This window comes from Telopea speciosissima, chromosome 6, assembly GCF_018873765.1.
Source record: "Telopea speciosissima isolate NSW1024214 ecotype Mountain lineage chromosome 6, Tspe_v1, whole genome shotgun sequence".
NCBI lineage: Eukaryota > Viridiplantae > Streptophyta > Magnoliopsida > Proteales > Proteaceae > Telopea > Telopea speciosissima.
The window spans coordinates 61,346,447-61,585,515 of record NC_057921.1 but is presented as its reverse complement, the minus strand read 5'-3'; the positions used below and the strand labels follow the sequence as shown (position 1 = coordinate 61,585,515).

Below are 239,069 nucleotides of genomic sequence, written 5' to 3'. Positions count from 1 at the left end.
TTCAATCTCCATCGAAGGCCCAAGCTTGCGAATTGAGAAACGGTGAGGGTTTGGGAGATGGAGCGAACAGGTTGCTAGAAAATTTGGGGAAGTCGGAGAGATCTTTGAGATGGGTGGTGAGGCACCATGACCGTGGTTGGCGCCGATAAGCAACAATCAAAGGGGATTTTCCCCTGTTTTCCTTTCTAGTTTCTTATTTCATGTTTAGGATTGAAAGGTTTCAAACCCTAAACAATTTGGGGAAGAAGTTGAGGGCAATTTGGTCATTTAAATCAAAATTCTAACGTTTAACATCTACAATTTACAGAGTGGGTGTTTTTGTTACTTAGTTTAGAAAGCAGGAGAGATACGTGGAATTTCCCAAATCTCACGGGTAAAAATATACATAAGTCATATCTCAGGGAGGTACGTGATATTTTCCAAAAAAAAAAAAAAGAGGAGGGAAGACCTTGAGCAAGTTTCGAATTCGCAATGGTCTTGATTTGACCGGCTGTAGTGGGTAAAAATTATAAACCACCATCTCATCCGGTTGTAATCTTTTCGTTTTTTTTTTTGCCTTTTCTTATTACTCGCCAATTCCTACCAAGAGGCGAAGCTGCGAGAGGTTACACGAAGTCACGAAGGCGCCAAGTATCAGTGGAGGAGAAACAACTTCCTGACACGTAGAGTTTCAACACCAGGTAGTATGAAATTCCCATGAAAAAAAGAAGATTTTCAAATTCATTATTTCTCTGGTTCTTCTTGTTCTTTGATTAATTGGTTCATCGTCTCTTACCTTCAGCTCTTTATTTATCTTTTTTTTATCTTTTACTCTGAATCTGGGTAGTAGATGAATTGATGGAAGTTGGTTACAGTTAAGGAATAGTATTCTAAGATCATGGGTTCTTACAGGAAAGCAAAGCTTGCTGTTGATGGCTTCCGGGGTTTCGCTTCGAGGATCGTAACTCGAGTTCCAACTGGAGAAGCAAATCAGGGACTCAAGCGCCAATCTAGTATTTTTGAGCTTTCTGGTTCATCCTTGATTTCTTCGAGAGCAAGTTCTCAGATTGGAGGGAAACCGAATTATTTTCCCTTTCTCGGCGGTGGGAAAAGATTTTATTTATTACCTGGATAGGTATCGAGTTCAGCATTTTAGTCCCAAAGGCCCTAAGCGATGGTACAAGAACCCTCGGACAGTGATCGTTGTTGTTCTTGTTGGTTCTGGTGTGGTGATTACTGTTTACTATGGGAATTTGGAAACAGTTCCCTATACAAAGCGCAAACATTTCGTACTTTTGTCGAAAAAGACCGAGAGAGAGATTGGGGAAGCTCAATTTCAGCAGTTGAAGACTGCTTTCAAGGGAAAAATCCTTCCTGCCGTACACCCTGAGAGTATTCGAGTGAGGTTGATAGCAAAGGACATAATTGAAGCTCTGCAAAGAGGGTTAAGCCATGAACATGCATGGAGCGATCTCGGGTATGCATCGGAAATCACTGGGATTTCTGAAGCTAGCACCCATGACACTTTGATGGCGTTGCATGCCGGCCCAGAGGGGAAGATAGGAGTAGCTTGGAGCCCTGAGGATGAGATTCTTGATGACAAGTGGGTTGAACAGAGTCGGAAGAAGGTTCACGATAGTGGTTCACAACCTACAACGGATCATTTGGAAGGATTGAATTGGAAGGTTCTTGTGGTGAACGAGCCTATTGTGAATGCCTTCTGCCTTCCAGGCGGGAAGATTGTTGTTTTTACCGGGTTGCTTGAACATTTCAGGTCTGCATCGTACTTGGGCATGAGGTATATCTTAAATCTTAGTCAGTAGTTCTAGTATTGTCTGAATCATTGTATGTTTTTGCTGAAATGATTAGTTTCAATCCGTTCAAATGTGAAAATCATTGTATGTTTTTGCTGAAATGATTAGTTTCAATTCGTTCAAATGTGACTAAGATATCACTCTGATCTAGATGTTTTCAATTATTCTTTGTTCAATGAGGTTGCGCATGCCGTGGCTCGACATCCTGCAGAGGTGATCACAAAGAACCTGTGGCTTGTCATCCTACAGCTGATTCTCGTACAATTTGTTGCCATGCCTGATCTTGTTACTGTAACATCTCACCTTCTTCTAAGGCTTCCTTTCTCACGAAGGTATATATTATGGTTTTCATATTTAAATGCAGATGTGGAGTTTATTTATTCTGTTCAGAACTTGACAATAAGAACTTTTTAATTAAGAATTCACAAGTGCATCCTACGTATCTATTGGTGTGTGCACATGTAAAGTTATCACAGATAAGGTTAGGTGGGAGCTTACCTCTAATAAGCTGTATTCTGCATTTGAACCTACTTCTTTAGGAAACTACGTTTATAGTACCTAACGTTTTAAAAACTATGTTTGGTGTATCCAAGCACAAACGATGTTAAGGAGGTGTTAACTTATGATTATGAATCTTTTTATATTTTTTCAACATTTGATTTGGATCATGGCCGTTCATAACTTCGTATAGCATTTTAAATCATGGCAAAAACCATATTATTGTCTGACTTGAGATCATATTATCAATTGCTAAAAAAAATTTCTAATTGAAAGGATAGGATTTAACTATGATGTAACTTTGTAAATGTTTGATTTGGATCATGACCGGTAATTAGTATTTTAAATCACGACAAAACGCAATGGTACGACATGATCTAAGATCAGATTGACATAAATTCTAAAATATTTCAATTGGAGGGATACAATTCAACCATTATATTTTGACATTTTTTGACCCTTGATTTGCATTATGATTGTTCAGTTAGCATTTTTGTACTAATGTTACACAACAGTATATAGGTTGATATATGATTGGATCATTAAGATGATTTCATTCTTGCGTCTTGCAATCAATATCTTAATAATGTGATTAGATGCTTCTGTAGCATTTGATTTTGTGATTAGATGCTTTAATATTTCAATCATGTGATTAGATGCTTCTGAAGCATTCGATCTTGTAATCAATTTTGTTATAATCATGTTGTTAGATGCTTCTAATGATCCAATCATAGATCAATATTTACTGTTATGTTTATTATTATTAAAAATGCTAAATGAATAATCATTATGCAAATCAAAGGTCTAAAAATGTCAAAATATAATGGTTGAATTGTATCCCTCCAATTGAAATCTTTTCGAACTTATGTTAGTTTGATCTTGGATCATGTCATACCATTGCGTTTTGTCGTGATTTAAAATATTAATTTAACGCTCACAATCCAAACATTATAGTTGAATCATATCCTTCCAATTAGAATTGTTTTTTAAGCTATTGATGGTATGGTCTTAAATCAGACTGTACCATGGTGTTGCCATGGTTAAAATGCTATATGAACAGTCGCGATCTAAATCAATAGTTAAAATAAATTTAAAAGATGATGTTGAATCATATCATTCCAATTGAAAACTTTTTGATAGATATAAGAATTTAGGTAATTTTGGTCTTTCCATCATCATATTTTAACACATCCTTAACACCATAGGCAGTAGCTTTGAGTTGTGCCAGGCATTGCTTCAAATTCCAGTCAAAATTTAGGTGATTTATTCGAAAACATTTCAAATTTGACTACTATCAAACTCAAAACTATTTGTCATTTTAGTCGAAATAAACTGAAGCCATAAAAACTACAGTGGTTTATGCCAAAATCAATGGAATTGGTTTTGGATGTTAGACTTGGGATCAAATAAGGAATATGATTTCTTGGTATACTAGGACAGATTTCATTTCATTTAAGGGGTTATACAGTTGTATTCTCGTCTTAATCTACAGATTAATTCTCAGATCTTGTTGTGAACTCTGGGAACAGTTCACAAAGTATTCTGATGTTTCCCTATGAAATTTCACATGCAAACAATATTTGGTTTCTCCTAAAACTGTATATTATGGCATGTTTCATGCTTCTCTTCCAATATTGAAACAGTGTCATATACAGGAAAGCAGTGCTAGTAAATGTAGAAGAGAGAGAGAGAGAGAGAGAGAGAGAGGTGTCGCAAGCTAGAAGAAGAGAACTGTTGCTCACAGTTGGGCAAGTTGGGCAGAATGCTCCAACTGTGGGCTACAGAATAATATCATGGACAAATATACCCTAATCATAACAACTATTACACATAAACCCTTAATCAAACAACTGAATACCCAAAATACCCTTTGTGGTTATACTAAACAGGATAAAGACAATCTTTTAACAAATATGAATTAATGCAGGACATTCAGAGTGAGTTCTAAACAAATGAAACTTGGAGATCTCATGTTAGGGAGTTGTTCCCCTGATTTTGGAAATCCTTTCTCTGCCCTGTGGGGGTCAGGGTCCTTGGTCAAAACTACAAAGTTAAGGAGAAACTTTCATCTTCATGATTTTGTGGATATCTTTGTTATCATCCCATTGTTATCCTGTTCATGAGCCATTGGTAGTGAACAGCAGGATCATGGCCTTTTATTAATCTATCACTGATCTTTAATCTGCTCATACTTTTTACTAGGATGGAGATGGAAGCAGATTACATTGGACTATTATTGATAGCTTCAGCTGGATATGACCCAGGGTGGCACCCAAAGTATATGAGAAGTTGGGTCAGATCACAGGCGAGTCAGCATTGAGAAATTATCTCTCCACTCATCCATCTGGAAAGAAGAGAGCAGAGTTGCTAAGGCAAGCCAAAGTCATGGAAGAAGCCCTAGAACTATATAGGGAAGCAATAGCAGGCCGTGGGGTTGAAGGCTTTCTATGAAGAGTCTGTTTCCATCTGAAAAACCAGCACAAGTTCTGGCCAAGGTCTCAATGTTATGGAAGAAGCTGAGCAATGGTTCTTGATTGGCATTGCTCTTTGCTAAACAGATACCTGTCTTTGAGAGAGAAAAAAAATACCCAATTCATATACTTGGAAACCTGTTTTGAGTTGTATGCATGGGAATCATGAAGAATTTTGTGAAGTTAAGGACATGGACCTGGTATGTCTTTGATTTCTTAGAGGTTGTATTGTGTTCTCTCTTAAACCATAACTGCAATAACTCTCTTTATATCTTAACTATTAGGTCAATTTTTGGGTCTATTTGACAAATATGCCAGTTGGAGCAAGTGATGCAACTCTGTCCCTGATTACATGACTGAAGGAAAGATGGCTATACAAATCAACCCATAATTAGTTGTCTCAATTTTTTTTTGCTTTAATTGAAATTCTGTACCATACAGTCTGAATCCTAATCGGTTTGAAAGATTTGGGGATTTTTTGCATTATTGTAGCTTGTAGTACATCTTGGCAGCTAATTCAGAATGTTTTGGATTTGGATCCTCTGCAGCCTGGGGTTGAGCAGCACGACAGGCCGCCGCATGGATTTATTTCATTCCAATCCAATGGTTGATAGACCAGATCAATTCAAAATTATCGCTCAAAATTCAAAAATACAAATACCAGGCAAACAAGCTCAATTCAAAATTACCGCTCAAAATACAAATACCAGGCAATCGAATACCAATCATTGGATTGGAATGAAATTCACATGGTGGATACCAATTATTGGATTAGAACGAAATTCACATGGCGGCCTGTGGGAGGAGTGTAGCACGATGGCGGGTCAACCCCAGGCCTCAGAGGATTCAAATCCGTCTAATGGAGTCACATGACCAATTCATATCAACAGTTGGAAGAACAAGAGACTCCTAAATGAAGTATGGGGTGCTGTTCTCTGTGCCGCAGCGCATGCTGTGCCCAGGCACATGGGGTGGGTGCAATGACCACTCTGCCGCCCCCTAAATGGCAGGCCCATGTGCCTGGGCACAGCCTGCGCTGCGGCACACAGAACATGCTCCCATGAAATATATTTATTTTTGGAGGTGCCGGGGGTGGAGGAGTTTCAAGCATCACGGTAGACAGTGGCAATCAGCATTAACTGTCACGTTTGTAAGAATTTGGACTGTTCTATAAACAAGTGGACGAACAAAAGAAATTAAAATTTACACAACGGAACCACACACGGTTTCTTCTTTCCAGTAGTCACTCCTAGTCTCCCAGAGACGAAGACGAAGAAAAACCTGGTAGCTCTAAAATGCAAGGTTGATGGTTATACTACACTTTTATAAATACCAATCTTTGGATTGAAATAATTTTATTTTTGAACCACAATTTCAGTCATATCAGACATTTAATTAGAACCAAACTCTCGATTCCATTGTTGGAGATCTTCCCACTTGCTTTTCTGTAGGCTGGGTCTAATGACTGTCATTGCTTTCTGAAAATCACTGTACCTCAACGGACGCACCTGGTAAAACACATATCAACACACATCAATAAACATTAATGTGAGCAAATCGAACATTTTAACATTCTATTTTTATTTTTTTTTTAATTTGCAGCATAAAGCATACACCAAAAAGCGTATCAAAATGGTAACTGTTCAATTAGAATCAAGGCAAAAATTTGCATTAGATGCATGAAACAAGACATGATGGGAACATATAAGGATTTGCCATGCCACCTTTGGACCATAGATACAAGCTGAAGCCACTCACTCACCTATACGATGTACATACATGAAGTTCACTAGAATTTTGAACGATAAGTAATATTTAAGCATGTGGACATAGAGAAGAGAGAAGAGACCTGTCTCAAGCAAATCTGTGGACATAGTTATAGATATGTATAATGGTGTGGTGACTAGTGTAAGAACTGTATGAAAGGGAGGGGGGGGGGAGGGTAGTGAATTCTCAATTATGATTGGATTTTGGAACATAGAGTATATGATGTGCAACTTTAGTAACAATAGGACTGGTAATGAGGTGGTAGAATTGATGATAGAGAGATTACTACTACAGTGAATAATTTAGGTACCTAGACTCAATCATAAATAAAGAAGGAAAAATAGAGGATGATATTGCATAAAGAATTAAAATAATATGGATGAAGTGGAGAGGTGCATCCAGAGTGTTTTTCAATTCTTTTAAAACTAAAAGGAAAATTTTATAGGACAGTCATACAGATGGCAATGATGCATGGAGTTGAATGTTGGACAGTAAAGACAGGATGTCGAGATGAATGAGTGGTAGAACTAGAAAGGATAAAATGAGGAACAAATTAGAGCTAATTTAAGAGTAATTCCGATACATGGTAAGCTACGAGAGAGCCGTTTGAGGTGGAATGGACATGTGCAACGGAGGCTTTAAGATGCTCCAGTGCGGAGGAGTGAATTGATCAGACTGAAGGAGTAGCTTGGGGTAGGTCTAAAATGACTCTAGAAGAAGTGATGAGGAAAGACATGCATAGCTTAGGCCTTCTAACAAATATGGCGTTGAATAGAACTGATTGGAGAGAAAGAATCCATGTAGCGACCCCATTTAGTTGGGAATAAGGCTGATTTGAGTTTTATCAGAAAAAAAACATTCTTCTTTTTTGAAGGAAAAGAAAGAAATACTTCAAGCAGTTTTGGATATAATATCATAAAATATACACTGATTGCTTTCTATAACAGTATAACTTATACAACACAATCTATCCAGATTCCAGAACATGTAAATAACACACAGAAGCTTGTTAGGCACAAATCATTCATAACCATTCATTTTGCCAAGCTAAAAATTGATGCTTTCAAGCAAGAACAAATTTCCCACTATTTCCCATAAACTACCTGATTTGCCTTGACAGTGAGAATGCTTGGACCAAGTTCTCTAATAGGCATCATTGCAGCTTCTTCACACAATGCTCGTAGATCACTTCCAGAATATCCTGTGCATTTGGAAGAAGGGCCCTGAGTTTAACAAGATGGTAGTTATTTCAAAACTTATGTGGATGGAGAAGTGTGTTACCTTCTGTCTCCTTTACAAGCCTTTCCAAATCTCCGCCTGTAACAAAAAAGCAGAAACAAAAAGTATTATTAGACAGGTTCTATTTTCCTCACTCTTATTTGACTTCTCCGCTTATCCTACCGACATGGTTTTTGACACGGGATGAGCATAATTTTTGCATGCCCACTTTCTCATCACAGAAATAAGATGGAAGTTATTACCAGCCCAACTCATGTATGTCGTATTTAGATGTGTTCTGTGTTGAAAATACAATCAAAACATTGTTATTATTGCTATCTGTATAATTTGTATAATCCATCTTTACACTCAGAATAACAGTGTCTCTGTCACACAAAACATCACTACATACAACAGCATAGAACTGCCTCTCCTTTCTACTACTATTACCTTTTCTCTTACTTTTATCTATTTCTCCAGTCTTTTCTTCCCAACCAACATGGTAGTAGAGCTCTCAAACCAACAAGAGCTTTTTCTGACAGCTTGAATTTGAGAATAAGTAATTTTCCTCACCAGTGTATAGATGGAGTCAGTCCTATGGCAAAGGACTGCTACTAGCATCATAAGAATACGGATTGGAAGCTCCAAAATGCGGAGTCTTTGGAATCAAAACTCATCTGATCTGGGTATGTACTAGACTAACAGTGAATTTCTCTTTCAAAAATTATGTAATTTTTCTCAAAAACCCACATGAATTATGGGGTAGGTCCTTTCAGATTAGATATTCTCCCACTAAAACTCTTCTCTAGCGGCAAATCCCATAAAATTTACAGTTCCAGCTAACTGGTAGTCTGATTACATAGTATATTTGCCACCTGGGTCTGCAACATTCCTCTGGTTGGTGTCTAGTAGCTGGCTGCGTGTTATATTGCTAGATGTTTGGCACCTATTTCTTTGTTGCTGAAAGCTATTTCGTAATAAATATTTGTCAATTACTACTACAATATTTCTTGCTACTGTGATTTGTACCTTGGCTGTAACCTTTCATGATGAGCTTTTTCTAAATGAATACATTGATGACAGAAGTCTATGCCTTTTCTCGTGGAAAGATTTAGTAGCAGCAGTCTTTGGATTAAAAGTTGAAATTTTAGATAGATGGTTGGGATGATATTCATATTCCTTGAGTTAATTCTTTTAGCGCGTATTTGGATGGCGGTAGAGAGGAATGAAAGGTTGAGTCATTGCCTTCATTACTTGGATTAATTGAAGTACCAGCAACAGGCCAATGTTAATGTTTGCTTGGTTTTATTGATGAAGATTTCCAATCAGAAGGTGGGCACATAGATTAATATCACATAATTTAATTACAGTAAGATGTTGCTGTGCTTGGTGTATTATGAAATGTTATTTTTTTGGTGTGTATACCACCTACCACATACTTCTGTACGGTTGGAAGTACAGTCAAAGTGGGCAAAAGATGTCAGAAGGGAAACCCAATAACTATCATTTATTTTATTCTTATCCCATCACAAATTTGCTAGTGCTATATTTCGAGATGATAAACTCTCTTCTCTAAAGGTTACTGTGTATCAAAATCTCTAAAGCCACTCACCTAGAAAAGCTAACTCATTAACCTTTATGGACATAGTTGAAGATCAACCCCATCCTTACAAAATCATGCATACTACCTTTTCCACGCAAATGAATGATATATCTTTTACCTGTGTTTACAGTTCCCCTAGAATTACATTAAAACTTTCAAAATCTACCCGAATTAATTACCATAAACACTAGGTAGTATGTGGAAAGACTAGAAAGCATGCTTTTGTTTACCTCTCTTTTTTAACAGTGGACTGACTATATATTACCAAGATCCCACAACATAACAGATGGCAAGAATGAGTAAGTGACGACATAATTTCAGAAGATGTGGCATCCTACTCAATGCTCTGGGTGTTTACATCACCAACGCTGACCAATCCACACTGATTGAGAGTAATTGATGCAGTTGCACTTTCATGGCCGGACCAGTTTGACCCAGTTTGGAGACCCAGCCCACGAAGAATTAGGTCCAAACCTGGCTTTTGATTCATCAGGGATAGCAAGGGAATTGACATTTATTTTGTGGGGTTATTTCTGCACTTTGAAATTTATTTTATTTTTATTAGAATAAGCTGCCGTCGATAGTAGACGATTGAGTTAGTTTCAAAGCCTATTTCAGTTTACATACGGTTAGGCGTCAGTTTTTAGTTATTTACGTATAAGCAAGTTCAAGGGTTTCTTCGTTGGCAAAAAAAAATAAAAAAAGTATCCATCAAATTACAGAGTTGAATGAATGTTATTTAAGTTTTTGCTTGTTTTCGACTGGTGCTTTACACTTTCTCCCTGACTTGATTCCCTTCTCCTCATCAATTTTCCTCACAGGTCTGATTTCCTCTAAACTTCTTTCCTCTGTTCTTCTATTTTGTTCCTTGTTCTTCTTCCTTTTATTTCTGCTACTTTTCTTTCTGTCCCCTTGCTGTTAACGGTACTACAGGGTTGAGAAGCGAATGCTAGAATTTCATCAAATCAACTCAGATCAACCTGAAATTTTGGGAAATAACCCTCTACTATTGGGGACATTGACTCCAAAGTTTGCGGCTGAAAGGAGCTGGGTTTGGCAGATCTGAAACCATCTTCAAAGCTGGTACTGTTCACTCCAGCCAAAACAGTTCCAAAGAATTGTTATTATTTTATTGGTTCATGCATTGATCTGCTATGTATTATAAGGTTTCAGCCAGATTGGATTCATATTGAAGGAGTTCTGGTCGTGGGTTCTGTTTTATCGTGTTAAGGAGAAGGGATTCCCTTTATTTGCACACCAGGACAGTTTCTTCCCATTACTGCTAAAGCAAATTGCTTTCATAAATTGTTTTACCCCTATATTTTCTGAAATTCCTTAGTAGTCCATCCTTTTTAAATTTATTTACTATTCTGTCCCTATTCCTGTTTACCTCTCCCACAAGGGTTTTGAGCTTTTTAGAAAATTACGAAATTGCCATAAATCCTTCAATTTGAGGTTTTCATCACTTTAGTGGCCCAGAGCAACCCAAATTTCTGTAACCCGGGGTTGCATTAGGAATCCATACCACTGAGCCCGCTATGAAAAGACTAAAATGCTAATTGTTTGCTTTGCCAAAAACAACTGAGTCATACATGAACTTGAGATGGCTTACAACATTCCCACCATCAGATTATTTGGTAATTAGAGTCCCAGAATCTGAAAGACTGCCCCATCGATAGTCTATCAAGAAAATGGAACTTTTCTTTCTCTCTTAATGCATGGTACTTCCGTATGGGAATGTCAGAATATTAATTTTATTTATAATGTACTACTTTGAACGAAGTAATGTATGTGACAACTGACAACTCTTACCTGGTAAAGAAAAATCTCGACCTTTGAGTATATTTTTGAGAAGAAGTCTCCTAACATTTTCATCTGGTAGAGGTATATATATTCTCTTTACCTGGTTTAAGAACCCATAAAATAGATGTCATTAAATATAATTAAAATCTTAAAGATAACATACACAAACACAATACTGATAAACCAATGACTGAATAAACAAGGCAGGGCACAATTGTATTGGTGGCTGACTATCTGTACAGTATGGACTCAAACCTAAAAACTCAAAACAATATGTAAAACCAGTCCAGTTTGATCAAAATAATACAGAAGGACAAACCGGAACAAATATAGGACATGAAATGACTATTTTGACACTTAAATTTTTTTTTCATAAAGAGGCCCTTCGTAGTCACCAAACGAGGTGGATATTTGAATCGCACTCCAGGACTCATCTGACCCCTTGGATCACATAATTGTGTGCTACTTTATGTGTAAGAAATAAAAGAACCATCCTGCAACTTCCCCTCCATGTTTGAATTTATAATTTTCATCAAGTTTTGGTTATGAGGTTCATAATAGCTTTTTCCATTTTTCCCTTCCCCTAGTAATTATGACAATCATTTGGGAGTTTTTTGGAATTAGTGATGGGAGAGAATAATTGTGGAATTCTCCACATTCAAAGATGTAGTAGGAGAGAAATTCAAGCATAAAAAATCAACCAACATATAGCCTATCCCAGCTTGGGTGTGATGAGGTATGGTAGGCTGAAACAAATCAACACTAACAAACCTAGAGAAACAGAATCGCAATAATCCAAAACACAGCAGAAACTCTGCCTAAATAGAACTCTAAAATGAGGAAACCTGGTGAAGGTGAAAATAAGATATCCTAAAGAACCTATGGGGGTGCTTAAGTGGTGACAATATGAAAGGAAGTTAAAGGTTGGATGACAAGAAACTAACAAGGACAGAAGTTAGAAAGTCACAAAAACAGCAAAATAGTAAGTCGAGAAAACTGACATGAAGTAGGAACAAAGAAGAAGATTAAAACTCATCTAGACATGCCCAGAAGATAACAAACAACATAACAGTGCTGGAAATAACTAACAGAATATGAAGAAGTTATAACAGTGTAAGGAAATCAAGTAGGAACAAAGAAGAAGGTTAGAACTCACCTAGGGATGCCGACGGTAAGTGTTTGAGTGCTGGAATGCTTGTTGGAAGTTGGAACAGTGTATTTTGGAAAAGAAAACACAAAAGAGAAGGGAGAAAAGAAGAAAAGGATAGAAGCAATAGGTATCACCACCAATGGCATGCGGTTGGCATCACCATCCTCCAAAACCTAGGATTCACCACCTTGGGTACCACTTGCTTCACCATAGTACACACACTCACATAGAGCTAGTTTTCAAAACATCCAAATCTGTGGGCTAGTGTGTACACCCTTTGCTCATTATTTATAATAACCAATGAACTGATCCACTAAGTAACTTGTTACATAAATTTTGAAACTAACTACTTAATCTCATATAGGCTTTAAATCCCTAACATTTGGGCTTATAGAGAAAACTCAAAATTACTTGGCCCGTTATCCATATAACCAATTGGGGACTTAAATTTGGACTTAACTTATTGAACCACGGATTCAACTTGACCCAAAAATTCAAATATTCTTCTTCTTCCACAGGATATTTGCATCAAGATGAAGATGGCATTCCACTTTTGTCAAATGCAACTTTGAGCCAAGCATCTCAAATGAAATATCAAAATCAAAACCTAGTAACCCTGAATGCATCTAAGAGGAAGAATGACTAAATTAGCATTGACGCATCACACCCATTCATTTTATTAAGCATACTGCAACAATGAGACTGAACAACTGATTGCTCAGTTGGTCAGTGGCTTGCCAGTAGAGTGCATGCCCCAGGAGGTCATGGGATTGACTCTCCTGTTTCACATTTGTGCCATAAGGCACCACTCTCTCCCCCCTCCCCCCTCCCCCTCCCTTGTAGCTGTAGTTGAAGTAGTTCCATTTGGCAATTAGATAGACCAGCAAAAAAAAAAAAACCACAATGTAACTAGACAAACTACATTTAGACAATTACTTCGAAGAAACCTTGAAAGTTAAAGTTCCTAAAAAGTTTTGAGGCAGCATTATGTGGCTGCAAACTAACCAATCTCCGTAGAACTGCATCATCCAATTCTTGTGGCTTATTAGTTGCACCTGCATTAACATATTAAACAGACCTCAGCTGAATTCTCATTCCGTCATATATAAAAACTAAAAATTTTCAAGACGATAGCATTGATCAATGATAATATATAAAACAATCCATTCACCAAACAAAAAAGTGGAATTTCAACCTTTACATTCCAGTCAAGTTCAGGGTTCTAAACTTTGTGTTTTGAGTAGAAAATGGATGTTATCTCCAAGACTCCATCCTAATTGATGTGCAAGAACTCATATCATCTATCTCTCCATCTCTGATTGATTAGATGGCCATAACCCATTTAACCTGCTAAAATCCTTTGCATGGTCTTGGGGGGGGGGGGGTAGCAGCCCTGACCGTCCAAGCTTTTCTTCACACATGCATGACATATGCTATTTAAAAACTAAATATTTCTGCATTTTATAGACCCATATAATTTTATAACTGGAAAGGGGCACATCCATGATATTATTTTTTCAGATCCATATAGACTCCAAAAAAGATGTAGAGTCACAAGAGATGGAGTTACATTTAGGGAATAAAAAAGGGATTGAAGTTTCGTATGCAGTCTCGTCTCGGTTTTTCGAAATCCCGAGACGAGACTACATACGAGTCTCAAAATGTCAATATCTCGCCGAGATCTCGCCGGTTTGACATAGGAAAATGCCCATCTAGGTCCTTTATATGAGTGCCAGATCTTGCTTGCTGGAAAATCTTGGTATACAGATACCTATCTGTGCCAGGAACCAAGACAGACAAGATAGACACTTATTTATGCCTAATATCATTTAATTACTTGAGATATTATTCATAAATAAGCAAATACCCCCTATTTGAATCCAATAAAAATAGTTAAAAAATCAAATTCCATAAGGAAAAAAAGTCAACCCCCCAATTCAAGAACAAAAACTGGATTTTCGGCGGTAGGTGCAATTTTCAACTTTCTAATGCTGGGGTTTTTCTCAAATCTAAAAACTCCATAAATCTTAATATGGTAAAACATTGCTACAAATTTCACAAATGAATATTTTACCACACTTTTGGTTTTTCGCAATGTTTTACCATATTAAGATTTATGGAATTTTTAGATTTGAGAAAAACACCAGCATTAGAAAGTTGAAAATTGCACCTACCGCCGAAAATCCAGTTTTTGTTTTTGAACTGGGGGGGGGTTGACTTCTTTTCCTCTTTGAATTTTATTTTTTAACTATTTTTATTGGATTCAAATAGGGGGGTATTTGCTTATTTATGAATAATATCTTAAGTAAATGAAATACAAATACAAAAACATTTACTTAAATGATATTAGGCATAAATAAGTGTGTTTGTCCTGTGTCTGTCCTAGCTTCTAGCATAAGTAAGTGTTTGTCCTGCTTTCCCACTAAGTCATAAATAAGTGTGTTTGTCCTGTGTCTGCCCTGGTTTCTAGCATAAGTAAGTGTCTGTCCTGCTTTCCCACTAAGTGAAACTCCTATTTGGACTTTGTTTTTGCAAAATCTGATAGTGACATTGTGTTTTCGAACCTTGATCAAATTATTGATTGTGTCATAAATACCCTTATGTCCAAGCCCCAATTGCCCCCTGGAGGAATTTGTGCTTCTAAATGATCTTTTATACTGTGCCCAATCCCAAAGTTAGTTCTATACATATGACCAGCAACAAGAAAAATTAACGCAATAGCTAAATGATGATGTGCAATATCGGTCAGCCATAAACTTTGTGTTTGTGGATAAAATCCCCCGAGAAGAGTTAGAATGGCAGTCCCGCTCCTTCGGAGGTACCAAATAAATGACTACTGGAATCGGGGTTTTGGGCATAAAGATTCCACTGACCTGTAAAAAGCGGGCTGAACCCTTGCGGATGTGGTAATACATCTAAGAAATTATTCCATCGAACGTACTCTCCCCTGGAGCCGAGAATAGTGACATGAACTAAATGCCCTGTCCAAGCCAAGGAACTTACTCCGAAGAGTCCTGACAAATGATGATTAAGACGAGATTCGACATTTTTAAACCACGAAACACTTGGTTTCCATTTCGGTTGTAGGTGTAACCAACCCCCTACTAAGGATATGGCAGAAAGAAATAATAAAAAAAGAGCTCCAGTATAAAGATCTTCATTAGTGCGTAAGCCGATTGTATACCACCACTGATAAACATCAGAAGAAGCAATATTCAATGGGCCGAGAGCGCCCCCTCGAGTAAAGGCTTCCACGGCCGGTTGACCAAAATGAGGATCCCAACTTGCATGAGCAATAGGTCTTACATGTAAAGAGTCTTGTACCCATGACTCAAAATTCTACATGAAAAAGATTTCCGAAAGTCCATAGAAAAATTATTGGTCTGTGAAGATGCGTTGTTAGGTGCTCCATCTTTCCGAATTGCAATCTCTCTCTCTCTCTCTCTTTTAAGCTTTCCCTCAAAGCATAGTATCTTTTTAGGTTCCGGGCGGTGATCTTTTTTTTTTTTTTTTTTTTTTTTTGGGGTATAATGTTTAATGAGTTATGGTCTTTTCATATTATTGCTTCTTGATGTCATTGTGTGTATGTGTCTTTACATAAACTTGATTCAATTTGTACATTCAGAAGGGTTCCTTTGCAGCCTTATGCCCTCATACTAGAGGGTTTGTATCTGATGTTTATGTTATTGCTTCTTGATGTCTTTGTGTGTATGCGTCTTTACATCAACTTGATTCGTTTTTTACATTCAGAAGGGTTCCTTTGCAGCATTATGCCCTCATACTAGAGGGTTTGTATCTGATGTTACATGCTTTCATTGAAGCTTTAAGATATGTATATTCCTTTCAGTTCTGAGACACATGCAAGCTATTTATTTGCATAGAAGAAGAGAAATCGGAGGGAAGGAGAACAACTCAGACACTAAGAATCTGCATTTTTCTTTCTTCTTCTTCTCATATACTTCTACTTTAAGTAGGCAAATGCAGCAGGAAACATTTATAGGTGATTATGACAATTTGATAGTAAGAATCTGCATTTTTATGACTTCCGTGTGTGGAAAATAATAATTTGTTTAAGGGGAAATATCATCCCCCTCCCCTCTAAGTATCCATCATATCAAACCTCACCCTCAAGTTTTGAATAATGATAATGCCCTCCCCTACTTTTGAAAGATTCTATCAACCGTACCCTAAGTGGCTAATGATGTTAAAACAGCAGTTCAAAAGACAATATTACCCTTCTTCTTCTTTCTTCTGATTTTCTGACTTCTTTTTTTTTTCTTTTCTTCTACATTCAAAACCCACCGATTGAAACCACCATAGCCAAGCAGATCAACGTCTCCTTCACGACAGCGACCATTTCCAATTCTCCTTGTTTTCTCATCCCTCTCATCTCTCTCTCTCCCCCAAAACATATACTTTCACATACACGACACAGTCTTCCCCTCAGTTAAAAGACTCAACTTGGATCCGTATTCAATGCCGTCGATTGATCTCTTGCATCTAATTCCCTAACAAAAGATTCTTAACCAACAATGTCTAAGTCAGGACTACAATCGTGAGCTTAGACTCTCAAATCCCAATTCTGCGGTTTTCCCTTTGATTAATAACTTCGAGGTGTCGAGCATATTTGATCTAATGAGTAACGACTAACCTCTGGAGTAGAGTTTTTGAAATTAATGAACTCAGCATTACCTCATCATAAGAATTTTCTTTAAAGCACTTGCAGACATTAGACATTTTTATTGGAATTTGAAAAAAACCCAAATTTAACGAGTAGCAAAGAAAAATCCTTCATTTCATGGCCCATGCTACAAGCCTACAACTACTAAAGCCAATTTAATTTGGATTGCCTTCACCATATCCAACATAAACAAACTTCTCTCGAAAATCGGCAAAAGCCCTATTACTCTATAACCTTCATCTTCAACCCATCCGAAATTTAAATCGGTATCTTTTCTATTTCATACACTTGGATCTCATGGGCCAAAGCGGTTGTCGCAACTGCCAATTGGATTTTTGTGGATTGTGACAAATCGGTCAAATTCAATGGAAATGGTGCTGCTCAGGCCATGGCCAAAATCCGGGATGTTCATCAATGCCGCAGAATATGTTGCAGAAGCTCGCGTCTTGAACATTTTGATCCATCTTCTCACTCTCCACCGCCTCTGCCACCATCTTCATAAGAACGCCAATTGGATTATGAAGAAGAGAAGAAGAAGAAACGCAGAGGGATTTTTTTTTTTTTGGGGGGAGGGAAGAAGACGAAAAAGGGGTTTTGGGGTTTTAAGGGTATTATAGGGTTTTAGAAAATTCGTAAATGCCCACGTCATCACTTAATGGCGTTTTTTAACGATTAGGGTACGGTTGATAGAATCTTTCAAAAGTAGGGGAGGGCATTATCAATATTCAAAACTTGGGGGTGGGGTTTGATATTATGGATACTTTGAGGGGATGGGAATGATATTTCCCCTTTGTTTAATCTTAACTAACAATGTAGGTAGTTTTTTGTAGTCTTTCAGAAATGTTTATGCAACTAGACTTCAACAGCCAAACAAATCAGTGGTGATTGTTGTCTATTATCTGATTATGGAAGACCACATTAGCATAGAACAAAAACTCGTTATATCTCAGTCGAGATCTCGAGAATTTCGAGTATCTCGACCTGACCGAAATGAAATGGTGGTTCGAAATGAAAAAAATGCCTCGATCGAGATTTCGGTCATCTCGCGAGATCTCGAGACTTTGTTACAAATCCACTTTATAAAAAGATCAAAACTCGAAAGTCTAAGTCAAAATTTTGACCGAGACTCACAAGGCTGCTCCTCTTCGATTATTTGGTTTTGTGTTCTTCATCCTTCACTTCTCTTCGATGATTTCTGTACCAGCCTTCAAATCTTCGCCGCATCTACGCCGGAAACACTTGGAGAACACAAGATCAACCTTCTTAGCACTTTGGTGACCCATATCCTAGGACAGGTTACTTTCAGCATGTTGATGATGATGTTGACATGGCAACTGTGGATGACTACACTCGTTTCTTCTCCCAAACTATGACATGGCATTCATAACATTTGAGTCACTTGATGACTACTTGACTTGTATTGGGAATTTGGGATATTGATGTTATTGACTTATTGTACTTAATATTATAACTTATGAGTTACGAGTCATTGAATTAATGTTTCCAAGTGAATTTACTTGTCTAAATTGCTTATTAGTTATAATGCGACTTATGTCCTCTAGTACTTAAAGTCTTAAACAATGTGTATGTGTAATGTATGTGTAATTAACTAAACTATACATTAGGATTCGACCGTATACTGCCAATCAATGGTGCAAATCCAAAACACCACTTTAGGTGACTATTTTTACGATTTGAAGATTTACATGTGTTTATATGGCCTAAAAAATGGTTTCCATGAAGTTTCAAGCCTTAACTTGGCCTAAAACCCACCGAAATGACCTACCGAATCCATGCAAAAAAAATACAATATATCGACCGAAATATACAAAATTTCGGATATTTCGAATACTTTGGTCAGACCGAAATACCGAAATGAAACGAGATTTTAAACATTGCTTCCATCTCCTCCCTTCTGTATTCACTCGACATTTCACCAAGATAATGTTTCATTTGAGTCATTTTACAGATTGGATTATTTAATATGACGATCATTGGTGGCCCCTACCCCCCAATAACAATATAAATAAATACAAGACTGCATTCAACCATATTGCTTGAACGAACACCGGGGGGCGACCCCTTTTGGGACTCAAAACAACTAAAGGTCCACCTTGTTGAGGTGGTAAAGGTTTGCATGGTTGTAGCATGAACCAAAGTTCAAAAGCCTCAAGCCTTAACTTGGCCTAAAACCCACCGAAATGACCTACCGAATCCATGCAGAAAAAATACAATATATCGACCGAAATATCCAAAATTTCGGATATTTCGAATACTTCGGTCAGACCGAAATACCGAAACGAAACGAGATTTTAAGCATTGCTTCCATCTCCTCCCTTCTGTATTCACTCAACATTTCACCAAGATAATGTTTCATTTGAGTCATTTTACAGATTGGATTATTTAATATGACGATCATTGCTGGCCCCCACCCCCCAATAACAATATAAATAAACACACGACTGCATTCAACCATATTGCTTGAACGAACACCGGGGGGCCGATCACTTTTGGGACTCAAAACAACTAAAGGTCCACCTTGTTGAGGTGGTAAAGGTCTGCAAGGTTGTAGCATGGACCAAAGTTCAAAACCTGCATTGCTCCTAACATCTACCACCTTGTCTATCTACATGTAAAAATGCAAACACATGCACAGAAAAGAAAAACTAAAATTTTTATAGACAGATGTATCCAAGGATTATAAGAAAATTAGCTTACCAATGACAATTACTAAATCATCAGGATTAGAGGTAACCCCATCAAACTGGACTAAGAATTCTGACTTCAACCGTCTGCTCCAGTCACCCTCATTAGCCAACCTTGTCGACATGATACTATCAATCTGTAAAAAACAGAGCAGAATATTTCTTGGAACAAAATCAAGAAAGCATATAGATAAATCATTTCAAATAGTTTCAGGAAAGAAAATACAAGCACAAGACAATTACGATAGGATGAGTAAAAGAGCAGCCATATGCTGATCACTAGCAGTTGTCCCTAGCATTATCAGTATTGAAAACAAAGCAAAGCAAAGTAGCAATTCTATTTCTTGTCCTTATTAGTAGAGTGTGGAAAATATATTTCGGCATCTAAGTTATTGATCAATTAAGAACAGAAGCAGCATTCCAAAAGGAGGGAAAAGGAGAAACACAACTATAGTGGGTGTAGCAAAATTGATCGATAAAGGGAGTTCACAGAGTCAGTTGTATACTTCATCAATAAAAATTACGGATGGCTGCCTTGAAGTAGCAACCATAAAAAGAGTGCTGACAAGCTTTTCTGCCTCTCCCACCTGTTTCAGCACTCAAAGATCAGTTATATTTACTGGATAATATTTTTCAGTGAGAGAAACGAGATCAACATTCTACATCGTTAAATGCAGGAGAGAAATATATATGGGTAAGGGCTTACCCACTTTGATGTAAGAGAGGAGGCAGAAACACTAAAAAATGTTGCCTCTGACTCTGAAGCAACAGCTTTAGCAAGCATGGTCTTCCCGTTACCAGGTGGACCAAAGAGAAGAAGCCCTAAGAAACATCGTAGAGAACTCTTTTTGTTAACTGGTTGGATTTTGGTGCTACAATAGAATTTCATCAGAAGGTGCCTATCGTATCCAACTTATCAAAAACAATCAAAATAGAAATTCATTTGAAGGTGAAAGGCTTATGAACAATCACCTCTAGCTGGCTTGCGTAGACCAGTGAACAGGTCTCTTCTCTTAGTTGGTAAGATAACCATTTCCATCAAAGTTTGCTTTGCCTTCTCAAGACCAGCTGCCATGAAATTGGTTCCATAAGTTTGTAACAATCTACAAATGTAAAGAGAGGTATAAGTAAGAGATTTAAAATATACTCTCTTACCGATGTCTTCCCATTTAACAGAAGGACTTCTATCCACTATCGCAGTATTTATCATTTGAACCAGTTTTGCATCATAGGCACCGCCAAGTTCTTGAATGGGTTTTGAGCTTCCAACATTATTTGTCTGGTTCTTCATTACTGAATTGTTTCTACTGGAGAAGGAAGGTTTTTTTAATACATCTTTCCTAGTACTGGATGCAGTTGATGAACCAGTTGGCAGCGAAGTAGCCTGCAGAAGAGAGACTGATCAAAATCAACTACAGAAAAGAGTCAGAAGAGGGGGGGCACCCTAGTTAGTAGTATAGCAATGTAAGTTTTAGTATATCAAGAAGCAGTTTAAACAAGTCTTAAAAACATTTTCAAGTTTGGAAGGCCATCATGACAGGACTCGACCAAAAATGGAGATTATGTAGTTACATCTTCCTTCCCGGGTCTAACTGGTACGCATTACCCTCTTTCAGATAAATAGCCTAAATTGGTAAAAAAAAAAGGTAGCATTCTTGATGTAGGGCACTAAGCTTGACAATATTCTAATGGTTTATCATTAGATTGATAGAAAGATCCTCCTTACTAATGCATTCTTAAGGTAAAAGGACGTTTAGTTAGGTGATTCATAAATCATCCCCTCCCTTGTTTCAAATTCAGTGACAAATTGGTGTTGTGCATTCTCAAACCAATAAAACTAAAACCCATATGGGTGGGTTGCTGCAACCACTTCTTTTGAGTTTTCTAATTTAAGAAAAAACCCATTGAATAATTCAATTTTGGTTACTTGAAAATTCACAAAGAAATGTGTTACATTATTATTGGTCGGTCAAATGTCCATACACCCCCCCACCCCCACCCCCGCCCCCGCCCCCGCCCCCCTATGTTCTCTCTCCCTCTATACGCTTCTCCCATCCCCTACCAATATGAAATCTTCCTATGCTATCTCATTCCCCTATATTCTCTCCCTCTCTCTTGCGGCTCTCCCTCCCTTACCAATAGGAAACCTACTCTCTTTTTCCATCGCTCTCATATGCCTCCAACTTTCTATGCTCTCTCATTTTCTCACATATGTCTCCTCCTTCCCCAATTTACTCAAATGAAATAGGAATTCTTAGATTCCTAACTTATATGTTCTCAACTAGTAGAAAACTCTCCTATAATAAGCATACAAGCCTCTAACTATTCACTCACATTTATACCATGTCTCACTCATACGTGATAAAAACTGATGTGGCTTCTACAAGCACATCAACAACGGATTCCTCTAACTATATGGACCACACACACACACACACACACACACATAGAGGAGGGTCAATGTGATATATGACTTTTGGCCTCTTGAGGACATTGAGGAAAGAATCTCCTCGACGAGCAACTAGATCTACCATGTGGCAGGTCAGAGTTTCTTAAATGATAAGAACAAAATGCAGCATTTTGGGGCAAGGTGACTACCAAAAGATTTGTGTTAAGATGAATTAAAAATAGATGAAAAGCACTTTTAATTTGTTTCAAGTTCGACCTGGACTTCATATACAAATGAAGGGTCCCATCATTACAATGAAAATTACGACAATTCAAGTATCCTTTATTTGCAGTAAAGGCCCTTGAAACTCCTAACGAGAACTGAACCTTTTCTTTTCTTATTTTTTTTGGGGGGGGGGTTATTTGGGAGCAAAAAGGGGTCTCAAGGCATTTTTAAGAGATGGATATATTCTCATCTTTTCCAGTAATAATATTGACTTTAACTACTGTGACCAATATCAGCAAGTCATTATTTCCTATAGTAGAATGCAAGTTGCTAGTAACATGCTAGTATATGAGGTAGAATAAAATCTTCAAAATAACCCACAAACAAAATAGATAGTATCTAGTTTCCTGAGCTACATGCACCACTGAAGATGTACATACAGTCACAGTTCAGTCATACCAGTCCATACCTTGTTCGTTGCCATGCTAACTGGAACAAAAATCCAAGGGAAGGAGGAGAAAAAGAGCCAACAAAACGAAACGCAGTCAGTCTGCTGGGCACGAATTAAGTAGAACAAAAACGAGGAGGTCATGGTGAGGCATAACATTTATACCCGCCCGCCGATCTAAAACTTGTAGTCTGTCAGAAACTTGCCCCTGCCATTTCGATATCTTTTGATGGTAAGACTTCACCTTCTCTTGTTCACTGTTAGACGCAAAATCAGAGCCGAATTAACAAGAAATAATAGATAAATTAGAAGGGGGGGGGGGGGGAGGGGGAATACACTGATATGTTACAGAGCTTTGCCTGGAAGATATATAGGAAGGTGCCCTGGTGGAACTGGCTTCTAGTAAAATTCGTTGGGCATTCTTGTAGTGAAGAATGGCATCGTCTACCAAACCCCACTCTTCGGCCCGAACGGCCTTGGCGATCTCCTCCTTGGCCAAATCGAAGTAACCTTTCAGTTTATAAGCTATCCTTTCGTTTGAAACGGAAGGCTCAGAACCGCCTTCCATGGTCCTATTGCGATCCTTGGCAGGGTATGTTGGTTCATCAGCAGGGCTCAGACCAGAGAAGATACCCCCAAGAGAATCAACGAGTCCTTTCAAAAAACTCATATAGCTGTAAGGCAGAGAGGATTAGAATTAGAATTATGTTTGGGAATTTTAGAAAAAAAAGGAGAGAGAGAGAGAGAAATAAATTACAAGAACTGTGCTACTGGTGTTGAATTAAGTTCATTATGGAATGAACTCCTGCTCTACTATGATTTCTGATTTGCGATTTTTCGTATGAAAAAACTCCTAAACGATCGAATCCACCATGGAAAAGCAGTAAAGGTCTGGCAGGTCAGAGACAGAGAGAGCCTTTCGTGCCCGTGGCGAGTCTTCCTTGCGTGTGTTCTCGCCTTCTCGGTCATGCGAATCCCTTTTCTAATTTTTTCTTTTTTTCTTTCTCTATTTGCTAATGTCCAACTTTACCAACGTACCCTTATTTCTTGCATTCTCCCCCGTTTTACAGCACGACTCCACGGGACGGCAGGTAAAGTTGTAAGGACGTGTTTGGTTCGGGAACCAACTGGTGGTGTATCAGTGGATACATGAATTTGAATTTAAAAAACTGTTTGGTTCAAATTGTTGATGAAGGGATTTCGATTCATAAATCTGGGTGATTCCACTCTTTCTAAATGTGCATCTAATTTGGATCCACCTATTTGATTCACGAATATCTAACCTTATTATAAATACCTTTTTTGTTTGTGAGTCTACAATGATTCAACAAACTATCGGGCACCACCTCTTAACCTCTGACTGGTTCGCCTCCTACGAAGGGTAGATCTCTCTAATCCTCGACTGGTTCGTTTCCAAGGGAAGACCTCTCAACCTTCGATTGGTTCGTCTCCTGCGAAGGGAAGACCTCTCCAAACCTCGACTGATTCGTCTCTTGCGAAGGTAAGATCACTCTCTCTCTATCTCGCTCTCACTCTCGTTATCTCTCTCTGTGTCTCTCATTATCTATCTCTGTATCTCTGTATCTCTCACTCTCTCTCTCTCGTCTTCTCTATCTTTGGTTTTTTAAACTTAGGGTTTAACCCCAACAGGTTCTGAGTTTTGAATGTGGAAAATGCAGGTTAGGGGTTTTTTTTTTTTCTTTTTAAATTTGGATTGTACGTGTTGGGCCTTTAATTCCTTCGGCATACTTAGATGGCAAACACCCATCTGATAAATCCTTTGGAGCAGATCTATTTAAGGGCTCAAAGATTATATCGAATGGTTGAACTCAAAGCCAAATTCTTTTGTGGTTTATGTTGCTTTCGGAAGCGTTGCTGAGCTACCCAAACGGCAAAGGGAAGCCATTGCTAATGGGTTATTGCAAAGTCGCCGACCATTCTTGTGGGTTATTGCAAATTGCAGGCTAGGGTTTTTTTTTTTTTTTTAAATAAAATAAAATTGGATTGTACGTGTTTGGTTCTGATTGTTCTCAATTTTTTTTTCCCTTCTTCTAATGGTACATCTGATATGTGCAATCTATGATGAAGATTTTATCCAATCTCTAATGAGGTAGCTGTGCAATCTATGAGATCTTTTTTAATGAGGTAGCAATGCCTGAGGTATTCTTGGGAAGAAATTCTCAAGTTCGACACTTGACCACTGCATAATCTGATTCTCTCTGCTCTACCTAATGCAGCTAAGAGGTATAATTTTTACTTCAATGCTCCCATGCAGTATGCCAGACTCATGTTTTGATACTGCTACAAATAATTCCACACCCTCTTTTTCAAATTCCCCTCTCTACAGTACCAAGATCAGCAAATTAACTTACTTATTTCATCCTCTGCCACCTTACAGTGACTTCCTCTTTTTTTTCTTCCTAGTAAGAAAAGAATGTGAGAGAAATTTGGAGAGACAGGATAGAGAATAGCTCCATACTTTCTTTGCTTTCAGTTCTTGGTTAGGCTTAAAATGGTTTTCTTGAGAGGACGTTGGTAATGAATAGGAAGGTTGATGATAAAAGGAAAATAGTAGAGGGGTGAGCTTGGTTTTCTAGCTGGCAAGGTGAGTTGGAAAATGGAATAGTACCAGATGGAGAGAGAGAGCGAGAGTAGCAGATAAGATAGGATAGGAGGCCTAAATTGGATAAAACACCAAGTTGTGGGCCAAATCTAGAGGGACTAGGAAGGAAGGGTAGAGAGACAAAGAGAAGTGGTTAAGCTTCTTGCTTTTGATTCTTTGAATCACTTCACTACAAATTAGGTATTAATAAGAGGGTAGAAGGCTTGTGTTCCCAATTTCTTGGTTTTGGGTGTGTAAAACCATATTTGATTTGCAAGGGAATGTTAGTTAAGGGAATAACTTTGTAGGTTGGGAGAAGAATATGTTGTTCTCCAAGCAATTTTTTTGGGTCTTTGTTTCTAAGGCTTCTTGGGTATAACTTTAGAGCTATTGTATCTTCTCAAAACCTTCAAAATTTACCTTTTCTTTGTGGAGAAATGTGTAAGTTTGTTCCTCTCCATAGTTCAAAATGGAGTTTGGATTGCATAAATATGGGGAACTTGTTAGGTAATGGAGGGGTAGAGTGTTAGAAAATATAATTATTTGCTTTTGGGTGATATTTGGATCATTTTAGTTTATAATTTTTGAGTGATCTTTCTAGGTTAAATCCATATGTGACTGTCTTATACATGTTCCCTCATGTACGTCTCTATTGTTTCTCATTATGTAGTGTAGAAGAACCCAACTGTAAAGATATGCCAAGTGGCGTATGCCCTCCTCCTTGATGACTAACTTGATTGCCCCAATGAACTTACTGCATTTGTTACTGTCCCCTACTTTAATTCAAGCTTTTTAGAAGCTTATCTTCTTCTTACCATGGGGCTACTGTATAGTTGCCATGATTCTAAATGCAAGGTTCTATTCTATATTCATGTTTTAGCTACTGACCTACTTACACTACTCATGTTGAAGACTTAAAAGAGTTGCTTCTTTTTTAGAATGTTGCTGCTTCATTATACAAACATCATCAAGATTCTGACTTCTATGAAAAGCCCTTGCAAAGGATGTGCAGAGGTTGGTGTAAAGCTTTTCAACAAGAAGACTGAATGGGATCAATGTAGGCTTTCACTTAATGATCTTACATATTCTCTTTCCATTGATGGTTGTAAGGTGAGTATTTGTGCACTCAGATGCTTCGGAAAACCCACTGTTTAATGGTTCCATTCCAGTCACAATCTAGCACCAAGGATATGTTTAATTTTCTTGAGAAACTAATGCTATTTTTGTGTTTGTAGAAGACTAGGTAATGGTATGATTGTTAAGTTTGAAGTCTGAAGACAAAAAAATTTAAAAAGCAGAGGATGTTGATAGTTTTCCTTGTTTTTAGTGATCAACTACTTAATATAATTGGAAAACCTTCTCTCCCAACATGATGTTTCATTGAGCCTACCCAAAGCTCTCAGAGCACTGGATGAGAACCTTTTTATCATTAGGATTTTAATAACTTTGTGAGTTGTATGCAGTCACTATTATCATGTTTATTGATTAGTCAAAGGTTTGTTTTTCAGCAATGATCATTCAATTAAGATTAGGCCTTTGTCTTTTGTAGCTGTAAGGAGTGAAAACTAATATGATCTACAAACTAAGGTTTTTTATGCTAATTGAATGTGGGAAAATACTGGTTATTCTTGTCTACTTTATGGGTCTTTAGCTCAAATTGGTAGAGCACTCACTTGGAACATGAGCATGTTCCAAGGGGATGGTGGTTCGAATCCACCAAGGCCCAAATTCCTTTAGCTACAGAGCTTGTGACCATTTCTTATATTTTAATTACTTTGTAAAGTCTGCATATTATGATAGATTTATTATAGGCTTAGAGGTTAATGTGATGTGTGTTCTTGCTTAGTCTATTTTCAGTCTTGAGTTCTCCATACCAGAGATATTATAAAACCCTAGACCATATGAATTATTAACATCTGTCTGTCTATATTTACTTGTAGTATGGCTGCATGCATTTGGAGCCTGAGAGGGGGTGGTGGGCTTTATGTTGTAGCCGTGTTTTTGACACTGGTAGACTTGTTAGTGATCTGTGTTGACTCAAGTGTTACCAGTGACTCAAGCCTACTCTTGCAGTTGCACTAAAAAAAAAAAATAGTCCCTTCAAGTTTGGTCGAGGTAGCTTAAAACCTAAAATCCTTAAAAGATTTTATTAGGATTTGTTAGCTTAATGACTTCACCTATAGCAATTGATATTCACAAAACAAAAACAAAATAAAATCAGTACTCAAGAGAACAAGGGGAGAATGTTTGTGAAACAGAAATATTGAAATTGATGTCACTTTCAGATTTCCAAGCCTTGATGGCTTCTTTACACCTCACCCACAATAAGCCTTGATGGTTTTATGTTTTTGTAAATACCAATCTCTACTTGATGGGTCTTTAGCTCAAATTGGTAGGGCACTTGGAACATGAACATGTTCTAAGGGTATGGTGGTTCGAGTCCACCAAGGCCCAAACTCCTTTGCTACAAAATATTGGGACCATTTCTTATATTATAGGATTCTTTTTAATTATATTTTATTCATGCAATGGATGACAATGACAGTTATTGGATATGAACTCTATTAACGGGTTTTTTACAATTATCACCCCAAAATCTTCATATTTATTATTACCCCCCCCCCCCCAAAAAAAAACTTTGAAACAACTGTTACCCTCCCCTGTTGCATACTAATAACTAATTGGCCCCCACCGTTACAGACCCGTAACGGCGGGGGTTAGTCGTGACAGTGTGCCATTGTCACGGATTTTTTAGGACCAAAATGCCCTTTTTGGGGTGGTAATTGTAAAAAACTCCCACCCCATCACCACCGTCTCTTCTCCTCCTCCTCCTTCTTCTCCTTCTTCTTCATCAAGAAGCGTAGTTGCTGAGCTACTAACAGAAAAATCTCCAGTGCTCTTGCCACCACCAAAGACGAAATTGTTATCATAGGCTTTAGGGTGAGGATCAGCATCGTTAGACTTCTTTGAAACACCAACATTCCCAGAGTCTTCCAAGTTCAATTTCTTCATTGACTCTGGAATTTTAGATGCCAAGCTGACTCCCATTGTCACTTCCTCCAAATACAAAACTATTCTCGTCAGAACCTTTAGAGATAAAATTGGCATTTTTAGGCTTCTCTGCATTGTTGTTCTGATTCTCAAAACCTTCATTATTTAAATCCCTCTTCTCATCTTGTAGTTTAGACACTCTGTTTCCATCAAAATCATAACTTTTCTTACTATTACTTCCATAACCAAACACACTTGAACTTGAACTCTCTCCTCAACCTGCACTAAAACTAAAAGTGGAATCTTTAAAAGCCTTTTCCTCTGATTGATTTCCAAAGTTCAACTTCTTCATCTCTTGCCGAAGCGATTCACCGACACTTTCACTTAGCCTGCTCTTTTCCATATTTGAATTTGAGACCAAACTTGTAGAAGCTTCTCCATGACCAAGGTTCGAATAGTTCATGGTCTCAGAATTGGTTACCAATGACTTGTTGATTGAAGGAAAACCGCTGAAACGAAAGAGGAAAGGAGAAGAGATCTTTACCTTCGGAAGGGTTAGGGTTTGTTGATTGTATTCGTGGTATTGTTGCCGAAGTTCGGGAATCTACCAAAGCCGGCGACATATCAGGTTAAGAGTCATGAAACCAAACTGTTGGACAAATGATATTCCGTTGAAATCGAAAGCTACGATGATAGAAGCATAGAGGGATGGGAAATGTTATTTTTGGTTTCGTGGCTTGAATATCGTTCCCTCTATTATTGTTCTCTTCTGTGGATCTTTTCACTCTTCCTTTTCTTCCTTTGTGTCGAAGGAAATGAAGGAAGAACTCTATCACGGGCTTTGGAGGATTTCCTGCATTCAATTAGGGTTTAATTATCGGATATTCAGCACCTGCGAAGAGTTGACTAGGGAAGCTGAGACTCTAGTTCTAAGTTCGAAGAACTTAAGGCCTGGGAATCGTCGCCGACAGTGCAGATGTGGCAAGAACTGTGCGGAGCCCAGGCGATGGCGTTGACGCTGGCTTGGTGCCTCTGCAACTCAAAGAAGAAGGAGAAGAAGAAGGAGAAGGAGAAGGAGAAGAAGGGACGGTGGTGATGGGGTGGGAGTTTTTTACAATTACCACCCCAAAAAGGGTATTTTGGTCCTAAAAAATTAGTGACAATGGCACACTGTCACGACTAACCCCCGTCGTTACGGGTCTGTAACGGTGGGGGCCAGTTAGTTATTAGTATGCAACAGGGGAGGGTAACAGTTGTTTCAAAGTTTTTTTTGGGGGGGGGTTATAATAAATATGAAAGATTCTGGGGTGGTAATTATAAAAAAACCCCTCTATTAACTGTCATTTTAATTCAAGTTTAAACATTAGTTGTATGCAAATTTCTTCATAATTATTTCATTTTCGAGCCGTAGAGTAGCTAATGTGAAGATAGGATCTATCTGAACCAAACAGTTTTTCATACAGATTCAATCTGAATCCAATTGACAGAATCAGGGAAACCAAACAGTTTTTCATATAAATCCAAGTAGAATCCAACTGACAGACTCAGGGTAACCAAACAGTTTTTCAGGAAGATTCAACTAACAGACTCAGGGTAACCAAACAGTTAATCTGTCATTACAATGGATCCATTGGTGCATTACCAATTGGTTCCTCACCAATATCAATGTAACCACCAATTGGTTCGCCAAACCAAACACTTCCTTTTAAAGGTCTTGCGCATGGATCCAGATCCTCTACGGCGCGCTACCCGTAGTGGCCTGAGCGGTGCAGACTTAGTTGCATGCGCAAAGACCGCCTTACCCCTGCCCAAACAACTTGCCCAAGTGGGGATAAGGCAGTCATTGCACGCACGGCTCCGTCTGCACCACATAGGCCGCTACGGGCACCTGCGCCGTAGAGGATTTGAATTGCTTGTGCATTTATTATAATTATAACTGTGTTTACCAAACATAGTTTCGTGACTCAAATTATTTCACAACAATCATAGTTCCATAGTGCATATGACTTCATGTCTAATTCACTATGGAATAGATTACATCTGCAAGAATGCTTTGATCCTTTGACTGTTTCTAATATTATTATTGGGAAGTAGTTTTCTGCACGGGAGTGTGGCCTACGCCAGCACTCCCTTATGTCTATCTCTCTCATCCTTACAACAAGGGGGTGGAGGTGTCTTTTCACATGGGGAGGAGAGAGATAGAATCATGGGAGTGCTGGCGTAGGCCACACTCTCGGATAGAGAATTTTTTCCCTTATTAGAATTAATATTTCTCACAATGCTGATTCATGGAGTTGCTCACTTTCAAAGAATGAAAAATTTCCAACAAAGAAAGCTGCTCTCTGTATTATCAATTCTTCTGGCTCTCCTAGGTCCATGCTTTCCCACTGGTAGAAATTTTTTTGGAAGCTTAACATTCATTCTCGTTTTAAGATTTTCTTTTGGCGTGTTTTAAATGCAGGACAACCTGTCAGAGCCTCTCTTTCGAAATGGATGCCTGTCAGACCTTCATGTGTTTTATGTGGCTCTATTGATGAATCAATTGGCATCTTTTCTTATCTTGTGATTGGACTAAGCGTATCTGGGCCTCAGGCCCTCTTGGATTAAGAACCGAGCATATTTCTGCTCCCTCATTTACCCATCTTTTTGTATCCTTCTTAGGCTCGAATGCCTTTGATAAACAATTTTTAATTTGGTTGTTAGCTGTCTTTATTATAACTTGTTATTATATATGGCATGTAAGAAAGAAAGTGCTTATGTGTGGTACTAAGGCTGATCCCATGGTGGTCATCCATAATGTTTTTAGATGGATTTCAGACTTAAATATTCACCCTCCATTATCACCATCATGCATGGATTCACAATATAACACACACATCCCACCTCTTGTTACAATTGTTGCTAACGTGGGAATGGATTTACCCAGTTTATTGGTCGCCGGAAATTATGAACCCAATCATAAAATAGCCTAGTGGACTTTTTACCTTTTGTTAGATGGCCAACATTTTCTAACAGATGCAGGTAGCCTCACAACCAAAGATGAAAAGGAAGCAGAGCTTTTTGGGATCGTTGTAGGATGGAGAACAACAAAGAAAGAAAACGTTAAGTTAAAAGAAATATGGTTTTGCAGCTCACCCCCTCAAACTCTAACACCATTCCTTAGAACCTTATAAATACTTACTGTGAACTAGCAGAAGCATTTGATAACTTCAATAGTTTATTTTTCAAATGGTGTGATATAGACAATATGCTTAAAATTGTGTAATCATTTCCTGGTAATATAATTTTGCTTTTCATAAATAAATAAAAAAAAACATAGTTTCGCGACTTTTAAATGTCAAGACCTAGGACTCCCGAGTTGCAACTTGCAACTTACATAAAATGAAAAGCATTTATGTTTAAGGTATAGAGTTTAAGGTTTAGGGTATAGGGTTTCGGGTTTAGGGTTTAGGGTACAGGGCTTAGGGTATAGGGTTAGGGTTTATGGTTTATGGTATAGGGTATAGGGTTTAGGGTTTAGGGTATAGGATTTAGGATTTAGGGTTTAGGGTTTAGGGTTTAGGGTATCAGGTTTAGAATTTAGGATTTAGGGTTTAGGGCATTGGGTTTAGGGTTTATGGATTAGGGTTTAGGTTTAGGGTTTAGGGTTTAGGGTATAGGGTTTAAGGTACAAGGTTTTGGGGTTTAGAGTTTAGGGTTTAGGTTATTGGATTTTGGGTTTAGGGTTTAGTGAGGCCGGTGAGAATGGCCTCATCGTAGTCGTGACCATAGCAAAACCTTTGAAACCATGAAAAAAAAATTTAGTTTATCCATTCTAATCCTAAAAAAATTGACGAAAGTTTCTTTCACCGTGGCTAATGAGGGATAAAGAATTCTCACACCGCTCGTGATGTGACTATGTGATTGGACTCTTGTACATTCAATCCTTAATGTTTGGATTGAAAATATCCCTTCTTTTGGGCATTAGATGGGACACATGCCAATGGTGAAGCTGAAGCCCGTTCAAATTACGGGCTGTCCTGGGTTTGGGCTTGGCCCAAGGGAGGGAGTGGGGAATATAATAGCTTCCCACCCATTTTCATTTTACCGGAGGATTAGGAAAAATTACCCGGATGCAAGGGAAGATTGAACTGCCACGGTTGAATCTGAGGAACTCACTCTCGCGCCTCATCCAAGAATGCAGGAACATGAGAGAGCTCAAACAAATCCATTCTCAGATCATAACCTCTCCCACTTTACTCAGACACGACCACTACATCCTCCTCTCTCGACTCATCTTCTTCTGCGCCTTTTCCGAATTCGGCTCTTTCAATTACGCAACCCATGTCTTTCAGAGCATTGACTACCCAGATTTTTTCCTGTACAACACCATGATCAGAGCCTATGCTTCTAAGACTGACGCCAAGAGGTACATCGAAACGTCTTCATACCGATCCCTCCCCCTGTACAAGCAAATGCTCATTAATGGTGTCAGACCCGGCAATCAGACTTTCACCTTCCTACTCAAGGAATGCACAACCCATCTCGATGCCAACCTGGGCCGAAGTGTATACGCTCACGTTATTAGGATGGGATTTAGTAACGACCTATTCATTCAAAACTCAATGATCAATTTATATACAACATGCGGGTTTTTGGATTGCGCGCAGTGTCTGTTCAACGAAATGTCTATACGAGATATTGCTTCGTGGAATTCAATTATCATTGGGTACTTGAGAAACGGGGCTCTGGACTTGGCATTGGATCTGTTCAGAAGGATGGAGGAGAAAAATGTAATTACTTGGAACTCAATGATTACAGGGTTTGCTCAAGGTGGTCGGCCTAAGGAGGCCCTGGAGTTTTTCCATGAAATGCAGATTTCGGGTGATGGTGCAGTTAAACCTGACAAGATATCAATTGCTAGTGTGGTTTCGGCTTGTGCTTCTCTTGGTGCTCTGGATCAAGGGGAATGGGTGCATAGTTATTTGGTAAGAAGCGGGTTAGAGTTTGATATGGTAATAGGTACCTCACTGGTTGACATGTATGGGAAATGTGGATGTGTGGAGAGAGCGGTTGACGTCTTTAAGAATTTGCCTGATAAGGATGTCTTGGCATGGACGGCTATCATTTCAGTGTTTGCTTTTCATGGGCTTGCAGAACAGGCTTTCGATCATTTTGAAGAGATGAGAATGCAGGGGACAAAGCCAAACCCGGTGACATTTGTAGCACTGCTGTCGGTTTGTGCTCATTCTGGTCTAGTAGATAAAGGCTATCACTATTTCAATATGATGAGACAGGTTTACTCCATTGAGCCACAGGTTCACCATTATGCTTGCATGGTTGACACACTTGGTCGAATTGGACTCTTTGAAGAAGCAGAGAATCTTATCAGAATTATGCCAATGGAGCCTGATGCGTTTGTTTGGGGTGCATTGCTTGGAGCATGTCAGATGCATGGGAATGTAGCCTTAGGAGAAAAAGTGGCACATTATCTCATCAAGCTGGATCCTCTTAACCATGCTTTTTACATGACCTTGTTGGACATATATGCCAAAGCCAATAGATTTGATGAAGTGAAGAGAATTAGGTCCTTTTTGAAAGCGAGAGGGATCAAAAAGATGGTGCCTGGATGTAGTACTATTGAAATTGATGGAATAGTTCAAGTGTTCTCAGCACAAGGATCGCCTGAAGTCGTGATGGAGGAGATAAAGTGGGTTTTAAATGGAGTTTACTCTGAGATGGGTGTGATTGGCAACTCACATGATATTAGTCAAGAATTAGTGTTCACTGAGACATAAAGTTGATGAGGAGCTATCTCTTTGGCTGTTTGAGAATATCAGTTTCCATTAACATATTGCTAACCAGATTTATGCGAAGAAAAAAAAAAATTCTGTGGATATTTATCCAACAAAGAACCCTTGAGCATAGCCAGGAAATCTTCAGCTGTATATTTGGGAACAACATCATGGTAAGAAACTCACCAAGGTGTGGTAGAATTGCAATGTTCTCACCAACTTCAAGAATGAACGTACCTGGATAGACATGGAGGATAAATATGTCCATATGGTTAGATCCTAGGAGATATTTCATCCTTGAAGATTCTTGGATAGTATGTCTCTTAAAGGAAGATCCAAGAAGTTTTTCATTCTTTTACATCTTTGTGCAATCACAGCAATGTCATATAATTTAATCATGGAAATTTAGCATTTCTAGTCCCCTCCCCCCCCAAAAAAAAGTGTGGAACTTTAATTGGAACCATGCTCCCCAAAAAGATTAAAAGCTTTCCTCTGGCAAAAGTGCTCTGTAACCTATCATGTGTCTGTGACCAACTCCCCTTCATATCAGTGTTGTGGTGCAGACTCCAGATGCCAAAATGGCTGGAACACGCCCATTTGGAATGCCCAGATCTGGATGGTCACACCAGTTCCCATCAGCCCATCTCCCTCCTCTTTCCTTCCTGTATTGCATAAATGGATCCAACAATGGAGTGTCATTGCTAAGTTGTCTTCCGACAGAGAGAACTTTCGAAAATCTTGGTCTTAGTTTCTGGGAGATCTGGCTCTTTGGAGGAAAAGGGTTGCCTTTGCTTTGCCTGCTACGACAATGGGTTACACTTAAATTTGCACTCTCCTCCCATTTCTTGGATATCCCCAACTCAGTAGAACGCTTGGAATCTGATCAGCTGGGAAATGAGAGGTTGATTCAAACTGAAGACCAACAGCGGTTTTTTTCTCTTGAAGCTCTTAGAGCCATTAATAATCCTGACTCCTGAGGCTCTCACACTCTCTCCAGAGTTTATGTCAATTGAAGAGGATATGCGGAACCAGGCCTTATTCCTGCTGAGAACATGCTTCGTATATCTTCCCTGCAGGTTCAATGTCTCTGCTCATGCTCTTGCTAGAAGAGCATGGACTTTCTTGTCTGCTGACTCTTGATGGCCAATCTTGTTTCTGCCTTTCTCCTTTGGTCTATATTTTGAGTACCAAAAAACTTTAATTAAAAAAGTACTTGCTGCAGCCTCCTCATTTCTGCCCTCTTCCTACTTGTGAACAATATTAATTGCTAAAGCAAACAACATTCTGTATTGATTCAAAGTTCCTAGTAGGACAAGGTCCAAGAATTCAGAATCTGGACTGAATCGGTTGAAAGTTTAATCAATAACCCTAAAATTTGCCATGAGTCACTCTAGCTAGAATCAGCATATGTACTGTTCGGGGCTGAAATTGGGATCGGGGCAGGCTGATCCGATTCTAATTCCTCGAACCCTATAGTAGGATGATTACATCTGAAAAAAACAAAATGAAACTTTCCACTCTGAAGAGACATTGGGGTGCTGGGATCAGACATGTACTTTTGCAAATTCAAGTACGTATAGTTCACTATTATTCATCCTCCAATTAATTTTTATCTTTAGGTATTCTTAATTGATATTCTTGTGCCCTACAAGAAAATAACAATATTCTTTTGTTAAGCATGACTCTCTGATATTTTTATCAGCAAAGGCTATGCGAGTATGCGACTCTTGAAGCTGAAAATCTGGAATTAGTGGCTCTGGGATATTGCATTTGCATGTTACAGTTTTTACTATTCAACTTGGGATGAAGTTCAGATGTTTCTTGACCTCACCCAGGAAAAAAAATACAGTCTACGATGAAATGATTTGCGATTTCCCTACTTTCATGCATGAGAGATGCTGGTTCTCTAAAGTTCCTTTTGTTTTATTTTTCAGGAATTTGACTTTCATTTGTGTAATTTCTTTTTCATTTCTTTGCCATTTGCTCCTTTATTTCTATTGTACATGACAAGGATGTTGAGGGTTGATATCATATATTCTGTAGTTTGGCCTACCTCAGAAGGGCCATTAAAAGTCCTTTAGGGTTTATGTGGGGGATATTAGGGAAATTATACCTCTTTGTTTTCCCTATACATTGGTAGCAATGGGGGTTATTAGGGTTACAGGGAATCTTTGCAGACAAGAGAGGTGTGAGGAAGAGAGCTTGTAACCCTTTTCTCCATTACAAGTTGACCGTGCTCACTAGTTACGTTTCAGCTCAAAAGTAGTTAGCCACATGGTAAACTAAAGTACTAAAAAAATTAATGACTACCAAACGGGTGTCCGTGAATGCTTGCACAACTGAGGGATGCATAGACATACATGGAGTGTAAATGATTGAATTTGAGCTGAAATTTATGTTTCAGTAAAATAATTTGTGTTCTTTTTTTCAGACTAATACAATTCCTGAAAAATATTTTCATCGAAACAAATGGAGCTTTTAAGGGAGGAGGAAAGGACCTTTGTTTTAGGGGATCCAAATAAGATTTGGTTGAAGGATGCTGAATTACAATAGGATTGCATGGAAACCAAATAATAACTATCTGCAATTTCAGGAAAAGTTATGTCCAAAACAATCTGTGGGGTTAGACTGGATTACATACCAATGCAGGATTCTGAAACAGCATAGGACTTGGAAAAAGCAAATAAAACATGAAAATATCTTGGTTTCATTAATGGTAGTAAGGTGTGATATTTTTTATCTTCTGCAGTGCTTTGTGAGCACCACTCTTTGATCATAAAAGGAAAATCCTTTAATTAATAAGAATCGTCACAAGACTTTGCCCATTCTATCTATATACATATTTCATTTGCAAAGGCAGAGCCATTTCACATAACTACCAGTTTATATTACATCAATGAGTATTCAGACTGGTAGTTGAAACTTGACAAAAAATCTTTAGTCTCTCTCCGTAAAAGGCCTCTCAATTCTCTATCAGTATCAAATTGCCAAAGGATAGATCCATGCCTAATCTACTCCTCTTGGCAAGTTTAGGTACATATCCAATCTAACCCTCTCAGCACCATGGAATTGGAACTTGCACTGGATTAGGACTCTTTCTTTATTCTCTCTCGCATTGAATGATTTGTCTTCCTCTACAGAGGTGTGGATCTTTATATGCCAGTCCAGTAAATGAAGAAAATGGAATGATGTAAAGGGATTGACATGATGCTTATCCTCTTCAATGAAATGTACTCCCCATATAGCAAAACATGACACAAGACCATTCAATTTGGCCACTCCCATTGGGTAGGCTTTAGCCCAACACCATCCTAAGGGAAAACTCCTTATATCAAAGAGTCAGTTGTTGATTGGAGTGATAACATCCCATAGATAAAACTTCTCTATTACCCTTCACATTGTTCTTAATTATGATTGTCTATACCTGAATTTTTCTCCCATAGAAAATGTTGTAGCAGTTTATATTGCTTTCAATTGGACCACACAACTAGGAATGAACAAATAGACTACTAGTTGAAGGTAGATCAGTAATCTTATCAAACCCTTTAACTCTGTTTTTTCCTAATTAATTTTTTCTATCAGAAAATATTTATCCGTTGAGATTTACGCGTTAAATGTGGAACTTAACAGGTTCTGGGATCCCTATAAAAGCTAGAGCAGGTGATCACTTTATGAGTCACAAAGTCCACAGAAAGATGCAGAAGGCATGGTTGTATGAGGAATATGGCCCTCTTGAAGTCCTCAAGATGGGAGACTTCCCTCTCCCTCCTCTCCAGCATAACCAACTACTTGTCCAAGTTCGTGCAGCTGCTTTGAATCCAATTGATTTCAAGAGGCGTGAAAGACCCATCTTCCCCTCAGACTTCCCTGTAAGTGTTGACCTTTCACTTTGTGTGAGTGTGTCAAGAGGGCAAGTTTTATTCATCCTAGACTATAATTGTGGACCACAAATTCATCAATTAGAGTGTCTGATTGGCTGCTGACCTCTTCTCTGTTCTGTTACCATATGAGTGTATTTTGGTCAATCTTCACTTGTCTCCCGTTGACGTTTGTTTTGAATAAAATATTACCAGTTTGAAGCACAAAACGTAAGTGAACGACTGACCAACTTGGCCTGGACCCTGCAAAACCCTGCCAAGAGCACTTTTGGCCGTTGATGCCATATAGTCAGAAACTGTTCCAGACTAAAATGAGCGGCACGGAAGAGACCAAAGGAACAATACAGGTGCCTCATGCTTAGAGTCTTTCTTTATACTTCTGTCCATCACTACCATTAACCATCTAGTTTCCTCAACTTCCCTAATTTTATGTATGAACTGGATCTTGATGGGACCAAACCCTTCTTAGTGGCCAAAATGCCCCCTCCCTCAGATTGTTTCTGTGGAAGCTTCCTGAGGATTTTGTTGGCCTCATGCATATGGAGAATGAAAATCTGAACTCATGTTACTAGTCTGTGGTTAATGAACTAAACTTCAACAACTTAGGCCTTAAATAACTGATGAACTAAGTACTGATGAACACTTTATATAATGATGCAGGTGATTCCTGGCTGTGATATGGCTGGGGTTGTAGTTGGTAAAGGCAGTGGCGTCACAAAATTTGATATAGGCGATGAAATTTACGGCAACATCCAGGATTTCAATGCAGAAGGACAGTTGAAGCAGCTAGGTACACTGGCACAGTATATAGCTGTGGAGGAGTCATTGGTTGCACTGAAGCCCACAAATCTATCATTTGAAGAGGCAGCAAGCTTGCCATTGGCAGTTCAAACAGCCATAGAAGGCTTCATAACTGCTGGTTTCAAAGAGGGACAGACTATTTTCATAGTTGGTGGAGCTGGTGGTGTTGGAACCTTGGCTGTTCAACTGGCCAAATACTACTATGGTGCTTCTTTGGTGGTAGCAACAACAAGCACTCCAAAGGTGGAGTTTGTGAAGAGCTTGGGTGCTGACATAGTCATTGACTATACAAAGACAAAATATGAAGACATTCAGGAAAAATACGATTTTCTTTACGATACCATTGGTATTTATATGATTTTCTTTACAACATACTTGGTATATTATATATATATTAACTTGATTTGGATCATAACCCAATTTTCTTTTTCAGGGGACACCAAAAATTCCTTTGTGGTAGCAAAGGATGATGCACCAATCATCGATATAACATGGCCTCCATCACATCCCAGAGCAGTTTATTCAAGCTTGACTGTTTGTGGAGACAACTTAGAGAAGCTTAGGCCGTACCTACAGAGTGGAAAGATTAAAGCTTTAATTGATCCCACTGGCCCATACAGTTTTATGGAAGTGAATGCAGCTTTTAGATATCTAGAAACTGGGAGAGCCAGAGGAAAGGTTATCATCTCTCCCTTCCCTACCCTGAACCTATCTTCCTCCCCTGTTCCATGTGACCGTGAGAGCAACAACAATATAGCAACTGAAATGATCCCTCAAAAGATTCTTATTCACTGATGGACATAAACTGGACTCTATTATATATATATATGGAGAAGATTGAAAACATTTATACAGATGGAGAGACTGAAGGAGTTCTAAGGTTGTATTGATAATATAGACAAGAGTGAACAATAGCAAATTGTCTGTGGTATTTTCACAAGCAGTTTGTGACTTCACCCTGTCCCTTTATTCTTCTTTGCACTATATGAAGTTGTACCAATTGTATGGTACTGGAACTGGTACAGTAATCAAGCCTGTGTATCTCATTATTAAGTACTGCCATAAGTTTTATCTTTCTTCTTATAAATGAAAGTTTCAAAATTAAGGCTACCACTGGATTGGACCACAATAAAGATAGATATTATCTGAATCTTATCTAGTAAAGGAGAGAGGTCCCTGTCCTTATATTGATGTAATGTCTCAGATAAGAATGACATGGGCATTCATAGGTTTCTGGATGCAGAGAACATAAAACTGAATTTTATGGTGGCCGGCAAAGACAGCTCCACTACCCTTTTAATGGTTCTTTTCTATATGCTATGATGGGACCTTCTTGTACAACAAGAACTTGCACAATAAGACATGGATCAACAAACTAGATATCCAACCAAAGGACCATCACCTCTTCCAATTTCCAATGGACATTGGATGTATTAATAGGGGTGTCAAAAGTTGCCTCATTCCGGTAGGCCCGACCTAAACTGATCGGTTAAAGGCCGACATTGGCCCGATCGATTAATAATTGAGTGTTCTTGGTGTAAGGTACTGGTCTGATGGTCATTTGATCGACCGAATATTATGATTGATTAATAGCCGACTGTTTATAGATTGTTTAAACTCATTTAAATTGATTTTAGTTCGTTTAAAGTCCAATTATAGCCTGAGTAGTCCGACTATCTTGAACCCAATTATGGACCAATAACTGATCGATTGAATAAAAACATGTCCATGCCCTAGCCTATGAGGCCCAATTGCCTAAACGAACACAAATAGTGCAACACCTAAAATTTTTTGGAGGCTGAATTTTGTTGGTTTTTAAGAAGGTGAAACGGTTTTGGGATTGTTTGTTGGTTCTTTCTACCTCATTGCCTTGTGTACCTGCCTGTCAACGCTGCTAGTCGACTCTATTTTTCCATGGTTAATTACGAAAAAGGAAAAAGAACACCACCCAATCGCAACACAATGTGTGTCTACATCTAGACGTGCTCGAAATGGCACATCGGCATTCTTTGTCCCTTATGGAAAATGCTTATGGGTCTTTTAAGCCAATTGGACCCAGTTTTTGTTCTTAGTGAGAATCTTTTTAACCATGGTATCTGATCCTCCCATTGGATCGTGGAAATATTTTCAAGCTCATTCAATAGGGGGAGCACAGATCAGGTCCATAGAAGGGGCAGTGGATTCCATGTGGGCACGGATCAGGTCCCAAAGTGATCCAATCTCCAATAGTGGTGACATTCACCTTTCGTAAAATCCAATCATGGGGTCAAATCACCCATAACTTGGTACTAGTTTTCTTACGGGTCATATCAATTTATTAATGTGTTGGTATTGGTTCGAATTTCTCTATACGTATATCCAATAATGTGAAAAAGAGGTTATTACCAATTTTTTTTCTAGATCAATTTTTCCATTCATATTGGTCACATTCTAAAAATGCTTACTAAACAGAGCTTAAAAAAGCAAAAATGGCAAAAAAGTAAGGTTACAAATTATTTGATTTTTTAAGGGGTGTCAAACTGTCAATAAGAAAATCCCTTACCAAAATGTGTCATTGTTATGTACATATTTCGATTACACATGTGAATGACACTATTTACCCTCATTAGAAAAATTACGTATAAAACTAAAAAAACGAAAAAAAATTACAAATTGACATCTTGAAGGGTCTCAATAATAAATTCCCTTTTTGTTTTCAAAACTAACAACCATCTAATTTTGCCTTCCATATCTATCTATAAAAATGTGATTAGGAATTTAGGCTATCCTTGTTCCTAGTTCTACATATAAAATTATTCAAATAGATAGACCGGAGAACCTTAGAAGTCCTCTATTTTTTGGAGATGATTCTCTAAGAAGGTAGTTTGGAAAGAATTTCCAAACAATATAATATCTGCCACATGGTAGTTCAGGTGGCTTGGCCAAAATTTTACAAACAGGTTAACCCAAAAATCTCTGCCCACATCTGAAATTTTAGCCCAGTCAGAATTTTTGGGGGCCAAATATAGGTTTTGAAAAGCCCAAGATAATGAGAAAGTGTACAATATTTGGCGGGTTGGGCTGGGTTTTTAAACCCCCCCCCTTAACTCATCCTAGACCAAGCCCAGCTCGAGGTATATCTTAGCCCAAGTCCAGCTATGATACACTCAGCCCGACCCAGCACCTTGATTGACCCTGATTGGGGCGGGCTGGGCCAGGTTAGTCTCGATTTACCTTCGCAGTCCTTATTTTTGCCATTTTTGGCCTAAAGCAAGGTTTGGCCAGCCTTGCTTGCTTTTTTTTTTTTTTTTTTAAACTGTATGTATCATGGTTGGAAAACTACGTTTTCTGACTCGACTTGTCTTTCAGAAAAACCTGATGACTCGGTCTTGTCAAACCCGGTCAAGACTCATGTTTTTTAAATATGAGAAAAGCAGAAAAAATAATAATCAAGGAATCACATATCAGTGCATTTTGAGTTTATACCATTGAACAATAGAAAGGAGTAAGGGTGTCAATCGGTGTGGTTCTAGTTATTCAGTTCGGTTTCGATTCGATTTATATTTTGACAAGGTAAAATCAAAATCGAACCGATTAGGAATCAATCAAATCAAAATCAGTTAACATACAGTTCGATTTTACCAATTTATATTCGGTTTTCATTATCCGATTCATAACCGGTTTACATGCGGTTTATAGTCCCGATTTTAGGAAACAGTAATGAAGACAACCTCAGCTTTTTCATACACTATATATTCCAGTGTTCCCCATTCTCTCTCGGTCTCCCTCGCTCCTATTTTCCACACCTATATGATAATAAAAAATCCCCCCCCCCCCCCAATTTTTTTTTCTTATTGACTCTCACGTGATAAACAAATTATTTCTTCCATTAGCGGGTAAGTTATTGTTAATCTATGTTAACATGACCCATAATTTTCAATCCATACTTGAACATATAGATTATATATAGGTAGTCCATAGACATTTTACTTATTTATGTTTCAAGTATGATGCAATAATTGTTATTTATTTAATTAATCATTATTTTATTAATTAGTCCAATTAATGCATATGTTAGTATTCGAGTATAAATCACCGCAGTCAAAACCCAGTTTTCCAACTATGGTAAGCATGATGTAATAAATTATGGGAATAAAGATTTGCTGTTGCACTGTTTGTAACCCAAGTTGTCACGGATGCACTTCCAATTATTGACTCACTTTCTTTGTCAAGGGACGTGTTTTGACTTTTGCCAAGAAATTTAAAACACAAAAAAAAAAAATTTCCAGCTTTGCCGACTTTTTGTTTTTGGCTTTTTATAATGAATCTTAACCACACAAGTTATCTTAGAAAATTCAAATAATTGTTCAGATTTTCATTTTAAAAAAAAACGAAACAATTGATTTGGTAGACAGTCCCATCTATCGATTCCTTTCCAATCGTGAAATCCAACCGAATGGAAATATCTTCACGAGGATATGGGGGAGTATGGTATCAGAAATCGGATCGGAATCATTGGCCAATCCGATTCTAATTTATGATTTTCTACATATATTCTTTTGGGAATTGGTCATGAAGGCTATTTAATCTTCATTTGTTTTTATTATCACTTTTAAGTAATTAAGTTAGACTATTCCGGCTTCTTAAACCTTATTAGGGAATTGAGTGTCGAATCATATACACTAATCTGTTTCAGCAAAGGAGGTAATGTTGGTGACACCAATGGAATGGTATCGATAAGCTGTCCACGTTTACTTTAGCAGATGTTTAAATTTTTCACACCAATAACTAACATCAGACTAACACCGTTACTGTAGAAGGGGGTGATTTAAGTTTTATCAAAAATCAGGGGGTGACATGTAATTTATCCTTAATTTATTTTCTTTAAAAAAAACATGTTGTCCAAGATTCAAACTAGATTGGTTCAAACCGGTTTGGATAAGTTGCTATTGATTTTTTATACACCCGGTCAAATGGAAACCAAATGGATAAGTGTTTGGTCGTTAAAAATCAAACCAAAACCATAGCTATTGGTATGGTCGGTTTTAGTATATTATTGGTATAATATCGGTCTGGTCTCAATTGTTCATATTAAGAAAATGAAACAAAAAAATTGAATTTATCACTTTAAAAAAAAAATCTAGTTTTGGTTCAGACAGTTGATTTTGATCGTTCAAAACATTTAGACCAGTTAGTTTCACTCTTAATGTGTTCTTAAAACCAAAACCAACACTAAACCAATAAGAAGTGATTGATTTTGATTAATTCAGTCTCCAATCTCATTTTTGACACCCCTAGCTTGGTGGTAGGATCTCCAATTGATGACAGTGCTGAAAAGAGAAAATCAGATCCCACCTTATGTGGGGGAGTTCAGTTCCTTTGCGTGTATATTCACATAAATGTGAGAGGCAATCACATGTCTCATTTTTTTCATTATTAGGGGAGGAGGGGTATTTATGGAAACAAAAGGAACATATGGTTGCCTCTTAGATGTACGTTTTCCTGCACGTACGTGTAGATGATCCATTCTCTTATGTGGGGAGGATGTTGAGTTGGGCCTTGGGGATTATGGGTGAGGTGACGATTATCCTGAGTTCAGTTCCTCTACACGTACACTCTCCTGCACGTATAAGTCAGGTCCCAACAAATGTCCTTTTTGCTTCCATAAATACCTTGAATGTTCGGTTGGGCCTTGGGGATTATGGTGTTTATTCCGAGTTCAATTCCTCTGCATGTATGCCCACTTGTACGTATAAATCAGATCCCAACATGTCCTTTTTACTTCCATAAATGCCCCTCTTCACCCTTTAATTGATAGCAAATGAGACAGGTGTTGGCATCTAACCTATACATGTAGGTCAATGCAGATCCGGATCCTCTCCAGCTCTAGCGCACAAGTGCGCTGCACGGCGTGCAGCAAACATCGTGCAACTGTGGAGCTCCGATCCTTACATCAGTACATATCCCGACATGCTGGCGTGTGGATCGAAGCCTACCACGCGGGAGAGGAGCCCAATCCTGTCAATATACGTGCAGAGGAACTCAATTATGTTTCACCCTTATACCCAAAAAATATAATATTTTAAAACTAAGCAATCAATGAATTTGGTCAGGATCCATTTTCCCTCTCAGGTTCCATTATTAAAGCTTCATTGCCATTTTCTACATCTATCATTTTCATTATGATTCTGTAGCCAAAAAATAAATCATTATAATTCTATGGTCAAACGGGGGAAAAATAGACGTCACTAAGATATGGATCCAGATCCTCTACTGTCGAGCTGTCTGGTAGGATTGTGCTGCCCAAACATGGTGTTGCGCGCAATGATCGCCTTACCCCCATTCGAGCAAGGCATTTGGGCAGGGATATGGCGGACATTGCATGTACCATCGTGTCTGGGCAGCACGGTCCTACCGGGCAGCTCAGTAGTAGAGGATCCAAATTGCTAAGATATACTCCCCTCACAATGATGACATTCTCTCTCATCATTAGTCTCATATGCCTCGTATGTATGTATGTATGTATATAGTGAAATATACTTCCTCTCATCTCCTCCATTGACTTGGCATGTAAAATGCCAATATATACTTATAAATATTCCAATATACATTTGCACTGTATATAGCGGGATCCCTCTCTCTATTTTATGGGAGAAAGAATTCCACTTGATTGCGCTAGACACAACGCCTTAATTACTGATCATTTCTAGGTTCAGTCATTTCGCACACCCCTATGTCACAAGCAAGGGCGGCGTCCTCTTTCTCCTATTTTAAATATCCCGAATTCTATTCAACAAAAGTAACCTTGCTTTAAAATCATGTAACCTTGCTTTTAAGATTTTAAATTGCTTGTGTCAGTTATCTGATTAGCCAATTTTTTCTTTTTTCTAGAAAACTGGCCATGGTTTTTTTCTCCATCCAGGATGATATCAGAGATCAATTATCATTAATACTTTTCTACTGCAAAGAAATTCCAGAAACGGTGTTCAGCTAAACTACAAAAATTGCAGATCAGTCATCTTCTAATTATGGCTCAGTGTGTGCAAGTGGAACGAGTTTTGGGCCCATCATATGTTGCAATCTACCCCCACAAGGAAAAACCAGTCCTATATATCTGTTTTTTTTTTAAATTAAAAGTTACATCTTTATCATCTTCTTTACCCCTCCAATGGTCCCAAGAGTCTTCCATTGTCATTAAAAAATCTTCATCTACTTGTCAACTTCTTCCTAGATCTATCCAGGAATTGAAGATAAATAAGCTACGGTGCAGCTCCTTCTTCCTTACCAGTTTACCAATATGGAGCTTATGGGTTTTCTCTCCAATCCTATATCCTTCACAGTTGCAGCCTTTGCTGTGACACTTTCTATATTCACCTTCTTCAAAGTATTTACAGGGAAGAAGCAGAGATATCACCCTATTGCAGGCACCATTTTCAATCAGTTACTGAACTTCAACAGGTTACATGATTACATGACTGAGCTTTCTGCCAAATATGGAACTTATAGGTTGCTCAGCCCTTTCCGTAATGAGGTCTATACAGCAGACCCTGCAAATGTTGAGTACATACTCAAAACAAACTTCCCAAATTATGGAAAGGTAAGAAATTTGAGTACTATCACACTCTGGCTTTGATACCATCAGACCCTGCCCTGGCTTTGATACCAATTGTTAGGACTTGGGTATAACTCATCCTTAAAAGCTAGCCGTTAAAAAACATATTTTTTTCTTCTTCTTCTTCCAGGGGTGGCATAACTACAGCATTTTGAGTGATCTCCTCGGTGATGGGATCTTTACTGTCGATGGTGAGAAGTGGCGCCATCAGAGAAAGGTGTCAAGTTATGAGTTCTCAGCAAAGGTGTTAAGGGACTTCAGCAGCATAGTTTTCCGAAGGAATGCAGTAAGACTTGCACAAAAACTATCTGAGGCTGCAACCTCTAATGAGGTCTTTGATATTCAAGTAAGTAGTATTGGCTAATAAATCTGCTAAACAAGTTATTAAAAAAAGTTGGTTTGGACTCTCTGTAAGAAGGGATTAACGTATTAACTCCATAATTCATGAACAGGATCTATTCATGAAATCTACCTTGGACTCAATTTTCAAAGTGGGATTCGGTGTAGAACTGGATAGTATGGGTGGATCAACAGAGGGGGCCAAGTTTGCCAATGCTTTTGATGATTCAAGTGCTCTGACACTATGGCGTTATGTTGATATTCTTTGGCCGATCAAGAAGTATCTGAATATTGGATCCGAAGCGGAATTAAGGAAAAATCTCAAAGTGATCGACAGTTTCATGTATAAACTAATCCGCAAAAGGATTGAACAGAATAAAAACTCACCTAGTGAAGTTTCAGTAAGTTAAACAAACTTAGATTTCTGTGTTGCTGATGATCAAATTACTTATGTGATCTAATATTTTGGTCTCATGGGGATATTGCAGTTAAAGAAAGACGATATCTTGTCGAGATTCCTGGAATTGAATGAGACTGATCCAAAGTACTTGAGAGACATTGTCCTAAATTTCTTAGTTGCAGGCAGAGACACAACAGCAACTACCCTTTCCTGGTTTCTTTACATGCTCTGCAAGCATCCTCACATACAGGAAAAAATTGCAAAAGAAGTGAAGGAAGCCACTAATATGAATGAGAATAAATCATTCAATGAGTTTGCAGCAAGTCTGACTGAGGAAAACCTTGACAAGATGCAATATCTTTTTGCAGCATTAACTGAAACTCTAAGACTTTATCCTGCAGTTGCTGTGGTAAATAAACTTAATTTGTTCCTAAATTCAAGAATAAACCAATACTTATATTCTTCTAATTTAACCATCACACCTTGATGTTGCAGGATGGAAAAATTTGTTTTTCAGATGATACCTTGCCAGATGGATACAGTGTTAAAAAAGGAGACATGATTGCCTACCAACCTTATGTCATGGGCAGGATGAAATTCATATGGGGTGAAGATGCTGCAGAGTTCAAGCCAGAAAGATGGTTTGATGAAGATGGAGTTTTCCAACAAGAAAGCCCTTCAAAGTTCACAGCTTTCCAGGTAATAATCAAAGTATTATATATAGACATTCACAGTAATTACCTTTGTTCTAGTCATTCTCTTCTTCCACCTTCAAGAGGGGAATCCTAGATCAGGCACATGAACTTATCTAATTTCTACTTTTGGGAGCACTTATTTGTTTGTGGTTGACTAGGCTGGCCCAAGAATTTGTATTGGAAAGGAGTTTGCTTATCGGCAGATGAGGATCTTTTCAGCTCTCCTGTTAGGCTGCTTTGTGTTCAAGCTGAATGATGAAAAGAAACCAGTCCACTACAGAACCATGCTCAATCTTCACATTGATGGAGGCCTTTTTCTCCGTGTCTCCCAGAGACTGGGGTCAGAAAAACCTATAAATGCATAAGACGTCTGTGCTTCCTTCATGTCTGCAATAATTTCGTTCTTCATACAACAGTTGCTTGTACAAAACTATAAGCCAAATCTAAGGAGCACTATAATGTTTTTTCTTCCATGATGTACTTGTTTTGAGGTCCCTCTGTGATTTAGAATGGGCTCCTAAAAGTGTCAAGGTTGAATCTGTATACTTATCTATGGAGATCCAATTGTTTAATGACTTGTTTCTTATTTTACTGAAAAATCCCTAAAACTCTTAAGCACACTTGGGTGCAAGTTATAAGAAGCCTTTAAACTAATGCAATGGAATATATATTAGGATCTCATCTTTTCATGAGATTAATTAATTCCTACTTATAGGTTCTGAAGGGTTTTGCCTCGCAGGCAAGGCAAAAACCTTCACTTTAAATCTTCGTACAATAGGAGATATTTTTGGTAGTCAAAATGTGAGCATATAGCCATCAACACTCCTGCTTGTGACATTGAATTCCAACAGTTATCAGTTTTAAGGTTGAATAAAAAAGATGTACCTAGTGCATGAGGCTCCCACCATTGCGATGTCTAGGGAATGTCATAACGTACACAACCTTACCCTCTCTTCACGTGGAGCAACCTTACCATTGCGTCAAGGTCTGCCCTCTTTTAAGATTGAATGTACCCTTAAAACATATTGGGATATCTTTGAAAGCGAGGGATATAAATCTTGCCTTTGTACTACATGTCTTTTTCCTTTTTTGAGGTACTGAACTTTTGGGAATTGGGGATCTAACGGGAGCATGGCCATATGAAGAGCTGGCTGCATGCCTTAAACTCTTTGCTTTGCATCCATATTTTTGTGTCATGAAGTTCAGCCATGGATGAGCCCTGTTTCTCTTCTCACAAGCCTTCACAATAATGCTTTGGTGAGAGATTTCTCGGAGAAGTGAGACTGTTTCATTACTTGGGTTCCACAGTTCAGAAGATATCTAAGAGATGGGGAAGTAGAACTGGTGAATCAGTCCTTTCTTGCCTTAATAGGTTCTCAGTTCCCTTTTTCTTCTTACAACACGTTGGACCATCTACTGATTTATCTTTTCCAGATCAGAAGCATACTGGGAATGCAAAAGTCTCTTGCCTTGTTGGGGCCTAATTACAGAGACAAAAATGTAAACCATTTGACATCTCAAGGCCATTGAATCCCCAACATGTGCATCATGTATAGAGAAAGGCTGAAATGACAAACCATCTCCTTTTTCTCTGCACTTCTGTACTCTGTATTTACAGATTTTTATGGGGTTGCCCCAACATGCTATGCAGGCTCCTGTTAAGTCTTACCCTACTTGGGCTCTCAATGAAGAGGGAGAGAATAACCTTCAACCTTTTGCCACACGTAGTATATCTTGAGAGAATGCAACAGTAACATCTTTTTAGGCAATGCTCCATAGAGCAGAGAAAAGGTTTTCTACTATCTTTTTTCATGGGTTTTACCCTAACATGCAGATGCTTGTTAATTCTTACCCTACTTCGACTCCCAATGAAGAGGGAGAGAATGACCTTCAACCTTCTCCTATGTGTTGTATATCTTGAGAGAAACAGTAACATCTTCGTCGGAAATGCTCCATAGGGCAGAGAAAAGGTTTTCTACTAGCTTTTTTCATGGTTATCTATAGATGGTAATTATGATCCAGATTCTTGAAATTGAAACTCTCTCCATGGTAGTTACAGACCACAAATATGTATTATAGCATTACTAATTCTTGTTGCTGTTAATAGGAATTGCTTCTCTAGGTTCATCTTACGAAAACCTGGCAAAACTGTCAATTGGCAACACAGTATCTCATGCATGGGAATGAAGTGTTTGCAATAATTTATTCGCAGGCTTAAAAACGGCAGTGACACTGTTAGAGCTCAACATCATAGTACATGCCAAGTTCTCCATCATTACAGAATATTCTCTGAGAAAGGGAGAGTATTCTAAGGGGTTTTTAATTCTCTGAAGCAATTAAGAAAATGCGTACCCAGTGCACGAAGCTCCCGCCACAGCAGGATCTTGGGAGGGTCATAATGTACGCAGCCTTACCCTTGCTTCGCAGAGAGGCTGTTTCCAAAGACTCGAACCTGTGATCACTTGGTCACAATGGAGCAACCTAACCGTTGATCATCAGTGTATTTATAGGCCATGGATGACTATGATCCCAATTTCAATAGACAACAATAACAATAACGGAACACATATTGTATCTACTACGTCACAAGTACAAAGTTCTAAAATATTCATAGGTATTTTATTTAGAGTATCAAAATTTTCATAATTAGCTTTTACCATTTTCTTTCTTCCAGTCTCAAAAGTACATTCGAGATAACGTTGATTAATAAAAAAACACCTACAATTACAAAAGTGATGAGTGCACCAAGAGAGATACCATGCTCTGCAAAATGGAACAGATGACTTCTTCCCACAGAACATCCATTGACTGGGAGAGGAATCACACTTGACCGATGTTAGCAAAACCTTAAAACTACATCCGGACAGCACCTCAAGAAAAAATATAGCAACTAGGGGGTCCATTATACTTGAGCAATGACTTGGACCATTTAAGAAGATGGGGTAACAGCTGCTCGTGAAGGAATATGAATCCCAGGCCTTGATTCCCATCCTTTGCGGTCCCTGTAAGCCTCAACAGCCTGCAAGCGAAGTCTCTCATGCGAAGCACTTTGGGTGGTCTTCAATGCCTTCAAAGACCACAGCCCCCCAGGGGGTACTTTCGTGCTTAGTAGTGGATATAAACTTTGATTAAAACAGTTAGACAGTGTGAGATGATACCTTAGGAAATGCTACAAGCTTTGGAGGAGCTTTAACTATTTCTCCAAACTTTATTTCCTCACGCCCAGGGAAGTCTAGATTCTTCTCTGTCTTGGCTTTCTTGTGTTTCTTCTTTCTTTCTTCCAAGTACCTACAGGAATTCAACCTCTGGTCATCTGGAGGTTTAACACGTATTCCAAACCTAAACAGATACTTTGAAAAAAACAGCCTTTGAAAGAAATGGAATTCACATACTGCCTTCTCTCAAGCACATAGTATACAGACACTAATAGTAGTATCCACAGATATAAAGTTTAAAGAAGAGCTTCTCTGTTTGGTAAGTGAGACCAAAGCAACCTGCACTGAATGTTACTCCAAGATGTTTGAGCCATCAAAGGGCTCAAACGCTGCAAAAACCTCATTCTAAACTTAACTTTCAGATCACCTGCATCAATCTTAATAGTTAAAATAGTAGGCCATCCCTGAATTAGCCACAAACTAAAGTTTTAGATCATTCCAGCAACCCTAACCATCATTTATTTCATATTAAGTTATTAACCAATTCAGGGGAAAACCAGACGTCACTTTTTTTGTGTGAAGTGCTTCATGCACAATGTCACTTTTTTCCCCACATGGCAGACTTGGAAACGGTGGAAGTAGGTCCATGTGATAGATGACCTCCACCAATCTCACAAGCCAAGTATTAGCCTGAAATAAACATAGAGAGTGGTTAAAATGTGAGTTTAAAGTTTCATAAAAAAACAAGAATGTCATTTCACTGTATTGGAATCTAGTGGCCTTTCTACAACTTTTGAAAATTTGAACTCACTTTTAAGGTGTTCCCCCTACTTGTTTTTAGCTGAAAATTGATTAGTTCCCTGGGTTGGGGTCCTTTATCATATGGACGGATGTACCCACTCCATGTTTAAAAATGAAACCATTTTGTGATACGAGGCATGTCACAACCAGTTGTGAAAGGCATCATGATCCTCAATTTAATGATCACGATTCTTTCCAAATGCAGGTTCCCCTTTGAATAAAACCCTGGACGTTGTCGGTACTCAGCTGCATCACAGACATGCTTCTGGGAGAGCTGTGCTAACATTTTAACTCAAAATTTTGATCAGACAACACCACGAGTTAGATCTATGGACCAAAATGATGCGCAAATCAAGATTATGTATGTGGACAAGGCGTAGTGAAGTTGAAGATGTTGAGATGGATGACTATGAGCCTCAGACAACCCAGGATCACTCCTAGCCTTCACCAACTGATAAAATAAATAAAAATGTTTTGAAATAGCTTTTCATGTAGAATAAAAAGTGAAAATCAGAGGGAACCACACCAGTACAAATTAAGGGCTCTAAAAAGTATACAGTTTTGCAAATTATATGATGGATAAAGATAAAAATGAGTAGAAAAAATCATTTACTGATTCTGGGGGATCTTCAAACTATAAAATATTCATTAAACATTTTCTCAAGATTCCTCAAAAAGTTATATAATAATCAGACATTTTCTGTACCATTCACAATTCACTTCAATTAAACATCATCGATGCTTTAGGACAGAGGTCAATTTTCAGAACATTATATTAGGTGCATTCTTCTATAAGCATAGGTTTCATGGAAATGGTTGAATGAGAACAGAGAGTCATATGAAACACTGGTGGAGGGCCGGAGGAGGAGAAAGGAAGATCTGAGAATAGTCTCAGAGTAGCAGGGGGAAGAAGAGGTACCAGAACCATCACACTCACATTGTGCACAGCAACAATTTCTATTCTATATTCACTGTGCCCATCGTTGGGTACATACAAGTATTTAAAGAGAAAAATAACAAGACTCCTAATCAAACTATAAAACTGAAATAGAGTTCAAATAAAACCAAACTATTCCTACGTACTCAAAACAAATAAAAAACCTAAAAATAAATAAACTACTAAATAGCTACTTCCAACAATCCAACCCTTAGGGTATCGACACGTTCAGTGATGGGTGTCAATCTTTGGATCAGTCTCACCTTTATAGGAATTGAGCTCTTGGAGAATCTCACTGTTGGCTACCATGGTTAAGATAAGCGAGAGAACACTCAAAGGGTAATGGCAGAACAGTAAATAAATAGAAGGGCAGTACTACAATATTGGGAATTTAATTAGAAACACAAGGTAATGTAGGTGGAGGGGCAAACTTGGAAGTTAATAAAAAAAAAAGGACAAACTATAAGAGGACTAAAAGGGGAGGGGTAATACTGGAAAGAGAAAAAAAAACATAAAAAAGGCATACCCAGTGCACAAGGCTCCCGCCACTGCGTGGTCTGGAGAGGGTCATAATGTACGCAGCCTTACCCCGCATTTATTTATTTATTTATTTTTTTTGAGGGAAGGCTTTGGTGCAATGGTAAAGGTTTTAAAGAAGACGTGCTGAAGTCTTCTACCTCTGGCAGCGGTGGGTAGAGTTCGACCTCAACAGCAACTGTAACGGCTACCGTGACTTCAACTAGGGGACAGAACCATCAAGAGTAGGTTTCGGTTTCTCTGAGGAAATCTCCCATGCGGAAAAACCTGATCGCCCAAGTCGGGCTCAAGAGATTTTGTTCACCGGTGGTGGTATCATTTGAACCAGGTATGATTTCTTTTTTTTTTTTTTTGCTTTGATTCTCTGCTTCTCGCTGTAATACCAAATTGGTGGAGAGCTGGTGGAGGAGAGGGTAAGATCTGAGAATAGTCTCAGATTTGTGCGGGGGTGTGGGGGAAGAAGGGGTTACAGAACCATCACACACTCACGTTGTGCAAACCAACAATTTCTATTCAATATTCACTGTCCATTGTTGAGTACATGCAAGTATTTAAAAAGAAAAATAACAAGACTCTTAATCAAAGTATAAAACTGAAATAGAGTTCAAATAAAACCACACTATTCCTACATACTTAACTCAAAAGTCAAAATAAAAACCCTTAATGCACCAAAAACCCGGGTTGGACCGGTTCCGTCTGGATTTGGGTTTCCAAAGCCTATTATTCTGGTCCAACCAGTCAAATGCTACTGCATCAAACACCCACACCATATTAGAGAATTCTGGGTTTCCATATTCACAAATAAGAATAAATAGAACACATCTTTTTTTTTTCTTTTTCTGTGTTTGTCCCCTATCCAATTAGAGTTACATCTCCTATCATTGTTAGGTTTGTACTCACTAAATATGGTAAATACTATATACAGACATACAGTAAGTCCAAAATTAGGAGTACAATTTTTTTATATTCAACATTGGTGTCCCCCAGCAGCAGTGTGATCTCACTTTCAGAGAATTTAAAGATTGAGAGCATAAATACACCCTCTATTAGAAGGATTAGGTCACTAAATATTGAACTCTTTAACGTATAAATCAAAAGATAAAGGATAACTTAGAAGGAACATAAATGCCTTATTTGATAAGAAAAATACTAATAAAAAAATAAACAAATAAATTTAAAAAAAATAAATGTCGTGAAGATGCTTACTTTTTCTTGCGATCCCGTCTCTTTGAGCCAACAAGACCCAGATCCTGAATTGTTTTCTCAAACCGAAGGTCATGAACTTGTTTTCTCTTTCGCTTTGCTTTCTTCTTGTCCTGTATCTCCGTATGCACAACTTCCTCCCTATTATCTTTATGTTTAGGTGCTGTAACATTTTCATCTTGACCTCCTTCTTGGAACTCTAAGGTATTAATGCTTAAAGCATCCTCCAAGCTTGGTTTCTGAACAGAAATGAACACCCTCAAATTGAGACTGAAGATTACAGATTAAAAAGATGGCAACTTTATGCAAGCAGGGGCAGATAAATAAGTTCAGAGAATTCAAATGTTTTAGCTCATAGTAATAACTAACCACTTCCCAAATAGCAGAGGGGGGAAAACTAAAGGAGAAAAATCAAATAAATGAAATCTTCGTAGACTCAAGCTGTGTCGAACTGAATGTCGATCCATAAAGAAACAACAATTAAGTAAAATTGGATCGAATGAGAAATGTGAAATTTGGATTTAACATGCTAAATAAATCACATCACAAGGTTTCAGGGTGCTGGTCATCTGAAAGAATACCCATTACAAAGTTACACGCAGTAGGCACCAAGTGCAATCAGAATTCAGAACATTGACAATGAAAATGGGGGCATATATAAATTTGCATACAAAGGTAAAGCTACATGATAAAGGTAAGATGGTAACTAATTTGCATATAGAAATTTATCCCATAACAAACAGAATAACTTCAAGCCTATCACTTCGAATTAGTAATGGCTTCCCAAAACATGAAACTCTAATATATTTCTACGGTACAACTTTGGCCATGTTCCAACAAAATAAGCATGAAAATTTTTCCAATTCAGAACTCGAGGGCATCAAACAGAACTACAGTAAGTAAGCCCCTTACTTCTTTTTGCTTTTTCTTGCGGTCAGCACTCTCTGAAGACTTCAAAGATCCTGAAAAACCACGAGGATATAATTAACAGATATAGAACGATAACGTAAAGGGTTTGTAACGGGATATATACAAAACCCATCTGCCAATTCTGTCTACTCTGTCTGTGTGTGTGTGTGTGTGTGTGTGTTGGGGGGGGGGGGGGGCACCTTTTGTTGCCAAAGGTTTCGTGGTGGTGGAGGAGGTGAACTCCATGAGTTTGCGGAGCTTGGAGGGTAAGGCGTCGATCTCCTCGGGTTTCGGGGGAGGCGGCAAACGAGTGTAGCCTCCATGAGCAGCAAGGAAATTCTTCGCTCTTCGTCTCTGTCCTTTTCCTCCCATCGCCTTCCTGCCTTCAACGACCTGAGGCGAAAGAGTGAACTTACAAATATTCCTGCGATCTGCCGTAAACCAGAAAATTCAAGTTTCACTGAATCAGAGAGGGAGGGAGGGAGTCGCCGGCTCGCGGCTTGGCGGTACCAGTAGGGATGAGCGATGATGGAGATGTAACTAGACCAGACTGGGTTTGCGAGAGTCCTGCTCATCCCGGCCAGCCGGGCCCTGAAATTAGCTCGAGCAAGATATTTTAATAAGTCGTGGCAATTGCTGGCCTTGGCCCAGTTTAGTGGCCCGGCCAGACTGTACCCTGGAATGTTGTCCAAGATATTTTGTGTATCTCTTCTCTTCTGCATTCTTGCTCTTTCTATCATATTTTTCAGTGTTCTACCCCCCCCCCCCAAAAAAAATGATCATGATTTTAGTAAGATTAACAACATGGCTAATTCCCTGGTTCAGAATGTTGTGTCTGTTGTGTGTAGGGTTTTTTGGCCCATTCCCACGCCGTGGCTATCTGACTTGTGTAATTTGGATATCATGTGTTGGTCATACTTTAATATGTAATTTGTTTCTATCAAAAAAAAAAAAATTCCTCAAACTACGTATGTAGGATAGTACCAAAACAAAATAATGCATATAGGACACTAATATCAATATTTGACATGACTACCTATCAAAAAATATATATATATCAAACACAATCTACCTGCCAAAAATCACATTAAAACATGAGGAAGGATTTCCATACTAATGATACTACACAGGACGATATCGTAAGTAGAGATTTATAATGATCAACGAGGATAGAGAGACAGAAAAATTGTAAGAGATGTAAATTAAGCAGACAATGTGGAAACCTTTTCATCTTAAAATATATTTTTCTTTTGGTCACTAGCAAAATATTTGTTTCAACTTTTGACAAAGTATATTTAAGTTTAGGTTATTTTTGGATAAACACCTAATGGACACAAAGCAAATAGGTCATTTTATGTATCTTCTAATTTTGAAAAAAAAAGGGGGTGGGGGATTTGTATAACTTATTTGTTCTAGTTTTATAACTTCTACCCAAAAAAAAAAAAAAAAAAATTTATCCTTTTTTGACCTTGTTTTTGTTGGTGGATGATACATACAACTAGAGACCTAAACAATATGGTTAAACTATATTATTCCTAGTTTGTTAATAGAATTGTCTTTTTATAAAACAAAATATCTTGATAACTATAGATATACATGACCATGCACCTGATGATAATACGGATAGAATCAAAATTATGGTGGGAAGGGGTTTGCTGCCAAGCTGTGTTTTTTCTTGCGCCAATATGAAGGTCAATGAAAATATATGCATGGGCATCCAAAGGGAGGGGGGAGGTGATCATTTCATTGTCATATTCACGAGGGTTCATGGGACGCCACCGAGCAGTGTTCTTTTTCATTAACTGGTGATAAATCCATGAAGTTGTATAAAATCCATAACTAAGTGGGTCGAGAGTCGAGAGTCGAGACTCGAGACAACCTTAAATAAAGGCTTAAACAGGGCTTGAAGGATCAGAATTAAAGGCTTAAACAGGGTTTGAAGGATCAGAATCCGGTCGGACAATCTTGATCCTGATTCCAATTGATCCGGAGCAGGAGCAGCCATTCCATGCTGGGTTTTTAGGGTTCAAGCCGATTCCAGATCCTGAGTTTAATAACCTATTAGCCTCTCTGTCATTAGGAAGAAAGCGGATTCATAAAAGAAGCTTTATTATTTATTAACCATCAAATTAAGCTTCATTCAGTTGTTGTTGTTGGTTTGGCGACCACGTCGGGGCCATTTGTTGGCGACGATTGGAATTGCATCTCTGTGCGTTTGTGCGGATATAAAAGGGTCGCGCCCAATTTGATCCTTCTCTTTCGACCTCGCTGCTTCTCCTCTCTCTCTCTCTCTCTCTCTCTGAAATTTATCTATAACCCTCCCACCAGACGCATTCATCTCAAAGAAAAACTTCCCTCAAATTTCAGTTAACACTTTCGAAGACAATCACTTAATATTAAAATTAAATTGAAACAATCACGAACTCCAATTCCGGGATCCATATTTCGAGGTACCATTTCTTCATCTCTGTATCTTTGTACTTTAATTTCATTGAGATTTGACTGTGCGTTTCGATCAAATTGAATTATCAACATTTGATTTTCCTTCAACTGGGGTTCTGATCAATGCATGTTCTTTAATGTCGTCTCATCTACTTGTTTTTCTGTAGTTTTAACGTTTCTTGATCCTCTGCATTGATTTGTTTTTACGGAGGAACATTGAAACTTTGATTCTGATTACCAGAAACTAGAACAGGTTTTCTGTAGCTAACTTTCTGAGACATTTAGCTTTTTCCAATCCACAGTTCGATCAGCTTCACATTTATTGCTTTTTTTTTTTTCTTCTCCTTTATGAATGTCGATCTCATTTTGATTTGTCAGTATTGCTGAATTTTGGAAATTTAAATCGTGATTTGTTCCCATACTGTTAGTTGTCGTTCTTATGATCTAATTCACCTGGCGAATCATTGTTTTCAGGTGGGAGAGCTTGACGTTATCTAGATCAGTGAATCGATATCTGTTTGATATTGAGCTAGAAGGTGTAGGTTTGTGTACATTATCACATCTGTCATCGTAAGCAATACTCGTCATTTTTTTATTGGTGGAAAAGTAACGTTTCTGCCTTAATTCCTGTCAACGTTTTTATAGTTAAAAAAATATATATTCTCCCTTCCTCCGCTCCCTGTGTATTATGAGGTATTACTAAGTCCAATATATTACAATGGAGGAAGAAGCCCAAGAGTCCGGAGAAATCTCTGGAAAAGACTCGGAGAGGGAGGTGGTTGTTCCCGGAGGCGCAGATATAAGTGAAAGCGGAAGAGAGTTGCCCTCCGAGCATATCGCAACTGATGATGGGGCTGAGCTGGAAAATGATCAGGTTGTACAAGGATTAATTTCTATGAGTACAGTCACAGCTGCGGAAGATTGGGGCAGAACAGGGGACGAAGAGGATCAGTTTGAGCCAGTGTCTTTGAAAGACCAAGAGAGGAATGTGCTGGATTCTTTGAGTAATGTGGATTCAGTTCGATCTTCTAATTCAGATTATGTGAGCCAGTCATCTGCAAACGAAGCAGCCTCGGAATCTTATACTGGAAAAGCAGGGGCATTGGACACTTATCTAGCTACTATTGACATGCAAGATCAACCTAGTTGGAGTCCTACCTCACAGAGAATAGATGGGCATAGCCTCAAGCAATCCTCGTCTGCAGCTAGTTTCGATTCATCCTCTGGTTTCTATGGAGAAACTGGGTATTCTTCGCCTGTTGCATCACCCACAAAACCTCGGTCCAAACCTGTTATGCCAAATGTGTCCCCAGAACTCTTGCATCTTGTGGATTCTGCTATCATGGGGAAACCTGAAAGCTTAGAAAAACTGAAGGCTGTTGTGTGTGGTAAGGAGATTTTTGGGAAGGGAGAGGAAATTGATTGCATTGCCGTTTTGGTAGTAGACTCCCTTATTGCCACCATGGGTGGTGTAGAATGTTTTGATGATAATGAAGACAACAACCCTCCTAGTGTGATGTTGAATTCCAGGGCTGCCATTGTAGCAGGGGAGCTGATTCCTTGGCTTCCTTGGGAAGGTGACTTTGCAGATTTTATGTCACCTAGGACACGTATGGTTAAAGGATTGCTTGCAATACTTAAGGCTTGCACGAGAAACAGAGCAATGTGCTCTGTGGCTGGTCTATTAAGAGTTCTTTTGAACTCAGCAGAGAAGATATTTGTTATGGAAGTTGGTTCGGCAGAGCAGATACCATGGGATGGTACACCATTATGCCACTGCATCCAATACTTAGCTGGACATTCGCTAAATGTAATCGATCTACACAGGTGGCTTGATGTAATCACAAGAACACTTTCCACAGTTTGGGCAGCTCGTTTGATGCTTGCATTGGAAAAGGCCATGGGTGGAAAGGAGACGAGGGGTCCAGCATGCACGTTTGAGTTTGATGGTGAAAGTTCTGGTTTACTTGGTCCAGGAGAGAGCCGTTGGCCATTCACCAATGGTTATGCATTTGCAACATGGATCTATATAGAATCATTTGCAGATACTTTAAATACAGCAACAGCTGCTGCTGCAATCGCTGCTGCTGCTGCAGCTACATCTGGCAAATCTTCGGCTGTGTCAGCTGCAGCTGCTGCAAGTGCACTTGCTGGCGAAGGTACTGCACACATGCCAAGGTTGTTCAGTTTCTTATCTGCTGATAATCAAGGGATGGAGGCATATTTTCATGCGCAGTTTTTGGTAGTTGAAAGTGGTAGTGGCAAGGGAAAGAAAGCTTCCCTGCATTTCACTCATGCATTCAAGCCGCAGTGCTGGTATTTTATTGGTCTGGAGCATACATGCAGGCAGGGGCTACTTGGAAAAGCAGAGAGTGAGCTTAGATTGTATATTGATGGCACTTTGTATGAGAGTCGTCCATTTGAGTTCCCACGGATTTCCAGGCCTCTTGCATTTTGCTGCATTGGGACAAATCCGCCTCCAACAATGGCTGGCTTGCAACGTCGTCGTCGTCAATGTCCGCTATTTGCTGAGATGGGTCCTATTTATATTTTTAAGGATGCAATTGGCCCAGAGAAAATGTCACGTTTGGCTTCTAGGGGAGGCGATGTGCTGCCTTCTTTTGGTACTGGGGCAGGGTTGCCATGGCTTGCAACCAATGACCATGTGAGGAGTTTGGCTGAGGAAAGTGCACTTTTAGATGCAGAAATTGGAGGAAGCTTGCACCTTCTCTATCACCCAAGTTTGCTCAGTGGACGTTTCTGCCCAGATGCTTCCCCTTCTGGTGCTGCAGGTCAGCCAATATAATTGATATTTTCATTTCCGTTTGTGAAATTTATCAACTATTTCCTTTTTAACTTGTAACTTTTGATGATTCTTCCCTTTAAACCCATTTAGAATTTCCAAATGTACTACTTGTTAGCTAGCCAGGTTCTGATTAACATCCTATGCTTTGATGGTACAACTCAGAAATGGAATACTAATTAATTAATAGTTATGTATAGGGAGGTGTTTTGTTATTATATTCTGAATATAAAATATCTATATTTTATTTGAATAATATATTGAGCTCTGTCATATTTATATATGATTTCTGCACATTGAAGTAAATTTGAATTGTAATCTGCCTGGAAAAGACCTTATCACCTTACTCTTTGCCCACTTCCAATGCCTTTGGGTTTATTAAAACTATTTGAAGTGATATGCCTAAGATAAAATTTTAAAAAGGAAGAAAAAAAGTAGTATTGATGTGTGACTATTGTAATGAAGTCACCTTTCCTTTTGGTGGTGCACAATCATGATGCATTATAGATTAGAATCTTATTATTTGATTTATTAAACTTTTTTGACTGATTATTATCTGACTTAAATAATTCTGCTATCATAGCTTCTTGTCTCAGGGTGGTATTGGTTGGTACACTTAAGTTATAATTTGGATGAAAATTTTATTATTGTTTCTCCTTTATTCATCTTCTCCAGGATTTAGAGGAATGCATCTTTTTGTCATTGAATTCATCTGCTTTAATGTTCCAGGGACACACCGAAAGCCTGCAGAGGTTCTTGGGCTGGTTCATGTTGCTACACGAATGCGTCCTGTGGAATCTTTGTGGGCCATGGCCTATGGTGGACCCATGTCTTTACTTCCACTCACAGTAGGTTATGTTCAAAAGGATACCTTGGAACCGCAACATGGGAATTTTCAGTTGTCTTTAGCTACAGTTTCTCTTGCTGCTCCAATTTTCAGAATTATTACTATGGCTATTAAACATCCTGGAAATAACGAAGAGCTATGTTGGACAAGGGGGCCTGAGGTTTTGTCGAGAATATTAAAATATTTGCTGCAAACGTTGTCTTCTTTGGATCTTGGAAAGCAAAATGGAGTTAGAGACGAGGAACTTGTGGCAGCAATTGTCTCTCTATGTCAATCTCAGAAAAACAATTATTCATTCAAGGTGCTGTTTTTTCGCACTTTGCTGTTGGATCTGAAAATGTGGAGCTTATGCAACTATGGATTACAGAAGAAGCTCCTATCATCACTTGCAGACATGGTTTTCACTGAATCATCAGCAATGCGAGATGCTAATGCCATCCAGATGCTTCTTGATGGATGCCGTAGATGCTATTGGATCATTCGTGAAAAGGATTCGGTTAATACTTTTTCACTGAATGAGGCTCAACGTCCTGTTGGCGAAGTGAATGCTTTGGTTGATGAACTCTTGGTGGTTATTGAACTCCTAGTGGGAGCAGCACCTCCATCATTAGCTGCTCAAGATGTCCAATGTTTAATAGGATTTGTGGTTGATTGTCCGCAATCTAATCAGGTAACATATGTCGTCTGCATAACATTGCCTGACACAGAATAAATATACAGTTGGTTCATATTTTGTTGGATGACAGTGCCTGTATCCTCTCCATCTTTTTCTTTTTATCAACTAGCAAATTTTAGTTGGTCCTTTGGCTTTCAGTTCTTCTTTTAATGTTTCCATGTTTTTACTGATATAAATTTGGGAAAATCTTGTTGTAACCAAGGTTGGTGAAAAAAAGTTGTAACCTTACCTTTTTTTTTCCCTTTTAGTATAACACACTTTTATTTTTTCCAATTAGGGTAAATCCTGTCATTTCACATAAATATTGTAGTAAATAATTTTTAACATTTTGAAAACCCTTCTTTACCCTTGCATTAAATAATTTTTGGGAATAAGACAAGGGGCAATTAAAAGAAGGTTACAACTTCTTAGTTCACCACTTTGGTGACAACAAGTTGCACCCTATAAATTTAGAATGAGGAATCATCTCAACTCAACTGAACCTTATCCCAGCTAAATGGGTTGGTTACACGAATCCTGTTTCACCTTTTAACTCTATGAGTAAGTGAGACGGGCGTCGATATGTTTGATGACTTGAGCTGTTACCTTCCAGAATTTGGAATTTGGAGTTGGAAATAATCTTTGCCGGTTCTTACTTCTAGGAAGAATATTTTTGGATCCAGGCATTATTTTATTCATTGTCATATATTATTTCAATGTCAACAGAGCTAGTGTCATGTATATTCAATTGTGGTAAAAATTGTTTTAGTTTAATTTGTTGATGTATTTCTATATTAAACATAGTGGCACTTTTAACTAGAATAATTTCCTTATCGGTGTGCTTTTCCAGGTTGCCAGGGTGTTGCACCTGATCTACAGATTGGTGGTACAGCCAAATACATCTAGAGCTCAGACATTTGCTGACTCATTTATATCTTGTGGAGGGGTAGAAACACTTCTTGTCCTGTTGCAAAGGGAAGCAAAAGCTGGTGACCGTTGTATTTCAGAAAATTCTAACATTAAAGATGATGGTAATTCGTTAGATCAGGGTTCTGGACTTGATACTGGTAGGGTACAAGAAAAAAGTCAGGATGGCGATCTGGTATCTCTTGAGGAAAAGGAACCGGGTTATGAGTCACAGTCCTCAAGTGGAGACAGTTCTGTTGTCGTCTGTGTGGGTAGAAACTTGGAAAGAATGGCGTCTGCTACTGAAAATCAATTTGTGAAGAATGTGGGTGGTATAAGTTTTTCAATAAGTGCTGAGAGTGCTAGGAATAATGTTTATAACATTGACAATGGTGATGGAATTGTTGTCAGGATCATCAATCTGTTGGGTGCACTGGTGTCATCTGGGCATCTGAAATTTGGTTCACATGAACCTCAAAATATTACTAGTTACATTATGGGTAATGGGTTGCATGATAGAGGTGGTACTATGTTTGATGACAAAGTTGCTCTTCTACTCTTTGCTTTACAAAAGGCTTTTCAAGCGGCACCAGATAGGCTAATGACTAACAACATGTGCATGGCTTTATTGGGTGCATCGGTATGTCCGTACTTTATACCCTTTTGTTTCATTTCTCTTTATGGCTTTTGTTGTTGATGATATGGGTGATCCATACAAATATAGAGGTGTTTCATGAACAGTCCATGAAGTTTGGGCTTAAATTTACATTCAGGCTGGTCTTGGGCCTGGGCCTATTCCAAATTTAACAAATGTTAGGCCGTAGTCTGGCTCCTGTGCACTCCTATGCAAATTTAAAATATTTCACTCTATTTTTATCTACCAACTTTATTTATATTTGCTAATTTATTTTGAATTATTTTTTTCAGAAAAAACCTAGATGTTTAATTAACAAGCATGGTGGAATGAACTTCAGTTAAACACACACGTTTTTCTTTCTGTTTCCTCTCCCCCCTCCCCCTCTTTTGGTGGTGGGTGGGTGGGGGGGTTTGTGTATCCCTTCTCTCATGTAACACACTACTACATTTGTTGCTGATCCCTGTTGGCTTATTTAGAAACATTCTCTTTGTTCTATGGGTCTAATATATATTATCTTTCAGATAAATGCTTCTTCAACAGATGATGGGCTGAACCTTTATGATTCTGGTCATCGTTTTGAGCATCTTCAGCTTTTGTTGGTTCTTCTCCGTTCACTCCCATACGCATCTAGGGTATTCCAAATTCGGGCATTACAGGTGACATCTTTATGCCTTGCCATGCTTTTTATGAAAATTTCTCTTGCCATGTTTTCCTTATTTGTTTGATTGATTTTCCAATCCAATACCCTGCATTACATAGGTATTTGGATTACCGAAAGACATTATAAGGAAAAGAACCATGCGGATTCTCTTCATCGTCGGCGTAAATAATGTTGCCCAAATCATTAAATAAAGACTTAGAAGAGAACTCCTGTTGTATTTCTATGTTCTCTTTGATTTGACTGTTAGCAAGCTTATGGTTGTTGGTTTTTATATCTTCCTTTTTAGCGACAAAATCTCATAATTATCTAAAATTTTTTTTCTGGAAGAACACTTGCCACCACTATTAAGATGATTTTTTTTTGTTGAAAAATGTAATTAGATATTAATACATGTTAGCAGAACAAATTAGGCTGTAATGCTTGAATGATCTAATGACCACCCCAAGCCTCTTATTTATAATGAATAAAAGAAAGTACATAGGACAGAAATAGCCCTACTATAGCAGACTCTATTAAGAGAGTCGGCTGTACATAAAATAAACCTTAAAAAGACCAGAATACCGCCGCGGCATTCTGATGTACATAATTCAACACTCTGATGTAGCCTAGGTGAAATAAATCTCACTTAGGACCAGGTTCTGTTTTAGGATTGGCCGAATGGGCAGTTTAGGGTAACTAGGGCAAAATTAGGGTTAGGAATGGGAGATTGAGTTAGGGTTTTATTGGGTAATGAATGGTCTGCAGAATTTTAGGAGTCTATTAGAATAGGTTTTAATGAGGTTTGAATAAGAAATAGAAATTCAGAAATATTAGGGTTAGGGTTTTGGGTTTTCAGATTTAGGATCTAAGCTGAAACTAGGGTTTAGGAGCAGATTTAGGGGCTGGGCTTTAGGTCGAGTTTTCCTAGCAGGGAGGGGGTGGTTCGGCTGGACTTTGGTGGGTTTTTGATGGCTGGTTAGGTCTAGGCAGATCTTAGGGTTTCTGGGTTTTTATGTTGAGGGAGGGATTTAGGGTTTGTAGTGGATAGGTGAGGCTGCAACTGAGATCGAGTGGGAGGGTTACTGTGATGGACCTGTGGTTAGGTTTTGAGTGTAATCTGATGAGGGAATAGGGCTGTGATGAATGTAGATGAAGCTAGGGTTTGGGGAAGTCGATTAGGTTAGATGGAAGTAAGAAGAAGAGATGATAAAGTTGCAGGAAATTGTAACTCTTACTGGAATTGCAGAATTTCAGCAGCAGCAACCTTGAAGAACTTGAAGGAAGAAGAAGACGAACCTCCCGATCTGCAAGATGCAAGGAGTCGCCGGATTACTCCAGCCCTAGCCCTTGATATTACTCACAAGGGGTCTTGATATGACACACAAGACAGAGAAGCAGCAGCAGTCATGGCGGCAGCAGCAAGAAGAAACAAAATTTCAAACATAATAGGTGGGGGAGCCTCCCACGATTCTACTATTTATAATAATAAAGGGGGCCTAAAGGCCTTACAAATAATCAATCTAAAGCAATCCTAATCAGATTAGGAGTTGGGATTCCTAATCTGAATCTTAATTATAAAACATAGAATAGACTTATACTCTAAATAGGAGTATAAGTGTAAACAACTAAAACAAATAAAATAAAATACTAATCCTTCTAAAATCGTGGAGGGGAACTAAGAAGATAAACCATGAAAAAGACTATTTTAACCCTAGGCTAAAAGAACAAACAAATAAAAAGGCTCCAACGAAAAATCAAAGAACAGCCAAATTAATCATGGTTTCGTCTTCTGCATCACACTCCCCCTCAAGTTGGAGCATAGATGTCAAACATGGCCAACTTGACTGCAATAGGATGAAACAATATGCCAGGCAGTCCCTTAGTGAAAATATCAGCCAGCTGGTCACCAGACTTCACAAACGGAACACAAACCAGTCCTTCTTCTAACTTCTCCTTGATAAAATGTCTGTCAATCTCAATATGCTTGCTACAATCATGCTGTAGCGGATTATGAGCAATGCTGATTACTGCCTTGTTGTCGCAATACAGCATCATAGGAAGACGAACAGGAACACCAAGGTCTTGTAGTAAACCCTTGAGCCATAACACCTCACAAATACCTTACACCATAGCATGGAATTCTACTTCAGCACTAGTACGAGTAACCACATTCTGCTTCTTGCTGCGCCAGGTGACAAGATTCCCACTTACAAAGATACAATACCCAGAGATAGACTTTTTGTCAAGAGAATCAGCCCAATTAGCATTTGTATAGGCCTCTATCCGTAAGTGATCATGAGGAGATAGAAGAATCCCTTTCCCTGGAGCTGACTTCAAGTAACGAAGAATACGAAGAACAACCTCCATATGAGAAGAGTAAGGGTCATGCATAAACTGATTCCCAAGACTTACCGCTATAGCAATGTCAGGACGCGTTATGCGAAAGATAAATCAACTTCCCTACCAAACATTGATACCGCCCCTTATCAACAGGTTCACCCTCCTCCTTGAGCTGCACATTAGCATCCATGGGTGTATCTGCAGGATGACATCCTAACAATCCAGTCTCAGACAATAAATCTAGGATATACTTCCTTTGAGAGAGAAAGATGCTCTTTGAACATCTAGCAACTTCAATCCCAGGGAAGTACCTTAGTTTTCCCAGATCCGTAATTTCAAACTCCTGTCCAAAAAGCTCTTCAGCCTACTGATTTCATCACCATCATTTCCGGTTACCACAATGTCATCAACATAGACTATGAGAATGGTGATCTTATCACCAACCCTTTTGATAAACAGAGTATGGTCAACATTACTCTGTTTATAACCCACAGAAATCATAACCTTGTGAAACTTGCTAAACCACGCTCGAGATGACTGCTTCAGCCCATAAAGTGCATACATCAATTTGCAAACCTTGCCTTGGGTTTTGTCACATGAGAAACCTGGTGGAATATCCATGTATACCTCCTCATCAAGTTCTCCATTGAGAAAGGCATTCTTCACATCCAACTGTTGCAATTCCCATCCCAGATATACGACACAAGACAACACTCTTACAATATTCAATTTTGCAACTGGTGCAAAGGTCTCCTGATAATCAATCCCATATATCTGAGTGAACCCCTTTGCCACAAGTCGTGCCTTATATATATCCACAATACCATCCACTTTCTGTTTTACCACAAATACCTACTTACATCTAACTAGTCTTTTTCCTAGAGGAAGAACCACAAGATCCCATGTATCATTTTTTGGTAAGACTTTCATTTCTTCCATCATTGCTGCCTTTCACTTTTCATCTGCCAGGGCTTTCTTCCAATTCTGAGGAATACGAATAGAAGAAAGAGAAGAAACAAATGCACGCAAAAATGGAGAAAGAGAGTTATAGGAGACAACATGAGATATGGGGTGTTGAGTACAAGTCCTAGTACCTTTACGAAGAGTAATAGGTAACTGAGGAGAAGGGGTTTTACCAGATGGAGAAGTAGGCTCCGGATCCATGGTTGGTAATTGGATGGGTACTGGAGCTATAGACTGCAGTAGATTGTAGCTGCTTGCTTCTGGTACGGATTTTCTGATAGACTTTAAGATTAGAATCATTAATTCTCCTCTGAAACTCACCAATGGTTTTCTGATCTGGAGTGAGCTCCCCTTGAACAGGAACTTCATCACCACCATTATACATAGTCTCCTCCTGTATAGGATTCCCTTCACCCGAGGTACAGGGAGGGCAGGAGCAGTAGGATCAGTGTGAACAATAGAAACAAACTCAGGCTGGGCATACTGAAGAGGAGCCTCAAGAGTCAACACTTCTTCACTAAAACTCTCCCCCTGAAGAGGTGGTGATGAATAATAGGAAGGATTTCCATGGAAAATAAAATCCATACTCACCATAGTACGTCTGGTGGGAGGATAGTAATAGTTGTATCCTTTCTGGGTTCAAGAGTAACCCAAAAAGATGCAACGGTGCCCACTTGGCTCAAGCTTTCCAGGGGATCAAGTATCCCTGGCATAACAGACACAGCCAAATTCCTTAAGGGGAACCACAAAGGAGGAGGAGCCATGTAAAAGCTCAGCTGTGGTACGAGAGTTAAGGACTCGAGTAGGCATCTTATTAATGAGGTAGGTGGCAATGAGGACAACATCCCCCAATATTGGGCGGGAACATGGCGAGCAAGCATAAGGGCTCGAGCCACGTCCAATAAGTGGCAGTTTTTCCTTTTGACCACCCCATTTTGGGCTGGGTTATCGACACAACTTGTCTAGTGTATAATCCCATGTGCAGCTAGGTATTGTTGGAACTGACCTTCCAAATATTCTTTGCCATTGGCACTCAAGATTTTGAGGGTGGCATTGAACTGGGTCTGAACCAGTTTATGAAAATGCTGAAAACATGAAAAAACCTCACTTTTAGTGTGCATCATATACACCCATGTAATCCTAGAGTGACAATCTATATAGGAAACAAACCAACGATGGCCAGAAAGAGAAGTTTACGACTTAGTACAACCATATGAAAAAGAATAAGACTTCTTTTATTGGAAAGTGAATAAGATGAACGAGTTTGTTTGTCCAAAAGACAAGCCTCACAGAAGAATTCATCCTTATTACATTGCTTAACTAATGCTGGAAATAAATGAGATAAAGTTCTTAAGGGGGGGTGGGGGTGACCTAATCGATAATGCCATTGCTGTAATTCAGAGGAGACCGAGGAATTCTGATATAGTTGAGAGGGTAATGCAGCCGGAGGATGACAACCATCATCAAGCAGGTACAATCCACCATGCACTCTACCTCATCCAATCGTCTTCCCCGAACAGATCCTGAAAAACTCAATGGGATGGAAAAAAAGTTACTTTGCAATTCAAATCTTTAGTAAGACTACTAATGGAAAGAAGATTAGTAGTAAAGTTAGGAATGTGCAAAACTGAAGATAAAGTAATGGAAGGGGAGAAACTGATGGAGCCCTTTTCAGAAGCAAATGAGAGGGAACCATGGCTACTCTTACTTTATCCTTGCCAGAAGTGGGAGAATAGCTGTAGAATAGGCTGGAGGAGCCAGTCATATGATCAATGGCACCGGAGTATCCATGGACTGGAAACTACTGATGCACAATGATCAGCAAATGAAATACCTGAACGGGTAAAATTGGAACGGTGGAAGAATTGGCAGGAGTCAATGTAGTAGATGCAGTAGAAGCCTTTAACATATGACGAAAAGCCTATAGTTCTTCCTGGGAGAGACCAAGTTTGATAGTGGGAGCTGTGGCAACAGATTTAGTGTGATTAGCCTTGTTTTTAGATTTACCACGACCACGTTTAACCTCAAAATCAGCAGGTTTTTCATGAAGTTTCCAGCAGGTAGCTTTGGTATGATATGGTTTGTTGCAATGTGCACATTTCACAATCTGCTTAGCAGAATCAGCTGCAATGTGGGAAGACTCATCAGACACGGGAGTAGAACCAAAACCGGTTTGGAGGGCAGATCTCTCAGTAGGGGAATGTAACATAGCAGCTCTGCAGCTCTCTTCAGTGTGAACCACGGCATAAGTTAGCTCCAGGGTTGGGAAAGGATACCTGCTAAGCACTTGAACACGAATCTGATCGTATTCAACATTCAAACCAGCAAGGAAATCATACACCCGTATTTTATCCACATGCATGCGATAGGCAGCAATATCAGTGGCATTGGTAGGCTAGTAGTTTGAATAATGATCCAGTTTTTGCCATAAGCTCCTGAGGGCAACATAGTACTGTGAGATGGCTAGTTCCTTCTGTGTAGTGTCATGAACTTTTTTACGGATTTCATATACCTGAGCATCATTCCCCAATTCCCACCTGCCCGTAGGTCTCCTTTGCAGCAGTCCATATTTGAGTGGCTGTACCAAGTAGTATCCACTAGAAAGATCCAGTTGCGTGGAATGCAGCAAAAAAGACATGACCATAGCATCATTGGAAACCCATCGATCTTGAAGAGGACCATTATCGGATGGCCTCTTAGTAGTTCCAGTGAGATGTCCAGTAAGACCTCGACCAGCAATAGTCAAATATGTAGATCTGGACCACATCAGATAGTTAGTACCATCGAGTTTGATGGCAGCAGCGGAAGGGATATATTCATTCCTTGTCTGTCCTTCAACTCCGGAGGTAACAGTGGTAAGTTCAGACATTATCACACAATCGAATTGCCAAAAAACAGCAGCAGATTGATTGAAACAGGAAAACCCCAAAAATTCAGATCGATATCTGGGAAAAATCGACTATGAGAAGGTGAAAAACCAATATCTCCAAAAAACTTAAATGAAAATGGCTGAAACTAAGGTCGAGTGCTCCTTTAGGAAGGACAAAACTCCCCTAAAAAAAATCAGCAGCTTCTGATAAGTGTAGCCCCAAAATCGATGTGTCCGGGTTTTGAAAAACCCTGACAAGTGAGATCAATATAGGGGAAAAGTCCTCTGTTGTTGATGGAAAAATGAAAGTTGCTGTCCAAGGTGCCTGATATGGATCTTCAAAAAGGGAAGACTCGATCTCCAATAGAAGAACTTGATGTTCAAAAAAGTGAAGACTCCAAAAAATCGCAGAAGAGGGACAGCAGCTATCGATAAAAAAAACTTCGAAATCATTGATTGATTGAGGTAATGTGGAGGGATCACCTCATTAGTGCTGCCCTTTGAGAAGGGTGAGAAGGGAGAGAAAAAATCGAGAGGAGAAATGAGAGAGAGACGATGGAAGAGGGGGGGGGGGAGGCTGCTCTGTAACCTGGATCAGAATTTTGGCTCTGTTACCATGTTAACAGAACAAATTAGGGCTGTAATGCTTGAATGATCTAATGACCATCCCAAGCCTCTTATTTATAAAGAATGAAAGTACATAGGACAAAAATAACCCTACTATAGCCGACTCTATTAAGAGAGTCGTAATGTAGCTCTAGATAGGAGGCAGTCCTACTAGAGACCAGGTGAACAATAATCCTGAAATTAATCAGCCGATTGGGGCAAAGCAGGCTGACTTGACTCAAAACTAGTGTTAGGTTTATGAATTTGGGAATGGGTCTTATATAGTAGTAATAGGCAGACCTAGGGGGTTATTATGGTATAAAAATATTAAGGTTTGAATAAGTTTGAAAATTCTGCAGAATTAGTGTTAGGGTTTCGGGTTTTAGAAGTTAGGAAAACTATGGAATTTAGGGTTTAAAGTGAGGTTTTGGGGCAGGGCTTTGGATCGAAGGTAGGGAGGGGTGAGAAGAAGGTTCAGTTGTAATATGGCATGATTCTAATGGCTGGTTAGATCTAGGAAGGATTTAGGGTTTTACAGAGACAATGTCAATTCGGGTTTAGGGTGCTAGGATGGGGCAGATGGCTAGGTCGAGTGGAGGAGGAGATGAGAGGGGGCTGTGGTTGAAATTTGAATGGATTTGAGTGGAGGGATAAGTCTGGACAGATTTTAGAGTAAGGTTAGGGTTATAGGAATCGATTAGGGTTAAGTGGAGGATTAAGAAGAGGAAAGTAATTGCAGAATTATATAAACTACTACTTGAATAACACTGATCTCCAACAGTAGCAGATTGAAGAAGAGCTAAGAAGGACCTCCCGATTTACAAGATGCAAGGAGTCACTGGAGTCTACCAGCCCTTCAACCTTGATATGACTCATAAGGCTTTTTTGATATGACCCACAAGGATTACTCTCACAGAGCAAGCAGCAGCAATAGCAAACAAAATTTTCAAATCTAAATTGTGTGGGGGAGCCTCCCACGTTTTATTATAAATAATAGGCCAAGGGCCTCATTCCTAGATCTATTACAACTCTATTCTCTCTTCCAAAATCGTGGAGAGGTATATTTAAGTAACTTAAAACAATTAAAAGACATAAAAAGACCTAACTGTCCCTAGTAACTTAAAACAACTTTAAAACACTTGAAATAACAGATTCCCTAAGAACCAATAAGATTAAAACAATCTCAGCCAATAAGATTAAGTCCTTAAGGCTGCTAAAAAGAACCAAGTATAGAACTGAAATAAACTATACTAAGACTCCTACTAAAACCCTATGATCAAGAGGGCTTCTTCAGGTCATGGAGACTTGGATCTACATCAAGTCGGCTGTACATAAAATAAACCCTAAAAAGACCAGAATACCCCCATGGTATTCTGGTGTACATAATTCAACAATACATCATATATAGTCTCAAGCAAATCTGAACTTGCCCTAATTCTCTCTCCCTAAATCCTCGCCTAGACTGCAAGTTCCAAGCAATATTCTTCCTCTTTAATTTCAATAAACTGAATACTGCAATTTATTATTTTAGGAGAAAAGAGTTAGGGAGGGGTGGGGGTACTAAAAAATTGAAAAGTTGTTTCAAATTGCATATTCTTTATTTAATTTCTCCATGGTTATGCCTCACCTTGGCTAGCATATGAAGGTAATGGGGGTATATTTGTTTGGATGACTACGAGTTACGTTCATCAAGTCAGTTAAGTTATAGTATGGTTTTCATATGTTATTAATATGTGGATCAGTTTGTTTGACAAAGCATTGTTCATTATTATTATCAATATTACTATTCTTCTTCTTCTTATTATTATTAGTAGCCATCGATTTTTGCACTGAAGATCTCAGCCGTGAATTGGAAGTGAGGGTTGAGGGGGGTTGATATTACATCCGTGGCTTTCCCACAACTTGCCACGTGTGCAGGCGGCACTTCGCTATTAAGTTTCTGTTTAGAATTTAGATAACCGTTGAAGAGTCCAGGTTTAAGTGGTCAAAGAATTAGTACGTAAGACGTTAGAGTTGTTAGTGGGCAGTGGGCCCTACTGTGTGTTGTTGAGTTTTATATTCTTGTAGGTAGACATTGAAGTTTGTTAGTTGGGTTCCTATTTCATTGGAGTTGTAAGTGTAGTGGTTTATTTCCGTTGGCATTGGTTATTTAAGTTAGGGAATGAATGAGAAGAGGGGATTTTAGAAAAACAACCCACACTTTGTGTTATCCGAGGTCTGGTTTCTCAATTAAACCAAAATTTATTATCGTCCGCCCTTGATCAATTTCTTAACCGTTCCCACTTGGGATGGGTACGCTTAAGAATAAGAGGAATTCTTCTCAGTATGTACCAGGTGACCTGCTGTCACAGTTACAACTGGTGTCGTTGAGAGACCATGATCACTCACAACCCATTTCAAATAATAGGATTGTACACATCTAAAGCCTTACCTTTGCCAAAATAAGGCATTAATTTCTACTGGTGGGGCATCGCCTTCAACGATCTCATCATTCCCCTTCCTATTTCACTCAAAACCTAACATATACTTCTCGTCCATCTCTCGTTGCAGACTTGCAGTTACTCCTTTGGCTAATACCAAAACCATAATATAATCAACCTAATGTATACCTGTCACAAGTGATAACTAGTCCACAAGAGAATCGCAAACTTCAGGTCCAGCAACAGTAAATACTTAGATCGATGCTCAGATTGCAGGAAATTTCAGAACAATAAAATAAAAAACTAGAAGGATTTGCTTTCTCATTAATGGCATCTCACCATACTCTCTCACAGAGCAAAGCACAAATCTATGTTTTTTTTTTTATTAATCTCATTAATTAAATTCGTTTACAAGACTATAGCCCCTTACAAACTTATATAGAAGATTCGAAAACCGACTCAAACATTAAAAGGGAAAGGCCTAACCCAATCCGTAACTAATAAAGTAGCATAAACTGACTAGGAAACTAAAATAATGAAAGAAACTAAAAACAGGACTCTAACGATACTAATGAAATAAATCCCGTTTTCCTACTTCCTACTCATATTTTAGGCCCATTACAAAGAAAACTTATGAAATAAAAGGCCCAACACCTACATAACCCAACCCAAAGTTTATTTTCAATAAAATAAGCCCTTTAGGTGACCTATTTGCATCAATTTTCCCCTGCTTGAAAAAACTCGACCTCTTCAAGAACATCATCATGCATGCTGATGATTTATTGTGGAGTGTCCTTGATCAGTACCTCATCTTTCATTGCTTATTTTTGTCTGCTTTGATTTCTTCAACGTAAACCTCTTTAGTAGAGTCTTCTACTTGTTGATCTTCTGTCTTTGAAGCTTCTACTACTGTTTCTTCCGTGTCACCACCAGTTGCTGGAATCTCATCAACGTGAACCTCGACTTCAGGTTCTTTTGCTTTGAATGGAGGTGCCATAGATGATACAAATTTGCCCAATGTTGCTGCATTCTAGTCATTTGTTCATCCAGACTTTTGAGCATATCAACTTCTTGTTGCATTGAAGTTTGATCTCTTGAATTTGAGGATTAGAACTTGGAGTAATCATAGCTCTGATACCATCCAATCCCAATTTCTGTGGGGTGAAAATTCATAGTGCTTCAATCTTGATCACTGAATCCATTACAATGATTCCTCCTTCATTCCATGTGAACTACACCAACATTTCGTATCACCTAAATAGGCTTCACAGATTCAATCCTACACTCGAAACTCTGCGATGGAAACTTCTTCTCCTAACTGTCAGCAGTGGCTGAACAGCTGCCAATGGTTCAAGAGTTAATCACTTAACAGATCAAGAAACCAGTTAGCTTGCTTTCAAAGAAGCCAAGGACTCTTGACTGGTCATACCCTCCGCAAACCCTAACTCATGTGAATGAGGATAAATCCAACCATTCAATCAACTTGATCTAAACTATCCATTGCAAACTAAAACACCTGCTGTTCTCGTAACAGCTGATAACTAACTATTACATAATTCAATTTATTATTTTAAGCCCAAATAAGGCAGCGATTGGGATTAAAACCAAATGGAATCAACGTATATGAAAAATGAACGTTTTGCTGGTGGAATGCCTGTGCCCCACCTCACACTCAAATACAATGGAATCAATGGATAGGAATATGGAATATTCTGCTATAGCTGGCTGGCAGAACGTCCGTTCCACCACTGCAGACTCTTATAATTATTGCGATTGTGGTATTGGTATTATTAGAGTTATTATTATTCATCCATTTTCTGTCTTTTTCCATTCAAATAACCTTTTTTGATTTCTAAGTGTTAGTTTCTGAACTGTTCTTTTCTATATGATTTCAGGATCTTCTGTTTTTGGCTTGCAGTCATCCAGAAAACAGAAGCAGTCTTACAAAAATGGAAGAATGGCCTGAGTGGATCTTGGAGGTCCTTATTTCCAATTACGAGGTACAGCTATGATTCTCTCTTCAATCTGATGTTTTTTTTTTTTTTTGTGATGTTCCCTATTAGTCCAACCTCAGATGCTGTGCTTTTTGAATTATTAAATAATTGACAATTTTGAAGTTTTGGTAGTGAACTGTATATAATACATATATGAATTATATTTATGCATGTTTACATTTATATATCCTCTTTTTTATGCTAATTGAAATGCTTGATCATGCAGATGGGTTCAACCAATTGTTCAAGCGGTGCAAGCCTTGGTGACATAGAGGACATTGTGCATAATTTCCTCATTATCATGTTAGAGCATTCAATGCGACAGAAGGATGGATGGAAGGTTGTAGTTCTTTCTTCTTTGCATTTTGTGCTTTATTCCTTCTTGCTGGTGGCCTTTTAACATTTTCAGCAATTACAGAAGTATTGCAGATCCTTTCAATTTGGTATAATTTCACTTATGTCAGTTATGTGGATATATGTACTTGGTACATGGTTTAGTGACTATCTTTGATTGTTCCGCCACATCCATTGACTTTGAAATTCATGGAGAAGTGATGGACCTTGACCATTCATCACTATTTAAATGATGGTTACTTTTGTTTTAGTTTTTATTCTTAGAAATTGATGTATTTTCATTTGTTCCATCTCCTGAGCTTTTTTACGCTTTCATCTGGTCATCACCCTTTTGTGACCATTAAAAATGTTAAATACTTGACCTTACCATAGTGTAACACCTTTAGTCATGCTACAGGTTACTTTAATATATCTATGTTTTTATGTCCCTTAACCCAAATTGTTTGACCTGTGGGTCGGCCCAGTAACCTGCAACCAGATGTTCAAAAATATTTTGTTGGATTGGGTTTCATAGCGTTGGTTTCCATCCAACTCATTCTTGTTTGTTCCAGCTCATTTAATTCACTCTGTCCAGATTAATTACGGTTCATTCCAGTGCTGTTCAACTCAATCATTATAGTCCAATTCAGTCTTCAGAAAGCAATAGGAACGATCTGGTCTCGTCTATTGTTAGCTTTACTCAAAGCCTTAGTCTATTCAAGTGGAGCTTCCATTTTTTACTGTTCTTAGAATATGGTTTATAGATTAATTGCTGAACTGTTTGCGCTGTGTGTATGTGCGCGTTTGTGTTTTGTTGGGGGGGGGGGGTGCCAATATACTAACGGAAACACAAACTCGTTCTTGAATTCTACCCAGATTTTGAATATCATCCTTCTTTATCAGTATTCATGTTTGAAATGTGTTGTCGGGGGGGGGGGGTGCCAATAGACTAACTGAAACACAAATTTGTTCTTGGATTCTACCCAGATTTTGAATATCATCCTTCTTTATCAATATTCATGTTTTATAATGTGTTGTCTTTCTTTTTGGTATTTTTTCAAAATTTTCTGCTGTTGGACCTTACTATATGACGTTTTCCCTACCCTTTGTTACTTAAATTTTTGTAGTTGATGTTGCTTTGTTCTTGTTTTATCCATTTCATTTATATTAGTTGGTCACACCTTCCTTTTACAGGATATTGAAGCTACGATTCATTGTGCAGAATGGCTATCTATGGTTGGTGGATCTAGCACAGGAGACCAACGTACCAGGTGCTTCCATGCATTGCAATAGGCACTGTGATTTGTATAATATGACCTCAATTTATCACTGGAGAAAAAAATATATATAGTTCATTTCATGGGAACCACTAGGTCCACCAACACTTGGTAACTTAATAATGTAATTCTAGATTAGTAGGAGACCAACTAGAACCAATAACCAGGGTCTGTTCTTGAATGGGTAATTCGGCTAGGTCAAATATGTGAAAATTATAAAATTAGGGTTAAGGTTTGATGGGACCTAGGGTTAGATGTTAGGGTTTAGTTAGGAGAGTGTCGATTATATGGGAGAGAAGAGATGCTGAAAGTTATAGTTGAATCAGATGACTAAATCTGAAATTTTGAGGAATCCTAGTAGAAATAGGATTAAGGGGTCAAAGGGTAATTTCAGACAATCGGCTAGGTGGATGGTAATGAAATTTGAATCAAACCTCTCTTAGAGTTTGAGGAATATTCGATCAAAATTTCAACAGGTTCTAACGGTTAGATTTGGCTGGGCAGAATTCTCACAAAAATCACCTTGCATGTGACCTTCTAGAAGTGAAGATGAATAATTGCAGAATTTCAATTTCAGACTTACTTCTTGTTTAAAAATATCTTGAACCTTGCAGAGAAATTCCAGCAACTGAATATGTTTCTTCAAGAGATCAGCTATGCAGAATTGAAACTTGAATGGAGCTTGATTGGAGATCGATGGAGGTGGTTGGGGAAGGGGATGGCTATCTCAGCTCACCCTGAGCATCTCAGCCCAACTTATCTTAGGATTTTTTAACAAAGGCTAAAACCAATATTTCATTAATCAAATTCGTGTCCAATGCTGGCCTCCCTTACAAACTTATATAGAAGACTCAAAAATAGACTTACACACTAAAAAGGAAAGGCCTAATCCTATCCTTAACTAAGAAGGTAACCTAAATTGACTAAGAAAGTGAAATAATAAAGAAAACAAACTCAAAATAGGATTCTAACTAAACTAAGGAAGTAAATCCCGTTTTCCTTTTTTCTACCCAAATTTTAGGCACATTAAATTGTCCAATTACAAAATAAACCCATGGGATCAAACGTCCAACACATATATAACCCAACCCAAAGCTTATTTCCACTAAAATAAGCCCTAAGTGACTCATTTACAACAATTGGCCATCAACCCATATATTAATCTGGATATCCATCAGTGGTTCAATTGGATGGGTTATGCAGGGAAAGTATGAGTTTGACTCTAAGCCTTAAAAGATGAATGGAACAATGTTAATTTATAACACAATTGAATTGGTAGCTCAGTGATTAGGTATCAGTTAGGAAGGATAATTTTTTAAATGTCATTAGTAATGTTTTGAAATGTTCTTTTATTTGTATCAACTAATTATTATTATAAGCACAGTCCATGTCCTGGTTGGATGATGGTATAACCATCTCATCAGAGTCTGCTGGTTAAGTTAATGGATTTGAACAAGAAGTGGGTCATAAAATTGGTCCACTCATTTTAAAGTACAGTTGGTGGCCGGTGGGTTGCTCAGTTTGATTGTCTAAGCCAATCCTAGAAAATTGATTTTTACAAATTTTTTATGTAAAATAAAATAAGTTTTCATCAAATTGGTTAAAATTCTGTGTATCAAACTGTGTTTGATCTGTTCATGTTATCTGTTTTCATGTTTTCTATTGTTTGTTAGATCTGAAATTTGACATTCTGAGATAACCGGTAGGCTCTTCAGCTCACTTTCCTCTATATCATAGTTGCAATTCCACAGGGTTTTCCCCAACCTAAAATTTCTAACTTTAGGCAGTCACTCTCCTCTATATCATGCTTACATGCCATTGGTCTGGGAAAGTTCTTTGAGTTGATTAGGCAAACATCCTATTTGATAGGCAAATATCCTCTTTGAGAATAAACTGCATTAAAATTCGTCATTTAATTTGGTTCTCTTAGTTGAAATATTTTCTGTATTATCTATTGCCTAGTTCCAACTTCCAAGCATTGGTAATTGAATCTCTTACTTGGTTTGGTCAAAATTTTTCATGTTTGAAGACGTGAAGAATCATTGCCCATATTCAAGAGAAGACTCTTGGGTGGCTTGTTGGATTTTGCTGCTAGGGAACTTCGGGTTCAGGTAGTTTCTGCTTCTTTGCTAGTCAACACTTTATTTCAACTGTAATTTTGATGTTGTTGGAATACTTGTGAAGTTCATGGTATGGCTTTTTGTTTTCGATTCCTTTGATGCTAATGTTGAAAACTTCTTGCGTCAGTTTTAGTTGTAGAAAGAAAAAGCAACATAAACTTTAAAAGACCTGTAGCTTTGGTGTGAACATGCTAGAGAGATAAACAGTGGATTCAAAGATCCTTCCAATTTAATTGGGCCCCCCTCCAATGAAATTTTGGAATAATAGTATTAAAAGTTTTATAGGACTGTCATTAGACCAACTATGATGTATGGGTTGTAATGCTGGGCTGTGAAGAAGTGCCACATAAATAAACTTGGTGTGGCAGAGATGAGGATGTTGAGATGCATGAGTGGGAAAACTAGGAAGGATAAAGTAAGGAATGATCATATTAGAGCTGGGTTGGGAGTAGCCCCGATTCATGATAAACTTGGAGAGAATCGTTTGAGATGGTATGGCCATGTCCAACGGAGGCCTCCGGAGCTCCAGTACGGAGGAGCGACATGATCCTGATTGAGGGAACCAAAAGAACTAGGGGCAGGCCTAAGATAACCTTAGGAGAGGTGGTGAAGAAAGACATGCTTAGCTTAGGCCTTGCTCCGAGTATGATCTCAAATAGAGCTGATTGGAGATCAAAGGTCCTTGCAGTCGACCCCATTTAGTTGGTCTTTGTTGTGTGTTGCCGTTGTTTGTATTCACCCCTCTTCGAGACCTAGCGCAGAATGTTGGGTAGTTAAGAAGCAGTACGTAGTTAAGAAGGATCAGTGCCCTAGTGATATGTATTGTTGTTGTTGTTGCTATGATTACTACATCTAGCTTTTCTTTTGCGGCAGACTCAAGTTATAGCAGCAGCAGCTGCTGGTGTTGCCGCTGAGGGTTTGTCTCCAAAAGATGCTAAAGCAGAAGCAGAGACTGCAGCTCAGCTTTCTGTGGCTTTGGCAGAGAATGCAATAGTTATTCTTATGCTTGTTGAAGATCATTTGCGGTTGCAAAGCCAGCTATTCATTTCTTCGTGCTCTATTGATACTCCTGGATCGCCTAGTTCATCAGCTTCGACCATTGGTAGCCGCCCAAATTCATTAGCCAGAACAGCTGGAGAATCATCTGAAGCTCAAGGCACTCGAAAATCCTTAACTAGTGACTCTGGTGGACTCTCTCTTGATGTATGTGCTCTATCCTAAGCATTTCTTATGATGTATAGTGATTTGCCCATGTTTTTTTTGGCTATTATTGTGGTATTGCGCTTCATATGGTTGTTCTGAGTCTCCTCAACCCACTACTTAATGCTATCAATGTTCATAATCATGAATCATCCATAACTATCATGTTGATTTGGTTGTGACTATAGTCCTTAGAGGGAAATAGAATTCCAATTACTATTGACAAATAATTTTTTAGATATTTGCCTCATCAGATATTGGCGCTGGAATATATGGTTATGGCTTTCAGTTTCTAGCCCTAACCCTCTCTTTTCCCCCTCTTTTCCAATTATTAAACCAAAGCAATAAGCCACAAACAGTTGCTAGATCAACTGTTAGAATATAGGTATTCACTTATGAAGCCTCAAACACTTGGGTAAAAAATCCTGTGGATATAAGCCATGGAATGGATTGTTATTGTAAGGGATTCTGAACAACTGGAACACTTTGTTCGTTATATTCGAGTTTTCAATTGCTTTATCTTTTAATATCTGGAGGTTGGTGGGGGACCAATATAGCGTATTGCAATTTGGAATGATCTTTGGTTCCCTGACCACTTGAATGTATGATTCTGGATTTTGGTTTCTAGCCTTCACAGTTGCATTTTCTTTTACTCCTCTTTTATGGGGCAAGCATCAAATCTAAGCAATGGGATACAAATGGCTGCAAATATATTGATGTTATAAAGGAAATTACATATGGAGATTCAAACCAATTAGGGAAGAAACTCAGTGGATAAAAGCCACAGCATGGGGTTGTTATTGGAAGCATTATGAACAACAGGAACACTTTGTTCATAATATTTGGTTTACTTTTATCAATATTCATTCATAGTATTCGTTTTCTTCTGTTTTACTTTTGTCTAGTATTTGAATTGTCTGCACTCAAGCACCCTTACTCGATAAGGGGCTCAAAAGCTGGCCTTAGCCTGCACCAATGTAGTCCAATGTAGGGAAGAAACTCTAATGTTTCTTTTGCTTCTTCTGCTGGCCTTTAGCTAAGCTAGGGCTTGGATTTTTTATTTTTTCTTCTTCCCCTCGGGGCCCCTTGTTTTCCTCTCTTTTGGTAATGAAATTCTTATTCACCCAAAAAAATGTAGTCCATATTCAGAACTGGAATATTTTCTGGTTGCCCAAAACCTGCAGGGTATAATAAGTTGTTATGATATCCTGCATCAGAAGCTGTTCATAGATCATAATGTTCCTGTTGTTCATAATGCTTCCAATAACAACCCCATGCTGTGGCTTTTATCCATTGAGTTTCTTCTGTTTTACTTTTGTCTATTATTTGAATTGTCTGCACTCAAGCACCCTTACTAGATAAGGGGCTCGAAAGCTGGCCTTAGCCTGCACCAGTATAGTTCACATTCAGAACTAGAATATTTTCTGGTTGCCCATAACCTGCAGGGTTTGATAAGTTGTTATGATATCCTGCATCAGAAGCTATTCATAGATCTCTATTGGTGAGAGGTGAAAATTTGAGTACTACACTCATCAGTATGTACAACATAAAAAACTATTGAAATTACTACGACACTTACACTTACTAGTTACTAGTCCTTTAATTTGTGCTACTTTGTTCAACTGAATTAACCTAGTAGGTAAACCAGAGGTCTAGAGGCTTTTCATACTTGAACAGCTTATTTTTTAATTCTATATGAATAGGAATAGTGCTTTAAATGCAGAAACCTATATGCTTTGTATACTGCTGATCAAAATTGGTGCCACTGTATTGCCTGTTATTTTGGTCGTACTTGTTCGTAGTTGTATGTACATACCCACCAAGGAAAATGCTTGTGCATTGCCTTCTATTCTATAATGTGTAGAATTTTTGAATGGCTGCTGGTTTTTTTTTTTCCCGTTTTCTTTTTTTCTTTATCTGTATTAACTTGAACCTTCTCCCCCCCCTCCAAAAAAAAGGGGGTGGGGGTTGGGGGAAAGGAAATAAACTTGAAGTTGTATATGCTTTCCAGTTTAAGCTTTCATCCAAGGAAGTGGATTTTCATTTTATTTTTCTAATGTTATATTGCCATTCCTATTGATTCTTTCTTATTTCGTTTCTAATCTTTGAGCTTAATCAGGTTCTTGCTTCTATGGCTGATGCAAATGGTCAAATTTCTGCAGCAGTGATGGAACGTCTCACTGCTGCTGCAGCGGCAGAACCATATGAATCTGTTCGATGTGCTTTTGTGTCATATGGGAGCTGCACCTTGGATCTAGCTGAAGGTTGGAAGTATAGGAGCCGCTTGTGGTATGGGGTTGGCCTTTCCTCCAAAACCACTGTCTTTTGTGGTGGTGGCTGTGGTTGGGAATCTTGGAGTGCTGCCTTGGAAAAGGATGCTAATGGTAATTGGATTGAGCTTCCTCTTGTAAAGAAGTCAGTTACAATGCTCCAAGCATTGCTGTTAGATGAATCTGGACTTGGAGGAGGTCTTGGTATTGGGGGAGGATCTGGCACTGGAATGGGAGGAATGACAGCCCTTTACCAGTTGTTGGACAGTGATCAGCCATTCTTATGCATGCTCCGGATGGTACTTGTTTCAATGAGGGAGGAAGATAATGGGGACGATGGTATGCTTATGAGAAACGTAAGCATCAGGGATGACATATCAGAAGGTTTAAATTGGCAAGCAGGCAATGTAGCACCATCAGATAACAATAGTCGTCTGCCAACGAGGAAACCAAGATCAGCATTATTATGGAGGTAATTCTGAAGTATCAGATCTTCAGTCTTCAGGCTTTATGAAATCTGTCATACTAAAACTGCTGCAATCAAATGGAATTACTCAGTCATCATTCATGACTCACCTCCAGGGTTTTAGGAATCGATATCGGATCGGGTGTATTGGCCGATGACTGATATTTGTACTGATACCATTAACAAAATACCTGCTCACCTCCCCCACCCATAAAAAAAAAAGAAAAGAAAAGAAGAGGAAATACAATTGTCCATAAGTATTCCAGAAGACATTTGCAGAACACTAACGGCATAGTTTTCAAGGTGTCACCTAGGCGTCCAGGCTCTAACTGCTATATTTTGGGTCCAAGGCGGCAACATGCCTTTTTGACACTTCACGATTTTACGTTGATTTATGTTTATTAAATTTTTTTTGGTGAATGTGCTTATACATGATTTGTTTATAATATGTTGGTTTTCTCATATAAGGCCATTACTAGCATAGTTATTCATATTGCATTGATATGGCTTCTATGTTGTTTGTAAACATAATTATATATCATTGTTATTGTTTTATTACATATAGTTATTAACGCATGCCTAGGGCACCTAGGCGACGCCTAGGTGGGTACCTTGTCGCCTAAGCACCCCTCTAACGCCTTCAGTTGCCTAGTTGCCTTGACTATGCATGTCTTTCCTCACCACTTCTCCTAGAGTCATTTCAGGCTACTCATAGCTCTTTTATCTCCTTCTATTTGAATCAAGTAATCCTTTCGTACTGGAGCATTTCAAAGGCCTCCGTTCCAAAAGTCCATACCAACTCAAATGACTTTCTAATGCGTTTATCTGATTTACATATGCAGCTTCCACAGCTCCCTGCTAGATGTGAAGTCCAAACTGTTTAACTAGGTTATCCATTTTAAAGTTGGCCATAACCATTTGTGGTAGTGATAGAAGATAAGATCCATGGTGCAAATGACTCAACTAAAAGGTCAATTTAGCTGCAATTTGGCTATATTTCCAATGTGTTGTTTGTATTCTGAAGTTCCATGTGGTAATTTTTTTTCCTTGATAGGGAATGGCAGAAGATGTTAATGAGACAATGACAAAGGTTACAAGTGGTAGCAAGAAAAAGAGAGTAGAAAGATACAATCCTAAAAATAGAAATAATCAGAATTAAATATTAGAACTTGTTTTCTTTTTCAATTTATGGTTATATTCCTTGTACAATTTTTCTTAGACAGCCTATACAAGCATGCAAAGGGAATCTTAAGATTGTGCAGGCAAGAATGTGCATATAATAAAATCTCTTTTCTATCTAATCTAATGTGATTGTCATTCTTCATGATGTCTTGATGAGGCTGTAGCATCATTTCCTTGACTAGCATTCAATTCAATATTTTAGTTAATTTGAATGACTTGTAACTAATTTAGAGTCTTGATGAACAGTGTGCTTTCACCTATCCTAAACATGCCAATTTCTGAGTCTCGGAGACAGAGGGTATTGGTTGCATCTTGTGTTCTTTATTCTGAGGTTAGTTTTGATTGTGCTAGTTTGATTTATTTTCTAAACTATGTTCTTGCAAGTTGCATCTTCCCCCCCTCGCCCTCCTGGGTTGTTACTTGTGGATCTATTGACTCTTTATAACTGCTGAACCTTGCATTTACTACTTCCATCCCATAATGATCCTCTTGTTTAGAAAAAATTCCAAATGTTATGGAGTGGTTAAAGCATTGAGGGTCCACTCATTCCAACATCCCCCCACGTATTTTCTGTGTAGAGATTCCTCACCCATTTATTTTCCAATTGCAAAATGTGATAACAAATGGCAACAGGTAACATGTCGAACTTATTAAAAATTATTTTTGTACAGTGGACAAACAATTTGGAACATAACAAAATGGAAAAAGTGTGTTCTTTGTGGGACAGAGGGAGTAATACTTATTTCATCCAGAATAGATGAACTAGCTATCCTGCTTGTAGATAATTGGTCTTCAAAGTTATCTTTTTACCGAGTTATATGGTGCAGGTGTGGCATGCAGTTAGCAAGGACAAGAAACCTCTACGTAAACAGTACATGGAGGCCATTTTACCACCATTTGTTGCCATTCTGAGGCGATGGCGCCCACTTTTGGCAGGAATTCATGAGCTTACTTCTCCTGATGGTGTAAATCCCCTCATTGTTGATGATCGTGCTTTGGCAGCTGATGCATTACCTGTTGAGGTGATTAAACACAATATATCCCATGTTTCTTTTCATTTGGGTGTATTTTTGGTTGTCATGTGTGAGTGTGAACTCCCACCATGACAATATGCTGTAATGTAAGCATGATGAAGATACAATTTGCAAGGAGAACAATTAAGAGTTTTTTAGCTCAAAAAACAAGGATAGAACCACTGCTGTTCAAGCTTCACGATGGAAGAAACTCGATTGTTATCTGTTGAAAATTTTGTAAAAACTCATCAACAGAAGGCCATAAATGGATTTATGCATGTATCTGATTATAATTTTATACCCTGATTCTCTTAATGCATTGTTTGAGACATTCTAGATAAATTTGTTTCAGGCTGCTCTGGCCATGATATCCCCAGGCTGGGCTGCTGCATTTGCATCACCTCCTGCTGCAATGGCATTGGCAATGATTGCTGCTGGAGCCGCTGGTGGTGAAACTGTAACACCTGTAACAACTACACCGTTTAGGCGTGACACATCATTGCTTGAGCGTAAAACAGCTAGGCTTCACACATTCTCAAGCTTTCAAAAACCTTTAGAGACACCTACAAAGACACCAGTTATCCCAAAGGACAAGGCTGCTGCAAAGGCTGCTGCTTTGGCAGCTGCACGTGATCTCGAGAGGAATGCAAAAATTGGTTCCGGAAGGGGTTTGAGTGCTGTAGCAATGGCCACATCTGCACAACGGAGGAGTGCAAGTGATATGGGGCGTGTGAAGAGGTGGAATATCTCTGAAGCCATGGGGACTGCCTGGATGGAATGCTTGGAGTCAGTTGATACAAAATCAGTTTCAGGGAAAGATTTCAATGCTCTATGCTATAAATATGTTGCAGTCCTCGTTACAAGTTTTGCTTTGGCAAGAACCATGCAACGGTCAGAGGTATGGGTACTTTAATGCTTCTTATGTCTGCAATTATTAATGTAATGGACTAGAACTTACACCTTTCTGCAGATTGACAGGCGTGCACAAGTTGATGTAATAGATCGCCATCGTATGTCCACTGGAGCTCGTGCTTGGCGCAAACTGATACATTACTTGATTGAGATGAAAGGTCTTTTTGGACCTTTGAGAGAGGATCTATGTAATCCAGAGCGTGTATGTTCCATTTAATTCATTATGTCATAACATGTTCTGATATCATTTATTGTTGGAGGTCATCCCGACATGTTCTCTAAATTTGTGGGTCAAATTTTCTCAGGAATTCTGGAAATTAGACTTTATGGAAAGTTCTTCTAGGATGAGAATATGTTTGAGAAGGAACTACATAGGGTCTGATCATTTGGGTGCGGCTGCTAACTATGAAGACAATCTCCAACTGAAACATGATCAAGAGAATGCAATATCTCCTTCTGCTACTTCTATATTGGTAACGGAAGCAATTTCAATGGAGATAAACGAGGATGATGAACACACAGACATTGATAATTTGGAGGATAGAACACATGCTAGGGAACAGGATAGGGACAATCGGCAGAATCTGTCTTCAACATCTGAGCAGCCTGTGCAGGTTGCACTGGAATCTGGTGATGCTCAAATTGCTAGTGACCGAGATTTGGTCCAAAATACGTCAGATGTTGCACCTGGGTATGTTCCTAGTGAACTTGACGAAAGAATTATTCTCGAACTTTCTTCGTCGATGGTACGACTGTTGAGAGTAATAAGAGGAACCTTCCAAGTAAGTTTCATGTCTCTCTCTGAGATGTGATTTCCTTGTTTAGATATGCATGTGTTTAGTTTTGGATATAAATTTGCAGACTCTGATTTCAACAAATCTGAAAAAGTGACAATCCCTCAGGTTTCTTTTGTACATTATTAAATGCATTTCTATTATAATATGTTTAATGTGAGTTGTGTTAAAGTATCGAGCATGAGAATAGTTGGGAGAATCTCGATTAAACTATTCCTAGTTCTAATCGAGATTCTGTACTTTGGTGTCCTTGTACTTAGATTAGGCCTCTAAGTCTTGTTATAGTTTTTAGTTCTAGTTTTATTATGTTTCCTAGTTGTAATTGGATTTTCTGGTTGTAAGTTAAACCTATAAATAAAGCTATGGGGCAGGAGGCTGATCAATTCGATCATAAGCTTTCTCTCCTGTCCCTCTTCTCCATCTTCTCTCTACACTCTCTCGATTCTGGTTTTCTAGGGCTCTGCCCTGTTACAAGTTGAAAACATCGGAAGAATTTACTGAAAATCTGGTATAGATGGGAGTACTGTAAATAGTAAATAATAATTGTTGAGAACAAGGAGATAAACAATTGCTTGAAGGGTATGTCATAATCCAGAAGTTGGGTTGGTGGGGAGAGAAAATCCTCTTCCAGTGCCAGGATAAGCCACTGGGGTTGATTTTAGTTTGTCCTGCTCTTTTCTATTCTTTTAATCTTTATGTTTTTCTTTTCTATAGTTGTGTTTCTTTGATGGTGTAACGGTAACGTTGCTCCAGTGTGACCATGGAAGATAAACTCAACCGAAACCTGCCGAAACCACCGAGTTAACTCAGTTTCGCAGGTTTCTGAGATGAGTTGAAGGGGGACTTTATAAAATCCTTGAATTCGACCGGGTTTCGATGGTTTCGACTGGTTTCGACCATATTTAGGTAGTTTCGACACTTATGCCCATCGAAACTTGGGGAAACTTGGCTCGAAACTAGGACAAACAGATATTTATGCCAGAAACTGCCAGAAACCAGGCCGGAAACCAGGTTATGTCTAATATCATTTAAGTAAATGAAATAGTATTTCATTTACTTAAGATATTATTCATAAATATGCAAATACCCCCCTATTTGAATCCAATACAAATAGTTAAAAAATCAAATTCCAAAAGGAAAAAAAGTCAATACCCCTGTTCAAGAACAAAAACTGGATTTTTGCCGGTAGGTGCAATTTTCAACTTTCTAATGCTAGGGTTTTTCTCAAATCTAAAAATTCCATAAATCTTAATATGGTAAAACATTGCTAAAAGCCAAAAGTGCAGTAAAATATTCATTTGTTTTGATGTCCAAAAAAATATTTTCATTCAGAGCGATTTTGACAGCATTCGCGCACACCAAATTAAGTTTGACCGATACATAACTCCTTCAATATAAATCAGATTTAAGCAATCTTGGACTTGTTGGAAAGCTATCAAAACAAAGCTTTCAGTCCAGGATTGCTTAAATCTGATTTATATTAAAGGAGTTGTGTTTTGGTCAACCCTTATTCGATACCATGTCCAAGAACAATATACAGTATCAAACTTGGATCAAAACTACAAGTAATATTTTTAGAGTTCTCTATGTGAAACTAATGCATGGATTGAGTTTAAAATGTCAAAACTAGGTAGCACAACAAGAATCAGGGCAAAAAATCAACTTCTGGGCCTCGAAACCAAGGTTCGAGTTAGCCTGGAGAAAGTCCCAGGTTTCAACCGAGATATGGTCGAAACCGAGACGAACTCGGTTTCTGGCTGGTTGAAACCTAGTCGAAACCCGAGTTTTAGAACTTTGATTGTGACCAAGGGGTCATGGGTTTGATTCTGGAAACAGCCTCTCTGCAAAATCAGGGGTAAGGCTGCGTACATTATGACCCTCCCTAGACCCCACAGTGGCGAGACCCTCGTACACTGGGTACGCCAATTGTGTTTCTTTGAGTTTTGGATAGTGTTATGCGGTGTTGCTCTTTTCTTCTGGGAGATTGGGTTGAGACACATCATTTTGTGTTCCTTCTCGCTTGTAGTGTGTATTCCTGTGATAATATTTGTAATGCTTACTTTTTACTACATCATTCACTGAGGTATATATTGAAGAAGTGAAACTAAAGAGAGTTGTCAATTTTTATGTTTTGTTGTAACTTCACACAAAATATCAATGAGATTATATTTCAAATACTGATATTAATAGTTTAGTTGGGCTCTTCAAATCAAACCTGTTATAATTTTAGCAACAATATAAATATCATGAAGATGGTTAGTAAGCTTATGGATTAGTGACTCTCTTTCAGGTAACAACAAAAAGGATAAATTTCATAGTGGATGATCATGTTGATGACAGTACTGTGGAGGATGGTTTGGGTCCCAGTTCCAAGAGTAAGTATAATGAAAAGGATTGGAGCTGGTTGATGTCTTCTCTTCATCAAATTTTTAGCAGAAGGTGAGACTATTATATAGGGTGCTGAGTAAGTGACTGTGTTTGCATGCAGCATTCAGTAGTATTTTTATCATGTTGTGTCTTTTTTTATTGTATATTACAGCATTCAAATCATTTGAGCTGCTTTTATCTTTTAATTTGGGTATATAGAAATGCAAGCATCTACTTGCCAACTTTTTGAGAAGGTAAGTTAGTGATGATTGAAAAATGGCAACAATCTGGTGGTTAGTTTGGTTTTTATTATGTTTCTAGCATGGATAGTATGGTTTTCATTATGTTGCCATCAGAACTTTTCTATGTGGGATCTCATTACTCCATACATCCCACAGAGATTATCAAGTTTTAAAAATCTCACTTTTTATAGAGAGTTTGTTATTGCATTAGTTGCCTGAATATTTTTCACTGATCTTCCAAAATTATCCTTCATTTATTTAGTACCATGACATTAAATTCTTATTCCTCTCTCCCTCTTTTAATGCATCAAATAGGTTAAGTAGTATGTGCCGGTGGGATTTGGGAAAATTTGAAAGCATTTAATATTGTAATAGACAAAAAAAATGGGACATAGAAAAACTCCAAGACATACATTCTTTGTGGGATGAAGGGAGTGTGTAGTTTGATTTGTTAATAGAATTTGGGTCTTGAGTAGGATTTTCCTTGTTTAGAGGTCTCCATATAAGATGTAAACCTAGCCATTTTTGTCAGTTGAATAAATCAAATTTGCAGCCAAGTGCACTCTCCCTCTCAACCATGTTGATCCATGGTTCTTATAGGTGGATTCCTTGGATTTTTTTTCTTCTTTTTCATCACTTGTCATATTATTTCTTAGCTATCTCCTGGTAATGTCCCTCCACAGTCCCCTATTATTTCAAAGTCTCCCATTATTTCAGATTCTTCTTTAGATCTTCCCATTGCTGTCTGTAAAGGGGTTCGAGTGTGTACGCAACACCCTATTTCTCAGGTTGTTTCATATGAGCCTCTTTCCCCCTCATACTGTGCCTTTGTTTCCTCTTTGTCTTCTGTCTCTCTCCCTAAAAATGAGCAGGAAGCTCTCCAAGATCCACGGTGGAAGGCAGCCTTGTTTGAAGAGATGTAAGCTCTGGAAAAAATATAGTCTTTCTTCCTCCTCAAAAGAAGACAGTAAGTTACAAATGGGTGTTTGCTGTCAAACAGAATATGGATGGCATTGTGGATAGTTACAAGGCCAGGTTAGTTGCTAGGAGATTCACGCAGACCTATGGTCTTGACTACCAAGAGACATTTACTCTTGTTGCGAAGATGAACACTATCCGTGTGATTTTGTCATGTGCTGTTAACCTTGTATGGGAGTTGCAGCAACTAGACGTGAAAAATGTATTCCTCCATGGTGAACTGGAAGAAGAGGTATATCTGGATATCCCTCCTGGTTTTGCTACTCAAAAGACTCAAAGGAAAGTATGCAAGGTGAAATGTTCTTTGTATGGATTGAAGCAGTCCCCACGAGTTTGGTTTGGAAGATTTCATGGTGCAATGGTCTCTTTTGGTTACACACAAAGCAATGTTGACCACACCCTCTTCATCAAGAGATCTGGATCCAAGATTGTACTTCTTATCGTCTATGTGGACTATATTGTTGTCATTGGCATTTGGCAGTGACACTGAGGAAATTTCTCGTCTCAATTCTTATCTTGGGAAGGAGGTTGAGATCAAGGACCTTGGCCAATTGAGGTACTTTCTTGGGATTGAGGTTGCCTGTTCTACACTTCTACCAAAGGGGTGTTTCTCTCTCAATGGAAATACACTTTGGATTTGTTATCTGAAACTGACATGTTAGGGTGTAAACCTTCAGACACCATGGTACAAGATCTCGGCGATGGCGAGATCTCGCTATTTTCTTGGTTTCTGCAGCTCTCGAGATGAGACCATAGTCAATACCAAAAATATACAATATCTCGTCGAGATCTCTACCTATAACTCGGTTTGAGTCGAACCAGATCAATTTAAGTGTTATAAACTACCCCCTTTTGGTGAGATTTCGGCTCCAAAATGGAAATCTCGCCTCCTCTCGCCAGTCTCTGTCTGTTTTGAAGTGGAAAACCATACTTTGGTGGATTTTTTTTTGGCAATTCTCACCTCTAAGTGGACTAAAGCTTGTAGATTCAACATTCAAGCTTCAACATCAAGAGAGGGAGTTGGTTTTCTTCTCAAGAACACTGTTAGGTAACTATTTATTTTTCTGTATAATAAAATGATTTTCTCGCAAAAAAATTGAAAAAAATATGGATATGATGCCTAATGCTTAAATGGTTTATGGTTTGATGTATTTAAACTCCTAATGCTTATTTAAGTTGTTTTACACCCATTCGCCCCTGGTTTTGCCAGGCCACGAAACCTAGATGTACCGAGATCTTGCATTTTTCTCGTCTCAACTCGATGGTGGGTTTCAGTGGCCATATGACCAAGATAGCTCTTGAAATTTGACATCCACCCTATTTTAGGCCTTCTAAACACAGTGGAAACATTAGTTTTTACAAATTCAAACCCAAAATGGTACTTTGACTTTGGACCCTAGGTTGATAGTCTACAGCGTATGTGAATTGTGAGGTCTACCCTAGGCTAAGCCACACAATATTTATAACTCATATAATTAAAGTAGAGGTGTAAAACAAATTAAGTAAGCATTAGGAATTAAAATATATCAAACCATAAACCATTTAAGCATTAGGCATCATATTCATATTTCATAATCATATATGGTGATGGTTTGTTAATAATTGTTAGAAATTTGGAAAGAAAGTAAGAGACATAGATTAAACAAATACAAGTATAAGTGTGTAACAAGTCCTACCATTTGAGAGTAGCAAGTACCGAAACGAGTGGCTGAAGGTAAAACAGATATTTTTCACTATTTTGATAATGTTTCTATGGAAAAAATGATTGGTGTACTTTGTAACACATTGCTTATGAAGTTAAAGCTTCAATGGATCGATTCTAATGGAAGATTAAAGAGTTAATAGCAAGGAGGAAGGAAAGCGGAAGAAGAGAAGAAGAGAAGAGAAGAAGAGTTGGGAGAGAATCGGTTATGTGTGTTGAGTGATTTTCAACACACATATTACTTCATTAATAAACTCTTCCAAATTACATACACCTCCCTAGGGAGGTAAAGGGAAATAAAATAAGAACAAGAAAAATACAACTTGGTCATGTCTTATAATAGGACAATGACAGAACTACCCTTATACAAGATCTTCTAACAACTCTAACACTCCCCCTCAAGTTGGAGAATAAATGTCATACATTCCCAGCTTGCACAATAAGGTACCAAATAGACTAGGAGTGAGACCCTTGGTGAAGATATTTGCTACTTGATCACTTGTCTTCACAAAGGGAGTACAAATGCACCCAGAATCCAGCTTCTCTTTGATGAAGTGACGATCAACCTCAATATGCTTGGTTCTATCATGCTGAACCAGATTATGGGCAATGCTTATAGCAGCTTTGTTGTCACAATAAAGTCTCATTGGCCCTTCAGTTTCAAAGCTCAAGTCTTGAAGAAGTCTCTTTAGCCATATAAGCTCACATACTCCATGAGCCATGGCCCTAAACTCGGCCTCCGCACTGGATATAACTACAACTGGTTGTTTCTTGCTCCTCCAGGTAACTAGATTACCACCCACAAAGGTACAGTACCCAGAAGTAGATCTCCTGTTAGAGACTGAACCAGCCCAATCAACATCTGTGTAGCCTTCAATTTGCAAATGATCATGCCTGGCAAATAGAAGACCTTTTCCTGGACAGGATTTCAAGTATCTAATGATGCGATACACTGCATCCAGATGTCTACTCCTGAGAGCATGCATGAACTGACTCACCACTCCAACTGCATAAGAGATGTCTGGTCGAGTCAAGGAGAGATAGATTAGTTGGTACTTGCTTGCATCTATAAGAGGAGAACTACATTCATCACCAAGTTTATGATTCGGATCAATGGGGGAAGTGGTTGGTTTGCACCCCATCATGCTTGTCTCTTTCAGAAGGTCCAAGACAAATTTTCTTTGGCAAATGTTGATTCCTTTCCTTGATATAGATACTTCAATACCCAAGAAGTATTTCAAGAGTCCAAGGTCTTTGATCTCAAACCGTTTAGCCAAATAAGATTTCAATTTGTTTACCTCAGTAACATCGTTCCCAGTTACCATAATGTCATCAACATAGACAATGAGAGCTGTAACTGTACCATTACCTCTCCTGATAAACAAGGTGTGGTCAGCTTGACTTTGATAATACCCATTCTTCAGGATGGCTTGTCTAAATCTCTCAAACCAGGCCTTAGGAGACTACTTGAGCCCCATAGAGAGCTTTCTTCAAGAGACACACTTTCCCTTCAGCTGAGGGACACTTAAAACCAGGTAGAGGCTGCATGTACGCTTCTTCTGCTAAATCTCCATGAAGAAATGCATTCTTCACATCTAATTGGTACATTGGCCAATCTTTATTGGCTGCCACCGAAAGAAGAACCCTGATTAAGTTATGCCTGGCTACAGGGGCAAAAGTCTCCTGGTAGTCAATGCCATACACCTGACTATACCCTTTTGCAACCAGCCTAGCTTTGTACCTTTCCACTGTACCATCGGATCTATACTTGATTGTATAAATCCATCTGCATCCAACTGGAGTTCTCCCCCTGGGAAGATCAACTAGTATCCAAGTATTGTTCTTCTCCAGAGCCACCATTTTCTCAGACATTGCTTGCATCCATTTTGGATTGGATAAGGCCTCTGTGACATTTTTGGGAATGGAAGAAGACTCAAGGGCAGTGGAAAAAGCAATACCTATAGGAGAAATGGAGTCATAGGAAACAAACTGGGCTATGGGGTTAGTACAGGCTCTCTTCCCCTTTCTCATAGCAATGGGAAGATCTAATTCAGAAGGAGAAGAATTACCTGACTGAGGAGGATGAGACTGAGGATGTGGATCCAAAGAGGGGTTTTGGCAGGGTTGCTTATACCATGGTTGCTTCCCTTTTCCCTTCAACAAGCATTCACCTCTTGTGAATACACCATCTTCTTTGAATCTTATTCCCTTGTATTCTTCTTTCCTACTAGCATCACCACCACTACTAGCATCAATATCAACAACACCATCAACATCAACATCATCAACAACATCCACTTCTTTGTACTTTCCAATATCAAATAGGAATGGGGAAGTGGAGGTTGGCAAGGGAGATAGAAAAGGAATGACATCAGCATTCTGTTTACTGCTAGTACTCTCCCCTTGAACAGAATGTTGAGGGAAGAAAAGTATCACAAACTGAGTACCAAACTGAGTACTGATAAGTTGATAAAAATCCTTAAAAGCATCACAAACATCACTCTTTTGTTTCAACAAAACAGTCCAAGTAGACCGAGAATAGTCATCCACAAATGAAACAAAGTAACGAAATCCAGATAAAGAAGTAGTAAGGGAAGGTCCCCAAACATCAGTATGAACAAGGGAAAAAGGTGCAGTAGATCTATTACCACGATAAGAATAAGATGTGCGACAATGTTTAGCATAAATACAAGATTCACACTGAAAAACATAAGATGAAGGGAAAGAAGTAAACAAGTGGGGTAACTGTCTCCTCATAACAACAAAAGAGGGATGACCCAAACGTTGATGCCAAAGCAGTACAGACTCCAAAGTGCTACGGCCACTCCGACCACAAACATAAGCTGCAGTAGTAGATTGAGAAGATAACCGCGGTTTAAGAAGATAGAGTCCTCTTTTTTCAGTCCCACTGCCAATAACCCTCTTTGTCTCCAAATCCTGAAAAACATAATAGGAAGGAAAGAAATTGACACAACAATGTTAGGATTTGGTTAGGTGACTCACTGATAATAGGTTAGTAGTAAAATCAGGAACATGAAGGACAAACTCAAGGGAAATAGAAGGAGTAACTCGCACATTGCCCTTACCAGAGACAGAAGAAAGGGAACCATCAACAACCCTTACCTTGTCCCGGCCAGAGCAAATGGAGTAGGAATCATAGTACTGTGACATACCGGTCATGTGATTAGAGGCTCCAGAGTCAATAATCCAGGTGGGTGCAGTAGGAGGAGCAGACGAGACCTGCAGAGCTGAGGCAGAAGTAGTAGACCTCCCAGAGGTGGAACCAGTGGCAGATCCTCCAAGGTGAGACATCAGCCGGCGGAGGGTTGCAATATCATCCTGTGAGAGAGAATCAGGAGCCGGCTGGGGTCCAGGTGTCTCAGACTCAGATGTCACAGAGTGAGCCCTAGCTCCCCCTCGCTTGCCTCCACGGGCACTAGATGAACCACCACAGGCATACCAGGGGGCTGTCCATGAAGATCCCAACACCTATCCTTAGTGTGTCCAAGCTTGCCACAATGATCACATTTAAATCTCTCACGGTGATCTCCACGAGGTAGCCCTTGGCCTTTCCCCCCACTTTTCCTGTCTCTGTGGGAACTAGAAACAAGAGCAGATCTCTCTGTTGATGGTGCAATATTCATAGTGGTTCTCCTGGTTTCCTCACTTTGCAAGTAGCTGCACACTTCATCCAAAGATGGAAAGGGAGATCTTCCTAAGATTTGCAGGCGAAGAGGCTCATACTCTGGGTTAAGACCACCAAGCAAAATAAGGATCCTTTCCTTTTCTTGGCTCCTGTAGACCTTTGCCTGATCATCAGAATTGGACAACTGGAGGTTGTTATAGTGATCATATTCCTCCCACAAGCTAATAACAGAGTTGTAGTACTCAGATATACTCCTATCACCCTGTTTCATATGGATGATCTTTTGGAGGATTTGATACACCTTTGTTGCATCTCCAACTCTATCAAAAACTTTGGAGACACTGTCCCAGATATCTTTCGCAGTCTCCTTACTCATAAACCTCCTACCTATCTCAGGTTTCATGGAGAATATCAGCCAAGTCATAATAGTGGAGTTCTCAGTCTCCCACTTGAGATAGCCTGGATCAGTTGTAGCAGGAGCTGTGATGAACCCAGTAATGTATCCCAACTTTCCCCTACTGCATAGGGACAACTTCACAGAACGGGACCAATCCAAGTAGTTGGTATTGTCCAACTTCACAACAGAAATTTGGGTGTTGGGGTTATCAAAGGAAGCCATGGTTGGGAAACCACTACTCAGGCTGCCAGCTGTAGTTGGTCTATTGACCTCAGAATCTTGTCCTGACATAGTAGACATAATGGGCATTCAACAATCAATATAGTGTTTTGCTCAGGTGGGGAGTACACTCAGCCCAAACAAAGGAGGCAAACCAATACACAAATAGTGCTCAATCAACCAAATCACTAGGCTGAGACCAAGCCTAAAAAACAGCAGGCATACAGAGAGCAAAAAACTTGCATAACTCAAACCAAATCCTTCTAACAGCCAAGGAACTTCAGTTCATAACACCCAACAAGTGTACTAAGATGCACACATTCCATTTTCAGCAACAAACAATCATTCAATGCAGCGATTTTCAAAAAAAGGTCAAACAAGACGCAGAAACAGAGCTGCTAATACCCGTATAGCACCAAAAAAAGGCAGTAGCAGTCTTCCAATCTTCCACCTTCAAGAACAAGCTTTTAGGGCTTCAAAACAGCACTCTCACGACTTGAATGAGTCAAGTTCCAAGGCAAACAAATCTGCTAAAGGCAGAATCGAATTTGAAATAGCCCACTGCTGGCGGAAAAATTGGGTTTGCTTCCAATGCTTCACAACAGTTGGAAGCTAAGTACCCTTCCTCTTAACAACCAAGAGGTTGGGGGTCTGAGATAACATCCCTAGGCGATTCAAATGCACTAGGTCTCATTTCAAGAGATGGAGAGGAGAAGGAGAACCAAGGCAAATGCTTCACAGGCTGGCGGTAGCTAGGCAGGCATCTTCCAAAGCTTCAAAACACTTCAGCAGCTCCTAAACTCTCTCCATATGGACTTGGTTTAAAGAATACCATTGCCAAGGCTGTAAGAAGAATAGTATCTCACATATAAAGCCTCTAATGGAACCCCCTTTACATTTATAGGGTTTCAAAGAGAGGAGAAGACAACAACTGAGCTGAACCGACTTTCAAACCAGAGATGCTAGCTCTGATACCAAGTTAAAGCTTCAATGGATCGATTCTAATGGAAGATTAAAGAGTTAACAGCTAGGAGGAAGGAAAGGGGAAGAAGAGAAGAGAAGAAGAGTTGGGAGAGAATCGGTTATGTGTGTTGAGTGATTCTCAACACACATATTACTTCATTAATAAATTCTTCCAAATTACATAGACCTCCCTAGGGAGGTAAAGGGAAATAAAACAAGAACAAGAAAAATACAACTTGGTCATGTCTTATAACAGGACAATGATAGAACTACCCTTATACAAGATATTCTAACAACTCTAACATATGATTCTATGAAAAAAATTATTTTTGAGATGAATAGTTACCTAACAGTGTTCTTGAGAAGCAAACCAACTCCCTCTCTTGATGTTGAAGCTTGAATGTTGAGTCCATAGGTTTTAATCTTCACTTAGAGGTGAGATTTGCCAAAAAAATCCACCAAAGTTGGATTTTCCCTTAACAACAGACCGAGATTAGCGAGAAGAGGCGAGATTTCGACTTTGGGGTCGAAATCTCGCCGAGAGGGGGGTTTTATAAGTTATAAGTTGGTCTGGTTCGAGTCAAGACCGAGATATAGGTCGAGATCTCGGCGAGATACCGAGATATTGTATGTTTTTGATATCGCACGTGGTTTCGTCTCGAGAGCTGCCGAAACCGAGAAAATAGCGAGATCTCGCCGAGATCTTGTACTATGTGTACACCTCTACTCTAATTATATGAGTTCTAAATACTGTGTGGAATAGTCTAGGGTAGACCTTAGGTACGTCATAGGCTACCAACCTAGGGTCCGAAGTCAAAGTTCCATTTTGGGTTTGAATTTGTAAAAACTAATGTTTCCATTGTGTTTAGAAGGACTAAAATAGGGTGGATGTCAAGTTTCAGGACCTATCTTGGCCATATGGCCACCGAAACCCACCACCGAGTTGAGACGGGAAAAAATGCATCATCTCACCGAGATCTCGGTATATCTCGGTTTCGTGGCCTGGCGAAACTGAGACCTAAAACTATGTCTGACACTCCTCTTGAAGAAAGTGTTCGTCTCTATAGCAAGACTGGTGACCCTGTGGATAGAGGGCAATATCAACAGTTGGTTGGAAAGTTGATCTGTCTCTCCCATACTCGGCCAGACATCACCTTTATTGTCAGCATAGTTAGCCAATACATGCATGACCCTTATACTTCCCATTGGGGAGCTGTGAACCGTGTATTACTGTACTTAAAGTCTGCCCAAGAAAGGGAATTCTTTTCCCCCCTTATGATCACCTACGGGTGGAAGCCTTTACTGACTCTGATTGGGTCAGCTTTCCTGATGATCGACGGTCTACATCTGGTTGCTACACTTTTGTTGGAGGTAACCTGGTCACTTGACGGAGCAAGAAACAGATTGTCGTTGCCCAGTCAAGTGCTGAACCTGAGTTCCATGCCATGTCCCATGGCAGTTGCAAGTTAATGTGGCTCCAGGGACTGTTGAAAGACTTGGCTGTGAATTCACCTAGAGGGGGGGGGGTGAATAGGTGAAGGTAGGGAAATTAAAAACTTATACGGAAATAACTAAGTTACCAATGTAAAGACAAGCAATGAATAAATAAATCAAAGAGTGACACAAGAGATTTATAGTGGTTCGGCCAATACTTGCCTACGTCCACTCCTCTCACCTTAGAGAGAATTCCACTAAAACAAATCTTGAGTATGAGCAAGAGAACTCGTACAAATCTTGATTAAGAGCAAGAGAACTCAACTACTCTTGATTCCGAGCAAAAGGACTCAACCAATCTCGATTCCGAGCAAGAAGACTCAACTACTCTTGATTCCGAGCAAGAGGACTCAAACAACTTATGCAAAGTGAAAATAAACACTAAGGGGTTTAGTATTACCTCAAACCTTAGTGAAAACTGTGCTACCTTTCAAACAGTGAAGCTTAAATGCAAATATGTATGAAGGGAGCTTAAGTGAGATTGAATGCCTTGGATTGGTGCTTGAAATCTCACTTGGGAGTGACTTGTTCTTGGAGGCTCTTGATTATGATTAATTGTATTTTTTAGAGCCTAAAACAAGAGTTTATTTATAGGCAAAGAGGCTTGAATTAATTTGGAATCTAGATTAGATTCGGATTCCACAAGCCATATATAATCCGGTATGCTGGATGTCAATCCGGTATGCCGGATCACCTAATTTCCTTTTAAAACAAAGGAATAACGGTCAAATGAGACTTAGTAGTACACTGATCCGGTATGCTGGATAGCCATCCAGTATGCCGGATTAGGGCAAACAGCAGACAAATAGGATCCGGTATGCTGGATCCTTATCCAGCTTACTTAACCAAGCCACTGTGACCATTTTCCTGAGATCAACAGCTGATCCAGTATGCTGGATCATAAAATTTCTGCTGACATAATTAAGTCCTTTATTGGACTTACTTGGGTCGATTCCATTGGATAAGTCCGGGCCAATTTCTTTGGTCTTAGTCCAAGTGAGAAGTGTTTAAAACAACTTCCTAGGGTCACACTACATGTATGCATGCGTTAGTGTGTGCATTACATATGGACTTTAACGAAAGAATTTACATCTTAGTACATTTCTAAGTATTCAAACTTCTTCTAGTCTTGAACTTTACTTCTTTACATGAGTATCTTCAAAGAGAGTTCCTCTCACTTGTCTTGATCTTTGACTTCAAAACTTGTTCTCCATTCTTCATGATTCTTTGATGTCTTGAAAGATTGGACAAGTTCAATTTGCTTTGAGCATCAATCTCTTGAATTGAGTGCTCCCCCTCACTTGATGCTCTGCTCTTATCTATGCATCTTTTAGAAAAGAGTTAGTACAACTAACTTATTTGTTATCATCAAAACCATAATAGGTGATGTGTGGAATTTACCCCAACAATCTCCCCCTTTTTGATGATGACAAATAAATAATATCAAGTGATATAAAGAGATAATATGAAGACAATTTATGTTCAAAAGATAAACTACATAACAACTTTTTCTCCCCATTTCTCTCCCCCTTTGGCATTATCAAAAAGAGGGGATAAAGGAAAAATAAAACTTAATAAAATGTGGGTCCTCATTGTGTGTTGGGTCCGTCAATGTTGGTATCATACCTTTCTCTTGGTTTCCAAACCATTTAGTTACCATACCAATTTGGGTATGATTGGGGGTTCCAAGGTCTTTGGTTTTGGGGTACCTTATGTGAACCTTGGTTTTTGGGTGGTCTTTGCACATTTGGATGACTTCTCCAGTTTTGACCATTGTAAGGTCTTCTAGGACGGTGAAAAGATTGCTTCATATGATAGCATTCCCAAATAGTGTGTCCCTTCTTGTTGCAATTATTGTATACAACAATTTAAGGGGTATTTTGAGTCTTCCCTTTGGGATTGAGGTTCTTAACTTGAGGACTTTTCTTTCTTGAGTAGCATTCCTCAATTGAGTGTCCTTTCTTCCTACAGTAGTTACAAAACTTATTTTTCTTTGCTCCCTTGCTTGCTATCTTACTTGAACTTGGGTTTTGGGTTTGCTTTGAACTCATATTCACATTATAGCCTAGCCCTTTCTTGTTGAAAGGTGTTTTAGATGAAAATCCAAGTAAAATATCAAGATTATTTTTACCATTAGTAAAAGATTCTAAGTCTTTACACAATTTCTCTTTTTCTTCTTCTAAGTTAACTTGAGAAGTTAGAGTTGTGTTTTGGTCTTTGAGGGTATTTATCTCTTTTAAGAGATTCTTTTTAGTAGTAGCTAACTCCATGCTACTTTGGTTGAGGTCTTCAAAAGCTTCTTCTAATTCTAGCAAATCCTTATCCTTATGAGATGGAGAAGTGGGGGTTACCTCATTTTCACTTTCTTCATCTTCAATAACCACAAAAGCAAGGTTGATTTGCTCTTCTTCTTGAGATTCTTCGTCTTCCTCTTCTTCATCGCTTGAATCGAAGGAGTGTTCGGCTTTGTATACTTTATTGTATTTCTTTATCTTCGGACAATCTCCCCTAAAATGTCCTGGTTTCCTACACTCATAGCAAACAATGTCTTTTGAAGAAGAATCATTATTTTCTTTAAGAACATTTTTACCTTTTTGGTCTCTTGAGAGTCTTCTCTTGTTGAATGTGGCTTTGCCTTTGTTCTTCAGAAACTTTGAGAACTTCTTTGAGAGATATTCGATCTCGTTATCAGATAGTTCTTCATCATCACTTACTTCATGGAATGATTTGAACGCTACAACCTTCTTCTTCGGTTCTTTTGGTTCAACTTCCTTGGTGTCCAGTTTTAGTTCCATCTCGTGGGTTTGGAGTGATCCCAACAGCTCGTCTAGACTTAGCTTGTCGATGTCCTTCGATTCTTTTATTGCTGTAGTCTTGGGTCTCCATTCCTTTGAGAAAGATCTCAAGATCTTTCGAACGTTTTCACCATTGGAGTAGATTTTTCCTAATCCTTTCAGCTTGTTCACAATGTTAGTAAACCGAGTAAACATTGCATAGATATCTTCATCATTTTTCATTTTAAACAGTTCATACTCATTAACAAACATGTCAATTTTCGATTGCTTGACTTCAGAAGTACCTTCATAGGTAACAACAAGCTTATCGAACATCCCTTTAGCGGAGTCACACATGCATGTCATATTGTACTCCTTTTCTCCTAATGCACATTGAAGATAGCTTATAGCTACATAATTAAGTTGCATCTTAGTGTTTCAGTTGGGGTCCATTTTTCTTTGGGCTTATCTATGATATTTGGTCCATTTTCAATAACTTCTCATGCGTCAATGTTATTGGCGCACACGAAGTTCTTGAAGCGATTCTTCCAATAGGAGAATCCATCACCTTCAAAGAAAGGTGGTCTAGTGATAGTGTATCCCTCAATCTTACGATTGGCAGAGGATCCCATGGTCTTAAAACTCTTTGTTGGATTAAAATAATCACGGTCTTGAGCTCCCGCTCTGATACCAAATGTGAATTCACCTAGAGGGGGGGTGAATAGGTGAAGGTAGGGGAATTAAAAACTTATGCGGAAATAACTAAGTTACCAATGTAAAGACAAGCAATGAATAAATAAATCAAAGAGTGACACAAGAGATTTATAGTGGTTTGGCTAATACTTGCCTACGTCCACTCCTCTCACCTTAGAGAGAATTCCACTAAAACAAATCTTGAGTATGAGTAAGAGAACTCGTACAAATCTTGATTAAGAGCAAGAGAACTCAACTACTCTTGATTCCGAGCAAGAGGACTCAACCAATCTTGATTCCGAGCAAGAAGACTCAACTACTCTTGATTCCGAGCCAGAGGACTCAAACAACTTATACAAAGTGAAAATAAACACTAAGGGGTTTAGTATTACCTCAAACCTTAGTGAAAACCGTGCTACCTTTCAAACAGTGAAGCTTGAATGCAAATATGTATGAAGGGAGCTTAAGTGAGATTGAATGCCTTGGATTGGTGCTTGAAATCTCACTTGGGAGTGACTTGTTCTTGGAGGCTCTTGATTATGATTAATTGTATTTTTTAGAGCCTAAAACAAGTGTTTATTTATAGGCAAAGAGGCTTGAATTAATTTGGAATTTAGATTAGCATCGGATTCCACAAGCCATATATAATCCGGTATGCTGGATGTCAATCCAGTATGCCGGATCACCTAATTTCCTTTTAAAACAAAGGAATAACGGTCAAATGAGACTTAGAAGTACACTGATCCGGTATGCTGGATAGCCATCCGGTATGCCGGATCAGGGCAAACAGCAGACAAATAGGATCCGGTATGATGGATCCTTATCAAGCTTACTTAACCAAGCCACTGTGAGCATTTTCCTGAGATCAACAACTGATCCGGTATGCCGTTTCATGATCCGGTATGCTGGATCATAAAATTTCTGCTGACATAATTAAGTCCTTTATTGGACTTACTTGGGTTGATTCCATTGGACAAGTCCGGGCCAATTTCTTTGGTCTTAGTCCAAGTGAGAAGTGTCTAAAACAACCTCCAAGGGTCACACTACATGCATGCATGCGTGAGTGTGTGCATTACATATGGATTTTAACAAAAGAATTTACAACTTAGTACATTTCTAAGTATTCAAACTTCTTCAAGTCTTGAATTTTACTTCTTTACATGAGTATCTTCAAAGAGAGTTCCTCTCACTTGTCTTGATCTTTGACTTCAAAACTTGTTCTCCATTCTTTATGATTCTTTGATGTCTTGAAAGATTGGACAAGTTCAATTTGCTTTGAGCATCAATCTCTTGAACTGAGTGCTCCCCCTCACTTGATGCTCTGCTCTTATCTATGCATCTTTTAGAAAAGAGTTAGTACAACTAGCTTATTTATTATCATCAAAACCATAATGGGTGATGTGTGGAATTTACCCCTACATTGGCTATTCCTACATCTTTACCTATGATGCTTTACTGCGACAACAAATCTGCTATCAGTATTGCTCACAATCCGGTCCAGTATGATCGCTCAAAGCATGTGGAGATTGACCGCCATTTCATCAAAGAGAAGCTGGAACAGGGACTGATTTGTACTCTATTTGTCAAGTCTGGAGACCAGCTAGCTGATGTTTTTACTAAGGTTTAAGTAGTAAAGTGTTTATTCCTCTTGTGTGCACCAACTTGAGGGGGATTGTTGTAATATGGGGCATAAGGTTAGAATTATCCTTGGGGCTTATTTGGTGTTGACCTAGGTGCTCTATTTTCTTTGTACCTCATATCTCATTATTATAAATAAAGGTGGGCTGGTGTCTCATTGACACAAGTTACAATTCCCAAAACCATTGCATTTATTTCACCATCATTATCATCATCATCATCATCAATTTCAATGACAGTTTTCACTAGCACGGTTATGTCACGTTCACCGATCACTTCACTGGTATTGACTCATTTAAAAATCCAACATTGGGTCATTAGTTTTCATTTCTTTGTTCTGATCATTAATTTTATTGCTGTTTCCAGATATCTTTTGAGAAGAAGTGCACTGGAATTATTTATGGTTGACCGAACAAACTTCTTCTTTGATTTTGGGGTATAAATGTGTTTGGAACATGCAATCTCTCTCTCTCTCTCTCTTGCACACGTGGCTTATCCATATCATGGAATTTATTTTAAAGTAATTCACTGCCTATCCGGATTTTTGTTTCAGAGTACTGAGGGGCGGAAGAATGCTTATCGAGCTATTGTTCAAGCACGGCCTCCTTATTTGAACAATATTTATCTGGCAACACAGGTCTCTATCATTTAGCAACCTCAGTTGTGTGTATGTTTGGCCGTAGCCATTTTATTCTTATATGGCTGGTTCTGTGTATTTTTTATTGTTCAGAGGCCGGAACAACTTCTTAAAAGAACTCAGCTTATGGAGCGTTGGGCTAGGTGGGAGGTATGAAATTGAAGACTTTCAGATACCTCATAACTTACTGCATAAATTAATTATTGGTAGTGGTTTTCTCAGTTAGTTGCTGAGTGCTATGTTGCTAACTGGTATGAACCCAAACTATCTGCAGATTAGCAATTTTGAATATCTAATGCAACTCAACACACTGGCTGGGAGAAGCTATAATGACATCACTCAGGTGGATTTTCAGAATAATTGCATGTGGTAACCACTTGATTAAAACTGTTGCTGTATTTTGTGGCTAAGAATCTTTTTTCCCTTCCCCTTTCATTGCAGTATCCTGTTTTTCCATGGATTCTTGCTGATTACACATCCAAGACTTTGGATCTCTCAGATTCTTCTTCATTCCGAGACCTTTCAAAGGTTGCACATGTTGAATTTCATTGCTATCTGCTTGATTACTGAGAATTTTCCCTCTTCTGAATGGTGCTTACATGAAAATCCTATGCTTTCTACAGCCCATTGGTGCATTAAATGCTGACCGGTTAAAAAAATTTCAAGAGAGATACTCCAGCTTTGATGATCCAGTTATCCCCAAGTTCCATTATGGTTCACATTACTCAAGTGCTGGAACAGTAAGTTTTTGTCCTAATTAAATATTTAGAATATTTAGTGAATATAGTTGTAGAATTTAACTTATACAATTTGCAAGAGAAGAACAAGCATATGCCTCCAAGAAGCTGTTAAATTTTATTCTCTTTTATGATCTGTTATGAATGCATAGAGAGCCAGTAACAGCTCAACTTTCTCTACAAGAGCTTGTGTAACCCGGGCCAGTCTATGGCCTCTAGTGTACTTTGAGAACATCTATGATTGACAGTACGTGTTAAGCTGATGTCAATACCTGAAAGAAGATGAAGGTATGGTTTAAAGGTCTCTCTAAGCATGCTTGTTTATTTGAGAGCTAAAATAGGGATTCTACAAGAACTGTATTGTATGCTTCGATTGATAGAGGAAGAAAAGATATCCCAATTATAATTATCTGGAGAGTCCATATTTTTGCTCCTAAACTTTTTCAATGTTTCTAGCATTGGAGTTTGGACTTTCACTTTTCCATTTCTTGTGGTTGTTTATTGGTGGTTGGTATAACCTGACAGCTCATATCAATTTGTCATACCTACTGTAAATTAAATAATGTTTGTTCCCCAACTTACACTTGGGAGAGTAGTGATTAATTTTCCCTTATAACTTACAAATTTTTTGTGGTTTTATAGTAAAGGTGAGGGAAGTCCTATGTAATGTAGTTTCGTTTGTCAAAAAGATGCTGAAATCCTTTTCTAGAAATGCATTTGAACTTTGGCAAATACATGTCTATTCCTTTAGTACCTATAAACTGTCCCTGGCCTTGATTCTGTGAGATATGCTGCCAAGCCATATATTGCTTTAGGTGAAATATTTGAAAATGTGAACATCAAACACGTTCTTAGTTTTGGCTTCCCCGTGAATATTGAGAAAAGTACCTGGTTTTGTTTGCTACTCTTTTATCCATGACGTTATATTGTTGCAATTTTTACTGGGAATTTTTAATAGCAGGACTATTATTCCTCTTTTTTCTTGGTTGTACTTCATTTTTGAAAGCTATATGTAGCCCGAATTTGTTATATTATTTACCACATTAATATTGTTGTCTTTTGGGATCTCCCCCTCTCCTCTCTCCAGGCCTTCGGCTCATCTGTTTGAGGTCCCGCCTTTGTGTATTTGTGTTTTTCTTCTTTCCCTCTTCGAGGGCTGTTGTTGTCCTCCTCCTCTTTGGTAATGAATTCATTTATTCACCCAAAAAAAATAATAAATATATATATATTTTTTGCTTTTGTAACAAACTTTCTTAAATTACTGATAATTAAATATATTGCCATAGCCTTCAGTTGTGGAATGATCTTCAAGGGACATTTCCTTGATGATTTGTCACCCTTATACTTTATAATATGTTGTTTTATCTGCCACATGGCAGTTTCTGTTTGACATTCAACCTTTGTAGACATGTCAACATCATCAGTTAACACTGTTGACTATTGACTTTGGGCCCAATTGAACATCATCATATTTCGGAATTATACATTGAAAATTAGTTGAGACAGTCAACTCTGTTGAAGAAGAGGGACTATGGTGGGCTATAAAGTTCAAATAGACCACCAAATTTGACTGTAGCTTATCCACAAGCTCTTATCTGTCCAAAGGTCACGATGATCAAAGTGTCACTGCCATGTGGCAGAAATAGGTAACAGAGGTGAAATGCTTCCTTTTTCTTTCCTAGGTGTCGGTGAGTGTGCATCAGATAGACTACCTTAATATATCCAGCCAATCCACTTTACATGGATCCTATTTAATGAGTTCTTTTATTATCTCAGTACCATGTCCTATCGACCTTTTGCTAGGGCATCTCTTGTAAGCGACGCGCTGCATCGGCAGCCAGATGTGCTGACAAGTAGGCAATGGTTCTCATACAATGGACAAGTGAGAGTTAAGAAACCAGTCGAAAAGGATGGATTGCTGCAAGGTTTTAGTCTAGGAGAAAAGATTATTATAGGGGGTGATCTGAATGGACATGTTGGGAGAGATCATAGAGGATATGAAGGCGTACATGGAGGCTATGGTTCTGGAGAGATGAATGAGCAGGGGATCTCAGTTTTAGACTTTGTGGTGGCCTATGGCATTGTGAACACCTTTTTTGAAAAGAGAGAAGAGCATTTAGTTACCTCCAAAAGTAGGCATCATATCAGCCAAATAGATTTCTTCCTAACAAGAAGGTCCGACAGATGTTTTATAAGGACTATAAGGTTATACATAGGAGAGCCTAACCACTCAACATAGATTGGTGGTCCTAGATATTTGCCACACTACACAGAATCGCAAGATAGGGGAGCCTATTTGCCCTAAGATAAGGTGGTGGAGCTTAAAAGGAGATTTCTTGAATTCATTTATTGATAAAGTAGTCAAACAAAGAAAGTGGAACTTTGAGGGAGACACTACTACGATGTGGAATGAGATGACGACTTGTATTAGGAAGGTTGCTAGAGAGATACTAGGGGAATACCGAGATACTAGGGGAATGGGAAGGTATAAGTCATGTCCCTAGGGAGACTTGGTGGTGGGATGATGAGGTCCAAGTAGCCATAAAGACTAAAGCTATTTTTAGACATGGCAAAGTACTAAAGAGGTGGAGGATCTAAAAAGGTATAATTTTGCCAGAAACAAAGCTAAGAAGATTGTGGGGAAAGCAAGGGCGAAGAATTATGAAGATCTTTATAATAATCTGAACACAAAGGAAGGGTAAAAAGCTATCTATAAGATAGCTGAAATGAGAAAAAGGACAAGCTTCCTCGTAGCCTCAACACCTCAATGGTTTGTTGATTATGTTTGCAAACCTTAGGTCGAAGGTTCAAGGCTTGGGTGAGGAACGTTAGATAAATGGTAGAGTACTAATAAGGGACAAGTACATTATGGAGAGATGGAGAGAGTATTTCTACAGTCTACTTAATGAAGATTATTAATGTAATAGAGCCCCGAAAAGCTGCATTACTCACCTTGACACCATATGGCGTAGATATATATGGAAAATTAGGATGTTTGAAGTAAAAGAAGTTTTAAGAAAGATGAAAGTAGGCAGGGCCCCAAGCCTTAGGCCCAAATGGGGTCCCAATTTAAGTGTAGAAGAGCTTAGGAATTGTTGGGGAATTGCCCACTCAAGAATCTCATATTCCCAAGTTGTTCACAACTAGGTTTTGATGATAACAAACACTTGAATATATTTAACATGTATTTAAAGTCTTGTAGTTACTCATTAATGTAAGATAACGATCGAGACATCATTTCATTGGAGTAACAAGACTAGAAGAAGAATTAAGATCATGACTTATGAAGTCAAGACAAGATAAAAGGTTGAAGTCAAGACTCGCTCGAAGACTGAAGACAAAGCTTCAAAGATGCTCATGTGCACCTAGATTGTTTTAGAACACATGCACACACTTGCATTGCATACTTGCATACTTGTACGAGCATAGACCTAGATAGACTCTAGGAGATGCCCAAGGACCCTTGAAAAGGCCAAAAATGTGTCAAAAGACCATTGTTGTAAATGCCCTAAAGACCCGACCAAACCAGATCAAAACAGGCCTATTTTTTCACTAACCGGGCTGACCAGTATAGCAATCGGTCTGACCAGTTAGTGTTAGAAGACACTGGTTCTAACTGGATCCACTTTTGGCAACCGGTTGGCCCATGGTTGTCCAACGGCTCTTTCATCACCAGTCCAGTTGATTCATGAACAAGTCAATTGGTTGACACAAAATGTGACCGTTATTTGGCCATTGGAGATTCAATTTGCTCACACTTTATGGCTATAAATAGGCCCCTAAAGGATAAACTTTACACAATTTTTGAGGCATTCTATACTAATTTGAGAGCAATTGTTAAAGGTTTTTCTTGTCCTTTTGTTATCAACTTTGGAGTTGAGCGTTGTCTTTATAAGATCTAGTTGTTGAATCAACTCAACCATTAAAGGCTTGAATCATAGAGTTTGAATCTTCTAATCAAAGCAAGGTTTTAGGTCTCGATTTCAGCCCTTGTTTAGCCAGGCCACAAAACCAAGTTCTGCCTAGATGTCGACGAGATGGTGGAATTTTTTTTCCGTCTCAACTCGGTGGTGGTTTCGGTGGCCATATGACCAAGATCGGTCTTGAAATTTGACATCCACCCTATTTTAGGCCTTTTAAACACAATGGAAACATTAGTTTTTACAAATTCAAACCCAAAATGGTACTTTGACTTCAGACCCTGGGTTGGTAGTCTACGGAGTACGTGAGGTCTGTCCTAGGCTATTCCCCACAATATTTAGAACACATAATTAAAGTAGAGGTGTAAAAAAACTCAAATAAGCATTAGGAATTCAAAAAAAATCAAACCATAAGCCATTTAAGCATTAGGCATCATAATCATAATCATACATGATGATGGTTCGACACTTTGTTAATAATTGTTAGAAACTTGAAAAGAGAGATTAAACAAATACAACTGTACTTAAAACTGTTCTTGAGATTCAATGCAGCTCCCTCTCCTGATGTTGAAGCTTTAATCTTGAATCTCCAAGCTTTAATCTTCAGTTGAGGTGAAATTTGCAAAAAAAAGCACCAAAACCCTTACCTCCAAGTGTTTTTCCTTCACAGCAAAGCGAGAGAAGCAAGACAGAGGCGAGATTTCAAGTTGAGGTCGAAATCTCGTTGAGAGGGTGCCTTTTTATAGCTTGGTTTGGTCCCCCGAGTTGAATCGAGACCGAGATAAGTGCCGAGATCTCGACGAGATAGTCATTTTCTATATCGACACTGGTCTCGTCTTGAGACCTGGCAAAACCGAGATAATTTTGAGATCTCGCCGAGATCTTGTACCATGTATCAAAGAAGCTTTGAGTTAGCCTTTGTCATGTACATACACTCATTCTCACATCATTTTGCACAAGGAGTATTCTCCATATAGCTAATATCTTTTCTCACTTGTATTTGCATTTAAATCATAGTGTTGATAAGAGTTGATAGAACTCTTGATCAAACTAAATGTGCATCAACTTAGACCAGACTTAGGTGATTGCACGGATACTCTTACCCTTAAAATATTTTGTGCACGGATCCTCTTATCCTTAAAAGATTTTTTTGTAAAGGATTCTCTTGTCTTGTAATAAGATTTGTGTAAAGGTGTTGTTTCCCACCTACTGTACTGAAAGGAAACATCCAGTGGAATTCTCTCAAGTGTTGAGAGGAGTGGACATAGACTCTTGGAGTCGAACCACTATAAATCGTTCGTCTCTTGTGATTGCTTTTTCTTGTTAATTTTTAATTGTGTGATTTATTTTATAAAAAGGACCCAATCCACTAGATACAACCTATTCAGCCCCTCTAAGTTGTTTCATAGGAATTTGTGGTTTATTTTGGCTAACCAAGCTGTTTAACAAGATTATGAGCACAAAGAAAATGTCAGATGAATGAAGGAGAAGCATTGTGGTCCTGATTTACTAAAATAAGAGTGATATTTAGAGATGCAATAACTTTAGAGGCATAAAACTAATGAGTCATACGATGAAGTTATGGGAGACGGTTATTGAAACCAAGGTTCTAAAACTCGGGTCTCGGTGGCATCTCGGCCAAGCCAGAAACCGAGTCGAGCCGAGATCTCGGCGAGTTGTCGCATTTTTTTTTTTTTTTGACTCGGACCCCCAACTCGGTGGATTTTACACATATTTTGGGTCTGAAACTTGGTATCCAGCCTATTTCAGGCCATTTAAACACAATGGCATGCCCAGATTTCCCCAAAAAAACTCCAAATATGAGTTTCACTTTGGACCATAGGTTGGTAGGCAATGAGTCGTACTAAAACAACCTACTCTACATATAATTTAGTAAAACATAGCAAATTAGCACTTGAATCTCACTTCAAACAATGCAATCCACCCAAGATTTGAAAGAAAGAGGAAGAAAATTGAGGGAGAGAGCTGTTTTCCCCTTTGTTTAGAGAGCTATGGACAGAACTAGCAAGATTTCCGAGTTCTGTCTCTAAGCCTCTTTTAATAAAAGGGGCACATGGGTCAAATGGGCATTAAAATGGGTAAAAAAAGTGGGTTCTAACCCGATACCGAGATCTCGGCGAGATATTGAATTTTTAACACTAAAAAAAACTGGAAAATAAATTCAAAAAGTGAATCATTTGGCTGTACCGAGACGATACCGAGATCTCGAGATCTCGCAGAGAAAGTGTAGTTTTATAATGCGTATGGCATCTCGTCTCGAGATTTTTGAGAACCGAGAAACTCGCCGAGATCTCGCCGAGTCGAGACGAGTTTCAGAACTATGATTGAAACCCACCTGAGAAAGGAAACTATTATTTCAGAGAACCAACTTGGTTTTATGCCAGGAAGATCCAAGATGGAAGCTATTTTCTTACTCAGGAGACTCATGGAAAAATATAGAGAGGGCAAGAAGGATCTCCATATGGTCTTTATTGACCTAGAAAAAGCTTACACCAGAGTCCCTAAGGACTTAAGTGGACATAATTAAAGATATTTATGATGGTGTAGTGACTAATGTAAGAACTGTCAAGGTAGTGAATTCCCAATTACAATTGGGTTACATCAAGGATCATCTTTAAGCCCTTATTTGTTTGCGCTTATCATAGTTGATTAAGCCAGAGACATTCAAGATGAGGTTCCTTGGTGTATGCTTTTTTGCTAATGATATTGTTTTGGTGGATGAAACAAAAACAGGGATTAACGCCAAGTTGGAGTTATGGAGATCAACCAAGGAATCAAGATGTCTTAAATAAGTAGAGCAAAAACGGAATATATGGTGTTTAAGTTCAGCCACACTAGGATGGTTAATGAAGTGGTGAATATTGACGAGAGGGAGATTCCTCAAAGTGATTATTTTAGATATCTATGCTCAATCATAAATAAAGAAGGTGAAATAGAGGATGATATGAGGACGGACCTTGGCACGATGTTAAGGTTTCTCCTTTGTGACCAAGTGGTCCCGGGTTCGAGTCAGGAAACATTCTCTTTGTGAAAGCGGGGGTAAGGCTGCGTACATTATGACCCTCCCCAGACCCTGCAATGGCGGGAGCCTCATGCACTTAGTACACCCTTATATAGAGGATGATGTGGCCTAGAGGATTAAAATAGGATGGATGAAGTGGAGAGGTGCATCCAGAGTGTTGTGTGATCGATCTATCCCTTTAAAGTTTAAAGGAAAATTTTATAGGACTGTCATTCGAATTGCTGTGATGTATGATGCGGAATGTTAGGCAGTTAAGAAGCATCATGTAGATTAAGTGTAACGGCGATGAGGATATTGAGATGGATGTGTGGTAAGATTAGGAAGGATAAAGTAAGGAATGCCCATAATAGAGCTGATTTGGGAGTTGCTCCAATTCATGATAAGCTACGTGAGAGTCGTTTGAGGTGGCACCACCATGTTCGACGAAGGCCTTGGGATGCTCCAGTGCAGAGGAGTGATTTGATTCAGATTGAAGATCCTAAAAGAGTCGGGGGCAGGGCCTAAAATAACTATAGGAGAAGTTGTGAGAAAAGACATGCATAGCTTAGGCCTCGTATCATGTATGACTTCGAATAGAACTGATTGGAGAGAAATGATCCATGTGGCCGACCCCATTTAGTTAAGGCATTGTTGTTGTTGTTGTTGGTGGTGGTGGTGGTGACGTTAGGTCTGTGTTTTGTTTTGTTCTGATCTGTTCATTTCTTTTGGAGCATCTTCAAATATGTGATTTGAGGACCTTTTTATATTATGTGCAACTACAATATATTCTTTTAATAGTCTGAATCCATTTTTTTCTTGCTGATCCTGCCTCTTTGCACAGGTGTTGCATTATCTTGTCAGAGTTGAGCCATTTACTACTCTCTCAATTCAGCTTCAAGGTGGAAAATTTGATCATGCAGACAGAATGTTTTCTGATATAGCGGCTACTTGGAATAGTGTTCTTGAGGACATGAGTGATGTCAAGGAGTTGGTAAGAGTCAATTTTCTCGCACCACTTAAACTCCATTAACTTTTCTTTTCTCTTAACTTCTTGCGTTGGTTGCAAAACTTTTTTATTTGTTTCTGTATTTGACTCATCTTAGGTTCCAGAGTTGTTTTACCTCCCTGAGGCTCTGATCAATGTAAACTCCATTGATTTTGGTACAACACAACTGGGAGGAAAGCTAGGTATGTTACTTAATGATGCTTGGCACAAGGGGACTTAAACCTGCTGCATTCTTTCTGGAACTGCGGTAACAAAACTTGGCTTGCTGACCTCTTGATTCATGCTCATATTGCAGATTCTGTCCGACTTCCTCCTTGGGCCAAAACCCCTGTTGATTTCATTCATAAGCACCGGATGGCTCTTGAGAGTGAATATGTGTCTGCAAATTTGCATGAATGGATTGACCTGATATTTGGGTAGGTTAATTTTTTCTTCGGAAAGTTACTTTCAGGGGCAATTTTACCTTCATTTTGTTTCCTGTTTCACTTTGTTTATGCTTGTCCTGTTTATTTTTATGAATCGATACTTCCAGATATAAGCAACGAGGTAAAGAAGCTATATTGGCGAATAATGTGTTCTTCTACATAACCTATGAAGGGACAGTTGATATTGATAAAATTACAGACCCAGTAAGTCAACTCTTTTTATTCTGTGTTGTTCCTTAAATTTGAATTTTGAGTACTTATTTTTACTTCTTTAAATATTGTAATAGGTACAACAGCGTGCTACACAAGACCAGATTGCATACTTTGGCCAAACTCCATCCCAGCTTCTGTCTGTACCTCACTTGAAGAAGAAGCCTCTTGCTGAAGTTCTTCACTTGCAGGTACATCCTGATCTCAGTATGCTGGAAATCTATAGTTGTGACTAATGTTTATGTACTTTTATTAGGAGAATCCTTGTTTGAAGGACTAGTATCAACTGTGATGCGGTACATGTCCATACAACACCCATTTAACAACTTATGGACTGATTCAACTCAACAACCAAATATTAATTTTAGAAACTCAACTGTAAAATCCAATGAGTAGATTCACATTTATCTTTTAAATGAGAAATCATTGGATCATATTCAATCAGTTGAGACTTGATCTATTCACTCTATTCTGGTTGATTTCTAAGAGTGGAAGCTGTGTGATTCTTTTATGAAACCTCTAATTGCTGTATCAATATATGTCATGGAAGGTGGTAGTGGCACTAGAAGGGCCACTATACCTACCAGTGCCAAGGTTCAGATCTATCATCTATCACATGGCAGGTTGGGGGGGAGGAGGTGAAAATTTCACCCACTGGTAGGCCCCCCCTTCCCTGGATTTTGTTCCAAGTTTTGGTCCATATTGACTTCTGCAGCATTAATAAAGTTAGAAATATTGTTGAAGTACTTTCATCGAGCAATTTGGAACTGTTGCAAATATAAATATTACAAGGAAAAAGTGTGATGCAATGTAGGCCCAATGATTGAAATGGACCCTAAAACTTCATGTGGCCGATCTTAGGGGTACATCCAGTGGTTTGGGCTGGTCAAATCAGCCTATCACATGGCAGAAAACAGAGGTGTACAAGTTGCTAGGCCTAGCAACACGTGTAAAAGCTTTTTAGGTTTATCAATATACAGTACCCCTTCATATATATACCTCTGGAAATGAAATAATCCACAGATTTTTTACCTGTAAATACTAATTAAATATTATGTGGCTGTTGAGTGTTTCAACTTAGGCTGACTATCCTGAGGGTATAAAGGTAAAGGCCGAAATCATTGGCCAACCTTGCAATGGCATATGCACAGACACAATCAATGGGACACACAAGCCTTCTTTCGAGTATGGGTTTTGTCTCTCAAGAGAAATCAAATGGATTCAATTGGAATTCTCTGGCCAGACACTACCCAGAGAGAATACCAATTACTGATGGAAAGTCGGAGAATACTAATCTGAGAATCAGATTAAGTTAGGGTTCATAGGGAAACCCAGAAAGAATCTCTCTTAGTATATGGAATGAAAGCTGACTCTTCATATTGCCCCATATGGCTTAAATTGTCCTTTCTTAGCCATAGCCTAAGACATCCAATTACATTATAACAATTGGAATCTTAACCTTCTATGTTTATTTGCCTATTAGGTAAGGCAGGTCTCCTGAACTTTACAAACTAATAGGTAATGAAGAAAAAAGAAGCAAGAGATATTTGGCTGCAACTTGTGCTCCCGCATCATTTAGGCACGAATGCTTGGTTTGAGTCCAGGGAAGCAACCCTATCCTGTGACATAAAAGAGCTAAACCAGGCTAGAACTGTTCAGTTGATATGGCCTCATCTTTTATTAAACATTATGCTCTTCTCTGGTTCTTAAAGTTTCTCTCTATGGTACCCTTGAATAAAAAAATAGTATTTACTCAAGTCAATATGGAAGTATTCCATTCCCCTGTTGCTGTTGTTTCTATTTTATTCGCTATGCAGCGGGGAGAGAAGAAAGAAAATAAAATTTGACCTGTAATTCTAATTGCATGCAGACCATCTTTCGGAACCCAAGAGAGGTCAGATCGTATGTTGTTCCAAATCCAGAACGGTGCAATGTGCCTGCTGCTGCTATACAGGCATCATCCGACTCTGTCATTGTTGTTGATTTAAATGTTCCAGCTGCGCATGTTGCCCTACACAAGTGGCAGCCAAACACTCCTGATGGGCAGGGTACACCATTTCTTTTTCATCATGGGAAAGCTGTTGCAAGCTCCAGTGGTGGAGCATTTATGCGCATGTTCAAAGGGCCAGCTGGATCTGGTTTTGAAGAATGGCAGTTCCCCCAGGCGCAAGCATTTGCAGCATCAGAAATCACATCAGAAATTAGAAGCTCAGCTCTTGTTTCCATAACATGTGACAAAGAAATCATCACTGGTAGGTGGTAATTCATCTCTTCTTCTTCTCATTTATCCATCTTTTGTTTGTGACAAAATTTAAAGCTGTGGTGGACTAGTGTTGACAGCTGTTAAAATTTAGATAACTACATACTTTTTTTTTGGGCAATATTAATGGACTTCTATCTCAAACTTATATATGTCCTCATTGCATATGTTATTAGGTGGGCATGCGGACAACAGTATCAAGTTGATATCATCTGATGGAGCAAGAACCATCGAAACAGCCACAGGGCATTGTGCTCCTGTCACATGCCTTGCTCTGTCTGCTGATGGCAACTGCCTTGTGACTGGATCTCAAGATACGACAGTGATACTTTGGAGGGTGCATCGGGCTTCTGCATCGCATACGAGCAATATTTCAGAGCCTACGAGGTCATCTGGCTCACCCACTTCTTCTAGCAGTGGTAACCTAGCGAACATCTTGGCAGACAGTAGCCGGAGGCGGCGTATTGAAGGCCCAATGCATGTCCTCAGAGGTCATCTTAGGGAAATAATTTGCTGCGGTATCAATGCTGATCTGGGAATAGTTGCTTCATGCTCCAACTCTTCAGATGTGCTGCTCCATTCTATAGGGAAGGGTCGGTTGATCAGGAGGCTGGTGGGTGTGGAGGCACATGCTCTCTGCCTTTCATCTCAAGGTGTTATAATGACCTGGAACCAATCAGAGCATAGGATCAGCACTTTCACTGTCAATGGGAGTCCGATTGCCACAGCACAACTGTCTGTCCCTGGCAGCATCAGTTGCATGGAAGTCTCAGTTGATGGGGAACACGCGCTAATTGGGATTAATTCATGTTTGGATAATGATGGGGCCTACAATATCAGCAATGATTTGGAATCCAACGAGAATGAGGCCGAAGATATTGACCAAGGATCAAATTGCAAGATCCCTAACAACAGATTGATTGTTCCCGTGCCTTCAGTTTGTTTCCTGGATCTGCATTCACTGGAGGTACGAAATAAATAGTGAAAATAGAGGTCGCTTAGCATTTCTGTCTTCTTCATATTTCCCTTTTTAGGATGTTCAGTTTCTAACTAGCCAAAGATCCTGTACATTCTACCAGGTAATTCATACATTGAAGGTGGGAGAAGGACAGGATATTACTGCTATGGCTCTAAACATGGATGACACAAACCTTTTAGTGTCAACAACAAATAAACAGTTGATAGTCTTCACTGATCCAGCTGTAAGTTTTACTTACCATTCGTTTCTGCTTCTTGCTAGAGTTATTTTTGTAGATCCTCACCTTAATTAGCTACTTTCCTTTGCTTGCAGTTGAGCGTGAAAGTGGTGGATCAAATGCTTAAGCTAGGTTGGGAAGGTGATGGGCTCAGCCGTCTCATAAAATAAGGTTTCCACCCATTGAATTCCGATTTGGGTGAAGAAGGAATATTAGATCGCTCTGAAAATAGGGTCCCTCTAAGCTACTGCAGCAGCACATTCAGAACTTGAGCCAGATGTATAAATTTGTTTGGCAGCTAAGCTACTGCTTCGAGGAAGATGTAACATATGTATGCATCAAGTGGATCGGCTATATAGCTTTGACATATATGGCTTGTAATTAGAGAAGGGTTGGTTGACCACTTGTTTTTTGACTAAATTGAGGTGTAAGTTTGCTACGTTGTGAGATGATGTCTAGGCCTTTAGCTGTTCATGGAATGGATAGTTTCTGTTGTACCTCACCAATTTTCAAAATTTTAAATGAAAGTTACACTTTTTTTTCTTTTTTCTTTTTTTTTTGGGGGGGGGGGGGGGGGAGGGTGGGTTTGGTATGGGCTATTGAATTTGCTAATCCAATATACATTTTGCAAGTTTTCAAGGGAAAGTTGTTCTCAAGCTTGATTGTTATATACCCATTGTCGTAGGGCAATGTTCCCGTTTAGAAGACATTAGTGAAGTATACGGATGGTCAGATTCAATTCAAACGTAAGCTTCAATTTTTTCTAAAAAATATATTTGGGAGAGGAATTTTATAATTTTATATCTTATTTATATTAATAAAAACTAATCTTATATTATCAGATTCAAATTCATGTTGCATTCCTAAGGACCCAATCCAGTATAATCTCTGTTTCCCATAATTTTGGTAGTACAGTCCATGCATCTAAGATAGATGAAGAACTTAGAGGGCTTTCCCATGTTTCATGAGAAAATAAGCAAAAGTTCACATTGGTCATGGAAATCAAATTGAGAGTCTCGGGCATTTAGAAGAGCATTATGGGATTGATTTATAAAAATAAAGGTGATATTCAAAGTTGTAATAATTATAGAAGTATTAAACTCATGAATCATTCTATATTGTTAGAGTGAGCAATTGAAATGTGCCGAAGACAAGAAACTAATGTTTCGGATAACTAATTCAATTTTATACGAGGGAAATCAACCACGAAAGCTATTTATTTTCTTAGGAGATTAATGGAAAGGTTTAGAGCATATAAGAAAGATCTTCACTATATTGATATTTATAGAAAAAAAAGCCTATGATAGGGTTCCTAGAGACTTAATTTTAAAGAAGACAAAATATTTCGAGTAAATCACGTTTGCATAATTAAAGACATAAGTCATGATGTAGCGGTGACTAATGTAAGACTTGTGAGGAGATAGGGTATTGAATTCCCAATAACGATTGGATTATACCATGGTTCAGCACTAAACCCGTATTTGTTTTCAATAACCATTGATGAGTTGACAAGACATTCAGGATCAAATCCCTTTATGTATGCTTTTTACACATGATATTGGTTTGGCGGATGAAACAATTGTTGGGATAAATATAAAACTGGATTTGTGGAGATCAACCTTATAATCACAAGGTTTTAAGTACAAAAATAGAGTACTTGACGTGTAACTTTAATAACAATAGGACATAGAGTGAAGCGGCGAAAATTGATGATATGGAGTTACCACAAAGTGATAATTTTAGATATCTAGGATCAATCATCAATAAAGAAGGCGAAATAGAGGATGATATCATACAGAGAATTAAAACAAGGTGGATGAAATGAAGGAGTGCATCCGGAGTTTTGTGTGATTGACATATCCTTTAAAACTCAAACGAAAATTTTATAGAATGATTATACGACCAGCAAGGATGTATATAGTTGAAGGTCGGGCACTAAAGAAAAAACAATTACACGAACTTAATGTAATTCAAATAAGGATGTTGCGGTAGATGAGTAGTAAAACTAGAAATGATAAAATAAAGAATGAATAAATTAGAGCAAACCTTAGTGTTGACCCTATTCATGATAAGTTACACGTCTGAGGTGGCATGAACATGTGCAAGGGAGGATTTTGAATTCTCCAATACGAAGAAGTGATTTATTACAAATTGAAGGAGTTAAAAGAGTTAGGGTAGGCCCAAAAGAACCATATAAGAACACTAAATGGTGAAGGACATATATAGTTTATGATTGAAATCTTGTATGGCTTCAAATAGAACTGATTAAAGAAATAAAATTCATATAGCCGGACCCATTTAGTTGGGATAATCCAATTGCGTTGAGAGTAGTAGATTCACTATTTTTTAAAAGGGCAAAAGATCTCTGTCCAGGAGTGTGGCCTACACCAACACTCCCATGAGTATATCTCTCTCTTCCCCATATGAAAAGACACCTCTACCCCTTTGTTTTGAGGAGGAGAGAGAAACACATGAGAGTCTCCGGACAGAAAACTGCTTCCATTTTTTAAATTTCTATAAATGTTTCAAAGAAGATCCTTCACCTAAATCATTTCCTATCTTCTCAATGTTGGGGATACGTCATGTTTTTTTTGCCCTGGATCGACAGATACGTCATGTTCACATCTGTTCATACATCAATTTCTTCTCCTTTGTTTTTTGTGAAACTTAAAATCAATTTGTTTTTTGGACAGAAGACTTTACATCAATTTTTTATTTTTTCCCTAAAATTTGTGTTGGAACTAGTTTCTCTACACCCATGGTGAAGAGGAATCTCCACATCCACTACCATCGGTACCATCCGATTGCATTAATGTGGGGTAACTTTGACTTCATTGTTGATAGGAAATAAGAGTGTAATGATGGTCACATCACCGGGGTGGGATTATTATTATTTTTCTTCTATAAACAAGGCATATGTAGACCTTTAAGATAACAAAAATTGCAATCCAATGGTATCAATGGGAGTGGACGTAGAGATTTCTCTTCAACATAGGTGTCAAGAAATTATTAAGGAAGAAAGTTTTCTGGTCTACCGACCAGCTAATAGAGACCGTCGCCTAGAGTTCTAGACCACTCAAATGGTATAAAATCCTTCCTTTTTTGTTTTTTTTTTTGTTTTTCTTCTTATTTGACCTTTGAATCTGCATAATCCATGGAGCGATGTACAAGAAATAGATGCTCAGCGTGCAACGTCCAATAGGTCCAATGGGATTCATAGTAGGGCCGCAATAGGATTGGGTTGGGCCGGGCTTTATAGAACCCTAACCCAACCCTGAGTCTCCTTATCTGGGTTCCGGCCCAATCCGACCTTGACTCAGGGCCTGAAAAATCCAACCCTGACCCGCCCTCAGGGTCGGGCGACGCTGACCTTTATTGGCCCTGATCATGGGGAGGGGGAAGGAAATGTATGGGCTAGAATGTACCGGGGAGAAAATTATCAATTTTACGTAAAATAACACTATAATAAAATATATTATATCACTTATTATCTTCATATATAATATAATTTATAACAAAATATGGGTGACGTTTAAAGTTTATAATATATATATATATATATTATCCATATATATTTTAAAGTATAACTTAAAAAAAGGTCGGGCCGGGCCCAGCCAGGCTTAACTTGAGGCCTCAACCCTAACCCGATCCGATCCGATCCGACCCGACCCTGACTCAGGGCCAAAAATTTCCAGCCCTAACCCACCCTCAAGGAAAAAAATATCTTAGCCCAAACCCTGTTCGGACTCAAGGCGGGCCAGGCGGGTTGGGGCGAAAAGGGCCAAACTTGCACCCCTAATTCATAGGTATAGAAAGACCACTACAATTAGGGTTTGAGGGGTAGTCCTAGGGGCAAGTAGAAATCGCAAACTGCCTACTAGCCAACCCTTTCCAAGCCCAGGTGGTCGATGATGCTTTCTCTAGTTCCGTAACCAATTTTAAAGCATCAACTCAAATAGAACACACGGCTTCGTTCCATGTTCTACGTCAAATTGATGAGCTCCTTTGACCGTCCCTCTAATTTGTTACTAGAGAAGTCCACAATCCACAACACAAGAGTGAAAGAAAGTATCTCATTCATTCAAAATCCATTGTTTGTCAATTGTGTGATGAATATTTAATTGGGTAAATTACACGTCACTCCTTAGTTTTCAAACGAAACTTAGATCACCTCTTGGTTTTTGAAAAAAACTCAAATCACCTCCTGGTTTAGACCCTAATATGATAAATTAGTCCCTAACGTTAGTTTTATGCCATTAAGTGATGATGTCACCCAGTTAAATAAATTTAAATCTTTAAACTATCCTTTACCAATGTAGTGTAAATTTAATTAGGATGTTTTAGTACAAGGGTAAAATAGTCCTTTCACACCAATAACTAATAGCAGACTAACACCGTTATTGTAGAGGGGATGATTTGAGTTTTTTCCAAAAACCAGAGGATGATCTGTAATATGCAATTGCCAACTAACCACACAATTACCCTTTTTGTAATAGATTTCTGGCTTTCAGATTACTCCTCCAAACCCACTGAGAGCTTATCTCCCAACTGAGCTTGATTGAAGTTCCTGAAGGTACTAACCCTTGTAGTAGATTGAGGATCCTTAATGTTGCAGTCAATCTCAAACCATACTCTCAACCTCATAGAGTGATTTTGACGCAGAAGGAAACGAAGGGGTTAGATTTCGTTCTAAGGCAACTTGAATCCACAAGTAGGAAAATGGGAAACTTTCTTCTACTCAAAATGCAAACTAATTACAAATGAGCATAACAGTCCTAATAAAGAGAGACTTGCTTACAGAAGAAGAAAACACAATTCAATTTCAAAATTTAAAAAATAAAAATTCAAAATTTGAAACTTTGACGGATTGTTTCGTATTTGAAACACGTAAAAAAATGCCAAAAAACGCATACAACAGCACCCAAGGCGCTGATCCCTGTAAAACTCATCGAGATCTTCGATTTGATATATAATTCAACCTCCAATCAGTCCAGGTGGACTTTTGCTGGTCCAACCTGCTCAGGAACTCGTCCGATATTTCCTCTAAATCAGATTTTCTTGAGAAAAACTTGCTTTCAAACATTTGGATTGGAGGATTATACAGTGTCTCACTCTAGAAAGGGGAAGGTGATCTATATGTGAAGGATTGGCAGTAGCCAGTACGGCTAGCTGGAAGTAGCTACATGTGACATCATTTTCATATTTTTAAAAGATCAAAGCAGAGTAGCAAACAATGGATTGGACCCATATCATTGGTTATATACTTATATGGATTAAAAATCAGGTTAAATGTTAACTAAGTTTAAAAGATAAGGCAACAACTGGACCGGGCCTATATCATTGGTTTTGTGGATTAAAATTCAATTAAATGTTAACCATGTTTCAAAATTAGCACGGACAGTTGGGCACGTTACTCCCATGCAATTGGTTCTGTGAATTAAAAAAACAATTAAATCTTAACCAAGTTTGTGGAATTAGATTCTCGTGAGCTAATTTTATATTTGTGGAGATCAACAATTAATATTCTTTTGATAGTTCAGCCAATTGTGAAAGACGTTTTACACGTATCATCATATTTAGAGCTTGCTCTTTTTGTACAACAGAATGACCGAATTTCACTCCATGATTGGAGAAGTACAATAAAAAATTTAGGATAAATTACATGTCACCCTTTGATTTTCAAACAAAACTTAGATCATCTCCTGATTTTTTAAAAAACTCAAATCAACCCCTCTACAGTAATGGTGTTAGTCTGCTGTCAGTTATTGGTGTGAAATGACTATTTTACCTTTATACTAAAACATTAGAATTAAATTTACAATACTTCATTTCCTCCATCTTCAACATTGGTCAAGGGTAATTTAGGGATTTATATTTATTTAACCGACTGACATCATCACTTAATAGCATAAAACTAACGATAAGGACTAATTTGTCATATTGGGGTCTAAACCAAAAGGTGATTTGAGTTTTTTCAAAAATCCAGAGGATGATCTGAGTTTTGTTTGAAAACCAGGGGGTGACGTGTAATTTATCCAAAAATTTATTTGATTAACATTAAATATTAAGGTTTATTTTGATACATACATTAGGATCCAATCAAGTGGTGGATCCCATCCTCTTAGCATGCCTGACCTAAAAATTTAATGTGGCATGAGAAATCAAGATTTCCCTTGATTTGGGCAACCTACAATCCAAGACAAAATACAAGATTTCAAGACTCGGACACCTGAACCTGAAGGGGTATTGCCCTGAGGGGCTGAGCTTTCTGCAAGGTAATCCCAAACTTATCGGCCATGTCCATCTCTTTGGAGCACATCCCACCTTCAAGCTTCCAATTAAACGATTGCAGAAGCGAAGCCAACATCAAGTGCACCATCCGCAACGCCAATAGCATCCCTGGACAGATCCTTCTCCCAGCACCGAAAGGTATAAGCTCGAAGTCTCTGCCTCTGACATCAATTTCTGACGAACCCAAGAACCTCTCAGGAACAAACGAAGTGGGGTTCGTCCATATACTGGGATCTCTACTAATAGCCCACGCGTTGATCAGTACTTGAGAATGCTTGGGTACAGAGAAACCACAGATTTCCACATCAGTTTCGGCTCTGTGAGGGATCAAGAGTGGAACGGGTGGGTGTAGCCGCAAGGTTTCCTTTACCACTGCTTGTAAGTAAGGAAGCCGAGCGACATCTGCTTCTTCCACTGGTTTCCCTTCAACAAAGTTTTCTCGGAGCTCTAATTGAATCTTCGCCATTGATTCTGGATTATGGAGCAGCTCTGCCATGGCCCATTCTAATGTTGTTGAGGTGGTGTCCGTCCCTGCTCCGAATATGTCCTGATGATATATATATATATATATATATATATATACATATAATCAGACGAGAAGGAAGGAACAAATTAATAAGAGCAATTAGAGAAATAGCTAATGGGTACTTACCACAAGCAAAGATTTCATATCGGAATGGCCAAATTCCGAAGCGTTTTCTTGGAAATGAACGAGAAGGACATCTAATAAATCCTCATTTCTTATCGTAGGAGAAGAAATAGAAGCTTTGGAGTTCAATCGTTGGTCGATCATATCGTCGAACAGCTTGTGCAGTCTTCTTAAATAAATCTTAAACCGACGCCTTATACCCTGTAGATCGAACGGCTTCAGTACAGAGAAATAATCCGAAAGGTTCGGCTTTCCTGCCTCTTCCATTAATCCCCAAACCACAGCTTTCATCTCCTGTGCGGTCTCAGAGCCGGGACGAGCCATGTCGACGGAGAAGACGGTGTTCGATAACAAGTTGAGAGTGGTGGCAAATGCGGCTTGACCAACGTCAACAGCTTGACCCAGTTGGGCACTTTCACGAACATGAGCGAGGAGTTGCCACACCTTCAGGCGTCGCAGGGATTCACTGGCGTCAAGTCTCTGTGTGGTGAAGATCTGATGGTTACAGAGCTTGCGAAGGTTTCGCCAGCGAGGGGAGGCAGAGAGCCACACCATAGATGACTGGTAGTGGTTCAACGCCCGAACTGCGTCCACCACGGTTCGACCGGCTAGGGCCTGGTCATGGGTTTGTAGAACCTCTTTGGCTATGGCAGCAGAAGAAGCAACTATGGTGGTCACACCACCGAGCTTTATAGTCATGAGAGGGCCATAGGTCTTGGCGAGTTCGGCGAGTGACTCGTTCGGTTTGTCACCGAGTTTGAAGAGGCTACCAACTATGGGGAGAGGAACTGGGCCTGGGGGGAGATTTTTGCCGGAGATTGACTTACTTCTGTGTCTCCTGTTAAGGATAAAGGCTGTCCGAAGACTCCATAGGACCAAAGAGACACCTAAGAACAAGGTCAACAAATCCATCTCTCTCTCTCGTGCAATTGGGTTGGGGTGATATGGCTATATATAATGAGAAGGAAGCATATCATATATCACATTTCCCTCTTATTGGTGCAAAACTGTATTCTTTCCTTGGTACTATGAAACCCTTTCCCATATATATTATAAGTCGAACGTTTTGTGTACAACTATGCACCATGCACGGTCAAGCACAAAAGTTTGAAAATAGAATCCCTCCATTTGATAAATAGTTTCATGAGATCAGCTTAGGTTCACATGCGTGGATGGCGTCTAGGCGTACGAGAATGTTCTTGTATGTGAACCTAAGTTGAATCCAGGTTTCATCTATAGATGTCCGAACCTAAGTTGAATCCAGGTTCCATCTATAGATGTGACAATGCATGAACCCTTTTCGTTTAATATATTCATTTCCAAAAATAATAATGAAGAAAGATGTTGCTTGTAACCACAATTAGTTACACTAGACGTACTATATGATCATACCTAATTTGCTCCAAACAATAGGGGTGATCTTCTTTGTCCCTAGGACACCAAAATGATAGTATAATAACTTAACATGGTTTTTAACGATGCCATATTATATGGTTCACATCATATTGGTGACAATTCAGTGTAATCAAGGAGCATAATAAAAATAAGGGAAAAAGATCCTTATCCGGGAGTTTGACCTACGCCAGCACTCCGATGTGTCTATCTCTTTCCTCCTTAAAACAAGGGATAGAGGTGTCTTTTCACATGGGGAGGAGAGAGATAGATTCATGGGAGTGCTGGCGTAGGCCACACTCCCGTACAGAAAACTGTTTCCCTAAAAATAAATAACAAATGCTATGATAATACAAAGGGAGAGAGTGTACTAAAGAAGCAGTATAGAGGAGTGCATCAATCCTATGTGATGGCATGATTTTCTATACAGCAGGGCAATGAGGTAATTTCATGTGAGGAAAAGAAAGAATGTGCTAATGTATCCTCCCTTGACTGCTCAAAGAATCTTTTTCCCAATATCAAACTAAAAAAAAAAAATTTAAAATAAAAAATTTTGTGATTATTATTAGTAATGGTTATGTAATTAATTTTAAATTAGGAAAATTACATATCCCTCCCCTGTACTTTGGCCTAATTACATCCTCCTCCCTTGCATTTTTCCCAATTACATACCCCTCCCCTCTACTTTGATTAAAGTTACTATTACACCCCTACCATTAGCATCCATAGTTAAATGCTGATGTGGCATAGTAATATTTTTAGTAATCCCCAAACTAACCCTAGATCCTTGTGAGATGACCATTTTATCCCCTTCTTCTTTCTTCTTCCTTCTCTCTCCTCCAACCCCTTTCCTACCACTCCGCCCCTACCTTGCTCCTGTAACCTCTGATTTTAACATTGAAAGTAATCCCATTTTTCCATCTCTCTCTCTCTCTCTTTCTAAACTCTAAAAAAGGTAGCATTGTAATTTTATTTCTAATGTTTTAATACAAGGGTAGTTTAGTTTTTTTCAAACTAAAACTAATAGCAGGCTACCACTGTCAACCAGAGGGGGTCTGGTTGTAATTGGGAAAAATATAAAGGAGGAATGTGTAATTAGGCCGTAGTATAGAGGAGGGGCATGTAATTTTCCCTTTTAAATTTTAAATGTGAATTTTAAATTTTAGGGAAAAAGAAGCTTGTGGATGAAATGACCACCCCACCCCTAGTAATATTTCTACGCACAATCCCATTGGCTCTGTGTTGGTGCAGAGGCCTCACTGCCTTTCAAGGAACCCTCCCCGTAATTTTTATTATACTTTGCAATTGCAATCAAATTCCTTGAAATTTCAAAAAAAAAAAAGAATATGCTGAAAAGTATAATTTACTAAATATGCTAATGTTTTAAGTAGATTAATCTACTCATGATTACAAAGTTTTTTTTTTTTTTTTTTTTTTTGTAAACAAATTCTACTTTCCTTCCCTTTCATTCCTTTTATTTTTTATTTTATTTTTTTTGGAGAACAGAAACGATATTTATTAAAATAGAGTTGTATGTAAGTTTACACACAGTCTATCCTTAATCAGCAAAAGCCTTGCTCTACCGGTAAGTTGTAAGCTAGTGAGATGAGATTAGAGTTAATTCTATCATGTTTGATCAAAGTTAGAGAGTCAAAAACAGAGATTAACTTAGAGAAGTCCAATAATAAACCAAATAATTCCTGGGGCCAACATGGTCGAGACTGAGGGTCCAGAGTCAGCCAGTCAACCAACGCCTTGCAATTAGTCCAAACCTCTAATTCTTGCCATCCCATCTCCAGTGCGTCTTGCAAGCCTTCATGCAATCCCTTTGCTTCCACTTCTTGAGGACAGCTTGAAAAGCCATAGTCCATATTTGTCAACACAAATTGTCTGTTAATTGGTAACACGAACAACCAACCTCCCTGGCGACATGGTCAAAATTAATTATCATCACGTACAAAAATTGGATGATCCATAGAAATTAGATGTTGAGAACATTTTCCCTTAATAATCTTTTTTAAAGAGAGAGAAACAATGATTTAAAAAATAAAAAAAGCTATCCAGAAGAGTACGCGCTGTAGTTTTTCAGCTGGCTGCTCTGCTAGTTGTAGCGTGCTAACGCGCGCAGACTCTATCATGATCTTGTCTCAGTCTGTCCTTGTATTACTCGAAAGGAAGTCTTATTGGACCCCTTCAAGAATTCATTCTTCTTGGTGGCTACCCGCAGTTGTTTGGGACCGGGGGTTCTACTAAAGAAAGGGAAAGAATAACGATTTTGATGAGCTATTCATCCCTTCGGCCCCCACATTGTTTTGACCAAACCAGGTCTAGGTCTTCTTTTCTGGATCGCCCCCGTGGGGAAGCCCATTCAGTTCTGATAGCAACCGTCCCTGTCCCCTACGATAATCCAATTTCATTACCACGAGTCTGCTTGAAACCGGTCGATTCCTGAGCCATTCGTTCTCCCCTCTCAGTTGGCGTTTGCCAGCCACTAGAGCAAGTAAGAGAACCTACAATGAATGAACTTAAAGAACCGAAGATTTTGACCGGATTGTACACCTTTGTGTCTAGCTATGTATATGGATGTGCATAAAGAAGGGACAATGTGAAGAGGCATAGTGTACTCTGCTTGTTCAAAGAACCTTCTCCCTAAGAGTGTAAATGTGTAAAAATAAATCAAGTTTTTAAATAAAAATAAGAGAAAACAGAACTAGACTAGAAGCATGACTCCTATTTTCAAATACAGTCTTTCACAAAATGACTACCTCACCCCCATGAAAGGTAGAAATCCCGCCTATGTTGTTGCTTCCACGCATGTTTCCATTGTCCCTCATGCTGTCGCAAAAGCCACGCTCCCAAACAAAAAAAAAACTCTCCACTTATAAATAAAAGCAAAACCGTCACCATCGATACCAATACTGATACCGATATTTATTTAAAACCATGCATGATTGTTAAGGCGCATGCTGCAAAGCAACAAGCATGTTGATGTTGATCGGCACCCTTCTTCCCAAATTTGATTGGAGTACACTCTAGAGTGGGGGGTGCAACACTCTAGAGTGGGGGTGCAACATGTCGCATGAAACATGTCAAACCAAAACTAGGGTCTTAGAGAGGAGGTCTAGACGTACACTTGACTCTAGAGTGGGGGAGACTGGATCTTTGTCCCGACCGAGTTCCCCCAGTGCCTCTAATAAAGGGGGGGCGCAATGACCACCCTACCCGTGCCCGAACACTCTACTCGGGTGAGGTCCACCCCTCTTTATTAGAGGCACTAGGGGAACTGGACCGAGCAGGGAACTAGAGGAGATAATTTTCCAGGGGGGAGACTTGCTGAGTTGCTAGAGTTGGGCTCACGTTCAGGTACGTGAACGAACGAGAATGGCTCACAGCCGTTCAGATGGAATCCACTCCATGTGGGTCCCACAGAGTGGATTCCATCTGAATGGCTGTGATCGAGCCGTTCTCGTACGTAAACATGATCCTGACTTGGGTTGCTATGGCCAAAGCAACCGTCTCATTGTTTTTTTTTTTTTTTTTTGATGATAAAACAAAATATATTCACAGCAAACTTAGCTTACACTATCTACATCATAGTCTAAACAGGCGTTACGAGCCAAATTCTTAGTTAGGACCCTACACATGTCATCCTCTATCCTTCTAAACTTTCCACCGTGAGTACGATTCGATAAATACATAAACTGTTTAAACCAAACTAACGGCCAGGCCCCCAGAATTGGAACAGGGAGAGTATCTGGAACCAGGTCGTTATCCACCCAGATCTCCTTGATCTGCAACCCCAAGTCCACTGCTCGATCACAGCCTTTACGAATCGCAAAAAGAACAGCTCCTAATTTTGCAGAACTAGCAATAGTCCCTGTACCAAAAAACTTTAGTCTACCATGAAGCAAAAAGATATATGACCATCCTGCGGTAGTTAAGCCTGATTTTGAGAATCCTGCACAGTTCAACACAGGGAAGTCAATTGTAGGTAAGGGTTGAGGAACTCCCAGCAGAGAAATATACACATCAGTATCATTTACATCTAGGGATGAAATGGTGGGAGGGGAAATATGAAGCTCAAATAACCATTTAAAAATCAGATCCACCACCTTACTAGGGTCAGATCTAAATACTGTCCTAACAACCTTATTTCTAACCATCCAGATAAAATACCAAGTAATAAAGAAAACACTAAACAACCACTGTAGCATATTTTTGTCCGATTTGAACAACAAGAAGAAAAAATGGCACACTAACAAAGGCTTATCCAACTCCAAACGCTCAGTTCTTAACCCCAATGGGCCTCCTGCCCATACACGTTTGGTCCAATCACAAGAAAAAAATAGGTGTTGTAGGGATTCAACACCAGTTCCACAAAGAGCACACGTTGTGTCAGTCGGGATCCATTTCGAGAGAGTATCCTTGGTGGGTAATCTTGCATTTACTAAACGCCAAGTGAAAATCTTGAATTTTGGATGAATCAATATTTTCCAAAAGAATTTCCACCAAGCGAAATCAGAAGCAGAAACATTAGCAATCATAGCAGAATTGATAGATCGGGCTGCTATTTGTGTTGTAAGCATGCCATTCTTAGCCTTAATACAGGACCAAGTGTCCTCCCTATTAGAGGGTAGGAAAGATTTAAGAAAATCAGACAACTGTTGCTGGAGCTCAGTCTTAAAATGGGAAATATCCCCAAAAGTATTATTAAGAAAAGAGCTTACCATAGTCATTTTCATGGTGAGAGCTAAAGGTGAAGGTTGCATGGATGAGAGATTACCTGGCAACTGGGGAACCCATTTGTCATACCAAAAAAACGTATTTGAGCCATTACCTATTTTCTTAATCACAAGCTTCTCCAGATCAGGAATAATCGATGAAATACTATTCCAAACCCACGATCCTTTCCTGGGTCTGATGGATGGATCGAAAAAAGAACGCTTATTGAAATATTCGCCCTATATAACTTTCGCCCAGAGTGACCGTGGTTCTGTCAGTAGTCTCCATCCCAGCTTGACCAACAGAGCTTTATTATGGGTTTCTGCCTTGCGAAAACCTAATCCACCATTTGCTTTTGGTGTGCACATTTTATCCCATGAGATAAGCACCCCCTTTCTCTTAGACCTATCATAATCCCCCAACCAAAACCTAAGACACAAAGAACCAATTTGATGACAGGTTTTTCATGGAAAACGGAAGCAGTTCATAAGGAACGCGGGAGTTGAAGCTAGGACTGATTTAATCAAAACACTTCTACCAGCATAAGAGAGAAGATTAGTCTTCCAAGAAGCAAGTCGTTTCTGCATTCTAGTTACCACCCCTTCCAGTTCCCTGTGCTTTGACCTACTGTGAAAAAGATTACTACCCAAATAGATGGATTCCGAAGTCATTTGCTAGATTCCTATAAGAGAACTAAGAGTACTTCTAATGGAGTTAAGAACATTTCTACTGAAGTGAATACAACTCTTAGCCAGGTTAATCTCTTGACCAGAAAAGTCAGAGAAGAGATCAAGCACAACCTTAATGGTTAAAATATCTTCCGATTCGGCTCTGCAAAAAATAAAAATATCATCAGCAAAGATCAAGTGAGTACTTTCTGGGGCAGATCTGGATATCTTCACCCCTCGGAAAAGGTTCAGATCACGATAAACAGAGAGAAAATGGGAAAGAACTTCCATCGCAAATAGGAAAAGATAAGGACTTATCGGACACCCTTGGCGCAACCCTCTTGCAGCCTTGAAGAATTCAAAGGGGCTGCCATCAAGTTTAATGGAAAAAGAGGTTGTGGAAATCAAGATTTTAACAAGAAATATCCATTTATCACTAAAACCTAAGAACTTGAAAACTGATAGAAGCAGATTCCATTCAATTCTATCGTAAGCTTTGGACATATCAATTTTGATGGCCACAAACCCGGCCTTACCACGTGTGTGATCAAGGAAATGGAAAATCTCTTGGGCGATAATAATATTATCAGTGATTTGCCTACCCGGGATAAAAGCAGCTTGGAAAGGCGAAATAAAGGAATGGAGGATGTTTTTAAGGCGAGAAGTAAGAAGTTTCGCAAGAATTTTGTACGTGACATTACAGAGGTTGATCGGCCGAAAATCTCCAACTTTGGATGCCCCTTCCAGTTTAGGAATAAGGCAAATGAGGGTGTGATTAAGACCAGGTGGTAAACACCCATTTTCAATAAAATTCCTCGCAAGAAAGAAAATATCTGATTGGACAAGATCCCAAAAATTCTGGAAAAACGCGGCAGGAAAACCATCCATACCTGGGGCCTTCAGAGAGCCAATAGAGAAAACAATATTGCGTACCTCCTCCAAAGAGGGTTCATGACAAAGAAATGCATCATCACCAGCGTTCACAACGGGGGAAAATAAGCTTTCGACAAAATTGGCCTTTAATGGGTTCGAAGTTGTGAAGAGATTTTGTAGGTTGGTGGCAAAAAAATTTGCCATGGCCTTGGGGTCTTCCACTTTGTTGCCATCCGCGTCCCAAATAAAACTTATTCTCCTCCTTTTGAGATGTACTCTGGTCATAGCATGATAATATCTGGTGTTGCGATCGCCGTCCTTAATGTATAGGTGTCTAGACTTTTGTAACCAAAAAGCTTCCTCTGCATTAAAAATCCAATCCATCTTCCTATTTATATCCTGTAACATCTCAGTGCTTGGGTTGCTGGCATCAGAAACAGATTGGTACAAGGAAAAAAGCATATCTTTCAGATGAGTCACATGACCAAACACATCCCTGTTACATTTTCTTAAGGAATTAGAGAGTGTTGACAATTTAGTACTGAAATGGTCAGAGCCAGTAGAGGACCAGGTTGAATGGCAAAAAAGGGTCCACCTGATTTTGATCCAATTGATGAGATGACGAATCCCCACCAAATAGTGGCAAGTTTCCTTTCGTCCAAAACACCATTGTCTAGTCTCATTTCATAATAGTGTAGAACGACTTGCTGGTTCACATCATCCATCCTTGCAACCACTAAAACTTGGAAAACTTGCCATGACACAGACTGTATAAAACTGGTTCATGTGCGTGGATGGCATCTAGGCGTACGAGAATGTTCTTGTATGTGAACTTGAGTCGAGTTCTGGTTCCATCTACATATGTGACGATGCATGAACCCTTTCCGTTTAATATATTCATTTCTAAAAAATAATAATAAAGAAAAGTATTGTTTGTAACCACAATTCGTTAGACTAGACAATATGATCATACTTAACATGCTTTATAACGATTTCATTTTATATGATTCACATCATATTAGTGTAAATTCAGTGTAATAAAAAAAAATAACAAATAACAAATGCTATGATAATACAAATGGAGAGAGTGTTCTAAAGAAGTAGGATAGAGGAGTGCATCAATCCGGTGTGATGGCATGATTTTCTATATAGGAGGGCAAATAGGCAATTTCATGTGAGGAAAAGAAAGAGTGTGCTCATGTATATTCTCCCTTGACAGCTCAAAAAATCTTTTCCTTATTATTAGTAATGGTTATGTAATTAATTTTAAAATATTTTAAATGTGGATATTAAATTTTAGGGAAAAAGAAGCTTGTGGCTCCTGCGCTCAGACATAGAGATGGGTGAAATGACCACCCCCCGCCCCTATTGATGTTTTTATGTGCAATCCCATTGGCCTCGTGTTGGTGCAAAGGTCTCGCTGCCTTTCAAGGAACCCTCCCTGTAAATTTTATTATAATTTGTAATTGCAATCAAATTTCTTGAAATTAAAAAAATGCTGAAAAATATAATTTTTTTTTTTTATTTTATAGAAAGTATAGTTTACTAAATATTATAAAAATTATGAGTAGCTTAACCTAATCATTATTACAAAAGTTTCCAACCAAATAATTCCAAACCTCTAATGCTTGCCATCCCATCTCCAATGCGTCTTGCAAGCCTTGATGCAATCCCTTTGCTTCCATTTCTTGAAGACGTACAGCTTATTGAAAGCCATAATTCATATTTGCGACCACAAATTGTCTGTTCATTGGTAACACAAAGGCCCAACCAACCTCCCCGGTGACATGGTCAAAACTATCATCACATATAAACCTTAAAAAATCGAATTTTTAAATAAAAATAAGGGAAAGCAGAGCTTGTCTAGAAGCGTGACTCCTATTTCCAAAATACAGTCTCTCGCAAAATGATCACCCCACCCCCATGAAAGGCAGAAGTCCTGCTCATGTTGATACTTCCATTCTCTCTCATACTGCCGTAGAGGCCATGTTCCCAGACAGAAAAAATAAAAGCAAAACCGTCACTATTGATACTAATACTGATACCGATATTTAAAACCATGCTTGTTCAGGCACATGCTGCAAAGCACAAGCATGTTGATGTTGGTCGGCAGTCGGCACCCTTCTTCCCAAATCTGAGAGTTGCGTGAAACATGGGAGGAGACTTGTGTTATAGAAGCACTATAGGCTGAAAGATACAAAGTATAAGCCACGTTATAAAACAATAACGCAAATAAATAACACACACTTACTAGTGACCGGTAGTTTGTTGCAGACGAAGGTTTGGATTGAGTCGTATCAAAAGACACTCTCCTTAAGGTCTTTAATCGCCCCTTATTAGTGCAGAACCGGGTTGACTTGCGATTACCCTTTGAACCTAATTCAGGAGTTAAACCTCTTCACATAGGTTGGGTTTCCATCACATGGCCTATGTCACAGGCTTTAAGCCCATTCCCTTAGATGATTCTATATAAATCTGTGTAGGCATTGGTTTTGTGAACATATCCGCTAAATTGCATTCCGACTTCACAAAATCGATAGTTATCGTTCCCTCATTTATATACTGCCTTACAAGATTATGTCGCAGGCGGATATGCCTCCTTTTCCCATTATAGACTCTACTTTTAGCTTTAGCTATAGCCGCCATGCTGTCACAATGAAGTGATATCGATGGCACAGGTTTTGTCCATAGTGGAATATCTGCCACTAAATTCCTGAGCCATTCAGCTTCAGTTCCTGTCTTTTTCATGGCAATAAATTCTGCTTCCATTGTGGATCCTGTCCCACAGGACTGTTTAACCGATTTTCATGAAATCGCTCCACCTCCTAGTGTAAATAGATATCCACTAGTCGCTAACGATTCATTTGTATCTGATATCCAGTTAGCATCACAAAAACCCTCTAATACAGCTGGATTTCCGCTATAGTGAAGACCATAATTAATGGTACCTTTTAGATACCTTAATAGTCTTTCAATAGCACACCAATGTTCGTTGCTAGGGTTATGAGTATATTGACTCAATTTCCCCACAGCCAAAGCTATATCAGGTCTAGTACAATTCATTAGATAAGAAACATAACCTATAATTTGTGAATATCTTTTCTGATTCACAGGTTCACCCTTGTGTCGTTGTAAATTACATCTCATCTCAAAAGGTGTTTTTACCGACGAAAGGTCAAAGTATCGATATTTTTTAAGCATGTTTTCTACATAGTGAGCTTGAGATAAGATAATCTCTTTCTCCTTTCTGATGATTTTGATGCCTAAAATCACATCAGCCTCTCCCATGTCTTTTGTTTCAAAATTGGACATCAAGAGGTTTTTTGTATGAACCACTATGTCTAGGCTGGTGCCCATAATTAACATATCATCTACATAGAGTAAGATGAAAACACCTTTTCCGTGATGAAATTTACTGTATAAACACCTCTCGGCATCATTTACAAGAAATCCATTTGATATGAGTACCATATCAAGTTTCTCATGCCATTGCTTTGGTGCTTGTTCAGTCCATACAAAGACTTAACAAGCTTGCATACCTTATTTGTTTTTTCAGGTACAGAGTAACCTTCTGGTTGCCTGATGTATATCTCTTCCTCTAAGTCTCCATTAAGAAATGTTGTTTTTACATCCACTTGGTGTATCACCAAATTATATATTGATGCAACAGCCATCATTACTCTTATAGTGGTGATTCTAGCTACTGGAGCAAATGTATCAAAGTAGTCATAGTTTTTCTTTTGTCTAAAGCCTTTGACTACTAATCTGGCTTTAAACTTATCAAGGGATCCATCTGGTTTCAATTTCTTCCGAAATATCCACTTGGTATCTAACACTTTGGAACCTTGTGGTAAGGTTACTAATTCCCAAGTATGATTGAATAATAATGAATCAATTTCACTCTGTATTGCCTCTTTCCAGAATACGGTATCTCGGGATGTAACTGCCTCATTATACGTAAGAGGGTCCTTATCCACAAGATAGGTAACCCAATTATACGATTTGGGATCCTCGTTTATAAAATAAACAACCCAATCATTTCCAAAGTGCTTAGTTTTCCTTTGTCGTTTGCTCTTTCTCAAATGAGTTATATCATCATCATTTGACATAGATTCATCTTGATAAATAGAATCATATTCTGAACTCTTTGATATATTGGTCTTGACATTTAAATCACCACTACTACTCTTAATATCTATTTCAGTTGTGGTGTTTTCTTCACAAACACCATCCAAGGTTTTAAGAACCATAAAACGATAAGCATTGCTATTTCCAGCATATCCTATAAAAATGCAGTCAAAGGTCTTAGGACCAAGTTTCCTTTTCTTTGACTCCGGTATTAATACTTTTGCCAAACAGCCCCATACCCTCAAGTGCTTTAGGCTTGGTTTCCTATTAAACCATAACTCAAAGGATACCATACCAATTTTCTTGTGAGGAGTTCTATTTAAAATATAGCAAGTCGTTAGAATAGCTTCCCCCCACATATCGTGGGTTACCCCAGAATAAATAAGGAATGAATTCATCATTTCTTTCAAAGTACGATTCTTCCTTTCGGCTATTCCATTGGATTGTGGTTGGTATGGAGCTGTAGTTTCATGTATGATACCATTCTCTTCACAAAACTTGGAAAGATTAAAATACTCGGAACCTCTATCGGTTCGAAGTCTTTTAACTTTTCTTCCTAGTTGATTTTCAACTTCTCTTGTATAAGATATGAAAGCATCACTTGCTTCATTTTTGGATTTAAGTAAATACAACATCGTAAATCTTGAACAATCATCAATAAAGGTAACAACATAATTTTTGCCACCTCTTGATTCACAAGATTTAAAATCACACAAGTCACTGTGAATCAAGTCAAGGAGATCACTCTGCCTATTTACTAACTTATGTGGCCTCTTAGTTAGTTTGGCCTCTACGCAAGTAGTACACTTGGACACTGGTGACTTTACAATACCCTCTATAAGACCCAACTTACATAAAATAGAAATATAAGGAGCACTTATATGGCCTAATCTATTATGCCACAAATTAAAAGAGTCAACCATATAAACGGAAGAAGCGCTCGGCTTATCTTTTATTAAATTCAAAACACTTAATACAAATAGTCCATCACTAACATATCCTTTGCCTATGAAAACATCATTCTTCAACAGTACAAGTTTGTCAGATTCAAAGGTGAGTTTCATTCCAGCCTTAATAAGAAGTGGGCCCAAAACCAAATTTCGCCTGATATCTGGAACGTGAAGCACATCCTTCAAGACAAGTGTCTTCCCCGAAGTGAGTTTTAAGGTGACAGTTCCTTTACCGATAACATTAGAAGATTGGGAGTTACCCATGAACACTTGATCACCAGTATTGATAACAGAGTAAGTACCAAATGTATTGCGATCTCCACAAATGTGTCGAGTTGCACCCGTATCAAGTATCCAATCTTTTGGTTTGTCAACCAGATTCACTTCTGTTATCATAGCGGTGAAAATATTTTCCTCCAGTAAATTCACCTTCATCTTCTCAGACTTCGTGGACTTCTTGTTCCGACAATCTTTCTTAAGATGACCATGCTTGCCACATGCGAAACACTTCACCTTTGATCTCTTGAAATTCTTGCCTTTCTTGACCTGAAGACCCTTTTTGAAATGACCTTGTTTATCTGATTCAACAAGGTTAGCTTTGAGTCTTGTATACCCAAGAGGCTTTCCACCATTGTCCTTATTCCTGTTCCTCTCCTCGATCTTGATTCTGATCACAACCTATTCAAAGGACCATTCATTTCTCTTATGTTTCATATTATTTTTGAAGTCAATCCAAGAAGGAGGGAGTTTCTCAATAATGGAACTTGTGACGAAAACATCAGGAAGGATAATATTTTCCTTAGATAACCTTCCCACCAAGATTTGAAACTTATCAATCTGGGAAGATATGCTTTCGTCATCAGTCATTTCAAAATTCAAGAAGTTTACAAACACATATTTCTTGCTTCCTGCATCATCAAGAGTATATTTATTGCATAAGGCGTTCCAGATCATATATGCATACTCATATGAGTTATACACATTGTATAGATCAATGGAAAGCGCATTCAAAATCCGATTTTTACATTGGAAATCGGCTTGAATCCATGCAATTCGTTTGACATCTTCTTCCAGAACCTCACTTTGTTGTGGTTTCGGATCCGTCAACGCAAAAGCAACCCCTATTTGGGTTAAAGCAAAGAGAAGCATTTGTTTCCATCTCTTGAAATTTTGTCCATTGAACTGTTCGATCTTGTCGAACTCTCCAACAATACTCATCTTCTCCAATGCTGGTTGAAGAGTAGTAACAACAGGAATCACATTAGTTGGAATCGGATCAACATTAGATGCGTCCTTTTGACCAAGTGTATCTTGTCCAGCCATAGTCTTATATCTGTTTTAACAGTATTGATAATCACTGTTAGAAACAGTATTAAAGACCTTCGATTAAAGACCTTAAGATTGTTATAGAAGCACTATAGGCTGAAAGATAAAAAGTATAAGCCACGTTATAAAACAATAACGCAAATAAATAACACACACTTACTAGTGACCGGCAGTTCGTTGCAGACGAGGTTTGGATTGAGTCGTATCAAAAGACACTCTCCTTAAGGTCTTTAATCACCCTTTATTAGTGCAGCACCTGGTTGACTTGCGATTACACCTCCAAGATAAAACAATCCACTAACCACTTTTAGACAGCACTCCGAAGTGATTACAGAAGGGGCCCAAAAGCTACACTCAATGCTCTTATAAGGAATACGGAAGGAAGGAACAAAACCGAAGAGAAAAGATATGCTCTCTGGTTTAGAACTAGAACACTCTCTGGTATGAGCCCTGAAACACACTATTTGTTCTTCTGTTTGCTCTATGGTATTTAAAGAGATGTAGGGGTAAGTCTGTACGTATGCAGGCGTCCCTGTATACATACAAAGGTGACCGTACGTATACAGGCATCCCTGAATACGTACAGATGTGACTGTATCCTTATATCAATACATGTATCCAACTGGTGCCTCTACGTTAAGGTGTATGTCCTTCGAACTTAAATTCGAAATAAAAAAAATTAAATATATATACACCCACACCCACAACTTGCTGTGGCTAAAGCAACCATCTCATTGTTTGACTACTACTGTTTGGGCTGCGTGTCCGTGCGCTACAGAGCGTCGAATGTGCGCTACACACTGTGTCACGCTACAGAGGAGCCCCACACAAGTTGACAAGGGTTCAAAGATGTGGTGGGTCCACTTGATTTTGATCCAATTGATGAGATAGCAGGTTCCCTTTCGTCCAAGGCACTGATCCAATTGATGAGATGACATCCCCACCAAAGATGGCAAGTTTCCTTTCATCCAAAACACCATTTTCTAGTCTCATTCCATATTGTACGTAGAACGACTTGCTAGTTCATATCATCCAACCATTAAAACTTGGAAAACTTGCCATGACACAGCCTAGCTATATAAAACTACAATACAAAGGTGGCATTCAATGTTTTTAAGCATTTGGGGATCCCTTCCAAAAGGGTGGGGCTAGGGCTCTTGTGGACAAAGGGGGCCGGGTGGTTCACACTAGATGGGAAGGCTGAGGTGAAAAGTGGTGGCAGGGTGAAGGGCAGGAGGAGATGTCAGAGGGAGTGAGAGAAGCTGCCTGGTTTTGGGCTCAATCTGAATAGACCCTTTCATATGTACTGTGACTCTTCACAAAGGCACACTGATACATGGGAGACGCTTAGATTCATTGATTTGGAATCGACAAGGGAGATTGAATCATGACCACATGTTTAGGGACACACCCACTTACATAGACACCTTGAAGAGGCACTTCCACATCTATAGATAAGAGTGTGGATGACTGCCATTTTATTCATTCAAAAACGTTTTTTAACTCTTCTTGTAAGTTTTTAAGCGCTCTCTCCTTTTCTTCTTTGTTTCATGAGTGTTGAGCACAGCTCCTCGTGTCCTAAGTTGGGCTAGTAAGTGACATGCATCACTACTAGCCTTACAAGTTTTGGGTTGTTTTATCTTGGGGATTGATTAGCTGGAAACTCGATTGCACCATAGGGGGGCTCTACAGCCATAAGGAGAGTGATCATTTAGCACCACTCAATGCATTCAAGTGATGCAGATTCCGAATTGAGTTGGGTGTGTCTCTTCTTTGATATAGCTAGGGTTGGTCCAGGGTGCTTTTCTCTCAAGCGCGCTGGCCTAGTCAATGTGGTGTGTATATTCGTGGGCTTAGTCTTTGGTGCAATAAATTATATTTTTTGGACAATGGATTTCAAGTTCTTTTGGGTTTGGTTGTGATTTAATAAATCATGGGCCTTTTTTTGGGCCTGGGTTTAGGCCCAATACGGATTAACCTTTTCACATGGGCTATCTTTCTTCACAGAAACACCCATACATGTGAGAAGCTTAGATTCATTGAGGATGGAATGCTGTCATTTTCATTCATTCAAAACGTTTTCTCCTCTTCTTGTAAACATTTTTTAGCACTCTTTCTCCTCCTTTGTGAATGTTGAGCACAAGTCTTGGTTTCCTTAGTTGGCCTACTAAATCAAAGCTTATTAAAAATTAATTAAATTTTACTTCATTTTTCATACAACTTACTTGGACATGAACAGAAAAATATAATAGGGTAACCATAGCCGCCTCAGCTATTTGTGGCAAGGCCTTGAGATTGAATCCTATGTGAGAATGAGAGATTGAGGAAAAGAATCCAAGTATCAGTATCGGATCGATCGTATTGGCCTTGACAAATGTAGATATGATATTGATATATATCATTGGTATCGGTAAAAATGTGCTGTTTTTAAAATTTGTAGTTGATTTAGACCGATATTGTCTGAAAGTATCAGTATCATATCGGTTTTGGCTGTGACTGATACCAAATCCGATACCACGAATTAAAACCATAAGATAGAGTGTTGTGTGAATAAGATCCGGTCTATTTAATAACATGAAGGCCTTCCCAAAGCATACAAATAATTGAATATATTTCTAAACATAAAATAATTATACATAACTCTTAAGAAATAAGAATACAAATACTCACCTAAGCCTAAAATAATTGATAACCCTTAGTTTCTTCTTGTAATTACAATTTAAATCTTATATATGTTATGGAAAAAAGTTCTATATGGGGGGAGTGTACCGCCCACACCCAGATACATGGAAGGTGAAATGACCACCCCGCCCCCATGATGCCAATGCGTGTGCTCTCATTGGCCTCTGCACATGGGCAAGGACCACGTTCCCCCACAGAAAACGTGGACCCTTATATTAAAACTATTAAATATTAACTAATTATAAATAAGTAATTCACGCATATTAAATAGGTCGATCCTAATGGTTTCCGTTCTAGTCATTTCCTTATTGGGCTTTTGATTCTGGACTCATTGGGAAACTCGTCCTAGAACCATCCCGTTCCATTGAATAATTGATCCCAAAACTATCTCATTTAGTAAAGTTTTAGCGGGACGGTTCTTTGGACTGTTCTCAGTTCCAGTTGGATGGTGCGTTATTTCTTGTTTTTATCTTAGAATAAACCAAATCGAACCAAATTGTTGTCCCCTCCAATTTGCTGCCCCTTCCAATTCCTCCAATTCCTTACATGATGCAGGAATGACCACCCTACCCCTGCCCAAAAACACTACCCAAAGTGAGGTCCACTCCCCCCTATTAGAGGAATTAGAGGAATTGAAGGTGCCCGCAAATTGGAGGTGATAATTATTCAATCCAACCCCACCCCCCACCAGGCCACCACCCCCTACCCCCTCAACTAATACGCCCAGTAATCTCTGTCAATACCGGTTTACCGATATATTATATGTAAGAAAGGCTTATCAGTAAATCCAATGAACTCTTTGAGAAGCTTACTTTGGCACTTGTGACTTGTGGTTGTAGGCACACCGACAGTGCCTAACTTTTTAGTTGTTTTTCCAAAAGAATCTTATAAGCCTCTCTCTCCCTCTCTCTCCCTCTCTCTCTGTCTCTTAGTCATTGTGCTTTGTATTTTATATTTTTATACTTACAAAGAGCCAAGTCCCTCCTCATGAGCACATCACGCATGATTGTAAACTTTTCAAAGAAGCCCCACCTCATGGAATTCTATTATCATTTACTTTTGCTTTCCTTCAAGATATTAGAACCAAATCATAATACCCAAAACAAAGTAAAAAAGAGAAGGTGAACAACTTTGGTTCTAATGTCAAATCTGTCATGGATGGATTACACTGAAAGAATGAAGTAGTTTACCAAAACTACCTGTTTAGCCTCATCGTCTCGTTTAATTTTTTGATATTATCTTTCTTTGGGTTCCAATAGGGATCAAAATGAAGACCAATGGAGGATATCAATGGCCATCCTCTTGATTCTCTTATTCGGATCCTAACCCGATGGGCCTGAACCGTTCCCGTTTGAATCCTGTGAAGCCTCTTATAACCTACGGTCGTCCCCGTCGCCACTCGATTCCCATCGGCATAGATCTCATGGTTCTTGATCCTCTGGCCCAGCACAATTGCTTCTTGAATTCTCACCACATTGAATCTAAACCCTTTCCCTTTATCTTTCCCCACAATTTCAATCCAATGCTCATCATGGGCCTCCTCATTGGGGGCCCAATAAGACCACAAGTGATCTTCATCAAGAACATTTTCGGGTCCAAACCCACCATTCTTTCCTCCTCTCTGGCTGCTGGCTTTACTGATACTTCCCTCTGCTAAATTGGTGGAGAATATGGTGTCGATAGCTCGCCGGAATTCTCCTAATCGCTGGGTGTCGGCATCGGAGATAAGCCCAGTTGAATTGGGTGGTACATTGAGCAAGAGCAAACAGTTTCTTCCAACAGAGTTGTAGTAGATTTCGAGCAGCTGGCTTAATGGTTTTGGAGATTGCGATTTGTGCCAGAACCAACCAGTTCTGATCGAAACATCGCATTCAGGGGGAACCCAATCAGTACCAATTGGATCACCCGCGTTCAGATAACTGCAATTATCACCACCATTACCATTATCATTAGCTTACTTTTTTTGGTTTTCGATTGGATTTCTAGACAAAGGCTACTCACGTGACGATGCTTCCATCTCCAATCCTCAGTGAAGTACGATTAATGGTGGACCAGCATGTATCTCCGGCGTATCCCTTCTCATCTCCGATCCATCTCACATCAGGCCCTGCATCTGAGAAGATATTAATGGAGCTCTGCAATTCCTTCACCATGGAAAACCAATCTCCAAAGTAGTAACTCATGTTGGGGGCATTCGGACCTTTGGCTCCATCGAACCAAATCTCCTGAACACTTCCATATCTGCCAAGGAAGAATCAAATAAAGAAATTAAGATTCAATTTATGGAATCAAAGTAGCTTTCTTGATTGAAAATTCACCTTCGGAGCAACTCCTGCAACTGGGCTAAGTAGTACTCGTTGTACTGCAATTCGAGCCCGTATCTCTTATCGTGGCGGTCCCAAGGCGAGAGATAAAGCCCCACATCTAGACCTTTAGAATTTGCAGCATCAACCAGCTCTCCGACCACATCGCCATGGCCGTTCTTCCATGGACTGTTCTTGACGGAATGGTCTGTGTATTGAGAAGGCCACAAGCAGAACCCATCGTGATGTTTGGTGGTGAGGATCACCAAAGATATTCCGGCACTGGAAGCGACGTCGACCCATTGATGGGCGTCGAACCCTGTTGGGTTGAACAGAGATGGACTCTCGTGACCGGTTCCCCATTCTGAATCAGTGAAAGTGTTCATTCCAAAGTGAAGGAACATTATTACTTCTCTCTGCTGCCATTTCAATTGAGCTGAAGAGGGAATTGGGAGAATAGGCAATGGTGGTGTAGTTACCAATTCCATTTTAGACATTACTAATTCAAAAAACTGAACTGATACAATCAAGAACAGAGCAAAACAGAGCTTGGCCATGACCCAAACTACTCTGCTTCTTCTTTCTAATAATTGATCATATTGTATTGGAAAGCTTTTTAATGGGTTTGGAAGTAAGAAAATGGTTGAGAGGAGAGAGAAGAAGAGAAGATAATGGGGCAAGAAAGGGCGGATTCTTTCGATGAAGAAGTGATGCCAAGCCAAACAGATAAAGGAAATTTTGCTAGTTGGAATTAACTATTATTTGTCTACTAGTAAGTACTAACCTCTAGGGTGTCCACATGGTGACAGATTTAAACCCTCCATGGGTTGGAAGACCAATCCCATGAAAGGATCAGATTTGTCCCCATGTGGATAGTTGATCGGGATTCTTTGTAAATATCTTGTAACCCCATGTGGGTAGCTGATCCGAATTCGGTTGCAAATATCTTGTAACCTAATTTATTAGGTTCTCATTATTTTGTATTTTTGGTGATTGCTTTTGACGTTAAAAAAATAAATTCAATTTTAGGTTCTTAAAGTTTTTATTTTTTGTTCAAAAATGAGGGGTGGATATGTTTAGAATCCAAAGTAATCTTAATTATGTGATTACACTTTCATAAAAAAAAAAAAAAAGGATATATAAGTTTAACTCTGCATCGATTATGTGAGTGAGGTGTGTATTATGTATACCCACCAATCGCCACCATTCTACCGTCCTAAAAATTGGTTAACTTATTGGAATTGATATATGATTTGTGTGATTACAATTATCCAAAAAAAAACAAAAAAAACAATCTTAATTGTTTTATTCCTCAACCCCATGCTGATTTAAATGACATTCAATGTGACAAATAGAAGGTGTGCGATTCCATTTAAGACAATGAAATTACTTTTTAACATCGACTTTATTCAATCAAAAGCTTAGGAAAAGGGCATTGTAAAATAGATTATAGGTTACTTCGACTTTATTCAATCAAAAGCGGAAAAGGAGCATTATAAAATAGATTATAGGTTACAATAATTTTGTGACGTACCTGTCACTTTCCCTTCAATATATAAATAGTATCCTTTGTAATTATTCCGTTAACCATTATCACGGGTTGTCTTTCTTTCTATATCCGTCCATATCAAATGGCCCCACACTCGTATCCTTTTCCAGAGAAGAAACCTACCTTCACACGTGACACTACTGCACACGCAAATCCAAAAAGCAGTCGAACATAAATCTTCGGTTCGGTTTTTTTGTTTTTATTGGGATGAAAGTGTAATCACACAAACCAGAAAAAACTTTGGAAGTTGAGTGCTTGATTTGAATCCATTATGTTTATTTTTTTGGGTAAATTACACTGTCATCTTCTAATTTTCAAATAAAATTGAAAAAACTCAAATCATCCTCTCTACAGTAATGTTGTTAGTCTACTGGTAGTTATCGATATGAAAAGACTATTTTACTCTTATACTAAAATATTAAAAATAAATTTACAATACAACCTTTCTTTCATTTTCAATATTGATCATGGATAATTTAAAAATTTAAATGTATTTAACTGACTGACATCATCACTTAATAACATAAAATTAACAGTAACGACTAATTTATCATATTGGGATCTATCCAAGGGGTGATTTGAATTTTTCAAAAATCCAGGGGTGATTTGCGCCCAGCACAGTCCAGTGCAAATAGATCACTACACCTCTTGGAGAGGTGGAAACTGAAAAGGTCTAGAGGTGTGAAGGTTTTTTCATATCAGACTGTGTTTGTGCGCAGGTACACGCCCACACACATAGCAATTTTTTTTTTTTTTTTTTTTTTTTTTGAAAAATTTATATATACCACCCCTAAGTTATTAGGTATTTACAAAAACATTCATGAGTTTTGGATATTTATGTGTCACCCCTACTTTCCCCTAATAGAGTATCAAAGCAATCACTAACCTAGAACAACTCTTCGCTCTTGAAGTTGACCTACATCCTTCAGTATTTGTAATTTCTTTTTGTATTTCAAGGGCCCGAATTGTGTAACTCTACCGATTTGACCATATTCCACTCCCTCGCTTCTTATTACATCCAGGTTGCTAATAAAAATTCTAATTTTGTTAAAAACTAAACTCGTAACAGACAAATCAAAACCAGTAATACAGCCTTGATATCAAAAAGAGATACAGTTGCAAAGAAAACCCACCTCGCTGCCACAGGCAAATCTAATGGTGAAGAGAGAAGAGAGAATCTCTTCACCTTAACAATCATCCAGGATTTGATGAATCAAACGGTCGGTTCGATCCAGTTTCAGTCAGGTTGATTCGGTTTCGGTCCGAAAAAACCAGTGATCTAAATCTCAGTTGCAGAGGTCATGATCGGATAACGATGGATGCAATCAAACCATGGTCCCCCCATGTTAGACTCATCACCCAAATGCCTAATGCACTCCCACACCACACTAGAAGCTTTTGGTCCACTTCCCATCCCAAGCTGCCACACCTTATGACTCTTCTTCAATTTCCCCTTTCCCTCCATGTACGCCAACTCGTACCACATCGACGCCGATGACTGGTTCCCAAACCGGTGGAATGTCATCATCGCCGCCTCCATTTCTCTTTCTCTCAGCTTCAACCCTTTTCCTATTTCCCTTATCACTGCCATTCCTGATGTCGGCACACAATAATGCTCTATTGCAGACTTGAAATCCGGCACATACACCTCCTTTGATGGATCCATGAATCTCTTCCGCAAAATCGAAAGACCGTGTCGAAGCTTCTCTGATAGGGGCAGTATAGATGAACCCAGAACCCAAGCATGCGACCGGAGTGCCTCGCCGGCGACCTCCAGTAAGTCTCGCTTCAGAGAAACCCCTGTTATGCCTTTGGAATCCTCCTCACGTATCGCAGACATGTAAGCTTTATCATCGAAGGCTCTCTGGGTTCTCACTGATCGTAATAGCTTGTATTTGGATCTACACTTTGCCTCTTTCTTGTTTGTAAGCAAAATTGCAGCACTACCTGCAGGAGTTATAGTTAATATTTGGCTAATTAATGGAGAGAGATGGAGAAGATGAAAACACTCAAAGAGGGCTTTTAGCCTACCCATGCGGAACAGGCAGTTGAGGAGCAATTTGGAACGGTCATTGCCTGGGTACCATCCAGTGGAGACAATCTCCGTGCTGAGAACGATGGCGAAGGAATTCTTGTGAATCTTTAAGAGATTGCTAGCTAAATCAACACCAATAGCACTGGCGCTGCAACCCATTCCAGAGAGATTGAAGCTCTTAATATCAGCCTTCATGGCGTATCTGTTGATTACAATGGAAGACAGGGAAGGGGAGGGGCAGAAACCGCTGCAGTTCACGACGAGGATGTCGATGTCTTGAGGTGATATGTGGGTTTTAGAGAGAAGATCGTCCATGACAGGGAACAGAACCATCTGGGCTTCGTTAATGGATTCATGGTGATGGGTTCTTGGTGGAATGTGGTGAAGTGAAGGTGGGAGATAGGTTTCTTCTCCTTGTCCAGAAGAAGCAATGATTTTACCCATAAAAGTGACGCTCTCTTTGTCGAAGCATTCAAACATGGAAGCATGCTCGATGAAGGTGGAAAAAGGAACCCTGCAGAAGCTTGGTGGTCTGAAGCATGAGAAGTCGACCAAATAGGTTCCAGAAGGTTTTGCAATGAAGCGTTCGAAGGCGAAGAATGCAAATAAACAAGATAACGGAAGGAGATGGGATATGCGGTTCCAGTTGTGTAGAAAAAAACAAGCTTCCATGAAGATCGCAATTAAGAAAGTAGAAATTCTAATGAAACCGAAAAGAAGAGATTGAAGATGCTCTCTCCGAAGATTATGGGGAAGATAGTCCAGGGAGTAATACGTCTGAAGAATCTGGTTGATCTTGGAACAAGTTTCCATTAGAAAAGCGTAGAGGTAGATGGATGTGATTGTGGATTGTGGATTGTGGAGTGTAAAGGGTTTCGTTTTTTTTCCGTAAAAATGAATATATTTTGGAGGGAGGAGGAGGTGGGAGGTTAGAGGCAAACACGCAAAGCTGTAAGCCTGCAACAGTGGTATTGGTAATCTCTAGAACCTGCTCTCTCTCTCTCTCTCTCTCTCTCTCTGATGTGAAAAGAGAAGATAAAAGAAAATGGGAAAGTGGAAGCTTTGGAATTTGGAAAGTTATAAATGGGACTGCAAGTCTGCAGCTGCGTAGCTGATTTATGTCCGGGCTATTCAACTACACACATCACACAGAGGGATCTTTACAGAAAGAAAAAAAAAACACACCACACAGAGAGAAAGACACTGATCACTACTCCTCACTGCTCACTGCTCAGCAGACTACATTGAAGCAAAGCTTTAATTGTTCCAAGAGTCCAAGGAGGAAGAGCCAACCAACCCGACCCAGTCTCCATTATGCAGTGCCGCAGTGGTGTGTAATGAATTAAAAGGGTGGACTCGCAGTAATAAACTTGAAAATATAGAGCGATTAATGGATGAATAAGTGGAAATAGTGTCCCAATTCCCAATGAGCAATGAACATTGAGCAGAGCAGGTGAATCTTGACTTCGTATCCTTATTTCTTGGTATGGTTTCAGAAATTGTATAGGAATGGGTGGAATCGGGTATTCAAATCCCTCTTTGGAATCGATTTTTCAAACTTCTCTTAGGCCAAAAGGTCGCAGCTAGGGCTGCAACCGGGTCGGGTTGGGCCGGGCTTCATAGAACCCTAACCCAACCCTAAGTCCTTTTAGTTGGGCCCAGGTCCGATCCAACCCTGACCGGCCCTCAGGGTCGGGCTGGACTGACCCTGATTGGCCCTGATCATGGGGAGGGGGGAAAGAAATGCATGGGCTGGAATGGGTTGGGAAGAACATTATTAATTTTACATAAAATAATAATATAATAAATTATATTATAATACTTATTGTCTTCATATATAATATATTATATAAAAAAATATGGGTAAAATTTAAAGTTTATAATATATAAATTATATCAATCTATATTTTATAGTATAACTTAAATCAGGGTCGAGGCTGGGCCAGGCCAAGCTTAGGTCGAGGCCTCAACCCTAACCCGACCCGACCCGACCCTAACTCAGGGTCAGAAATTTTAAGTCCTGACCCGCCCTCAGGGCCAAATATCTCAACCCAGACCTTGTTCGGGCTCAGGGTGGGTTCGGGCCGACAGGGCCAAACTTGCACCCCTAGTCGCAACACTCAGCATTATAAAAAAATGATGGCAGTGCACCATCAATCTCAGTCATTGATTTTCTGACATAAAATCTAAATCGTTTAATTATTTAAAGCACAAACAAAATGGTGATTTATTCTTCACCCACATAAATTGGGTTATTTCCAAATGCCCCTATGTTATAATGGAGTCCCGTTTTTGAACATTGATGAACCATTCTGCCCTTGATAGACTAAAGTGACAAAAATACCCTTACCTGAAAAACAGAAGAAAAAAAACCCTCCAACTCCTTCCCTGAATTGTTTAGGGTTTGAAAAAAGGGAAAAAAAAAATTGCAAGTTTTTCGTTTTAGCTTTCGGTGGTTTCCGTCGATTCCATTCTCACTGACTCTGGGCTCTCCTTAGGCTCCCTTTATTACCGTCGTCTTCACCTTTGCCCTCGTCATCAGCTTCGTCGTCCTTCTCACCATCTTTTTCTTCTTCTTCTTCTACGTCTTCGCCTCTTCCCCCTGCGTTGCCTTCTCCGATTCTGCCTTCGAAGTCACCAATCCACTGGGGGAAGGACGAGGTTCAGCTCTCCGTCTCTCCTCTCCATCCGCTATTTCGAGAACTTAATAATTACTGTTCTCTTCTAATCGATTCTTTCCCCTCCCCATCCTGGGCGTTAGCCCTAGTTATCCTTCTCTTTGACGTTGCTTCTGTTGATATCTGCCTGCTCTTATTTCCTTGTTTTTTTTTTTTTTTTTGCTAGGATTTCAATTTTACTTCTAGATAAGGGTTTCTTCTGATCGGATCTGTAAAATCTTAATATGATATTTGATGGTATCATATTTTGCAGCTTGCCTTGTGTTTCGTTTGTTACTTTCAAGGATTGGTGGATGCTGTTATATAAATGAATCAGTCAAGTTTCTTTTCTTTTGAGTCTCTCATTGATCTTATATTTCTCTTATCTTTATTTTTGTCCGAGTTTTCTAAAAATTCATGCTTTGACAAATTGGGGTTTGGATATGAAACTAGAGATTTTTGGATCTGCAGAGACTGGCCTTCCCTGGGTCACGTTTCTTAATCAGCGATGTTCTGAGACCATCCATGCTAGCCCGCTTGAGTGCCCAGCTGTGAAAGATGCGGATGGGGCTAGGGTTTTACGATCTGGGAGACGGTTGTGGTCTGAATCTACTAACGGGAAGCCAGGGAAAGGTTCAGAAGCTGCGGTGTGGTTTTGGCTGCTTGATCATTCTGGCGATGTGGATGATGTTCTCTATTGCAAGAAATCCCTGCAAATCTAACCAATCTTAAGGAATGAAGAGAATTTATTAAAAGAAAAAAAAAGAAATGGGTTATGGTTTTAAGAGATAATTGCAAATGGGTTCAATTGAAGGGGTTTGCAGGGATACTTGCAAATGGGTTGAAGGTTACTGCAACTCATCTACCACAATCGATTTGGGGAAGATGAATTGCAGATTTTTTTATTTCTTTTTCAAGTAAGGATATTTTTGTTATTTTACCCTATCAAAGGGCAGAATGGTCCATAAATATTTAAAAACTGAGATCCGTTAGATGGGAGGGATTATAGTGATACTTAATTTGAAAAACAGGGGTGCACATGGAATTAGTGAAAGTTAAGGAGGGCTATGTGGGCAAAGAGAAGATCATCATTTTATTAGTGCTTTAAAAAATTGAACGGCCCAGATTTTATGTCAGAAAACCAATGATTGAGATTGATGGAGCAATGCCATCATTGTTTTATAATGGCAGTGCTCAAGGGCTGCTACCGCTCGCCCCTTCTCTTATATGGAATTTGGATGCCAAGAAGTTGGATCTCGTGAAGGAACATGCAAAACTCATGGACCGGAGAGTGAACACAAATCTCGCAATCATGGAATGGCGTTAGGCAAACCATCTGTATGTTACATGTTACTGACAGTGCCTTCTTAAACCAAAAAGTCAGCCATGCTGTTATTCTTCTTTGAAATAAAATAATAAATATAGAAGACAATATCTTCAATAACCGGCCTTATAAGTAATGGTGAAGGACCTCCTCCATCTTTAAGGTAAGAGATGAGGTATCACTTTCAAATGACCATGAGAAAGCAAATCCAATAAACCTTGTCGCACCATCAAAGCTTCACCCTCCAAAAAATTATTCTACTATATTGGTTCTGATGCAAACCCCATTCGTTGCTCTCTCTCTCTCTCTCTCTCTCTCTCTCTCCCTCTTCCCCACCCCCCCCCCACCCCGGTTCTGTCCACCCTGATTCCAAGCAAAGAGAGAAAGAGGAAGGATACCTGTGATCGTAGAATATGAAATGCTGAAAGTTTGAAACTATTGATCTTTATCATGATAGGAGGAAGATTTTTTTAATTTAAAAAAAAGAAAAGGTTTTTTCAATGGAGTTGGTCCTTTACTCAAGTAGTGTGTGTTAGTTGCATCCGACTTCTCACCAAGGAGTCCAACGCCGAGGGAGTGCCAGTGAGGCATCCAACGGCTAGGTTGATTGGGTGCACATCGGAATGTGTGTCTGCATGAGCACAGTCAGCCCATCCGTTGGATGCTCACTAGGCACTCCCTAGGCGATGGGGTCACTAGAGAGAAGCGATGTGTGTTAGTTACTAATAGCTATCGAAAGGGTGACAACCTAATCGGTGTGGCAAAACTTAGTGTTGTTTTCTTTTCATTTCGTATGAGATTTGGAAGAACCCGATTTACACCATAGGGGGTGTCTACAGTCTTAAGGAGAATGATTTTTGTAATGACTCAGCATCACCAATTCCTCAAGTTTCTTCATTATTTTCAGATTCGTGACGCTTTATATAGTATTTGAGATTACCATCATCAACCTCAGTTTGTCTACAATTAAGGTAAACAAACTACCCCCTTTATTTACATATTTTCATGTGTGCTTTTGATGATATTTTCCAGCATTTTTTTCTCCTATTCCAGTTCCTCAGTTGGAACACTCTCGGACTCTCTCCTCCTTCGGGCTGATTGCTTTAGGGGTTGCCTACCTCCATGATTGGAACTGATAATCTAGTTGATTTGCAAGTTGGGTTTTGTTTGGGAGCCCTATTGTCGTCCATCAAAATCTAGCCCATCCAATATTGCCCACTGTTGCTTCTTAGTTCCGAGGAGTTTTTGAGAGTGGCCCAGAAGAGCAGTCCAAATTTAGCCACCCAATACTAGCCAAGGTATATTGGGCTTTAGCTTGGGCTCAAGTCCTGAGTCCTGTTTGCAATTTTTGTACATGCACATTATGGCCCGTGACATGTAAAAATCCCAAACCCTGAATGGCCCATTATTGCTTTTAGCTGAAGTGTTTGTGAGAATGGCAGACCTGATTGGCCCAAAGGATCAGTCCAAATCCAACTGCCAAGTATATTGGTCTTTAGCTTTGGCTCAGTCCTGACTCTGACCACATTTTCTGTCTATGAGTTTAATGTTGAAAGTACCCTTCGCCCCTTCTCATGCTAATCCAATCCAAAGGTACAATTGATACATGGAAAATAAGTTGGCTAACCCACCCTTAAATAAATGGAGGCCCAAACGAGATACTAAGAAGTGAAACGAAAGTGGAAAATGTGGAAAAGGAGAACAGCATATTAAATGCTTATTTACCTTCTTCAAGAAGAGCACGAACTCAGTGGCCAAAGCATTGAATGCTGATATCAATGTTGGTGGAGAGCCTTTACCCCAAAAAAAAAACAGTTGGTGGAGAGAGAGTTGTAACTACAGCTCAGAGCAGTAAAGAAGTGAATCATAGAAAGACAGATTAGTCATTAGAGAGGGCAGCAAGTTCTTTCTTAGGCTATGTTTGGAAGTCAAGAAAAGAAAAAAAAATTTGAAATTACAGAGAGAAAACCTTCAGGATTCCAATAAAAATGAATATTATTAAGACGTTTGTCAAATTTGATGACTTATCTCAATCGTATGATTCATCATATATAAGATTTATTACTCATATTGAATTGAGTTTTGAAGTTTAAGGTTAATTAGACTCTGTAAAATTTTCTACTTAAAGTAATACAAAAAAAATAAAGGAAAATAACGAAGAAATACAAATCTTAAAGCAGTTATGGACTCCTGAAAATACAATGAAATTAATGAAGAATGAGATAAGTCATATTATTAAATTTTGAACCTAAAATTCACTCTAGCATATGAAGTACATGGTGTCCTCTTCCCCTTTAATGGTTCAGCTTTGTCCAGTTGCCATATCACCCTGCCCCTCCTCACATGCCATGCCACCCGCCTCCACAGGATAGAGATTTATGATTCTATAATAAGGGATCTACTGAATTTGGTCCACATTGCCAAAAATCACTTGGTACCCCCACGGCCCACCCCCTTAAAAATTGTATTATGTTTTCCTTTTGAGTATTATGTCTATATAATCAACATTTTTATCAGTAAAAATAGGGTGTTCATCTGTGTAGCATATGTTAACGGCTTTCTGTGTCCATCTCTTCTCTCAAAATGGGGAGCGTATATATCATTTTATACAAGAAAAAGGAGAGAGACACGTAAGAAGGCACTAACCCCGTATGCTACACAACCTGCCATCGTTCTTTTTACCTTAAAAAAGAATCATGTTTCTCTCTTTATATTGTCTCTCAAAATAAAAAAGGGAAAGTTTTCATACACGGCTGTGTAAGCATGTACAATCGTTTTCCCTCTCACAAAGAATTGGAAATGTCATAAACCCCTACCCATTAATTAATACCTTAAAACTCCCACCCTCTCACTGCTGCCGTGTATGAAAACTTTCCTCAAAAAAAAATCCAACAATTAATGAAGATTTATTTGCAAGATAGTGACCATGATTTGAGAAATCAAAATTGAATTGGGTGAATCGGTCGATCCTAATTCCAATTGAGTCATACGATACTCTTTTGACTCTGCCATTATTCATATTTGATCTTCCTGGGGAATTTATCGCATCAAAAACTCAAAAAAAAAATAAAATACATAAATTAAAGAGAGCAAAGGTGCTGCAGAAGACGAGGAATTGGAATTTGGAAACCCCACCAACTGCAATTAATGGTGTCCTTGACGGGAAGGTCTTTGCCCATCAAAGGATGGTTTACTTCCAATTTCCACTACCCCCTCACCGTAACGTATTAATGTTCATCACACCGTCCACACCACAATCCACATGCATCCTCTCCTCTGTTCGGTGGACACAAACCCATTTCTTTGTACAGAACAGTCCCCAAGGAACAGTGTGTGTCCATAACCAAGTACAACTTTTTACTTCCAGATGGCCAAATTAAATTCCATTCCATGGGCATTCATGATAACAACCACCGCCTTTATATTTCATTTCAACTAGACACCTCAAATCCTTTAATTGAACCCACACTTCCCACCTGGTTCTTCCATTCTTCCTCTTTCCCCTAATCCTTACTTCACTACCTTCGTCCTCTGTCTCTGTCTCTGTCTCTATTCTCAGCAATGGCTGGGAATTCAGTAAAGTGGCTGTTACTCTCTCTGACATGCTGCCTAACCATTAGCCTTCCTGACTCTATGGCAACCACCTCGTCTCCAATGAAAACATATGTCATTCAAATGGAAAACTCGGCACGACCAGAGTCCTTCACAGACCACCTCGAGTGGTACTCTTCCACTGTAAACTCAGTTGTTACTAGACCTGGAACAGAGGAAGATACCGCAGTCGAGGAAGCTGTGGACAGGATAATCTATACTTATGGAATCGCTTTCCATGGCTTTGCAGCTCGGCTGAGCGAAGATGAAGCTGAGAAACTCGAAGAGGGACATGGAGTCGGTGTCGTGGCCTTGTACCCTGAAACTGTCTACCAACTACACACCACGAGGAGCCCATTGTTTCTGGGGCTTGAACCAGAGAACAGTATTAGTGTCTGGGCTGACAACCCCTTTGACCATGATGTCGTTATCGGCGTTCTGGACACAGGAGTTTGGCCGGAGAGTCCGAGCTTCAACGACACAGGCATGGCACCAGTCCCCAAGCATTGGAAGGGAGCCTGCGAGACTGGTCGCGGCTTCGGCAAACGCAACTGCAACAAGAAAATTGTGGGTGCCCGGATCTTCTACCGTGGGTATGAAGCCGCCTCGGGGAAGATCAATGAACAAGACGAGCACAAATCGCCAAGGGATCAAGATGGCCATGGCACTCACACGGCTGCCACGGTTGCTGGCTCCCCTGTGCGAGGTGCAAACCTTCTGGGCTACGCTGGTGGGACGGCAAGAGGAATGGCCCTGAAGGCGAGAGTTGCAGCTTACAAAGTTTGTTGGGTTGGCGGATGCTTTAGTTCTGATATCCTGTCTGCAATCGATCAGGCTATAGCTGATGGCGTTAACGTTCTGTCAATCTCCCTCGGAGGTGGGGTCTCTTCCTACTACCGTGACAGCTTATCGATTGCTGCGTTTGGAGCCATGGAGATGGGATTGTTTGTTTCGTGCTCAGCTGGAAATGGAGGGCCTGACCCTTTCACCCTTACAAATGTGTCCCCGTGGATAACCACCGTCGGAGCTAGCACCATGGACAGGGATTTCCCGGCCACTGTGAAGCTTGGGAATGGCAGAATTCTGTCTGGCGTCTCACTTTACAAAGGCCAGAGGAACCTCTCGATCAATAAGCAATACTCACTGGTTTATGTGGGAAGCAACTCGAGCAGTCCTAATCCGACTTCATTGTGTTTGGAGGGGACTTTAGATGCACATATTGTAGCCGGGAAGATTGTGATTTGTGACCGAGGCATCATCCCAAGAGTGCAGAAAGGTCAGGTGGTGAAGGATGCAGGTGGCGTGGGCATGATCTTAGCAAACATTGATGTAAATGGGGAGGAGTTAGTTGCAGACAGCCACCTTCTTCCAACAGTTGCAGTTAGAGAAAAGGTTGGGACATCAATCAAACACTACACACTCACTGATCCACACCCCACTGCCACCCTAACTTTTCTTGGAACCAAGGTAGGAATTAGGCCTTCCCCTGTGGTTGCGGCTTTCTCTTCAAGGGGACCCAACTTGCTCACACCAGAAATTCTTAAGCCAGACCTGGTGGCTCCAGGAGTGAACATTCTTGCAGCATGGACTGGTAACGTAGGACCTTCAAGTTTGCCGGCGGATCGACGGAAAGTGAAATTTAACATATTATCTGGAACTTCTATGTCTTGCCCACATGTTAGTGGAGTCGCAGCTCTGCTCAAAGCGAGACACCCAGATTGGAGTCCAGCTGCAATCAGATCAGCTCTCATGACCACTGCGTATGTTCATGATAACACACGCAACCCCATCATAGACTCTTCTACTGGTACACCTTCGAACGCCTTCGACCATGGAGCTGGCCACATCAACCCCTCAAGAGCTCTCGACCCAGGCCTGGTGTACGACATGGGTGTGCAGGATTACTTCGAATTCCTATGCACCCAAAAGCTAACGCCCATGCAACTCAAAGTCTTCACCAAGTCCTCCAACCGGTCCTGCCAACACATTCTTGCAAATCCAGGGGATTTAAATTACCCAGCCATCTCTGCGGTACTGCCAGATCAGCCTTCTAATACTGTCCTGACTCTTCACAGGACTGTAACCAACGTTGGGACTCCCATTTCAACCTACCATGCTAAGGTTCCCAGGTTCACCGGTGCTTCTATCACAGTGGAACCTAACATCCTCAACTTCACAAGGAAAGACCAGAAATTGTCTTTCAAGATAACATTCAACGCAAAATCCAGTCAATCAAAGCCAGAGTTCGGAGGTTTAATGTGGACTGATGGCGTTCACAAAGTTAGAAGCCCAATTGTAATCACTTGGCTGGCAAAAGTATAAATCACTTCACAAATAGTTTGCAGCGTAAAGTTTTTCCACAATAAACAAGCAAATCAAGCAGTCCTGATCGGACTTCATTGTGTTTGGAGGCCGAAAAGATTGTGATTTGTTATCAAGGCATCAGCTCAATTGTGCAGAAAGGTCAGGTGGTTTGGATTTCAAATCGGATTTGCCTCAGCTTCTTAGCGAGGAACTTGCCATCTTCTTTGACAAGCTTAGTTGCATCAGTGGGCTGTTGAGGCTGAAGTATCTTCTTGGTGGCAATGATCTTGCCATTGCTTCCTGGAAGCTCAGCCTTGTAAACTTCTCTTTAACTTCTTCCAATGACCTTAAAGAACAGCCCCACCTTTCTCGAGGAAGGCTATGGTCTTGGCATATCCTTATAACCTGGCTCAAGTCTTTCCTTTATCACATGCATATCAAGAGCCTTGAATCGAACTGATACCATCAACCCCGATAACGCGAGTAAGAAGGTGGACTATTCTCTGTGGAGATCGTCGGAAGGGAAGGTTAAGGAGAAGTTTACAAAGCTGAGCTTGCAAGAAGCAACAGCAAGATCATTGCCGTCAAGAAGATACTTCAACCTCAGCAGACCACCTATCCAACCAAGCTTGCCGAAGAAGGCAGCAAGTTCCTCACTAAGAAGCTGAGGCAAATTCAATCCGAATTCCAAACCATCTGACCTTTCTATCAAGTGGTGAAAATGCATCCTAAAGAGTCTTGTGGCTCATTTCATTTTTATCGCACAGAAGACAGTTTCCTACACCGTTTATTATTACACCAACCTTGTACAGTGCATAAAAATTCAAGATACAAACACCCACCAATGGAAAAATGTTCACATCCAAAACAGAAGTATGTCCACTAAGTATTAGACTTTGCTGACAGTAAAAGTATTGTTATTCGCTTCCCATATTGTGGTGCCATCACATGAGCAGATTTTTTTATAGTTTTCACCAACTCCTGCACTTCTAGCTATGACCGCAGCGGCACTGCCTGGGTCTGATTTATCTTCAGTTTCATACACCACGATGGATCGGCCAATGAGATCAGCAACTCTAAGCATCTGTTTAACGCCAGTGAAGAAGGCCTCACCAGTATCTTGAGCATCTAGTGTTCCCAGGTCACCCAGAGGCTTAAAAAAAATCAAGCTACTTCACTTAGGAAAAAACTCCATAATACCATCACCAACAGATTGTAAACAATATTACAAGAAAAGACAATGACTCAACAAGAACCACTGGAATTGCAAGATGAGGTACACAACAGAAAAGAAAACAACCAATCTCTCTCAGAATAAATTGCATGACAATGCTTTAAAGTAACATTACATGCTTCCTTAAGTATCAGTGCTAAACTTGGACAAAGAATAGGCATATCAAACAAATATACTTTATTTCAACCACAAGAGTATGTTATCGCATGGACCCAGAATGCAATTGATTGTATTCCACTATGTAAATCACACTGTATTTCAAGTTTAAATGAGATCCACACGCCAACTTTGGGTTAGCCAAACAACCCAAGAAAGCTGTACCAAATGGGCAGGTTATTTTCCCTTTATTAACCTTTGTCCCTTTCCATAGTCTACAATGTTTTGTTGCATCCTTTCTTGGCTAAATTAACCTAAGTTAACGTATAAGAAGAAAAAGGAAAGAGAATCCTTCTCAGGTCTCCGGCTTGAATGCCTCCGTTTGCTGGGTTGAATCAGCTCTTTCAGACCCTTGTTGAAATAGCAGCACATCCAGGTGTAGATAATGATCGAAATGGAAATGAAGAAAGCACCTCTTCGAAAGTACGTTGATGACCTGGATCCACCGACATCAATGACAGGTCGCATCTGGACGAGTAGCAGTCAATAGGCATGGAGCCTCTACACTCGGCTCATAGAGTCAAATGTGAAAACTTCATACACCTTAAAATTCTTAGGATGAAAAAGAGATTTTTTTGAGGTCCCGTTCTCATCAATCCTTGATTAATGGCTAGGCCCGAACTTTGCAATGGAGCTCCTAATGAAATTTGTGCCCAAGTCAATCTCCTCAGTCTTTATTGAGGCTCTTTATTTTATTTTTTTTCCTATGAAGTATGAACTAGATTCATCTAATTATGGTTACAGACAAATCAGTATGGAATCGATGCTTTATTACACTGCTTTTTATGAGATGATTCATAGACCATACATATATATAGGATTCATATATCACTGATATTCTCCTTCTCCCTCTCTTTTACCCACCCATTCATCCACATACCTTTATTTTCTCTGGCCGAGACTGATACAGGTACCAACACTGATAACTACGTCCATGGCAGAAACAGAATGTTGATCGTTTAATTTTTGAGATTCAAGTTCTCCCAGCAAAGTGGACTGATATTTTGTCAATTGTTGGGTGGTGCGGACTTTTTCAGCTTCTAGAAGGAGAGGAAGGTCCACTAGTTGGAAGATTGAACACTTCATGGAGAATGGTTCCTTTTGTAGCATGTCGGGGTGTGTTGATGGAGAGGAATGTGCAAATTTTCAAATCAGAAGAAAAATCAATGATTTGGGTTGTAGCAAGAAAATCAAAGAGAATAACGTCTTTTTGGCTGTCTGTGTTCCTCGATTATAGGAAGGTGAAAACTTTATGAGTGGGAAAATTAGGGTGATACTACAAATGTGGGATGAGTTATAGTGTCTGGTAACTGTTTAGGGATGAGAGATTGTAGAGGTGTACTTTCGTATAGACAGTCCCTTTGTGGACTGCTCCCTTTTGTATAGCATCCTGTTCATCTTTCTTACAAATTGCTTGTTTCGAAATATTAATACATCTTTACCTTTTCTCAGAGGGCGGGGGGATAAATGAAAAAAAATAAATTAAACATTATATGGACTCAAAACTGAGATTGCATTCATAGGAGACCATAACTAGATGTGAAACTTCAGTAGGAATATAACAAGTTCCTCATCTTTCTGCCAGCAGTTTCCCCTCTCTTACTCAGAATTTTTTGTCATCAACCTCTCCCCCCACCCCCCAAAAAAAAAAAAAAAAACCAAAAAACTGGAATATAAAATCTTTTTTTTTTTTGTTGTGAATGAACATTAAGAACCTTGACCCAGAAGATGGTCATATAACTAAGATTACAACGGCCCATTTTTCACAAGAAGCACATTTAGAGGATTGTATTCTGACATTTAATGTTTTGTGCACCATAAACATAAGTGTTTCTTATATGTGGCTTACTCAGGAATTATGAACCCCTCCTTGATATTTTATTATTGGGCTCAATTTTCACAACTACTAACAATGGTTTCATACTAAAGAATCATTAAAACCCCAAAAGAAAGCACCATAGAAGCATACCTTTTCCATTGTAACTTGATTTGTTCGATTGAATACCTTCCCAGTACTTGTTGCTCCTTTTGTCAGATCTCCAAACTCATTTATGGACAAACCATGCTTTCCAGGTGTCAGACCACTAAAATTTGCTTCAATTCTTGCCAATTCCATATTCACTTGAGCCAAGCGAACTACACCAAAAATTTTGGGACCTTTAAACTCAGCAACAGCTGCCGAAATTAGAAAATCTGCAGAAATTTGAAATTCAACCATCAAACAGAAATTAGTCACAAAGATGTTCAAGAGATGTCATAACTAAAAATGGAAGATGTTTAACCTGCTACATGTTCAGTTGCAGATAAAACTAAAAAGATTATAATGATACACATAAACATTAACCTTGGGTCCATTTTGATGCAACAGAAAAATATCAGATATGCACTTTCAGGTGCATCTCAGCCAGCAGCTAATAAAGTCTGGGTAAACCAAGAAAAGGGACTTTTTCCCCCAGTATACGACCTACTTGATGAAGAATTTAAAGACTGGTATCGGAGTCTGGATTGGTGGTTGCCAATCTCTCCCGATCTTTGACCGATTTCCACAGGTATCGGCTGGATTGGTCACCACCGGTCCCAATTCAATCCGGCTGATATATGCTTGATCCTTGAAACGATGTACATGATCTAGTGCCAAGTAATTGTTCTATCCACTCAGCAAGTCCTTCATTTCTAGTTTTCACTTTTCTCTCAACTTAGCCCAATTTAATCACACCATGTGAACTTGAAAGGAGAAAACTTGAAGACATTTGCTAATAAATTAGTAAAACATGGAAAGTGAGATTTTGATGGAGACACTAATATGATATGGGACGAGATAAAACTTATATGAAGAACGTAGCTAAAAAAGTTCTGGGCTTATCTAAAGGAAAACGACATTCATTTAGGAAACTTGGTGGTGGGATGATGAAATTCAAGCAGCCATTAGGGAGAAAACTTATTTATCTAACTATCACTCATCTGGATATTTCCTTTGTTGTTGGTCATCAGTCAATTTATGGAGAATCTTAAACATGCTCATTGGGATGCTGCTTGCCGCATTTTAAGGTATCTTAAAGGTACTCCTGGCAAAGATCTTTGTTATCGTCGTCGTGTAACACTGACGTTGTGGGATATGCTGCTGCTGATTGGGCTGGAGCTGCCAACAATCATCGATCAACTACTGGATATTGTACATTTGTTGGGAGTAATCTTGTATCTTGGAGGAGTAAGAAGCAGACTAATTTGTCTAGGTCAAATGTGTAGAGGCTGAGTATAGAGTTATGGCTCATACTGCAACAGAGTTGATGTGGTTGAAGTCTCTCTTACAGGAATTGGGTTTCCTAGTTCCTAAATCAATGAAGATGTATTGTGATAATCAAGCTGCAATTTATATTACTCGCAACGCATTTTTTCATGAGAGGACCAAGCATATTGAGGTCGATAAATTTATGAAGAACGCAGTTATGCAGATTATTTCAACTCCGTTCGTTAATTCCAGCAATCAACTTGGTGATATGTTTACAAAGGCGGTGTTTCAACCTGCGTTTATTGATGGTTATTCCAAGCAGGGTATGGGAGATATATATACTACAGCTTGAGGGGGAGTATTAAACTTATAGTGTCTTGGTTGGAGGTCCATGGACCTCTATATCATGGGATTGTGCTGTCTAAGTAGTTTTGCTAATTATTATTTTCTCCTTTCCTGTTATAACTAGGCTTTAGTCTTCTAATATAGTAATATTTTTAGACTTTTAGAGTTATAGTTTGATTATGTAATCTTTCAGCATTAATGTAAATAAATTGGCCGGGGCGATAGGTTATTATTCTTTCTATTGCTCTGCTCTCTCTTTCCTATCTCTCAGTTTTCTCCCACCTTCCTCTTCTCCTTCTTCTTTCCACTTCTCTGGCTTGTGCACTCTTAAGTTCTGATTTATTTCTGTGTAGACACCAATTTTCATTACATTGCACAAAAATTCTCACATCCGAATTTTAAGTTCATTGAGACATCATTTTTTTAATAACATCAAAATGCTATTTCCTTGATTCTAAATCACTCCCATTTCTCTCAGAAATTGTTATTTATTTATTGGGCTTTTTTTTTTTGGATGTCTAATATTGTTATTGTCCTCATTACTAGCACATTTGAATAAGTCCTGATAAGTTTGGTATCCGTGCTTTGGTTATAATCTCTTTGTTGTGAAAATGGATAACAAGGGTGACCGATTCTCTTTCCCCAAATATTTGTACTCTGATAACTCCCATAAAGTCTCACTTGATTTCTTCAAATCTCCATTCACCACCATTCGATTGATTCCAAAGATGAGTGGACATACTAGATGAGGCAAGACTCCTTTCCTGTGTGATGGCATAAATTGTGGGCTACTCCTTGCCCCAGATCAACTGTGAAAATTTTGATTTCACCAGCTTGTGAGCAGATAAAACACAAAATTTTAGGCTTATTTTAACAGAAATAAACCTTAGGGTGGGTTATATATGTGTTGGGTCATTAGTCAAATGGGTTTTCTTTGTAATAGACCACTTTAATGGGTGTAAAATATGGGTAGAAGGTAGGAATACGGGATTTAATTTCTTAGTTTAGTTTGGATTGTATTATTTCATTATTTTATTGTTTATCTCTTTATTTGTAAAGGTTGGATAGAGTCTTCTCTTAGTAGAACTCTTCCTCCTAGGATGTTTTCCATATTGTTTTACTTCTTATTTCCTATTGTAATGCCGTTTCAGTCTCTATTTAAAGATATAAAGCTTGAGAAAGCCCCCACAGTTTCTATTATTAAATTTATTTATTTTTCTACCGAAATGGCTGTGAGATGCAGTTTTTACCTAGTGTGATGCTAAGCTGATCAGTTAGATGGTAGTTGAGGCTTGAATGGGAAACTCAGGTCATATCAATTCTGAGTTTATTCTTGGTTTCAAAAGTAGATCTTTTGTATCAGATCATAAAAGTCTTATTCTGTAAGCACTCCTAAGTTCCTGAACTTCTTATTATTGCTACTGGTTACTTTTTAACCCTGTTTCAGATCCACAGGTCGAATATAACTCTGCTCTTAAACTGGTCTCTGATCTATTGTTATTGCTTGGTTATATTGCTGCTTAATTATTCTTCAATATTGTTTTGACTTACCTAAAGACCTGAGATCGATCTCTTGATCTGAAAACCTATAATCAAGCGTTCTATCTTCAGTAGAATTCCTCTGTTGATCCAGATCCAACCGTTCAATCAGGATTCTCCATGACTTTTGCATTCAATTAGATAAACATAATACATTAAGAGGCTAGGAAAAAGTGATTGAATGAGACTGTATTCCAACAAAGGTAAGATAACCTCTTTCTAACTAGTGACCCCTTAATGCCCTTATAATTGCCAAGTTAATGAAAGCCCAAGTATTTTAAGTAATCTAGAAGTAAATTTGTCCAGAGTGTTCTCAATAAGGGTTCAAGAATGTCATTAAAACTCACTACAGTCTTGTCACCACTTTGACACCTCCTAGGTTGGGCCATGGGTGTTTGCTGCTGGCGTGCACTGCAACCAAACCGTTGTGCTCCTAACAGAGTCAAGGCAACGGCGCTATATGATCAACTCAACCGCTATGAGAGAGTGCTCAACAATCAGCTAGCCAATGGGGATGACACAATTCTCCTTCTCCCTCCCCATGACCATCAGCGCTCCTGTTAGAGCGAAGAGAAGGCAAAAAAGCACCGTTGAATGAGGAAGAAGAAGCGGCAGTAGATAATGAGAAAGGATGCCAAGTCTAGATGGACAGACGGAATGGATGAGCGAAAGGTGCAAAACTAGAAAAGGTCCCACTAATGATATATTATTTCGTAAGGCCACCTAAAACCAAGTAGTTCTGACTTGTGAGATTACAAGAGTTCTCTTTCCCCGAATTAATGCTGTACCTTCCTATGGACCTTTGCAATGCCATTTTCAGCCTTGTGCAGACTAAGAATAATGTTTGTTTGTTTGTTTTTAGAGCTTATCTTATAACTTGAAAAGAACAATTACAAACCGTTCCTCTCTTCCTCCCCCCCCCCCCCCCCTCCTCCCCATGAGTAAGACCAATTTTATTTCCACGAGGATAAACTAGAAAAGGTCAATAAGAAACCCGGGGGGAGGGGGAATTTGAAGTAACCTAAGAGTGGCCCAATAAAATGTAAGTTGAAGGAGTGCTGGGTCGAATGTCATATGGGCATGCACAGCAGAGGCCACTGACTGTAAGGCATGACAAGACCGAGGGGTAGACCAAAAGTGACATTGGAAGTTGTAAGAACATATATGAATGGCCTATGTTGACAACAAACATCATCTAAAATACAGTTGAGTGGCAAAACAGATCCTGTCTAGCCGGCACTTAGTTGGGAAATGATTAGCTGGGTGGACTTGAGTATAAAATACGATCCTTTGCTACCAAGGGAGATAGGGAGGTTGGATCCACCTATTACAAAAACCAACTGCTGGAATATTCCCATTCCCTTTTCACTATGAGGCCTGTTGCACTGATTAGTAGCCTTAGCCCTAGATTGCAACATGATAGACCATGCTGGCCCCACAAATGAATTGGGAATTTGAATGCAAAATCGGCTAATGATTGTTAATACCCTTATTACCGTAGTCCTCAACATTGACTGACACCAAAAGGTTATGGTTTTTGCATGAGAACATAAACAAGTAACAGCAGGTGCAAAATGGAAAGACAAAGTATCTCAAATTTCAATCCCTTCACCATGACCATTTTCAGTCGAATGCAGAAAATGAGTACCACCAAATTGAAATATAATCAAGTTCACGTCAAGTTAATGCATTCTGTAAAAGAAAACAGAGATAGAAGCAATATACGAAACAGGAAATATAAGGGGGCAGGGGTCACAGAAAACCAACCTTCAGGAATGCCTTGGCCAATTAGCCGAGCTTTCCGGCCCGTCTGTTCCAGTGCATCGAGCATGATCTTCACAGGTGAAGAACCAATTACCCTGACAACTTGGTTACTCAAGTCTGCCTCAACTCCTTTAACCCCTGAAACCACAAATTGGGTCAATAAGAAAGGCGGAGGGCGTGGAAGACAGCAAGAGTAACGAAAACCAACATTTTGCATTTTATCATGTATCTTTTGAACTTCATCCGATCGCTCACCATCTACAGTAATTAACTTATTCTTGACAGCATTCACACAGCCATCGCACGTCATGTCCACCATGAACTCTGTCTGCGATCAAACCAAAACCCCATTTCACAAATAAACCGAATTGGTCCATAAATTACAAATTTGGTTAATTTCTCTGAGCAATCAAACTCACCATCAGCTCCGGCAAAACTCCGTCACTCTGCAAATTGAATGTAATTAATCAAAAAAACTAAAATTAAAATGACAATCTAAAAAATCTAGAATAGATTTGAAAAAAAAAAAAGTGAATCTAGGAAACCTGCGTAGGGAGAATCTGGTCCGACGTTGGAGAGTCCATGCGAACAGAGGAGTGGGGAGGGCTAAGGTTTCTTACAAGGCTCACACCCCAACGGTCAGGGCTGAGGATGGAAGTGGATAAGAAGGGAAGGTTTGGTGATCTGGAAAAAACTGGGTTACAAGTACGAGAAGGGTCGTTGGACGAAGACGTTACAGCGGCTACTGCGACTGCTGCGGGAAGAACTGAGGCTGCTGTGGTAGTTAGCGCCCTGAGAAATGCCATCGCTCTTTCTCTACTCACTGTCTAAATATTAAGTACCCAACGAGACTATAGATGAATTAGCGAACAACCGCCTGGTCGGTTGATTCGGTTGGTTGGTGGCTTGCTCGTTGGAGTGCATCTGCGCATGCCCCGGGAGAAGGCAGATTGACTCTCCTAATTTCCATATTTGTCCCAGACATCCCCTCCCCTGAGATATTTCTAAATTTTTTTTGGTAAAAGTGAGTTTATTGAGGAGCAAGACACACGGCATTACTTACAAAAAATTATCTCGCACAATTCCCCCAGTGCTCCAGTTCCTGGATTCAGATCCTCTACTGTTGAGCTGCCCGGCAGTACCATGCTGCCAAGACACAATAAGGCGGGGAATGACCACCTTATCCCTGCCCGAATGCCTTAGCAGAGCAAGGGTAAGGCGGTCATTCCCCGCCTCGCTGTGCCTCGACAGCACAGTCCTATCGGGCAGCTCGACAATAGAGGATCCAAATTGCCAGTTCCTCGCCCAGCCCCATTCCCCAATACCTGTAATAATGGTGGTGGACCCCACCAGAGTAGGGTGTTCGGGAAGGGGTAGGGTGGTCTTTGCGCCCCTCCTTATTACAGGCACTGGGTGAATTGGGCTAGGCAGGGAACTGGAGGGACACAGATCCTACATCCTATCACTTACACAGAAGATTGTGAAGCCAAGGAGTGAAGTTTGGTCATTCTATCATTTGCCTTAGAGATGGGGCCTTCCCAACCAGAGTATGGGCTACACAATTACCCTTTTTGGAAATGAATTCAAAATTATAAGTGGAGATTTACCAAAAAAATAAATTACAAGTGGAGAATTTTGGTGCAAGAAATAATATGTCCCTAATAGTGTTTTCAATCCCGAAAGGTATCAAAGAGGACTCAGTTCATTGAGGAATTGAGGAGACGTATGATCTCCAAACAATCCGATTCTACTATGATCTGATCTTGGGGGTATTCTACTTCAGAGCCTGGGACATGCCTAGCTTGATGGCCAAAGCTTCTCCTAAATTGGCTTCCTCAAACAAAACTAAAGAAGACAAGCGGAACATCTGAACCCCAATTGAGGATCTACCAATAACTCATAGACCGCCCTTAGAAGTTTTCTCAAGGAATGTAGCATCATAGTTAATTTTATAGAAACCAGCTTGACGAAGGAGCCAATGGACGGAGGTCTGGTTTTGAGGTAGGGGCAATTTGGCTTCAAATGACGAGGACTTTAATACCTCATGAAATTCCTCGTATGCAATTTGAACTTGCTAAAAAACTTCTCCTGGCTTCCAATTTTTCTTCTTGAAGAGTAATTTGTTTTTGGCTATCCACAGGAACCACCAAATGAAAAAGCTTAAACTGAGAGAATCTGACCTGGTTTTCTTGTTGGGAAAGGGAATGCGGCTCCAGCTTGCAAGCCATTTGTGAACCTTAGGACTTTCGCCAAAAGGAACAATATAAGAAAGTGTCGAACAAGACAGCTCTTGCGAAAGGGCAGTCGAGAAAAATGTAGTCGATGGTTTCTGAAGGGTTCCCACATCTAGTACAGGCAAGATCGATTTGGATATTACGAGAGGCAAGATCCTGACCTGATGCGCGGCCCTGAGCACAAGCGCGCCATAATAATGTTTTGATCTTCAGAACCTTGCAATGCCAGATCGATTTCCAGACTTTTGGAGTGATTGAAGCCCATTCTTTGACACTAGATTTAAGGCTTGTTGAGTCTGTTGAGCATTCCTACTGTTGATGAGAGTGTGATAAGCTGATTTAACTGAGTAGATACCACTCTTTGCACCATTCCAAATGAGTCAATGTCATCGATTCTGAGTTGAATCAACCGATTTTTAAGTCCTTGCTCCCGTAAAGGGTAAACTACTTTTTGGGTTAGATAGGGTTAAAAAGTTACATGCATGCCACAATGCTTAAATGAACTTGTTTTAGCAATCAACCTCTATTAAGCCACGTAGAAAGCTCCTACATCAAATTGTCTCTTGGGTCACACAACTAAGGGTGTTAAATGGTCTCAATTTTGAAACTAAAATCGAACCATTTATTTAACAGTTTGATTTGATTTCGATAAATTATTTATGTTTGTTTTTGACACCCTCATGTACATCTAAGGGTGTTAAACGGTTCGATTCGATTTAATCTCACTTTTAATATCCAAAATCGAATCGTTTATTAAATAGTTCAATTTTGTTTCGATAAACGGTTTCGATTTGATTTTGATATCCTCCCTTTCATTGGATTAGTCACATGTCAAGTCTCAAGAACCATCTCCATTATGTGGTCAACCATGTTAGGGCCTTTACCTTTGTATTTGAATGGTCAATTTAAAACCTTCAAAGTCTTATCTTGAATCCATTTTCAAAGCTTTAATGTGTCCATAAAAGAAAAATGGATTGAGTTGAAACTTAGACTGATGATGATGGTGGTGGTTGGCAATACAGATCTACAAGATTCTATGCACAAGTAGAGTGACCAAGTAATAGATATTGGGTCATCAAGGGCAAAGTCTTACCCCCATTTCACGAAAAGGTTGTTTTCAGATTTTAACTTGTAACCACTAGGTCGCAATAAAACAATTTTACCGATGTACCAAAAATGCCTTCTAGAGTTCTATTAAAAAGTAACACACTCAAGGTGAAAATAATAAATAATTATTGAAGTTTGTCTAGGAATCAAATCAGTCAATAGCTCAGCCTCATCCATTGAGATCAAGTTTATATTCTAACATTAAAACATGGAGAAAGTTCTTTGATCGAGAGCGTGGCCGCTATGTTGGGAAGAGCACATGAACACATCAACAGGGTGAGAATTCTGCCTCTAATAGGGTGGGACAGGACAGAGTGGTCATTTCGCATGGTTGTGCTTGAGCACATGAACTACACTCCCGGACAGGTTCTGTGTTTCCTCAAATCATATAGGCGTCTAGTTCTAAAGGCAATAGGGATGAGATGTTGAGCTGCTTACTATGTTCCCTATCCACATGACAGGCTTGTCACGGATACGAATTCCAGAGTCCAGACGCTATGCGGTGATGAATTGTGCTTTGAACCTTGGTGATACCCATACCCCACCCCTACCCCAACCAACCCAACCTAACCTAAAGAACCAAACAAGGTTCAATAAATTAGAATCAGGACAAGATCGGTTCTTATCGATTTCCATTCCAATTCTAATTCTTATTTCAATTTTGGTTCCGATTTGATTGAAATTGATTTCCGATTGAATTGAAATCTTACAAAGTGGAATCAAGAAGAAGTAAAGAGTTTGTGTGGTTTTTTAAAAGTTTTTTGTTCAATGAAATTGATATTATTCAACTGAAATCCGCAACCTGATTTGGCCGGAACCAAAATCGACCAAATTCGATCCGGTTCGACCAATCGGCATCAATGTCAAACCATGATACTAATGTCATCAATACATCCAGAAATTTCCGTAAGTATGTCCCTTTCACAATAATACCAGACAGTGACATCCCAAACCTAAAATGTCATGCCAGCTGTCAACTAACCATGGCTCCACATTTTTCATCTTTGTCATTTCCTGGTACCAATGAAAACATGACACCTCTTTTTTAGAGTTTCAGTTAGTTCCATTGCTTCAAGTGGCCGCCAATGGACACGTTTGGACAAATTAGACACGTTTCTATTTTTCATTGGCCACCGAACTATGCAAAAGAATCGGGACTTACGTAAAACTGCCACGATTTCAATATTTGCTGATCCCACCAAACATTAAGGTCATGTCAAGTCTATAATTTGGACACGCGTCCTTAGAAATAAAATTATTTATTTTAATCTTAGATACTATAGATAGGGTCTATAAAAGGTTGGGTAGCAATCATATTCCCTTGTGGTCCCCGAGTATTTTACGCCTCCATTATCCCAAAAGACGATTGGTCCTCCTCGTGAGAAGGGATTCTATGTATCGAAGATCATGGACTCAATTCTCTGTATCCACCGTTTTATTAATCCAAATCGAATCGCTAGAATCGGCCGACCCAACCGGAGCCTTATCCCGAGCCTGTTTCTAGTCGATTCCCAAATCCCAAGTGATTCCGATCGAATCTTATTGAATCAAACTAAAAAAAAAAAAAATTAGTAACAGAAATATATTGATGGTTATGCGAGAAACTCATGGAGTCACTATTACATAGTTAGACAAGCCATGAAAGGGAGACATGTCATATTGTCATACGCATTAATGACAAAGCCTTTCGTGTCAAGACATCAGCCACATTGTTGATGGTCCTTGGGATAATGCAATTACGGAAATGGGGGATTAACTGCTGAATGTCGCAAACTAAGAGGACGAGCATCTATTGGAGCGTGAGATTTTGGATTTCTTATGTAGGAAGCCAAATCTTCAGAGTTTGTCATTACCATAAGGTCATCAACACAATTGGCAATGGCATGGAGGATACCAGAGCAAACCGCAATAGCCTCTCTTCGCAGAATATTGGAGATTTGAATGGGCTCAGAAACAACTTGAGTAGGGATGCTAACAAAGTTTCTATTAACAAAACCACTACCTGCAGATGTTCCTTCAGCAGATAGCGACGCATCACAGTTTAGTTTGGAGTAGCCGGGAAGTGGGGGAAACCAATTCTAAACATTTGAGGAGTGGGAAGGAGGTCCAGTTGAAGAAGGTTTCAACAAATTTGAAGTTTTTTCAAAATTATTTGAAGGTTAAGGTCGCCAACTTACTAACCTTAATCGAAGTGATATGGAGTCCATTAAAAAGGGATTCGTTTCGCGCTTTCCAGATGTACCAACAGAGGAAAGAGACTAGGCTGACTGTAGACCTGCCATTCAACTTGTCCCTGGATTGAAGGAAAATCAAACTCAAAATTGAATAAGGCTAATTCCATTGCCAATTCTACATATTTAAAACTCGAGGGTAGGATAAGTATCTGTTTTCTACATTTATATTGGTGTGCCCAACTTGTGTTTATCTCTCTCCTCTACCCACTTGAAATTACATTCATGCCCTCTTTGGTCTTGCCCAATGATTGGTCTTTCCCATAAACTTATGGGAAGTGGCGACGTACCCATCTCAAGCCCTAAAATAAATCTAGGTGGGGAACACGCCCTTAAAAACCAATTTATAATGTGAGGGAGTATAAGTTCTTATCAATGCCACCAAATCTCTTACAAAAGAATGAACCCACATATGACTAATATGGGATTGTAACATGTAAGGGTATCAAAGTTCAGCCAAATAAATCAAACCGAATAAAACTGAATGGTCCAACTTGGATCGAACCTAACCAAACTTTTATTGGTTTGTTTCGGATTGAGATTTTATGGGATCGGTAGAAACTAAAATCAAATCAGACCGACTAAATGTATAGATTGAAATCGATAAAAATTGACATCGATCGGATAGTAGTCCCATAAGAAACTTAAAAAAAAAAAAAACAGAAGAATTTTTACCATTAATTTTCGTATATATAGTATATACATGCATTTAAACCCAAAGCAGATCGAATCGAACATGATAAAAAACAAGTCATATCAAAATCTAAACTAACCAAAATCGTAAACTTCCTTAATGGTTTATTTTCAAATTAGCCCAACAACTAACCGAACCGAACCCACCGATTGATAACCTTAGCCTCCCAACTATGAAATGGTGACTGATGAGATGTTAGGACGTGGCAGCTGTGGATCACAGTTCACACACGTAATCTGTACCATGTTGGTCCATCAAAACCACACCACGTGTATGGCCTCATCAGATTAACAAAAGTTATTTATTTATTATTATTGTTTTTTTGTGGTACTAGACTAAGAAAAGGTATGAGAGAAAAGAAAAGGAGGAAAAACGGAAAGATAGTTGTACTCCGTAGAGGGAAAGAATTAGGAGGGTTAACTCGGTGGGCCATGGGCCCATTGGAGTATTCTACATTAGTGGTCCGGTTTAACTAGGGCCTGGGTTGGTCAGCTCTTTTTGACACGTGTTGGCTAGTGACTGAATTAGTGTCTCTCTCTCTAGAAAGGAAAACCACCAGAGGCGTTTTAAGCGTTTTACGAGGATGGATAATGGAACGTCACCCTCGACACGTGTCGCAAATGCATGAGCAGGCGGTCAGAAAGGAAAGAAAACCACCCGGAGGCGTTTTTAAAGTGTATTACGATGATGGAAAATGGAATATCACTATCGACACGTGTCGAAAATTTAGCAGCAGGTGATCGGTGACGGGCAAAGCGGGAAGAAAGGGCGACGAGTTGGCTAAAGAGAAAACGGACCACGTTGGGACTTGGGGTTGGGCTTCTTATATAAACCCCAGACAGGCTAACTGAAGCTTTTCTTTTCTTTTCTTTTCTTAATTTTTCTTCTTACTCTTCTACTTCAACGCTGCAACGCCGGAAATGAAAGACGGTGGAAATCGATTCTCTTCTTACGGGATCGATCTTGTGTTCTCTGCTAGTTATAGTACTAAATGCCTCCCCCCATGGCAGAAGTTTGCCTGAAAATGGTGAGTGACGATGAGTCCCCGGCGAAATGCCGAGAGACTCGCCGGCGACAAATGGTGATGCGACGTTCCTCCGCCGAAGGTCCAACCGAGCAGTCATATTTACCGGAGAATGAGAATATTCCCCCAAAGCGTGGGGAGAAGAGGCCAGACAGTCCGGAACGCTTAGACGAATGCAAGCGGAATCGGACGTCCAAGATCGTTGAGTCTCCATCATCGTCGTCATCTTCATCGCAATCTTCACCAAGCGGAGGAGCAGAAGTTTCGGCATCGGTGCCTTCGATCACCATGGGGCAGAATCTGACAAACGATCTGGTACCGATTTTCGGTTCTATATCGGTATCAGGACGATGCCGAGAAATGGAGGACGCCATATCCGTACATCCGGATTTCTGCCGCCCGGAGATATCTGATCGCCGACCGTTGCATTTCTTCGCTGTCTACGACGGTCATGGTGGCTCTCACGTAAATTTCGTTGCTCCCATCACTGTGTGGCTTGGGCGCGTGCGTGTGTTCCCTTCTCCCCTCCCCCCTCTCCCAAATTTCAAATTTATTCGTAGGTTCTAAGCTGGAGCTTTTCCTCTAATCATTGTTTTTTGTGTTGCTTTAATGGATGGGGGTTATGAATGATTCTGTAGGTTGCGACACTCTGTAAAGAACGGATGTACGTTTTCCTACGGGAGGAGTTGATGCGGGTGGCGTCAAACTCCGATGAGGGCGGCAGCAACTCTGCTGCACAACAACAAGAATCACAGGAGGAGAGGTGGAAGTCGGTGATGAGGAAGTGCTTTGAGCGTATGGACGAGGTGGCTCTGAGCTCATGTGCGTGCGGGGGTGTCACCAATCCATGTATGTGCGAACAAGCCGGAGGGACGTCCGACATTGTGGGATCCACCGCCGTCGTCTCTGTTCTCACCCCTGATAGCATCGTCGTCGCAAATTGCGGAGATTCTCGCGCTGTCCTCAGCCGTGGTGGGAGGGCTATTCCTCTTTCCACCGATCACAAGGTTAGTTTATCGTTATAAAACGTTAACCAAACAATAATTAAGAGTTGCAGTAGAGGTGAAGAAAGGACATGAACAGAAGCGAAGCACAAACAGCTGAACCCATGAAACTCTGAAGCTTTTTACCAAAAAAAAATGAAACTCTGAAGCTCCATAGTCCATGACTGATGACTAGATTCCTTCCTTCCATGGACGACAGCAAGAGAGAGAGAGAGAGTGACTATTCCGAGAGCTTTGCTTAAATGAATGCACGTGGCACACATGCCGTTTAAGATATCAATTCCATACCTTTTGTCAGATAATCTTAGCCATCTGATGGTTGACTGTTTTTGGACCCCACTTAGTATTTTTTATTGACCTACCCATCCAACTCTTTTCACTTTTCAGCTCGTGAGTCGTGACTTTAACTCGTCCTTACCTTACCAAATACCAACCATCTTCGTACGGCCTAATAATATTTGAACGCAGAAATGGGCTTTATTTTTTAGTTTTTCAAGGTCGCTTGCGGCCTGGCCCACCCAATCCATTTCTGGTTCTCCCTAACAAGTAACAACGGAAAAAAAATGGTATTTAATGGAATGAAGATTGTAATACGCGTTATTATTATTTTTTTTTAGTTTATGTAATTTTCATTTTTAGATACGGGTTTTTAATTTTGTTACAGCCTGACAGGCCTGATGAACTAGGAAGAATTGAAGCAGCCGGCGGCCGTGTTATCTACCTTAATGGAGCTCGAGTGCTCGGAATCCTTGCCATGTCCCGCGCTCTAGGTACTCCATCCCTTCTTGGCTTCTTCCCTTTCATTCACAGTTTCGAACTTGACTTGATTGATATCACTGTTAGTCTTGTACAATGGGTTTTCTTTTGGTTGCTTCTAAAACTTTTATTCTGATGGGCCCCTTTTCCTATGGAATACAACTGTGGTCATTGGACACACACACAACTAGGGAGTAGAGATGTATTTTTTAAGTCTAGAATAATGCTATTTGGAGCTCATACGCATTATATGCCATGCTTTGTTTGGTTTGTGTTTCTGTTAATTTTCCAAAGATACTTGACCATCTTTATTTATTGAATCACCCATGAGGAATTGGTATGACAAGAGGACCAATGTTGTTATTTATTTATTAATCATATGGTCCCAATTAACCAAATTGTAAGCTGTGTTTGATGGGTTGCCTCATGGGTTTATCATATAGAAACACTTGTGAAACATCAGTAGGCTGTTAAGGATTAACGCAATTCTGGATTTCTGCATAATGGTCAGTTTCTTGCCTCAGTAGAACTTTGAAAATTTCCTTGTTTTTTGGCATTAATCAAGGCAAACTTTTGTCGTCATCGATCAATCTTAAGCATACCAGACATAAATATTGGAAAATACTTTCTATGTATTTGGCTCTTTCCAGGATAACTTTTGCCACATTCGCTGGACGACTTGATGTGGCTGGTCCAAACCATCTCTCTCCCCTCCCCCCTGTTGATGGTTTTGGAATTGTGTTCTTCAAATCACATATTAAAGTGTTTATTTAATTAATGATTGCATGACATTGACGGGATTTTTATTGTCCCTAGGTTCTTACCTAGAATTTGTTCACGGCTAGGGACAGAAGTGGGCATTCTATTCATATGGTCGTCACACTGTGTGCTCTCAGGGATGTTTATTTCGAAATATAAGTGTGAGTGTACATACATGTGTACATTGGACTGGATCAAACGAGAATCTTGAGTAGAGTATTGTCAGTCTTTTTTAAGAACAAAAATCTCATTGGTAGTTATGATTGGTCCCTAAACATAAGTGGTCCTTATTGTTGCAGTTAGACATAATGAGTTTTGGTGTACCAACGGTTGATGTCTCTCGGACTATATATTGGTGTGCTAATTCATGATGTTTGGCTGTGAGTGAAAGAGATGCTCGATAAGGAATCCACTTCCCTCAGGGAGAATATCAAAGAGAGAGATTGTTTGAACATGATTGGACAAAATCCAGGTCCGGTGCTCATTTTGTAAATTGTCAATAAAGGATTTTGAAAATATTAATTAGTATTATTAGTATTTCTTTTATAAATGATTTGGAATGTTTTGGTGATCCAATCAATGGTTCAAATTCTCCATACATGGAATTACGATGGACTAGCATGATGACAATAATTAATTCCATGCCCTAAGGTCCGTTACGTAATATTGTTAAGTAGAGAGACCTAAGCGTAATTAATTACCATTTTGAAAGATATTAGAGTTATATTCACCTTAGATGTATATATTAGTAATTGTGAAGTAAAGTTACTATCCAATATTATATTTTAGGTGAATATTCTAATGGGATCCTACCTCTTCCCTGTTGTAGCAACCTTGGGACTCTTTTGTTGCATTATCTTTAATAAGTATTATTATAGCAACATGATTCTACAATAAAAAGATTAGGGAGAGATATTATAAGAGTTATAATTTGATACTGATAAGGCAGAGGAGAGAAGTTGTCATAAAATTAGGAAACTCTTTTTAGAGTTTTCAATTTAATAAAAAATGAGGGGTAAGAGGCTTTGTGGACCAAGTTTGTTGGCACCTTCCTCTCCACCCTCCTACATTTATTGCTATGAGGAGAGAGGTAGTCATTAATGAGGAAACTCCTTTTAGGGTTTCATCTCAAAAAATAAAAGTGAAGGGGATAGAGTGTGTCGTGCACTACAACCAGCCCCTCTCCACTTTATTTTCTCTCCTGTCATCTCTCTTAACGAACATTCTCTCTCCTTCTTTCTCACCCACTCTTTTTCACTAGAGTTTCTTCAACTCTAGTTGTTTTTTTATACTCTTCACACAACAGTGAAGCAATGGTTTTGAACCCAAGGACTGAGTGAAGGAGACCGTCTATTTGACATTCATGCAATTGTTGCTGATTGTTCAAGTTAACTATTCTCTCTTTCAATGTGATAGAATTTTTGAATACCTTATTCCTACACAAGACTTGATCATAGGGTTAATTTAGAGAATGAAATTTTTTCCGTTGCGTTTCTCAATGAACCCTATTCAATTGGTATTAGAGCCTCCCTAGCCAACCCATTTAGTTGGGATAGGATGAGTTGTTGTTGTTGTTTTATTGTCAGTATACATTTTATACCTACTATCTGTAGCGTTTCACTTCAATTAGAGCAGGAGAATTTTAGAGAGCCTACCTTGGCCTTCCTCACGACAAAGCTCCTGCAATGATACCTGATCAGCAAATCTCTGCTAAAAAATGCTCTTTCTGGTCTGACCCGCTCATGACTTTAGTGGCAAAAACCTGGACTGACCATCGACCTGTTTGGGTTCTGGGTTGATCGGTTCTACCACTATGTTAAACAGGTAGAACTGTGAAACCATCAACAAATCATTAGATGTTTAAGATTATTTATATCAGTTGACCTGTTTTTTAGATTCTGGGCCAAAATGCAACCAAACAGGCCAAGATTTCTAGACCCAGCACCAGGCCAGGTGTAGTAACTAAGTCTCATTTTCACAAGGCTAAGACATACTATTTGATGGATCAGATAAAAGCTGACATACACCAAAAGTAGCATGATCAGATGACTTTTAACCACCTGATCCATGCATTTCTTCTGATCTCTTTGAAGCTCTAACAAAATTCTTCTTTGAGGGGTGGGGTAGACCATTTAGGTTAATACTTAACAAAAAGACAAGGTGTGGATGATCCTTTGAAGATGACTTTTGGTCTAGTTGATTACTTAGGTGACACCATTTAAAAGTCGGTCTTAATCTTCGTATGATGAGATATATGGCAAGTTACAAGGGCCCCTGATGCGCACCCGAATATTGGTGGAGAGAAAATAGAGAAAAAAGAGAAAAAAGAGAACAAAGGATAGAAATAAAGAAGATAGGAGAGAAAATAGGTGTTTCGGCTTTACAGACGAAACCTTGCATCTTGGCTTGGGTGAGGAAGCCTACATCATCTTTTTGGAGATAATATTTGGGATTTCAAAAGTCTATCTTACCTCTCGGATTATCCCTATTTAAAAAATTACAGGTAGTTATGCTAATTTCTCCCAATTAAAATAACCCCTATAACTTCTCCGTTACAACACTTACCCACTATTAATAAAACTACACATTAATTAACCACCCACACTAATCACGATTACATAGTACATGCAAAAATAACTATTCAGCCAAGTTTAGGCACATAACATTCCATCCCCCTAAAATCGGTCTTGTCCTCAAGATCGTGATTTAAGGTCTCGGTTTCAAACTTGGTTTCGGCCAAGGCAGAAGACCGAGGTGCCGAGATCTCGGCGAGTTGGTGCATTTTTATTATTTTTTTTGAACTTGAAGCCAGGTTTCGGTGGGTTTTTTACCTAGTTAGGTCATGAAACTTGGTATACAGCCTATTTTGGGCCATTGAAACACAATGGCACTATCAGATTTTGAAATATCAAAGTCCAAATAGGAGTTTGACTTCGGACCCTAGGTTGGTAGGCTACGACGTACTAATAGGCCCTATTCTACACATAATTTAGTAGTGGAAAGCAGACAATAAGTGTAAAATACCGAGATCTCGCCGAGATATTGAGATAATACTGAGATCTCGAGTCGATGCTGTTTCCTTAACTCGTCCTCTGTCTCGTCTCAGACCTTTAAAAAACTGAGATATCTTGGAGATCTCGGCAAGACCTTGTTCCATGCTCAAGACCATTTGTGGGAAACTGAATCGCCATAGCATCTAGATCCTCCCATGTTGCTTCAACCGGTAGTCTTCTCTTGGCTTAATTGAGGAAGCCATGACCTTGTTTCTCAACAGAGAAAAATGTAGGGAATCCGCCAATGGCGCCATGCCTGAGCTCTGATACCAGATGATGCTACGTGGATATTGGTGGAGAGAAAATAAAGGATAGAAATAAAGTAGAACGGAGAGAAAATAGGTGTTTCGGGTTTATAGACGAAACCTTGCATCCTGGCTTGGGTGAGGAAGCCTACCTCATCTCTTTGGAGATAATTTTGGGATTTCAAAAGTCTATCTTACCTCTCCGATTATCCCTATTTAAAAGATTACAAGTAGTTATGCTAACTTCCCCCACTTAAAATAACTCCTATAACTTCTCCGTTACAACACTTATACATTACTAATAAAACTGCATATTAATTAACCTCTTGCACTAATCACAATTACATAGTACACACACAAATAACTATTCAGCCACGTGTAGGCACATAACAGCCTCACTGTTCCATGCTCTGTATCTCCATGTCCAAGATTATCATTGATTGAATGCAATATCTGCAAAAAGAAAAGAAAAAGATGTACACTCTTATATTTCTCTTTTCAACAAAATAGTGCCAGGGTTGTTTATGGGTTAGTAATGGAATGAGTCCCTCAGAAAGCCTGACTGGACCAAGAGTATCATCTATCAATTCCTTTGTGGGCTATCTGGGATTCCATCCCCAATATGTGGAAAAGCATCTCAGGGTGTATTTCTATGAATATATAAGATGAGATAAATACATTGGGATGCCACTATATTTGTTAATTATCTTTAAGATGTCTATTTCAACCATCTGATTTGGGTGCACAAGGGATCCACAGAGAACTCTCCACAAAAGATTCATTCTGCCCAATGGAGTTATTCAATGGTACCAATCATGCAGTTTTTCTGTTTTCAATTCATGATGATATTATGGGCGAGTGGAAACAGCAGTCAGTGTTCCGCTCCATATCAATTATGCCAACATATCTGCCACATGGCAAGTCAGTTGAAGACCAAATTTAATTGACAGTTAGGCCCCAACCTCCCCCTGTTCATGCACCAATTTTGTGTCTAACAATGCTCCAACACCTGTCAAAATGAATTAAAAGAAAAACACTCAAAACACAAATGTTTGAAAGATTTCTGGTTATTGACGATACAAGGGGAAAGGTGAAATAAATGGTGAGCCATATTATTGAAATGAGCCCCAAATTTGATCTGTTACCAATACATGGTATCCTCTTCCCATCTATTGATATGGATTGGGCAACCTGATATAATACGTTGTAGAAATTGGAGTGTACCAGAACTGCCCTCTCTATCTGTATGCCCATAGTGCTTCCTTTTCGGCTATGTTAAGAAGTTCCATATAGCGAAGCTATGCGTTGCAGAGAGGAGGATGTTAAGACGGATATGTGGCAAAACTAGGAAAGATAAAGTGAGGAACGAACGTATTAGAGCTGATGTGGGATTGCCCCGATCAGCAACAAGCTCCGAGAATGTCGCCTGAAGTGGTTTGACCATGTGCAATGGAGGCCTGGGGATGCCCTAGTAAGGAGAAGTGATCTAATGCCGATTGAAGGAGCTAAAAGAGCTAGGGGCAGGCCTAAAATGACCATAGGTGAGGTTGTGAAGAATGATATTCATAGTCTGGGTCTTGTGCCAAGTATGACCTCAGATAGAGCCTATTGGAGGGCAAGGATTCATGTTATCGACACCATGTGGCTGAGATTTTCCTGAATTCCTAGGCTATCCTCTTTCCTCTTACTTTGATCTTTCATTTTCCATTAATTACCTTTCGTATCCCATTTCTTTTTAAGTTTCTCTTACTTTCTTTTTCCTTTGTGAGGAACCAAGTTTTCTCTACTTTGTTTTTGAAGGGATCCATGTAGCGGACCCCATTTATTTGGGATAAGGCTGTGTTGTTGTTGTTATTCCGATAAGACTGTGTTGTTGTTGTTATTCCATTTAAGCTGTTCAAATACTGTAGGTAACTTCCATGCTTAATTAGATTCAGAGAACTAAAATTTAGCTGAGGTCCTGATCTATTTTTTCAAGGGAGAGAGATAAGATGTGATCTAGTAGTGATAAGGGTGAACTTCACTCTGTTGAGCCCAAATCAAGAGATTAATTCTGGAAAGAGTTAATTTCCATACTTCATTTAATCCAAAGCAAGAAAATTAGCTTGGAGGTTTGAATTATTCTTCAAGGAGTTGAAATTAGGAGGTAAGGTATGAAATCTGGCGCTGAGGATGATCTCTAGATGATCCACTGCAAATCAAGTGATTAATTCTGATAGCTGTCTATGATGATCAAAATGCATTGGTTTAATAAATAAGGAATCTCATATGAATTTAGACATTATAGAACTAAAACATGACTGCTCATTTTGGTTTGCTAATTTGCCTATTTTTCGCCAAATGTGTTGGTAGGCATATAATTCCATACTTCTAAAAATGAATAGTTCCTGATTGAAAATGTATTATTCTATGTATTTTGCCATTTTTTTTTCCATATCAACTCTATATATGGACTTATTTCACAAATACAAATCTATATACCAAAGTTTTCTTTATATGAGTAAATTCATGTATTTTTACTTCTTTAAAATGAATTACAGCCATATAAGAGGGCAGGCCTTGGTGCAACTGTAAAGGTTGCTCCATTGTGACCAAGTGGTAACGGGTTCGAGTCTGGAAACAGCCTCTCTGTGAAAACAGGGGTAAGGCTGCGTATATTATGACCCTCCTCAGACCCCGCAGTGGCGGGAGCCTCGTGCACTGGTTACCCCCCCCCCTTTTTTGTTTGTTTTTGAAAATGAACTACAGCCAAACTTTCACCATGTGTTGAATAGTCAACCATGCCACAGACTGATGTGAGTTTATCACTGGACTCTATCCAATCCGATGTTAATCAAATCATTAATATCTATAGCTGTTTAGACTCTGAGGTTCCAATCCAGCTGTATCATCAATAATATGTTGCATATGATTTTGGATGTAATAATAATCTTCAAAATGTAACCCGCATATCACCACCTGGTTACAGTGTATGTCCAGTGATTAACTCTTTAACAGTTCATTTGACACCAACAAGCCAAATACAGCTGTATAATCTATGATGTTTCATGTGAAATTTAGGCATAAGAATAATTCTCTTTAAAGTCTTCTAAAAAGTAGTAACATGAGTTGGCTTTTCCAGTATCTATAGAATAAGTACTGTTTTCTATCTGCTTCAAAAAGATAGTGGTAAGAATGAAACTTCAACACGAAATTCTGTCTTTAGTTGGAGATTGAGCAAAATAATCCCCACACATTACTGCACACTATCTCAAGTGAGCCTAAGCCTGTCCTGCTTTATCTCAAACTTTGGCACCTCATGTGTGACCCATAATGAGGTTTGACCGGGGTGAACTCTGCCTAGAGTGAAGTTTAGGATCAGATTTTTTTTTTTTGGATAGGTAGTTTAGGATGGGGTTGGAGTATGGGACATACCTAAAACCTCAGTCCTGAGGGGTGACCAAATTTGTGAGATGCAGCGAGGATAAATTTTCTAAATTGTTGAGTCTTTGGAAAACTTTCCCCAGTTTTATCAATATATTAGTTGGCTGTAAACATGCAGAATCACTTTACTCTCCAGAGGATCTCTGATGCCTTCTCATAGTTTAGGCACTGATTCCTGGAACAGGGGACTAATTCTCAATCTCATGTCTCACTGAATCCTTTCATCTTTGCCATCACATTGGCCTTTTAACTGCATAATTTCTGGTGTCCATGACTTGATAATGATTCCAGTTTCGAGTATTTACTTCTAATAATTCCATATACTTTGAAAAATGTGGCTTCACTTGCTAGTGAGGCTATCAAACACTTCCAGGTCCCCCTTCTTTTTGAGTAGTGATACAGAAACTGTTTAATGAGATCTTCAAGTTCTACCACTGCATTTGAATCAGAGGGGGTTCAATATCTAAACAAAGTGGCACCTCTCTGAAGGTTGAACATTTAGAAGTTTTTGAGTGGATCAGATTCTTTCCCTGTTATTTTATGTCTTGCTCACCACTACAAGAATGGGGAATGTTTCTTTCATCTATTCTGATTGTTCAGACTTTTTGACGCATACAATGGTGTTCTTTTATTTAGTTGTATATCGTTGCCGGCCACTAATTTTTGGGACTTGTCAGGTAGTTCTGACAGTTTGATCCCATCAGATACGAGTGAAAAAGGTTCAAGGTTATGCTCTATTAGCTGTTTATGTAACCATTATCGCTAGTTACTTGTATTTATTTTTTATTAAAGTTCTCTAGCGTAGTTCACGGGATTATGATTAGTTTTCCATTCCTAATTCCTATATTTATCTCCTCCCCCCCTCCCTCTCTCTCTTTCTTTCTGCTGCTCCCATATTTTTTGCTGCTGGGAATGTGGCTCAGTTAATGGATCTTCTTATATTTTCTTACCATTTTGGCTTATTCTATGCATTTGCCTTGTAAGGGAGTCCACTACATTAATCAAATCACTGACTGTTGGTGGAAGATCTTTCAGATATGGAAGAATATAACATTAAAGAAACAGTAATATGCTTTTCCTGAACTGCTCGTTAGATCACCTATAAGATCAATTCATTCGTTATCAACTGCTAATAGTAAGTAATGCATGCCATGATCAATCATTATCTTGCACATCATAACTAGGTTATGTTTTCTGGAAGAGAAATGGGTCTCCGCGTTAATATGTGAAAAGACATGTTCATTTATGACATAAAGACAACATATTGACAATGTTTTCCATAAAAAACACTTGTTGTCAATTCAAATCATTTGTCACTGCAAGCACATATGATCTAGGTTTGTCTTGTCAATACAGATTGCATGTTGATGGGTGTTTAGTAATTACAAGCACCAGTACATACCGTAGGTATGGAACAAATATACTTCTGAGATTTGTCTTCTCCATGCTGATTGGAAGTAGTGACCATATTTTCATTTTTAGCTGGTTAACTGATTAAATTCTCTCATGTAAACTAGATATTTCGACTTTAAAATAGATGTCTGGATGGGAAACTTCTTTAAAATGATGTTATGTATGGTGAACTACAGTGTCATGAAATTTTTATATGATTGCCCATCAAATATTGCTATTTGGTTTGAGATTTACAATCTAGTGCTTTAGAATCTTCTCTCTTCTCTAATGTATGCAATTTCAAATAGGTGACAAGTACCTAAAACCTATAGTAATCTCCGAACCAGAGTTAACAATCACAGAAAGGACCCCTGAAGATGAGTGCTTGATCCTTGCAAGCGATGGCTTGTGGGATGTCCTCTCAAATGATTTGGCTTGTGAAGTGGCTCGCAAGTGCCTCCACGAGGGAGGTCCCTCTACTGCCGCCAGAATCCTTAATGAAGAACCTCCAGATGAAAATGCTACAGCAACAGAACAAATGGAGCAGTCAAGATGCTCTCTCGCTGCTGCATTACTCACTCGACTTGCACTAGGACGGAAGAGCTCTGATAATATCAGTGTCATTGTCATTGATTTAAAAAAAGGTTAAGATGGAAGGAATTGGAGAACTGCACCATTCACATCAACCTTGAGGTAGAGAAACAGAAAGCTGTACAGGTTCCATAACGCAGAGAGAGGCAGAGAGAGATTATGTTCTCCCAATCTCTGCTATTGGAAGGCTCTCCCAAAAGGAGGAAAATTGTAAATGTATATATATATATATTTGGCTTTGTTTGTTAATGACTTTCAAATGGTTGGAAATAATGCAATCAATGAAATTCCATGCAACAGCAAAACATGGTTCCAAAAGGTGTAGATACCCATTACAGAATCAGGTGGTTCTTTATTTGGGTAGTCAAGATTTTCTGAAATTTCATTGGAGAAGTTTTGTGATTGCTGATTCATTCTAGCTGGGACTTGAGAGCTGAACCATCGTCCTGTCTTCATTGCAACCACTGAATTCCTATGTCGTCTGGACTTTGTTTCAACTTTCAAGACCCAAAGACACAAAAGGAAGGTTTCGTGGTTCAGTAGATGGGTGGGTCAGATTTTTTTTAACCCAGGCCCAACCCGAGGTCACTCATCCCCACCTATAGTCAGTAAATGTGGATAGGACAAAGTAAAAGGGCAAAAAAAAGAGGCTGCCCGGCTGCATGGTGATTACACCCAGAAAGAGAAATAATCCCCCTCGCCCTCCATGAAATGACAATTTCCACCCCTATTGGTGGATGCCCCCGCATGGGCTCTCATTGGTGCCCGCATTGGTGTAAGGGCCACGTAGTCTGACAATAATTATCCTCTCAAAATTATTTATGAATATTCTATATGTATTACTTTTACTATTACCTACAAATCCAGGATTATTATTATTATTTTCCTCTTATTTGTGGGAGGTCTAAAATATATTCATTGTTCCGTGCACCTAGCTTAGCAAAATCATAGCCATAGGTGAAGGAATTGCCCTTGTGGCTTGAGGAAAACTTGATCGTTAGATGGAATAATATACGATTTGTGTTTAGGGCAAGAGTTCTCTGTGAGGAACCAATGAGAGCACGTAGGAAACATAATTAGGGGATATACACCTTTCATTGGGGGGTAGGGTGGTCATCCCTCTCCAACTATGTCTGAGAGTGGGTGGTACATGCCCCCCATAGGAAACTTTTTCTATGTGTTCAATACATACTTTATGAAATTATTGCGATAAAAGCAGCTATGCTTTATGTCATAGGTCAAGTATTTTAGTTATGGGAAGCAGTTTTCTGTCTGGGAGTCTGGTCTATGCCAACGCTCCCATGTGTCTATATCTCTCCTCGTCAAAACAAAAGGATAGAGGTGTTTTTTCATATGGAGAAGAGAGAGATATACTCATAGAGTGGGATCAAGAATTGCCCTAAATATACCAGTTTTGTGTAGTGTAGTGTAGGACCTAGCGTAGGAAAAAATACTTAATCGTCCACAACTCCACACGATTATGATGTGTGTATACAATAACAATTGCAGAAAACACATGACAAGTACCGTCGTAGGTTGATGATGCATAGGAAACGCGGCCTCTGAGTTTGTTTAAATAATTCTAGTGGATGTTGGTATCGATGCATTCATTATGTGGAAGCTACTTCCCCCATTCCCTTCCTTACCCAGTTCACTTCCGTTGCAGGATTGAAACCAGAAGGAGAAGACTCGGAAATGGAGGTTGCAGCCATTGCGAATCTGGGGGTCCTATCCTGTCTGATCACCGCAGCTGCAGCTACTACAACTCTGTACACAAACCACACAGTCGGAGGCGATGCTGGATGGTTCTTTAATTCCGCCACCAACACCCCTTCCGCCAACTACTCAAACTGGGCAGCAAATCATACCTTCAACCTCGGCGACTACCTCGGTAACTAATTCGCCAAACCCTCCACCCTCTCTCACTCTCTCAACTCTCTCAACTCTCAATTAATTATTCTCAAATTGTTGCTCATATCAGTATTCAAAACGAATGGGAATCAGACGGTGATACAGACATATAACGAAACGATCTACCTACCGAAGCTGTAACTTCCGAGATGCACCGGATGGCTATGCGTTTCAGTACATGGGAGGGAATACGACGGCAGAGTCGTTAACGGTGGCGGTGCCGTTGACTCAAAAGGGACCAAACTACTACTTCTCCGGCGCATACGAAGGTGTGCAGTGTCAGAAGGGGATGGCATTCGAGATCGAGGTAAAACATGGGCTGGGACTGCCTATATATTAGTCTCAACAACCAGGCCCCTCCACCGAGTCCGCCCCACGTGTCGCCTCTGTCACCGGATTCTCAGTCTCAGACTCAAACTCCATCTTCTTCAACTTCCACCCCATCAAACCAGCAAGAGGGGTTCTACAGTGTCAGCCTCTGCTTCAGACTTGCTAATTGGATCTCTATGTCTTGGCTTCTGCTCCTACTTATCGTCGCGTTTGCGCTCATCTAGGCTTTTTGACGTTGGTGGAAGGAGACGAGTCGAGTTTCGCTTCTGATGATCTACGATCGCGGTGGCATGGCCAGGGACGATTCTCAGCAGATTGTGTTTGTTTGATATTTTTTCATAAAATATTAATATCGTCACATGTGGATGTGATTTTACTTAACCTCACGTCCTGGAGATTATATGGGGTTCTCGTATCAGATGGCAAAAGTCCATACCCTCCCCTATGACGTTTAATCACCATAATCAATCTCACACCATTCATGGGTGTGGTCAATAGAAATGAAGGATGTAAAGGTATTATGGTAATATCATTTTATATGTTTTAATATAATCCTAGTTAGAGACAGCAGTTTGGATATTTCAAACTTGATATACATAGTGTAATGCTTTAAGTGATCAGTACTTAAACCCATTACCTTTAACAAAGGATTCTCTAGATTAAAGGCATTCTCATACAGAACTTGATTTGCCCTCCGCCTCCATAGTCTAGATTGTTTCTACCTAAATTTTGGAGAATGGATCATCTACACGTACCAACTGGTGAACGTACATCTCAAAGCCAATCACATTTTAATTTTGTTTTCATAAAAATCTCTCTTTCTCTTGTAAATGACAAAAATAGAACAAGTAGTTGACTCTCACATATACGTTCACTTATTGGTACGTACAGAGGAACCAAACTCAAATTTTGTACCAAGTTTTAGAGTTTAATTATTATCAAATATGTCGTGGATTGTCATGCATCCATATATATCGTTGTATATGCACAAAGAGTTTAAATTAAAAAAAAAAAAAAAACAAAAGACATGAAAATGACTCATTCAGATTACTTTTAAATAGTATAAATTTGATCACAGATCATGTTATATTATTTTCGTGTACAATATTAAATTAGGTATAAAGAATTATTTATTATTTTATAAATGTATCCAATGTTTAAAGTGTCTAACGCTTTAAAAACTTAAAACTACGTTTGTTGTATCCAAGCACAATCAATGTTAAATAGGTATTAACATATGATGATGAAATAACCTAAATGTCCCAAGTTTTTTATATATATCAAAATATTTATAAAAAAAATTTCAATTGATACGATATACTTCAACATCACATCATTATAATTTTTTTTAACCTTTGATTCTGATCATGACCGCTTAAATCATGACAAACATCCTAACACCATTTAATATAAGATTAGATCATCAATAACTTTAAATAGATTCTAATTGACATGACAGAATGTTTTAACAATTTTGAATATTTGATTTTGATTGTAATTGTTCAATCAATAGTTTAAATCATTACAATTACAATGACAATGACTATGATACAACATGATCTAAGATCAAACAATTATAAAAATGTAGAATATTTAAATGGGAAGAATACAAATCATCAATTCTATTTTGGTGATTTTAGATCTTTCCAATGGAGAATCAACCCTTGATTGCCATATCAAGGGAGATATGCTCTTAGAATTCGAATCTCTTGGAAAGCAAAGGGAGTCTTTACCTTCAATACTGTTTGGAGTTTGGACAGGTTATCTAGAGGCTAGATCAGGTTCAATCATTCTCGTATGTTAGCTGCCACACAGATGGAATCCAAGAGAGTGAAAAGATATATGATTTTGGGAAAAGAATTTTATGGTTAAAAGACACGTGGCCTTCCGTCCATGTGATTAGTTGGTCTTCCCTTGGGTGGGCCACCCTTAACCCACTCAAGTCTCATCAGGGATAGCTCGCTGTTGAACCACTTCAACAAGCCCCATCCGAATAACAAAAAAGGCTATAAATCCCAACCATCCGATTCCCAATCTCTCGCGTGGAAAGTCGGTAAAGACTCAAAAAGACTTTCCATCTTTGGATAAAGATCAACGGCTCCAACTTTAATAATGATGATATTAATTGGAGTGAAAAAGGGAAAACCGTAAAAAGGAGAAAACAAAGAAGATAAGAAGAAGAAGGAGGAGAAAGAAACGAAACGAAACGAAACGAACCGACATGTTATTTAATAAGTAGCAATTAAAGCGTTGAATTTGTCGGACTGGAAACAGACGTGAAATTTTACATTTTAATATATAAATTTGCTTCTCTTTAATCTTGTGGTCTGGAGGGAATGGAATGATATTTTGCAATAAGAACTGAAGAGGAGCGTGACTGGTTGGTTTATTTCTTTCTTCTTTCTCTCTTGATTTCTAACTTCTTTTTCTTCTTCTTCTTCTCCTCAATCTCTCACATTTCTCGTGAATTTGAAAGTGTGATAATGTGGTTTTGATCTTTGAGTGGGGGAGAGTATTTTCTACTTCTCTCTTCCGTCTTCGTTCATTCGATTCTTTTGCTTCGTTTAAGCACCAGAAAGGATGGGTTTGATTTCTGGAATTCTAATGGGGATCGTCGTCGGCATCGCTTTGATGGCTGGCTGGCGCCACATGATGAGGTATCGCAGCACCAAACGTGTCGCAAAGGTACCCTCTTTTTCAAATTCCTTATCAATTACATCGTCTCATGGACGAATTTCTACTAATTTCAAAGGTTTTAGAATTGCTTTTTCAGTTATTCGTTCAAATTAGTTAAAATTTCCATTTAGTTACACACGCATTGCTTGAATAGGAGATCGAATGCTCGGGATTCTCAGTATTTTGCTGTTTTGAGTCTTGTCTGTAATTGAATTGGGCAAGTCGGTTATGCTTCTACTACTCTGTTAAATGTATCTACTGAGTTTTTTTCTTTTATATGAACTGTATGGTGTGGCCCGGTAGGTCTTTCGTCCTATTGTTTATCTTTGGGCGACTGTCAGCTTTGTGTATTTCTCTGCTTCGATTCTTCTGCCACTCTTATTATTCTTAGTTTACCCGTCACTTTCATCAGATTCTATAATAAACTGTCTCGTCGCATTTATACTGTGTTTATTTTGGGGTTCTCAAATTTGTCTCCCTAATCCATCCATTTGTTTGATGCAAATTTTTGTACTCTTTGTTGTTTAGAAGCTTAGAGCTCTTGCCCCGTAGATGGTAGGTTTAAAGTCCTTTTCATGGAATGCGACCCATCCTAGTGTAACTGAAGCTTTCAACTTAATCTCATTGTTGTCTTCTCTTGATTGTTTGTCTATCCCGACTTCAAACCACTTCTTTGCTGGCAAAACTATATCCATGGGAATGGTTGATTAAACTGTTGCATGATGGTAGATAAATTCAAGCCCAGCAATCCCTTGATTGATTCTGAATCATTAGTGCAGCTATTATCAGTTTTGTATTTGCATGATTGTTGTAAAACATTGTTGATGCTTCTCCTCTCATCTACAGGCGGTTGATATAAAACTTCTTGGGTCCCTTAGCAGAGATGATCTGAAGAAAATTTGTGGCGACAATTATCCAGAATGGATATCTTTCCCTGTGTATGAACAGGTCGCTTTTCTATATAGTCTTTTCTCATCTTCTTAACATTTCTTCTCTACATAATTGTTTGTCTTTTATAAATATGTTAACTATTTGAACAATTGAAATTCAGTAAAGATACAAAGTAACAATTGGTCAATTATAACGTAACTTCTATGCACATATGGCATGTCTTTACACAATATATGCCCTAGAATTGCTTGTTATAGCTGCTTATTATTTTTTTTTAATGTGCTTCCCCCCCAATCCTCTTCTTGGTATACTGATGTTCAATATACATTTTCCGGTTTTGATACTTATCTGGTGTACCAGTGTTTCGATATACATATTTTCATCTTTTGAAGTTTCAACATTTCTCCACTTCATTATTTTCTTCAGGAAACTGCAGTAGTATCTCTTGTTTATAAAAGTGTCATCATGTCAAGACGTTGAAGATTTTTCAAACATTCAGTTGTAATTTTCTCCCATTACCAATAAGTAATTCCTATAACTTAAGTCACCCTAATCCAAGCTAGCGATGTTTGTGGGGGAACTCATTTTTTTGAATGCTTTAGTTTTGATTCATGAATTTATTAGTTAATGTTTCTTTCTGATGTATGAAGTGCTATTGCCTTGAAGTTATTTAAATCTCTTAATGATTGAGTATCATTTTTCATGTTTTTGTTGTAAGTGTGTAAATCCCAAATATGTTATTTGTTTCAGGTGAAATGGCTAAACAAGCAACTGAGCAAATTGTGGCCTTTTGTTGCTGATGTAAGCTTCTCTTCCCTTTTTGCTGGATTTTCATGAGATGCATCTTGTTAACCATTAACTGTCTATTGAAAGTTATGCTTACTGCTTGATTACATACAATGTCCACACTTTTCTTTGTTAAATTTGGTAGTCATTCTGCTGTTGGTATGTTGTTATTGAATTTGGAGTTGTTTGGAAAGGTTTTATGTTTAACTAAATTTTTATATCAGTGTTCCATCAACATTAACACCATATATAGGATTTCAGTATTCTGTATGTATTGGTAGAAGTATTGGTAAATAGTTTGTTTAGGAATTAGGATGGAATTTGTTATTATTTACAGCAGTTTGTATGGAATGAAATATTTTCAGACGGAAAAAACAAAAGGTTTGGATTATGAAGAATTTCTTTGGTCTTTTCGTTGTATTTTATCAAGATAAATCCTCTTTTGAAATTGATGGTTGGTTGTATTAAATTGGCAGTTTGAAACCATGTCTCTGTGGTATCCGAATTTTGAATAGATTGTGGAAGAATGTTGCATGCGTATTGTTTTTGCTGAAAGCCTATTATTTTTGTTTTAGCATTGCATCACTTTTCTATTTTAATTTGTTGATTCAAATTTGTCTATGTCCTTCCCAGGCAGCAACAATGGTCATAAGAGAATCTGTTGAACCACTACTGGAAGATTATCGACCTCCTGGAATTACATCATTGAAGTTCAGCAAACTCTCTCTTGGAAATGTAGCACCCAAGATTGAAGGTCTGAATTCACAACTAATTTTTAGTTGTGCTTTTGATCTCTGCCTTTTCAAATGGCTAATTTAACCCATCCTAGTCTACATTATGAATTTTGTTAGCTGTGATTGGTAATTGAGGAGCTTGGGGGGGGGGGGGGGGAGAAGACGATCATTTAACTGCTTATTTTGATTGGAATATACAGTTGCTTCATGTCTTGTTTCTAATTCTTAACATGTTAAGAGTTCTTAATTATACAAATTGTGTTACCACAATGGGTGGCATAGGTCATAAGCGTCAGAAATTTTAATATATATTGGAGGGAGATAATGGAAGACCAATAGGGACAAGATAATGTTTTGTTTAATTTAATAATCAAGAGAAAACTCTAAGGTCTATTTGCACTGCACAAACTCCATTAAGTAGTTTCCTTTTTTCTTTAATAAGCACTTCAATTATGCTTTAGTTACCTTGATGCAGTACCAAGTGTCCACATCTGAAGGAAGAAGAAGAAGAAGAAGAAGAAGAAGAAGAAGACATGAAAGTAGGCTTAGGTTGGGAGCCATTGATTAGGTTTGCATTGTTCGCATTTTCTATACTTGGTTTATTTTTTTGTTTTTAAATTGAACCGGTTCAAATTGGTTGCATCCAATTGGTTCAATCGGTTCAATTTAAGTGATTTAGTTAAGTGTCTTTTAATTTAAGTTAGTAGGGTCAATTAGGTCTTTTTACTTTAAGTTTTAAGTTATTTTAAGTCTAGCTACACCCTTCCACGATTTATGGAGGAGGTGTTTAGTTTGTAATAGGATTTGGCCTTTGGCCTATTATTACAAGTATTGAAATCGTGGGAGAGCCCCCACAGTTTTATGAGTTTAAAAAAATCGTTTGCTGCCTAGTCGCTGCTGCTACTGCTTTTTAGAGTGTTTTGCCTTGTGGTTCTATCAAGGAAAAAGGGGAGGTGGGTCTCCTGTGACTCCTTGCGCCATGACGGCCGGGAGGATCCCTATCCGAAGGTGGTTCTATCCTTCAACCCTGTTCAAGCTGCTGCCAGTGGAGTTCTGCTGCAATTTGATCAGTATCTTCTTCTCCTAATCCTCTAATTCCCCCCCCCCCCCCAATCGATCCCTCTTTTATTTTGTTTGAATTCCATTAAACCTAATTCCATTAAACCCTAGATCTTGCTGCCCAGCCATATTTGACCATCAGAATTATTTCAAATGCAAACCACAGCCTTCATACTACAGCCCCTCCACTCGATCTAACTTGCAGCCCCATTCTCCCACTCCAACCCTAATTGACATTGTCTTTGTAAAACCCAAAAAATACTAAACCTGTCCAGACCTAACTAGCCATCCAATTCAGCCCAAATTACAGTCGAATCTCCATCTCCCTGCCAGTGATACTTGACCAGAACCCCAGCCCTAAAATCCCATTAAAAACCCTAGTTTCAGCCTAAATTCTAAAACCCAAAACGCGAAACCCTAACCCTAATTTCTGAAATTTCAAATCTTCATCTAAACCTAATCATACTTAGTTCATTAGACTCCTAGAAACCTTCCTATTATTATCATATAAGAGTTACTCTAACCATAACCCTAGAATTACCCTACTTTACATCAAGTCTGCTCCATCGAGTTAGCCATTCAGCAGGTCATGTTTACATTGTAGACAAAAATGCACTATTTCAGCGAAATTTCGGCTATTTGTCCCCAAAATGGCCAACCGAAACTCAAGGCAAAAAATGTACTGTTTCGGTGAAATTTGCCAATTTTGGTGCATTTCAGTTTGGCCAAAATGGCCTACCGAAACGAGTTTTAGAACTATGCGGAAAATCTGATTTTGTACAGAAGGTTTGGTATGGAGGTTAGGTGTACCTATGGTTCGCGTTCCGCTTTGTTGGTGTAGATGTTGTTGCAAGTTCGTGCAGATCAACAGTGATCAGGTTCGTTGAGGTTTATAGCAGGCACAGAGGGCATATAAATCAGATAAATTGGATGATAGTGAAGGGTTCAAATTCCTCCATATAACGCTTCAATGGTCGTAATGACTTCACATTGTGGCAAGCTCTCAGGAAGAAATAAAAAATCTGGAGAAGGTGAAGGAAGATGAGTGGCAAGAGATGGGGGATCTAGCAAACAACACAATCTAGTTGTATCTTGCGGATAACACTCTTCGTGAGATCATCGGGTTGGCAGATCCAGAGGAAGTCTGAGCAAGTACAAGTCTTAGTCATTGACAAATCAATTGTTTTGAAGAAACAGTTATCTGGCTTTCGATTGTCAGAGGGAGCAAAATTTGAGGTACACTTGAATGAGTTCAACAGGATATTGAGGGAATTGTCGACTCTAGAAGTTAAGATTGAAGAGGACAAGATACTTTTCCTGTTGGCTTCACTACCTTCTTCATTTGATCACATTGTGACTACGATACTGTTTTAGTAAGGATACTCTCGAACTTGACGAGGTTATTGTTGTTTTGTTGATGAATGAGACACGACGGAAAAATAGCGTGAGGGGGTGTCAAAGGAGTGTAGTGCTTTTGGTTACAATTGGTGGTTAGGGTAGAGGCAGATTGAATGAGAGATAGGAGGACTTTGGCAAGTACAAGAGTCGCTCCAAATCGAAAGGTCCCAAAATGACTTATTATTGTGAGGAGGAAGGTTACTTAAAGAGGAATCGTCCAGGTATAAGAGGGTAAAAGAGAGAATGAGGAGGAAAATGGAGATAAATCATCAAATGCTGTTGTTGTGGAAGGGTCCTGGAGTGATGGATATATTCTTCTCACTACTTCATTTGGTACAAAAACTTTAGATTGAATTTTAGATATGGTAGTTCATTTTATATGTGTTCTTAGGGATCAGTTTGCTACATATCATATATGTGATAGTGGTACTGTAAAACTGACAGATATTGCGGAAAGAAAGATTGTTGGGATCAGACTGTACAAATTCACATGCTTGATGGGATTGTGCAAACTTTGCTTGTTATGGTGAGAAATCTGCCGAATCTAAGGAAGAATCTGATTTCACTGGGAACACAAGATTCGATAGGGTTTCAGATGCTCATCTAAAGGTAGAGTTATCAAGGTTTCTGGAGGATCCATGGTTGTGTGATGCATCATGCAAGGACAGATGATTGGGAATCCATTCAGACTTGCAGGGAGTGTTGAAACAGGTGGAGCTACCGTTGGAACTTAGGCAATAGGGTATAGGTGGACGACAGAGATGACAGATGGTTTAGGTGATGAATAAGTGCAAGTCTGGAAAGAAGCGGGTATCTTTTGCTTCGGATGTGGGGAGTGGTAGTGATCTATTGGAGTAAGTTGTAGCGGTAGGAGAGGTGAGCCACATCACATCGTGTGATAGTGAGCTATATGGGACAACTTGGGTGGGGGTGTGGATCATGCCTGTTGGGTATGGTAGACAGACAGAGACAATGGCGGAGTTTGTAGAACGACAGCAACACCGGTCTCCTTCAAGGTGGCTTGTGGAATCCAAGCCAAGGTAGAGATTTTTGGGGTTGGGTGTGTATTCTATTCTCTCGCTTCACATTTATTGGGTCTGTATTTGTAATTGGTTAGGGTTTTGGGTCCATTTCATGTGCGAGGGTAATTGTAATTGTGTGGGGATGAGGGTTTTTAGGATTTCCTATATATTATCTATGTGTTGGGAAAACCCTAGACACAAGCAACAGAGATCACATTGTGAGGTGGAAAGTGGTGTAGAAAGTTTTTGTGGCTTGGTGAAAATTTCTGGTTCTCTCGGGTGGATATTGGCATTCATGCTGAACCACGTTAAATTCCTCATGTTGTGTGTGATTGTTTGCTTGGTTTCTTCTTCGTAGTTGCACATTTGTTCCCAAAACCTCCCTCATGGGAGGAGTATGTACTTGAAGCCAATTATAAGATACGATATGTTATTGTTCAATGATGCAATATTTCAGCATTGAAGAACTGAATTTGAGAGATGGAAGGAATGAATAGCTGTGTTTAAGGGAGGTTTGGTTGGGAGTGATCCTAAACTCCTTGCATAGGGCTGATGTAGGATTCTCTGGGCTTTGATATGGTGCTGTCAATGGAAGTGTTCAATCATAATGCTCCCTTTAGTATTTTTGGCCAGAAACAAGAGTGAGAGGGTGGAATTAGTTAATTGGGAATTTAAGGAAGATTAAAATTTCTCTTTCTTTCCTTTTTGGCAAGGATTTAAGACTTGGTATTGCATATCAAGCTCAACTGACCACAATACAGATGGGTGATATAGACCAATTCAATCTGAATTTTGGGCAATACACTGTGTTATTGGTATGTTAGGTGGATTGGTGTTGGCAATCCTGATATGGATCAGCTAATACACCCAATCTGATTCTGATACTCGAAACCATGCTTTCTAGTGAGGGTTTGGGAGTTGAATGAAAGCTCCTTCGGACTTTCTTTAATCATCATGTGGCTTGGAAACCGTACAAGCATGACTTGTCTTGATCATTTTGGTTGCTAGCAGTGTGCATCTACTACCCTGAATTTTGCCAATTACCTTTTAAACTGTTCACCTTTGACACAGATGTTACACTAAATATTGAATTAATTTATGCAGGAATTCGTGTTCAGAGTCTTAAGAAAGGTCAGATCACAATGGATATTGACTTTCGCTGGGGTGGTGATCCTAGCATCGTTCTTGCTGTTGAAGCAGCACTTGTTGCTTCTTTACCCATTCAGGTTGGTAAATCAAATATTCAAATGTTGTGAAGTGCTTAGATACTTGGAAGGATGGGAACATGTGTTTTTTTAGGGGTAGCAGATGGGAACAGGTAGGATTCAGTATGGATTTGTGTCATTCCATCTCTGTGATTGAAGTTAACCTGATGAAGAAAGATGAATAGAATAGATGTTATAATGAATTTCATTGTTTACTGTAATCAAATGCCGATATGTGTTTGCCATCAAAGACCAAACCCTATCGGAACCCTATTTAAGTAATTCCAAGACCCCCCCTCCGCAATAGGGTGTGAGGTGATGGTAACCCATTTAACCAATGCCATTGTAATGCTCAGGTATCCATTATAGTGTTTACATCTTCCATATATGCATAGAAGTGCCCTTTTTGGTGAATATTGGCAAGTGGCTACTAGGTTGTGCATATGCATGAATTAAATCAATTTCCTATCTTTTGTTATTCTTGTATTGGTGTCCTGCTTTCTTGACTATTATGTTTGTGCTACTGGCTGCAGTTGAAGGATCTTCAAGTTTTCACTGTTGTGCGTGTTATCTTTCAACTAGCTGAAGAGATCCCTTGCATTTCTGCTGTGGTAGTTGCTCTCCTTGCTGAGGTATGTCTATTTAAGGGAATTATAGTCATTTAGAATTTGTTCTAAATACATACAGCTTGACTGTTCAGATGTAACATGGGTATGAAGTCTTGGACTCAGAAGCCCTTTTTTTTTATTATGACTGATGCTTATGTTTCTTTTTGTGATTTGTATGAGAGAGAATAAATTTCCCTGAATCAAAATATAACAGATACAGGATGGAAACGAAATGTGTTCTCCTAAATATTTTCTGTAGCAATGAGTAGCCATATGACTCAACTCTCTAAGCCTCATGCAGGTTACTTGGGGTTGGGTTCACAGATCTTTTTCTTCCCTCCCATAATGTTTAGGTTAAACAGAAAATTGTCAAGATCCATGCTAAAGGGCCCGACTAATGTTTTTTGAGTGCTGGTTGGCTACCTGACCCTCCAACCCTCCTCCTTTGTTTGGGCTTTGGATCAGCTCTGCTGAAGCTCCAGTGAAGCTATTTGGAAGTGCTGTTGTAGTTTCACAATGAGAAGCCAATTGTTTTCAGTATCTTTCCTTGAATTGTGGCAAGATAACTGTCCAATCAATGAGAACACTAGCAGCTTTGAAGAATTTCCCGTTTCTCCCCTTCCAAATGGTAAATAACAGCCCATAAAATTCTACAGTTCACACTAAAGGGCCCACTAAAAAGAAAGAACACATCTGAAAAATTCTGTGGAGGGACACCACCTGTACTAAAAGAAGCCTAAAAGATTCTCTAAATTGCATAGGGAATTCGACACTGTTGGAAGATGTTTGATATTTTCTCCTGATTTTTGAATGTAATGCATCTGTGTGGCAAGTGCATCTTGTCATGAACCAAATTATCCTAGAACTTTTTCCAAGTGCCAACAAATAAAAGCTGACATTTGTGGTTTTATAGGTTTGGTCCAAATGCCCAAGATTAGAGTTTACAATGTGCGGATTGTTATCTGCCTTTATAAATCAGCTTGATTACTTCAACCTAGCAAAAAAAATGTGTCGTGATTATGATCAGGGTAGTAGTGTCCTTTTCATTTTGTATTGTCCTTGTATTCATGATTCTGTTCTGTATTCATGATTCTGTTCTATGTACCTGTCAGGGTAAAAATGCAGTAGTTATATAATTAAATAGCCAAAGATGTTCTGAAACCCAGCCCATCCAGCAATCTGTTGAGGAGGCCAAGCCATGGCTCACTAGTTCAATGAGTCAGGCTGGGCTGAATAAAATTTTCTATTTGTTTACTTGTATCTATATATAGAGAGCCGATGATGCAGATAGGAGAGGAAGAGGAGGTTTAATGTGGTCTGGTCTGGTTCAATACTGAACCAATCTTTTACCCAACTTCAGTGGTCATGTACGGGGATTTTGAAATTCCTAATTTCCGGCTTGTGTGGGCCCAAGCTGGACTTGCAGAGGAGTTCCAATTTATTCTCTCCAGTAGAGCTGGCATTTCAGGTTTCTTATATTATAGGAAAATAACTCTTCAGTCCACAAACAGTCTTGTTGTGAAAGTCTTCTAGTGGGGCCCAGTTAAATAAAGATTTGATGGTTGCAGGAATCTTATCAAGGCAACATTTTATGTGTTTATTTTCGTCAATGAGAGCTGGTGTGTGGAGATATTTATTTCTTTGAAGATAATATCTTGCGGGGGCCATTGGGAGAAGGTTTAGGATCTGCAGTTTCTATTCCTAAAAACTAGGAATCTGGCCAGCAAGGCAAGACGTGGAAGAGGTCTCTTTTAGATTTTTTTTTAAAAAAATAATATTTTATTCCTTATTTAATCAGAATTGGATTAATCTTATAAAACCCTTTCTTGCATAGAGCTTATTTCTGTCATAGATTAGGAAACTTCCTCTTATCTTACGGTGGGACCGTGGGAGCAAAGAATGCTATCTTTGATTTTATTTTACTTTCTATCTTTTCTTTTATCCCAGGAAGATTAACGATAGAAGCTATTTATTTACTTAGGAGACTCATGGACAGATTTCAAGAGTGTAAGGACTCCATCTGGTCTTTATTGACATAGAAAAAAGCTTATGACAAAGTACCTAGAGAGTTAATTTGGCATGTATTAGACAAGAGAAGTGTTTCAAGTAAATATGTAGGCATAGTTAAAGATATGTATAATGGTGTGGTGACTAGCATAAGGACCCTGGTAGGTCAGGGTAGTGAATTCTCAAATCTCAATCACAATTGGGTTACATCAAGGATCAGCTTTAAGCCCTTGCTTGTTTGCGCTAATCATACATTAATTGTTTGGAGACATTCAAGATCAGATTCATTGGTGTATTTTTTTTGCTGTTGATAATGTTTTGGTGGATGAAACAAAAGCAGCGATAAACTTCAAGTTGGAATTATAGAGATCAACTTTGGAATCAACGGGTTTTAAGACAAGTAGAACAAAATCAGAGTATATGGTGTGTAACTTTAGTAACAACAAGACGTATAATGCGGTGGTGAAATTTGTTAAGAGGGAGATACCACAAAGTGATTATTTTAGGTATTTGGGCTCAATCATATCATAAATAAAAAAAGGAGAAATAAAGGATGATGTTACACATAGAATTCAAATAGGATGATGAAGTGGTGAGGTGCGTCAGGAGTGTTGTGTGATCGACGTATTCCTTTAAAGCTTAAAAGGAAAATTTTATAGGACAGTCATATGACTGGCAGTCATAGAACTAAAACTCGCTAGATCTCGATGTAAATCTCGCTTTTTCAAGACCTCGAGACGAGATGGAGGTCAAGATGATATTTTACCCCAACTCGAGCGAGATCTCGACCCAAACTCCTTTATATGAGTGCCAGATCTCAACCGAGAGGCGAGATCTCGGTGGTTTTGGTCATCTCAGTGGGAAATCTTGGTATACAGAGTACAAACACCTATCTATGCAAACCTTGGTATACAGACACTTATTCTTACCTAATACCATTTAAGTAAATGTTTTGTATTTCATTTACTTAAGATATTATTCATAAATAAGCAATACCCCCTATTTGAATCCAATAAAAATATTTAAAAAATGAAATTCCAAAAGAATAAAAAATCAACCCTCTAGTTTAAGAACAAAAATTGGATTTTTGTGATGGGTGCAATTTTCAACTTTCTAATGCTGGGGTTTTTTCCAAATCTAAAAATTCCATAAATTTTAATATGTTAAAACATTGCTAAAAACCAAAAGTAGGGTAAAATATTTATTTGTTTTGATGTCCAAAAAAATATTTTCATTTAGAGCGATTTTGATAGCATTTGCACACACCAAATTAATTTGACCGGTACATAACTCCTTCAATATAAATCAGATTTAAGCAATCTTGGACTTGTTGGAAAGCTTTCAAAACAAAGCTTTCCAACAAATATCATTTAAGTAAATGAAATACAAATGCAAAAACATTTACTTAAATGATATTAGGTATAAATAAGTGTCCGTCCTGGTTTCGCATAAAGTGAAACTCCTATTTGGACTTTGTTTTTGCAAAGTTTGATAGTGTCATTGTGTTTAAATGTCCTAAAATAGGCTGAGTTCTAAGTTTCAGCCCCAAAATAGGTCTAAAACCCAACGAAACCAGCCATCGAGTTGGGAAAAAAAAAAAAACCCTAACTCGTCGAGATCTTGACCCAACTCGCTATTTGGCCAGCTCGAAACTTGTACTCGAGACGAGTTTTAGTTCCTTGCTGGCAATGATATATGGAGCTAAATGTTGGGTAGTAAAGAAACATCATATAGATAAACTTAGTATAGCCAAGATGAGGATGCTGAGATGAATGTGTGGGAAAACTAGAAAGGATAAAATAAGGAATGAACAAATCAGAGATGATTTAAGAGTAGCTCCGATACATGATATACTACAAGAAGGTTTTGAGGTGGCACGAGCATGTGTAACAGAGGTCTTTAGATGCTCCAGTATGGAGGAGTGATTTGATTCAGATTGAAGGAGCTAAAAGAGCCAGGGGTAGACCTAAAAAGACTCTAGGAGAAGTGGTGAGGAAAGACATGCATAGTTTAGGCCTTGTTACAAGTATGGCTTTGAATAGAGCTGATTGGAGGGTAAGGATCCATGTAGCTGGCCCCATTTAGTTGGGATAAGCTGTGTTGGGTTGAGTTTAAGACAAGTCTATATAAATGTAAGGCTGTTAGCAGCCCAGACATGATAGAATGAAACTGAGTTTTGGTTTAAGCCTTGTTGGTGTCTTGGTGATTCTAATCAGAACCTAATATGGTAATTCAGTAGGTTTGGTTTGATGGCGCTTCCATTTCTGCAGGCTTTGGGTGGTGAATCCTAGGTAATATTCCTTTTATTTCTTCTTTCATATGTAAAAGGGGGAAAAAAGTATGTTAGAGATTTCTGTTCTTAATACTAATCTGTCCCTCTATGCGATCCTGTTGCGATTGATCTCTCACTGGTTTTACTGGTTCGGGATTGATTCTATTGGCCGATATAAGAGGCTCAAGTTGTAGCATAGTGATAAAGTATGTATTAGGTGAAAATTTGAAAATTATGGGGATCGAGTTGCACTAATAGCATACTGTTTTATTCTTTTAGCTTTTATCTAGAACCATGGAAAGAAAACTCAGTCGAAACCTGTCGAAACCATCGAGATATCTTGATTTCGCAGGTTTTCGAGACGAGATGGAGGGGTATTTTGAAACCTACATGGTTTCGACAGTTTCGACCATGTTTCGGTCGAGACATGGTTGAACCACCTTGAACCAGGCCTATATAATACCTCATCTCGGTCGAAACATGGTTGAACCACCTTAAACCTCTCCAACTCGGTAGTTTCGACAGAAACCCCTCCAACCAAGTAATGTAGTCCTAGAATAGGTGATAATCCTACTAGGAGCCAATTGGAATCAAGCTTTGGTCAAGCCTGCTGTTTAGGGCTGATTAGGGGCTGTTTTAGGGCAAAATTAGGGTTTAGGATGGGAATTTGGGAATGGGGTTTATAGGGTTTTAATCTGCAGGTTTAGAGGGTCATTATGGTATAAAAATATCTGGATTTGGTTAGGTTTCAAAATTCTGCAGATTTAGGGTTAGGGTTCCGGGTTTTTAAAATTAGGATAATAGCCAAAACTGGGGTTTACAGTAGGATTCAGGGGGAGGGCTTAAGGTCGAGTGTTAGAGGGACTAGGGGGAAGGTTCGGCTGCAGCAGGGAGGTTTTCTGATGGCTGAATATGTCCCAGCAGAAAATTAGGGTTTTTTTAGGGTTTAAAGGATAAGAGGGATTTTAGGGTTTGGCTGGACAGAATGGGCAGCAAGTCTGGTCGAGTGGGGGAGATGGTATGGGAAGGCTGTGCTCTGATTTTGGTGTAAAACAGAGGTAGGATGATGGCTGGATAATGCCTAGATGATCTAGGGTTTTGGAAATTCAAATAGAAAAACAAGAGGGATCGAATGGGGGAGGGAAGGAAACTAAAAACAGAAATTTAACTAAGTATGGAAAAATAGAAATCCTAGCCTACGGCTCCCTATTTAAACCCTAAGTTTAGGGTTTCTTCTTCTTCTTCTTCCTTCTTGGAGCTGCATCTCCAAGGTTTCCCCATGAATGGGAAAAAGTACCAGGTTTGGACCTGGTTTCGGTTGGTTTCGACCAAATCTCGGTTTCAGCTAGGTCGAAACCCAAGTTCTTGATCCTTGTCTAGAACGTGTAGAAGCACCAGCTATTGCCTGTATGGTGATCAACCACCTGTCAAATGTTTTAGTTATTTGGATCAAATGTTTAATTAACTATGGCAGTGAGTTTGTGTGAACATTGGTCATGCTGTTGATGAACCCTTTTTAGGGACTGGGTGACTGAGTTCAGAACACCGATGACCAATATAATGACATCCTAGCAACAAGGACTGTGCTAACTTCCCAAATCGTCCTTTGTTGTGGAAACAAATCAGTGAAGAAATACATTGTTGAGGATAAGGGTTATGTACCTATCTAGATTCAATGTATGTAGGGTTGATTGTATTGTGACTAAGCATACCATATTTGTAATTTTTATTCATCTTATAAATAACAAGGCCTTTGTTACTAAGAACAAGGCAATCTATTCTCCCAAATCTTCTCAACTTGGTATCAAAGCCCAATCCTCTCTTTGGGTATTTTTTTCTTTTCGCTGAAGAAGTTCTTCTCTGTCGTTGCAGCTGCCAAGGCTTTGGCCTCCCATGGTAAGCATGGTAGACAAAACATGCTTCCCTTGTATGTCGCACCATGCTGACCACCACTGACGCCTCTCCTAACCGATGACCGTCGTCGCCACTCCACTCACCGCCTAAAGGTCACTTGACCCTGCTGATCTAAATCGGCCCCTTTTTTTTTTATCGCCGCCAGGCTTCCCTGGCCCTCGCGCTGCCCTGCTGGGCCTTCTTGGCCCCTCGCGCTGCCCTGCCAGGCTTCTCTGGCCCCTTGCACTACTGCATGCCTCCCGGCCCTTCGTCTTGCCCTGCTAGCCTCCCTAGCCCCTCGTGCTGCCCCCACCGGTCTCCCTGGCCGTTCGTGCTGACCTGCCGGACCTCCATGGCCCCTTGCTAGGCATCCGTCTCTGCCAGGCCCCCTGGTAGGCCACTGTCAGCTTCTCTACACCTCTGCCGGCCCCTTTACACCACTGCTGGCCCCTTGTAGGCTCCTTTGTGCCTCTTGCAACTATCACAACGTCCTCACCATGCTTGCTACTGCTTTACTAGTTCTTTATTCTGCTTGTTAGTATGCCATAATCTTCCCATGTGAAGGTATTTCACATTCATTTATTGTGTTTATTTCCTCCATAGTTATCAAGGCGGCAAGGCAACCATGGTGTTGGAGAGGGTCTAAAATCAAGGCTACACCAACAAGGCTGCAAGGAGTCCAAGGAGCCTGGACGCCTAGGCGTCGCCTTGATAACTATGATTTTCTTGGTGCTATAGTGGAGAGTACTAGTTCATCATTGGGTGGATCTGGAGGTAATTGGTACCTCTCATCATCACCCTACTCTTCAGCTAGGACCCTCCAAGTTGAATGTGACTAATTATCTTGCCTGGTCACGTGCCTATGTCCTTACTATTTGAGGCAACCATTTTTTGAACTATATCACCAGTGATACCCCTATGCCTACCGAGACTTTTGCTAAGGACACATCGCTGGCTAATGATGCCCTTGTGATGTTATTCTTGTTGAACTGTATGGAGCCTGCCATCAGTCCTAGCTTTGTTCTCTTGAACACTGCCAAAGAATTGTGGGATGTAGTCGAGCATATCTATGCCTAGACAAGCAATTATGCACAGATCTATGAGCTCCGCCGTCTGTTTCTTGAAACCACTCAGAAAGAGCTTTCTGTTTCTTCCTATTACTCTGCCCTCAGCAGTTTGTGGCAGCGGTTGGACTTTTATCACCCAGTTCCCATGGTTTGCACCTCTGATGCTGAGACTTTCCAAAAGGAGCGTGAAATGGAACGAGTATATGACTTGCTGACTGGCCTCAACTCAGAATACGATCAGATTCGTTGTTTCTTGCAGATTCCACACTTCTCGGGTTCAGAACTGATCTCGCTCGAGCGAGATCTCGCGAGATCTCGCGAGTTGGTGCAATTTTTTTTTGGACTTCGGTGGGTTGTACACATATTTTGGGTCCGAAACTTGGTATCCAGCCTATTTCAGGCCATTTAAACACAATGGCATGCCCAGATTTGCCAAAAACAAGTCCAAATATGAGTTTCACTTTGGACCATAGGTTGGTAGGCGGAGTCGTACTAAAAGTCTAAAACAACATAATCTATATATAATTTAGTAAAACATAGCAAATTAGCAATCAAAACATTCTAATTAGGGCAAAGATGTTCTAATCCATGGGGTGTAGAGCATCCCAAGTAGTTTAACATATATCAAAATCATTTTCAAACAATCACTATTCATCCTATTTTTTTCATTTTCTTTTTCAAATAAATCATTTATTTTTCCAGAAATTATAATAAATAATTTATTAACTGAAAAAAATCCGACTCCATGAAGTGATAGATCGGGCAAAGATGTTCAACATATATTAAAACCACATGAATCTAACAAGGATTACAAAATTTTTTTGGAAAAAATAGATTTGGGGAAGAAATAGAAAACACCTTTGAAATCTTGCAAATAGGTGATGATGCTCCAAATTGGCACTTGAATCTTCACTTTGGCACTTCAATCTAACTCAACAGTGCATTCCATCCAACAATCGAAAGAAAGAAGAAGAAATTTGAAGGAGAGGTTTTTCCTTGGTTTAGAGCCAAGAACTGTCTGCTCTCTTATGTTGGAAATGGTTTTGGGTGAAAATTGGGCTAAATACAACTAACTAGCATCTTTGGGCCCAACGAGATCTCGCGAGATCTCCGAGATATTGGTTTTTGTACTAAAAACATGATTTTCACCTCGAGATATCACGAGATCTCGCGAGATCTCGTCGAGAAATTGTAGTTTTGTACCGACTAGAACTCGCTTTGCCAAACCGAAACTCGCAGATCTCGCGAGATCTCGCGAGTTCTCGAACCTTGCTCGGCATATAATATTGTTCAATATGAAGACAGGCGTTGATCTATTATGATGCTACCTGCTGCCCCTATCCGCTCAGCTCTTGTGTGTACACCTCAGGCTTCCTCCACGCTTGATATTGCTGGTTCTGTCACTAAACCTGGTTCATCTACAAACAACCCTATCAAATGTGATTATTTTGGGTGTCCTCGCCACCCCAGAGAGACCTGTTGGAAGCTTCATGGCCGCCCCAAAGGAGGGGGGCGTGGTGGGAAACAAAACTCTACTCGATCTCAAGCACATCTTTCTGAGATGACAGATGGTACCACACCTGTTTCTTTTTCATCTGAACAGTTGGCTGCTATCCAGCTTATGATGACTCAGCACGGTATTGCACCTCCTACCATGGCTTCTTCCACTACACCTGCTTCCCAACTTGCCCAGTCAGGTATATTTCTTGCTTCCTCCCACTCTGGCTCCTCTTGGCTTATTGATTTTGGAGCCTTTGACCATATGACCAGCTCTTCGAACTTGTTTCATACCTATAACCCATGTTCGGGTGGCTGATCTCTCAGCCATTTCTAGTAAAGGTTCTATCTCTTGCACTCCCACTATCTCTGTCTTTTGTTTTACATGTTCCAACCTTTGTGCAAATCTACTTTCTATCTACCGCCTTACCATTGATCTGAATTGTAGTGTTCATTTTTTTCTCTACCTACTGTGTTTTTCTAGAACTAGTGATATGGGCAACTATTGGACATGGTAGAGTACGAGATGGCCTTTACTACTTGCCTACTTGGATCCGGGTCTCACTGCTGCTCCATCTCCAGTTTCAACTCACATTTCTCGGGAAGACAATGCTCCTTGCCAGCTGCATCAATGGTACCTGCGTCTCGGTCACCCCTCCTTTTATATTTGACGTCGTTTATTTCCTTTAGTTAAACATTGTAATATGGACCAGTTTAATTGTGTTATTTGTGAACTTGTAAACCACACTAGGTCCTCTTATTCTCCCAATGGCAATAAAAGTGCCATTCCATTTTCTATTATACACTTTGACTTGTGGAGTCCCTCTAGAGTTGTTACCAGGGGTGGTTTTAAATGGTTTATTACTTTTAGAGAAAATATCATCCCCCTCCCCTCTAAGTATCCATAATATCAAACCCCTCCCCTAGGTTTTGAATAATGATAATGCCCTTGCCTACTTTTGAAAGATTCTATTAACCATATCCTAATCGTTAAAAAACGCCATTAAGTGATGATGTGGCATTTACAAATTTTTTAAAACCCCAAAATACCCTTAATGTAATTTTATTCCAATACCCTTAATGTAATTTTAAATAAAATAACTTTAAAGTTAAAAAACAAATCACATAATGACGGGAGATTCCTGTCTTCAATCTCAAGCCCAAACGGAAACACATAACATGTTTGAAAAAATCGCCGCCAATTACGGCTTCACCTGACGGTACTCCGGTTTTCGAAAACCACGGCAAACAACAATGAAACTTCGGTGACCTTTATGCTGGTGTCCATTCACCGGAAAAACAACCAAAAAAATACCCCTTCTTCCTCATTCGGTTACCTAACCCACCTTGTGACTTGCAGATTTTTTTTTTTTTTTGAATCTGCAGGTCACCAGAGAGGCTGGCGACCGCAACAAAACTGGTAAAGGGGAAGTCCGGCTGGGGCTGGCTCATGAGAGCATCACGGTTATGGCAGCCTTGGCTGCCCAGAATTTTTTTTTTTTTTAATCTAAACAGTCACAAGTTACCGGAGAGAGAGCGACTTCACTCCGGCGACCATCTCTGTCACTGCTCTTTAACCAGTCACCCTGCTGTCCGTGAATGGCGGCCTTGGCTGCCTCTGCAGGTTTTTTTTTTAAGGCGATCACAGGGTGCGATGAACTGCTGTTTTAAAGGGTAATATCGTCTTTTGAACTACTGTTTTAACACCGTTAGCCACTTAGGGTACGGTCGATAGAATCTTTCAAAAGTAGGGAAGGGCATTATCATTATTCAAAACCTGGGGGAGGGGTTTGATATTATGGATACTTAGAGGGGAGGGAGATGATATTTACTCTTACTTTTATTGACAATTATACCAGTCTCACTTGGGTATATCTTCTCCGAACTATGCTTGAAGCTTTTTCATGCTTTCAGTCCTTTCATAACATGATTCACGCTCAGTTTAATGCCCAAGTTAAAGTTCTTCGGAGTGACAATGGGACCGAGTATATTGATGGTCCTTTCCTTCAGTACCTCGCGTCACATGGCATTCTTTCTCAAACTTCCTGTGTTCGAACCCTTGAGCAAAATGGTATTCCTAAGAGAAAAAATTGTCACCTTTTAGAGGTCACCCGCTCTCTGATGTTTACTACTCACCTTCCAAAGTTTTATTGGGGCAATGCTGTTCTTACTGTTGCGTTTCTCATCAATCCCTCCAGTGTTCTCGACTTCAAAACGCTGGTAAGTCAGCTTCCTGATCCCGCCATTGCTTTTCATCTTCCTCCCCGTGTTTTTGGTTGTGTTTGCTTCGCTCACTACTCTTATCCCTCTTAGTCCAAACTTGACCCACTGGTTTTCCGTTGTATCTTCCTTGGGTATTCTAGTGTTATCATCCTCCCTCTCACAAATTTTGTATCAACATGGATGTCACCTTTTACGAGGATTCTGTGTCCATTCCACAGGGTTGGAAAGACGCTATCACAGATAAAAAAAATGGAAGAATGCTATGGTGGAGGAAATGCATGTCTTGAAGAAAAAGAATACCTGGGAGCTTGTTCCTTGTCCCGCAGGAAAGAAATCGGTGGGGGGTGCAAGTGGGTATTCACCATAAAAGAGAAAGCAGACGGGACTGTTGAAAGATACAAGGAAAGACTGGTAGCTAAGGGCTTCATCCAAACATATGGCATTGACTACCGATATCAAGACACCTTTGCCCCTGTTGCAAAGAGGAATTCCGTTCGAGCTTTACTATCTTGTGCAAGTAATCTTGGATGGAATCTTCAGCAGTTAGGTGTGAAGAATGCTTTCCTCAATGGAATTCTTGAAGAGTAGGTATATATGGATGTTCCTCCTGGCTTCGACTCACCATCCACAATTAGGAAATTGTGTAGACTGAAAAAATCCCTCTATGGTCTCAAGCAATCTCTTCGGGCATGGTTTGGCAGGTTCCAAAAAGCAATGCAAAATTTGGGTACAAACAGAGTGCCGATCATACCCTATTTACCAAACACAAGGAAGATCACTGCCCTCATACATAGTCAACATTGATGATATAATCATAATTGACAATGTTGACTTAGAAATCTGTGTGTTGAAGACCCAGCTGGCGATTGAATTTGAAACCAAAGATTTTGGACCACTCAGATATTTCCTGGGAATTGAAGTAGCCCGATCTAGCAAGGGCATCTTCATTTCTCAAAGGAAGTATGTTCTCATAATCGTCCTGATGTGGCCTATGCTATGGGATTTGTAAGCTGGTTCTTACATGATCCAAGGACAGCTCATCTTGAGTACTTAAAATCTGCCCCAAGAAAAGGCATCCTATTCTCCAATAATGGTAACCTCAAGTTGGAGTCTTTTACTGATGCCGATTGGGCAGGTTCTATAGATGACCATTGCTCAACATCAGGATATTGTACTTTTCTTGGAGGGAATCTGGTCACATGGTGCAACAAGAAGCAGTTTGTTGTGTCCAGATCAAGTGCAGCGGCTGAGTACAGAGCAATGGCATAAGGTGTCTGTGAACTCATCTGGCTCTAGTTTCTACTTACTGATTTGGGAGTGACTCATGAAGGTCCTATATGTCTGTATTGTGATAATAAGGCTGCAATTAGTATAGCCCATAATCCAATTCAACATGAAAGGACTAAACACATTGAAATTGACAGACACTTCATCAAAGAAAAGCTTGAAGAAGGCCTGATTTGTAGTCCTTTTGTCACTTCAGAAGATCAACTAGCTGATGTATTCACCAAGGGGTTAACATCTGGATTATTTCATCCTGTTGTCTCCAAGTTGGGCATGAAGGATATTTATGCACCAGGATAAGGGTTACGTACCCGTCTAGATTCAATGTTTGTAGGGTTGACTGTATTGTGACTCAGCCAGCATACCATATTTGTAACCTTCGTCTTATAAATAATAAGGCCTTTGTCACTATTGACAAGCCAATCTATTCTCCCAAATCTTCTTCTCAACTTACATCATGATTTTTAATGAAACGCCTCTTAATTTCGTTGTTTTGTACGTGTGAGTCAAGTTCAACAATTCTACAGCTTGAATGATGCATTGATTTGAGTGCTTCACTTTGCTATGTATCCACATGAGATTGGACCTTCAAAGTGGTAGGTGGCCACTTGGTGTCGCTTCTTTCTAGAAGATTAATGCATAGTATAGATGGAAGAAGGGAGAAATGGAGAAACCTAGCTTCAGGCTTTTCTTTAAAGCCACATTAACTGATTAATCATGGTCATGCTTCCTATAAAGTCTTCAAGTGCATGTGGATAATAGAAATGGTGATAATTTTTTAATTTAAAATACATCTTTAATTGTATTCAAAAACATTTGGGGGCTTCGATATTCTTTCCATTCCCCCTTTTGGGGTGCCTAGATTTAATAATAGTAGTCTGAGTTCAAAAATCTTTCATGAGATGACAGATCATAATCATTTTCTTCATGAACAACAGCTACTAGATTTTCTTTTACCATTACCTTGTAAAATGACAGTATATTAAGATAACTGATAAGTTTATATGTTAAATCAGCCAAAGCCTAAAATAGATTACACATTGAAGGCCGTTGGAGGAAGCTTAACTGCACTTCCAGGGTTATCAGACATGATTGATGTAAGTCGAGACTTGTATTTTGATCGTTAATGGTCCTGGCAACACTTGCATATGTTCACTTAAACATTTTATGTTCCTTGGTAGGATACTGTTGAGTCAATCATCACTGACATGCTTCAGTGGCCCCACCGGATTGTTGTTCCAATTGGTGGTGTTCCAGTGGATATAAGGTAATATGAATTTTACCATTTTTAACTCGAGTCATCTTATTTTGTTCTATTGAATTCGTATTCATGTTGTATTCCTCCACCAGAATTTGAACGTTCATGCTATCAAATAAGTTTGTTGAATGGTGAAAATATTCACAGTTTCCAATTTGCATGGCAAACAAATAACTGATAACCCACATAATTTCATTTGGAAAATGGCAAACGATATAGCACCTAATGTGTTTATAAAATTCGATCAATGTTGACTTTGAACAAGTTTTTCAATGAAAATTTGGAAATAAATACCTCTCTCTCTCAAAAGAGGGGGGAAAAAGGAAATGAAGATTACTAATCAGTCTTTGAGTTCATATATATATATATATTTTTAAGTTGGGCATGATTGGCAATGACCATTTAGTTCAGGTTGAAATGACACCTTTTGCCATTTGTTGGGTACTTTGCAATGGAAGAAACAAATGTTTTTTTGCAGACAGTGGATAACCAGCAAACAATGTTAACACTTTATTTTCTGGCTTGCTCCTTTTTCTCAATTTAATTCTGGATTAAGGGGCCCAAATATAAATGCTACCTGATTCCCTTATTTTCACTGTGGTATTCTTTAAGTTCTGTACGCCTATTCTTTATGTTCTGTATAATACAGTTAATACTGTGCGGCTTGCTTCAACCCCTTCCCCCCAGTTTTTCTTGCTGGCCTTTCCTTTTTGCGTGGTGAATCTTGTCCCTTCCTCGTATTGAAATGTTAAGTTGAGAGAGAATAATTCAGTCAATCAATAAATAAACTGCAAATGGTTTAATTGGGTAACCCTGATACTACCAACATCTTTAGGTCTAGTGGTCATCTAAGGATAACAAGTGTTACATGATTATTGCTTTGTAGATGGTTTCTTGCTTTTATATCAAGCTCCCTTAAAAGGTTCCATAAACTGCAACTAAAGAGGACAAAAAGTTCTACAGATACAATTTATATAGAATTATTTCCTATAGAATATAGCTGTCTCTATTCACTAATGTTGTGTTATATGCAGTATGCACAATGTAGTCAACATCTTCTATGGCCAATCCTTAAGCAGGACTGTAGTTAGGACTAGGGCTGCAAGTTTGGCCCTGTCGGCCTGAACCCGCCCTGGCCCACCCTGAGTCTGAACAGGGCCTGGGCTAAGAGTTCTGGCCCTCAGGGCGGGTTAGGGCAAGAAATTCCTGACCCTGAGTCAGGGTCGGGTCGGGTCAGGGTTGAGACCTCGGGCTCAGCCCGACCCTGATTTTTTACCCTGATTTTGGCCCCGAAGAAAATTCTTTATTTATTAAAAAATAGAAGTTATAATTAATATAAACAAGTGCTTGGCGCACTTGGTAGTTTGTGTTGTGTAAAAGCCAATTACTACCAAGAGGTCTTGGGTTCAAGCTTCCTCTCTCATATCTTCCCTACACTTGTTATTTTAATTTGCTTCTTGCAGGGCCAGGGCCATTAGGCCAAGCCCGACCCAATCAGAGCCAATCGGGGAGGGCTTGGGCTGGGCTTGGCCCGACAGGGTCAGGGTATTTTTGGCCTTAAGTCAGGGTCAGGGCGGGCCTAGGCCCAGCTAAGGGGACTCAGGGTTGGTCTAGGGTTTTAAAAAGCCTGGCCCAACCCGACCCTGTTGCAGCCCTAGTTAGGACAGTTAAACAGAAAATAAAATTTCTTAATCCATTACTTTAACCAGAAAGCATAGTACAAGATCTCGGCAAGATCTTGCCGAGATCTCGAAAAACTGGGTTTCGTGAAGTCTCAAGACGAGATGGTAGGCGATATAGGATTTGTGCAATATCTCGGTATCTCGCCAAGATCTCGTGGTATTTCTCCATCTCGATTCAACTCGATCGAAAATCAAGCTATAAAAAGGCACCCTCTCGGTCAACCTGAAATCTCACCTCTCTCGCTCTGCTATGAAGAAAAAACACTTGGAGGTGAGGGTTTTGGTGCTTTTTTTTCTGGTAAATCTCACCTCAAATGAAGATTAAAGCTTGGAGATTCAGGATTGAAGCTTCAACATCAAGAGAGGGTTTTGGTGCTTTTTTTCATAGATTCATGATCAAAACTTGTTTGTTGACTATGTAGTTTTTATATGTGACACAATGTCCACCGACAATCATTTCAGTATTAGGCTACTAGCTATTCTCAAATGGTAGGACTTGTTACACACTTACACTTGTATTTGTTTAATTTATGTTTCTTTCCAAGTTTCTAACAATTATTAACAAACTGTCAAACCATCACCATGTATGATTATGAATATGATGCCTAATGCTTAACTAGTTTATAGTTTGATGTTTTTTAATTCCTAATGCTTAATTAAGTTGTTTTACACCTCTACTTTAATTATGTGTTCTAAATATTATGTGGAATAGCCTGGGTAGAGCTCACCTACGCCGCAGACTACCAACCTAGGGTCCGAAGTCAAAATACCATTTTGGGTTTGAATTTGTAAAAGCTAATGTTTCCATTGTGTTTAGAAGGCCTAAAATAGGATGGGTGTGAAGTTTTAGGACCTATCTTGGCCATATGGCCACCGAAACCCACCACCGAGTCAATATGGGAAAAAATACACCAACTCGCCGAGATCTGGCTAGAACTTGGTTTCATGGCCTGGCGAAACAAGGAGCGAAACCGAGACCTAAAACCTTGCCAGAAGGTTAGGTAGGAATTTTGAAAGCTATACTTCTCTCATGTTCTCTAATTCCAATCTCTTGCATTGTCCTTGGTGCACTAGTTCAGAAGAGAGGTGGCCTTTTTTGTTTAGTCCAGCTACAATTGTTTGGTTATATCTTATTCTCAAGATAGATTGTATGCCAGGGATTTTTCTTTATTTCTATAAAGCACAAGATCTAATGCATTTTTATGGGAGCGGACTGGGCACACCGCTAGCTTTCCTGGAGCTAGCGGCTGTGCCCAATGGAGAGGGTGAGATGGAGAGCGCAGGGGTGTCATTTCCATAGGGGGTGGGAGAGAGAGTCAGGCTACAGCGCCAGCATGCCCATCCTTTACCCCAATTTTATAATGAGAGTACCAAAATTTTACAAAGCGTAGTTCTGGTTCCTTTCCTATTTGCATAGATTGGATTGATCCTCAGAAGTGGTTATACTTACTTTTCCCCTTTATATCAATTCTTTTTCATGTAGAGACTCACGAAATAAATATTATTCTAGAATGCTCATTTTTCTCTTTTGTATGTGTGTGAGTGTGTTGCATTAATGTGCTTGTTTGATTGCATGCGTGCACTGGTGCGGTGAGAGAGTATATCCCCAAAGTCCAACCATTACAAGGATTCGATAATAGTGTGGTGATAAAGTATTCTTCATATGAAATTTGGAATTTTCCAGCTTTGATTATGGTGTTACCTTCAGAAATGAAATGGCATTTTTAAACATTAAATTTTAAAATAATGCCATTTTTCATTAAAATGACTCATTCTTTGTTGTGTTGCTTGTTTGATTATTGTTTCATCCATGAGAAATTGTCCTAGTTCTTAATGACAGAAAGTTGATGTCTCCCCAGCATCACATCTATTTCATAGCTGTGAGTTTTAATGTTTCTTTTTGTTCATTATGCAGTGATTTAGAGCTTAAACCACAAGGGAGGCTTGACGTTACAGTAGTTAAAGCGAATGATTTAAAGAATATGGAAATGATTGGAAAATCAGATCCATATGTGGTTGTATATGTTCGACCTCTATACAAGGTTAAAACAAAGGTCATCGACAACAACCTCAATCCTGTTTGGAATCAAACATTTGAGATGATTGCTGAAGACAAGGAAACACAATCGCTTATCTTTGAGGTTTCAATCGAAACTCACTCTCATCCCCATTCTTGGATCTTATGTTTCTTTCTTTCAACAGTTCTAGTATGCACACTGTGAAGTTGCTTATTTCTTCTATTGCCTTCCTATGTGTGTGTGTGAGATTGACATCTTGCAACTTGTGGTGGGGAAAAACTTGGCCTTCTTCTGGAACTATATCCATCTTTTATGGTTAAGAAAGTCTTATATAGAGATAGTACTGGTCATCTTGGAGGTCCTAAGTAGTATAGTCCAATATACCATTTATGCTATTTTGCTCCTCATTAGGCATCATTAAGAATTTAGTCTTTTAGTGTATGCATCATTCTGATAGGGTTTGCATCAATTCCCATTTTATTGAAGACAAGAATTCGTATTATTTTCCCTTCCTTTTTCCTTTCAATTATTTGTTTTAAAGAAAGGCCTGCTGATGAGGAAGGCTTCGTTTCATGCATATTCTTATAAAGGAATTGTTTTGCATGTCCTGAGACATTTATGTCCTCATCATGACCTTATGCAAATTTAGCGACCACAACATCAGATAATTTACTGAACCTGCATTTCATGCCACATGGATCTGGTTAACTGGAATATTTGCTTCACCAGTTCCCCTGCCTTTCCCTTTATGAGCTGACTGATCTTCTGCCATCATCTGTTTGTCTGTCTAAAATATTCTATATAGATTGTTCATAGGGAAATTTGTCAAGATATATAATTGTTGATTCTTCTGATATTCTTGTTTTTGTCTCTTTTATTTCCTCTTAAACACATAGTATCAAGCGTAACTTACTCTAATGGTAATGCATTTCATATAATCCTTAAATGGTTGTAATGCAGATTTATCATTTTACCAAAAAAAAAATAAATGCAGATTTATCACCAAACTGGGCTTCTTTTATTAGGAATAAGTCTAGGGTTGGGTTATATACATGTTGGGCCTTTGATCCCATGGGTTTTCACTGTAATAGGTCACTTTATGGACTAAAGTAGGGGTTACATAGGTTGCATACGGGATTAGCTCTATACTTAGTTTATTTTCAAGTTTTAGTGTTTTAAATTGAACCAGTTGAACCACTGGTCCAATTTAAGTGATTTTAGAATATTCTTTAAGTATAGAATCTTTTTAACTTAAGCTATACACCTCCACGAATTTTAGAGAGGAAGTGTTTTGTATTAGACACAGCCTAGGATTCCTATTCCTAGGCTGCATAGGAATTTAGGCCTTTGGCCAATATAAATAAAGCTGACCGTGGGGCTCCTCTTTACCTCACTGTTTTAGAAAATTCTGCTCAAGCTGCTCTGCAACTTTGTTCTCTCCCTTGGAGATTGTCTTGTGTTTGATCAAGGCTGGTGGGATTGGTGTTTGATCCAATCGACACCTTGCGGTGGGAAGCCCGGGTGGTTCGTTGGTGGGATTGGTGTTTGATCCAATCGACACCTTGCAGTGTGAAGCCCGAGTGGTTCTCTTCAAGTTCTACTTTCTAGTTTCAGTCCAAGATACAATTTTTAACCAAGTTTCAACTTCCAACAAGCTGCTGCTAGAGAATTTCTGCAACAACAGTAAGTTAGTAGAAATCCCCATCCCCTCCATTCATTTTCTAATCCTCTATAGTCCCAACCCTAGCTTTCCCCCTTTTGTTTTTAACTTTCCCATAACTTAAAACCTGCACAGACCAAACCCACGATCACAATCTGCCCATATTCCCATTGAGTACTCCCTTTCCCCTTGGAAGAACTCGATCCACTTTGTAGCCCCATCCCCCCATTCAAACCCTAGAAAACCCCACTTCCATGAAAACCCCGTAAACCCTAATTTCTGCCCAGCCCATCCTAACCATCAGAACATCACCTAAAGTTGGCCGAGTGCTCCATCCCCTCTAGGGAACACTCGATCCAAACCTGGTTCCAATCCCTCCAATTTTCACTTTCCAAAAACCCGAAACCCGTAAACCTAACCTGCTGTCAACTAAGTTTACACACTTCCGTCCTCACTGATAGACTCCCCTGCACCTACCTAGCATAACCAACACCTCAAACCCTAACCCTAATTTTGACCTAATCAGACCACCAGTTCATATCAGATCCTGGTTTACTGGCTCGTTGTTGGTCTCCTACCAATATCTAGGACTACATTAGGTTGAAAATTATATCGCTTCAAAAAAACAAGATTATTGGATTATATTCCATATTGGCATCCTGAGTGCAATTTATGGCATGAGGAAAGTTGGTCATTTCTCTTACAGGTATCATTAATATAATATGGAGAACGATTGTCCACCTAAGGCTTTGCCTTGGTTGGTGTCAGTCCATCATTCGAAAGCTCATGGTTGCCGAGATTTATGTCATTAGCCTTCGACCAGGAAGAATAGAACTTTCTCAAGAAATTTTAGTGATTTTCGAATTTTGTCATGCCAGTGACAAGTACACTTACAAATATTCTAAATGAATTAGTTTAAAAGAAGGAAAAAATATTTTTCTGTCAAATGGTGTAGTCATCTTCAATAATTGTACAAGATAAGTTGACTATTTTTGGGAGAAAACGTTTTAGATGCATTCTCTTGTTTAAAACAGTTTGAAGTGAAAAATTATTATTTCAACCGTTAGTATGATAAACTTGATGATTCATTGACAACCTACTGAAATAGTTTTTGTAAATCCTTCTACAGGTTTTTGATGAAGATGTTGGACAAGACAAAAGATTGGGCGTAACAAAATTACCTTTGATTGATTTGGAACCTGATAATCCGAAAGAGATTGATCTGAGATTGTTTCCATCACTTGATATGCTAAAAATTAAAGATAAGAAGGATAGAGGAACTCTTACTGTTAAGGTAAAGATATCCAGTCTTCTAATATTAAATCTTCTCAGTCTTGTAATCAGAAGTTATTTTTTGAGTGGCATGCCATTGTTTTACATTTGTGTCTCGAATCTTAAAGCTGTTGAGCTCTTTGTGTGTGTGTGTGTTTTTTCTTTCTAAGTTCTGCTTTTGTAAAACTAATGCAGGCCCAGTCCAAAAAGTGGACTTATATTGCTAGTATTTGGTTAATGGGCCTTTGTTGTTTTTACTTGTAATGAGCCCTATTATAAGGCCCAAATTTTAGGTCCATAGGGGGTACAGGAGATTAGTGACTTCAGTATAGTTGTCAAGGCGTCACATTCATCCAGGTGCCTTGGTCACCTAGGCTTCTTGTTGGCGTTTGAAGTTTACTAGGTTTCTACTTTTGAGTTTGTTAATAGAAGGATGTAAGCCCCTATCAGATTACTCGGTGAATAGAATTTTATTTGGGCAAGGTTTGAGCTATGAGCTCTTCTCCTCTTTTCTCAACAACAACTACTCAGCCTTATCCCAACTAAATAGGGTCGGCTACATGGATCCTTGCCTTTCAATCAGCTCTATTTAAGGTCATAGTTGATACAAGGCCTATAATGTAAGACTAGAAACTGAATAGGTCTATTCCCAGGCAGGATCAAATAGAAAATCTCCAAAGAACAAGAAAGAGAGCAATGGGAGTTCAAATCATATGAGGGAACCAAGAGAACAATGGGAACTAAAAATAAGGGAAACACGAGAACAATGGGAACTCAAATGAGGGAACAATTTCCTTGGTTGAAGTAACAAATAAAAAAAACCATAAATTTGTAACCTGTTGAAGCAACAATGATCTTGATGTGATAATCTTCAAGAAATCAATATGACAATCAATTGAAAGAAATCCCAGCAGCTTGTAGCACTCTTGAACTTGATTTGAACAATGTTAGGGGTTGGATTCAATAACCGATGGAAGGGGATGGGGGGGAAGGGTATGGCCATCTCGCCCAACCTATCTCAGGATTTTCACAAAGGCTAAAGCCAATATTTCATTAATCAAATTCGTGTTCAATGCTGGCCTCCCCTTACAAACTTATAGAGAAGACTCAAAAATAGACTTGGACACTAAAAAAGAAAGACCTAACCCTATCCTTAACTAATAAGGTAACATAAACTGACTAAGAAAGTGAGATAATAAAGAAAACAAACTCAAAATAGGACTCTAATTAAACTAATGAAGCAAATCCCGTTTTCTTACTTTCTACCCATATTTTTGGCTCATTAAATTGGCCAATTACAAAATAAACCCATGGGATCAAAGTCCCAATACATGTATGACACAACCCAAAGCTTATTTCCACTAAAATAAGCCCTAAGTGACTTATCTACATCAGCTTAAGCTATGCATATCTTTCCTCACTTCTCCTAAGGTTGTTTTAGGTCTCCCCTGGCTCTTTTCTCATTTCTTCTAAATTACTGTTCACATTACTGTCATGGTATTATTCACGGATACTGTTCTCAATCCCAGAACAGCCCTATCTCCTCTTTCTTCTCTTCCTTATTCTCTCTTTTTTTCCCCCACCGTAGGTTGCTGGAATACCTAAACCAGCAAGCTTCTCAGCCCTTTGTATCTACAGAAAATCTAGGATCAGGATTCATTGGCTGCATCAAAAACCTTAGATAATATTTGTTGGTGCCACAAATATATTTTTGTGCAGTCACACTTGTAGGGATATGCATGTAGAAAGGGAACAGAAGTACAGAGCATAAACGAGCATGGCGATTTACTTTTTGACAAGAAAAGAGTAACAAAATTAAGAGAAGTACATTTCTAAAAAAAAATATTCTTGAGTAGTAAAGAAGAATATGTGCGGCTAGGGGTTACATAATTCACATTCTTCCAACTATTCTATGGTTTCGATGAGCAAAAAGCCCTCTGCATGATATTACAAACATCTTGTTAAGCCTTTTGAGTTTTGTAACTCTTGAAAGGATATGTGAACTCCTCTCCCCCACCCCCACCCCCACCCCCACACCTCCCAAAAAAGGGGAATCATTTGTGGGATGGGTAGGAAATCTTTCCTACAAGTAGTATGCACAGATGATGGACCATGAGAATGAGATACTGCTGCTTTGAAATTTCCAGCAATGAGCAAGAGGGGAGAAACTAGGGTAGACAAAGGATTTATGGTCGGGGTTTCTACATGAGCAGTGGACTGAATGGGTTGGACACTCAGACTGATGGTGGTGTCTGGTTGGGATAGATTCTTTCAAAAAGGTTACATAGTTCACATTTGTAACTATTTAATGGTCTCAACAAGTAGGACTCAGCCTTCTGCAAGATATTCCAAACATCTTTTGAAGTCCTCTCCCTCTCCCCCTGCTCCAATGAAATTGCATACAATGCTACTGTGCTGCAGAACAACTGGCAACACGCCAGAGGGGAGGCGCACGGTGCGCAAGGGTGAAGGCGGGATATCTCAGGTCCTGGCAACCATAGGCCAATGACTTAATAAGGATGAGATAGTGCTGGTTTCTGAATTCCAGAAATGAGCGTGTAGCAAAAAATGTAGGGTATGTAAGGAAACATGATGGGGGGTTGAAAGGGTTAGTTGTTTGGACAGTTGAAGTGCAGGTCATGGGGTATGAATGAGGTATTCTGACATTCGATTGAGGATCAGAATTGGTTCACACACACACCCCCTTCCTTTTTTAAGGGTGTGGAAAGTTTTTCTTGGTACTTTGCTCATTAGTTCTTTCTCCCAAAACACTTAAATTCAATTCAGTCAACTGAACCCATGATTTGGTTTTTATGTGTACAAACTCGTGTAATAGGTAAACAACATAATGCACCCCATTAGCTTAAACTTCTGAAAGATCATAACCATCATCCAGTGACTGACATAGACTCAAAGGTTTCAAGTAGCAGGATTGCATCAGGCATTCAAAATGACCCAGATTGGAATCGGCTGGCTCCAATCCATCTGATATTTGCTAATACTCTTCCGAAATTGCGGAATATCAGGCTGGATTGACAGATACATCCATTCCAACTTTATTATTAAAAGGTATATTACAAGTAAAGCGTTCAATCACTCAAAATTAACAAATAATGAATGACCACACTGATACTTCCTGCCTACATGTTGGCTTGTTTTGGATCTTGGAAACAGCTAAAAAATCTAAACAGTGACCAAAATGTCATTGTGGGCTTGGTTCCATATAAGGGATCTACTGCATGTGTCAATCATATGTATGGGTGTTTCTTCCTTTTTGGTTCTATTCTGAGACTGTCACACCATCACGGCCTAATGCCTAATTGATAAAACTCTTTTTATCACCACCTCAACTCTTTCACTTGTTTGAAAGATTTTGCTTGATAGTGGGACACATTGCGCCATAAGAGAACATTTAACCACTTTTTATGTGATGGGGGGTGGGGGTGGGAATGACAACCATAAACCATCCATTTAATTACAGGAGCTTGCATCAGAGTGGTCAGAACTTAGAAGGAACAACAATGATTATTTATCTTAGAGAAAATCGCGCGGCTCCTACGTCCAGACACAGGAGCACGCAAAATTTCCACCCAGTCCCTCCTGAAATAAAAAATCTCATCCATGTTGATGCCCCTGCACACGCTCTGGTCCCGCGCTGGTGCTGGGCCTGAACGACCAAGCAATCTCTTACTCTTTATTCTTAATAGTTTCACATAAACTATCCATTTTATTATAGGAGATAATAGTTTTCTTTCATGGCATTTGTGAATATCGTTGTTTGCTCTTCCTCTTGGACAAAAATTAACTAGTTTTGGATGTGGATGGGGCATGCAGATCTTGTACCATGAGTTCAACAAGGAAGAGCAGATGGCAGCCCTTGAAGAAGAGAAGAGGATCCTAGAGGAGAGAAAGAAACTGAAAGAAGAAGGTGTGATAGGAAGCACAATGGATGCAGTTGGGGCTGGAGTTGGGTTTGTGGGGAGTGGCATTGGGGCTGGAGTAGGTCTGGTTGGGACTGGGATTGGGGCAGGAGTAGGGCTTGTTGGTGCTGTGGGCAGTGGTCTCAGCAAGGCTGGAAAGTTCATGGGCAGGACCATTACAGGGACATCAAGCAGCTCCAAGAAGAGTGGTAGCAGCACTCCTGTAACGCCACAAGAAAATGGTGGTGCAAAGCCAGCATGAGCTTTCCTATATTATCTTAGCCTTTGGTAACTGTGATACGACCTTTTGATTTGTACTATTTTAATATCTTATATGATTAGTTGAAGGTTTGAAATCCTTTTCTCCCCTGTGTTACATATCTTAGATCCCTATTGTTTAGGTTGGAAATGAATGACATATATTTGCAGTTATCTAAATCGGTTTCATCCTCGGCCTGAGCCCCAGGTTGTGTTCTGAGTCCTTATTTAGAGGACAGAAAATTCATGCGAATGCTTTCATTGGGTGAGGCATTTTACTACATATTTAATAAGTTACATATGGTATTCCTCTCCAATTTACTAGAGTACCTCTCCTTTCTTGCTTTGACATTGATATGGTGAGGATAAGGAATTAGGTGTCTATTCACCTTGTATTGACCCAAAAAATTAAATTAGTTTAACGTTAAATAAGATAGCACAGAGATCCCACAGCCAAGGATTTTCTTCCTCCATTTCCAGCCGATACTTCATGTGTTGGGAGTCGATATCTCTATCTACCTGCTGCACCCATTGTTAGTGCTCTGAATATTCCTTGTTGGATGGCCCTGACCTGTGTCTCCTGTGCATTTCCAGTGTATCCGCAATCCAAGTATGCTGTTAAAATATTGCCATTCTCAATTAACAATAAAGCCCCCTCTAGCCTTCCTTTGAATGATGATCAAAATTCCATCTGTGATTTTAAAAAGATAATCTACTGTGGGCAGACTCTGTATTCGGTTTACGTTACCATTTAGATTGCAATGATCCTCCTTATTGTCTAGACCAGTATTTTCTTCAGAATGTATTTCAAATTCATTGCCCATCTAATAATATCATGTAGAATATATACTGTGATAGCTCCAAACGCATGGATTGTTTGATATTCATGTTTGTGTAAATTTTTTTATGAAAGAAAATGCCACACAATGTCAAAGCATGAATTTTTTTTGGATGAATAAGTATTAAATTACGAAGAAAAAGAAGGAATATACAAGCCCAAGGGCAAAACCAAAGCTAGGAATTAGTTAGGGTGCAAAATGGATAGAGGGAGACTCCAGGAAACAACAATGAGGCTGTTCCTCGGGGTGTCTTTCATATCCGAGGGGGGGAGGGATCTGATCTTAGATGAAACATAAAAAAAGATGGCCTTCCAAATCGTGTCGAAAGAGCGGGAGTTGGACGTCTATCTTCTGAGGTTGCGTTCTATCCAGATGTGGAAGATAGTGGCGCAAAAGGAAATCTTGCCAACCGAATCATAAATCGTCTTCCCTCCAAACGTCATGTCAATTCAAATCCATTCCCTACTGAGGGGGAGGGGGGAGTGCTGACCTAGCCAATAGTGGCGAAGAACACGGAACCAGATGGAAGAAGCAAAGGGGCAGGCGAAAAACAGGTGATCTGCATCTTCAGCCCCATTCCAGCAAAGACAACAACTGGGGTGAACCTAAATATGCCGATAGATGAGGAAGCCTTGGGTGGGAAGGCAATTTGCAAGGGCGTGCCAAGCGGTGAGGCTATGGCGGGGAATGTGGCCTCTAAACCAGACAACTCTGTGCCAAGGACAGGGGGTCCCTCTATGTCTAACCAAGTCTCAAGCGGAGTGAGAGGTGAATCTGCCTGAGGGGGGAGTGGAGCCAAAGGGTGGTGTCACCTCTACCGTGGTGCCCAGGGGGGATGGGGGGGGGAGGGAGCTCCACAGGTTAGCAAGGGGGGGGGGGGAGGGGAGATGGGGGGGGGGGGGGGACCAAGAGCCATTGGAGATGATAAAGGCAACAAGGGCAGATCTGTCCAGGCCGGAGGAATAGATCTCTCTGGAGCTCACAATGGAAGAGAGGACACCAGAAGGGTGCCATTTATCCAGCCAAAGCAAGGTGGTCAAACCATCATCGATCCTGCAAGAAATGGCGTCCTTAGCTAAATGCCTCACTTGGAGAATTCTACGCCAAACCCAGGAGGAGTCAGCCCTTGGGCTAATAGACCAAATGGAATCCCTACGGAGGGGCCTTGCATAAACCCAAGAAGTCCAGAGGCTGGTTTTGTTGGTGAGGAGCTTCCAGATAAGCTTGATGGAGCCAGCAATGTTGACATCTTTAATTCTCCTGAGCCCAAGGCCTCCTTCAGATTTGGGGACACAAAGGGAAGCCCATCTCATGGGATGAAGGAACCTGGCAGAGTTCACTCATTTCCAGAGGAAAGCACATATAATAGATTCAGCCGCCTTGATAGTAGCCTTTGGGAGGTCAAAAACACCACTCCAATAGATGTAACTGGACTGGAGCACCGATCTAATCAACTTAAGCCGACTTGCATAGGATAAGAGCTTGGCTTTCCAAAACTGCAGCCTCTTGCGAAGGAGATCCAAGATGGGGGAGCAGTGGTGGGCTAAAAGTCTGGCAGGGATGAGGGGAAGGCCAAGGTAGCGGACAGGTAAGGTGCCAATGGTGAAGCCAGAGAGGGAGGATAAGGAGGCTTTGGTTGTATCAGGAACATCGGCAAGGAAGAGTTGGGACTTAAGGAGGTTGATGCGAAGCCCAAAAAGGTCATGAAAAAGGTGAAGGGAGGACATGATGAACTCAATGGAGAGGGGGTCAGCCTTGGAGAAGATCATGAGATCATCAGCGAAGGCAAGGTGAGTTAGGTTGGTAGGCTTACATTTAGGAATGGGGGTGATGAGGTGGAGGTCAGTTTTGGATTGGATGCTATGGGAGAGGACTTCCAGGGACAGGCAAAAGAGAAAGGGGGAAAGGGGACAACCTTGACGAATACCAACAGAGGAGGGGAAAAAACCAGCCAAACTGCCATTTAGAAGCACAGAGAAGCGAGGGGTGGAGATGCAGTGATAGATCCAGTTAACAAAGATGGGAGGGAAGGACATCTTGAGGAGGACTTGGGAGATGAAGTCTCAACGGATGGAATCAAAAGTCTTATGGATGTTGATTTTCAAAAGGGTAGACGGAGGGAGAGATTTGCAGTTGAAGCCTCGGACGATTTCTTAGCAAAGGATGATATTATCTGAGATACTTCGCCCAGCAATGAAGGCGAATTGGTTGGAACTGACAAGGGAGTCGATGACAAGGCTAAGCCGGTTGGCAAGAATTTTAGCAATGACCTTAAACAGGAGGTTACAAAGGGAGATGGGTCTAAAGTCAGACAAGGTCGAGGCTCCAGAGAACTTGGGAATGAGGTAGAGGAAGGAATGATTGATGCTATGAATTTGATTAGGGTTGAAAAAGAAGCTCTTGATGGCAGCGATAAGATCGGTGTCAATGATGTCCCAGCAAGTGGTGAAGAACCCCATGCTAAACCCATCAGGGCCCAGAGCTTTGCTAGCCTTATGGGAGCGAACAACGGAGGTGATTTAAGAGTCAGAGGGGATGGAACTGAGGGAGCTGAGGAGGTGAGGGGGGATGAATTTGTTGAGGAGGTCAACACGAAGGGGGGGGGGGGTTGGGTGGTGGAAGGGGGGCAAAAGATACCAGTGAAATAATTCACAGCTTCAGCTTTAATGGCATCGACAGAGGAGAGGACCGAGCCATCAAAGGAGGTAAGAGAGAGAATGGAATTGGAGTTGGAACGGGCTTTAAGGGACTGGTGAAAGAAGGCGGTGTTCAAATCTCCAAGCTCAAGCCATTTGCTTATGGATTTTTGCTTAAGAAAACTTTCTTCTTGGGAGAGAGAGGAGGACAGCTCAGAGGCGGCAAGGACTTCTTCCTCAGCGAGGGAAGGGTTGAGGGGGTCAGACTGAAGGCGAAGCTGGATGGAGGAGAGGGTGTCCCGACAAGAGGAGACACGAGAAGAGATGTTACCAAAGGTGGAAGAATTCCAAGATTTGAGAGCTATCTTGACATTTTTTAGCTTTTTAGATAAGGCTAAAAGAGGGGAGGAGAAGGAGAAGACATGGATGCTCCAAGCGGCTTGGACAGCAGGGAGGAAGCCAGGGTGAGAGGTCCACATATCAAAGAACTTAAAGGGCTTCGGGCCAAAGGATAAAAAGGGAAGGACAAAAAGAGATATGGGGGAATGGTCCGAAAGACCAGGAAGGTCAAAGAAGACATAGGAGGAAGGAAGGGAGGAGAGCCAAGGATCATTGACTAGGACTTTGTCAAGCTTGCAGGCAACTCTGTCAATGCCAGTGCGCTTGTTGTGCCAGGAGAGATTAGCACCCGACCACCTAAGGTCGTTAAGCCCAGAGTCATCTAGACAGGAATTGAAAGTTGTGACGGCTTGGAGGTCGATAGGGGAACGTCCAAGCTTTTCATGACTGAAGTGGACGACATTGAAGTCACCACCGATGCCCCAGGGAGAGGAACCAACAGACAAGGAAATGGATCGGATATCCTCCCATAAAGGAATTCTATCGGGTGACGGTTGAGGGCGTAAACCATGGTGAAGAAGAAGAGGTGATTGTTGAGGTGGTCGAAAATGCTGAGGTGGATTAGTTGGGAAGAGGAAGAAGAGATCGAGATATGAAATTTGGAGGGATCCCAAAGAATCCATATTTGGCCGCAAGGAGAATGGTCATAGTTGGAGATGAAGGACCAAGAGGGGGCGAGAGAATGGACAATCCTGGACGAATTGGGCTCAAGCACCTTGGTTTTGAGGAGGCAACAAAGGGGGGATTTGGAAGATTTGAGACGGGCATGAATCTCAGCTTGTTTGGCCAGGGCGTTTAGCCCACGGACATCCCAAATAGTCCAAGGGATCATAAGAGGGGAGGGGGGGGGCAGCCAACCAGAGGTGGAGGTGGAGGTGACTCTGGACCCCGATGGAACACTACGGGGTCTGAGGCTGTAATCCTTCAAAGGGGGAAAGTAGACCAAGGTGGAACCAGAAAGGAGGGTTGAGGTTGGGTCAACATGCTTAAGCCGGTTTGGTTCAAAGGAGATGGGGGGGGTTAAGTGGGTTAGAGTAATGGGTTGATGGTTCGGGTCACCTAGGGTCGGGTTTAAGTGAGGTAAGACAAGGGGAGAGGGATGGGCTTCAGAAAGAACACGTGGAAAGGTCCAAGTGGTTTTAGTGGGAAGTAGGGACAACGTTGGGGCCAGCGTCGGGGGTAGGTGAAAGCTGGAAAAGGGGGGGCAGTGATGGTTAACAGGGAAAGAGTTGGGGTTTTCGTTAACGAAAGAGGAAGGGGTTCTAAGCAAAGGCAAAAGGTGATTCGCAGAGGGATCTGCAGCGGAGGGCTGAAGATCGACGTTGCAGGTCTTCAAAGGCTTAAGGACTTCAAGAGAGACAACGACATCTCCAGCCTCGCCAGGATCCAGACTCAACAGAGCAGTAAATCTGTTGTGTCCAGCTTCAAAAGGACAGCGAGGTAGGTGGGCATCGGGCACCTCGCCATAGGAGGGGGCCTCGTCAGGACCTCTGTGGTTTTTTTGGCGTCGGTTTCTCTGCTTTTTCCGGCCACGAGAGGGGATGGGAGAGCCACTATCTTCCAGAGCCATGGGGGGCTTCCTAGGTTGTTCCTCACCTTCCACGAGATCAGAGCCAATTTTGACTGATGTCGGAGGAGGCAGGGAGACCTCATTTGCAGCAGCGACACCTTCCAGCAGTCCTTCAGGCGGCGAAGCATCACGGAGATCATTACCAAGGGCCTCAACCTCAACCGAAGACTCAGCAGCAGGGAGGGGTGAGGTCATGGTTGCCTTAGAGGCAAGAGGTCCAGAAGCGCAGTGCTTCAAGGGGTGGCCGAAGAGTTTGCAGTCGGAGTAGTGATGAGGCAGGCCCTCATAAAGGACTCGTTGAGTGAAGGAGTGTCCATCTTCCTCAAGGATGGTGACGAAGTCAGGTGGTGGGACATTAGCACTGAGTTCGACACAGATTCGAGCATAGGAGAGGCGGTCCATTCTCATGGTGCGTTCATCGGAGAAGAGGGGTTTGCCGATAGTCGATCCGACGATACTAAGACCAGAGGGGCACTAGAAGTGGAAAGGAAGATTAAGTAAGTTAATCCAAATGGGTATGGACTTGAGATCAATCCTGTAGAGGGAAGTCCGATGATCCCACTGCCGAAGGAAAATTTGCTTCTTACCAATCTGCCACGGGCCCCCTTCTAGCGCACAGGCTTTGTCTGATTCATCGGAGAATCTAAAGATAAAGATACCATTGGATAGCAGATAGATGTATATAGCGCCAACAGCTCGCCATTGCTTTAGGAGAGAAGTCTTGACAACATGGTAAGGGGGACGGCCACCAAGGAAGTATCCGACGAGGTAGCACTGCCGTTTAGAGATTTCGTCGTCAAGCAACCCTTTGGGGCAGAACCCAACTATGGAGTCATCAAGGGAAGTAGGTGGGACAAAATGGAGCAAGTGTTGAGCAGGTGTAGTAGGGGTGTTGCCAGAGAGGAGGGAACTCCAAGAGTTGGCAACAGTGGGACAATGGTCGAGGACAGTGCTAGAGGGGGGCGGACTGGGTGGGTAAGGTTGTGGGGGAAGGGACAGGGCAAGAAGCAGAGGGGCAGGAAGAGCGGCAGGCAGCAATAGGGGCTACCAGAGGGGACATGTAGCCCAATTCCTTTTTCAAACTGACATGAAATAAAGAGGTGCCAATTGGTTTCAGCATATTTATTGGAAAACACATATTTAGCACTCTAGTGAATAAGTTGTGACAAAACTTATCTGTTGGGAATCATAATTTTGTTGTTTTTTATTCAAATCAATTATAATTTACTTAATGGGATTTTCTTATTGACATTTCTCAAGGTGTTAAATAATTTGTAATTTATTTTTTTGTCATTTTATTTTAAAAACATTTTTTAATTAGGGTAAATCCTTACATTTTACATGTATATATATTCGAAAATTGTGTAAGACAATGATGGTTTTTTATGATGACATAATAATAAGTCATTTTCATATTATTTTGAAAATCCCTTTTTTATTCTTGATTTAAAGAACTTTTGGAAATAAGACAAAGGGCAATCAAAAGAAGGTTATAGGTTCTAAATACACCTACAAAGATGTCATTTAGGTTGATCCCTTATGTAATATAGTAGAATAGTTGCTCAATAATTAGTTTTAATTTTACTTAGTATACTGTCACTGTTTTACCTAAAAATTATGCGAATGTCCTCCAATTTAGGTCAAAGTCCAAATTTGTCCAAAAGTGTCCACATGAAACCACAATTTTGCCTTCAGCCCGTGAAACAAGACAAGGGGCACTTTAGTCCAATTAAATTTAAGTTTCAACAAAATTCAACATCCACGGAAGTGTAGATCACATTTCTAAAACTGCACTTTTCAGTGTTCACTAAATGTCCATAACGTTTAGCCTGTCAATTATTGTGATCAAATGAAGTGTGTTGCTGGTTTCGTAATGACTTTTTTTTCCCCTCCTTTTTGGGGATTAACTTTAAAGTTTTTTTCCATATTTTTTGGACCCCTTTTCTTAATTGTTAATCTTTAAAAATTTTATATCCAACGAAAGGGAGCATGAACCTTCATACTGCAACTCTAATTCCTCACCTCTCTGCGTCTGAGATAAATCATGGACATGCCATATGCACTCGTTGAGGAAAAGAACTGAAGAAGAAAACCTGAAATAGTCATCAACCAAAAATATATGAAATTTGCTTTGTCTACAGAGGATTCATTGATACAGAGGGGCCTAGAAATAAAACAGAGCAAAATAAAGTGACAGATAAAGTAGAAAGAGTTATTGGTAGTAGTTGGAGCTTCAAACCATCCAACAAGTACTTTTACATGATCTCTCCTTGATCATCAAATCCCATTTAAAATTTGCAGTGCATGGTAAGCTAGTCTTGGTAAGTACATTACATTCCAGTAACACGACTAAACAATGGCAGCAACATCTTTTAGTTCAATGGTAGTGTGACAACAGACAAGGGCCTGTGTGCTAGCCAATCAACCAAAACCAGGAGGCACATCAGGATCATCATCACTACCATCACATGGTTGCTGGTGATATAAAACTGCACCAAAGCCAGGTGGGACACTGGGATCACCATCATCCATCTGCAACTCTGCATGCGTATGCTGTGGCTCTTCCTTTTGTCCTTCCACATGTTTTTCTTGGTGATGCACAGGAAGTTGCAGGTGTTCTTCCGGTTCTTCCTGTTGGATTTTGGCTAGCTGATGATCAGGTGGGGAGAAACCAGGTGGTTCTTTTGGATCACTGTCTGATGATGTATCATCTCTTCCAGAGATAGAGACTGTGAGTGTATCATTTCTGGCAGTTTGTTTGTCAACTGATCTCGGGTCACTAGCAAGGGATGACTCGTCCACTTCCTTCCCTTTTGGGTTTGCTAACTTATCATACACAGATTTTACTGTATCTGTAATCTCACTTTTCATGCCATCACTTGATCTGATCACTGTCCACACCCCATCAGAAATCTGGGCCATAACTTTGTCCCTGTAGACAACATAAACAAGTTGATAGCTTACTTGCATGGAAATCTTTCTTTCTGCAAAGTAAATTTCAGTTATCTATAGGATTGATGGCTTAATTTATAATACAGTTTAGTTTAGCAGATACGCTAACATAAAACCTCCAAGGTACTAGCAGAAGCCTTACAAAATTATAACTTTTTTTTTTTGGGGGGGGGGGGGGAGAGGGGGGGAAGAGAGCCAATTGGAAGTAGAGCAAGTATATACCCCACCTACCCAATCTCTTCATGAATGGCATCTGAAAGCTGTCTAGGTTTCAAATGGTCAGCTCCTTGGCGATTAAGTGTTTCTGACTGCTTAACCATTGAAATAATACTATTACGCAGGTCTTCCTGCAGGAAATTCCTGGTCAGAAATTATGATTTGTTAACTTGATCACACATGCACAGAGTACATTCTTACTGAAAAAATCATTGATGCCATTTACAGTTCACCACTATTAGATCAGAATGTTCTACTCTGCATCGTACCAAATTTTATTGTTGTAATAATCCAATTTTGCACATTACTTTAGCACAGCTGTAAAAACGATCAACAAAACATTTTATTCCTAGTACATGGCACCTTACTGTCACTACTATAGATTTTTTCCTCTTAGCATAAAAAAGAAGGCAAGAACAATTGAAAGATGAAATATTGCTGGTCAATAATAATTTCCTTTCCCAAAATTGATTGATGTGGAACACCCAAAGAAGACAATAACATGTACCTAGCATTATCGTTTTCACAAAACTCTTGTAATCATATTACCTAACATTCAAATACACGGGATTTGGATGCAAAGTAAAATTACATTTAATAACCAAATATGGAATGATTTGGAGTTAATGATATAATCATGTGGGGTAATGATTATAGAAGTTTCTTTTTCAGGTTTGAAAATTTCACTTCCCTTCCGTTTAATTTCCCTTGCAACTAAATGGAGCCTCAGTCAGAAGCACTTTCATGTCAAATCTAGGGGAATATGGCCAAACCATGTAACTCTGTCTTTTTAAATCATCAAAATAACCCAATGCTTTTTTTTTTTCCCATCCTCCTTTGTTCTGCAATGAAAAACTTCAAATATTACTGCTCTTTGCTGTCTTTATTGTTGTTCTACAAGGGTGAGCAGTTTTTTTTTCCCCTTTTGCATTCAGATAGTCCACTTTCTCATTTTCTCTGGTATTCTGGGGTCTATAATTGTCGACCTTTTTGAATGTAGAAACAGCAATACAAAAAGCTACACAAAAGAAGCATATATACAACTCTAAGTACCAATGATCTCAATGTATAGCAGAACCAATGGCCCTCACTTCCTTTTGGCATTGAAGATTAAAAAATTAAAAATAAAAATAAAAAACACATGTGTTCATGTTTAAGATTAATACAGGTATTAGGCTGGTAGTTTTACTTACATTTCAAAAGTCATGATAAAGAAATACATGAAAACAAGACTATCAGAAAATCCACTGAGTACAGCTGTAAACAGAATGAATACTGAGAGTACATATGTATATCCATATTCAATTCAATCACCAATCCGATGCCCGATTAAATTTGAAGACAGATACATGCATGATGCATTAGAATTTGATTCTTAGATATGTTCCCGTTCTGTTAAATTTTTACTGTAAAGTTGATTTCCCCAGCTAGCCTAAAGTATTATTAAAATGAATCCACAAACCTGTGAACATTGGGATTGGATATTAGTTAGCTATCTCGGTTAGGTCTTAATGGGAGCAAATATTCTTGTATCCATATCCAGCTTGATTGGACAGAAAACAGAATCAAATCCAGATAAAAATCCAGCCCATTGACAGCCCTAATATTGGGTATACAAATATCCATTCAGAATCACATACAGTTTAATTACGACATGAATGATGAAAATTTATTATCATGCAAAGATAGGAAATTGAAGTAGCCAATTTCCCCCATAAATGTAGAATTCATAGGAATCACTTGTGCAATCAATAACCGCATACTTGTAGGCATTTTACATCCCATCAAATCACTCCTTCATCCGATTCTCATCAATGTATTTTAACTCTAATTGTCTTCTAATTTCGTATTTTTCCTGTTCGGTTCTCCGATTTGAGAAGTTTATCACCAAAAAATGGAATTATTCAGTACCTAGTAGTCTGGCAATTCCATAAGTGAAGCATGTAATGGATGACATATTGAAACTACTCCATATGAAATAGAAGAATCCGTGACAGTATGCAAATGTTATCAGCGATTAGACCTTCAAATGATTGAAACTACAGGAAAGATCAAATATTTTACTGGAAACTTTGAATGAAACACGGGATACTAGTATGAAGAGAATGAATCGAGGGAATGATGAGGAGGGAAGACTCACATCTTCTTTGAGCTTGCGGATGATCTTGAGGCGAAGCCTGTCGAAGTCCCCATCGTCCTTAAGCTTTGAAATCACCTCTTCGGCGCTGAATCTGCTACTGCTGCTTTCCATTATTCTCCACTTCGGATTTCTTCGAAGAATTCTTTCAGAGCTTCACGCAAACTTTGGGTTTTTGTCTCCGCTTTTCCTTATTCGGAATCTCACCGTCCATTAGATCCACAACTTCCGAAATCCGTCGCATTAAATAAAGAGATTGCTGTGAAAAAAAAAAAAAAATGGAGAGTTGGGGGGGGGGGGGTACCGCCACACGCGACATGACCGCTCCACCCCCTATGAAAATGAAAAGCGGAAATCCCACCCATATTGCTTTCACACGTTTTTTTCATTGGCCCCGGTGCACGTGCAGGAGCCACACTCCCCACAGAGAACGCTCATTCGGAAGAAATAAAGAGCCCGCTTGATAATCTTACGAGAAATAGTTTTTGGTGTTTTTTCATTTCGAAAAAACGGGAAAACACCCAAAAACCGTTTGATAACGAAGTGTTTTTGGAAACATAAATCAAAATTTATGCTCCCTAGAAGATTTCGTCTATCGTTCTATGCTGAAAATTAAAGTTGTGCTCAATAAATTGCTCATGACTCTAACTTCTCTCTCACCTCTCAACGTCTTTAACATCTCTCTCATCTCTTACGCCTCTAGCCATTGAAACCTTGTACAACCTCCCAACTCATCTTGGAGGTAAGATCGACCTCGTACTCTATCTCTCTCTCTCTCTCTCTCTCTTTCTGTGGCTCGTTCTCTGTGCATGATTTGGTTCACAGAAACCCTAAAAACCACTATTTCTGTGTTTGGAGTGAACTGAAAACCGTGGTTATTAGGGTTTCCCACTTGAGAACCTTCGCGGCGAAGTAGGAACCCAAGAAACCTTCATCGTTACTACAAACTTCAACAAAATCATCGGTTTGATATGCTTTCGCCATTACTAGAAACTAGAAGACCTCCCTAACTGAAAGCCCAATCGAAGGGAAATTTCAGGGTAGGTATACGAATGGACTACCCTCTTAAGTACAGAGTACTTATTCACCCAAAAGATCAAGCCATAAATAAAGCCAAGCTACTGAAATCATACCTGGTGGTAGAACAGAGATCAGATTTGATTTTAGTTTGATATATGACAACAGAGTGGGATTTAGGATGTAAGAAACAGTGGCTAGGATCGTCCAAGAGAATCGATTCAGACCCTAGAGTTTGAGATGGAAAGATGAATAATTGAGAAGGATCTGTGTCTCTCTTGTGGAACTAGATCAAGCTGGGATTGAACAGAACAAAATAGGGATGCATGGGTAAGGAAAAAATAAAAAGGGAAGAAATTAAAAGGAGGAAGGGAATCGTACCAAGAGGAGAAGGGAAGAAATACAAGTCGGCTAAGTCAGCGACTCGCCAAGCAAACACACACAGAAGGTACGATCCATTGATAAAAGATTCAAAAGCAGGTTGCAATTGCAGACAGGACCCATAACTAAGAAAAGAAGAAGAAGAGGAAAAAGTGAAGAAAGAAAAACGTTTTCCAGAACAGGTTTATCAAGCGGGTCAAAAACGGTTTCTTAGCACAAAAAAGAAAAAAACTGTTCTGCTGTTTCTCAGTACATAACCAGTACAGAAATAACAGTAAGATTATCAAGCGGGCACAAAGTTTTTTGTTGCTTTTGAGTAAAAAAAGTTTGGTTGTAACTATTCATCCGGCCCTTCAATTATTTGGGCTGAGCTTGGGCTAGCCTCGAGTCTCTTAGTAAATGTTTGGTTAAGCTTTTGGTGGTTCAGCTTTGTTTTTTTTTTTGGGGGTGGGGGAGGCACATCAAATAAAATCATTTCGTTTGGAATCTTTAATGTCAAAAGAATCATGATCCTGATCGAAGTAAGGGAAAGCGTGTCAATTTGAGACCTGAATTGGGAACCATCTCCAAAGCAATCCACTATAGCAACATTTGGTATGCATTCTTGGAATGTATTCTATATTGATTTCACATTATCATATGATAAAAAATAGTTGTTTTTATCGTCCAAGAATGCGAAATCGAACTAGAATGCATTCTAAACACAGCCTAAAACTCAGAAATAGATCGTTCAAGCTTTAGGTTGTGTTTAGAATGCATTCTAGTTCGATTTCGCATTCTTGGACAATAAAAACAACTATATTTTATCATATGAAAATATGAAATCAACATAGAATACATTCTAAGAATGCATATCAAATGCTGCTTTAGTGGATTGGTTTGGAGATGGTTCCCAATTCAGTCCCAAATTGACACGCTTTTACTTACTTCCCTCAGGATCATGATTCTTATGACGTTAAAGATTCCAAATGAAATGATTTTATTTGATCGTTCCATTAATAAATTGGATGGTGTTGAGATTTGATTTTGGAACCGATTAATAGATAGGATGAGATGATTATGGGAAGGGATTCCCCGTAGTTCAAGAACCGAAAGATCAATAAAAGGAATCGACTGAAATCTGAACAGTTAAGACCCATTTAAAGTGCATAAATAATGCAGCTTAAGGGTTATGTCCTTATGGAAGAAGATGTTTTATTGAAATGATTTGCGATTTGATTTGGTTTTAAGAATTCGAATACACTCGGAATCATCAATAATAATTATCATGACATCCACTTATTAAAGTAATGAAACAATGCCTTGTCTCTTTTGCCGATTAAACGGTGTTAAATCATGTGAGTTCAAGGAAAAGTCAAGAGTGAAAATAGTAGAGCCGAATTTTTCAAACCACGACCTCAGAGCTTGTTTGGAGATCATAAAATGCTCGACAAGAAGACACATCGTATGTGGTGGACGAGAATAATCCTAAGGAGGTTTCATATATATCTTGTATTGAAAATCTCTATTGATAAAGGCATTCTTAACATCCATTTGATGAAGTTACCAGTTGCGAACAGATGCTAAGGCAATTAGTAATTAAATAGTAATTATTTGGGCAATTGGAGCATAGGTTTTTTCATACTCAATGCCATATTCTTGATTGTAACCCTTGGCATCTAATCTGCCATTGTATTTTCAATTGCCCTATTTGAAAAACGTAGATAGAGTATGAAAATCACGAAGTCTAACAAACTGTTCTCTTGTCGCATTGGATAACGAAGAGAAAAATTTGTGATGGATTCAACAGGCATTAGTAGGGAAGAATCTTTTGATGTGAGGTCACTTGTTGGAGGAGTCTCAGTAGGAACAAACTCTTATGGTAGATCGTATGAGACTTCAACTGGAGCATGTTCATGTGGTGATTCATCAATGTGCAGACAAGGATCAACAGGATTAGGTGTAGTGAGAAAAGAGTGAGGGAGACATTCATCAAGAAAAAGTTAATGAACTGGTTGGCGGAGAAGAAGTCATAAGAATGATACTGAGGACAAGTATAAAATGGTTTGTTTTTCCAAATAACAACGTGACGAGAAATATGTAACTTCTGAGTAACAAGATCATAGCATCGATACCCTTAATGTTGAATACCATATCCTAGAAAAACACAAGGAGTACACCGCAAATGTTCACTTTTTGGAAGAAGGATAAAACAAGTGGACCAAAAAACACGAAGTTTAGAGTAATCAGAAACAATTCCCAAGAGTCATTCAAAAGGACACAGACCATTAGTAACAGACTGGAGAATTTTATTGATGACATAAACTAGTGTGAGGGCAACGTCCCTCCAAAACTATTTAAGAATAGCATATAACAAGAGTAAAGCACGAAAATGTTTAATAATGTGTCGATGTTTGCACTCAAAAACACCATTTTGTTATCACCAAAAAAAAAAACATTTTGTTAGGGTTTGTTAGTATAGGAAAGATAGGGCAAACTGGTAAAGTGTCATAATTTTGAAGTAAATCCCTGAAATCATTTTGGAAATATTCTCCTTGCGTTTAACCTAAAACTTCAATATTTTTGAACCATGGACACAAACTATTTGTAAACAAATAAAAATTTAGAATGGTAGATCAAGAGATATATCCACATGAACCTCGAGTAATCATCCACAAAATGTCACATAATAACGAAAATGATCTATAGTTTTCTTGGGAGTAGGTTCCCATACATCAAAATGTATGAGATCAAAAGGGGTAGAAGAAGATGTAGTACTTCGAGCAAACAACAATGACAAATGTATAACAAGTTGCATCCCACACATTTTATTTTTAAAAAAATTTACAGACCAAAGTTTCCTAATAGAAATTATATATTGAAGTATAGATTTAGATAAACGTGACACAAACAAGATTGCCAAAATTAGGATCAAGATAAACACAGGGAACAAGAGAAAGGGCAATCAACCTGTTCGGTTCCCTGCCCAATACAGTTGTCCAGTTCCTCTCATAGGGAGGTGGAAATGAAGATTTAACCTCACTCGGGCAATGTGTTCGGGCAGGGGATTAAGTCATCATTTTCGCCTATGAGAGGAACCGGACAACTGTTCCGGGCAGAGAACCGAAGAGAATAATGATCTAACAAAATAGATATTACATGGATGAAGACCTTCCTTGGTGGGCGGTGTAAAACACGTTTTGCCTTATTTTTTCCTTTAAAATTTTCCTTTGACGTCATATTGTGAACAACTTTTGATTATAAAAAAGAAAGGGGAAAAGGTCGCTATTTCTCACATAATCTCTCTCCTCTCTCATCATTAATAACATGGACTCATGTATTTTCTACATGCATTGAAAGCTATGGTTCTCTGTTTTTTTAAAAAAAAGAAAGCTATGGTTTCCCCTTGACGTATATGATGCTAATATAATGAGGCAACGTATAGAACCTTCTCTCTTAAAACAAGACTAACATCTTGAATTTAAAATGGACGTGCATCATTCATGCATCCCTCTACTCTATTGCCACACTTTCTTTATTCATTTGGGGCTAAAAATTTATATCGAGATAAGTTTCAGGGCTATATAGTCATGAAAAGCTAAAGCATTAGTGAGCTAATAGTGTTTAGAAAATCCTGGTAAAATATAATGGTTCAGCCTTAAAAACAATCTAATCAACGTTCTCCATCACCTAAAAGAAATTCTACTATAAATTATAAGAAGCAGTTTTCCCTTCATCCATAGTGAATGGATAACCCTTGGCCTATAGATTTGGGTGTCTTGGTATGGGTATTGAGAAAATGAGAAGAACATTATCAACTTCGTAGAGAAGAGGTCATAGTAATGATGACCCTAGATGGGTGGATGAACCTTACTCCACTAGTGGAAAAAAATTTCATCATAAATTATGTGTGTTTCTTATCATGCAACTCTATAAACCTACAAACCTACAAACACTGATGTGAGCCTTCTCCATCTTTTGCTTCATGGGGCAAACAATTGTGTTGGGGTCAAGCGCCATCAATGACTTCAATGCCTTTTATGTAAAGAAAGAAGATAATAATTTTATGAGAGAGTGTTTTCTATCAAGGAACATAGGGACCACGTGTGTGCGACAGCCAATGAGAGAGCGTACTGACAACTCAAAGGTGGAATTTCCATCTTTCATGAGGGGTGGGACTGTCTTTTCATCCCTACCATGTCTAGACATAACCCTTTTGTCCCCCCCCCCCCCCCTCACACAACTTTTCTCCAATTTTTTTTTTTTTTTGGTGAGACTCCTAATTTTATTTAAGGTGGGAAGTTATACGGGTTATAACTTATAAGAAATAAATTTCAACTTTCTGAAAAAATCCAAATGGTCAGGGAGTTGAAAAAATCCAAATGGTCAGGCATGGACGCGACCATGGTGATTGGTGACTTCACAAAATATATCCATTTTTCTCAACCGTTTTGTAATTTTATTTGAAGAAAACGATGGCGAAGTATTCAGTTGGAGTTGGCGTCACTCTATCGACTGGAGTCCCTCGGCTATATCTCTCATATCACGTGGTGTCATCAAGACCGTTAAATATTTAATTCGAAAATTGAAAAGATCTACGGACTAGAGGGTTGCTCCCTTGGTGGTTCCTTCCCAGTTGGTTGCAGTGTTGCACTTGCAGCTGCATCGGTCCAAGGCTCCAAGCAGAGAATAGAATGGGGAATCTACTCAATGGGAGGCGGTGCGGTTGGTGGTTCAAATGGTCGGTTCGGTCCGGTTGGATTTTGGTATATACATTGTTCGGTCCATCGGCTCAATGGGGGTGGCTGATTTTTGACACCCTAAGAAAAAACAAAAGAGAAATATGGAATAGAGTTTTCCTGGGTGCATGCAAGAATATAAATGGATATTCAAAAATATGTATTTGACTCGTATTCATATTTGTCTATGGGGATTTGTATTCAAAAAATCGGTTATTGAAATTATCCAAATCTATTTGGAAGCTATATTATTTTATTCGATCACATAAATATAATTAAAATAACACTTTATAAATAAAATGTTATATTCCTAAAATATTCTTACTAGTTTACGATATGTCATATGTCATATATCTTTCTCCTCACATAATAAATAGTGGATCGTCACTAACATTTCTCTCTCCTATTCTGACCATATGAGTGTTATATGGATGAGACCATTTTTCTTTTCTTCTTTTTTTTTATGAGAATAAATAATTTCATTAAAAACTAAAGGGTAAAATTTGTACAATCCATGCACAGGGGGGGTAGGGGAGGCAACAGTACCACAAGATTTAAACCAAGAGACAACAGGGGGGTTAGCCAATTCTTTAAAAACAACATCACAAGTTTGATCCAAAATCTTCAAAAGATAGGTCAGGACTTCGTAAGGCCAAGGAGAAAGGGATAGAGTTGGAAGAAGTCCAGGTAGCATCCTATTAGAGCACCAAACTTCTTTCAGCTTCAAACCTCTTACAATAGCAAACTCAAGACCATTAAGAATGGCAATCAACTTAGGTTCCAAAAAACCAAAAGCCCATCCAGGTTTACCTAGATCTTTGGATTCGAACCCTACGCATAACAAAACAAGGAAATCTAAAATAGGTAAATCAAAACAAGGAATAGAAGAAAGGGAGTTAGTATCATCCGAATCAGGAGAAGCAATATTAATATTATAAAGAGGGGGGACAAATGTTCATGTCCCATAGCCATTGGTTGATCTTTCGCAGAGTCAATCTAGGAGTGGGACCACCCGATCGAAATACAGAAATGTTCCGAGCCTGCCAAATAAATTAACATGTAACAATAAAAACAAAAAAGAACCAAATGAGGGAGGCCTTATCAAGCTGCCGGCCAAGCAATAAAAAAATACAGAAATGGCTGAGACTATTTTCCTTATTACACTACCTTTGGAGGAAACCCTCTCCTTTTATGTAATTAAACAAACTTATGAGGACATCTATGTAATTTTAAATAAGATCTTGAACTATATAGTCAAGTTTTCGTTTTCTTCAGCTCTTCTCAGTTAAATACAGATATTTAAAAATATAAATAAATAATAAAAAGTTTGTATTCCATCCGTATTCATTTCTATTTAATTAAATTCAAAACTCGGAATTCACGTATTTTAAAAATCGATTTACGAAAACAATTTCAAACGTGGAATGCAGATAGTGATATATCGGATTCGTATTGGATCAGTTAACATCT

General features: G+C 39.2%; 14 protein-coding genes and 2 pseudogenes across 16 annotated transcripts; 9 read left to right on the top strand and 7 right to left on the bottom strand.

The window, feature by feature from the left end:
- Nucleotides 1-877: 877 nt before the first annotated feature.
- LOC122666020 lies at nucleotides 878-4,884 on the top strand (annotated as a pseudogene).
- A 1,181-nt stretch (nucleotides 4,885-6,065) lies between these two features.
- Nucleotides 6,066-23,644, bottom strand: LOC122664922 (spastin). Its single transcript, XM_043860958.1, has 14 exons — nucleotides 23,511-23,644; nucleotides 23,111-23,425; nucleotides 22,917-23,008; nucleotides 22,773-22,792; nucleotides 20,845-21,073; nucleotides 20,662-20,757; nucleotides 20,396-20,511; nucleotides 20,196-20,276; nucleotides 19,703-19,826; nucleotides 13,309-13,358; nucleotides 11,163-11,253; nucleotides 7,811-7,846; nucleotides 7,633-7,730; nucleotides 6,066-6,270 (listed from the first exon to the last, which is right to left on the bottom strand). Exons 2-14 carry the CDS (start codon nucleotides 23,419-23,421, stop codon nucleotides 6,154-6,156), a joined length of 1,461 nt encoding a protein of 486 aa, XP_043716893.1. The 5' UTR covers nucleotides 23,422-23,425; nucleotides 23,511-23,644; the 3' UTR covers nucleotides 6,066-6,153.
- An 8,812-nt stretch (nucleotides 23,645-32,456) lies between these two features.
- Nucleotides 32,457-34,520, top strand: LOC122663913 (pentatricopeptide repeat-containing protein At5g66520-like). Its single transcript, XM_043859578.1, has one exon. The coding sequence runs from the start codon at nucleotides 32,457-32,459 to the stop codon at nucleotides 34,119-34,121; it is 1,665 nt and encodes a 554-aa protein (XP_043715513.1). The 3' UTR covers nucleotides 34,122-34,520.
- Nucleotides 34,521-37,680: 3,160 nt separating this feature from the next.
- On the top strand, nucleotides 37,681-39,829 carry LOC122664069 (2-methylene-furan-3-one reductase-like). Its single transcript, XM_043859755.1, has 3 exons — nucleotides 37,681-37,987; nucleotides 38,657-39,143; nucleotides 39,231-39,829. The coding sequence occupies exons 1-3, from the start codon at nucleotides 37,733-37,735 to the stop codon at nucleotides 39,590-39,592; spliced, it is 1,104 nt and encodes a 367-aa protein (XP_043715690.1). The 5' UTR covers nucleotides 37,681-37,732; the 3' UTR covers nucleotides 39,593-39,829.
- A 6,175-nt stretch (nucleotides 39,830-46,004) lies between these two features.
- Nucleotides 46,005-48,379, top strand: LOC122664068 (cytochrome P450 704C1). Its single transcript, XM_043859754.1, has 6 exons — nucleotides 46,005-46,373; nucleotides 46,519-46,734; nucleotides 46,841-47,128; nucleotides 47,216-47,536; nucleotides 47,623-47,826; nucleotides 47,981-48,379. The coding sequence occupies exons 1-6, from the start codon at nucleotides 46,074-46,076 to the stop codon at nucleotides 48,185-48,187; spliced, it is 1,536 nt and encodes a 511-aa protein (XP_043715689.1). The 5' UTR covers nucleotides 46,005-46,073; the 3' UTR covers nucleotides 48,188-48,379.
- A 2,019-nt stretch (nucleotides 48,380-50,398) lies between these two features.
- On the bottom strand, nucleotides 50,399-55,858 carry LOC122664070 (coiled-coil domain-containing protein 137). The gene is made up of 6 exons (XM_043859756.1): nucleotides 55,827-55,858; nucleotides 55,565-55,795; nucleotides 55,368-55,417; nucleotides 54,459-54,694; nucleotides 50,981-51,110; nucleotides 50,399-50,889 (listed from the first exon to the last, which is right to left on the bottom strand). The coding sequence occupies exons 2-6, from the start codon at nucleotides 55,734-55,736 to the stop codon at nucleotides 50,752-50,754; spliced, it is 726 nt and encodes a 241-aa protein (XP_043715691.1). The 5' UTR covers nucleotides 55,737-55,795; nucleotides 55,827-55,858; the 3' UTR covers nucleotides 50,399-50,751.
- Nucleotides 55,859-57,714: 1,856 nt separating this feature from the next.
- Nucleotides 57,715-118,124, top strand: LOC122664067 (BEACH domain-containing protein C2). Its single transcript, XM_043859753.1, has 32 exons — nucleotides 57,715-57,814; nucleotides 58,281-60,598; nucleotides 61,339-62,126; nucleotides 62,962-63,657; nucleotides 64,176-64,310; nucleotides 75,388-75,492; nucleotides 75,713-75,826; nucleotides 77,014-77,090; nucleotides 79,126-79,207; nucleotides 80,090-80,419; nucleotides 82,536-83,158; nucleotides 84,581-84,665; nucleotides 85,162-85,356; nucleotides 85,700-86,245; nucleotides 86,318-86,461; nucleotides 86,565-87,041; nucleotides 89,344-89,492; nucleotides 104,533-104,602; nucleotides 104,720-104,803; nucleotides 104,897-104,953; nucleotides 105,078-105,146; nucleotides 105,245-105,331; nucleotides 105,427-105,543; nucleotides 113,324-113,473; nucleotides 113,586-113,670; nucleotides 113,784-113,904; nucleotides 114,021-114,117; nucleotides 114,201-114,314; nucleotides 115,994-116,375; nucleotides 116,560-117,350; nucleotides 117,463-117,585; nucleotides 117,675-118,124. Exons 2-32 carry the CDS (start codon nucleotides 58,525-58,527, stop codon nucleotides 117,747-117,749), a joined length of 9,042 nt encoding a protein of 3,013 aa, XP_043715688.1. The 5' UTR covers nucleotides 57,715-57,814; nucleotides 58,281-58,524; the 3' UTR covers nucleotides 117,750-118,124.
- A 5,613-nt stretch (nucleotides 118,125-123,737) lies between these two features.
- Nucleotides 123,738-142,173, bottom strand: LOC122664976 (geraniol 8-hydroxylase-like). The gene is made up of 3 exons (XM_043861023.1): nucleotides 142,154-142,173; nucleotides 124,523-125,439; nucleotides 123,738-124,417 (listed from the first exon to the last, which is right to left on the bottom strand). The coding sequence occupies exons 2-3, from the start codon at nucleotides 125,429-125,431 to the stop codon at nucleotides 123,794-123,796; spliced, it is 1,533 nt and encodes a 510-aa protein (XP_043716958.1). The 5' UTR covers nucleotides 125,432-125,439; nucleotides 142,154-142,173; the 3' UTR covers nucleotides 123,738-123,793.
- A 247-nt stretch (nucleotides 142,174-142,420) lies between these two features.
- Nucleotides 142,421-144,159, bottom strand: LOC122664977 (alpha-L-fucosidase 1-like). The gene is made up of 4 exons (XM_043861024.1): nucleotides 143,579-144,159; nucleotides 143,262-143,501; nucleotides 142,495-143,179; nucleotides 142,421-142,461 (listed from the first exon to the last, which is right to left on the bottom strand). Exons 1-4 carry the CDS (start codon nucleotides 144,118-144,120, stop codon nucleotides 142,456-142,458), a joined length of 1,473 nt encoding a protein of 490 aa, XP_043716959.1. The 5' UTR covers nucleotides 144,121-144,159; the 3' UTR covers nucleotides 142,421-142,455.
- A 2,228-nt stretch (nucleotides 144,160-146,387) lies between these two features.
- LOC122663938 (3-ketoacyl-CoA synthase 5-like) lies at nucleotides 146,388-147,995 on the bottom strand. Its single transcript, XM_043859610.1, has 2 exons — nucleotides 147,144-147,995; nucleotides 146,388-147,059 (listed from the first exon to the last, which is right to left on the bottom strand). The coding sequence occupies exons 1-2, from the start codon at nucleotides 147,958-147,960 to the stop codon at nucleotides 146,392-146,394; spliced, it is 1,485 nt and encodes a 494-aa protein (XP_043715545.1). The 5' UTR covers nucleotides 147,961-147,995; the 3' UTR covers nucleotides 146,388-146,391.
- Nucleotides 147,996-154,649: 6,654 nt separating this feature from the next.
- LOC122665287 (subtilisin-like protease SBT1.3) lies at nucleotides 154,650-157,086 on the top strand. Its single transcript, XM_043861403.1, has one exon. It carries the CDS (start codon nucleotides 154,690-154,692, stop codon nucleotides 157,039-157,041), a length of 2,352 nt encoding a protein of 783 aa, XP_043717338.1. The 5' UTR covers nucleotides 154,650-154,689; the 3' UTR covers nucleotides 157,042-157,086.
- Nucleotides 157,087-157,748: 662 nt separating this feature from the next.
- LOC122665062 (copper chaperone for superoxide dismutase, chloroplastic/cytosolic) lies at nucleotides 157,749-166,135 on the bottom strand. Its single transcript, XM_043861119.1, has 6 exons — nucleotides 165,836-166,135; nucleotides 165,710-165,736; nucleotides 165,546-165,618; nucleotides 165,294-165,428; nucleotides 160,383-160,606; nucleotides 157,749-158,176 (listed from the first exon to the last, which is right to left on the bottom strand). The coding sequence occupies exons 1-6, from the start codon at nucleotides 166,094-166,096 to the stop codon at nucleotides 157,913-157,915; spliced, it is 984 nt and encodes a 327-aa protein (XP_043717054.1). The 5' UTR covers nucleotides 166,097-166,135; the 3' UTR covers nucleotides 157,749-157,912.
- Nucleotides 166,136-172,442: 6,307 nt separating this feature from the next.
- On the top strand, nucleotides 172,443-183,958 carry LOC122663586 (probable protein phosphatase 2C 75). Its single transcript, XM_043859177.1, has 4 exons — nucleotides 172,443-173,045; nucleotides 173,219-173,587; nucleotides 174,249-174,354; nucleotides 183,521-183,958. The coding sequence occupies exons 1-4, from the start codon at nucleotides 172,548-172,550 to the stop codon at nucleotides 183,859-183,861; spliced, it is 1,314 nt and encodes a 437-aa protein (XP_043715112.1). The 5' UTR covers nucleotides 172,443-172,547; the 3' UTR covers nucleotides 183,862-183,958.
- A 1,540-nt stretch (nucleotides 183,959-185,498) lies between these two features.
- LOC122665161 lies at nucleotides 185,499-186,288 on the top strand (annotated as a pseudogene).
- Nucleotides 186,289-188,411: 2,123 nt separating this feature from the next.
- On the top strand, nucleotides 188,412-220,956 carry LOC122664696 (calcium-dependent lipid-binding protein-like). 2 transcript variants are annotated; one of them, XM_043860642.1, is made up of 12 exons: nucleotides 188,412-188,729; nucleotides 189,567-189,668; nucleotides 190,362-190,412; nucleotides 191,031-191,151; nucleotides 195,715-195,836; nucleotides 196,349-196,447; nucleotides 209,683-209,763; nucleotides 209,848-209,933; nucleotides 213,522-213,747; nucleotides 216,414-216,578; nucleotides 220,391-220,542; nucleotides 220,597-220,956. In XM_043860642.1, exons 1-12 carry the CDS (start codon nucleotides 188,625-188,627, stop codon nucleotides 220,736-220,738), a joined length of 1,452 nt encoding a protein of 483 aa, XP_043716577.1. In that variant the 5' UTR covers nucleotides 188,412-188,624; the 3' UTR covers nucleotides 220,739-220,956. The 2 variants fall into 2 exon arrangements, with proteins under 2 accessions (XP_043716577.1, XP_043716576.1); XM_043860641.1 differs by having other exon boundaries at nucleotides 220,391-220,956.
- Nucleotides 220,957-228,317: 7,361 nt separating this feature from the next.
- Nucleotides 228,318-231,693, bottom strand: LOC122666189. 2 transcript variants are annotated; one of them, XM_043862331.1, is made up of 4 exons: nucleotides 231,487-231,693; nucleotides 229,362-229,477; nucleotides 228,569-229,110; nucleotides 228,318-228,538 (listed from the first exon to the last, which is right to left on the bottom strand). In XM_043862331.1, exons 1-3 carry the CDS (start codon nucleotides 231,595-231,597, stop codon nucleotides 228,600-228,602), a joined length of 738 nt encoding a protein of 245 aa, XP_043718266.1. In that variant the 5' UTR covers nucleotides 231,598-231,693; the 3' UTR covers nucleotides 228,318-228,538; nucleotides 228,569-228,599. The 2 variants fall into 2 exon arrangements, with proteins under 2 accessions (XP_043718266.1, XP_043718265.1); XM_043862330.1 differs by having other exon boundaries at nucleotides 228,318-229,110; nucleotides 231,487-231,692.
- Between the last annotated feature and the right edge of the window lie 7,376 nt (nucleotides 231,694-239,069).

Coding starts and splice junctions, on each gene's coding strand:
- LOC122665062 (XM_043861119.1), bottom strand. CDS start 166,096: ATGGCATTTCTCAGGGCGCTAACTACCACAGCAGCCTCAGTTCTTCCC. Junction 165,429..165,545: donor TAAGTTAATTACTGTAGATG/GTGAGCGATCGG, acceptor TTGTGGTTTCAG/GGGTTAAAGGAGTTGAGGCA. Junction 158,177..160,382: donor ATCAAGTTACAATGGAAAAG/GTATGCTTCTAT, acceptor ATTTTTTTTAAG/CCTCTGGGTGACCTGGGAAC.
- LOC122665287 (XM_043861403.1), top strand. CDS start 154,690: ATGGCTGGGAATTCAGTAAAGTGGCTGTTACTCTCTCTGACATGCTGC.
- LOC122663913 (XM_043859578.1), top strand. CDS start 32,457: ATGCAAGGGAAGATTGAACTGCCACGGTTGAATCTGAGGAACTCACTC.
- LOC122663586 (XM_043859177.1), top strand. CDS start 172,548: ATGCCTCCCCCCATGGCAGAAGTTTGCCTGAAAATGGTGAGTGACGAT. Junction 173,046..173,218: donor ACGGTCATGGTGGCTCTCAC/GTAAATTTCGTT, acceptor ATGATTCTGTAG/GTTGCGACACTCTGTAAAGA. Junction 174,355..183,520: donor TGCCATGTCCCGCGCTCTAG/GTACTCCATCCC, acceptor AATTTCAAATAG/GTGACAAGTACCTAAAACCT.
- LOC122664068 (XM_043859754.1), top strand. CDS start 46,074: ATGGAGCTTATGGGTTTTCTCTCCAATCCTATATCCTTCACAGTTGCA. Junction 46,374..46,518: donor ACTTCCCAAATTATGGAAAG/GTAAGAAATTTG, acceptor TTCTTCTTCCAG/GGGTGGCATAACTACAGCAT. Junction 47,827..47,980: donor CAAAGTTCACAGCTTTCCAG/GTAATAATCAAA, acceptor GTGGTTGACTAG/GCTGGCCCAAGAATTTGTAT.
- LOC122664977 (XM_043861024.1), bottom strand. CDS start 144,120: ATGGCCAAGCTCTGTTTTGCTCTGTTCTTGATTGTATCAGTTCAGTTT. Junction 143,502..143,578: donor TTGCAGGAGTTGCTCCGAAG/GTGAATTTTCAA, acceptor CTTCCTTGGCAG/ATATGGAAGTGTTCAGGAGA. Junction 143,180..143,261: donor GGAGATGGAAGCATCGTCAC/GTGAGTAGCCTT, acceptor TGATAATTGCAG/TTATCTGAACGCGGGTGATC.
- LOC122664922 (XM_043860958.1), bottom strand. CDS start 23,421: ATGAGTTTTTTGAAAGGACTCGTTGATTCTCTTGGGGGTATCTTCTCT. Junction 23,009..23,110: donor CCTTCCTATATATCTTCCAG/GCAAAGCTCTGT, acceptor TGCGTCTAACAG/TGAACAAGAGAAGGTGAAGT. Junction 20,277..20,395: donor CCTCTCTTACATCAAAGTGG/GTAAGCCCTTAC, acceptor GTGCTGAAACAG/GTGGGAGAGGCAGAAAAGCT.
- LOC122663938 (XM_043859610.1), bottom strand. CDS start 147,960: ATGGAAACTTGTTCCAAGATCAACCAGATTCTTCAGACGTATTACTCC. Junction 147,060..147,143: donor CAACTGCCTGTTCCGCATGG/GTAGGCTAAAAG, acceptor TAACTCCTGCAG/GTAGTGCTGCAATTTTGCTT.
- LOC122664070 (XM_043859756.1), bottom strand. CDS start 55,736: ATGGGAGGAAAAGGACAGAGACGAAGAGCGAAGAATTTCCTTGCTGCT. Junction 54,695..55,367: donor GCAAGAAAAAGCAAAAAGAA/GTAAGGGGCTTA, acceptor ATTTCTGTTCAG/AAACCAAGCTTGGAGGATGC. Junction 51,111..54,458: donor AGACGGGATCGCAAGAAAAA/GTAAGCATCTTC, acceptor GAATTCCTGTAG/GTACTTGGAAGAAAGAAAGA.
- LOC122664069 (XM_043859755.1), top strand. CDS start 37,733: ATGTGGAACTTAACAGGTTCTGGGATCCCTATAAAAGCTAGAGCAGGT. Junction 37,988..38,656: donor TCTTCCCCTCAGACTTCCCT/GTAAGTGTTGAC, acceptor ATAATGATGCAG/GTGATTCCTGGCTGTGATAT. Junction 39,144..39,230: donor TTTTCTTTACGATACCATTG/GTATTTATATGA, acceptor TTTCTTTTTCAG/GGGACACCAAAAATTCCTTT.
- LOC122664696 (XM_043860641.1), top strand. CDS start 188,625: ATGGGTTTGATTTCTGGAATTCTAATGGGGATCGTCGTCGGCATCGCT. Junction 196,448..209,682: donor TAGTTGCTCTCCTTGCTGAG/GTATGTCTATTT, acceptor ATGTTAAATCAG/CCAAAGCCTAAAATAGATTA. Junction 209,934..213,521: donor GGTGTTCCAGTGGATATAAG/GTAATATGAATT, acceptor TTCATTATGCAG/TGATTTAGAGCTTAAACCAC.
- LOC122666189 (XM_043862331.1), bottom strand. CDS start 231,597: ATGGAAAGCAGCAGTAGCAGATTCAGCGCCGAAGAGGTGATTTCAAAG. Junction 229,478..231,486: donor TCCGCAAGCTCAAAGAAGAT/GTGAGTCTTCCC, acceptor AATTTCCTGCAG/GAAGACCTGCGTAATAGTAT. Junction 229,111..229,361: donor GCCATTCATGAAGAGATTGG/GTAGGTGGGGTA, acceptor TGTTGTCTACAG/GGACAAAGTTATGGCCCAGA.
- LOC122664067 (XM_043859753.1), top strand. CDS start 58,525: ATGGAGGAAGAAGCCCAAGAGTCCGGAGAAATCTCTGGAAAAGACTCG. Junction 77,091..79,125: donor ACAGGAGACCAACGTACCAG/GTGCTTCCATGC, acceptor TCATGTTTGAAG/ACGTGAAGAATCATTGCCCA. Junction 86,462..86,564: donor ATCTATGTAATCCAGAGCGT/GTATGTTCCATT, acceptor AAATTTTCTCAG/GAATTCTGGAAATTAGACTT.
- LOC122664976 (XM_043861023.1), bottom strand. CDS start 125,431: ATGGATTTGTTGACCTTGTTCTTAGGTGTCTCTTTGGTCCTATGGAGT. Junction 124,418..124,522: donor ATATGAAATCTTTGCTTGTG/GTAAGTACCCAT, acceptor ATATATCATCAG/GACATATTCGGAGCAGGGAC.